The sequence below is a fragment of the Podarcis raffonei genome, chromosome 3 (assembly GCF_027172205.1).
Source record: "Podarcis raffonei isolate rPodRaf1 chromosome 3, rPodRaf1.pri, whole genome shotgun sequence".
Classification (NCBI taxonomy): Eukaryota; Metazoa; Chordata; class Lepidosauria; order Squamata; family Lacertidae; genus Podarcis; species Podarcis raffonei.
Window position 1 is genome coordinate 12,323,725 of NC_070604.1, and position 274,225 is coordinate 12,597,949.

General features: G+C 43.1%; 3 protein-coding genes and 1 pseudogene across 13 annotated transcripts; 2 read left to right on the top strand and 2 right to left on the bottom strand.

The window, feature by feature from the left end:
* The first annotated feature begins 482 nt into the window (after nt 1–482).
* Nucleotides 483–798, top strand: LOC128411612 (NADH dehydrogenase [ubiquinone] 1 beta subcomplex subunit 1-like; annotated as a pseudogene).
* A 17,993-nt stretch (nt 799–18,791) lies between these two features.
* OTOR (otoraplin) lies at nt 18,792–22,932 on the bottom strand. Its single transcript, XM_053384049.1, has 4 exons — nt 22,643–22,932; nt 21,906–22,045; nt 20,191–20,301; nt 18,792–18,979 (listed from the first exon to the last, which is right to left on the bottom strand). Exons 1-4 carry the CDS (start codon nt 22,767–22,769, stop codon nt 18,956–18,958), a joined length of 402 nt encoding a protein of 133 aa, XP_053240024.1. The 5' UTR covers nt 22,770–22,932; the 3' UTR covers nt 18,792–18,955.
* A 3,261-nt stretch (nt 22,933–26,193) lies between these two features.
* Nucleotides 26,194–34,108, bottom strand: SNRPB2 (small nuclear ribonucleoprotein polypeptide B2). 2 transcript variants are annotated; one of them, XM_053380574.1, is made up of 7 exons: nt 33,933–34,108; nt 32,371–32,457; nt 31,672–31,844; nt 29,807–29,944; nt 28,766–28,816; nt 27,956–28,044; nt 26,194–26,672 (listed from the first exon to the last, which is right to left on the bottom strand). In XM_053380574.1, the coding sequence occupies exons 2-7, from the start codon at nt 32,432–32,434 to the stop codon at nt 26,513–26,515; spliced, it is 675 nt and encodes a 224-aa protein (XP_053236549.1). In that variant the 5' UTR covers nt 32,435–32,457; nt 33,933–34,108; the 3' UTR covers nt 26,194–26,512. The 2 variants fall into 2 exon arrangements, with proteins under 2 accessions (XP_053236549.1, XP_053236550.1); XM_053380575.1 differs by lacking the exon at nt 33,933–34,108 and adding an exon at nt 32,579–32,665.
* A 17,078-nt stretch (nt 34,109–51,186) lies between these two features.
* KIF16B (kinesin family member 16B) lies at nt 51,187–165,341 on the top strand. Of its 10 annotated transcripts, XM_053380581.1 has the most exons (28): nt 51,196–51,326; nt 59,611–59,680; nt 61,053–61,166; nt 62,749–62,865; nt 64,401–64,498; nt 66,446–66,555; nt 68,156–68,298; nt 69,314–69,482; nt 69,586–69,717; nt 71,127–71,302; nt 72,683–72,748; nt 74,992–75,051; nt 93,628–93,747; nt 94,179–94,230; nt 95,149–95,286; nt 104,180–104,262; nt 104,452–104,540; nt 112,903–112,935; nt 113,196–113,249; nt 114,670–116,013; nt 118,638–118,796; nt 119,805–119,910; nt 121,524–121,574; nt 129,771–129,893; nt 130,283–130,372; nt 143,707–143,790; nt 151,191–151,251; nt 164,132–165,341. In XM_053380581.1, exons 1-28 carry the CDS (start codon nt 51,280–51,282, stop codon nt 164,230–164,232), a joined length of 3,990 nt encoding a protein of 1,329 aa, XP_053236556.1. In that variant the 5' UTR covers nt 51,196–51,279; the 3' UTR covers nt 164,233–165,341. The 10 variants fall into 10 exon arrangements, with proteins under 10 accessions (XP_053236551.1, XP_053236552.1, XP_053236556.1 ...); XM_053380582.1 differs by lacking the exon at nt 151,191–151,251; XM_053380584.1 differs by lacking the exons at nt 143,707–143,790; nt 151,191–151,251.
* The last annotated feature ends 108,884 nt before the right edge of the window (nt 165,342–274,225 follow it).

Here is a 274,225-nt window from a genome sequence, read left to right on the forward strand (position 1 = left end):
GAATCTACTGCCTTCGGCTGTGCTCGAGGGTCGCTTAAAAAAAATTCCACTGGAAAAATGGTTATGTGCCTGTGGAGATGGCAGTGTTGAGTCAGTGGCTCATGTGATTCTGGCTTGCACTCTTTATAAAGATTTGAGGAGTGAGGTTATTACCCCTATTATTGTCCATGCCAGGTCACTCAGCCATCGCTACAGTGTCCTTTCTTTTGGCAGATCAATATGAACAGGTGACAGCAAAAACGGCAAAAACGTTATTTATTATCTATTATTTATTACCTATTATTTGATTATTGATGTAAACCCCCCAAATGTATTTTCTATTGTTAAGTTTTTACCTCTATCTTCAGTACATTTTATTTTATTTTATCGCTATGGCTAGTGGCTGGTGCAAATAAAGATTCTTCTGGTTCTCAGAAGCAGGACATGAGTGCAACAGCACTCTCTCTTCTTGCAAATCAGGTCAGGATCGTGCTTTTAGGCCTTCTGGCCAGTAACTATGGTGAATAGTTTGCATCTTGTGTGAGACCACTGGGCCGTAACTTTGGTTCCCATAGGATTTCTGTTGGGATGTCACTTGGACAGGAAGAATGGTGAGAAAAGGCCACTCTTCAGGAACAAAAGCAAGTTATTTCAAAGGGAATTGAAACCTGGAGAAGAAGTCACAGGGCGATTATGTATTAAATACAAAATGCTTCCAGAAAATTAAACCTGTATCTATAAGAAGTGTGTGGTTGTGTTATCAAATGAAATGAGGAAATGAAGAAATATATGCACACTTTTCAGCCAGTTAAAGTGCAATCCTGAAGGACTATCTCTGTGTATGAACAAGCTTGTACCCTGCTCTCAGGCACACTTCCACTAGCCATACAATTTTGGTAGATACCAGATACGGGCCCTTTTTGGTGATGACACTGCAATTGTGGAATTCCTTCTTTCATTCCTTTAAAATAAAAAATGTCTTCATATCCCACTTAAAAAAACCAAAAATCTCAGCAACGGGTAATCCGGGTCACCCCACAGATGCTTTACCACTGAGCTACAGCCCCATCAAGAATTTCTTTGCTGCACTGGAACAACTCTTGAGCTGTCCAGTAGGATGACGGCAACACAAGGCCATTCTGTTCTGTTTCGTTTCAGCACTACATGTTCTTTGCTGTATGTTATTCTCAGAGCAGAGAAGTAGAAACTGGCTTTTTTACTTGTGTGTTTTGCACTTTATGGACAAGATGGGTGCACAAAGCCCACTGTTCTCGCTAACCCATAATTTATACAAGGGCCTATTCTGCATTTCACAAAGCATATAGACAGAGCCTATTCATCTGAGGCTTGAACACTTTACCATGTGATTCCTTTCATGCCTAAAGGAAAGCTTATCAGTGGTTTGCTAACTCTTCTCGCCATGCAGCAAATTAAAACAATTAGCAAACAAAAGGCCGGGTACTTTCTGCAGAAGCTTCTGAAGTACAAACAGAGAAAGCCAAGGCTAGGGTGTTTTTCTGTCTCTTATAAAAGGCATTTATCATGTGACAGAATATAATTTGGGAGGCAAGAGAGAGATCTAATAGCAGCTCACTTGCCAGGACTATGCATGAAAAGCCATTAAGGGAGAAGGTTAACCCCTCTTCCTATCAGACACTCAAGCAAGCAAATGTTGATTCACCCAGTAATGAAGAATATTTGTTTAGCAGAGAGAAATGAACTGCACACAGAATGGGAAACAGACTGAAGAGGCCATAACTCATCCTCATGGTCAAATTACCCCTGGGTCTTCTCCTCAGAGGTTGAGCACTCTGGGGCAGTCTCCACAGGATCTGAGGTAGGCTGATGTTGTTGGCCTCCCAATTTTCACCAGCCCCAGTTAGTATGGCCCATGGAAACTTTCTCAACACAAGGGCCGTGTTTTCCCCTGGGCAATCTTCTGAGGGCCACAAGGCAATGGGGAAGGGATAGGGCTAGAGGCAAGTGTGCAGTGCACCAAGGGTATTTCTCCTTCTCCTCCTCCTTCTCCTCCTCATCCTTTGGCGATCACTCATAGCCGAGTAAGATTGTCTTCCATGAACACAGTTTTAACAGTGAGTCTGTAAGTGACTGTGGAGGCCAATTCTGGATCCACACATCCGCCCATAAAAAGCAGAGACATCACCTTGCCAACAAAGGTCCGTATAGTAAAAGCTATGGTTTTCCCAGTAGTGATGTATGGAAGTGAGAGCTGGACCATAAAGAAGGCTGATTGCCGAAGAATTGATGCTTTTTAATTATGGTGCTGGAGGAGACTCTTGAGAGTCCCATGGACTGCAAGAAGATCAAACCGATCCATTCTGAAGGAAATCAGCCCTGAGTGCTCACTGGAAGGACAGATGGTGAAGCTGAGACTCCAATACTTTGGCCACCTCATGAGAAGAGAAGACTCCCTGGAAAAGACCCTGATGTTGGGAAAGATGGAGGGCACAAGGAGAAAAGGGGACGACAGAGGATGAGATGGTTGGACAGAGTTCTCGAAGCTACCAGCATGTGTATGACTAAACTGCAGGAGGCAGTGGAAGACAGGAGTGCCTGGCGTGCTCTGGTCCATGGGGTCACAAAGAAGAGGAGTTTGGATTTGATCTCCCGCTTTATGACTACCCAAAGGAGCCTCAAAGCGGCTAACATTCTCCTTTCCCCTCCTCCCACACAACAAACACTCTGTGAGGTGAGTTGGGCTGAGAGACTTCAAAGAAATGTGACTGGCCCAAGGTCACCCAGTAGCTGCATGTGGAGGAGCAGAGACGCGAACCCAGTTCCCCAGATTACAAGTCTATCGCTCTTAACCACTACACCACACTGGCTCCCAGAAGAGTCGGACACGACTAAACGACTAAACAACAACAGGTTTCCGGGCAGGAGTTAATCACGGTGAGGGTTAAGCAAGTGTGCCTTCCTCTTAGCACATTTCTCCCTTTCGTCCTGAGTACAAGCTTCTTCAAAGCCCGTGACACCTTTGGTAAAGGCCTGGCTATGTAAAATGTTGTCTAAAATGTATAAATTGCTGCACAATTTATACATATGAGCACAATTTCTGTTCTCATCCTGAAGCAAAGTTCTTAACCCGAGGTTCTATTTCTGGGTTAGCGGAGTCTGTAAGATCTTCTTGCTACCCTTCAAAATAGGTTACAAACACATACGCTCCAACATTTCTCCAATGAAAATAGGGGTGTTTTATTACATACCCACCAACATTTCTCCTAAGGAAAAGTGGGGCATTCCGGGATCAAATCTGAAACCAAGATCAAATCTGTAAATCAAGGACAATCCCTGGAAAACAGATACTTGGAGGGTCTGCCAACATATCTTTACTAATTATGAATAGATTAGAACAAAGAGTTTTTATATATATATAAATTTATTTATTTGGTTTTTCAAATGAAAGTTTTACAATCACATGTCCAGCATACCTCATAAAAACAAAATTCCAAAGAATCTTGACTTCCCTCCTCCCCTTTTTATGGGTCCTATTGTTAGTCATTTCCTTCTGCATCTTTTATAATAATCCAGATCTTCTACATCTCCATTACAGCGGTACCTCTGGTTACATACACTTCAGGTTACAGCCGCCACTAACCCAGAAATAGTGCTTCAGGTTAAGAACTTTGCTTCAGGATGAGAACAGAAATCGTGCAGCGGCAGAATGGCAGCAGCAGGAGGCCCCATTAGCTAAAGTGGTGCTTCAGGTTAAGAACAGTTTCAGGTTAAGAACAGACCTCTGGAACGAATTAAGTACTTAACCCGAGGTACTACTGGATATCCAAATTTCACCATTAAACTGTGTTATTCCAATCGTACAACGGTTTTAATGGTTTACAGTGATTTATAAGATAAATTATAAATTTTCCCCATAAAAGAGAGAGATTTGATCCATGTTTTCAAAAACATCATACATGACTATGCCATAAGCGTAATGTCTCCAAGAACCATTAACGTTCAAGGTCGCCAAATATGCATGTTGACTCTAGTGCTTCTGCGTATTAGGGTTGCCAGCTTACTAAAATCATGTTCATAGATTTGAAATTAATTTTAATCATGACAAAGCTATGTGTAGCAGCTGAAGGCCCAGTTTTAGTACAGCACTGGGCAGATTCAATGCCACATGGCTGGGTTCTTGCTTGCTGGCATCAGGTATAAATGAGGCCTGATTTGTCTCCCTTCCCAGTCGCATCACACCCTGCTGCTGCATGAGCTGCGTATAATGAAGTTATACCACTTCTCTCCGTGAACTTTGTAGCTAATGGGACTGAACAATATGTAAATTTCTCTGGATTGCACCCAACATCTGGATCCACATTGTTACAAATTCAAAAGCAAGTATTTCAGTTCACATACCCCTGCTTTGAATTTAGATAAAATGGTCAGATTTGCAAATCTCTGAAAAGAAAGAGAAGAGGGCGGCTGAACTATGCTAACTGGTGAATGTATTACCATTTCAAAGCCCCTTTTATCTTTCTAGGGCTTTGAAATTATAATCATCATAACACGCAGTACAGTTTCAATACTTTCTTAATGTTTCTTATTCCTGTTTTCATTTAAAGTCTCATAATTTGGGGCACTGAACTCATGAGGTCTGAATGCATGCAATATTGAACCTAAGAATAGGGGGGGAATGGAAAAATAACCTACCCCACCCCCCCACACAAAAATCACAATTTTGAAATTGAAGAATGACTGAAAGAGAAATGGTATTGTTTATGTAAGTTCCTGAACCCATAATGACTTTTGCTAACACCAGGCTCAGTCTAACAGGTATGTTTTATTTGGAATCGCAACAGCGAAGGGTTATGCCATTTCAAAGAAAGCTCCAATAAAAGGATTTAACTTTTAAATAAAATCATTGAAATTTTCACATGATGCTTCAATAAAAAGAAGCAAAATTTCTCCAGGACACTTTGATATCCTCAGGCAGGATGAAAATGCGATTAAAATTCTTGAATGAAATAATCATCATCATCAAACCTTTTATTGGCATCACATACAAACATCCAAAACAAATCAATACAGAATTACCACTTCCCCAGTGGCACAAAACATTTGCTAAAAGAAAGGAAGCAAAGCAATCTATCGTTACATCTCTAGGTCTCCAGGGAGATCAGACGTCTGCAGTGTATCTCAACGACAAAAAACCAAATAGAGATATTTAGCCACTAACTTGGTGAGCTCCTGATCATTCCCCAGTAATAGAAAATGTGTGATCTCCAACTCTGGTTTCCATTTGGGGATACAAAGTTGATCTAGAAATTGCTGATGGAGATCAGCATATAGTTTACAATTAAGAACCATGTGTGTAAGTGTTAAGTTGTGGGTGAACATATCAGACGACACAGTGATTCTTCAAACAGCTCTTGTTTATTCACAGGCCAGAACTGAACTGAAGGGTTCAGCCAGCCCACTATAGAGCTCCACTACAGTGCAACAGTAACCACTTTCTGTAACTATCCAATCACTGAATGTCACTTTCAATCTCCTATTTGCATATGTGGACCTGAGTGAAAACTATCTACAGTATCCCCCTGCTGGCCCAGGGTGAGAACTTCAGTAAGGGTTTCCACCAGGTGGTCTTCACACTGGCAAGTTCTTTCTCCTTCCACCCTGACTGAGAACCTTCCCCAAAGGAGGTTTGTTGGATTTGAATTAAACCTGGCCAGCGAAAATGCCCTTCTTTTTGAGGGTTAAGCAGAAATTCAAGGTAATTGTGGTTAGTTTCATGTGCCCAAGAAAGTTGGAAATAAAGATGAAATTATGGAGAGTATGCTAACTAGCTAGCTCAGGTATACTGAAAGTCAAAGATTGCTTTTAAATGTTTTAAGAATATTCTAGAATATATATCACGGCAGAGAAAAGGGTGTGTTTCTTTTTCATCTTATGATTTATTTTTCCAAATGAAGTTTCAGTTTCTCCTTGAGTAGGTTGCATGTGCCAAGGTGTTGTTTTATTGTGGAATCCTGTAGAAATTTCCAGTGAAACCCAGATGCCTTTGTTGCTGTGGTTGACCTAGCTGCTCTAGAACAGAACTTCATATCCTTCAAGTGTCCTGATTTTTCCAGAACATCCCGGAATTACAGAAGCCATCCCAGCGTCTGAATTTATCCTGAGACATCCCATTTCTCCACTACAGAGCCACCACTGCTGGCACTGCCATTTGCAGTAGCACCATGCTCTTGCACAAGTCAACATCAAAAGATGTGCACCCCAAATTTCATTAGAGGAACAGCTCAAAGATGTTTTGAACTCTGAGGAAAAGACTTTTGTATGTGCCACAGAACTTCCTCTTTTGCCCTGCCCCCCATGCCTCAAAATCAGTTCTGGAGTGTTGGGGGTATTCTGTGTAGGAGAAATTGGAGGCGCAGAAATCCTGTTGCCCAAACAGAACTCGACTGGTGCAGCACTGGATACAAAGCACTTTATTTACATTGAAATGGCCATAGATAAAGGTGTAGGTAAAGGTTAAGGGACCCCTGACCATTAGGTCCAGTCGTGACCGACTCTGGGGTTGAGGCGCTCATCTCGTTTTATTGGCCAAGGGAGCCGGCATACAGCTTCTGGGTCATGTGGCCAGCATGACTAAGCCGCTTCTGGAGAACCAGAGCAGCGCACGGAAATGCCGTTTACCTTCCCACCGGAGCGGTACCTATTTATCTACTTGCACTTTGACGTGCTTTTGAACTGCTAGGTTGGCAGGAGCAGGGACCGAGCAACGGGAGCTCACCCCATCGTGGTAATTCGAACTGCCAACCTTCTGATCAGCAAGTCCTAGGCTCTGTGGTTTAACCCACAGCACCACCTGCGTCCCTAGATAAAGGTGAAGGTTCCTTAAAAGCATCAGTATTTGATGCCGTATTCCAAGCCTTCTTAATAGAGGCTACAACAAATAGCAGGTGCCCCCAATTTAATCTATCCCTTAGTGCCATATTTGCAGAATCTTTTTGCAGAATATATGCAGAATATCTTTTTTTAATAAAAGATGAAGATTTTGCCCATTTTGCCCCTATCCGAGTAAATTTTACCATTCCCAGTTGCAACATACCTACTTTCCCACCTTAACAGTACGTTTTCAATGCGTGAAGTTTACACATGCACAGCGCAGTCCTACGCATGTCTACTGAGGTGTAAGCTCCACTGAGTTCAATGGGGCTTACTCCAAGGTAAGTGAGTAGAGGATTGCAAGGAAGAAACTAACATCATAGCAATAGCTGCAGGAAAACAGGAAACACCATCAATTCTCCAAACACTGAGATCATCTCAATACTGTAGCTGGCATTGTTGTAATTTAAAAGTGTTCTGTTATACGTATAAGCAAACTCAGAGGTCTCATAATTTCCAACTTGGCAAGCAAGCAAAGCCAAAATCGTTAGGGTGGTTTTTGCTTTTTTAAAACTAGAGATGTGAGCTTTGAGAGTGGTTTTATAAATGCTACAATGACAAACAGGAGCATTCTAACATGCCAGCAGATATTTATTTAACCAAAGAAATAGCAGTGTTATGGTCCAAAATGATTAATAAGTAATGCCAAAATTCCCAGACTGCTCTTCAAATCAAGCGCATTCAATGTAGAGGAAGCCACTGATGCCTGTTGCTTTGTGAGGTACAGCAAGGCTCAGGTTCACACAACGCCACTTCCCATCCCTCCTGATGGATAGCAACACTTCCCATATGCCCACAGGCCAGGCAGACCTGCAGCCATGCTTTCAGTGTTCCCTGATTGGCCAGAAAGGAGGTGGAGGATCCATCTCTTAGGAAATCCAAGGAACCGTTGATCACCAGGTAGAGACAAGGCTTGTGTTGAGTGTCTGGAGGCAGTCGGAGGATGGATGGCGGCTAATCAAATCAGATTGAGGTTGAATCCAGACAAGACAGAAGTACTGTTTTGGGGGACAGTGGGAGAGAGGGTGTGGAGGACTCCCTGGTCCAGAATGGGGTAATTGTGCCCTTGAAGGACCAGGTGTTCAAACTGGGGGTCATTTTGGACTCAAAATGTCCAAGGAGGCGCAGGTCAATTCTGTGTCCAGGGCAGCTGTCTACAAGCTCCACCTGGTACGCAGGCTGAGACCCTACCTGCCTGCAGACTGTCTCGCCAGAGTGGTGCATGCTCTGGCTATCTCCCGCTTGGACTACTGCAATGTGCTCTACGTGGGGCTACCTTTGAAGGTGACACGGAAACTACAATTAATCCTGAATGCAGCAGCTAGACTGGTGACTGGGAGTGGCCGCCGAGACCACATAACACTGGTCCTGAAAGACCTACATTGGCTCCCAGTACGTTTCCGAGCACAATTCAAAGTGTTGGTGCTGACCTTTAAAGCCCTAAACGGCCTCGGTCCTATATACCTGAAGGAGTGTCTCCACCTCCATCGTTCTGCCTGGACACTGAGGTCCAGCGCCGAGGGCCTTCTGGCGGTTCCCTCCCTACGAGAAGTGAGGTTACAGGGAACCAGGCAAAGGGCCTTCTCAGTAGTGGTGGGTGCCCTGTGGAACACCCTCCCACCAGGTGTCAAGGAAATGAACAACTATCTGACTTTTAGAAGACATCTGAAGGCAGCCCTGTTCAGGGAAGTTTTTAATGTTTGATGTTTTATCATGTTTTTAATATTTTGTTTGGAGCCACCCAGAGTGGCTGGGGAAACCAGATGGGGAAACCAGATGGATGGGCAGTGTATAAATAAATAAATGATTATGATGATCATGTTAGAAATAGAGGTGCATGCCTATGCTGGCTGTGTGCAAGGGAATAAGGCATTTGCATCCACCGAGGAGCTCTTACTCCTCCCCAGACAAGGAGAGTGAATTCAACTCCTCTCAGGAATGGCAACGAGGGTACACCAGGATATGTTTCTTCTGCCGTCCTTGCAAATCCCCTGTGCTTTACACAGCCACTTGTGGCGTCTGAGGTGGTTTTAGGGTAGCACAACCAGTGTGACCGCACCGGGCACCAGTCTGCAGGGAGTGCCACAACAATGCTGTGGAACAGGGTGTGAGAGGCAGGGGGCGCCAATTTTTAGCATCACATTGGAGCCCAAAACTGCCATTGGTGCAATGAAGTGCAAGGAGTTAAGGTGACTTGAGAACTTGTTGACAGAAAACAGCCTTGGGTTAAATAGACACATGTATGACAAGGAATGTGGGACACGGGTGGCGCTGTGGGTTAAACCACTGAGCCTAGGACTTGCCGATCAGAAGGTCGGTGGTTCGAATCCCCGCGATGGGGTGAGCTCCCGTTGCTCGGTCCCTGCTCCTGCCAACCTAGCAGTTCGAAAATAATAGATAAATAGGTACCGCTCTGGTGGGAAGGTAAACGGTGTTTCCGTGCGCTGCTCTGGTTTCCCAGAAGCGGCTTAGTCATGCTGGCCACATGACCCGTAAGCTGTACTCCGGCTCCCTCAGCCAATAAAGCAAGATGAGCGCCGCAATCCCAGAGTCGGCCACGACTGGACCTAATGGTCAGGGGTCCCTTTACCTTTACCTTTATGACAAGGAAAGGGTTAAATACACGTGTGCATGCGCACACACGCACACATGGCCATCTTCACCATTGCTATTCTTTGTTGTAACATCTGCAAGAAAGCCCTTCGAACCACTATGGGAAAGAAACTGCTTGCATTATGGGAAAGAAACTGCTTGCATTATGGGAAAGAAACTGCTTGCAATATGTGTACCTAAATTCCATCTTGCCCCCAAGGCTTGAAGGTGATGCAGAGCATCTTTCTCCAACCACGTCAAAGAAGCACATTTTAATTGTCAAGCCTGTTTGCTCAACAGTGTGCAGTCTGTCAGCACGTATCAGTACTCGGTTGGAAAGTATCCCTCTGCCCACACAGATTCAGATGTCAGATACATCCATTGTGAATCGTCTTAAATGAATCTTGACAATACTGGAGCCTGTAGCACCCTCCCCCACATTTTATAGGCAAGCTGCAAACAATACCAGCCAGGCATTAGTAAACCAATTCCTGGAAGCAAAGTTCAGTTTTGTGGACACATCTGCAACAGCCCTTTATTAGGGACACACCGAGTGTGTTGGCTTTGCACCAAAGTAAGTACCTAATAAGGGACGCAGGTGGCGCTGTGGGTTAAACCACAGAGCCTAGGACTTGCCGATCAGAAGGTCAACGGTTCGAATCCCCGCAACAGGGTGAGCTCCCATTGCTCGGTCCCCGCTCCTGCCAACCTAGCAGTTCGAAAGCACGTCAAAGTGCAAGTAGATAAATAGGTACCGCTCCGGCGGGAAGGTAAACAGCGTTTCCATGTGCTGCTCTGGTTCGCCAGAAGTGGCTTAGTCATGCTGGCCACATGACCCAGAAGCTGTCTGCGGACAAACACCGGCTCCCTCGGCCTATAGAGCGAGATGTGCGCCGCAACCCCAGAGTCGGTCACGACTGGACCTAATGGTCAGGGGTCCCTTTACCTTTAAGCACCTAATAAACTAATTGGTAGCCAGTGCAGTCGGACCAGGATCGGTGTAATATGCTCAAACCGTCTTGCTATGGGGAGCAACCTGGCCACTGAATTCTGCACTATCTGCGTATGTCTCAGTATCTGCTTGAGATACAGAAGGTCACAGGTTCAATCCTGGGCATCTGCAGGTAGGGCTGAGAGACACCAGCATGAAACCCTGGAGAACTGCTACTATCCAGTGTAGACAGTACTGACCTGGATGGACCAGGGGTCTGATTCAGTATAAGGTAGCTTCCTATGTTCCTGTCTATTGCTTTTCAAGTTTGAGAATACCAGTTGCCCCAACTCCCTTGTCCCAAGATGAATCTGGAAAGAGCCAGTCTTGTGTGTTTATCCTCAAATGGAACACATTCCCAATAAGGACTATACAAAGAAAGTTGTGCCAGGTTTACTCATCTCATCCTATCGCACAGGGTCCTGCAACAGTTCTTTTCTTTATGAGTAATTGGATCTGATGGGCCTGTGTCAAAGGATTGGTTATTTTGAACAGACCAGATGGAATAAGCTGCCCTGAGTTACTTCTAATGAAATATCTCAAGGGAATCCTAAAGATTAGGTTAGCCTTAATAAGATGACAGCGAGCACATGGCAAGTGAGAACTGAATGCCAAGAGAAATTTCCAAAAAGTAAAGCAACCAGTCTTGCCAGAGAAAGCAGCCGAGGCCAGCAGAGGAAGTCTAGCAGAAAGTGGAAGAAACCAGGTCAGCGGTAAAAAGAGCTGAACATAAAGAAACTCTCTCCAACATCTGAACTATTAGTATGTAGCTGAAAAGACTGTGATCCTCACTACTATCAGTGCCAAATCTTTATTTTAGAACTGCTATCTCTTTAGTAGGGACACGGGTGGCGCTGTGGGTTAAAACCACAGAGCCTAGGACTTGCTGATCAGAAGGTCGGTGGTTCGAATCCCCGCGACGGGGTGAGCTCCCGTTGCTTGGTCCCTGCTCCTGCCAACCTAGCAGTTCGAAAGCACCTCAAAGTGCAAGTAGATAAATAGGTACCACTCCAGTGGGAAGGTGAACGGCGTTTCCGTGCGCTGCTCTGGTTTGCCAGAAGCGGCTTAGTCATGCTGGCCACATGACCCGGAAGCTGTACGCCAGCTCCCTCAGCCAATAAAGCGAGATGAGCGCCGCAACCCCAGAGTCGGCCACGACTGGACCTAATGGTCAGGGGTCCCTTTACCTTTAGTATCTCTTTAGTAGGGTTGAATATACATCAGGAGTTCTGAAACTGTGGTCCATGCACACCCTTCATTCATGTGGTCTGTAGCATTCCCACGTTAAATGGAAAAGTTAATTTCTAATTGCATTTCTATAGCTTCTTTTGTTTCTTGTATTGTATATTATCATATTACGATTTGAATTGTATGGATCCAAAACAAAAACAAAAACATGGCCTGTGTTGCTTGGACCTCAGCTTTGCCATAGGGGAATAACCTTACATTTCTAACAAATTTTAGGTGGCCATTTGTCCTACTTTACAAAACACAGTCCTCTCTTTGAAGGGCTGTCTGATTAAAGATGAAGAACACTAAGAAGGAAAGTCTGGGGCTTTGAACACACCCATGAAAAGTCAGCAGTTAGAAAGTAGCCTGCTCAGCTGCATGGCTCATCTGGTCAGCGTTTTCCCCACCATGATGAGAGCTGCATGGCATGTCTGCTTAGATTATACCTATACTTTCTGATTTTTCATCTACACATGCAAATCAGCACGTGCAGATTGTACGCAAACCTCTTTCTGGCAGCGTGTTTCCACTTCTTCTTTTTAAGTTGCATATAAGCGGTCACTGACTTGAAGGCTAGCCAAACTCACCAGGAACATAGGAACGTGTCAGCTAAGTTTTAGAACAATAGGTCCTTGGGGAGTTATCTGCTTGCTTTAGTTTTGCCCATTTTGCCCTGAATTTGGGATGCGGGTGGCGCTGTGGGACGCGGGCAGTGCTGTGGGACCACTGAGCCTAGGACTTGCCAATCAGAAGGTTGGCTGTTCGAATCCCCGCGACGGGGTGAGCTCCCGTTGCTTGGTCCCTGCTCCTGCCAACCTAGCAGTTCGAAAGCACGTCAAAGTGCTAGTAGATAAATAGGTACTGCTCCGGCGGGAAGGGAAACGGCATTTTGTGCGCTGCTCTGGTTTGCCAGAAGCGGCTTAGTCATGCTGGCCACATGACCCGGAAGCTGTATGCCGACTCCCTCGGCCAGTAAAGCAAGATGAGCGCCGCAACCCCACAGTTGGCCACGACTGGAGCTAATGGTCAGGGTTGCCATATTCCAAAGAGCAAAAACCCAGACACATTCGGGGGCACCCGCTCCCGCATCTCCATTGCTCTCCACCCCTCCTGCCACTGACCCCTTCCTTGCCCACCTGCTCGCCCCCCTTCCCTCTCCTCTCTTTGCTGTCTTTGGCCCCCTGCTCAAGAGATACTGCATCTCTCCAGACAATGCGAGAATGAGCAGCCCCGGGAAGATCATGCCAGGTCACACCAGAAACTGTGCAAGGCCTAGCGTGCGCTCCAAAATAAATAAATAAAATTAAAAACCCCAACCCAAGACACTTCACATCAAATGCAAAAATCCACCTGGATGGGCATGCTGGCCCTAAGAAAGAGAGCATGCCTGGGGAAACCCAGACGTATGGCAACCCTAAACTAAATAGGACAAATATCATCAAAGGTAAAAAAAAAAGGTAAAGGACTCCTGGACGGATTACTCCAGTCAAACTTGACTATGGGGTGCAGCGTTCATCTCGCTTACAGGACAAGGGAGCCGGCATTTGTCCACAGACAGTTTTCCAGGTCATGTGGCCAGCATGATTAAACCACTTCTAGCGAACAGAACGCCGTGAGGGAAACCAGAGCGCATGGAAATGCTGTTCACCTTCCCGCCGCAGCGGTACCTGTTTATCTGCTTGCACTGCTTTTGAACTGCTAGGTTGGCAGGAGCTGGGACAGAGCAACGGGATCTCACCCCACCACACGGATTCGAATTACTGACTTTCCTATAGGCAAGCCCAAGAGGCTCAGTGGTTTAGACCACAGCGCCATCCGCTCCCTTAAATATCATTAAGCACTCTGTTCCCACTGACCACGTTCTTCTGCCCTTTGGTGTTGCTCCTCAGCTAAAGGATGGTTTTAGGTCAAAACAACAGCACCTAGTGACAGCATCCTTTGTGGCATCTTGGTCTTATTTTCCATACGAAACGTAAGCACCATGGCAGCATGGGGTGTGTGGCAGAACTGCTGGGGGAAGGAGAATGTGCCCTACTGGAAAGACGGAGAACCCACAGCATTAAGACGCCCAAAAACCCTCACCAGGCCTCATATTTGTTTCTTTTTCTTTAAAAACCCTGCTGTTCTGTTTTGTAGCTTTTTGACTGAAATGAAGCTAGGAGGACCTCTAGAGGTGAAAGGATGCATGAAGCCAACCTAAGCCCAAAACGGTGGTTGTTTTCCAAAATCATGATCACACGTGACAGAGCTGTACCCAGTCCTGCTGGTAACCAAGTAGGTGTGAATGTAACATGACAGCCTATCTGGCAGTTTTTAGTGCTGCATTAATCTCTGCCTTACTGGATCACATATCCCTTAACAATGCAGGGGAGAGCAAATGATAAGATTGCAGCCGACCAGCAAGCTTCTGGGCAGCTCTAAGGGGCTTTTGTGACAGCTGTTGGGTTACTGGGTTTCTTGCAAAGAACTCTGGAATAGTTGGAGAATAATCTGATCCAGAAAGAGGCCTATGGTATGCTTACTTGAAGAGATTGTATTACTCTTTCTTTTCTCTATCTGAATATTTTTCTCTGTTAGCATAGAAAACCAATAAAAATATTCTTTAGAAAAATTAAGGAGAACATGAGCATGCTCTCTTTCTCCTAAAAATGTGGACTAAACGGAAAGCACATGTTACATCAGCCTTGTGAAGTAGTCTGGTGTTCCTATACTAGTATTGCTCGGGTGGGTGGGGGAGAGGGAGAAGGAGAGAAAGAGATTTGGGCTCATGATGCTATCAGGATAGTCACATGCACAATCCTGCTTTCAATATTATTTGCCCCTGTAAAAGTTTGGGGGAGGTCACACAGCTTCATTACCAATCAGTGCCTGTCCCATTGAGGCATCTGATCAAGATCTGTATTATGAGGCATCTGATCAAGATCTGTATTTTAAATTAAGCTTAAAAAGATATATTTGCAAATGGTTGTATCTCTCATGCCAGGCAGAAAAGCGGCTGGCAGTTGTTTATCCTTCTGGACAAAGGCCCCCCTGATTTATTTATAGCAGGAGCCAAAATTCTCAAAGTTGTAAAAAGGGAATTACAGGCTGGGAGCAAAGGTTACTAGGTTACTGACCCTACAGAATACAATCAAGCTGCAAAAGCACTAATTAAGAGTTGGTAAATAGTAGGATTCATTGTTTAACAGAATATAATACCATGTGTCTCCCATTAGAGATTTGAGCCACATTTCCTAAGGTTAAAGGGCAAAGAGTTTTTAGAAACAGCAGCTGGCTCGAAAGGGGGGTGTAGATCTAAGGGGTTGCTTTCAAAACTGTTTTTATTAAGTTCCTTCTTACTTTGAAAAGGCCTTTTCGTCTAAAAATATATGTTATGTATGAAATATATTGGCTTAAATGTAATTATGCAAAGGATTTAGAAAGTAAGAAATGTTAGATTCTTATTTCATTGATGGTGTGTGAGAATGTGAACCCAAGATCTCTGATCTCTGTTTAAGACAAATGAGCATCTGTTTTAACCATCTGTTTTGGAGGGCAATAGGGCAAGAAGGGCAAAAGGTGAAATGTTAATTAAGGTGCCTTGTTGAGGCAAATGTAAGATATATGGCTACTTGCTTGCCATTTATAGATAGAAGGAAATATAGCTCTTTGTCTCCCATAAAAGGTAATAGGAAATGGGTGTATCTTTTATGATTGGTTCTAGCAAACAGCCAATAGGAATTTCAACCAGGCTGATTGGACAGAGGCAGCCAAAGGAGGAGCAAGGGGGCTGAGCTGAGGGAATATAAGTGCTGGCCATCAGGGCTGGAGGGGGCAGAGCTTTTGGTAACCATATACCACTGTGCCTATCATTTATTTGTCTGACAAATAAATTATTATTTTAATTTCTCTATTGCTGCGTTGAATATTTCATTCCAGCTAAGCGTTAACCACAAGCAGGGTGCTACACCATAATATCCTACTGAAATCCCAAGTTCAGACAATGTTTTCTGCCTACAATCTACAGCCGTTCAGTTTGACAGAGTGACCCTGGGATCTAATATTATAAGTGGGAGGGGGAAACCACACCATGCATATATTTTGCAAACCTCAGAAATGACCCCCATGCCTTAAAAAGGTAAAGGTAAAGGGACCCCTTGCCATTAGGTCCAGTTGTGGCCTACTCTGGGGTTGCGGCGCTCATCTTGCTTAACTGCCCGAGGTAGCCGGCATACAGCTTCCGGGTCATGTGGCCAGCATGACTAAGCCGCTTCTGGCGAACCAGAGCAGTGCACGGAAACGCCGTTTACCTTCCCACCGCAGCGGTACCTATTTATCTACTTGCACTCTGACGTGCTTTTGAACTGCTAGGTTGGCAGGAGCAGGGACCAAGCAACAAGAGCTCACCCCGTCGCAGGGATTCAAACTGCCGACCTTCTGATCAGCGAGTCCTAGGCTCTGTGGTTTAACCCACAGCGCCACCTGCGTCCCTCGACCCCCCATTTCTTAGTTACCTTTATATTCATACTGAAGTTCAAAGAAATTGGTGAGCATGAAAGACTTATTCATTATGATTCTTTGATACTCAGGGATCTAAAAAGCCTACGGCTACTAACCAAAGCAGAGTTATTTGGGAATAAGCACCGCTGAACATAGTGGGGATTTGCTTCGGGGGGGGGGGGGGACATGTGTAGGATTGTGGTTTATCTTTCCTGGAGGGTTTTAATTTGAAAAATCTACTCTCTGGCACATGAGCAACCAAACAATATAGACCCCGTGGCTTTTATTAAAGCAGATGGCATGGCAAGCTGCTTGCAGTAACCCGCAGAGAGGAATAGGAAGAGCTGCTTTCAGAACCAAAATGCACCACCGACTCATATTATCTGCCCCTTTATAATGCCTCTGGTGGCACCTAAATTGACAGGGCTTTGGCAGGACGTTGGGTGACTGTTTGAAATCGAAAGTGGAATTTTACAGCTGCATCAGAAAAGTTGAAAACAAAGAGAAAGACTTCTCCAAAGTTACTCTGAGTCAACAAAGGAGATCAGGAATAATTAATATGGACATAATATTTGATAAAGGAATAAAGCAGCAATGGATGGAAATTAAAACCTCACACAGGAAAAAGAAAGGAGAACTTCATTTGCGAATTTACAAATTACTATATGTGTTAATGCGAATTGAAGTTAATTACTGTAGCTGTGGTATAAGGGATTTTATCCAGAATGGATTGTATTTGGTTTGAGCAATAGTCAGGAGTCAGAATTAAAGGGAATCAGACCCTGAAGTACAGCACGCGGGAAGCCATACAAACTTTATAATTAATATGTAATTTGATTTGTATCTGAATTGGTATTGTTATTTGGTATTAATATAACTTGGCGCATATTGGATTTTTGTAATTGAAAATTAATAAAAATTATTTAACGCCCCAAAAATAAAAAAATGCAGCTCATTGGTTTGCCTTGCTCCACCAAAGGGCCATATCCTCAGCACACAGGAGCAGAAAAGAGGCCTAGGTTGAGAAGAGAGCAGTGAATTATATACATAGGCAATTAAAATCTAAAGTGTAATACAACCACTGGAGGTCAGCATAAACCTACTGAAGACCCGTGTATGAAATCTACAAAGGGGAACTCCTCACCTGCCTTGGTCAAAGACTCATCAGGATGCAACAGAGAAAAATGCAGGATGTAGAGCCAGTTGCACATAGCAAAAGGGAGGAATGAGTTTTCCAACAGAAGAGAAGCAGAGGCTGCTGCAGATCTTGGGGAAGGAGTACAAGAACTAGAAATGCGGGGATTCAAGCCGCTGACCTTCTGATCAGCAAGACCAAGAGGCTCAGTGGTTTAGACCACAGCGCCACCCACATCCATTGTGGTTTGAATCCTCGCGACGGGATGAGGTCCCTTTGCTCTGTCCCAGCTCCTGCTAACCTAGCTGTTCGAAAGCATGCAAGTAGATAAATAGGTACCACTGCAGCGGGAAGGTAAACAGCATTTCCGTGCGCTCTGGTTTCTGTCACAGTGTCACGTTGCACCAGAAGCAGTTTAGTCATGCTGGCCAGATGACCCGGAAAGCTGTCTGTGGACAAACGTCGGTTCCCTCGGCCTGAAAAGCAAAATGAGCGCCGCAACCCCATCGTCGCCTTTGACTGGACTTAACCGTCCAGGGGTCCTTTACCTGTTCTTGTTTTTTTACCTTTACTTCTGAATACTTACATGTTGCTGCCCTGCTATCGACACTCTAGACATCTGTGTCTGGGGAGCACAGCCTAGGCATGGATAGCTTGAATAGATCAGAACTGCACCAATTGTAAAACAAAATCCAAGATTCACATGGCGCAATCTGGGCCAACGCATGCTTATTCCTTACACACTTATGCATGAGCTCGCTTGCCCATCAAACTGACAGGTAAAGCAATCCAATGCAGCCCATAGCTGTTGTCAGCACAAGACAGAAGCATATGAGGGAATGAAAAATGAATGTATGTCCTGCTGCCTTCCACACTGCAAGGGTAAAGGGACCCCTGACCATTAGGTCCAGTCGTGGCCGACTCTGGGGTTGCGGCGCTCATCTCTCTTCATTGGCCGAGGGAGCCAGCATACAGCTTCCGAGTCATGTGGCCAGCATGACTAAGCCGCTTCTGGCGAACCAGAGCAGCGCACGGAAATGCTGTTTACCTTCCCACCGGAGCGGTACCTATTTACCTACTTGCACTTTGACGTGCTTTCGAACTGCTAGGTTGGCAGGAGCAGGGACCGACCGTCACGGGGATTTGAACCGCCGACCTTCTGATCGGCAAGTGCTAGCCTCTGTGGTTTAAACCACAGCGCCACCCACGTCCCCCCGAACGGCAAAAACCCCCCTTAAACAATGTATCCTTGATAACCTCAAACTCTCAAAAATCAAATTGCATGTGCCCCACACTGGGAACCATGGCATTAGAGGAAACAACAGGCTCAGGCAAATGGACGAAGCACAAATGGTAGGCACCTGCCTATAATATTTAGCATTTATTGCTCTGAAAAGTAACAAAGAGAATACTGTCATTTAAAAGACAATAGCAGTTTGGGGCATTGGTTAAAATCAAAATTACATATTAGTCCTATTGATGTGTTTTTCTACCCTTTCTATTGGAAAAAAGGTGTTTAGGAAAAAGAGACTTTCTGTTTTTCCCTAAAATCTACAACAGGAAAGGCGGAAGATCTTCTTTTGCTCAGCGCTTCTGTACTTCCTTTCTTTAACTGTCCTGGTTGACCACTTTACAGACTTCTATTCACAGAAGAAATCGATGGCCTGAGAAAGAGAACATGTTGTTGTTGTTGTTTGGGTTCACTGTTATAGTTTTTAAACACAGTAAGCAATTAGAGCCAATTCTGAACAAAGGGAGTTGTGGAAAATCAGTTGCTTTGAAAACATGATGCGTTGGGTCCAGACAGCCACGCTCCTTGTTGAGGCCCAACTGAACTCAAGAGTTCTTAAGTTACTTCAGCGGCTCTCCTCCAAGCATGACTGACTAGATTCAATCCAGAGTGGATCTACACAGATATAAACACTGTGAAAATGCTTTTTTAAAAAACATAATATATATATGGGATTTGCCATTAGCTCATCAGCCCCATCTAGTGTCATATTTAGTGCCACACATCTAGAGCCACACTTAAAATGCACTTAAAACATTATATTTGCAGCTGTATAGCTGAGTCCCCAGTGTCTTCTAGGGCCACCTCTGACTTGGCTTTTTGAAAAGCAAATGTCCCATGTTTCTTGCAAAGTTGCATACAAGAGCAATGTTGCATTTCAGGAAATACTAAGACCCAGTCTCACTTCTGTATTTGGTTAGCACAAGCTGCAGTAGCCTCAGGGATGGAGGCTGTTTTGGCAGCTTTTAGGATTTTGTTGCGTTTCCTGCCTCTTCGCCCCACAAAAAGCCTCTGATGCTGTATTCTCCATGACAGGAGCTGGGTTCCCCCTTAAAACCTGAAGTCAAGGTAGTTGAAGAACATCTCCATCTTCACCTTCCCCAATGAGAAGGCCTCTAGAATAGTGCCTGCGTAGAGCCCAGGTGGCTGGTTTGCCACCTCAGTGAGAACTAAGCCAAAGTTACGTTTAGGAAAGAAACTTGTAGTGCTTTCAGAACTCAAATAAGGAGAAAAACAAACAAGCAAAGTCAATGTCCCTCTGTGAAGGAAACCAATAACTCAGAAGGTGAGACTGTAAAACACAGCGCAATCAGGAAAAAGCAATTGGAAGCAGTCTCACCAAACAAGCACAGAGCATACCTTGTGCCCAGAGGAGTGTTGTTCTCAGTGTACACGAGGCCAGAACCAAATCAATAAGAAACATCTTGCAGAATCTCATTCGGTAATTTCAAGGATGCAAGATTTCCACTCAGTTACCTTAGCAGAAGGTATGAGGTCACCAATATTCAGCCACTGCAGAAGCTTGGGCCACAAACCATCAAAGCATTTGTGTAGCAACATTTGCATAGCTCGCTCATTTCTTACCTTCGTGGAAACTGTCTCGTTTGCTTCCTGATAGATGTGCTGCTCTGTGACTAAATTCCTGGGGAAATATCCAACAGTGCCCATCTGGTCCTCGTACTGCTCTGCATAAACCTTACGGGTTAGATCAAACAATCCTGGAGTTAAGCGCAGCCATTCTTCAGAGTAAATGAATTCGCTGCTCTCTTGGAAGCATGGGCTACCCCAGTCGCCCTGTACACTCTTTGAGATTATTTCGGTCAGCATAAGGTACTAACAAAACAGATTTGTTCTTGTTGTTTACCAAAAGGCACATATAAGTAATTGCATTTCCAAGAATGAGACCAAGAAAAATGTGAGATCATACAGATTTTAATTCCTCTTCTGTAGACTTGATTAATCATATTCTTAAAATCCTTATTTCCTTAAACTGGGATTTCTTGAAAAGGTTTTCCCTGGACAATACCCAACTCCATTTCAAAGGGTTTCTGGACAAGAGGTGCTCTGGTGGGTCCCATTCTGTTGACAATGGAGCCTGGTGGATTAACTGGTGCTGAGGCATTTTGAAGTAGTGCTCCGTAGCTGGGTCTAGCCATGAGTTAAATTTCCCACAATGCTCCAGAATGACAATACATCAAGACAGCGCTATTTTTTCAGGGGGGAGGGGAGAGAGATGCCAGAACTCACCAAGAACGCCTCCCTTGATCTCTTATAATGGCAATGGCACCCACCTGAGAGGTGCCAGAATTCAGTTCCAGAGAGTTCAGACTAAAAATTTTAAAAAGCCCAGCAGCAGAGGCCATTTTTTTGGACTCATCAAACTGGTCTCACTTTGAATGCCAAACAGTTTTTTGAGGGAGGCTCAGCTGTCATGGTAATGTGCACTGACACTGGCCTTGCCCTGGACATTTCAATAAATACTGGAAATATTCCAGTGTTTCACTAGAACCTAGTGGCTTTGTGCAAAAGCAGGTCTAACATACATAGCACAGACCCAAAGAATAGCTTGAAGGCGTGGCGGGCGGGGGTGTGGGGTGGGGTGGACCTTTGCTGAAGACAAAGTCCAGGCCTGGCTAATACCTGAGTGCTTGAAAACTGCCCCCCAAGCAGCACTGCCAAACACTGTTCCTGCAAAGTTTTCCCTACTCTCTCCCCTCCTCACTACAGTCTCCCTAGAAAACACACACCCCCCACTTGAGGATCAAGGAAAGCCTTTGGAATGAGGCAAGGGACGATACGGGACAATATTCCCAAAAGTGCCATCTTCTGAGAGTGAAAATGTCTTTCCTCTCAAGCCAGGCAGCTGTGAATCCAATCCCCCTTTGTATGCTTGCTTTGAATTCCAAAACAAAAGAAAGGTGAAGCATACATGTGACATATAAATGTATTTTTAAAGTTTTCATAAGGTATTTCTTCAGTCCACTTTAGAGACCTTCCCCAACCCTTCTTATTTTTACTTTGGCACAAATCTCTCTCTCTCTCTCTCTCTCTCTCTCTCTCTCTCTCTCTCTCTCTCTCTCTCTTTTAAGAAGACTGAGTGTTTTTTAACCTCCCTCCCCATGAAGTGCTGAGCGAGGGAAGGCAACAGATGCTTCTGGACATACAGGTGAGCTTGTGAGGATATCGCCTTGCCCTGTCCAAGGAGAGGTGGGGCAGGTGTTTCTCTAAAAACTGTGGATACTGGGGAGTAAATAGCCATGCAGACATAGGATAAGATTTAACATAGGGAAGGTCCTTACACTCCCAGCCCAGAATTCTCCAGCTCCTCTTTCTGGCACTAGCTTTGAGTAAACATAGATCAGTTGCCCTTTTCTGACGTTAATAAATCGGCAGTCTGGCGCGTTGTAATCGTCTTCCGCCCTTGCCAGGGAGATGGCATCTGGGGGTGGAAAAAAACACCAGTAAGATTTTATACAGAATTAAAGGGCTGGGTGGTAAGAAGAGGAAATCCTCGTTAATTTTGCAAAGGCAATCATAGAAGCATCCCTTTCCACATTCACAGTTCATCTCCTGGGAAGTCTGCAAAAGCTATCTACATTTTGTTTTGTTTTGACATTTATATACCACTCTTTTCCACCAGGGAGCTCAAGGTGGTGTACAGTGGTACCTCAGGTTAAGAGCTTAATTCGTCCTGGAGGTCCATTCTTAACCTGAAACTGTTCTTAACCTGAAGTATCACTTTAGCTAACGGGGCCTCCCGCTGCCGCTGCGCTGCCGCTGCACGATTTCTGTTCTCATCCTGAAGTAAAGTTCTTAACCCGAGGTACTATTTCTGGATTAGCAGAGTCTGTAACCTGAAGCGTCTGAACTCTGGTCTTCAAATCCCAGTCCTACCCTAACCGCTACACCAATATATATTTATGAAAAATATATCCATAAATTTAAAGTTATGCCTGGGATATGGCAAACCACAGAGGGATTCATTCATGCAAGAGTTCACATTTTCAGCACACAGTTTCACAAACGGGTGACTTACATAAGCACTCCTGATCGGCACACAGCTTCTTGCTTGCCAGCTTGTCCATAAAAATTCCCTTCGCGACCATCGGGAAAGTGAATCCAAGAAACAGCAGAAACAGCAGCATGCTAACAGTGTGAGGCATTTTCTTCTCTCCCAGGCACCTCGCTCTCACTCCCTTACATAAAAGGAACAGGTTAAGGAACAGCTCTCTATTATATATGTATAAAAAAAACCATTAAGATGCAATTTTGGAGGGTGGGGATGAGAAGCTCTCTGACCAATAGGAAGTTGTGAGGGCAACATTCCATCGCTTTTAAAGAGCAGGGAAAACTTCAGGGGGACCCTTTTGCTTTATTTGCCAGGTGTTTTTAAATGCCTGCCTCTTGCTGCAGTTAAGTCAAGCTCAACATCACATTCAGCAGATTTTGTGCAAGGATGAAAAACAACAGATCCCCATTAATTATACAGGTTTCCAATCTTATGGGCTGGTTTAAAGTGTAGCAGAAACACAAAGAATCGTATGTTGGCCATGGGCTGGGGAGGAAGTGCCAGAGGAACTTTGCCAACAAAAACCAGACCGATTCCAGTGCAAAGAGACAAGCCATCTTCCCCCACCAGGAGCTTATGAGCCACAGATGATGGATTTTTCGGACCTAGCCAACCTAACCTGAAGAGTCCGCGACCAGAAGGAGGAGGAGTATCAGGAAGAATGGACTAAATTTAATGATTAGTTAAATATGTCAAGTTAAATTAATTGGAAACAGCTTGCAGATACCTAATTGCCTTAGGATTTTATAAAAGTTAAGTGATGAATTTATATGTTTAATTTAAAAATGAAAAGATCTAAGGATGTTAACTTTATAAGAACTGTGATTTGGAAAACCATTAAAAGGATATGCATTGAAATTCAACCAAGAGGAAGCGAGGAAGTCACTTAACAATGTTAATAAGTGTAATTTCTAATAAGGTTATGATTTGTGTTTGTTTGTTTTATGTGTTGTTTGTTTATAATTTTGTGAAAACCAATAAAAAAAATTGGGGGGGAAAAGGAGCTTATGAGCCACATCGGCAGTAATGCAGCTCATAGGAGTGGGATGCAATTTCAGTCATCAAGTTGTGGGTTTATATGTAGATGCTTGCTTTTGATCCCCATTCCATGAGCCAGTTGCTATCTCAAAGGGTTATATTTGAAGTTTGCAGCAACGTATGGCCTCACAAAGCACCTGAAGAATATAGATGACTGAGCTACTATATGGTATGTGAGTGTCAAACGTAAGGCCATTACAAATTATCACATCCTATTGTGGCTGGTTTCATGACCCTCCAGAACAGCAAGGAAGGCAGGACATAAGGGCTGAAAGGAGAAGTAGGAATTTATTCCACTTTTTCTGACAAGCAGAAGGGACGCGGGTGGCGCTGTGGTCTAAACCACAGAGCCTAGGACTTGCCGATCAGAAGGTTGGCGGTTCGAATCCCAGCGATGGGGTGAACTTCCGTTGTTCGGTCCCAGCTCCTGCCCACCTAGCAGTTCGAAAGCACGTCAAAAGTGCAAGTAGATAAATAGGTACCACTTCGGCGGGAAGGTAAACAGCGTTTCCATGCACTGTTCTCCAGAAGCAGCATGGTCATGCTGGCCACATGATCCGGAAGCTGTCTGCGGACAAACGGCGGCTACCTCAGCCTATACAGAGAGAAGAGCGCCACAACCCCAGAGTCGTCCACAACTGGACCTAACCATCAGGGGTACCTTTACCTTTTCTGACAAGCAAGAGCCACCTCCATTTAGAAACTGAGACATTCAGTGGGGTATGAATTATGAAAACAAACAAAATGAATCAAAATCCTTTCCAGAAAGTCTCATATCTCTTTTCAGCCAACATTGGCCCCCAAATCAGTTTGTAATGAATCTGCAAAAAGGTGTAATGTATTGAATGGTCCCGGAAGACCCTTACTGTCGTGTTGCATCAAGCCTCCTCTCCTTTCAACAGTATCTGAAAGTATATCTTCTTTCTATAGGCTTTTAATGTTTAAATCTGCTGTTGCCTCTGGCTTGACCTTAACTGCATCGCATGTCATGAATTGCTGCCTTCTATTTGTTTGGTTCAAGTGTGTTTTGTTTCTGTTTTGTGTTGTCATCTGCTCAGATTACAAATGTAGAAGAGTGGGATACAGGTATGTGATTATTTCTTTACGAGTTTATGGCAAACTTCTGCTCCTTGGCAGTAAATGTTATCGTACAAAGGGCTTCCCGGGGACATCTGGAGTTGCAGGTGGACCTGGCTAAGAAGTAGGTGGCAGAACAGAAAAGCAGCCCTTCCCTGAATTTAGGGGAGCTCGTAATGACCAACACCCATTCTACACGTTATTTAACTATATTCAAGGATAAGAACCAGATGTGCTTAGTATAAGCCTAGAGTTTCCACTGACCCCACCCACCCAGGGTCACTCTAAATTAAAAGCTGGGTGACGAATACAAGCACAATGCTTTGGAGCATCAATGGCGCTGAATTCAGACAGAATCAGTATTTCAGTGACCATATTATTGAATAGGGAGTTTAGCATTCAAACCCGTTTGACACCCCCCTGCTATGTAGACTTCTTATATTACATTCTGCAGATAATGGGTTCATTTAAAATGAAACTATCATGCTCACATTCAGTTCACCGTGTGGCTTGTTCAGATTCTGGGGAAACATCTGGATAGCAGCTCCCTATTACTGCAGGGGCTTAGTGTTACCAACTGCATATTTCAGGTGGACACTGTATACATATGGACACCTGCAAATCACCTGGGAGATACCCCCTTCCCCAATAGTGATGCTAAGACTACTGAAGTCAGTGACTACTGATGAATGTATTTCCTTATTTACATCTTTATGGTAAAATACTGGTCCAATTTTGGATGCAGTCATACCTTGGTTGTTGAACGCCCTGGAACTCGGACGTTTTGGCTCCTGAACGCCACAAACCCAGAAGTGATTGTTCCACTTTGCAAACGTTCTTTTGGAAACCGAACATCTGACGGGGCTTCCACGGCTTCTGATTGGCTACAGGTGCTTCCTGCAGCCAATCAGAAGCTGCTATTTGGTTTTTGAACGTTTTGGAAGTTGAACAGACTTCTGGAATGGATTCCGTTCCGACTTCCAAGGTATGACTATTTATCCAATACATCTTTCCACATAATCTATACTGCATTGTCTACTCTAGACAGATACCATCCCTGACAGTATTATTTTCACAAGCAGCTCATCCAAGATTGTTGACAACTCTTTCAAAATACAGAACAGCCTCTCAGTTATCTGTATCTTCAGCAGGACATCTGGAGTTGTATCTAAGGAAGATATCCCATTGGCACAAGGGAGCACTCCCTCACTCTCCTCCCTTGTGCCCCTTACTCCAAATCTGTTTTTAGGGTTCCCCCAGCCCTCCAGAGCAGGTTTTGGGGTAGTGAAAGAACTAATGGAATGAGCATGTATTTCAAATCATTAGCATTTCCAAGTACATTTCCAGTCCCTAGCAAGTTGGCAAGAACTATTGCTTTTGATGAAACACAAGTACACCTTAGATTACTGTTTCAAGAGAGAAAATGCACCTTTATTTCTGAACAGGTAACTTTACTGTGAAGGAGCCTCTCCAGTCACAGTATACAAAATGGACTTATGTACAACAACCAAATTTTACAGCTTCCAGCTTTTCAGCTGGCATTCCTTGAATGTGTTTAGAATTCTTACATACTTGTACTGACTAACTCCCAACAATGCCATACCAGATGTTTTCCTTAAATTCAAGGAACCACACTTCAGTCAATCCAAATTACCCTACAGCATGTAGGGGGAAAGAAAAACCAAACTAAGCAAGTCCTTCAGGGATCCTAGTTTCCTTCCATCACTTCTTGGCATAAGTGATTTTCATTGCATGCGAAGGGGTAATTTTAAATCCTTGGAGGGCATCGCGAGCTGCTCCAGCCTGCCCATCATTTTCAAACTCCACAAATGCGATGTCGTGTCTCCCGGGCACCAGGCGCACTTCTTTGAAACCAGGGAACCTTGAGAGATAAATATTTAAACAAGATAACATGCTTTAATTTTGCAGGTTACAGGGCTGTTCTTATTCTCAAAAAAAAAGTTTATAAAATTGAAATTCACCGTTGAAAATAAAGCTGAAAGCTATAGGCTGAATTTGCCAAGTAAAACATACCAAAGATGCCAGGAACATATTTGTAGCACAATGAAAAACAGAGCAGCTGAAATGCAGGAATTACAGACTTCAGACAATGTTTTTCATTTTATGAAGCCCACTTCGTACCAAGCTATTTTTCAGTTAATTTCCATTCAACAGATACGATTTCCAGAATGGATTTGTTCTTCTGTTTCCAAACCTTCTCCTACAGATCTAATTCAACACAATCTCTATCCAGCCTTGACAAAGCATAAATTACTAGAATGACTAACTTAGAAGTCACATGATGTACACTTACCCAAGTATACAATGTATGGCTATTTATGTTTTGCCAAATATTTCTATACCTTAAATGCAACTTATTTCACAGTTTGCATGGCTGCTGTTTCTAAAACTTATGTTGAGTCAGACTATAAACACAGACATCCTGCACTAAATCCGAGACAGGTTAATCCATGTTTGATATTGTCTTTCCTTGTCCCTGAAACATGGCTCATTACCAGCATCCCAGTTTTATTTTTAGAAATCCATTGACTGTTCTGCCTTTCATACTTATAAGTGTAAATTTAAATCAGCAGCTAATCCAAGAGGCAGCATGAAATGTTTAAGAAGGAGAAAGTTGCATGAACAGCCACTTCTTTGTCATTTGAAATGTCTTTGCCACCAGAGGCCAAAAACCTGAATTCATTCAGCTTGAACATAAGTAAATAGGCCAATTCTTAAGTCACATCTGACAACAATGAGTTTTTGTTCTATGAGTGCATATAAATGGCAGCTTGAAAGGAGGTGGGTTTCTAAAGAGTCTTGGATCTCTATAGCCCTCCACAGCCTGCACTGAAGGCTCCATTATATCAGCCCATCCAAACCGTAAAAACATAGCTGCATAGAACCAGACATCATTCTTTGAGTTCAAATGGTGGAATCTATTGCAAATGACAGAAGATTAGGAGACCACGTATCTTACCACTGGGTTCTTGAGAGTTTCAACAGAAGGTGAAACTTTTAACAGCCCAATCCTGTGCAGTTTACTACAAAAATTCCCACAAATTTTGCTGAGTCTCAAATGCAGGTGTAAAGGATTGTAGAACTCTCTCTCTCTCTATATATATATATATGTATGTATGTATGTATGTATCTAGATGAACTTACTGATTGAACAGCATTGACAACATCATTTCATTGGTCTCTTCTGGCAAGTTGTTGAGGAAAAGTATATAGTTCGGTGGATTATCAGGCACCTGTAAAGGAAGCAGCAAATAATGTGCTATGGTACGCCAAAACCCACATTTGCTTTAATATTTATAAATGTTAACAGTAGCTATTTTGGCATAACTCATTGATGTTAACCCAAGAAGCTGCCAATTCTTCATTTGACATAAGAAGAGAATTGGGATGGACGAGAACAGCTTCAAGTTGTTTGTTTGTTTCTGCACTTCACAGGTTTTAAGGTTAGCTAAAGAGTCTAATACAATCAGGCGGCTATTCTGAGCATTTTAAGTTAAGAATACATCTAGATAGTATACTCCACAACATCTCCCCTGCAAAACGTGCAGGTAGTTGGCACTTCAGGCATTCAAAAGCTGTCAGCCCAGTAGTACCTTAAAAACAAAACCCTCACATACCAAGTATTCAGTTTGTGGTGTGCTATCATCTCTGTTATCATAATAAGGATTTGGCACAATTAGAATGATAGGATTAAATAACAGATTTTGGACACTGTTTGTTTTTTATAAAACAATAAATGGAGGTAGTGTTATATATTTACAGTCCCTCTAAGCAAATACTAACGGATAACACTTATTGACTGCTAATTAATCATTTACAGAAGTTGGTCATATATGAATAAAGCATGTTGCTTCCAAAATGCATGTATCTGTATACAAAATATGTAGCTCTAAAAAGACCAATGTGGTGATCTGAAATTGGTGTACTTCCAGTGCAAAGAATGTTAAGGATTACCTGCTGATTCTGCGAGTTTGCTTGGGAATTTGCTGAATTCTGGTTTGCTCCCTATTGAGAAATAAAAAGATTTTTTGTTTTTAAATTATGCTTTGAGACCTGAAATCAGTATTAAAAACCCACTTATATTATGATTTACCCTACAGAGTTGCTAGAGGCTCATTTTTTAAATAGAAAAAAATACTTACATGGGCTTATGTTTTTAAGAGGCAATGGTAAAGGTAAAGGGACCCCTGACTGTTAAGTCCAGTCGCAGATGACTCTGGGGTTGTGGCGCTCATCTCGCTTTACTGGCCGAGGGAGCCTTGCCACTGTGGTTTTGCCAACAGTTCCTAGTAGCAAACACACACATACACACACAGAGCTGCCTCCTAATTCACCAGCACATACAAGCGACTTTGCCCTCCTATTCCCTCGCAACAACTCCAGTCTTGTTTTTTGCAAAAAAAGAAAGAAAGAAAGAAAGAAAGAAAGAAAGAAAGAAAAAGATGGACAGGATAGCTGGAAGGAAATATAAAATGCTCAAAGACAAACAAATCCAAACAGCTCTGCAAAGTAAGCAAAAGTCCTGGATTCCTCAAATAATTTTCTTCTCACAATAACAGTGCCTGTGATACCCAAGCAGAACAAATCTGGGATGTTTTTTCTTCTACATGTGGCAGCAATATCACCTGGTAGGTAGAATATTCTTAGCTCAAAGGGGATCAGTCATTTTGCTAGGGAAAAGTACATTTTTGTTAACTGCTAACCACATAAAGATAGTAAAAAAACAACAACAACAGCTGTCAGGCTCAATTTCACAATCATATTTCTGTTTCCTCAGAAGCAAGTCCAGCTGACCTTACTCTCAGGTTAAGCAACTGTTGGTTTTAAGTGTATTGTTTTGAAACCGAGGCTTAACTCAGCTTACATAATGCATAGTTCTGTTCTACATGTCTCCCAACACAAGTGCCCTACCACTTGTTAATGTTATAGGCAAATGTTAAAGAAAGAGGCTTATTCTTTGACTGACGGCAATGAGATCTGGACAAACTCACATACCTGATTTGGCTTCTTTGCAGCATTAGCAGACTGTTCCAAGGACTTGATCTTCTTCTTCTCTTTCCTCTTCTCTTTGTCAGCAAACGTACCACGCATTTTAGAAATCACATCGGAATCTGTTTTTGCATACTGGATGCGCTGTTGAAATTAGAATGCCGCATTAAGCATCAAAGCTGTAAATCTGAGCCTGATATTTTGGAACAGACTAGGAATAAAGGGGAGTGGGTTGAAGGTCACAGAGTATCCAGCTAATGAACTGTTTGAAAAGCTAAGGCAGTGTTATGCATTGGCACCTGGAGTCCAACCCAGAGCCTGAGTTACATACAGTGCTGCAAGCCTGTTGGGCACACTGCCAGAGATGGCACCACCATGCCATTGCATGCCACCCTAGCCAGAAACAAGGTGCATCTCCAAACAAAACATTGGATATTGTCCAGGGTAGGGAAGAACAGCCACAAAATACTTGGTTTTCACAATGCATTTGTATCAACATGGAATCCATAAAGATTTTTAAAATACACACTAAAAATAGGGTTTTCTTACAGAAGATTCAGGTCTTTAGCCATGTTTTTAGAACAGTCCCCTTAAGACATTTACTTCTGTTTAATTCTTGGACATTTTCCAAAGTTGTTTACCCATAAATATATTTGGAATGAGTTGATTGAGGTGTTCCTAACACACTTCACTGGCTATATTTTAATCAAAAGAGAGCTTTTGAAAGTTACATTAAATTAGCAGGAGTCTTATAACGAGGAACTGAAACTCATTTACAGAGGAAACCTAAACATGCTTACTTAGAAGTCTTACTGATCAATGATTTTACTCCCTAGTAAGTGCTTTTAGGATTGTAGCATTGATCTGCACTGGAAAGAAAATAGGTTTCTGCCAAGAGAAAGCTTAAAATTATTTGTTTGCCTATAGTTGGTATGGTGAGATTCCAATGAAGGGCCTTGTTATGATCTGACAGGATAGAATCTCCAGATAGTAATAATTATTATTATTATTTATACCCCGCCCTCCCCGGGGCTCACAGTGGCTAACATCAGATGTTATAACACATTAACACAAAATCAGACAATCAATTAAAATACACCCTAAAATCAGATCAGGATCAGAATAAAATCCAATCAGATGGCAATCCGCAGATTAGGGTTGGGGACCTTAAATGCTCACCAGGCCCAACTGTTTGTGCTGAACTTATATGGGCCTGTGAGAAAAATTGGGAGGCCACTTTCATGCAAGTTCTTATGAAAGGGGAGGGGAAGTCAGACTGAACCCCGACCAAAGGCCTGGCGGAACAGCTCCGTCTTGCAGGCCCTGTGGAAAGATGTCAAATCCCGTAGGGCCCTAGTCTCTTGTGACAGAGCGTTCCACCAGGCAGGGGCCACAGCCCAAAAGGCCTGGGCGCTGGTCAAGGCCTGACTAATCTTCTTAAGGCTCAAGACCTCCAAAATGTTATTATTTGTGGACCGTAAGGTCCTCTATGGGGCATACCAGGAGAGGCGGTCCCATAGGTACAAGGGTCCCATAGGTATGAGAATCCTGCCAGCAGAAGCCCTGAACAAGGACGTACACTTGTGCAATACAGCTTCCCCTCTCTCCGCCCCTTTAAATAGGCTCAGGAGAACCCCTGGAACAGTGCAGAGAGGCAAAAGAGAGAGGAACATCCCATCTGATAAGCCAAATCACTTGCCCTGAGAGAATGATCAGCATAGTGGGGTGCTGAATTCCTCCCTTTAGTGTTTGAAGAGCCTAGTGAACAGACCAAAAGCTTTAAATTTACTACCTATTGCTCTAGGCAGAGAAACCACAAGATCCCCAGCCACATTGTTCTCTTATGTTTTGCAGTAAAATATAAAGCTCACCATTGGTTTACCATAAAATGGAAAGCCTTGCAACTGTCTCAGGGCATTAGTGGAGGAGCCAAGTTCTTTAAATATAACAAAGGCCTGTCCTCTCATCTTCATCGTCTTTAGAGCCACAATGTCCACTACGTGGCCAAACTGAGAAAACAGTGCATACAGAGATCTTTTCAGTTCTGTTAAGGGAAGGAAGAAAAGGAGAATTATACTTGTATCTATCTGCTTCTAAGACACCACAGCATCTTCAAGGTCAGGGCAATCACTCCAAGAGACAGCACATGACTTGGGCAGTGAAGCCAGCCACGTTTCTCACTCCAAAATCAGAAAATTCTAACAATGCAACATGCCAGATATATGATACTTTCGATCATCACCTCTTACCCATTGTTTGCTGAAATGTTAACTGCTCCCAGCCAATTCCCCTCATGGGAATTTTTTGTGCCATCACCAAGTATTTCAAGACATTGATTACAATTTACCACTCTGGAGAAAATGACTAACAAATCATTTATATTTGAATGCTCTCCTCCCCCCCCCCCCCGGTGCATTATTAACGTTCTTCAGAAAAGCTGAGTTACAAAAATTTACCAAAGACCAATCCTCTCTCGTGATGGAGAAGAGGGCATGAAGCAGCATACTTCCTACAAAAACTTTCTGTTTCCTGACTAAGCGTTCAGAATAAGGAATAATTTATTTTCATACCTTCCTTTTTAATTTTGTCATTAACATTATTGATATACAGTGTGTGGTTTGGTCGGATATCCATCTTTTAATTTCCGTCAAGCTGACCTGGAAAAAAACACACCAAGAATTTATTTAGTGTACTTTCTATAAAAACAAAAGCCCTGAAAGCAGCTTACATTGAGTTATCTGATTTTATCCTTGCAATCACAATGTGAGACAGGTGTACCTGAGATATAGTGACTGGCCCAAGCCTACCCAGCCAGCTTTGTGGCTGAGCAGGTTTTGGAAGACAGGTCTCCTCAGTCCAAGTCCCAACGCTCTAGCCACTAAATGATGAGGGCTGTGTACAACAAAATACAGCATATTTAAAATTAAAGATAATAGCTGACTTATCAGACTACAACATTTAATTTTAAAAAGAATTAGTGGGCAATTTCTGCTCAACACTATCCTAGTTTACAGGGTTGGCGAAAGCACCAGAGATTGAATCGTACTAATTTACATTACTTCTGGTAGCCAAATTGAGCACCATTTGGTGGAAAGGCAGGATGGAAAGTTAACAAAACAAACATGCATTAACTGGCTGCGGCTGCTCCTCAAAAGCTTGTACATAACTTTATTTTTATTGGCAGCATGTGCGCCCACACAAGTTTTTAGCTCAGATACCAAATCCTTCCTGGCCTAGCACCCTCTGCATAAAATAAAATACCAGCAAGGGGGTAAGAGAAAACTGGGGTGGGCAACTGCTTTCATGTGTTATTGGGTTGTTGTTTTTATTTTAATTATATATATTGTGGTTTTTATGTTGATCTTTGCTGTGAACTGCCCTGAGACGTCTGGGTATAGGGCAATATACAGTGGTACCTCGGGTTAAGTACTTAATTCGTTCCAGAGGTCCGTACTTAATCTGAAACTGTTCTTAACCTGAAGCACCACTTTAGCTAATGGGGCCTCCTGCTGCTGCCGCGCTGATGGAGCACAATTTCTGTTCTCATCCTGAAGCAAAGTACTTAACCTGAAGCACTATTTCTGGGTTAGCGGAGTCTGTAACCTGAAGCGTATGTAACCTGAGGTACCACTGTATATAAATTCAATAAATATGTACACGTGTGTGTGTGTGTGTGTGTGTATACCTTGTAAGATTTCACTAAGTCGTCCTATTTTCCTCTCTTCCTCCCCCACCCCCCGAAAACACTGAGCCCAAAGCTGAAGCGGGACTCACAAAGGCCTCCCTCTCCCTTGGAGCTGGATAATATTACGAAGAGGAGCCAAGCAGATGGGGGGGGGGAGGCGTGGGGAGAGCATGTATGTGGGTGGATGCAAGTAGGGGACACACCACTGCCACCCTCTTTTGTGCTTCTTGCACAAAACCTCCCTTGGAGGCTTCTAAACAGAGGCCGGGTCGGCCACCTGTGGCCTAGCCGAGATTCCTGCATTGCAGCGGGATGGACTAGATGGCCCTGGGGGGTCCCTTCTATGAGGAGGTTAAAGAACCCGACGGTGCCGCCGCTAACCACCCCCGGAAGGCGTAGGGAGCCCAATGACTCCCGCACCCCTCCCCTCTTTCGCTCTGCCTGTACCGTCTCAACGCCTCAAACCGCCTCCTCCAGCGCGCCACCACCCGACATGCCTCCTTCTCTCCTTCCCTTCCGTTTCCGGCCAGCGGTGAGGTGCACTTCCGCTCTTCCCTCTCGGCCCTCGGCGAGGTTTCCCCTTATAGCGGGCAACCGCCACTGAGGGGGAACGTTTTTCCAGAGAGGTGAGCGGGGATGGGGGGAAGAAAACCCGTAGCGCATGCAGCTTGAACTTCCGGTTGAAAAACCCCAACAACCGGAAACTCGTTATTGGCCGTTGGTCCGTACGGGCTCCGTTGTAGGGCCGCTCTGCGCCGCCTCGTGTTTATGGTAAAGTATTGGGAAGTTCCATCCTAGACCTCGAAGCGCTGTTAAAAAGGAAGTTGGAGACGCTCTAGCTATCCCCCTCTATAGAATTTGCCTTCTCCGCTCGAGGCCACTCAATCAATGCCAGGACGGCCGATTCGCGACGAGTTCTTCGGTTATCGATTGGTTCATTTCCGCTTTGCGAGCGCAGCTGATACGACGATATGGACACGTGTGGTTCACGGGGGTGTTTTTTACTGCTGCAATGTAGCCCTACGTCTTGGGGTGGTTTTTTTTGTAAGCAAGGTGCCTCTGAGCACGTGCAGAGAGCCCCTCTGAACTGCTACCAGCAGCCATGCAGATTTAAGGAGGCAAAGCACTTCCTTTTAGAAACAATTCCTTGCATGTGGAAGAGAAAATGATATAACAATAACAACAACAACAACAATTTATTATTTATACCCAACCCATCTGACTGGATTTCCCCAGCCACTCTGGGCGGCTTCCAATCGAATATTAAAAACAATACAGCATCATACATTAAAAACTTCCCTAAACAGGGCTGCCTTCAGTTTTCTTTTAAAAGTAAAATAGTTGCTTACTGCCTTGACATCTGCTGGGAGGGTGTTCCACAGGGCAGGCGCCACTATCAATGGTACTGAACACCGAGTAAATGGGCAAAAAATTAGTTTTTGTAAAATATGCTGGGATTTATGATATGCAAAATGAACCATGGAAAGAGAAGAACAGAATTCATTTATATTTTAATGATGTTTAAATGAGTATTTTAAATTATAAAACAGAAAATGTAATAAAAATAATATACATCAGGGCAAAAAAGGAAAAGACAAGTTGCGAAAATGTCTAAATCCAAATCAAAGAAGTGTTGGAAATTTAAAGAGAAAGAAGGTTCTTTTTATCATATGTGGTGGTTTTATAGCAAGGTTAAAGCTTACTGGGAAATTATATATAATGAATGAGAAAAGATGTTTAAAATAACGTTTGTAAAAAACAACAACCCAGAAGCTTTCCTTTTGGGAATTATAGGGACAGACCTACCCAAACTGTATAGAAATTTATTCATGTATGCGACTACAGCGGCAAGAATGTTACTCACCCCAAAATGGAAAGAAGTAGTTGTCCTAGCAAAAGAAGAATGGATACAAAAACTTATGGAATATGGAGGAAAAAGGTGTGATATAAATGCAATAAATCATCATCATCCTTGGAAAGAAGCTTGAGGAGACAATGGTAAATGATTGGGCAGCAATTCTTACTCCAAAACACGAGGAGCAAACTGTTGACAGGCCATTTAAGGAACCCATCAATTTTATCATCATCATCCTTGTTTCAGGTTTTGGTGTGGTTACATTCTGTATAATTTTCAATTACTGGACAAAGCCATTGTGACAGCATGCAAAATAAGACTACACATTCAAAGTGCATAGCTAACCCTGCTGGTTCAGGCCAATTTATTATTTTTATTATTTGTTACTTAAAAGTTTGTATGCCACCCTTCATCCGAAGATTCCAGGGAGGTTTGCAACAGAAAAATACAAAATGAGAATACAGTGGTGCCTCGCAAGACGAAATTAATTCGTTCTGCGAGTTTCTTCGTCTTGCGGATTTTTCGTCTTGCGAAGCATGGCTATTAATGGTATTAGCGGTTTTAAGAAAAAGGAAACGAACTCGCAAGAACTCGCAAGACGTTTTCGTCTTGCGCAGCAAGCCCATAGGGAAATTCGTCTTGCGAAGCAACTCACGAAACGAAAAACTCTTTCGTCTTGCCCGTTTTTCGTCTTGCGAGGCATTCGTCTTGCGAGGTACCACTGTACATAATACCCACCCAGTGAAGGCTCGTATAGAAACACTAACAAGCCATGTGCTCATGGTTCCCTGTACTCCTGCCAACAATCAAGCTGCAGCAACTGAAACTTCTGAACTCTTTTCCAAGGGCAGCCCAACGTGGGGCATTCAATCATCCCAATAGCAGATTACCAATATGCAAAGAACAGAAGCAAGACTGATTGTACCAGGAAGGTAGGTCAATGTGTTTGGTCATTCTGAGCGGCCCTGTTTTTATAAGTTGCTGAGAAAAAGTTGAACTCATATGTGCTCTTGCAATTTAGTAATTAAATTGTGCCCTGTCATCTCAATGAATGCCACGAAGTCAGGGTTGTGAGTTGCTGATTATTGTAGCAAACCTGGGAATTTTGTGTTAAATGGTGTGTTATAAATACAGTGGTGCCTCGCAAGACGAAAAGAATCCGTTCCGTGAGTCTCTTCGTCTTGCGGTTTTTTCGTCTTGGGAAGCAAGCCCATTAGCGGATTAGCGCTATTAGCGGCTTAGCGGGCTTAGCGGATCAGCTGATAAGCGGCTTAGCGGATCAGCTGTTAAGCGGCTTAGCGGATCAGCTGTTAAGCGGCTTAGCGGATCAGCTGATAAGCGGCTTAGCGATCAGCTGATAAGCGGCTTAGCGGCTTGGGAAAAAGGGGGGGAGGAAAAAAAACCCTGCAGGAACTCGTAAGACATTTTCGTCTTGCGAAGCAAGCCCATAGGAAATTCGTTTTGCGAAGCACCTCCAAAACGGAAAACCCATTCGTCTAGCGGGTTTTCCGTCTTGCGAGGCATTCGTCTTAGCTGGTGTGAAAGCTGAAATGACAACATTGAAATGATCTGTTTGTGAGGAGGTTATCCACTTGTTATCTCTCACTTTCCAGTGCATTTTCACATCACTTTCTTTATTGCATAAAGTCCAACTGGGCCGGAGGGGGGAGTGGGTTTGTTGCACAAAGCACCAAATCAACTTTTAACTGTGCAACCTGTATTTGCTATAGCGTGTGTGATTGAATCCCACCTGAAAATGGTGGCAGTCCAGAAGCATGCATTTAAGCTGAAAAGCGACTGGCCTTTTCAGCAGCACAAGTGATCAAAGAAAGCTGAGCAGCAAACGCTCCCATGAATGCGTACAGCTTCTCTCACCGATGGCTACAAGCGACAAATTAAGCAGCTGAATTTTAATTTAGAAGATTTCAAGCATATAACTGTAAGGTAAGAAAAAAGAATGTGCAAACCAGAATCGTTTTTCTCAGCAGTCAAGGGACAAAGATATGTTACAGTCGTTTGCCCTTCCAGAATGCTATTGTGCAATGCAGTCCTGCACAGTTTACTCAGAAGTAAGTCCTACAGTGTTCAACAGAGGTTACTCCCCAGATTTCAGCCTTGTATGATAAATGGAGTTGTTATGCAAGGGAGTGCATGTTAAGTTTTTATTACTGTTCTCCCGACAGGATTAGTATGTGACTCAGCAAATATGAAGAACCAGTGATGTCAGCAGTTTAGTAATGCCTATAGACAAAGAATGTTTATTCAATACAATATTGCTTTTAATTATTGAAATACAAAGACTACCAAAATATTTGTTTTAATTTCTCTTGAGTTGCCCAGAGGAATAAACAAACATTCCTTAAAGTATGATGGATGAATGCTTGGAATTAGTTTGCTAACAAAATGTCATGGTTTCTATGAATGAGAAATTATATTTTCCCCCCAAAAAGGAGTTTCAACAGGAGGGCTAAGACTACAATCCAATATTCACTCCCCAATATTCAAGGGAAGTCCAGTCTCCTTGAACTCAACAGGGCTTACTTCTGAGCAGGTGTGTATCAGGTTGTTCTTTTAACTTGGTAATATTTAAATGCTAATATATATGTAAAACAAATGAATAAGGCATCTGGTGTTTAGGTTATGTATTTAGTTCACACTGAAACATTTTTCTGCAGAGCATAATGCAAGTCATAAATCCCTCTACAGTGGTACCTCGGTTTAAGTCCTTAATTTGTTCCAGAGGTCCGTTCTTAACCTGAAACCGTTCTTAACCAGAAGCACCACTTTAGCTAATGGGGCCTCCTGCTGCCGCTGCGCCGCTGGAGCACGATTTCTGTTCTTATCCTGAAGCAAAGTTCTTAACCTGAAACACTATTTCTGGGTTAGCGGAGTGTGTAACCTGAAGCGTATGTAACCCGAGGTACCACTGTATTTCCAAAGTTCAGTAATGAGTGCAGAATTTTTTTTTAATGTAGCTTTTAGTTGGAAAAGTAAATGGGCAAGATGGGAAAGGGAACCAACTGGGTAGAGGTGACAGGTGAGGATGTTGTGGCCACAGCAACCCAGGCGGCTTCCAAATTATGCTGAACTGCTGACAGGTGGGGCTAGCTGAGGTCAAAAGCACAGTGTAATCCCTTTTATCCCTGCACTGCAGGTTGAGCTGTGAGAGTGGCATGCAGCAACCCTGTTGCTTTCCTATTGCAGACTGGGGAGTTGTGCTGAGAGAGAGAGATACTTGCTTATGACAGCCCTGCAATGTAGCTGACTGTGAATATTACAGGTCAGAGGTGGGGCTGAGTCTGGTTTGGATTCCCAGTCAGAAACCTCCCTTACCTCTCAGGTTGCAGCAAACGCCAAGTTACTTACCATACTTACCTGTGCAGCGATCCCGCTTGCTGTCCTGGCTTATGGGATAGCCGTGCGCAGCCTCACCCAGGCAAGGGGAGCCTTCATCCCCCAAGAGCCACGCTCCCTTTAAAGAGCGCGTGGAGTGTGTGCTTTTCCCCGAGGAGGGAGAAGGGCAGCGCTGAGCAGAGCCTTTAAAGGGAGTGCTGAGCAGAGCCTCCCATCTGCATTCGCTCCATAAGACGCACACACATTTCCCCTTATTTTTAGGAGGGGAAAAGTGCATCTTACAGAGCGAAAAATACGATAAGTTGTCCCTTCCTTCCGAGACAAGACCAGCACTCTGTTGAATACAAAAGCCTTATGCTGCACTGAATTGCATGCAAACAGGTTGCTCTTATTAATCTTCGAGAACTATTTTTTGCACATGAAGCTAAGACCCAAGTTAGAGCAGGAACTCGAGTCTTTGATTTCAGCGTGTGTGTGTTCTTCCAGCCATGTGCCCATATAACCTTTTGCAACACATTGCAATATTTTGTTGCAGGGCCCTGCGTGGTGCCCCTGTTTCCTTTCCTGCGCTGAAAGGGGTCATTCAGCAGTTCGGAACCGCCAACACCCACCCCAGCATTTAGCAGAGTAGAAAAGAGTTGACTTAGATAAATAAATAAATCAATTCTAGATGTAAAGGTACATTGATCTCCATCTTGTGAGGCTAGGAAGTGAATCACATTAAGGTCTGACACATTTATTTATTTATTCATAGATTGCATCCTGCCTTTCCAATTGCTGATTATAAATCAGGGTGGGGGAAATACATTGTGTAGCATCCAATGACATCGCTCAGATTAAGCAATGGATTTATGCTTGTTTGACTGGCCTTTCAGCTTCTTACCTCCTCCCTGTAGTCACAAAAATCTCTCCGGAGGCTTCCTAATAATAATAATAACAATAATTTATTATTTATTCCCCACCCATGTGGCTGAGTTTCCCCAGCCACTCTGGGTGGCTCCCAATCGAGTGTTAAAAACAATACAGCATTAAATATTAAAAACTTCCCTAAACAGGGAACAGATTTCCTAGAATAGATTTTGGGGGTTCAGGAGGAAGCTAAGGTATGGGACATCCCAGCTCACAACGGAAAGCCTTTTGCACAATGGGATCCTGATCCAGAGATTGTCATGCACAAGAAGGTGTTTCATGCGACTAGTCTCTCGAGACAGAGCATGGGTGTGCATATTTCCATTAAATTATCCCGGAGGTAAATCATTCCCTCCAGATGGCGAGATTCATTTCACTTGCCACATCACATTTTCATCTATCCACTTCTATTATGGCATTTCGTGCCACTTTTGACACAGATACTTGCAGTCCTTAAAACTTCTAATTACTTTCATTAAATGAACCGGGATGAATAAAGTTGTACTATCTTCTTGACATTTGTAGCTAATTGCATCTCACGCAAACCGTGAAATCGTGCCCCCGTCTTTGTATTTTATCAGCCATGCAGAAATAAAATATCATTTAGAGGAGGGATAGAAAAGAGGCAAGCAATGAGCGCTGCTCATTAAAGCACAACCCAAGAACAATGAGGTCCTTGTGATTATCAGGCGTGTGATATGAAAGTTGCCCGTGTGCCCTCAGAGTTTCCTCATTCCTTCATTTGCTGGGAATGTGTGGATCCAGTGCACTTGTCATTTTCTGATTTTAAATAAGGTATGTATCAGCCTCAGGAGCGTGGGCCCCCTCTCCAGGGAAGAACCATAACTCAGTGGTAGAGCATCTACCGTATTTTTCGCTCTATAGGACGCACTTTTTCCCCTCCAAAAATTAAGGGGAAATGTGTGTGCGTCCTATGGAGCGAATGCAGGCTCCTTGGCTTCAGCGATAGCAACACGAAGCCTCCAAAGCGCAGAGGGAGTGCTCCCTCTGCGCTCCGGAGGCTACGCGTTGCTTTCGCTGAAGCCTGGAGAGCGAGAGGGGTCGGTGCGCACCGACCCCTCTCGCTCTCCAGGCTTCAGGGATAGCCGCCTGAAGCCTTTGGAGCGCAGCGGGACCTCGTGCTGCGCTCCAAAGGCTTCAGGTTCTTTTTGCTGAAGCCGGGAGAGCAAGACTCTCCCGGCTTCAGCAGAGAGGGAGAGCTGCGCTTCTCTTGCCGCTTCGCTGAAGGGGCGCTGAGCAGAGAGGGGGAGAAAAAAAATTTCTTGTTCTCCCCCTCTAAAACAAGGTGCGTCCTATGGTCGGGTGCGTCCTATAGAGCGAAAAATACGGTGTGTTACATGCCAATGGGCTGACTCCGGATAAGGGAATTTCCTATGTTCCTAAAACAAAATACAGCATCAACTACATCCATGACTTGGTTTCCTTAGGGTGGGGGAAGCCTTCAGCAGCAGTACAGTAGTTATAATCGCAAGGTTCTGGGATCCATTTTTATGGCTTCCATACAATTCGCTAGCAAATTATCCTAATTGTACCTTGACATGGATCTGAGAGAAGAGGCTACAGTGTCCCCAGAAATGAATAACTTCTATATTTATTCTCTCTCTCATATAACCCCCCCCCTTTCCTCCAAGCAAAGCAAGGCAGTGCATATGGTTCTTCCTACCCTTGTTTTAGCCTCAAAACAACTGAGTAAAGATCACCCAGTCAGCTTTTCGGCTGCGAGGAGATTCCATAGGATCATAGAATTGTAGATTTGGAAAGGACCACAAGGATTGTCTAGTCCCACCCCTTGCGATTCAGGAATCTCATGCTCTACAGTAGACTTTCTTCTCTAACTACTACAACGTACTGACTATCTGTAATTTAACCGTGCACGATTGCATATCTTTTGTGCTGTTATAACAGTTACGCATTATTTTTTAAAAGAAACTTATTTTTTAAAAAAAATGCATGCGGAGCTCAGGGCATCATGTATATGGGGTTCTTGGCTGATCCAGGCAATCCAGATTGGTGCATCATGACTCTCCAAACTATAATCCTATCCCTAAGGATCTGATCCTGATAACCCAAACTCTGCCAGGAGTTGTTTGCCTATCACCACCACACTTCCATTGCTCTTATAAAGTGCATGACTCTCTCCCAGCGGTTCATAGGTGGTGAAAAATATTATGTTGATCTGGTCAACATTTGGTTATTGAGTTCTCAAAAAGTTCTGCTTGCACCTCTGACCGTTCTCTGATTTTACTAAAACCATCTCCCTTATTGCTCCAATTCCAATCATGTGGAATCTATGACTTTTACCAAAAACAAATGCTACCTTATCAGCCCATTCATGTTTGCATTTTTCCCTGTTTGCTTATTTTATCATTTCCCCATGCTAGCACACTGAAGATGAAACCTGTGGATGGTTTTAATTTCATTCAGATGGTTTAAAAATGCAGTCTAATTTGTTTAAGTTTCTTTAGAGGGTCGTTATTGATTAGGCACAGTGCCATCTGGCTCCATTATAACTTTTTTTGTTGGAAATAGGAGCAAAATGTTTCATTCCTTAATTGCATCTAATATTGTGCTTATTGGCTTTCTACAGTTTTGTTGTTGCTAGTCAATGTCTACTTATGAACGAACTGTGCCACAGTGGGTGACATTTTGTAAAGGACAGCATGGTTTGGAATTAAACCAATGCAGTGAATTTAATTGCATCAGATTTTTAAAAGTGTCAATTTTCATTCTTGATTATTCCTTGATATAGCTATTTCTACTGGATCCCGTTCCACTCAATATTTCAATGATACTTAATGAAGATAATAGTTTTCTTTAACTCAGTAATGAAGACAAATAATTCATTGTTCACAAATTAACCTATCAAGATATACAGCTAACTTGTCTATCAATTTCAGTGGGTCTTCTCCAAGTGTGATTTAGTTGTAAATCACCCTTGCACACCTACCAGGTAATAACACTAGTTAAAATCTGAGCAGACATAATCTACAAAGAATAGGGGTGACTCACTGATTCATTAATTGCATATATCTTTCAGTTCTAGTATTGATCTTTCTATCCTCATATATTAATATAATTAAATGTCTGCCTGTAGGTTAAAGAACAGATTTGCTCCACACAATATGTGTAAAAATAGGAGGAACGTTATAATTTATTTCCTTGGGAAACTGCAAGAAAAGTCTCTACTAAGTCACGCCGAGAATTATGATTTTCACCCAAGGGAAACAGGTATGAAAGCAGGAAATCTGGAGGGCTGAGAGAAGGGTTATTACAATGGATAAGCATTGTTAACATTCCTTAGGCTTAGAGGTTCTTAGTTCTGTGTTGCCAGGGAACGGTGATGAGTCTTCAACCTTTTGCCAGGGCTGACGTGAGGCTGGTGCATTAATCCTGAATGCTACAGATATGGGGATCTATTTCATTTGAAATCACAGCAGCATCTACTGTCTAATGGAAACTTGGGAAGGTCATTTCACTAATAAATCTGTAGAAGAATGGAACATCTTCTTTAGAAATTACACCAAACTAAACCACAAGGAAGCTCTACTGAAGATGCTGTCTAGTTTAAAAATAGGTGAGTTTTAAGTGCCCCAGCTGCCTTATAATTATTATAGGTGTATCTAATATTAATATCAGGCTACATAGTTTCAAAGCAAATTAGTACTAAGCAAGTTGCTGGGATGGCAATTCATCTGTTTGAATTACAAATATGAAGTATTGTTTCAGTGAGTTACATTTATTGCCACACTGCCACTTCTGTTTGTTCCTCACCTGAGCACAGAATAGCCATTTCATTTCAGACATCTTAAACAGTACCAATCTATTTCCACCAATTGCCAAATGCTGAAGGCACACCCAAAATTTGAAGGACCCTGTTTGGAGCAATTGTCTCCACACCATGCATGTGAGAAACTACCTCACAGACTGTAACCACCTGGCTTTTCTTCCTTCTTCTTGCACAGCCCTCATACAAGTCAGGTAAATAAGGCTACTGGTGACTACTACTGATGGGAGTGTTCAACTTGTGCTCTCAGAGTCAGGGTGCCTTTGAACATATTGCTAGCATGCTGCCCTCGGTTTCTGTGTGTGGGCTTCCTATAGACAACTAGTTGGCCAATGTGAGAATCAGATGCTGGACTAGATGGGACACGGGCCTGATGCAGCAAAGTTCTTCTTATGTCCATTGGGGCTTATTTCTGAGTTGGCATATATACAGATAGCATCATTAACTGCAGACTTTACCCCTTTCTTCAGCCAGGCAAGGGTCAAGTCCTGGGGGAAGTGAATTATCTCCTGACACAGCCTTAGAACCATATGGATCCTCAAGGTCTGTTTGACTCTCGCAGATGCTTGATATTTATTAGCTGTTCTGTAAATCTTCCAGCTTCTGTACACAATGCTTCTCCGTGGCCAGCTGCCAACTGCCAGCCGGAACATATCCTGCAAGCATCTGCCAAGGGTCTCTGAGTCTTTATGGGAGTAAGCACTCGTTTAAACACCATTAATAGGAACGCATCTCTTTATCTATTCCTGTCAGGTGTTTCCCTGAGCAATGAGAACGTGTCTTGACTTGACACAAGTGTCTGAGGGAAGATCTCGATCCAGGGCTGAGTTGAAGGACGAGATGAGTTTCCCTGCCTCATTCTGTGGCTGAATCTTACTTCACCAGTTATTACAATGTGGTTTAGTGGGTGCAGGCCAGGCTCAGAGCTTCCCTTTTTAATGCTGTTTCTAAAGCAGAACTGTATGCTGAAACCACATTGTACAATTTCCCAAATCAGAAATCTGTGTACAGAGTTGCTGAGCACATCCTCTCTCTCTTCTGTGCTTCATTCACCCTCCCCAAACCCAACAGCGAAACGGAGGATAATAATACCCGCCTGCCTTACAGGGTTGTTGTAAGGCTTGCAAAAACTAGATAATGCATGTGAAATCTTTCGAACACTTGAAACCGCTGTACAAAGGCTGCATATTATGATGTCTGTCTGGTCCCATGCAAATTATATCAAAAATGTAAAAGGCATTTGACATATATCCATGCTAATTGTCTGGTGCCTAGGGAACAGCTTCTTGTTGTTGTTGTCTTTACAAATCATAGCCAGGGGTGGGGAACCTTTTTTCCGTTGAGGGCTGCATTCTCCCAGGAGTAATCTGTCAGGGACCTGCCAGTAGTGGGCAGGACCAGTGGCAAAACTCAGTGAGACCACTCCCACCCATCTTTGCCACTTCATGTTCACTCCCTCCGTGGCAGGCTGCTAGCATAAGGACAAGTCACTCCTGATCAGAACTGGTTGGCTGCAGAGGGCTCCCTCTCATTCATCTTTCCATCATCACTTCATCCATTGTAGTGTTTCCCTCTCACCCTCTCTCTGGGCTCCCCTGCCTTCCAGGTGAAACTAGGCTCAGGGTACAATCCCCCACCCCAGCCATGTAAAAGACTACCTTCTTCTTTCTTTGGTGATCACTCGTAGCAGAGTAAGATTGTCTTCCATAAACACGGTTTTAAAAGCGAATCCATAAGTGAGTGTGGAGGCCAATTCTGGATCCACGCACCCTTCCACAGTGAGGGCATAAGTTTCCAGGTGGGAGTTGATCATGGTGAGGGTTTGCTAAGCGTGCCTTCCACTTAGTACGTTTCTCCCTTTCATCCTGAGTTTGAGCACCTTCAAAGCCAAGGACACCTTTGGTAAAGGCTGTTCGCCAATTAGAGCGCTCATAGGCAAGTGCTTCCCAGTTGTCGATGTTTATACTACATTTTTTTTTAGATTTGCCACAGGAGAGTCTTTGAACCTCTTTTATTGACCACCAGCATTACACTTACCATTTTTAAGTTCGGAATAGAGTACAGTTGTACCTCGGGTTACATACGCTTCAGGTTACAGACTCCGCTAACCCAGAAATAGTACCTCGGGTTAAGAACTTTGCTTCAGGATGAGAACAGAAATCATGCTCCGGTGGCACGGCAGCAGCAGGAGGCCCCATTAGCTAAAGTGGTGCTTCAGGTTAAGAACAGTTTCAGGTTAAGAATGGACCTCCGGAACGAATTAAGTACTTAACCCGAGGTACCACTGTAGTTGCTTTGGAAGACGATAATCAGGCATCCAAACAACATGACCAGTCCAACGAAGCTGATGTTGAAGAATCATTGCTTCGACACTGGTGATCTTTGCTGCTTCCAGTACACTGGCATTAGTTCGCCTGTCTTCCCAAGTGATGTGCAAAAAATTTCATAGACACTGTTAGTGGAATCTTTTGAGGAGTTGGAGATGGTGTTTATAAGTGGTCCACGTTTCACAAGCATACAGTAAGGTTGGTAGTGCAATAGCTTTGTAAACAAGCATTTTGGTTTCCCTGCAAAAGTCCTCAAACACTCTGCACTTCAGTCGGGAGAAGGCTGCACTCGCAGAGCTCAGGCGATGCTGGATTTCAGCATCAATGTCTGACTTTGTAGAATGATAACTGCCCAGGTAGGAGAGGGGACTGGCATTTTCCAATGTTGGATATGTGGCGCTGCAGAGGGGTTGTTTTGTGCTTGTTGGTGCAGCTTGTTGGGCTCCCCTGCCTTCTAGGTGAAACTAGGCTCAGGGTACAATCCCTCCCCCCCAGCCATGTAAAAGACTACCAACTCAATCTAGTAATTCTAAATACAGAGGACAGGATAAGAACACAGAGCCCACCCAGTAACCACCAGAGGCTTGCCTTATTTATTTCAATGAAGGATGTTGCTCTGCCATTAAAATGACTAGGGTACAACATCTCCTCTATGCCCCTGGAAAAGCGATGTAGGATTCCAAAGAGGGGTGTTTGATTCTATACATCTTCAGGGTTCCATGATTTGTAGACAGGAAAATTAATAAGGGAGGAACAGTAAAGATGCTACAGTTGCACTTGTTTCGAAATTAGATGTCTTCAATCTTCCACTCTAGTCTACACAATTAATTCATCCAATTAATCCACTCAGAGTCTTTCTGATAGTTAAATCAGAATAATATGCTCATTTCCTAAGAGCTGCCTGAGGTGCAGAAATTTGCACACATTATAAGCTTTAGTGGCATATTAAGAATGGAAAGCTTCATGGATGGGTCTGCTTTAAAAATGTCTGAAAAGGAGTCATTAACAGATTCAGAATTATAGCAACAGCCTGAAAATATATCTGCATATATCTGAAAAGCCCCAGGCTTCTATTGTGGAATTTAAGCAAAAATGGGATTTCTTCTAATTATAATGATCATCTACTCTGAAATAATTCTTGCCTGGATCTAAATCCACCACCCCCACCACCCCTAAAGAGAGGTGTTATAAAAATATCCATTGTCTTCAGTGGTATTTTGACTGAGGATTTTCATTATCTTCAAATATTTCTGTATCAGCTTCGTGCACTCTGCAGCCCTTTGCTGTGCAGATAATAAAAATGCATGTGCATTTCTACCCATGAAGTTGTGTATTTTATGTATTTATGTTTCTTGCAAAATAATGCTCCGTTCGTGTGCTGTTAAATTTCTTTGAAATTTAAATTACTGAAAGTCTTTAGATTTGCCAGTGCACCAGGTAGACCACTAGAGGGAGGGAAAGTTGCTTGTTTTGAAATGTATAATTATTACAGTGAGATGCTTGGCAGAGTGATAAGGCGATAAAACTTTGGGTGCTGAATAATTACATAATACCTGAAATTCTTATAGGGTTTTTTGCCTTTAAAACTTTTTTTTTTAAAAAAAAATGCAAGTCCCCTCTGCAGGAAAGAGAAAATTGCACCACGTGCCCTCTTGCCTAGGACTCCACAAGAACAAAATAGTTACTGCAGCATGTTCACATGCATAGCCGCTTGAGGGCCATGCACATGCAAGCTCTACCGGTGTTTTAGGAAGATGAATGTTTCAAGGCTAGCACACAAATGCACGGTTCCTATGAAATCAATGTCATCTTCCCTGGGAAGCTGACTGAGGGAAACATGATTGCTGACTCTTAATACACTATTGAGTATGTGGTACAAGGAGTGGATGACAGGAGGACAAAATGTAACCACTGGGCAGTAAAATCCTTAGAGTGGAGGCAATTTTTTTTTAAAAAGGCTATCAGCGATAGCTAATAACAGCATGAGGCTCAGCAAGAAATGAAGAATGCTGTGGCATCCCTGGTGCTCCACATAAAGAGAGTTTTAAAGAGTGACAGAATGGATCAGCTGTTGAGTTGATCAGCAGTTTCCTCCCCCCCCCCCAAGTACTCAGGAGCGGGATCAAAGGAAAGGATGGTTCTGGAGATGAGCGGATCTACAGCTGTGACGAGATGACATTGCCTTCAAAGCTTCCCCTGAATAAGAGCATCTTGCTGATATTTCATGAGCCGCAGATCAATCTTGGAGAGGGAGGAAATTGGGGGGGGGGAGATGGCAGTTTCGCAGCTTGGAGCAAATTGAGCAGCACACCCTCAAGCTGCTTGCTCAGAATGCTGCTTTCTGTGATCCATGACAACTTTGGGAAGGCCTCGATGATGGCTGCTAGTTTGGGAAATCAATTTTGGCACAGCTTTCTTTGTCAAGTGTACCTCAGAAAAAAACATCAAAATGGGCCAAGGGGGAGGGAACTGTCTAAATCAACCCGACATAAAAGTTCTGATTTACATTTCCTGGGTATTACATTAGAGCTAGCCTTAAGGGAAGTTCCCACCTGCCCAAGCCCCTTTCATATAGGTAATACCAAGGAAGCTGTTGACACTTTGAACTGATCTCATGCCCTCATGCATGAGGGCTAACAAACTGAAGCTTAATCCCAGCAAGGCAGAGGCACTCCTGGTTAGGCAAGAAATGGACTCTGAAATTGCCATTGGGCTCTATTTTGGATGGGTTAGTACTCCTCAGGTTAACAGCCTGGGTCCTCTTTAGCTTGGCTTTTACCTGGGATGGTGTTCTTAAATCTTGGGTCCCATATGTTACCAGACTACAACTCCCATCACCCCTGACCATTGGCTAAGATGGTGGTGGATGATGGGAGTTGTAGTCCAACAACATCTGAGGGCCCGAGGTTGAAGAACAGTGACCTGAATGACTACCTGAATGTGGCCCAACCTTTGAAAAGATTACAGAAGTTTCAGCTAGCCCAGGATGCGGCTGCAAAGATGTTGCTGTGCACATGCCCATGGGATCACGTTGCAGGAATCCTGCAACTACTTCATCTTTCCATATCCCCTGACCCTTTCAGTAAGATCCAAAGGAAAAGCCATTCTCTGGATCCAACCTTGGACAGAATAACATATGAGCAGGATTTGGAGCAGAGGTCGCTCCCAGCCCTGCCTTGAGATGCAGCTAGTGCCTCATCCCCAAAGGGAAGGAGGGAAGGAGAGACTGCCCAGTTGTTGAACACCTTGTCCCTAGCTGGCCCTCACCCTCACAGTTTTTCATCAGTGATTAAAGTCCATTTTATTCCTATGTGGCAGATACTGTTTTCATTGGTGGTTTGAACTGCTGTTCCCGCCTCCTGGGCTGGTTATTTTTAGATATTGTTGTTTTTATAACGTTTCCATTGCAAATGTTGTAAACAGCCCCCAGTGGAGCTTTTGCATCAGAAGGGAGGGAAATGAATAAATATTCTTAAGAACATAAGAAGAGGCTGGCCAAAGGCCCGTCTAGACCAGCATCTGTGCGGGAAGATATTGGGGGCTGAGCAGTAGAACTCTCTGCACTTGCAAATCCCAGCATTTGACAGCAGAGACAGAACTTAACAATGATGGCTACTAATTACTGATAGCCTTATCTTCCATGAATGTGTTTAATCCTCTTTTAGAGCTATGCACTTAGCATTGAAGAGAGTGTCTCACCTTCATCCAACTCTGAGCTCTGCCTCTCACTCAATTTAAACTGTGAACTTGCTCTGAATTTTGTTCATCTGCCCCCTCCCATTAGATGTGTAGTAAGATTTGAAAAGCCAGAGTTAGATGCCCAAGTATCCAGAGAGCTTCTTCTGCCATTAATTCCGACTATCAGAAAGTTATTCCTGAGGTTTAGTCAGAATCTCCTTTCCTGTAACTTGCATTGGTTCAAGTCCTACCCTCCAGAACAGGAGAAAACAAGCTTGCTCCATCTTCCATGTGACAGCCCTTGAGATATTTGAAGATGGCTATCATATCTCCTCTGTTTCCGCTTTTCCAGGCTAACCATACCCAGCTCCTTCATCAGGCTGTTTCCAGACCCTTGATCATCTTGGCTGTCCTTCTCTGCACACGTTCCAGCTTGTCAACATCCTTCTTAAATTATGGTGCCCAGAATTGGACACAGTATTCCAGGTGTCATCTGACTAAGAAGACTAGAGTGGTACTATTACTTCCCTTGATCTGGACACTATACTTCTGTTGATGCAGCCTAGAAGAACATTATACTTCTGTTGATGCAGCCTAGAAGAACATTATACTTCTGTTGATGCAGCCTAGAACAACATTAGCTTTTTTTGCTGCTGCATCACACTGTTGACTCATGTTAAGCTTGTGGTATACCAAGACCCCTAGATCTTTTTCACATGTACTACCGGCAAGCCAGGCATCCCCCTTCTTACATTTGTGCAGCTGGTTCTTCCTCCCTAAGTGTTGAAAACTTTAGAAGCCAGCACCTTGCCCAGGTTTTTCTAGATTTTTTTTTAAGCTAAGATGAAACCTGACCTTTGACAGCTTCTGCACCACTCACATCCTGGTGTTTCCTTCCATCCGTGGACTAGGTGCGCCACTGGCCTGATTTGGATCATGGGTCTGAGCCCCACATTGGGCAAAACAACTTCCTTGCCTCACAGGGGGTTGGGCTAGAGGACCCCCAGGGTCCCTTCCAGCTCCTGCTGTTAGCATTTTACCCTGGTCACCCAGACCTGCAGCACCTGCTGATATTGCTAAATTTGCAGGTTCAATCCCTGTGTGGTCGTGCATATTTCTACCTTGCAGGGGGGCTGGACTTGATGACGCCTGGGGGGTCCCTTCCAACTCCTGCTGCTGGCATTTTACCACAGTTGCCCAGACCTGTGGCGCTTGCTGATAATGCCCAGCTTGCAGATTCAATCCCCATGGGTGGGTGTGCATATTCCTGCCTTGCCTGGGGGGGTGTGTGTGCAGGACTCGATGACACCCAGAGGTTCCACTTCCAACTCCTGCTGCTGTTGATGTTTTACCAGAACTGTGGCACTTCCTGTTAATGCCCAGGTTGCAGGTAATAATAATAATAATAATAATAATAATAATAATAATAATAATAATATCTTTATTGTCAATGTACAACCTGTGTAAAGGTAAAGGGACCCCTGACCATTAGGTTCCAAGCCTACGATTCTATCACCCCCCCTCCCGCCGCTTTAACCTGGGCCTGACCCACCCCCTACCCCGCTTCTCTCGCGCGCCTCCGAGAGCCGCTGGGTCCTCCCCAGGGTCCGGGCTAGGCGGGTGATCGCGCAACGCGTTCGGCGGTGTTTGTCCGCCGGCGGCACCCTTACACCATCGGCGCCCGGCGCTGCAGGGCGGTGCTGCGGGAGTCGAAAGCGGCGCGCGGGGCGGCTGAAGGGCGGGGCGAGGCGGAGGGCGGCCTTTGGCAGCGCGCGGGGAGCCGCCGGGCGGAGCGGGCCCGCGTCCGGGAGAGCGACGAGGAGTAGGCAGGCCGGCGGCGGGGAGGAGGAGGGGGGTCTCGGCGCCATGGCGTCGGTGAAGGTGGCTGTCCGAGTCCGGCCCATAAACCGCAGGTGAGGCAGCCAGAGCCGAGCGAGAGAAGCTCGTGCCCTCCGCCCCCTCCCCTCACGCACGCCGCCCCCCCGCGCTCGCTTTCTTCCCACGTTCTCCCCTCGTGGGTCTTCCCTCCCCCGCCCGGCCGCGACCGCCACGCGCACGCGCAGACCTTGTTCCCTCACCTGCCAGCTCCCGGGTGTGTGTCGTGGCGCAAAGATGGGCTGGGGGGGGGGCGGGGGTCACAAAACAAAAAAACCGAAAAAAGGGTCATTGGTATAATGAGATTTGAGATTGAGAAGAGAGAACAGTTTCCCTCTTTCTTAGAATTGGAGAGTTGGGAGGGACCCCAGGGGTCATCTAGTCCGACCCCCTGCAAGGCGAGGATCATTTGCCCAACGTGCGACTCGAACCCACGACTTTGAGACTGGGAGTCTCCTTGCTGTAGCGACCGACCGAGCAATGCCTTTTTATTCGTTCCTTCTACGGAAGAGGTTCTGGCAGAGTGGCACCCACAAGGAAAACAAAACAAGACAAGGGCACCTGCTTGAAATGCCCGTTTTCTGCGTAATAAAAGGACAAACTGCCTCCCTGCTGGATGAGATGCTGGTGTAAACCATTTTGACATCCTGGGATAGCTCGGTCTCAGGACTGGGGGTTCAAGCCGCATGTTCGGCAAAAGCTTCCTGCCTTGCAGGGGGTTGGGCTAGATGACCCTTGGTGTCTCTTTGAACTCTGTTGTTCAAACCCTGTAAACTTTGCTGCCTTGCTGGCAGCCTCACTGCTAGTGTAGCAGAACAGTGGCATGTGCTGTCACGCCCGTTGGGGAGCCAGGTGCGAAGGAGGCTCCTGTGACTCCCAAGAGTAAAGGGCATTTGGGGGAGGTGCTCTGGCACCCCCCCTTCAGAGCTTCCAGAGTCTCTTCCCTGAAACTAACAAATAAAGGGCACAGGAGAATCTGTTCTCTCTCTCTCCCTTTTAAATCTGGTTGCCCTAACTTATTAGATCTGGGAAAGTATAATGTATTTTTATTTATCTACTTATTTATTCATCACCTTCAGAGCCCGCTTCTCCTCAAAGGTGTTCAAGGTGGCGTACATAACGTCTCCCCATTCTATCCCCACAATAACCCTGTGAGGTAGGTTAGGCTGAGAGGCAGTGACTGGCCCAAGGTTGCCTAGTGAGTTTCATGGTTGAGTGGGGATTTGAACCCTGATCTCCCAGGGCCTTGTCCAGGACTCTTAACCATTACACCACACTTAGAATTCTGTTCATACAAGGCACTGACAAACATATTTCTGCTGTCCAACGGGGGTAAAAACAAGAGTGTTCTATCTTTTGAGGAGGTGTACACACTACATGCTTAAATGTGCACATATGTTCACACACACACCCTTTAAATAAAGCATGCCAGCTGTAAAACTCTGCCAAAGTGATTTTATGATGTTTTGTGCTGAGCTTGTGCTTTTGTATAAACTGGTGATGATTGATCATTTTGTCCCTGGCGGCTTCTTGCAAACTCACTAAAGGTTCATGTCAGTTCTTTGGGCAGATGTCAGCCAGACATGTAGGAAGGTGGGTTTTATCACACCTCTATAGCTCTATATGTTATCTATTGGTTTCAAAGTTGTTATGTAAGTCATCTTAGCATGGGAAGGTGCCACAACTCAGCATCTCCCTACATAGTTGTAGTTGTTCTGGGGTGAGTTTGCAAGTGACCAGTGTAGGGAATATGTTGAGCACCTACTTGTGAACAAGAGAAAATGCATTGGGGTTTTTTCCTCACATGTGTGGTTACTGAAATAATACATGAAGCTGAGGTGGAGCTAAAAACAATTGACCCTGTTCATCATTCATCATACATATGCCCTACACACATTGCAGGGGGTTGGACTGGATGACCCTTGGTCTCCCTCCCAACTCTACAATTCTATGATTCTTTGTGAGTAGAACTATCTTGTTTTCCCAGTCTGACAGGGTTTAGAGAAGGTAATTTAAGGGGTATAATTTCAATGAATGAAACTAGTGTGGTGAAATTTAATTTGAAAGAAGTAAGCAGTATAATGAGATTTCAGATTGAGTGTCTAAGATTGAAAAGATATCGGACAGGTAATACTTCTTCTTGGCACTAGAAAACATTCTGTCCTTAACAGTTCTGCGTGTTTAATCTGTTGGAACTCAATAACCTTATTCAAGAAGTGTGGGATCTTGTGGTTGTGGTACACATACATGCTCAACACACATAGAAGTGGTTGCATGCAGTGTATAGGGATCATGCCAGAGTACTTTTAAAATAATCTGTAAATGTGGTACATGCATCTTTTGCTTTGAAACAAAGTCAATAAAGCTCACAGCATTTATCTTTATGTAACCTTCTTGAAAATGTGTTTTAAGTTCTTGAAAATACACAAACAAGGATTTTCCATAGCTGCTGCTTGCAGTTTTTGCAGCATAACATAACAGAACTCTGTTCTTGTAGCACTACTAAACAAAACACTGGCCATTGTTGGCTTATTTTATTTAAGATATTTATATACCACACGATTAATTTGCATTTCTAAGTGGTGTACATAAAAAACAATCCACAGAAAATGGGGCAATAAAACAAACACTACCTTAAAATGCCTGCTGGGACAACAATAACAAAATAATGGTCATGGGCCTGAAGTTCAGCAAGGAGCTGTCTAATCTCAGCTGGGAGGGAGACCCACAGACTTTGACCCATTAGACTGAATGTACAGTTTCCAGAAGTTATGAGCCCCAAAGATCTCAGTGATTGGGCCATGATATAAGATATCCTTGACCCATATTGTTAAGGGCCCTGTAAATTAACACAAGAGCCTTGAACATGGCCCATGTTGTTGAAGCAGAACAGACTAGTCAGCTCACGACTGCACAAGAAATGCTCTATCAGCTACTTTTAGATGATATTGTTTTGTTTTTGTATCCCATTCTTCCCTAGAGCAGCTAACAACATTTAAATTGTTATCCTTGGGTATAAGTGTTACCTAAGTTGCATTCCTACTCTCTGAACACAACGCTGCTTTGTGACAGAACATGATACATCTAAAAGCCTGTGCTCTGAACTCAAAACAGCCCTGGGCATTTGCTGCTCAAGAGGGGATGTCTCCCAGTTTAGGGGTTCTCTGGTGCCACAACGTTGATTTATTTTCTGGGGTCTGAAAGTGCTTGCCTTTCTTGTATGTTAACTTTACTTGAGACTCAACAACTTTGACAATTTCAGAAATATTTTCTATTACTATTGATTTCAGATTGATTAACAAAAAAACAAAACCTTGGTTGATGTGTTTTTTCCCCTGAATTTAATTGAAAAGGGGATGTTGCCAGTTTGGAGATCTTTTATTTAAAAAGTTGTTATTGGTAGCAACTGTGTTGAAGGTGAAATATTGGTAATTTGGAGTGGAGTTGTAATTTTGGTAATACTTCTCTGAAGTTACCAGACTTTCAGGACTCGTGATTTCATGCTCCTCCCTGCTATAAACTGAAAGCTGGAATGGGAGCAATTTGGTTACTATAAGTGTTAAGAGAGGCTTCAGAAAGTATTGGTGAAGAATACTGCATCTCTGCACAAACCAGAGTGGAGAGCTGGGTTTTCCTACCAAAGGATACTTAGCATTTATTTCCATGGTCGGTGGAGATAATGAAATCATATGCCCAACTTGTAAACACATTTACATTTTCTAAGGCTGGTAGGATTAAATATTTGCTCTTCCATGGAGGCGCAGGTCAATTCTGTGTCCAGGGCAGCTGTTTACCAGCCCCATCTGGTACTCTGGCTGAGACCCTACCTGCCTGCAGACTGTCTCACCAGAGTGGTGCATGCTCTAGTTATCTCCCACTTGGACTACTGCAATCCGCTCTATGTGGGGCTACCTTTGAAGGTGACCTGGAAACTACAACTAATGCAGAATGCGGCAGCTAGACTGGTGACTGGGAGCGGCCGCTGAGACCACATAACACCAGTCTTGAAAGACCTACATTGGCTCCCAGTACGTTTCCGGGCACAATTCAAAGTGGTGGTGCTGATCTTTAAAGCCCTAAACGGCCTCGGTCCAGTATACGTGAAGGAGCATCTCCACCCCCATCATTCCACCCGGACACTGAGGTCCAGCTCCGAGGGCCTTCTGGCGGTTCTCTCGCTGCAAGAAGCCAAGTTACAGGGAACCAGGCAGAGGGCCTTCTCGGTAGTGGCACCTGCCCTGTGGAACGCCCTCCCACCAGATGTCAAAGAGAAAAACAACTACCAGACTTTTAGAAGACATCTGAAGGCTGCTCTGTTTAGGGAAGCTTTTAATGTTTGATGCACTATTGTATTTTAATATTTTGTTGGAAGCTGCCCAGAGTGGCTGGGGAAGCCCAGCCAGATGGGCAGGGTATAAATAATAAATTCTTATTCTTCTTCCTCCTTTTCTTCTTCTTCTTCTGCAATAGACAGGCTACTATCTTTTACACAAGCACCATATTCCATGGTAGTGCTTCTGAGACGTGTTCTATTTTGAGTGACTGTTGAACCCATCTGATTTCTTTTCCAGCTTCAATGAAACTTTGTCCCAAGAGGATGGATTACAAAGTAGCGCCAGTAGTTAATGGACCATTGTAAGATATCACGCTGAAAATTGGAAATAAGGGCAACTGGGTGAACTAGCTAGACAGGTACAGCGTTGAGCTCTGTTTCTGCTGCTCCTCCCTTTCTCAAGAATATGAGCAAAATTACAAACAGTTGCTAGGTTAAGCTGCTTATTCAAAGCTGAAGCTTCGTTTTGGTTAACTGCTGAATAGTTAAAACTGTCTGACTTGTGTGCAAGAAATAAAGCTTTTGTTCAGAGTTCACTGTGGTGCACCTGGCTTTGTTAGGCTTCATTGGTAGATAATATGTTGCTTTTACAGTGGTGCCCCGCAAGACGAATGCCTCGCAAAACGAAAAACCCGCTAGATGAAAGGGTTTTCCGTTTTTGCGTCGCTTCGTCAGACGATTTTCCCTATGGGCTTGCTTCGCAAGACGAAGGACTTGATCCGCGCCGCGCGCAAACCGCTTTCACCGCCAATCTATCTATGCGGCAGCGGGGAATCTAATAGTAATAGCAATCGATACATTATTAGCGTCCGGAAACACAGCCGGTGGTGAAGCCCCGCGCCGCTTCGAAAAGTTCCTAGGCTTCAGCCTTAGAACTGGGAGGGGACCTGGCGGCGACACCCGGCTCGGGGTGGGATTTCCCCGTCTGCGCTCTTAGCACGCGCGGCAACCGCTAGATCCCGAGGACGGCAGACTGGGCGGGGGGGGGGACATGAAAAGTTTTGCCTGCCCATCTCCGAGGAAGCGGGGGAGATGATCCCTGTCAAGGGAAGAAGGGGGCACCCATTTGCCAGCAGCCGGTTCCCCCGAACCGAGGCTGAGGGTGGCGCCATCGCCTGTCAAAGTGACCGCAAAGGTGAGCTCCGGTCACGCGGCCGAGGGAAGCCCCGCTGTGGGTCGTCCAAAGTCAGCCCAAGCACGCCACTCACCTAAAAGGCATGGAGAGACGGAGGGAGCGCGCAAGGATCCCGGTGCAGAAGAGGCTCCTGCAGCAAAATAAAGGCAGTCGGCAGCCGGAGGGCTCCAGGACACGGAGCTGCGGCGGGGCCGTCGATGGCGTTGCCGGAGACTCCTCCCTCTGGGCCTCGCTCTCTCCGCTTTCGCCGCTGCTTGCCCTGCCTGCGATCGGCCGGGCTCATCGCTCCGCTCTGCAGAGCACTGCGCAAAGGCGCGGCGGGACAGGTGTCTGGGGACGCTTTGGCTGAGCGTGCCCCGGGATCGGAGGTGTGGGGTGCTTGCTGCAGATCTTATCTTCTGGGGTCGCTGGGATGGCGGCGGTCAGGGCTTGTGTTATGTAAGCGCGTCAGGAGGGACTGCTTAAGAGGCCGGACGAGGCTTATGCAATGGCCAGATGCTCCCTAGGGGTCGAGGCTTGCAGTTGCGGGAACGAGTTTATACCTGTAGCCGCTAAGCCGCTAATAGCCATGCTTCGCAAGACGAAAAAACCGCAAGACGAAGAGACTCGCGGAACGGATTAATTTCGTCTTGCGAGGCACCACTGTATGATCATTCTTAAACTGAGACACATGGATTGTTTGGGCCATAATCACTTATCTTCACTTTCCATTTAAATTTCTTAACCACCAGTGTACAGTCACATGACCCTCCCTTCAGCATCTCATTGAGCAGTTCAGCAGTAACAGCTTTGTGTCATAGAATCATGGAACGATAGGATTGGAAGGGACCGCAAGAAGAATCTAGTCCAACCCCCTGCAATGTAGGAATATTTCACCCGACATGGGGCTCAAACCTATGACCCTGAGATTAAGTGTCTCATGCTCTACCGACTGAGCTATCCCTTCACCATCATAGAATTGTAAAGTTGGAAGGCACCCCTAGGGTCATCTTGTCCAACCCCCTGCATTGCAAGAAACTCAACTAAAGTGTCTGTGACGGATGGCCATCCAACCTCTGCTTAAAAACCTCCAAGAAAGGAGGGTCTCTACCACCTCTCCTGGGAGTCTGCTCCACTGTCAAACAGCTCTTACTGTCAGAAAGTTCTTCCCCATATTTCGTTGGAATCTCCTTTCTTGTAACTTGAAACCATTGGTTCAAGTCCTACCCTCCAGAACAGGAGAAAACAAGCTTGCACCATCTTCCATGTGACAGCCCTTGAGATATTTGATGATGGCTATCATATCTCCTTTAAGTCGCTTCTTTCCCAAGCTAAACATACCTGGCTTCCTCAACCATGTCCTTGTGGATTGCTTGTTCAAACTTGCTCCGTAGTTGTTGTTTCGTCTTCACCTGTATATCTTCTTTATGTTTTGCATTATTATATCTGTCTGCTTTTTGTTAGTTTGTGTTTTATATATTGTGGCATGGACTCTACTGTACCTTTAATCCCCACCCCTTGATTTTTTTAATAATGGGAATTGGAAACCTTCTATCTGTTCCTGACCTATAGAACTGCTTTGAGGGTTTCTTGTGGTGTAGTGGTTAAGAGCGGTAGTCTCGTAATCTGGGGAACCGGGTTCGCGTCTCTGCTCCTCCACATGCAGCTGCTGGGTGACCTTGGGCCAGTCACACTTCTTTGACGTCTCTCAGCCCCACTCACCTCACAGAGTATTTGTTGTGGGGGAGGAAGGGAAAGGAGATGGTTAGCCGCTTTGAGACTCCTGAAGGGGAGTGAAAGGCAGGATGTCAAATCCAAACTCTTCTTCTTCTTCTTTGTTTCCCCACCTCACCACCAATCAAGCTGCGCATAAATTTTATGAAATAAAATAAATTTTATAGCAACACTGTAATGAGAAGGCAAGCCTTAATAGCTTTATTAGCTGTGCAGTCTTAGCAGAGGAAACTCTTTTCCCTTTACTAAATTAGCCAGAATTGTTTTGCCTTCATTTTGTTGCCTTTGCAGCCTTAGAATGAAAATGATCAATCTTAACTTCACTTACCCAGGAGAAAAAGGCCCATTGAATTCAACAGGACTTCCTTCTGAGGAGACATGGTTAAGACAGTGCTGCAAGATATTACCTTATTATATGAGCTGCCAGGAAATATCCCTGAGGAATTCGCATGTCATTGCTGGTTATAAGCCAAGAAGTTGTTTTCCTTTATGGAGCTCGGTGCAACCCATGAAATTTTAGTAGGAAGGCAGTTATGGCTAGACGAGCAAGGTGTTAGATTTTACTTGTGTATGCTCTGGTGAGGAGGAGGGACTGAGGCAAAGATGGGTGCCTAGGAAAGCCACTTCAAAATTGCTGATGAACTTCATCATAGGTTGGTGGCAGGTGCGCTGCTCTGGTTTCGCCAGAAGCGGCTTAGTCATGCTGGCCACGTGACCTGGAAAGCTGTCTGCGGACAAACGCCGGCTCCCTCGGCCTGTAAAGTGAGATGAGCGCCACAACCCGAGTCGTTCTTGTCTGCACTTAATTGTCAGGGGTCCCTTTCCCTTTACTTTTATGCTTTCTAGTTATTGTGCTTTCTGCCTGAAAGGCAGAGACAAGACAACCCTTCCCTTGTAAGATATGCCTTCCTTGCCTAATTCAGCAACTAGGGGAAACATTAGAGTTGGATATAAAGTGAAAAAGTGACCCCCCCCCCATGGTGCTATGGCAAGAAAATGTTCACAAAACTCCACAATGAGAAATGAAACTAGAGTATATGGTAAAATGTATGCATTAAGGAAAATAGTAGTTTGCTGACAACAGCTATCAGATTCTCCCTATAATTGTTTCTTAATCTACTGCAATATGTTAATTTCACAGGGAGAAGGATTTGGATGCTAAATTTATTATTTCGATGGAGAAAAATAAAACAACCATTACAAATATGAAGGTGAGTGTTTTAAGCAATCACAGAAATATTTTTTTTCTTGCTTTACTTGCTCTTTTTTTTATTCTCCTCCTGGCAAACTCTGGGTTTTGTCATGATGGCTTCAGAACTTGTGATTAGTGGACCTGGATGAGTAAGTCTCCTTGTCACAAAGTGCTGGTGTAAAATTATCGGTTTAGAAAACTGCACAAAAGACTTTGCAGGTGCCCTAAATTGACTGGGACCTGATTTATCATATTGGATTTACTTAGTAAACGACTAAAGAAATATGCCAGGTTAGTTGTACTTGCTGTAAAACAGAGCTATCCAGACTCCAAGTCCACTGTGATGAATGGGGCCTGGGTGGGGTGTGCTGTAACCTTCATTAAGTCCTGCCCAGGTCTGTTGCCTTCCACCTAGCTCTGCTGGCAAAGAGCCCTTGATGTTTCTGCCCAAATGGTGGGCAAAAGCTACTTCTGACCCCCCATGGGAGGGTCCTTTGTACTTTGCCCCCCCTTCTCCTCTGTCTGGTGCAAGTGGCAAGGTTACAGCTGCAACATTCTATTAAGCCCTGATGCTTCCAGCCAGGGGTTAAGAACGCAGCATTAACCTCATTTTTCTTGCCCAGTAGCCAAAAGTATTTTAACTGAAACAACCAGAGGGGAAATTCAAGAAAGTGTACAAAATGTGGTTCAAATATTCAAACAAATTAAAAGCTTTGCTTGAAAATTATTCCTACTGGAATACTTGTAAATATTTTTGAGATATAGTAACTTTTTATAAATTTAAGGAAGAAAACAAACGCATTGAAAATAAGCTATGCATTTGTGCTTATTATAAATGCATAAATACAACCTAGGGATTGCACCTATCAAACAGCTGGTTACAGTGTCAAAACTATCCAACTGGAAGGGTGTTGCGTCCTTTCGTTGTGATACAAATTTTATGAAGCAATTCATTTTCAGCCTGTTTCACTTTTGGAGAAGATACCTTTAGGTTGCAATATGCAGAACCTCTCCTAGGAAATGTTTTATATACACTTTCTGATTTGCTCTTATAACCTTAAACTGAAGTTACTATGTTGCAACAATAATGATAACCATGTTCAAAAATAAGCTTTCTGCCCTAGTAGGATAGCATTCTAAACTATGACATTATTCAGTTGCCAATTTCTAACATATGCTCAGTAAGTGCTTATTTTATGCTTAAATCATTTTTGTTGACAAAAGCAGCTGGGACAACCCAGTCAGATGGGCGGCATATAAATAATAAAATTATTATTATTATTATATATTGGCAGTAATAATATTGCACTCTCAGAAGAAATGTTGGAAACATGCGGAGTTAATATCTTAAGGAGCAATATGGTAATAGGCTGGCTTATTCTTATTCTTAGATACCAGAGGGAGGAACTGGAGACCTTGGAAGAGAACGGACTAAAACATTCACATATGACTTCTCCTACTTCTCAGCTGATGCAAAAAGTCCAAACTATGCATCTCAGGAAATGGTAGGCAGAAAGAAACCTGTAATTCTCTTTCAGAATGAAAATATAATGTCAAAGTGCATTTTCAAAATTTATATTTAAAGTGCTTTAACCTGCCAAAAAGGCTCCCAGAATGACTCACAAATAGATTAGTGACAAAGAACTGCACATTTGGATTCCCATAGATGTTAGGGAGAGGATTTTAAACAATTTAGCTGCTAAAAGCCTTTATACACTAGATTTAGCATGAAAGCTATGATATAAATTAGCATAGTAGCTTGCCATTCTCTTGCAGTTCAAGGGAGCCTGCAAAAGCAGAGTACACAAAGAACTACACAACTAGTTTTGCACTCCTAAAGAAGTTTTGGGCTTTTGTGTCTCAAACAGCAGCACTCCAAATCATAGAATTGTAGAGTTGGAAGGGACCCCTGAGGGGAATTGCAGAAACAGTTTGTGATTCCATGTGGCATGGTCAAAAAACCAGAAATGGATTAACTGAATCTCTGATGGAAGACCAACTATGGCTGCTGGGCTGCATCCAGTTTGTTGAGTGATAAATTGTGAAGGTTGGATTTGGCACAGCTCTTCTACAATATTTTTGTGTATTTATATTGGTTCAAGGAAAAAAATACTTTTGATATATCATACTAGTTGGTTTTCTAGTAAAATGACTAGTAGTAAGTGGGCTTTGGAAAGAAATCCCATGCTAATCTTCTGCAATATCATATATACCGTATTTTTCGCACCATAGGACGCACCGGACAATAGGACGCACCTTGTTTTAGAGGGGGGAGAACAAGAAAAAAAAAATCTCTCCCTCTCTGCACAGCGCCTCCTGCCGCTTCGCTGAAGGGGCGCTGGGCAGAGAGGAGGAGAATTTCCCCCCTCTTGTTTTCCCCCTCTAAAACAAGGTGCCGTTTAAGGTGCGTTCAGACGCCTTCAGGCGCGGCTACCTTGGAAGCCTGGAGAGCGAGAGGGGTCGGTGCGCACCGACCCCTCTCACTCTCCAAGCTTCAGGTTCCTTTCGACCTGCTCTTTGGGGCTGGCGGGGGGAAGCCCACCACCAGCCCCAAAGAGCAGGTCGGGGAGCAGCAGAAAGGCGCGCGGCTATAGAGGCTCCTGCCATAGCCGCATGTCACCTCTCCAGCCGGGAGAGGGTAAGCGGGGCTTCTTTAGCCCCGCACGTGCTCTCCCAGCTGGAGAGGTGGCGCGCGGCTATAGAGGCTGCTGCCATAGCTGCGTGTCACCTCTCCAGCCGGGAGAGAGTCACGGGGGGCTTCTTTAGCCGGCAGAGGGTCGCGGGGCTATGCTGTCTTCGCTCCATAGGACGCACACACATTCCCCCTTCATTTTTGAAGGGGAAAAATTGCGGCCTATGGTGCGAAAAATACGGTATCTTAAGGTACACCTGTGTAGACTGTTTGAGAACCCACAGAATTACTATTTTTTCATAAACACTTGAACTGCTCATCTTTCATAAGCACTTCAGTAAGGGAGCAGTTCCTATAGTATATTGTGATACTCTACTGAGGAGAACAAACTAAAACTTCTGCTTTTAATTATATTATGAAACATTGCTAGTCTCCCTCTGTTTTTATTTCCCCAGGTATTTAAGAACCTTGGCAGTGATGTCCTCAAATCTGCTTTTGAAGGTTATAATGCTTGCATTTTTGCATATGGACAGACTGGATCTGGGAAGTCATATACTATGATGGGAAATGCTGTACGTAAAGCTTTTCAGAATTCTACTTTGCTTTGTAGAAATGCATGCCTTTTAAAAGTGTGCTGTTTTTCTTCTGTGTATATAAGATGAGCAACATATATTCTAAATTGTTACAAGGAACCGCCATATTTTTCTAGCAATTCTGAATTGAATAGAATAAATTAAAGGAATTTTGATGTTTATCAAGGCCTAATTTGGTTGTGCACAGATATAGACAAGAGAATGTACAAGCCAGTTGCATTATATTTAGTTTTAGCTGGGCATGCTTAATGCAGATGTGAACATCGTGGCTCCCCCAAATTGTATACTTGGGAAGCAAAAAAGGCATGCTTTCTGGCACAAAGTTTAATCTCAAACAGCATGATATAAACCTGATAAACTAATTCGTATTTGCCGATTCATTTTATTTATTTATTTTTCAATCTGCCTGAGATACACTCTCTGGAGACATTTGGATTTGAAAGGAGTAAGAAACAAGATTTAGGTTCCACTTTTAAGTATAGAGGTCTGGTTGGAAGAAACATGGACTTTATTGGACTAGAGCTTCTCCGAGATTTGGTGTTTAATACTAAGGACTATCAAAAAAGCCGGCAGAGAGGAATTGAGAGAGAATTAAGAGCCTCGGACGTGAGGTCTCCAGGCTGATAGTAGATTGACTGATGGACGATTATTGGGGATTGGAACCGGGAAAGGGGGGGTGGAGCTTGGGAATCCAAAGGGTGTATAATTATAATTTGTTTTGCTTTTATTTTGTTTTGTTATTTGTATGAGAATTGAGGAAATCGTGGAAGGGAATTTAGGTTGACCTTCGAAAAAGGCTTTAAGAATAAGCACGGATGTATAATTATTGATGTTTATAAGGCAAAATTGGTTTTTCAAAATTAACTAAATATAAAATATAAAACATAAAAAGGTTAAAAATTAGGGACAAGAACTTGTTGAACTGTTGTTTAAATATTGATGTTTATAAGTTAAAATTGGTTTTTCTAAAATGAATTAAATATAAAAAGGTTAAAAATTGGGGACAAGAACTTGTTGAACCAACAATTTGAATTGGAATACAAGAGGGGGAGGTGTGGGGAAGTCAGGGAAATATGTCATTGAAAATAAGGGTTTTGAATTTTATGTGTTTTTAAGTTTTTTTGTTTCGTCTTTTGTTTGATTTTTTGATGTATTAAAATGGAAAAATCTTAATAAATATCATTTTAAAAAAAAGAGAGATACACTCTCTAAACTGGGCCAGAAAGTAGTTTCCCACAAATGGAAGGAGCCCTTCCATAAACAGAAGGGGAAAGTGTACTTTTTGCCAATGTTCCCTTGCTGCACACTGCTTTGCCTTTTGTTTCAGCAACTCTGTGAAGCCCATTTTCAGGGCTCATGGGACTACATGGGATGCGTAGAGTGGAGCAGAGAATGCCCAGTTCCATGACTGGAGCTCAATTCCTATGGCTTTGAATATTCCTTCAGTGTTTTTTTCAGATTGTGATGGCTACATTAAACAGAGTGCAGTATGACAATGGCTCTCATTGTTGCAGGGGGATCTCGGTTTAATACCTCGGATTTGTGAAGGATTATTCAACCGAATAAATGAAAAAACAAGATGGAATGAAGCCTCTTTTCGGACAGAGGTCAGGTATGCTTGTGTAGCAGTTGCATGGCTGTATACAACTAAAATTGTCTTGACTGTCTTTGCCTTCCTTTTTCCTATCCATGTCTCAGCTCATTGAGTGGTTAGTTCATTGCAGAAGTCCATAGGCCATGTTCATTTGGGAGGAAGAGAGAACTAAACAGTTACAAAGCAAAGATTTCATATAGGACTTCAGTCTGGATTATATTACCTTTTACCTATACAGTGGTACCTCAGCTTAAGTACTTAATTCATTCTGGAGGTCCGTTCTTAACCTGAAACTGTTCTTAACCTGAAGCACCACTTTAGCTAATGGGGCCTTCCGCTGCTGCCGCGCCGCCGGAGCACGATTTCTGTTCTTATCCTGAAGCAAAGTTCTTAACCTGAAGCACTGTTTCTGGGTTAGCGGAGTCTGTAACCTGAAGCGTATGTAACCTGAAGTATATGTAATCCAAGGTACCACTGTATAGCTATTTCAAAGGCCTGCTTATTATTTCTATTCCATTTAAGATCCTGCAAAGACTGTGGGTGTTACACCTAATTTCAGTGACACCAAATGTGGAAGATGGAGGGGGAGAATTTTTTAATCCTACCGAACCTTCCCGAAGTGTTGACTAATCCTTCCTCAAATGTGCTATAAACATATTCTAGTTCTTTATTCCTTGCAATCCTGCTGCCACCCCAACATCTTATCCCCATTCACACAGAGTTAAAAAAAGCAAATATTTATATTTATCAACCTTTATTTACAGAAAATAATAAATCAGTAATAGATCAGATGAATGTCATACCGCAATCATATATTTATTTATGTTAATTTAATACATTTCTAGACAGTCCTTTATCACAGGGAGGTTTACAACATAAAAATAACAACACAACATAGTAACAAACAAAAGGCCATAGATTGTTTAATTAGCCAAAGAGGAATAGATGTGGAAAAAATGCTTCAGCAGTGCTTGACATTAAATGTGTACTGTTTCTAACATCATCCCAGTTAGCTCCCCTAGAGGACAATAAGTTTTTTCTCCCTGGTCAGGAACTTAGCTGGGCCAGTGCAAGGATGGACAGAGTCTCCCAGCTGTCGCTCACAATCAGCTTTCAGCTTCTGGAAACATATGCTTCCTTTGGCTGGCTTGCTTCAGCTTCCCCTGAAATCCTCTTTCTGGTCAGGGACTTGAATATCAGGACACAGCCAAGAAGATGGCACACTGTTGCATCCTCAGAAGTCTTCTTGCTTCCTGAGGCCAACTTTGCCTTCTGCTTTCACTCTGGCCAGAAGCTATCTGGGAGTTTTCTCTGCACTGTCTGTCTTTAGTGATTCACCTCTTCTTCTGCTTACTGCTAGACCACATTGCTCCTGGACAATGCTGTGACTGACCTTTTATACAGTTTCAGTCAGGACCCCTCCAACCAATCAAAATCAAAATCAAATTTTATTAAATGGTCACAGACCAGATTAACTCGTACAGCTAGTCAGCAAAGCATAACACCGGAAAAAACAAAGGACAATTTCAATACAGATTAGGCCATAACAGCAATTTAAAATTAGACAGCATAAATAAAATTAAGTATTTGCCTTCGCCTGCATATTGGCATTGGAAAGCTCTTGTTTCCTGCGCCTAATAGCGGCTACACAGAATTTGGACCCCTCCAACCAATAACTTTGAATTATTTCAATATCTGCCATCCCACTGGTCTATACCTAAGAGCCAATGAGACCCAATGGAATGCTGTGTACTGTGATTATCCTTTAAAATGGTATTCTACTGTGAATCATGATTAGTTTTGGCCATAGGTTGGCCACTGTGAGAACAGGATGCTAGACTTGATGGGACTTGCTCTCTTTATGTTCTTAAATGCACATATGAAGGTTATGCTTATGTGAGATTCATTTTAATGGATAGGCTTTTAAACTCGGACTCTCTTCTGATTAAAGTATATTTGTTTCAGTTACCTGGAAATATATAATGAACGTGTCAGAGATTTATTGAGGCGCAAGTCTACAAAAACAAATAACTTAAGAATTCGTGAGCATCCAAAAGAAGGTCCTTATGTTGAAGGTGGGATTTAAAGAGCTGAATGCTTCTGTTTGTTGGACGTCCAGTTGTATGTTTAATTGTATAAATTTGTCTTTGTTGTAAATTGAAGGCCAGTGTAAATGAAGTTATAAAAGTCTATGAACCCTGTTTGGGTGCGCTAATTTGTGTGTAGCTTGTCACCAGTTACAATGAAAATTTTAAAGATTTCTTCTGGAGTGTGACGTCCTACTAATTGAGACTAATGATGGGTCTCACTTATAAATCAAAGGCACTTGTGATGGAAGAGTACTTATTAGAACTTAATTGTCTTAATCCATCCCCTTCCAATTTATGCTATAGCGTCCTGAGAGTACACAATGTTTAGGAAGACTGCAGATTTCTCTTTAGGCTGACATTCTGTATGTTTAACGTGTCTAGCAGTATGTCTTCGGCTAAAATAAATACGGCCAATTCAAGCTTGCCATGCAGCTTCTGCACTATTTTGCAATAGGAAAAAGGGCATGATCAGTTTCCCCTTATACACTCCTAGGTTTTCCTTAACTTCACAGTACTTAGCACTGTTTGTCAGTTGAATACATTTTAGTCATTCAAATAAGTTAAATCAATACATTTGCATATGACTAACCAATTGTCATTTTAGAAGGGGGGGGGAAATGCTTTCTTTGAGTTAGCTCATGGGTAGGCAAACTAAGGCTCGGGGGCCGGATCTGGCCCAGTCACCTTCTAAATCTGGCCTGCAGATGGTCACCAGCGTGTTTTTACATGAGTAGAATGCATCCTTTTATTTAAAATGCATCTCTGGGTTATTTGTGGGGCATAGGAATTCATTCACTTTTTTTTCCCTTCAAAATATAGTCTGGCCCCCCACGAGGTCTGAGGGACAGTGGACCCGGCCCCCTGCTGAAAAAGTTTGCTGACCCCTGAGTTAGATCCACACTTGTCATGTGTAGAGTGCCATTCACCTGATGTTCCACTGGAGGAAAGGGGGTTGGAAGATGATTTTCAGATTTTTTCTTTCCTGTACCCTGTCAAAAACAGCTCCTGTGGAAAAGGCAAAAAATTCCTTCTCCGTTACTCCAGCAGGAACCTCCTGTTCCTTCTGTGACATGAAGGGAGGCCTTCGGTTTGTCTGCATCCAAAACTTTGCTTTCAGGTGGTTCATGAATCTGTTGCAGTGAGTGCCAATTTAGAAGATGTACAGTGGTACCTCGGTTTTCGAGCATCTTGGAAGCAGAACGTTTTGGAACCCGAATGCCAAAAACCCAGAAGTAATTGCTTCCATTTTTCAATGTGCCTCAGGAGTCAAATGGCTTCTGCTGTGTGTTTGAACATTTCGGAAGTCGAACATTTCGGAACATTTCGGAAGTCTTCTGGAACGGATTACGTTTGAGAACTGAGATACCACTGTATTGCCGCCTCATGGCCACCTGTGTGAGGCTTTCTCTTCTAAGATTGTCTCTACCATCAGCTGCATTTAAAAATAGTTATTTTAAAGATGCGGATAACTTTAAAAAGATGTTGCCTGATGAACTGGGGATGCCTCTTCAGTGGATTAAATACTATTAGTTTGTTAAAGGTTGCAGTCCTCGTAACTGTTGGCTTGTGTTTGTGTTTTCCTCAGACTTGTCCAAACACTTAGTGCAAAATTATGGTGACGTAGAAGAACTTATGGAAGCAGGAAACATAAACCGGACCACTGCTGCGACTGGAATGAACGATGTCAGCAGTCGATCCCATGCCATTTTCACCGTCAACTTCACTCAGGTACAAAAAGGAGCATCTCACAATGAATTGTTGACATTTCTCAAATTTAGGCGCAACTCAAATTCAGCTTCAACTAAATTTGAAAAGGGAATTGAAATAGACCTTTCACTCCTTGTTGGATTAAATAGTGGAAATTTGCCACGCCCCACCTCTCAAAAATAAAATTATTTATAAAATGAGAAGTGCTTTGGCTGAAGACTTTTGTTGTTGTAACTCTATTAGTCTCTGGGTTTATTTTTAAATTGTATTTATTTATTGGTTTGTTTAATTGATTTATATACTGCCCTTCCTCAAAAGATCTGAGGGCATTTCACATGACAGTTTTACTTCTAGTAAAAGATGTATATGTTCTGGTTATGACCACTTTGTGTTGGAGAGGGGACATGCTCTTTCTCACTTGGTCCAGCACAAAAATTTTGACAGGAGAATGAGTTTTTGAAGCTCTTCTGTGATGGAACATCTAAGAGGATCTCCCAGGTTTTTTAATTGTTGCTTTCAATTTGGCTTGCAGAGTTATACATTTGATTTAGGGAGCGGCTCTAAGGGAGGATAAATTAATACCCCTCCCCCTTTACTTAGTATAATTCTCCACCCAACCTGCACGACTTAATTTTTTTAACTGTTGTTTAGAAAAACAGGGAGAACAAAATTGTGAATTACTTTCTCATCTTAACAGACTTGGAATGCAACTTTATTCATGGGAATTCTCTGTGTAAACAACAATATTCCCCTCACCCCCCAATGGCTGCAAATGGAAATATTTATGTTGGGGGTGTTGAATTTCAAGTCATTTCACACCAGTTTCTCTGGCACTTAAGTGTCTTGGAAAAGGAAAAGGATTTCACATGTGTAAATTACTTGTATGTATAGAAAAGAACTAGTATGCAAATGTTATAGCATAGTTGTACCCCTAGTTTTTCTGTATTTCTGTTACAACTGAAAAACAGAAATAGAAACTGTTCCTCCTTTCTTCTTAGACTTCCATGTTATAGCCCACAATCTTGTTTTTCTGTAGGCAAAGTTTGATGATGAAATGCCATGTGAAACAGTTAGCAAAATACATTTGGTAGACCTTGCGGGAAGTGAGAGAGCAGATGCTACTGGAGCTACAGGTGTCAGATTAAAAGAAGGAGGAAATATTAACAAATCCCTAGTTACTCTGGGAAATGTAATTTCTGCCTTAGGTAAGTCTCTGTTTATTTTAATTTATCGACTTAATTGAGTACCAAACTTGTTATCCAGCCCTCTCTAATGGTAGTCTTGCCTCCTTGTTTTGCTCTTTTACAGCTGATTTATCTCAGGATGCCTCAAACCCCCTTACAAAGAAGAAGCAAGTATTTGTGCCTTACAGGGATTCTGTTTTGACATGGCTTTTGAAAGATAGCCTAGGAGGAAACTCTAAAACAATAATGATTGCAAGTGAGTGTGTGCTGAGTTCCCTTAATTCCCAGTGCTTTGCCTTTTTAAAAAGGTTATCCATACATCCAATTGATTGGCATTACAAGTGACTCATTAAGCAATATTGCTGTTTGCTATTTTTAATGGGGCTGTCTTCACAACAAAGCTTGAATAATATCCTGCCAGGAGAGTGGAGAGATGAAAGCAGAGTCAGTACACAGTGCCGGGCTCCTGCAGAATAATTGAATGCACTGCTTCCCCCCGCCCCTCCCGGTTAGGCATCTGAGAGCACATACTCAAGGGATGTAACACTCAGCTCTTCCGCTGTGCAGATCTCGGGAAGATAAATGGTGAGATCCTGCTACCTCTATCCATCTCAGGGGAGGTGCAGTTGAAACCCATACCTGTTGATGGACTACTTAAGAGGGGGGTTTTCCAAGCCCCCCTCTTAAGGCTTCGAGGAGGTTCCCCAAAAAGGTTAATGTTCATGCCCTACACTCAACCTTGAAGCCTGTTGCAAAAAGGGCGCTGGAGGAAGAGTATCACGTGTGCTTTGGCACTTCCACTAGTCATGAGGCCTCGCTCTCAATTCATAAGCAAGAGGCAGGTCTGGGCCATCAACTTTGTGCAGTGTCTGCCTCTGGGAGGGACAAGTGAACTTGTTTCACTGTTGGAAACAAGGCAGAGAACAAACTGCCTTTGTCTTTATTAGAAAACCTCAGGCACTTTTTTTTTTTTAGTCTTTTAAGATGCTGCAAGACTCTTTGCTTGTTTAGATCAGGGGTCACCAACCTAAGGCCCGGGGGCCGGATGTGGCCCAATCGCCTTCTCAATCCGGCCTGCGAACGGTGCAGGAATCAGCGTGTTTTTACATGAGTAGAATGTGTCCTTTTAATTAAAATGCATCTCTGGGTTATTTGTGGGGCCTGTCTGGTGTTTTTACATGAGTAGAATGTGTGCTTTTATTTAAAATGCATCTCTGGGTTATTTGTGGGGCCTGCCTGGTGTTTTTACATGAGTAGAATGTGTGCTTTTATTTGAAATGCATCTCTGGGTTATTTGTGGGGCATAGGAATTCGTTCATTTCCCCCCAAAAAATATAGTCCGGCCCACCGCATGGTCTGAGGGACAGTGGACCGGCCCACGGCTAAAAACAGTTGCTGACCCCTGGTTTAGATAACGTCCAAATTACAGTGTATCATATTTTGCAGCACACCTCCCTTGGTCCTCAAAGAAAATTGGAATGGTGGGATATTTAGTGCTCCATAATGAAACTGTGAACCAAATTAATGCAGTATTTCCCCCCTAAAATGCCATCCTACTCACAACAGTGCAGCATACCGTTTGCTTTCTCTCCACCCACACTGGGTTTCTAAGATTTCTAAATGATATATGTACGTATAACCTAATTTTGAATTTACTTTCCTTAGCCATTTCACCTGCTGATGTCAATTACGGAGAAACCTTAAGCACCCTTCGCTATGCAAACCGAGCTAAAAACATAATCAACAAGCCTACCATTAACGAGGATCCAAACGTCAAGCTAATTCGTGAGCTTCGAGCTGAAATAGCCCGGCTGAAAACTCTGCTTGCCCAGGGGAATCAGGTTAGCTTTGCACTTGAGACATGAGTAGTTTCTTTGAGTGACACCGGGGCTGTCTTAAGCATATGCGGCGCGGGGTGCAAAAATCCACCCGGCGCGCCGCCACCCCCCGGACAGAACTGCTGCAGCAGGAGCTCAGTCGGATGCTGGGTGTTGGCGACAGGGAGGGGGTTACAAATCAAATAAAATGGCCAGGGACTTGGCCGAGCCAATTTCTTTGTCGCCTGCGTTGTCCTTCCTGCTCACATGTTGCCCTCCGTCTCCAGCAAGGTGCCTAAAATTTGGGAGGCAGAGAAAGGGAAGGAGGCACCTAAGTGTCAAGCCTTTGCGAGCGGCTCGCGAAAGCCCGTCCGGGGACTCGGAGTGCCTGCTCGCTTTGGTCCCACAGCACCTTAAGACTTTGACGACGACTCCGCCGTCAGACGCTGGGCAGGAGGGCAGGGGGTTGGGGTGGAGAGCCGGCCGCAGCAGAAGAGCCCACCATGGTGCTCCGACCAATGGCTGGGCTCTTACCTGGACTCAGTTCTCGGGCCCCGGACTCTCGGCCTGGCGCCCATAAGAGCCCAGAGCCCGGGTGCCCCGCACCCCTAGTGCCTATGCTTAAGACAGCCCTGAGTGACACTATCTGTTTCTGTATCTTAAGGATTGTTAAATACACACATGCACACACGCACACACACACACACACACACACACACAGAGAGAGACTGAGAGAGAGAGAGAGAGAGAGAGAAGATAATTGGGGAGTAGGAAGAGAAGCTGGAATGCCAGGTTAGAGAGAAGAAAACAGGAGAAAGCACTGTTTGGGTGCATGAAGCTGGACAAGGGACTGAGTGATGTAGGAGAAGCAGCACAAAGAAAATGAGTCCCCAACAGACCTGTTCTGCCTCCTTTTTACTTTGGACAGGAGCCAGAGAGTGCTTGGGAGGAGGATGTAGAATTTGTATGGACTTTAAAGGAAGTACGTCATTTGTGGATGTTTTCAAGCTTCTTATGTGCAGGTCTCCTGCAAGACCTAGAAACTCCCTTGACTTGTATAGAAACATCTGTCTTCTGTGAGGCGCAGTGCGAGAGCTAGAGAACAATCTGCAGCCAGTAACCAATGATCCTGTTTTTCAAATAAAAACAAATTGTTTTAATGATTCTTTTGAGAATCATTACTCCTCGATGACTTCCACTTAAGGCATGCGAAGACCTATTGATATATGGCTAAGGACAGTGGCCTAAAATTGCAGTATAAGACTGCAGTCCTATGCATGTCCCTGAGTGTAAGACTCGTTGAACCCAACAAGACTTAATTCTTAAATAGAAATCAATAGTATTGCATTGTAGGCTATCTTTTGTTTTTATATCTTTAATGTTTATTTTGTCTGCTTCGCCTAGATTGCGCTTTTGGATTCTCCAACAGCCCTAAGTATGGAAGAAAAGCTTCAACAGAATGAAGCCAGAGTAAGTTTTAGTTCAAACACTTCATCTGTGTCTGAATTCTTGGCAGATTTTGAGGTTTTAAGTTATGCATTCTGTTTTAAGATGCTTGATATGCTGTACTTCAGTAAACATGGTTAGGGCGGCTTGTAGAATATATAAAACAATTAAAAATCCATAAATAAATTAGAATAAAAACAGGAGAGGAAAATATTTTGAATTCAAACGACTATGTACTCATAGTTGTCCCATCCAGAAGTGCCTTTCTGGGGAAAACACAAAGAAAGAAACACAAAACGAACTGCTGAGCTAAAGTCACACGTGTTTCCATGTACAGTAATATAGTTTTGCTCTAATTCTTAATGTACACTCCCTTACGTTTTCTGCTTGTACTACATTTTGCTAAGTGTGTCAGTCTTTCAAAGGAATAGTTGTGAACTCAGAGAACTTAGGACACATTTCCCACTACTTTCATTCTACCTCTACTATGGTAGTGGGGTGCCTGGTGCCTAAAGGAGTAGTTTAAATTTTAGCACCAATAGTTGCCCTTATATTGGCGCATGGCTTGCTCCCAAATCACTGCTCACAGGATTACCATCCAGCAGTAGGCCTACCAAATCTTGCTTCAACTTGACTTCCAAAGCCCTTACACTGGGCTACTTAAAATTTGTACACAAAAATTTGGAGTCAAAGTGACCTAAATCCTGAATTGAATTCAGGGGCCTGTACAAATTATGAAAACACTTCGCATAAGTAGATATTTGCTTCTACTATTTGTGAGGAGAGGCAAGAAGCTACATAGGACACTGGAGCCAAATCCTTTGACCACTGGAAATCTTCTGGCTTCTGAGACTTTACTCTCCCCTTTTTAAAAATAAACGAAAGATTGGATTCACAGGAAACTGAGTTACAGTACAGCCAATAACTCATTTTGAGTTCCCTGTGTTCTTATGAAATCATGGGGAATACACACAGCCTTGTTCTATAGGCTCTTAAGGCTCCATGATTGCTGCTTTTTCCAGTAGGATGGGTAGAAGGGAAAGAATTCAATATATTCACAAATGGGATGTTTAGCTTTTGTAAAACACATATATACTGCTTCTGCTTTTTTGATACATCATCTGAACAGACAAACTATGGTTAACATTAACAATGGTTAGTTTAAAATATGCTAATTTCGAACTATAATGTCTAAAGTTGACTTTGGTTTAAATGAGTCCATTTCTGAGCACAATTCAAAGTATTGGTGCTGACCTTTAAAGCCCTAAACGGCCTCGGTCCTGTATACCTGAAGGAGCATCTCCACCTCCATCGTTCAGCCCGGACACTGAGATCCAGCGCCGAGGGCCTTCTGGCAGTTTCCTCATTGTGAGAAGTGAGATTACAGAGAACCAGACAGCGGGCCTTCTCAGTAGTGGCGCCCACCCTGTGGAACGCCCTCCCTTCAGATGTGAAGGAAATAAGCAGCTATCCTATCTTTAAAAGACATCTGAAGGCAGCCCTGTTTAGGGAAGTTTTTAATATTTAATGCTGTATTGTTTTTAACACTCAATTAGAAGCCGCCCAGAGTGGCTGGGGAAACTCAGCCAGATGGGCGGGGTATAAATAATTTATTATTATTAGTATTATTATTATTATTATTATTATTATTATTAATCAGTATTTCCTAAACTTGAGTTTGCCTGCCTCCCTGGGAAAAATAAGAGTATGTTTGCTACTAACTGTTGTGAACATAGTTCAAAATGAAAAACTTCACAGTGGATGCAAAATGGAATATATTATTCATTATCTTGCAGGAATCAATCCTTACCCTGTTCAGAAATATATTTCTATGCAGGAAGTATATCGAGTGCTTTTTTATTATCTTTTGTTAACCTCATTAGTATGTTGCATGATTGATTCATGATAATTAATGCAAGCATAATGACAGGAATTTCTCCCTGTACTCTATGATAGTCTATAATTTAATGCAATAATTAATTGGTTGTATGGATTAAACTCTCTATTCCCCATGTTTCAGTAGAAAAATGAAAGCCCTTTTTCTTTTAATTGAATATACTTTTTCTTGAATATTGTACCCTAAAAATAGAACAGAATCAGAACCACGTGTGTATGTGTTTTGCTTTTTAATGCAGGAGAACTAGGATGCAGGCATAAATGAATAAATGTGAGCTTCTATGCTGATTTCCCTAGAGAACAGACAGAAAAAATGTGAAAATTAAAACTTTGGGTTTTATTTGTGAATAATACTTTGGTTTATCTTGTAGGTGCAAGAGCTTACTAAAGAGTGGACCAACAAGTGGAATGAAACGCAAAATATTCTAAAAGTAAGGGTCACCTAAATGCTTCTTGATTTTCTAAATCTAAATGTTTTCAGAATGGGCTCCTGTATTTTGTGCTTATTGAATTTACTTACACCTTGTAGTGCATAGTCTTACACAGGGTATAGTGCAACATCATGAAAGTAAAAAAGTAGATTCCATAATTCTTACTAAAAATTCTCCCTTATGAAAGAGCTTATGTTAAAAGCTTAAGAGAGAACTTGTGAGGAAGAATTTAAAGCAAACATGCAAGTTTTCAGGATATCAAATTAATTAAATCTTTAAAAGTGGTCAAGACTTTCATGCAATCTGGTTTATTCATACTTTCTGCTCAACACTTAAATAACCCAGTTACTTATGGAAATTATTGTTTTTCAGGTCAATTTTCAAATGTGGTAAAAGGTTTGAATAGGTATAGACAGATTCAAGAGATTCATTAATCTTGTCTTTGCGTGGATAACCATGCATTTAAATGTGACTTACTGAACTGTAGTCCCTTTTCATATCTGGGACATACTGAACCTGCTTCCTCACACACAGCCATTGCAACATAGTGACATTTTATAGAAACTTAAGCAGTTCACTTTTCATATGTGTGGCGTTAACGGACTTATCAATGACCCAAGGATATCATACTTCAAAATAAAGTACGCAGTCTGGAATTCAGTGTTGAACTGAAAACTGCCTGGCAGATGGTGCGACAGAATGAACTGATTTGTGTAATTTCTGCCCAGATATTTAATTGGGAATTAGAATATTCACATACTTCAGAATTTTGTGAGGGTTTTTGTTTTTTTACAATATAAGGGTTTTTAAACAATGCCATCGTCTCTTACTAAAAGTAATTTCTCACTCTCGTGGTGCTGTCCCCCCCCCAAAAAAAGCCTTGCTTATCTCATTTGATTTCTTTCCCTCTCCACCCAAGTTTGATGTGCCAGTCATGTGTAACTAGCTTATGTTTCATATTTTAGCTTGGATCTGTACAACATGGTTGCTTTAGGGGAAATGGAAACATCAACTAATTTATCTGCTCTACTTCACTATTGCATGCTAAAATTCTGTGTCCTGGGAAGAAGCAAACTTTAAGTGTACACCGTAAAATCTACTGCTTCTGCAGCATAAAACAGCTGGAAAAGCTGGCTTTCCAGAGCTTATATTGGCTCCCCCTGTAATTTCAATTGCAACTCAGCATTCTCTCGCTCTCCTTTTGCCCTCCTTTATATATACCTATATGCCTATCTTTATATATACTTTATATACATATCTTTATCTATATCTAGATATACCTATCTTTATCTATATCTATTATATACCAACAAAGGTCCGTATAGTTAAAGCCATGGTTTTCCCAGTAGTGATGTATGGAAGTGAGAGCTGGACCATAAAGAAGGCTGATCGCCGAAGAATTGATGCTTTTGAATTATGGTGCTGGAGGAGACTCTTGAGAGTCCCATGGACTGCAAGAAGATCAAACGCATCCATTCTTAAGGAAATTAGCCCTGAGTGCTCACTGGAAGAACAGATCCTGAAGCTGAGGCTCCAATACTTTGGCCACCTCATGAGAAGAGAAGACTCCCTGGAAAAGACCCTGATGTTGGGAAAGATTGAGGGCACAAGAAGAAGGGGACGACAGAGGACGAGATGGTTGGATACTGTTCTCGAAGCTACAAACATGAGTCTGACCAAACTGCGGGAGGCAGTGGAAGACAGGAGTGCCTGGCGTGCTCTGGTCCATGGGGTCACGAAGAGTCGGACACGACTAAACAACATCAACAACATATACCTATCTTGAAAAACTCAACCTGAGGTCTGTTACAGATTGAGGGAAGTAGACAAATCTTGACATGACAAGGCACATCCTTAACCTGTTTATTTCTAATGTGACCTCCCAGCTAACATGAAATGGGAGATTTCCAAGAAAAGGAAAGCAATACCAAGAAGACGACGAAGAAGAAAAAGATGATATTTATACTCCGCCCATCTGGCTGGGTTTCCCCAGCCACTCTGGGCAGCTCCCAACAGAAAATTAAAAGCACAATAAAATGTCAAACATTAAAAATTTCCCTAAACAGGGCTACCTACAGATGTCTTCTAAAAGTCAGATAGTTGTTTATTTTCTTGACATCTGATGGGAGGGCGTTCCACAGGGTGGGCGCCGCTACTGAGAAGGCCCTCTGCCTGGTAAAAAATTTGACCCTCGCTGGTTCACATTTTTAGAATTAACAGTGAGGGAGTGTATTGTCTTTCATTACTTTCTAATATCTATTAACAAGCATTGAGCCAGTTGGGATATCACAGTGAACCATGATTTATTGTGATAGGGAGACACAAAGAACCGTGGGCTTACAAGCTCCTCCCTTCTCCACCATGGCTATAAGGCGATTGGAAGCTTTGGCTTCTGTTTTCAATTCTGCTGCAGTTTAGTGTGTCATCATGGTTAGAATGTCAGGCTAGGACTTTGGAGACCAGAGTTCAAATCCTGGCTCAGCCTTGAAATTCACTAGATGACATTTGGCTAGTCAACATCCCCCAGCCTAACCCACTTCATTGGATTGCTGTGAGAATAAAATGGAGAGCGGGGTGAACCATGTGTGCCACCTTGATTCCTGGAGGAAAGGTGAGATAGAAACATAGTAATATAGTGTTGTGTTCAAATCCTAAACTATGGCCAAATCTTAATTATGTGCCCTGATCTGTGGGCTGCAAAACACAATGAATAAGCAATGAACCATGCAAGGGGTAGCTCCATAGTTTCAGGGTTTCCAGCAATCAGGGAAGTGAGGGGTACTTGGGTGTGGGTTTCAGGACCACGGCTAGCAATTCCGTAGCTGAGACAGAACATCCAAGTTGTTTCAGCAGTGTCCAGGAGCAGTCTATAGCCTGGGCTAGGTATTCATCAGCTAGAGGCCCCAACCCCTGCACACTTGAAGGGCAAGTGCCTTCCTCTGCAGTCACTGGCTGCTTTTAGGCCCTGGGGTTTCAGTCTTTTGGGATATATCCTCAGGGCTCTCCTGATCTCCTGAGGAGTTGGAGGGCCAGCCATCTGAGTCTGGTGGCACAGCTGTATCCTCGGGGTTCAGGAAAGGATATGTGAGCTCCAGTGACCTTAGTTCCACATTGGATGGGCTGGGAAGTGAGTCCATATTTTACTTGGGCTGCTGCAACTGGACTCTGCCTCATAGGACTCCTGATTGTGGGGCATGACAATAGTTTTTGTTTTAAAAAGAAGCCAGATTCATAAGCCATGGTTTGAAGTTGGATTATAGCTAATGGTTTACCATGAACACTTCTGCCTAGGTTATTTTAGTCATCCTCCCGAGGGTTCATAGGAAACAAAGCATGATGTTGGGTTTAGCTACAGTTGGGTTTTGGCCACAGACCATTCTTTGTTGGGAGTGAAACAAAACTATTACCTCTGGTTCAGACATAACACTAGACCAGGCATTGTGGTTTATTCTCTGCACAAGCAAGGAGGAGCAATGCAAAAGTGACTAGCTTATTTAATTTTCATTTCATTATGCATAGTAGGCCATGGTTTATGGCTTACCTTGAAATGCAGACACGGCCAGGTCAGAATGGATATTTTTTACGTTATGGAAGGAAGCTTAATTTATATTATGGAGTTAAAATATGCTCCCATGCCCTCATTTTCTGTTGTATTATATGCATGGGAATAGGGTTCATGTATGATTTGGGATTTTGAATAATTCTGGAGGACAAAATCATTTCCCACTTTACCAACTTGAGAGAAGCCATTATAAAATTATGGAGTGATCTCTGTGGTGTTCTCACAAATATTTTATTTGGCAGAATTGCAGATCTCTATTACTCTATTATAGCGACACGGGTGGTGCTGTGGTCTAAACCACAGAGCCTAGGGCTTGCCGATCAGAAGGTCAGCAGTTTGAATCCCCGCAACAGGGTGAGCTCCTGTTGCTCAGTCCCTGCTCCTGCCAACCTAGCAGTTCGAAAACACGGCAAAGTGCAAGTAGATAAATAGGTATCGGTCCGGCGGGAAGGTAAACAGCGTTTCTGTGTGCTGCTCTGGTTCGCCAGAAGCTGCACAGTCATGCTGGCCACATGACCCGGAAGCTGTATGCCGGCTCCCTCGGCCAATAAAGCGAGATGAGTGCCGCAACCCCAGAGTCGTCCGTGACTGAACCCGTGACTGGTGAGGGGTCCCTTTACCTTTTATTACAGTCTGAACCTGACAGTTTAGTATAGGATCTGCTTTTGTGAGTTCTCTACATACATACTCAAATGCCTTTCCCCCCCCAATGTGTATTTCTGTCTATAATCAATTTCCTTATCTGTGAAATCCAAGTAAGGTGTTGACTAGTTTGACCCATCTGCTGTGTACAGTCATACCTCGGGTTAAAGTAGCTTCGGGTTAAATCTTTTCAAGTTGCGTCCTGCGGCGACCCGGAAGTAACAGAACGGTTACTTCCAGGTTTCACTGCTCCGCACATGTGCAAACACTCAAAATGATGTCACGCGCATGCGCAGAAGCGACGAATCGCGTCCCGTGCAGACGCAGGTTGCGTTCTGCTCAGGATGCGAACGGGGCTCCAGAACGGATCCCGTTCGCATCCAGAGGTACCACTGTACTGCCTTCCCAGCTTTGTCAATGCAAAATCTAATCACCATGAACTATGTTTTTTGGAGGAAAATTGTTCTCGTGTATGCAGGTGTTTTTATTAAAACTGCTCAATCTCACTTCTCTTTAATGAAAGGATTGCTGATTGGGGAATGAAGAGGACGGTTTCTTTATTTTTCATGTTTTTGAGATCTCTGTAACTTGATCTAAAGCTCTGCCTTAGCAGTTGAATGGATTCAGCAGGCCACATTTGTCCCATGATGGTTGTATCTGTCTTGTGTTATTGACAGAAGGCTATGCTATAGTAACATTGCATATTAAAAATGGGAGAGTAGGCGTCAATTCATATGCTTGTTCATCAGATGGGTCATATAGTGTGAAATCTGTGTGAAACTTCCTGTAACCAATAAGACATTTTTAAAAATTCAGGGTGAGCATTGAGTTGCTCAGAATGCTTCCTTGGCTGCCTTTAATAAGCTGATGCTCTGAATTATGGTTGTTGATCGCACAAAAACCTGAAGAGCTGACTAGACACCAGGGGGCGCTGGGAGCAGGGCTTGTGTTTGTACCCTTTCTCTGTCCCCAGTTTAACCCTTTGCATGTTGAACACACCACACCAATAAAACACAAGCAATTAATTCTACCATATACCTGATCTTACAGGAAGAAGGAAATTCATTGCAAACACTTCAAACTGAATCCGTGTTGCTCAATTAATAGGATCAGAGGAGACGAGACAGTGTTTTTGTATATTAGTTAACCAAATGTAGCTTATTTATTTCACATGTCTACTTAATTTTGTACACGTGTGTGCAAAATATGAGCAAACAATAGCAGAAAAACGCTTGGAGTCATTTAAGAAAAAAATGTTTAGGATCAAATGGTGTTTCTTTTATTAAAATAACTTGATTCATTCATAAGCTTCCCAAATGCGATATAGACGCTTTGAATAAATAAATTATTTTTCAGTTCCAAGGAGCACTCCTTGTCTTCACTTCTCTTAGCTTTAATTCTTTGTGGTCAGCATGACTTTTTCTGTACAAAATTTGAATTGTGCTATCCAAGTACAATTCTCCTTAAACAATGCCTCTGGCTATCACTACCTAGTTACACAGAGCTCCCGGAATTTGATCATAATTGTTTTCGGTATTCAATCCCCACCACCCCACATAATCTCTTTTCTCACTTTTTTGGTCATCTTCCCCAATTCTCCACCCCGCCCCAAGACACACTTTATCTAATTTCCTCTTCTTATCCTTGCTCTTCTTTGCTGATTTACTATGCTTAGTCATCTGTGTCATGGTTCCCAGCCCTCCAATCTTCACCTTAAGAAGTTCTGCATGCTTGCTTGTCCTCCCACCAGCATGCTACGGCTCTTTGTCCCTCCACAATAGTAGCAATATAACTATGACAACAATGCCAACAAGCTGGAATATAAAGCGGGGATTTAAAGCTTTAAAGCCTTCCTCCCCTTCTTCTCCAAACTTTTGTCCTGCTGCTCCCCAGTCGAAATGCATCCTTCCCACAAATATGTTCTGTGCTTACATAGGGCTTTATTGTCATTAGGTCAACGGTTTAATGCTCGGCCGAGGCTTCTGGCATTCTTCTCTGCCAAACTTTCAGATCTCTGAAAAGGCGGCTGCCTCTCAAAATGAATAAGCACAATTGTATCTTTTTTTCCTTCTGCCGAAACCCGAGGGCAAATTCAAACGACCGTTCTGGCATGTTGGTTACCATACTTGTTGAACTGGCTGAAGTTTCGTTAAAGCGGCTTATGCTTCGCCACCATCCCAAAATGCCAGTTGCCAACATCCTCTCAGTCTTTTGCAAAAGCGAGTTGGTTAAGGATATGGTGCCCCATGCTCTGAGCTTGTGGCTAAGCTTAATAGATGACTTTTTCAGTACCAATTCCATTGCCCCATAAACACAACAGCCTGGCAGAATTGCTCTGCAAATTGATCCCGGTGGTTATTTTATTTTATCATTGATTTCCCCTTTGTAGCTTACTTTAAGTGTTTAGAATGTTTCTGGAAAATCCCATAACTTCTAAAAAGTCACCAGGGTTATAGTTTTAAAATTGCATTATTCAGCTGTGAAGAAAATATCCTGTCCTGACTGTTCAAAACTTACCTACGCTTTGTTTTCCTCACCACTAGATGTCACTGCAGATGCAGGAATTTGCTTCCTCTGCATTGAGGGCTCTTTGGATATATCAAAGGGAAATGGTTTGGAATAATCTGGCTTCATGTTCTATCTAGATAGCAGTTTGAAGAATTGCAAAACATTGTTATAGGTGTAGGTTGTAACAAAATAATGTAATTCTGACTGAAGAACTTGTGAACGACTGTTCTTTGCTGCGATGTGCAATCATTTGCACAAACAGATAAAATATTCATTAGTTTTCCTTGTGACTTATTCCAAATACCATTGGTAGGTTTTGCAACAGCAGTGCTCATAACAGAAGGCCCATTTCTCCTTCTGAAACTGCTTTATGTGCATTGGTAGGAAATTTCCCATTGGCAGAAATGAGACCTTCCCTCCCAATACAAATAGCTGCTTTTGAAGAGCAATTTTTGCCTTGGGATAGAAAGGGTTAAGCTCCTCCTCTGCTTTGACCTCAGTAATTATCAGCCCCCTCCTGAACTGATTTTTCTAAAGTGCATGTTAAATGCAAAGTCACATCTATCGCCACATCAAGATTTTAAGCTGAAAATTTGTCCACTGTTTTAACTAAACTGTTGGTATATTTTTCAGTTTGTGTTACTCTGTTCTAGCCTGTTTAGAGTTATTTGTTTGTATTGAAGTGTAATTTGATAAATGCACTTTTACTGTTTTAATGTGTTTTAACTCCTGTTCTGGTTACATGGGAGTTAAGTAAAATTACTCTTCCAGTTGAGCCCATTACCTGCTTCCTCAGGGTGTCTCTACCCCCGCAGAGAAGGTAGTGCATTTCTGAGGAATGCAGCTGTTTGGTTACATAAAACATAATCCTCATTTGGAAGGGGGGAAAGAATTATGCCCAGGATCCTAAGCTCCCATGAGTTGGGCAAAAGATTCCTGCATTGCAGGGGATTGGACTAGATTCCCCTTGTGGCCTCTTCCAACTCTAGTCTTTTATGATTTTGTGAGTGGAACTTTAGTCATAGAATATTGACCTTGTTAGAAAGGAATGGGGCAGCTTTGCCGCTGTGCCACCCAATTCTGCTCCATAATGTTGGAGCATCCTACAAAAAACATTGGAGGTGGTGACGGGGGCTGCAGGTGAAAATTTCTTCCCCCCACCTGCAGCCATGGGAGCCTTTATGGATCTGAATCCGTAAACGAACCGAAGGGCAATTTAAGATTCAAGCCTATATGCTTTGGTATAGAATAGTTCTGTGAGCAATTCAGAAGCAAGTGCAGAATAAGGCTGGGCTCAGGGCGGCTAACAAGCAATAATAAAAACAAGTTGAATGAATACAAATTAAAAACAAGATTAAATACAACATTAAAATATTGAAGCGTTAAAATATTAAAGTGCAGCCTCATCACAATGAGGTACATACAGTGTTACCTTGGTTTACAACCATAATCCGTTCTGGAGGTCCGGTTGTAAACCAAAACAGGTGTAACTCAAGGCACGCTTTCACCAATGGGGCCTCCAAAAAGGGGGGGGGGGTTGTAATCTCAAAAAAAGGGACACGTACTTCCGGGTTTGACGTGGTTGTCATCCAAAACGATTGTAATCCAAAACGGTTGCAAACCAAGGTACCACTGCACGCCCAGGTGGGAATGTGAGTGGATCTAAACACAGGAAAAAACTCCCACTATAAATAATTCAGAAATTAGATCGTTTTAACAAAAGAAAAAAATCCTAATGAGAAATCCTGTTTTAAACAATTCTGGCTCTCTGGCGTCAACTAGTGTTGCATGTTTCAAATGCATTCAGTGTGCAGTTTCTTTACTAATGTAGCTGAGTCCTGTAACTGTGTGAATGCAGCTTTGTGTGACCTTTGGCTGCCATGAACTAGTCAAGGGACTGGGGATCTTACTGTCCTCCCTGCATATCCATTGGAATTATATGAGCAACATAGGTTCTGCATGCAGTTTTCAGAAGATCACTGTTCAGTCATACCAGTTTCAATGCCATGTTGGAAGAGTGGGTTTTATATTGCTCACATGTCACTCAACATTGACTTTTTGAGCAAGAAAGATAACAAAACAGCCAGAATCTCATAACTGCCCCACTCCCGAGGCTTAAGCCCACCTGCATTTTCTAGTCTTCCCGATGGTGCTGTGGTCTAAACCACTGAGCCTCTTGGGCTTGCCAATCAGAAGGAGGTCAGCAGTTCAAATCCGTGCAATGGGGTGAGCTCCCAGAAGCTCTGTCCCAGCTTCTGCCAACCTAGCAGTTCCAAAGCACACCAGTGCAAGTAGATAAATAGGTACCGTGCGCTCTGGTTTCTGTCTCGGTGTCCCATTGCGCCAGAAGCGGTTTAATCATGCTGGTCGCATGATCTGGAAAGCTGGCTGTGGACAAACACCAGCTCCCTTAGCCTGAAAAGTGAGATGAGCACCGCACCTCATAGTCACCTTTGACTGGACTTAACCGTCCAGGGGTCCTTTACCTACATCTTCTGTGACTTAGACAAGTGTGCTGTTTATCAAGTTCATGTGCTTTTTTGTTGTTGTTTGGTTGTTTAGCCTTGGACCAGAGCACGCCAGGCACTCGTGTCTTCCACTGCCTCCCACAGCTTAGTCAAACTCATGTTCGTAGCTTCAAGAACACTGTCCAACCATCTCGTCCTCTTTCATCCCCTTCTCCTTCTGCCCTCAATCTTTATCCCCCTGAAAATCAAACCCTTCTTGAAAGGCTATCAGTCAGTTTTAAAGATTCTTTAGTCCTTTTCAACAATCTGCCTTTAACCAATGTATTGATGACATATATTTCCTTAAATTCTGTCACCACCAAAATCCAAAAGGTGTATTGGGTATTGAAGTAACAATCTTTTAGAGAAAGATTTGCCTGTGCATATGTTTTATTCTCTCTCTCTCTTTTTGCAGAGACTTGATTTTTTAGCAATGCGGACATTAATTATGCTAGTTTTTGTGATTGTGGCAATAACAATTTCTTTTTATGTGTTAACAGACGTCAATATTTGTATAGCTATGTTAGCAAACAGTGCTTGGGAGAGGCGAGTAATAAATAATGGAAAAAGTAAACTGAATTCATAAGATCTATAATGGGCCTGTAATTCCCTCTCCTCCACCACCCTAAAAGAATTCTATCATTAATTGCACATCATTATAACTTAACTGTGCCAGTAGCTGCTCATTTGGACAGAGTTGCATGCTACATCTGCCTTTTTTTAATTGACATTTATTTTGGAGGCCTATTGATGTCTGTGTGGGCTGTTTTGGCACCACCTGTATTTTCACAGTAAGCTGCTCTCTACAGTGCTGTGTTTGTGTAATGTGGTCATCTTTTCTCTCTTCCCTCTGCTCGCTTTTTCAAAACTCACTGTGTGTTCTTTAATGCTCTTTCTCCCCGTACCTCCGATTGATGGGGATAGTTTGACCTAACATAAGGAGAGAGAGAGAAAGAGATCTTACTAAGAAATTTCAGTTTAGCACTGTGTGTGTGTGTTGTGTATGCTTTTTGTGTGTGCTTTTTAACACAGGTTCTTTTAAATCACTATATTTCTTATGAATAGTCTTTGATCTTTTAAAAACAGATGGCCGCCAGTAGTCAGTGGAGGAGACTTCACTTATCTGGAAGAAGCGACAATCTAGTTTCTAGAAGTTCCTTTGGAATGCCTTCCACACTAGGAATCTTTTTTATATACAGTGGAACCTTGGTTCTTGAACTTAATCCATTCCGGAAGTCTGTTTAACTCTGGAAACCGTTCGAAAACCAAGGTGTGGCTTCCGATTGGCTGCAGGAGCTTCCTGCACTCAAGCAGAAGCAGTGTCAGACGTTCAGCTTCTGAAAAACGTCCGAAAACCGGAACACTTACTTGCGGGCTTTCGGCATTCAAGAGCCAATTTGTTCGTCAACTAAGCAGTTCGAGAACCAAGGTACGACTGTACACTTTTTTACTCTTTGGATAGAGGAATAAGTGAATGTCAAAAAACTAAGATAGCTTGATTTTGTTCCTAGAGGGATTTCTGGATATTGGGAGAGATTCAGTGAGCATCTATTTGCATAAGGAGATTTTTAAAATCTCTCCTCCCATTGTAGCTCCCCTCATCCCAATAAAATAAAATAAAGCTTAAGAAGATTGGTCGTCATATTGGAGCAGATTTTAGGGGGGGTGTGGAGAGTTGGAGGGAAGGGAGTGTTGCACACACAGATTTCCATTGTATGAGTAGGCGGACATTGTTGAATGTCACCCATGGCTTGTAACTTTAACTATATGCTGCACTGAGGTTTATGAGCAGGGCGTCAGTTACAGAGTTTGTACAGCATTACAGTGCACCCAAAAAAACTTGCATAGCCATTTTTTTAAAAAAACGGCACTGCATTAGCAAGGCCCACGGAATAAGTTTCTCCTTCCTTAATGGGCATCTTATCACTTCAGTATGAATATCAAATATGTCAGAATAACTTTCTCACAACAGGTTTTGGCATTACTTTTCTTGTCACTCATACCCAGATGCTATTTAATTTTTCTCAAAAAATTCAGTATTTTGACTTAACGGAGCCTGATGGAAGGCATTGAGAATCAAGCCAATTCTCACTTATTAGACAAGCTTTCAGTAATCATCTATATAGACTTAAGATTCTTCTGAGCAGAATGCTGTCCATGGGAATGTGATGTTCATGTCTGTAGTACTCATTCTGTACCACCTGTAAAAGCAAGAAGGCTTTTATAATTGGGTTTGGGTTTTTGAGATCCTGGTTTTACATGATTGGGAATACTGCCTGAGTTGCAGAAGTCCTGGCTCCTGGAATGGCAAATTGGGGCAGTCTTAAATGGACAGTCAGGATAGGACCACTTTGACTGGGGCAATCGCTGGCGGATCATCGCAGTTCCCAAAGGTGCAACATGAAAGCAAAGGCCACAACACATATACTTTTTAGGTATGCAATTAACACAGGTATCCCCAAACTCGGCCCTCCAAATGTTTTGGGACCTCAACTCTCATCATCCCGAGATAACAGGACCAGTCGTCAGGGATGATTGGATTGTACAGTGGTACCTTACTCCCATGAAAGGATACATAGCCCTGCACTCAATGTATACTGAATGTAGGGTACAGTGATACCTCAGGTTACATACGCTTCAGGTTACAGACTCCGCTAACCCAGAAATAGTACCTCGGGTTAAGAACTTTGCTTCAGGATGAGAACAGAAATCGTGTTCCGGCGGCGTGGCAGCAGCGGGAGGCCCCATTAGCTAAAGTGGTGCTTCAGGTTAAGAACGGACCTCCGGAACGAATTAAGTACGTAACCAGAGGTACCACTGTAGTCCCAAAACATCTGGAGAGTTGAGTTTGGGGATGCCTGGCTTAACGTATCTTAAGTATATGTACTCAGAAATTTAAAGTAAGATACAAACATCAAGGAGCCATGATGAGATGTGGTTCCTTGTTGAGTATATAGTGAAGGGCGAGATGCGGGTGGTGCTGCAGTCTAAACCACCGAGCCTCTTCGGCTTGCTGATCAGAAGGTTGGTGGTTCGAATCCATGCAACGGAGTGAGCTTCCGTTGCTCTGTCCCAGCTCCTGTCGACCTAGCAGTTAAGAAGCATGCCAGCGCAAGTAGATAAATAGGTACCACTGTGGCGGGAAGGTAAACGGTGTTTCCATGCGCTCTGGTTTACGTCACAGTGTTCTGTGGTACCAGAAGCGGTTTGTCATGCTGGCCGCATGACCCGGAAAGCTGTCTGTGGACAAATACCGGCTCCCTTGGCCTGAAAGCAAGATGAGCGCCGCAACCCCATAGTCGCTTTTGACTGGATTTAACTGTCCAGGGGTCCTTTACCTTCATATAGTGAAGGAAACCTGAATTTGCGGCCCACATATCAGTAGAATCCTGAGTGGGATTGGTGAGGAGCAGAGCAGCACCCAGAACCTTGCCACCTTTTCCTTTGTGGAAAACAGAGGCTCCTCTCCTTTCACTGCTCCAGCTCCATGGTGATACAGCTAAGGGGGCTGATGGTCAAGCCCTCGGGGGATTCACATAGTTTGGGATCCAGCAGATTCAAAATAGGCCCAGTCGGGGGGCTTTCTGCCCGCTGCCACCACAGTTCCTTTCTCCCTGCCCAAGAATCACTACTTGCCATCCTAACCTCCTCCAGCCACCAACGTAGGTGCAATAGAATTGTGCTTTAAGTGTGCTTGAAATTGAAGCCTAGAGGAGAACTGATTTCAGTGTCTCTTTAGGTTGAGTTTTCTATGGAGTTGCCAATTTTTGAATTAAAAAATGAGCCCTCTGCGTAGAGTGGGAGGTGGGAGCATGGCAAAGCCTTGGTGCGTCTTCGAGTGCAATCAAGGGGGGTGGGATCTTAGACTTAAATATTTATTACCTGTCAGAATGCAAATAAACTTTCCATCATTATGGTTCTAACTAGCTCCTGGTTCTGCAAATGCTTTGAACATAAGAATGAGACTACTTAATGAATTTATACCCTTCTGGAACACAGGAAGATGGGATTTTGTTCTTGCATTATGCGCTATGTGCAGCTTCCTGTTGTAAGATAAAAGGTAATTGTGAATACAGTGGTGCCCATAATGCTCATCTTGGAGGTTATTTTGAAACTTATTTGTATTGCATCAGTAACAGAGCACATAAAATTGGGTGGCTTAAGAAACAGTTATGGAGTTCATAGCAGGATTTGTGTGCTTGTAGAAGTACGAAAGATATCAAAATCCATAGCTATCTGACCAGCCAATTACCTATGACATTTGAGAGAGCAAGAGCACCAATTAGTTTATGGTATGGGCACACAAAATCAAACTGATAGGTTTTTAAAGGCCATTTCATCTGTCTTCGTGAAAACACTTGATCTTTTTACTTGAAACCAGCACGAGTACACCTTTTGTGTTTGCTGTGTTCTGACCTTTCGATGGCTGTTTTGTATTAGGTTTCCAAAGAGGATGGACCATATAGCTCAGTGGCAGAGCATTTGTGTTGCATGCACAGGGTTCATGCTTCAAGCCCCAGCATCTCCAGATAGGGCTTTGAGAGACTACAGTGGATGCTTGGGTTGCAAACGTGATCCGTGCAGGATGCACATTCGCAACCCATAGCTGTGCGTCTGTGCACGTGCGGGTTGCAATTCAGCACTTCTGCGCATGGGCAAAGTGTGATTTATTGCTTTTGTACAATAACCCGGTACTTCCGGGTTTTGGCGGTACGTAACCCGAAAAAATGCAAACTGAAGCATCTGTAACCTGAGGTATGACTGTACTGTCTGAAACCCTGCAAAGCTATTGCTTGTCTGTGTAAACGGCACTAAGCTAGATGCGCCAATGGACCGACTCTGTATAAGGCAGTTTTTGACATACCTAACTCACCACTTAAGTGTGGGGCCATTGAGATCAGCTCTGATGAAAATGAACCTTTATTTCTTGGAGAATGTTAGGTGGTAATGGCTTCATCAATTACATCAACAGGTTGTATAATTTCTGATCCCTGTGCAGTGAATTGTATCGAGGGGTGGCTTCATCCATGGAAGATGGAGCAAGCTTGTGGGGTTTTTTCCCCCCAGTTTCACAGGGAAGGATCCAAAATAACGGATCTAAATGGCAAGAAAGCAGATTCTGACTTAACAGGAAGAACTTTCTGCCAGGAGGAACCCTTTGACAGTGGAATGGACTCATGCGAGAAGTGGTGGACTCTCCTTCCTTGGAAGTTTTAAAGCAGAGGTTGGGTGGCCATTTGTCATGAATGGCTTCAGGGGAGATTCCTGCACTGCAGGGGGTTGGACTAGATGACCCCTGGGGTCCCTTCCGATTCTATGACTGGTGGCGCTGTGGGTTAAACCACAGAGCCTAGGACTTGCTGATCAGAAGGTTGGCGGTTCGAATCCCCACGACGGGGTGAGCTCCCGTTGCTTGGTCCCTGCTCCTGCCAACCTAGCAGTTCAAAAGCACGTCAAAGTGCAAGTAGATAAACAGGTACCGCTCCGGCGGGAAGGTAAACAGCGTTTCTGTGCACTGCTCTGGTTCACCAGAAGCGACTTAGTCATGCTGACCACATGAACCGGAAGCTGTATGCTGGCTCCCTCGGCCAATAAACCGAGATGAGCGCCACAACCCCAGAGTCGGCCATGACTGGACCTAATGGTCAGGGGTCCCTTTACCTTTACCTTTAATGTCAGTGGAAGGAACTTCAGCTCATATGAGGCACCTGATCTTTACCACTGATTTTTTACCTGATGTAAACGTGTGTTGTTTGCGGAACCAACTCTCAGCACTGCTCAAATGAGAGGTCAAAGATGTTGCTTTTCCAGCTTCTTTCATTGGGCTAAAATGTAGGTGCTCTGTGCATATCAGAACTTCAAGCATTAAGGGATTCATTTTGTCATGGAGACAATTCAGTGAAATAGCTTTTGTTTTGAAGGCTTGTTGGTGACTCCCATTTCTTTTTCTTTCCCAGCTCTCAGATACTGCTTTTGTCATATAGTTAGTGCATGCAAACATGTTCAAGCATAGTGAAGGTATACAAAGAAATATAAATACTCCTAGCCATGTTTTAGTGTACAGTGGTACCTCGGGTTAAGTACTTAATTCGTTCCGGAGGTCCGTTCTTAACCTGAAACTGTTCTTAACCTGAAGCACCACTTTAGCTAATGGGGCTACCTGCTGCTGCCGCGCCGCCAGAGCACAATTCCTGTTCTTATCCTGAAGTAAAGTTCTTAACCCGAGGTACTATTTCTGGGTTATCGGAGTCTGTAACCTGAAGCGTATGTAACCTGAGGTACTACTGTACCCTACATTCAGTATACATTGAGTGCAGGGCTATGTATCCTTTCATGGGAGTAAGTTCCACTGAATTCAGTGGGACTTCCTTCTGAATTGATGTGAATAGGCTTGTTCTATCCAGCCCACTTGAAATCAGTTGAATTTAGCTATGTACTTGACAGTAGCCCCAACATTTCTCTTCCATGCCTGATTTAACATTGCAATGCCTATCATAATGAAGATATCAATATCTCACAGTATGTCAGCATGTTTTCCTGAGGCTGTTATATAGGACAGAAGACTAATTTAGTTCTGCTGTGTTCAATTATACTTCTCTCATTTTTATTTTGTGTTAATGTTATAAATTTTATCTACTTGTTTTGCTTGGAACCAATAGAATCTTCTGTTACATTACAAGAGAACTGAATAATGACTGGTAATGATAGTAAGCATACTTAAATCATTTGCAAATAACATTTATATGTGCTCAGCTGGTTTCTCTTTGTAACCTGATCACTTCTTAATCAATTGGTATTAGCTGCAAATTACCAGGTAGCCATAAACCAAATAAGCTAAATTATAGACAACAGTAATGTTTTATAGCTCAAAAGAAACTGCTTTTGCAGCATGGATTGCAATTGCTTTCGGCTAGATCAGATTAGCATGACAATCTAGCCTGTTTTAACTTCTTAACAACTAAACAAATCAGGTATGAAACCTGCTGGAGACATTGATTTCCAGTTCTCTTTTTTCCAACTCAAGCAGATTAGTACTATTAAAAAATCTGCCTCTGTGAATTTTGGCTGGTTCTTCCATTTTGGCATTTTCTCCAGTTACTGCATTCATGGGAGGTTATGTTAGTTGACTGTTGTTCATCAGCAGAAGGTTGTGTGTTGGGGTGGGTGGGTTGGTCTTAAAATGAAAAAACCCCCCCACCTATTTTCTGTCTAATTATTTCACTGGCACTATCACATGGGTTTTGCACAACTTTGTTGGCCTTTTTTTGAGTCACCATTGAATAATGCAAATTGCAGCAGTGCCTTGGTCATATCTAGACTGGGCTGTTGTAAGGTATTATTTATGGGAATGCCCTGAAAGAGCATTCAGATGCTTCTTTTTAAAAGCCTTTTCCTTTTTTTGTTGTCATCTACTGTAGCAGAATGCTGTTGCCAGAGTTGTATCTGGGGCCCATTATATGGCATAAAAACTGGGCTTTTTCATCGGTTAGCCTCTTTTAAAAGTAGCACCTACCACTTTTAAGAAGGCGATTTACTGTGTGATCTGAATCTCTCCTCTCTTGGCAGAAGGAGGACATGCAAATCCCTTCTCTTAAAGTAGGAATTGATTGATTGATTGATTGATTGATTCTGTTTCTATGCCACTTTTTATTCAAATGAATCCCAAAGCAGCTTACAAACAAAAGATAGAAATAACATAATGGAACATCATGAACACAGCATAAATTGTATAGAATACTTAACAAATCATCAGTAAAACAATCAAAAATCACAAACAAAACAATTGCAATCTATGTAAAACTATTAACAAAACAACTAAAAAATAAGCCAAACATCACAGTTACACCAAAAATCATATTGCAGTCGTACCTTGGTTTTCAAACAGCTTAGTTCTCAAATGTTTTGGTTCCCGGATGCTGCAAACCCAGAAGTGACTGTTCCAGTTTGCGAACTATTTTTGGAAGCCAAATGTCTGACGGGATTTCCGTAGCTTCTGATTGGCTACAGGAGCTTCCTGCAGCCAATCAGAAGCTGCGCCTTGGTTTCCGAACGTTTTGGAAGTCGAACGGACTTCCGGAACGGATTCCGTTTGACTTACAAGGTACGACTGTATAGGATTCACAAAGTACTACGGCATTCGTATCTAGAAATCAATATTAATAACTTTGACAAAATAGCAACAAGACAAACAAACAAAGTCCTGTTGAATGTTCTTCCCTCCGCCATCACTCAGAAACTTTCATTCTGTTCCGTGCATCAAAATACACCTGCGCAGAATGCTCCTGGCAGCAACTCCCTTATGAAGGATCCTTGCAATGGAGGTGGTCAGAACAAAGACTCAGCTCAAATTGAGACTCAAAAGGGGATAATCCACAGTGTGCAGTGCAGTCTCAGGGCTTCTCTCTGAAGAAACATTTGCAAAGAAAGTGAGATGGTTTGGTGTAAGAACTGCAGCAAGTTCTTGGGGGCTTTTTGCAACTTTTTTTGGCAAGAACCGTGTTCCCATTCTGAAATGGGAACTTGTGTACTGAAAATTGAACTTGGCGCAGGACTACTGCACATTTGCTTACATTAATATTCCAGCCAAGGAAATAATGCCCTACAGTTCTCAGCACAGGTTTCAACCTCCTAAACTTTTCACTATATGCAGGAATTGTCCAAGGAGAACTTAACACTTGCAAATCTTTCTGCCTATGCTGTTGCCTACCTAGGTTAAATACCTTCTGATACCAAAGCCTTTGAATCTCAAATTAGTGTTTGTGTAATGAGTAATCAGTCACAAGAAGTCTTAAGTTGTTGGAGGTTTAACAGTAGCAATGTCCACTCAAGTTTTTTTGTTTTGTTTTGTTTTTTTGCCATTCGGTTTATATAAAAGAGGGTTATTCTGCTAGTTTCCTGCTTTTTAATCTGCTGCAGTTTTTCTCTTACCATTTGTGTGTGCGGTATTATTCTAGGTCTTGATTTTTGTAAGCTGTGTTGTGGGTATTTTATAACAGAGAAGTGGTATAAAATAAATACTTAATAAATACTTAATACTTAATAATAAATAATACTTAATAATGCACCAGGATCATAGGATAGATAATTCTTTTTGTCCTTAAACAGGTAAGTGTCAAAGGCAGCAATACATTTTTTATTCATCTGTTTGCTTATTTAGAAATAACTGGGCTGTTTCTTTTCCAATAAAGAAACAGTCACATTGAATAGTAAGATCTTGTGTTGTGTAGCCTATCATCTTTCCTTTTTTTTCTGTCATGGTGATTTCACTCACTTTTTTCTCTTTAACTATTATGACAGTAGAATTGACATACAGAAATAAATCCAGAAAGTAGCTTTTTTTCCTGTTTATTTTTGCAGGAGCAAACTTTGGCTCTGAGGAAAGAAGGAATTGGTGTTGTGCTAGATTCTGAGCTGCCTCACCTAATAGGCATTGATGATGATCTTCTGAGTACTGGCATCATCTTGTATCACCTGAAGGTAACTCAATATTTATTTGCCTTCCCGTTCCTAAATGGGCAATTTTAATGATAGTGTTAATTTGTTGACTAAATAAGCTAAGCATCCATTACATCCCTGCAATAATGTGACATCAGCTGTTAGGTACTCTAATTTGTTTAGTATAAAAGTATCAGTCAGTACTGCCTGTATCTGTCCCAAGAGTCAATGACAGATGAATGGTACCCTAGTGGAGCATATTGGTTCATTCATTTTGCTGTGGTCGTGAATTGATGCTGCTTGGAAACTTTCAGGATGCTCTTTCTTGCCTGTTAAGGAGGAACAGTAATGAAAACAATATTTCCTTGATAAAAGCTCTTTAATTCATTAGCAGTTTTAGCTATTGTTGTTCTACTTATGTGGAATCATTTTATTTTTGCTCTATGGTAAATAAGTTTTACGCTTCTCTATAGGAGGGACAAACACACGTTGGCAGAGAAGATGCTGCATCAGAACAGGATATTGGTAAATGAAATAAGAGGAGGGGGGGAGAACCCTGTCTGAGTTATCTTCCTAAAACGGGGGTGGGGGGTGGGGATATTCCTCAAGCTGCAGATATATCTGAAGAAGTGTGCATGCACACAAAAGCTCATACCAATAACTAACTTAGTTGATCTCTAAGGTGCTACTGGAAGGAATTTTTATTATTATTATTATTATTATTATTATTATTTTATTTATTTTATTTTGTTTTTACTACGGCAGACTAGCCTACCTGCAGATACATAGTTCTCTTAACAGTAAATGAAGCGGACCTCAGTTTCCACTAATAATGAATTAGTTTTATGTGTGAAGTGTTCTGTTTAAGTTACCAGAAAATACATGTAATATTTCTACAACTTGAATCTACTTTTATACAGGGATTTCATAGTGAGACCACTTAACTTTATTTGCTCCCTTTACATTATTTTTATAGGTTGCACTAGATGCTCCTGCAGCAGAAACGAAGGATGTATTTTTTATCTAATTTCTCCCTTCTCCCAGCAGCCCCCAGAGCCCCCCATGTCTGTTCTGGAGGTTTGGGGGACCCTCCAGAGCAGCGTGGGAGATAATACAGAGGCTGCACAGGCAAGGGGATTGGCAAAATAACTTTTTGCCTACAGGAGCATCCAGTTAACAGTGTGAGAGTCTCTGCTGCACCAGGGTCCTGACTCTTAAGAAAAAGGAGCCCTTTTGGTTGCAGCAGGAAATTCCTGGATACAACATATTTCTCTCTCTCTCTTGTTTGTAAACACACACACAATGCAAAAAGATGCTTAAAAATCAGGAATCTCTTTTTCCAGTAAATAGAATGAGAGTCAATAGATTTTTAAATTGTGTATCATAAGTACCTGGCCTTATCTTCTTGTTTACTAATAGAAGAAAAATGTTTGCATTTCATAGTCCTTCATGGCCTCGATCTGGAAAGCGAGCACTGCATCTTTGAACATTTCAATGGAACAGTTAATTTAATACCACTGAGTGGAGCACAATGTTCTGTAAATGGAATTCAGATCACAGAGGCCATACAACTCAACCAAGGTATCTATACATTTCTTTTCTTCTTTGCAATGAAACTCCATTGTATTTTGAGATCTTTTTTCCCTCCTGTTCTTTTTCTATATATCAATTTCTGTTAAATATCAAATTTCTGTTTTCGTTGTGCAAATGATACAGTGATTAGAAGCACAACATGCAGTGTGTTTATTTAGTATGTGTGCTGCTGCAGATGCACCATGGCATAACTGGATCCCTTTGTCTGCCCTAGCTGCAATAAAACATGTCTCTCACGTATTGGTCTCTACAACCACAGCCAGAGCTCTAACTCTCCAATGTTTGACTTCACCCCCAAAAGTGCACTCCTCCATTGCCTCCAAGATAGAGGATGCCAACAATTGATAATCTCTATTTAGACACCCACCAAACCCCACCCCCACACACGTCCATACGTTCTAGATATTTTAGGGATCGTCAGACTGGCTTGTAATCTCCATGCAGTTCAGGTGTGGCCACTGGATCCGTTCCAGAAAAAGAGGGAAATGATTGGTGGCCTGGATTGAGTTTGGGGGTGACTGTTTAATTGGACTCAGTGTTCGCACTAAAGCTGTGACTGCAATGATGCTCAGCTGTTCAATTTCATTTTCCACTACTCCCTTGAAAGAAGGGGATTACACTTCATTTTTCGCTGCCGTTCTCTCAGTACAACAGCTTCATGTAGTTGTTGAGTATTATTAAGATGAAGGGAAGAGATGGGAGCTTGCTAGACTGCTGTATTTTTGAGTGTCGCGAACAATGCCCAGGCAGTTGCTCTGGGGATTGCAAGACCTTTCATCAGTTTCTCCACTAAACTGGTTTTAAGGTGGATATACCCAAGTGGCCTACAGTGCTTGAGTATTGACACCTAACAGAACGCCATATAATTTTAACATTTCCCCCCTTGTGTTTCTTCCCCAAGGTTATTGAAGCACACTCCTGATCCTTTCTATCCTGCTCGCTGTGTTTCTTTACGAGTGCTGCTAACCAGTCTATCAGACTTCGCTTTTGTATACAGTGCTACCTCGGGTTAAGCACTTAATTCGTTCCGGAGGTCCGTTCTTAACCTGAAACTGTTCTTAACCTGAAGCACCACTTTAACTAATGGGGCCTCCTGCTGCCACCGCGCCGCCGGAGCACGATTTCTGTTCTCATCCTGAAGCACTATTTCTGGGTTAGCGGAGTCTGTAACCCGAAGTGTATGTAACCTGAGGTATCACTGTATATGAAATTGGGAAGGCTGAAAAAATTCTCCGCAGCCTCCTTCATATCTTCATAGGCTTACCTTTGAGAACCTGTGTTTTGGAAGAAAACTTTAGAGTCTGGATTAACCAAGACAACCAACTTAAATGTAGATAGACGGCAGCAACATGTACACCAAATCCCAGTTCACAAGCTGGGAAGTCTTCATGCTAGCTTTCATTATGCATGTTTTAGCACTGTATCTTAAATAGTGTTTCATCTTACAGTCTGGAGTCACAGCACCTTTAAATACCTGCTTCAGATATTTCTGATTAGCTCCTTTTGCACTTAACAATCTACTTTCCTTTTAAAATTACCATGCATCGAAAATGTGTTAAACTCTTTGGGAGAGTTGTGGGGACTATACCGGCTTGCCTTGTAATTAGCTACCGCACCTTTGTCAAAATTAATTGAGATGGCATTAATGTGTCTTTTAAATTTAGCATAGCCAAATGCAAGAAAAGTGGAACTGGTTTTCAGTCAGTAAAATGTAGCCAAAACTAGGGGGGGCCAGGAATAAATCCAAATGCTGCCCCTTAAAAAAATAAAATTAAGCTCCTAGAGTTTAATAAACCTGGGATTACCTTGTTCTCCATCCTGAAAGCAGATATCTTGCATGGTGTTACATGTGAGATCTTGTAGAGTAAAAACCAAAGGGCGTGTCTTCTTGGGAACGGTATTCCGTATTATGTGTTTGGAGGGTCACATATTTTTGCAGAAAAAGTAGCATTTGATGATGAATGTGAAGAAGGCTCATGGGCAGAGAAAAGCAAAAATGCATAAAAATGATATCAGGTGCTTCTTTTGATTTTTATATTTCTACATGAATTTCAATAAGGACAAATGTAAGGTTCTGCCCTTAGACAGAAAGAACCAGATGCACAAATATAAGATGGGGGACACCTGGCTTACTAGCAGTCCATATGAAAAAGATCTTGGGGTCTTGGTGGACCACAAGTTTAACATGAGTCAACAGTGTGATGCAGCAGCAAAAAAAAGCCAATGCTATTTTAGGCTTCATCAACAGAAGTACAGTGTCCAGGTCAAGGGAAGTAATAGTACCACTGTATTCCGCCTGGTCCATGGGGTCACGAAGAGTCGGACACGACTAAACGACTAAACAACAACAACAACAACATTCCGCCTTGGTCAGACCACACCTGGAATACTGTGTCCAGTTCTGGGCACCACAATTTAAGTAGGATATTGACAAGCTGGAGTGTGTACAGAGGAGGGCAACCAAGATGATCAAGGGTCTGGAAACCAAGCCCTATGAGGAATGGTTGAAGGAGGTGGGTACTGGAAAAGAGGAGACTGAGAGGAGATATGATAGCCATCTTCAAATAACTCAAGGGCTGTCACATGGAGAAGGAAGCAAGCTTGTTTTCTTCTGCTCTTTAGGGTAGGACTCGAACCAGTGGATTCAAGTTAAAAGAAAAGAGATTATGACTAAACATCAAGAAGAACTTTCTGACAGTAAGACCTGTTTGACAGTGGAACAGTCTCCCTCAGGAGGTTGTGGACTCTCCTTTCTTGGAGATTTTAAAGCAGAGATTGGCTGGCCCTCTGTCATGGATGAGATTCCTGCATTGCAGGGGGTTGGACTAGATGATCCTTGGAGTCCCTTCCAGTGCTACAATTCTATGATTCATGATAGTGTTAGGACTTAAAATAATGAGGAATGGTTGTCATTCCATATTCGATAGCAATTTTACTAGAAAACACCGTGTAAGAACTTAGTGTACAGTCATACCTCTTGTTACGTTTGGTTCAGGTTACATGCTTTCAGGTTGCGTCCAGCGGCGACCCGGAAGTACCAGAAAGGGTTACTTCCGGGTTTCGCCACTCGCACATGCGCAAACGCGCAAAATGACATCACGCGCAGAAGCAGTGAATCGCGACCCATGCATGCGCAGACACGGGTTGCGTTCCGGAACGGATCCCGTTCGCAACCAGAGGTACCACTGTATTTGTCATTGAGTAAACTACCATCTGAAGAGGTTTGGATATTTAATAACATGTTAAATACAGTATTCCGCTTTAGCCACCCAAAGCCTAGCTGAATAAGAGCATCTCATCCCATTTCCATTAAAAAATACTGTCTCACGCTTTGGTGAATCTGCAGAGGAAGCAAAACCACAGCCACCAAGAATGCTTATTTGTGAGCCCATAAACATATACATGACATAGTTCCACCCTGGTGGACTTGCAATCTAGATTTTCAACTATAAACTAATTAACATTAGTTAAAGGAAATGTCATCCAATGCAGGCAGAAGACATTTAATTTACTGGCGTGATATAGGCATGTGGATTTCTCTTCACTCTTCCTTCCTGCATAACCCCTTTTTAATGTTAAAGATGGTGAGCATGATATGTGCACTGAAATTGGCATCATTCAAAATTAACCCTAAAAAGCCTTTTGAAATCAAGCGAAGAAATCCTGGTTGAGCTTCGGAAATGCTGGGTGGTTCAGATGTAACACCAGAATTTGGGTTGGTGATACGTGATCAAGCTTGAACGATCTCTCCTTCTCCGTTTGAGTCTTGGATTTCCTCTCCTAATTCTCTTTGCTTGCCACCACATCTGAACCGTCCCAATTTGCCCGAAGAGGAGGATTGCAAGCTACAGTTTGAACTCGACTTGAAACCCTGGTTAGCAAGTGAAATATGGCTTGCACAAATCATTGTTTCCCTGGTTCAGATAGAGATGCAAACTTTGCGTGGAATTCAGTGTTGTGCTGTTACAAGTGTTCCATCAGCGTGGGCATTGCAGTTTTTTTGGGGGGGGGGCATTGATATACCACTCAAATCAACCACATCCTCTGAGTGCTTTACAAGCTCTGAATAGTTAAGCAGACTCAGAAATGTTGTGCAGTCAGCACCAGTACCATCTCTTTTCTCAAGATGTTAATTCTTTTTTTAGAAATCTACTTTCTTCCATGTATAAGCAAATGTTGCGGCCACATTCTATTCCTGCAAAGTCATAAGGGCTTCAGTTGCACAGTCAGTCTGCAGCCTGAGACTCCCTATATGCTTGGGGAAGCATGTGTGTGAATCTTTATAGGGCTGGAATATAAATGTGCCATTTAGAGCTGCTTTTTTGCCATTATTTCAAAACAGCTGAGCGAGTGTGCTTAAATCACTCTTTGAGCTTCTCAAAGGAAAATAGTAAATTTAACTTTCAGGGTGGCACAAAGGATGAGAAACGCTTTGTGAAGTAACAAGCATATGAAAGAGTTAAGAGAGAAAACTATTTTACAGTGTTAGCTGGCAGAATTGTAACCAGCTGGGACCCTTGACTATAGTTTCATAAAAATATCCCAATTGAAAGGAAGGCCAGCCTGGTGCATAGCATAAATTACGGTGATAGTATTGAAATAGCTTTGCTGCATAAAGTTTTATGAACAGTAAATCTTCTTTAAGATTAGACTGTGATAAAGTGCAGTAGGCAATGTTACCATAATTTTGAATTGAAAGAAAACACTGGATTCTGCCTTTCTAAGAGGCGGTTTGGCATAGTTTGCAAAGTATACTTGTCATACAGTCTCTATTACATTTTAATTTCCATAGTGAATTGGGCATATTATTAAAAAAAAGAGTCCTTGGATGGAAATATGCGAAGAAAATTGTTCTGAGCCATGTTGCATTGAGATTATGTTTGTTTTTTTGGCGTTTGCTTTCATCCATAAGCTGTAGTGTTCTTTTTAAAATGCAATTCTGCTCTAGTTAGTGGAAATTGCTGGAAATGTTGAAGTGGCCGAAATATAAATGGATTGATAGAATTAACCAAAGATGCTGCACTCAGTGTGTTTAACTGGCAATGAGGATTCAAGATTGAGTATTTTTGACATAATGCAGGAAGTCTTCCAAACCAACTCGCAAATGGTATTTGCCTCTTCAGCTTTAAAAATACAAATCATGCCTCCTTTTTATCGCCTCCTTTTGCCCTACTGAATTAATTAAATAGTTTTTCCAGAGCACATGGTATTTCATGATATTTGCAGAATGTGATCTAGTTTGTAGCTGGAACCTCTAGAGCACTCTTTTATCTCTCCAAGTCAAGGAAACTGTTTGAGCTGTTCCAAGAATAATTAAGGCATAACATGGAAAGATGACTCGATAGCATCTGCTTTTGTTTGGAGCAAACAGATCAAACTGAAGGGTAATGATTGGGGCTGCACTTTTGACACCAGAGAGAGTGAAATCAAAGAAGCTGAAATCCCATGTTTCAGTTTTCTTGTGATCCCTGGGATTGTCCTAATTCTGATCATTTTTAGAACGTCTCCCCATCTGTGTTTTCAAACTGAGAAGCGGAGCGTGCTGATTTGATTGGCTCTGGAAGTAGTTGTTCAGAAACAAGCTGGTGCATTTTGTTTTGTGCCTTAGGAAAACCTCAGAACTTAGAACTGATGGTGTTGTGAGTCTCTAATCTGGAGCCAGGAAATTCATAAAGGACCCCAACAGTGTTGTTGACTACAGCTTTCAGCAACTGTGACCATTGGTCATGTTGGCTGCGGCTGATGATAGGTGGAGTCCAGCTACACCATAAAGGCTGCAGGTTCCCCATTCTGGCAATCATACCATGCTACCTTTTGCCGTCGGCAAGTATGTCTGGGTACGAAAAGCAGCATGGAGCCAGCTGAGATGGGTCCAAGTTGCCTTGTTACACATTGCTTTCTGAACCTTGTGTGTGGGGCTTACATAGGCCTGCATGCCATTCTTCACACTCACATTTCAGTCTTGGCTAAATACAGTGGAACCTTGGTTTTCAAATGGCTTAGTTGACAAACAAATTGGCTCCCAAATGCCGAAAACCCGGAAGTGTTCCAGTTTCCGAACGTTTTTGGAAGCTGAACGTCCAATGCAGCTGTCGGCTATTGTTTCTGGACCTCCTGTGCTGATTGGGAGCCGCTCCTTGGTTTTCGAACATTTCGGGAGTCGAATGGAGTTCTGCAACGGATTAAGTTCGAGAACCAAGGTTCCACTGTACTATGGTTATTTGTGCTTAATGTCTCCCCAGACCTACTACAGTACAGTGGTACCTCGGGTTATATACGCTTCAGGTTACATATGCTTCAGGTTACAGACTCCGCCAACCCAGAAATAGTACCTCGGGTTAAGAACTTTGCTTCAGGATGAGAACAGAAATCGTGCTCCGGCGGCGCAGCGGCAGCGGGAGGCCCCATTAGCTAAAGTGGTGCTTCAGGTTAAGAACAGTTTCAGGTTAAGAACCGACCTCCGGAATGAATTAAGTACTTAACCCGAGGTACCACTGTATTATTCTCAACTGAAGGGTTGAGCCAGGACAAGTCTGTCCTGTTACCCTGCTTCTTTTGTAGCTTGTTCTTTATCACTTGAATGTCACATGGATGAAGGAATAGGGTGGTTTTCTGCTCCTCACTGTTGCTTTAGATTACATATGTGTTTGCCCATTATGGAATATGACGTCACTCTGCATTTTAATTACCGATGTTCTCTAGAAATCCTGTCATTTAAAATTACGTTCCTAATTTAATGTGGATGTGAGAGGGGGCGTGCTCAGTGCTTTTTTCCAGGGGGTACTCAATGGTATGCAGTACCTGCACTTCTTTTTTGTTGTTAAAAGGTGTGGCACTTACTGTAACAACTTCATGGCAAGTACCGGCACGTATTTTTATAGGGGGGGAAGCACTGGCTATTCTCATATCTGAGGGAAATATTTCATGTCAGTATCCTCATCTAGACAGTTGAAATCCAAGTGGATTGCTATGGCAATATATATTTATGACTTTTAGAGGCAAGTTAACTGCATAAGGCTGCACTCTGAGCCCCACATAACTGGGAGTAAGTCCAGTGGAATCCATAGTTTCCATAGGATCCATGATTAGGATTCCAGCCTAGCAGTAAACAGCCTAGGTCCAGTATACCTAAAGGAGCGTCTCCACCCCCATCGTTCCGCCCGGACACTGAGGTCCAGCACCGAGGGCCTTCTGGCGGTTCCCTCATTGCGAGAAGCCAAGTTACAGGGAACCAGGCAGAGGGCCTTCTTGGTAGTGACACCCGCCCTATGGAACGCCCTCCCACGAGATGTCAAAGAGAAAAACAACTACCAGACTTTTAGAAGACATCTGAAGGCAGCCCTGTTTAAGGAAGCTTTTAATGTTTGATGCACTATTGTATTTTAATATTTTGTTGGAAGCCGCCCAGAGTGGCTGGGGAAACCCAGCCAGAAGGGCAGGATAAGGTAAAGGTAAAGGTACCCCTGCCCGTACGGGCCAGTCTTGACAGACTCTAGGGTTGTGCGCCCATCTCACTCAAGAGGCCGGGGGCCAGCGCTGTCCGGAGACACTTCCGGGTCACGTGGCCAGCGTGACATCGCTGCTCTGGCGAGCCAGAGCCGCACACGGAAACGCCGTTTACCTTCCCGCTAGTAAGCGGTCCCTATTTATCTACTTGCACCCGGAGGTGCTTTCGAACTGCTAGGTTGGCAGGCGCTGGGACCGAACAACGGGAGCGCACCCCGCCACGGGGATTCGAACCGCCGACCTTTCGATCGGCAAGCCCTAGGCGCTGAGGCTTTTACCCACAGCGCTACCCGTGTCCGAAGGGCAGGATATAAATAGTATATTATTATTATTATCATCATCATCATCATCATCATTATTATTATATTATATTATATTATATTATATTATATTATATTATATTATATTATATTATATTATAGCACTGCAATCCAGCCTTTCTTGTGCCCAACTGGGGTGGGGAAAAGTATTAGGTGGGGTGGAGGTTCCCCTCTGCCAAGCCTTGCCAACCTCCATTCGCTGGTTGATGCTAGCTTACTCCAGATGAAAAAAGATCTTGGGGTAATTTGAGAAGAGTTTTTTCTTCTTCTGAAACTTGTTTTGATGGACATTGCATACCTGACATTTTAAAAAGGGTGCCATGAAGATAATTCTCTTCGAAGTATTTTCTGTTTATGAATTACTATTTTTTAGAAAAAAATATTTACAGAAGCAGAACATTTAAAACTGCACGTGCATTTTCACATACTTTTCTCTTTTAAAAATATGCGTGAAAGTGTGTGTGTTTCATTTTATTGGAAAAAATGGCAAACTTAAAGGAAAAGGGTAAGAATGTATATGACTGTGGTAACTGAAGCACTTTTTTATTCCACTTTGATCCCTTCAAAAGGCCTTGAGGGCACGTATCAGAATAGTATTGAGAGATAATGTTTGCTGCCAATAAGTTGCTTTGACGTGTTCATAAATGGGTAGGCAAGACCCTTCTGTTCTTTATTAAATTCATTTTAAAGCAGTAGTGAAGGAGAACATAAGCTTAAGTATATCAAATTTGAAACACTGGCAGTTCTCTGCACCTAATTTTTTTGGCTCAGTTTTGCTTTCTACTTGATGGAGCAAATTAATTGGCCTAGTTTACATGTCCTGGTAAGCAAAACTATGGCTTACAGAGATTGCTCAAATGTGCTGCCTTCACATGTCATCTGAACACAGGCTTGTTTGAAATGTTTAGTGTTAGATGCGAATACGGTCAGTGTGTGTGTGTGTGTGTGTGTGTGTGTGTGTGAGTGAGTGTGTGTGTGTTCGGAATCTGTACTCCCTCAAAAAAGCTCCCTTAATGTGTTATGTAGTCAATTGAATTATGTTTCTTTCTTGCCAGGTGCTGTAATATTACTTGGGAGAACAAATATGTTTCGTTTCAATCATCCGAAGGAAGCAGCCAAATTGAGAGAGAAAAGAAAGGTGAGTTGGGCTATTTCTTCCTATGTACCTTATTGATGCCTTTTTTGCATTAGATAGGCACGTTGCCCTAATTTGCATTACGAGACTAATGCATATTTTGTCTGGGGAAATGGGAACAGTTTTAAGGAAAATGTACCGTACTTTGATATTAGTAGTAAGTAATTATTTGATCTTCTGCTGTCTTATTAGAGTGGACTGCTTTCTTCCTTCAGTTTGTCCATGTCAGATCTTTCAAAATCTTGTGAAAACCTCTCAGCAGTTATGCTGTATAATCCAGGGTGAGTATGTTCCAAATATCAATTCCTTGTGATATCAAGTCCATGTGTGTTTTTGTGTGCGTGTGAGTAATGTCAGCCTTTGAAAAGAGCACTTTTCCTAACTAAGCTGGTGCATGTGAAAGCTTGGTGTTTATCAAGCTACTTGTTAAGTAATGTTGCTTGGCATATTTGGTCTTCCTTATGTAGAAGTAGACACATATCTAAACATAACTATTCACATTCTTCTCTATTGAGTCAACCTGTGTCCCTCTTCTTGAATTACAGTGCTTTTTGAGCATCTCGGAAGCCAAATGTTTCAGTTTTCAAACGCTGAAAACCCAGAAGTAATTGCTTCCATTTTAGAACACACCTTGGAATTCAATCGACTTCTGCTGCATTTTTTCCAATTGAACATGCAGCCAGCCCTTTGCGCCTCGGTTTTCGAATGTTTCGGAAGTCGAACGGTCTTCCAGAACGGATTACGTTCGAGAACCGAGGTACCACTGTATTTGTGTGGGATGGTGGTCATAATGCAGCCGAGGAAAAGTCCAATTTTGCTTTCTGTCCTCTCCCAAGGTTCTTATTCCTTGTCTTCTATAAATCTCTGCGCTCATTACATTCTTGCCTTCTTTGGGACTTCTTAAAACACGACTTTTCATAATGGAAACGGTTGAAGTTCCCACAACAGTTTTGCGGTGCTGAACACATGTTTGCAGCATATGCCATCAAAGCTGCTTTTGGGTATTGGAAGGAAGCATCTACTAAAATAATAATAATGCACCAGATATGTTAAATATGATCATGCATTTGGCATTAACATGTAGCTTGGTTCACAGAAGAATGCTTCTAGGATACCCACAAAGCAAGCAGTCCGCAGCAATTGGCATTAAGACCTCTTCTGTCTTTTGCTGTAATGGCTGATAGTCGTTGATAAACCTGGCTTCCATGAATTTGTCTAATATTCCTTTAAACAATTACAATATAGCATTTGCAGGTGGGTGGGGGTTGTCCACGCACTTCTTTAAAGCACACCAATTTGGAGCCTTAAAACTTTTCCTATCTGATTTTCACTGTATAGTGGTACCTTAGTTTTCAAACTTAATCCGTTCCGGAAGCCTGTTCCAAAACCAAAGCGTTCCAAAACCATGGCGTGCTTTCCCATAGAAGGTAATGCAAAATGGATTAATCTGTTCCAGACTTTTAAAAACAACTCCTAAAACAGCAATTTAACGTGATTTTTACTATCTAGCAAGACCATTTTTTTTTTTTTATAATATTTTTTATTACGTTTCTTTCCAACTTTTATACATTGCAAGCAAATAAGGAATTTACAAGAAACCATTTTTTTTTTTTTTTAACAAAAATCCCAATTTGGACTTCCCCACCCCTTCCGATTCTGCGTTCTTTATATTAACAATGTCAGCAATTTGTTACCTTATGTCATACCTTATTGTAACTTTTACATGTTATGTATCTAAATTCAATATATTGTGTCACAGTTTTTATACCTTTAAAATAAACGTAACATGTTCAGTTCATATTATCTCCTTTTCTCTTTTATCACTTAGTTTACTATTTACTTAATCATAATTGCTAAAGCGTATCATTTCGAAATCATGCACAATCTTAAGATTCATACAGTTTATAATACTTTTGCAAGTAGTCTTTAAACTTTTTCCAGTCCGCCTCAGTTGTTTCTACATCCAAATCTCGGATTCTGCCGGTCAGTTCAGCTATCTCCATGTAGTCCATCAACTGCGTCTGCCATTCCTCCAGCGTGGGTAAATCTTGTGTCTTCCAATTCTTTGCGATAAGTATTCTTGCTGCTGTACTAGCATACATAAACAAAGTTCTGTCCTTCTTTGACACTTTCTGGTCTACCATGCCCAACAGGAAGGCCTCTGGTTTCTTGGGAAAGGTATACCTAAATATCTTTTTCAACTCATTATAAATCATTTCCCAGAAAGCCTTAACCCTTGGGCATGTCCACCAGAGGTGAAAGAAAGTCCCCTCTGCTTCCTTACACTTCCAACATTTATTGTCAGACAGGTGGTGTATCTTAGCTAACTTGACTGGGGTCATGTACCACCGGTATATCATTTTCATAATGTTTTCCTTCAAGGCCGTACTTGCCGTGAATTTCATTCCGGTGTTCCATAACCTTTCCCAGTCTTCAAACATAATGTTGTGTCCAACATCCTGTGCCCATTTAATCATAGCAGATTTAACTGTCTCATCCTGTAAGTTCCACATAAGCAGCAAGTTATACATTCTAGATAACAGCTTTGTCTTTGGTTCTAACAATTCTGTCTCTAGTTTCGACTTTTCCACCTGGAAACCAACTTTTTTATCCATTTTGAAAACCTCTTGAATTTGAGCATAATGTAACCAATCTCGCACCTTATTTTTTAGTTTGTCCTGGCTCTGCAACTTCCAATTGTCTCCAATTTTTTCAGTCAGTTCCCAATATTTCGGCCAATAGGCCTCCATATTGGGTCTTTTTCGGGCCTTGGCCTCCACTGGTGATAGCCACCTCGGAGTTTTACTCTCTAGTAAGTCTTTATATTTCATCCAGACTGCAAAAATTGCTTTTCTGACAATGTGACTTTTAAACAATTTATGTACTTTAACCTTGTCGTACCATAGGTATGCGTGCCATCCAAAAGCATTATTAAAACCTTCCAGATCTAGGACATCAGTGTTTTCCAACAAGAACCAATCTTTCAGCCAGCAGAAGGCTGCAGCTTCATAATACAACCTCAGGTCCGGCAGGGCAAACCCCCCTCTTTCTTTTGAATCTGTTAATATTTTAAACTTTATTCGGGGCTTTTTGCCCTGCCAGATAAATCTAGATATATCCTTCTGCCATTTTCCAAAGCAGTCCACTCTGTCCACGATCTGTAAGGTTTGAAACAAAAATAACATTTTCGGCAACACATTCATTTTTATCGCTGCGATTCTTCCCAACAAGGAAAGTTTCAATCTTGACCAAATTTCTAAATCCTTTTTAACTTCCAACCAACATTTCTCATAATTATCCTTAAATAAATTCAAATTCTTGGAGGACAAATAAATCCCAAGGTATTTCACTTTTTTAACCACATTCAGTTCTGTTTCTCTCTGAAACCCCTCTGTTTCTGTGTTTGTTAAATTTTTGGTCAGAACCTTAGTTTTTTGTTTATTCAACCTAAATCCCGCCACCCGACCAAATTCCGATATAAGTTCGAGAACTCTTTTTGTACTGGATTCTGGCTCCTGCAGTGTCAAAACTAGGTCATCTGCAAAAGCTTTCAGTTTATATTGTTTCACTCCGACCTCTATCCCTTGTACCAACCGGTCCTCTCTGATCATATTCAATAGCACCTCCAGGACTGAAATAAATAACAGAGGGGATAGAGGGCACCCTTGTCGTGTCCCTTTTTCAATTTTAAATTCCTCCGTCACCACATTGTTCACTATTAGTTTAGCTTTTTGTTCTGAATAGATTGCATGTAATCCATTCTCAAACCCCCGTCCCACTCCCATCCCTTCCAAGTTCTTCTTCATAAACATCCAAGATATGTTGTCAAATGCTTTCTCCGCATCAATAAAAATTAACACCGCCCTTGTGTTCCTATTAGTCTGCAAAAGTTCTAAAATGTCAATGATGTTTCTAGTGTTCTCATATAAATGTCTACCAGGGAGAAAGCCTGCTTGGTCTTTATGAATTACTTCATTTAAAACTTTTTTAAGTCTATTTGCCAAAATGTCTGCAAATATTTTGTAATCCACATTTAGGAGTGAGATGGGACGGTAGTTTTTAAGCTGAGTCTTTTCAGATTCTGACTTAGGTATCAATGTGATGAAGGCTTCTTTCCACGTTTCTGGTGCCCTCTTCCCATCCATGATCTGGTTACATACCTCCAACAAAAGTTGTATCAAATAGTCCTTCAGAACCTTATAATATTTGGAGGTAAGTCCATCCGGGCCTGGAGATTTGCCTAGTTGCATATTCTGAATGGCACCTTCAATTTCCTGTGAGGTTATTGTAGAGTTCAAGATTGATCTTTTATCTTGAGTTATTTTTGATAGTCCATTTGTCTTTAAAAATTGATCTATCTCTGATTCTTTCTGGGGCCCCTGTGCATACAGTTCTTTGAAGTATCTGTGGAAGCACTTCCTAATTTCTTCTGGTTTCTGTACCATCCTTCCATCAATCTCTAGGTTTGTTATCGTATTTAGCTTTTGTCTTTTTTTCAGCTGCCAAGCTAATAGCTTTCCACATTTATTTGCTGATTCAAAGGATCTTTGCTTCATCTGTTTTATTTTCCATTCAATCTCCTGATTGATCAATTTTGAATATTCTGCTTGGTGGAATTTAATTTCTCTCAGCACCTCCTTGGACTTTGGTTTGGTTCTCAGTTTTTTCTCTCCTTGGTATATTTTCTCCAATATTTTGTCCTTCTTTCCATTCCAGAGTTTTTTCTTGATTGTATTCTGTTGTATCAGAAACCCTCTCATAACAGCTTTGCTTGCGTCCCAGATCGTTCTTTTTTCAACTGTAGTATTCAGATTTATCTCAAAATAGTCCTTTAATGTTTTTTGGGCCTTTTTCACAATCTCTTGATCTCTTAGTAGTGTGTCATTCATTCTCCATCTGAAGGAACCAGGTTGAGTTAATCTAAGTTCTATTTTCAAGGCATTATGGTCGGAGCATGTTTTTGGGCAGATTTCCACCCTTTTAATCTTGGGTGCCAGCCCCCTGGAGGTCCAGATTTGGTCGATCCTTGACCAAGACAGGTGGGCCTCAGAGAAAAAAGTTCCTTCTTTACCTAAGGGATTCTTTGTCCTCCATATGTCGATCAAATCCAGATTGTCAGTCAATTCGAAAAAAGTTTTGGGCAGTCTGCCGTCTAATGTTAAGTTTTGGTTGTAAGACTTATCCATGTGTGTAGACACCACTCCATTCATATCTCCCATCATTATGATGTTAGCATAATCCAGATAATCCAGCAACGTCTCATGCAGCTTCTTGAAAAATTCCGATTTCCCGTCATTTGGAGCATAAATTCCTAAAATCAATATTTTTACTCCTTGGGTTTGAATTTCAATTGCCAAAATTCTTCCTTGTTCATCCTTAAATAGAAATTTAGGTGTCAGGCTCTCCTTGGCATAAATCACCACTCCTCTTTTCTTTACTTTGTCAGACGAAATAAATTCTTGGCCTAATCTTTTGTTAACCAAAACCTTCCTGTGGAGCCTAGTCACATGGGTTTCTTGTAGGCAAATAATGTCCAATTGTTCTTTCTTCAATATGTGAAATAACCTCCTTCTTTTCTCCGGGGAATTTCCGCCATTTATATTCCAACTGAGTAGCCGCAGAGACATCCTGAACTATTCTGCTACACCTAGAGCGGTGTGTCTTCTTTCTCCTCTGGTTCCGAAGGTGCAGGTATTGCTCCACCTGGGTTGGGTATAGGCCAATTAGCTGCTGCTTCTTTTTGGAGATCTTCTCCGTGATCGTGCTGGAACTTTTGTAGGTCCTCTGGTGATCTTATTTTAACCTTCTTCTGTTTGTAAGTAAATGATAGCCCTTGTGGGAACTCCCACCTGTAAGGAATTGTGTTGAGTCTCAACAACTTAGCCAATTCTGAATAGGTGGCTCTCAAGTCCAATAACTGTTTAGGAATGTCTCGGTAAATTTCCACCCTTTTCTCTTGTATCACAATTGAGTTTTTGAAGTGTAGGCCTAATATTTTATCTCTCTCCTCCCTTGATCTCAAAGCTATTAGGCAGTCTCTGGATCTATCTTTTCTTACTAATCTTCCCAACCGAAAAGCCGATACAATTTTGAAGTCACTTTCTTCTTTTAAGTCCCAGAACTTTGTAAACTCTGTTGTCAAAAGTCCTATTAGGTCTTCTTGTTCAATTTCTGGGACTCCCCTTAGTCTGAGGTTGGTCTCGCGATTTTTCAATTCCACCAACGAAAGATAGGTTTGTTGGTCCCCTATCTGTTTATGGAGAGGCTTGACTTCTGCTTTAACTTCCTCGACTTCTTTTTTAGCTGATGTTGCAATTTGAACGGCTTCCCCTGCCAGTTTACGATTCTCTTCTGTTGCTCCTTGCAATTTTTCAATTGCTTGGGTATGTTGGGAAACCTGATCTGTCAATTTCTGGATCGAGGATGTTGCTTGGTCAATTTTTGTTGATTGATTATCAATTTTTTGATTTATTGCTGACAATTGTTCCAAAACTTGTTTCAGTACTGCCTCAGCTCCTCCTGCTGCCATATCTTCCTCTTCAGATTTTTCAGGCTTTTCGGTTTCTACTTTTTGTGTCGCAAGCACAGCTGGAACTGATAGTCTACGTCCCTGAGTTAAAGTTGTTTGCAAAAGCTGTGCTTGCTTTTTTACTTTCTCTTTCTCCTTAGCTTCCTTAGCTTTGGCTGCTCTTGTCTTTCCCGTGCCACTCATCAGTCAATGTTCAAGGTCAAATGTTGTAATCCCATGGGAAAGGCAAGCCCAAAATTGAAAACAGTCTATTGAGAGAAGGTAAACAGAGAAACTTTTCCCAGGCCTCTATATTCCCAATGTCCTCTAGGGGGAGTGCCACCAAAATTTTAGTAAGAAGAAGGTAACTTTTCCACGATTAAAGTCTCTTTGTTCCAACTTTAAAAACAATTTTAAAAGCAAATTAGTTCCAGCACGCTAAGAAAAAAGTCCTGCAGAGCACTTTTAAACATGTAACAAAGTTCCAGCAAGGTGCCTACAGTTATATCCACTTCAGCTAGCAGAGCTCAAAATTACACTCTCCAGTTACAAAAGTATCAGGAAGCTTGCAACAGTTCCGCAGTTTAAACAACTTTACCCGACCACCCGGGAATTTGGGGTTAGAGTCTTCCCTTGCCCCTTGGGGGACCGCTCCAGGTCAAATTTATGCTGTATTTATTCTTTAAAAGAAAAATTCAGATGTGCACGAAAGTCCCAATTTAAAGCTTTAAAGCTTCCCTGTTCACAGCGCTTTCCGCTCTTTAGTCCGTCTGCTTTGATCTTGAAAGCAGTGCCGGAAGACGGACTTCCTCTTTCTCGTCTCCCGTTTTTAGCCGAATTTTCCGAATTAATTTGTAGGATCTTAGGTCCTTACTCACGGGTTTGATGTTTCAGCCCGATGCTTCTTGGAAGAAAGGTCAGCGCTCATCCGTGACAGCCGCGCGGCTTCGCCTCCGCAGAAAGAGCGATGAACCCACAGCACCGCTCCCCCTCCTTCACTCCGGAGCCCCTTACGGGGTTCCTTTTGTGATTTCGGGGTCGCTCCAGGTGCCCGCCGGGTCCCACGGCCACGGACTCACTCTGCCCGTGGTTTGTCTTGATGGGTTGCCGCTGCGCCGTCGCGAACAACCCTTTTCTGCGGTGCCCCTCTTCAGAGCTCGAAGAGGTCCGCCATCACGGTTTCGCGCCGCCTCCGGAAGTGACCATTGATCCATAAAATGAAAGCAATAATCAATGTACTTTACTATAAAATAAATAAGACAGTATTGTAGATGATAAAAATTAAAATTAAAATTTTTTTCTTACCTACGCTGATGATAGTCATTGCTGGGATGGGGTTTTTTTACCCATTTCTGCAGTCACACAATCCATGAATCAGTAGCTGAACTGGGTTGCACACAGTCACAAAAACAAATTAACTGGAAAAAAACCTCAAAAACAAAAGTACAAAATAAATAGCAAAAACAAAAGAGCCAAAAATTAATACGTTCCAGAAGTCCATTTGACTTCCGAAATGTTTGAAAATCAAGGCACAGCTTTCTGATTGGTGCAGGTGCCCCAGAAACAATAGCCAAGGCACCACTGTAGTCATTTTATTCTTCTGCTTTTGAGCCTGTATGCAGCATTGGTTTTGACGAGCACTGACTTCGGAGCGACACAAGCCTAAAGTGAAAACCCAGTGCAAGCCAAGTATTTAGGGCAAAACTGACCGGATATATCATCTCTCTACTTTGGTTAGCCCTGCAGAGAATATAGAGTATCTTGAAACAACAAACAGCCATGGTTGAGACAAGAGAGGGCATTGTCCCTTTTAAATTACTGATGGCTGATTTCATAGCAATGTTAGCTGTGAACTGTGGTTCCATGAATACTATACAGGGAGTGATTTTTAAATGTCTGAAAAGGCCCAAAGTATCTTGGAGTAATACTGTAGCTGTTTAAGTGTGGACAACGTGCCATATTAAAGGTTTGAGAGACACCTAGTATGTGATTCCAGAAGGGGGTAGACAGCAGAAATATTTGTGATAGCATAAGTTTATGTTACAGACTATTTTTTGCTGCTTTTCTCTTTAATCTTATACCTATACATTCTTTTCTTTACTGATGACTTTATTTCTCTCTACCTCCTCTGGCAGCCTTTTCCCTATTAAAGGACCAATCTGTCTAAGGTAGAGACACTAAATTTCATTATATTGATTGCTATACCTGCATGTCCCTAACTTGTGGAAGCCGTGCTAATCATTCAACTGTCTTACTTAATGTGGCTGTGTTTGGTTATAAATTATATGCAATATAAAACTCACAAGTTATTGAGTATGTTAAATTATACAGTATATCAAATTATATAAAGTGTCAGTTCCAACTATTCGTCATAATTTCTATTTTAAAATTTAATGTTGCTTTTCCTTTTCCTTTAAAAAAAACACAGATTAGAATTTGAGAGACAGCAACGAGAAGAACTCGAAAAATTAGAAAGTAAAAGGTAACTGATATGGACGCTTGACTGTAAAGATGCATGTTGATAATTGGTAGAAAGAAGAGGAATTATATTATTTCTTTTACTGGAATATTTTATTCACACATTAAATCTTAGGGAATTGGGGAAGAAAATTTCATTTGTTAGCTTTCAGGCTTTGCAGAGTTTTCCATTAGACAAGTCTAACATGGAAGGACAAACAAGGAAGTCCATAAAATTACCTTAGTTTTTTTGTACTGTACATATTATCAATCAAATATGAATTTTTAAAGTATGTGTTTATGCCGTAAACTTCATTGTACTTCTTCACATTCTATGCACACCTCTTTATAGTGTTAATAATGATTTTTAATGAATAACTTGTTTTAAAAACCACACAGAAGAATCTCAGAAAATTAGAATATTAAATGAAATCAGCAAAACAAGGACTGCAAATAGAGCAATATTGGACCTCTGGACTTAATGAAGCACAGTGGACCAACACCAGCTGATGACATGGCTCCCCAAATCTCTTTTCTGATGAGAGCACCTTTTGCATCTCATTTGGAAACCAAGGACCCAGAGTCTGGAGGACGAATGGGGAGGCACACAGTGCTAGATGCTTGAAGTCCAGTGTGAAGTTTCCTCAGTCTGTGCTGATTTGGGGAGCCATGTCATCAGCTGGTGTTGGTCCACTGTGCTTCATTAAGTTCAGGGTCAATGCAGCCGTCTACCAGGAGATTTTGGAGCACTTCATGCTTCCTTCAGCAGATGAGCTTTATGGGGATGCTGACTTCATTTTTCAGCAGGACTTTGGCACCTGCCCACACTGCCAAAAGTACCAAAACCTGGCTCAATGCCCATGGGATTACTGTGCTTGATTGGCCAGCAAACTCGTCTGACCTGAACCCCATAGAGAATCTATGGGGTATTGCCAAGAGAAAGATGAGAGACAAGCAATGCAGAAGAGCTGAAGGCTGCTATTGAAGCATCCTGGTCTTCCATAACACCTCAGCAGTGCTACAGGCTGATAGCATCCATGCCACTCCGCATTGAGGCAGTAATTGATGCAAAAGGGGCCCAAACCAAGTACTGGGTACATATGCATGCTTCTACTTCTCAGAGGTCCAATGTCGCTCTATTTGCAACCCTTGTTTTGCTGATTTCATTTAATATTCTAATTTTCTGAGATTGTTAATTTGGGGTTTTCATCAGCTGTATGCCATGATTATCACAATTATAACAAATAAAGGCTTGACATATCTGGCTTTGCATGTCATGAGTCTATCTCATATATTAGTTTCACCTTTGAAGTTGAATTACTGAAATAAATGAACTTTTCCACGATATTCTAATTTTCCGAGTTTCACCTGTACATGTCCTAGATACAAAATATTTGAAAAAATACAATCCTCCTCCTCTCTCTCTCTCTTTAAAAAACTTTTAGAAAGCTGATAGAAGAAATGGAGGAAAAGCAAAAGTCTAACAAAGCTGAACTAGAAAGAATGCAGCAAGAAGTGGAGTCTCAACGTAAGGAAACGGAAATAGTTCAGCTGCAAATCCGAAAGCAAGAGGAGAATCTTAAAAGGAAAAGCTTTCATATAGAAAGCAGGATGAAAGACTTGCTGGCAGAAAAGGAGAAATTTGAAGAAGAGAGATTACGTGAGCAGCAAGAAATAGAGCTTCAAAAAAAGAAACAAGAAGAAGAATTTTTTGCTCGAGTTAAAGAAGAACTTCAGCGATTACAAGAGCTCAATCAGAATGAAAAAGCGGAGAAAATGCAGATTTTCCGAGAACTGGAAAAGCTTAAAAAGGAAAAAGAGGAGCAGTATATCAAGTTAGAATTGGAAAAAAGGAGGTTGGAAGAGGAAGAAAGAGATCAAGTATTACTGGTGGCAAACTTAGAAGAGCAGCTCAGAGACAAACAAGCCATGATACATCTGGTCAAACTAGGAGATGTGCAAAGGGCTGAAGAAGAGAAGAAGAATCTTGAAGACATCAGAGAGTCCCTCTTGCGAGTCAAAGAGGCCAGATCTGAAGGAGATGAAAACAGCGAAGAGTTAGAAAAGGCACAGTGCAACTACATGGATTTCAAGAAGAGGCAGCTAGAACAGCTAACTAGTTTAGAGAGAGACTTGGTTCAGCAAAGGGATCATCTAGAAAAAGACGTAGCTGATGAACACGAAAATCTGAATCGTTTGAAGTGTGCACACGCACAACATTTAAACCTTGAGAAAAACGATGAAATGGATGCTGCCTTGACAGTTGAAGAATGTAACAAAATAAAATCATGTGAATACAGGCTGCAGCTTAAAGAACGGCAGCTTCTGTATCTGACAAATAACCATTTGCCAGCTTTGTTGGAAGAAAAGCAGAGAACCTCTGAAGTTCTCGATAGAGGCCTGCAGAACTTGGACAATACCCTTTATGAAGTTGAAAAAGAAATGGAAGAAAAAGAAGACCAGCTAGCGCAGTACAGGGCAACTGCCAGCCAGCTGCAGCAGCTTCAAGAGACATTTGAATTCACTGCCAATGTAGCTCGTCAAGAAGAGAAAGTTCGGAAGAAGGAGAAAGAAATTCTAGAATCAAAGCAAAAGCAGCAGCGAGAGGCACTGGAGCAAGCGGTAGCTAAGTTGGAAAGGCGACACTCTGCTTTGCAGCGTCATTCAACTATAGAAATTGAGGAGCAAAAACAGAAGCTTGCAACTCTGAACAGCAGTTGCAGCGAACAGGCCGGCCTGCAAGCTACCCTAGAGGCAGAACAAAAAGCCTTGGAAGAAGACAGAGAACAGTAAGAACCAATTTTATCATTAATAAACACGTACTTTTAGCTTTTCAGTGCCACCCAATTTTAATACACCCAAAAGTACTAGTCACCCAAATTTATGGAGGCTGAAGGGTCCTTGTTGCGAAGGTTTTTTTCCTTTTAGCTGTAGGCGCTTCCTTTGTGCTTTCCTAGTGGTTTTCGGAGAAGCAATTACAGTGGAACCTCGATTGTCAAACATAATCTGTTCTGGAAGACTGTTTGACTTCCGAAACGTTCCACAACCGAGGCGCAATTGCCGGTTGGCAAATTCCTTTTGAAAATGGAGAAACGTGCTTCGAAGCCGTTCGACTTCTGAGGCACATTCAAAAACGGAAGCATTCACTTCTGGGTTGTCGGCGTTTGGGTTCCAAATTGTTCAGCTTTCGAAGCATTCAACAACCGAGGTTCCACTGTATTGTCACGACAACAGCAGGAAAGGAGAAGGGTTAAACTCATTCCTCATTTTCTAGGATTCTGCGAAGTACCACCCCAGCAGATGTTATTTGCATTTTTTCCAGAAGTGCATGTTGAAGGCAAAGACCCATTAAATGTCATGTCTAGTTTGGCCATTAAACTGCCTCTTTGGGGGCAGATGGATGGCCGATCTCTGAGGGGAGAAGCTGAAAACTTCTTTACACTTCTGTTGTGCCAGTGTTCTACCTTCCAGATTTCTCTGTATAGTTCCAGTTGCACGTTAAGAATTATAACCATTACACAAACAGCAGAAAAATAACAAACCCACGGGCAAGCCTAACTTCAGTGCAGCAGGAATGACAGCCTCCAAACTAATGGCAGCTGTAGATTGCTTCTTGTAGTAAGAACTTTTTTTTAGTTTGTGGGGGAGATGTTAAATTCCTATTCCAGTGAATCATTGTGGGATGAAGATACAACTTTATATTTTGGTTTTGGCTCTTTTGGACGTGGACCAAACCATAGGTCTAAACAAATAATCTTGCTCATTTAACATTGCAGCAGTTCCGCAGAAAGGAATGAGTGATGTTTTCTCTTTCCCTCTAGTAGAAAATTTGAATCTGAATCAGCTGTGCATGTCTACATGTAGCAAGCAGCTAACTTTTGGGGTGGGTGGAGGGGAATTGTTAAAGTTCTTAAATACTTTCCAGTGCAAGTATTAGATTCAAATTTTCATAGAATCGTAGAATTCTATTCTAGGGGAGTTGGAAAGTACCCAAGAGTCATTTAGTACAACCCTTCAAAATGATCATTTTGAGTGATCTTTAAGGTGTATGGACTCTCAGGATATGCAAGGCTGCTTGCATTTGAAAGCACAGAAAGCAAATTAATTGTCTACCTAGTTGTTGTTTTTAGCATACTAGTTTTCTACTCCAGGTTTAAAAGAGGCACACACCAATCATGGACTTTCTGCTCCGTTGAACTAAGTTTGCCTTCTTCTAAAATACTTGAACATTTAAAAACATGTTTGTGTTCATTTGTTTAAATCTAATGGCATCTTTTGACTTCAGCCAGTTCCTCTGGAGACTCAGTTGCTGAAATTGTTGTTGATGCTCTGAAATGAGGCAGGGTTACTCAAGTGTTGCTAATGGCCTAAGACTCATGAATCAATCTAACTTTAATGAGCTGACTAAGATATTTGCTGTGAAAATTACTAGTGTTCATTTGTTTAACTAATATATTTAAATCCTAATGAAGTTCCTTGTTGACAAATGACTACTTAGGCACATATATTGACAAAAAGAATGTTACAGTCTAAGGAAATGCCCCTATGGAATAACATCCTGATTTAATTTCTTCTCAAACCATATTGGCTCCATTTTTGTGTCTACCATATTAGACACAAGTATGATTGGAGGCAGTAAGCACTGTTGAAATTGGGTCCACATATGAGCAGTCTATTAGTACTCCCAGTACGTTTCCGAGCACAATTCATAGTGTTGGTGCTGACCTTTAAAGCCCTAAACGGCCTCGGTCCTGTATACCTGAAGGAGCATCTCCACCCCCATCATTCAGCCCGGACACTGAGATCCAGCGCTGAGGGCCTTCTGGCGGTTCCCTCATTGCGAGAAGTAAGGTTACAGGGAACCAGACAGAGGGCCTTCTCGGTAGTGATGCCCGTCCTGTGGAACACCCTCCCTTCAGATGTGAAGTAAAGCTATCCTATCTTTAAAAGACATCTGAAGGCAGCCCTGTTCAGGGAAGTTTTTAATATTTAACACTGTATTGTTTTTAATACTTGATTGGGAGCCACCCAGAGTGGCTGGGGAAACTCAGCCAGATGGGCGGGGTATAAATAAATCATTATTATTATTATTATTATTATTATTATTATTATTAGGGAGACCCTCTTACAATCCAGCTTAGTATGAGTTTTCCATCCTTTCACCCACCACCTTATTGATTGTGCCAGGGACAAGAAATAACACCCCTGTTTTTCCACAGGCTTTTAGTTTCTTACCCCCAGGATAAGAATTACCTACCAGCTGAAAATTGCCTGAATTTATTTTGTCTCTATAGGCTGGAACTGAGGGGTGCGGGATGAAGCTTTTCTTAATGACGTTTACTGCAGCAAAGCTTTAAGAAACCCTGCTGTGTTGATGCATCTTAAATAATATGTGTTGAAATTTTGCCGACAGCTTGGACATGCAAATACAGCAGTTAAAGCAGAAGATCTATGAAGGCGATGGGATTGAAAAAGGGTCCCTAGGAGCTGGAGAAGAGAGATTGTCCCATAGCACTTCCCCTTCTAGTGTTACAAAATCTCAGCCCCACTTTATTCCATTGGTAGATGACAGGTATGTATTCGTGGTTTCACCCCAACCCAACTTCTACATCTAAAAAAACCCAACAACCTATAATGCAATTTTCTTCAGAAGTATTTTTAGATGGATGTCTTTTAATAGCACTGCTAAAAAGAATGCTTTCATTGTAATCAGAGTATAATGGCACAGTTTTTTGCTTTGAGGCGTTTGAAATGTTTTCCAAATAAGACTCTGAACTTTGTTTGATTTTACCTGAGGTAAGCTCATGAGTTTGGTCTCTTAAAAACAGAGCCCAGGGGCTTGCAGCGTTTTATGATTGTAGTTCCACAGCGGCTGGGAAATCTGTTTAATGCCATGTAATCAAGAGAATATAAAATATTACCCAATAGCATACAGAGAGCCAAATCTCCCCACCCCCGCAAGCACCCTTGAGGTGTTTTTTTTTAAAAAACAACATTATCATTGTGTGCACCGTTTTGCTCTTCCTTCTGTTGCTTTTAACCAAGACCGTGCTCTCTCTAGCAACTCTTACGATAATGTTTTCTCTTATTATAAATAAGCAAATTTCACAGTGGGAACTAGAATTATATGCTGAAAGCTGTGGAAGCAATCCTGTTGCTACTGAAGGCAACAGCAAAGCTTTCATAGATTTTTAATGGATAATTACAGCCTATGGCTGCCACTGGATGTTTTAACTTAATGGGGGAATTGGCTGTCACTAATTCTTGTCTTTACTGCAATTAGTAAGTGCAGAAAACTTAAGAGCAAGGCAAGCAATTCCTCCTGCAGTTGAAGTGACTGTACTAATGTACTACTTATTTATTGTGTAGCCTGTCCCTTCCAAAGTCTCGGGACAGGTAACAATATATTAAGACCATAAATCTGTTCATTATTAACACTTCCATCATCCTGCCCTATCTCTAACCATCAAAAGACACTTAATCTTTTTGTTCAAGGTTACCTAGGGGACAGAGCCTTAATGGTCCTTTACATAGTTGAGTAATTCTTCTCTCTTTTATTTGCAATTTTAAAAATATCTAGAATAAATGCCTTTATTGAAGAAGAAGTTCAAAGACGTCTTCAAAACATACACTATACATGTGGAGAAAATAATAATAGCCTCCTGCAGTCTGCAGAACTTTCAAAGGTGAGAAAATATAATTGGTCTGTCCCTAAGCATGAGTTTATGATCACACCGGGGAGGGGGAATGTCTCCACAAAGTTGTATTCCCCTCATATTCGCCAGTGCGTTAATAACTGCCAACTCAGAAAAGAGAGAGAAACCACACACTTTTGGCTTTTGCTTCCCTTTTTCTCGCACAATGGTTCAAGCAGCAATAAAATGGAGTTTGAATTGCTTCTCTGAAGTACATTTGTTTTGTACATGCAATCAGACCCACTTATTCCCCTCGATTTAATCCCTGACAACATGGTTATTGCAGCTGGTGCTAAATAATTTGTAAATGATAAATGATAAAACAAAATGTTGCAGCGTGCCCCTGGTGTACATGTATTTCCTGAACCTGTCGCTGGGAAGTGGAAGAGAGCAACAAGAGAATACAAAACAGCCTTCTACATGAGGCTTGGAAAGGTATAGGTGTTGTTTTCTTGAAAAAAAATAAATTGAGTTTTTCAGATTTTAAAAATTTACAAACAATTATCAGCCAACCAACACAGAAAAAGAATTCCGAAAAATCTCTGGAACTTCCTTCCTCCCCTTTGTGGGTCCTTATATTAACCTTTTCCTCCTGCATCTTGTCTATTAATCCAAATCTGTTGTTGTTGTTGTTGTTGTTGTTGTTGTTGTTGTTGTTGTTGTTGTTGTTGTTTATGTTTAGTCATTTAGTCGGGTCTGACTTTTTGTAACCCCACAGACCAGAGCATGCAAGGCACTCCTGTCTTCCACTGCCTCCCGCAGTTTGGTCAAACTCATGCTGGTAGCTTCGAGAACACTGTCCCACCATCTCGTCCTCTGTCGTCCCCTTCTCCTTGTGCCCTCCATCTTTCCCAACATCAGGGTCTTTTCCAGGGAGTCTTCTCATGAGGTGGCCAAAGTATTGGAGCCTCAGCTTCAGGATCTGTCCTTCCAGTGAGCACTCAGGGCTGATTTCCTCCAGAATGGATAGGTTTGATCTTTTTGCAGCCCATGGGACTCTCAAGAGTCTCCTCCAGCACCATAATTCAAAAGCATCAATTCTTTGGCGATCAGCCTTCTTTATAGTCCTCCAAATCTATTAAATCTCCATTATACCCAAAATTTAACATTAAACTACAAGTGTTACTCCAATCCTCCTAATAATTTTAATTGTTTACAATGGTTTTTAAGGTAAATTATATATTTCCCCCCATTCCTTATTAAAATTTTGGTCTTCCTGATTCTTCTGGTCATTTTTACCAATTCGGCATAGTCCATCAACTTTATCTGCCATTCTTCTCTGGTAGGAACTCTGTCTTCTTTCCATCTCTGGGCTAGTAAGTTATGTTTTTTCAGCCTGCACTGATTGTACCCCATCATGGACCATTACTGGGGTGCTGATGCCAGGGATTGTGTTCTCTTACTACAGTTACAGAGTGGGAGTGAGCTTTATGGGGATAGGCAGACTACCATGGGCTCACTTTGGTACATTTTCCATTTGCCAAATCTGAGTATTTGGACTAAATAGGCTGGCATTGCTAATATCCCAGCTGAGTTGGGCCATTTGTTGTCTTGATTACTTTTGTGCCGCTCTTCTGAACATTTGAACTTTGCCTGATTTCCAGGATAACGAGAAGTTTTATAACGACACTGCTCAACGCAAGTTGAAGTATGAGGTAAGTTATAGCTTGTCATCTTGAAGAAGTGCTCATGTTAAATTACGGCATGCTCTGTAATTAAATTTCTTTAACATTTTGCAGCATAATTATAATTCTGTATTCCTGCAAGATTAATAGCCAATGGAATAAGGCTTAAAATTAAAGCTTCTGCTCTGGTAAAACTTTGGTTGGTCATAGTTTGTTATTATTATATATATATTTTTGACACTGCAACAGTTTAAGCGATCTATAATTTAGAAACAATATTTAGAAACAATATTTATATATTTAGGTGTAAGTAATTGGTTGAATACCCTGATATCCTGCAACTTAGATTCAATCAATCAGTCAATCACCTGCTCTGAATTCCAACCTATGTCAATGGTATGAGAGGGCACGGTCTTCTAGTCAGTTGTGCATGGCCCATATAGTCTGGAAAAATTAAAGTTCACTTTTCCAAATGATCAGTCATAATGCAGAAATACTGCATGCAAACTGTTGCAGGTGCCCAACTTTAGTTTTCACAGTAAGTTTCTTTGCTTCTGGTAATATGCTTTCCTTCCTGTTTTCTGAGCAAAAAGACATGCTTAAATAACAGCTTTTTATCAAAGCTGGTTAGGCGATTTTTATCAAAACAATTGCTTCTTTTGGGGGACTGATAATATAAAGTTCAGTTTTATTTTTCAAATCGGTAGCTTTGCCATTAGGGATGTGGATCGATTCTTCAATATTTACCTCAGTGAAATGGATACTGTTCGAAATGCAAGATTATGCTAAAGGCAAATTATGGGTTGGAATCACAACTGATCCCACTGATTTAACATAGTGTCAATGCTGTTTAATCCAGAGTTGAACAAAACAATAAAATCCTCATCTGAAAATTTACATGAGAATACATTTTCGGTTAAACACAAGAAGTGCCTTTTTGTGTTTGTTTTTTTGACATTTTAAACAGAAAATGCCCCTTTATGGCTTTCTCGCTCTACCTACTAATGACAGCCAATGTTATACAAGTGAAGATACAAGAATAGCAGACATCAGTAAGCAGGACGAAAGCATAGATGCATTCAATCCTCATTGGAGAAGAGTCCCGGAGTTCTGCATGACTCAAAAAACTACAAATAAAAAAAGACAGTTAGGACAAGAATACATCAGCTGGCTGTGCAGTAATGAATGTGACTCGAATCAACCCAAAGTCATAAATAGCAAGAGAACTTGCTCCAAATATTCTGCAGATTTTCATCTTCAGGCTCATGACAGATATGGAATGATTCATTCATCAGAAAGCAAATCTGCATGCTCTCATTTCGACAGCACAGGCTTAGCTGCTACTATTTGGGGACCCAGTAGTTTGGGAGCAGAATCTGATCTTGTTGTTGACTGCCGTATTCCTCCCTCAGAACTTTTAGCCTCTGCCAAACATCAGTCTGGAGCTTGCATTTCTCTCTCTCTCAGAGAACACAGTAACCAGATCCCCCAAATTTGTGCCCAGATTCCAAACCAGCAGTTAGATGAGAGAGCTACGAATGCCAGCCAGAGACCTCTCCCAGAGTCCCATGTGGGAACAAAGCAGCGTTATGGGCTGGGACATCTCTTCAGCAAATTCTCCAGTATTTACAGTGATAACAACTATCAAGTGTTTAAGAGTAGCTGGTTTTCTAAGCAGATCAAAGGTCTGGCCAGTCTGTGTGACAAAAATGAGACGTGTACACAAATGGTGTCATGTGTAAAAGACTTTCCATTTATTAAAAAAATACAGTTAAATCTTCTTTTAGGTGTGAACAAGAATAGCTTCCATGATGCAAGTATCAGTCCAGGAAGTCCTGTGCAAAAAGATGAAGATATGAAGTTCTTACACTCCGGCATTTCAATTGATATGTGTACAGCAGATCATTCTGAGAGATATACTTACTTTCCCAGAAGGGAAAAACTGGAAACTAGCCTTGTGCTTAAGCAAAATTTTGTGTGCTTTTCAGATGGGCTTCTGAAATTGCAGCTGTGCTCTCAGGATGAACTGTTGCAATATGTGAGCTATATCTTGCCAGAAATTTGTGCCAAACCTGATGAGTTAAAAGGAATCTACTGGATTGCTGTAGGAAATTGTAACAGAACTGGACCAGAGCCTGCATGCTTGCTTTTACTTAGTTCAGTCCTGTATGCCATTACTACATCAGCCAATCCACTGGAGAGCAGTCAGGACTCTCTGGAAATTTTTCATGTTTTCCCAATTACTACATTAAGAGAAATCCAAATTGGCTATGCTGGACAGAGCATCAGACTTTTGTGTTCTAATGAAGAAAATATAATGAAAATATTTACCTTTAACAAATATTTCACACAAAGAATATGCCATGACATACTTAGCCTTGTAATATCATCATCTGAGTCTGCTTACTTAAATCACCCACTCCTGAAAGGAGATCTGTTGCACCTTTCGCTTGACTGGGCTTCAGCAATCTCCGATTTGGTTTTTGAAAATGGTTTGCGTCTCTCATGCAGCTTTGAGGCCAATTTAGCTGATCTGGTGTACCTGCTCCATGGAAACATGGGAATCAACAAGCCCCCTTTAGGAGAAATTCAGATACTGCTCTATACAACAGTAAAACTAGAGGGCAAAATCCGATCACTAGTCCTTACAAATACTCATGTAGGTCTTGTAGAGGAAGATAGTATCTTCTGCCCAGTTCCTAGCCCTTTACATTCCCTGGTTGACCAATTGCAATTTGACAAAATTCAGCTGCATTGTTTGAGTGAGCTCAAGTGTATAGTTGTCCTGGAGAAAGAAAATCTAATCGAAATTGAGCTTGTATTTTCTCGTGCAGGTAAGGTTGGCTGTGATTCATCCCACAGTTTGGCTTGCATTTCTCCGAGAGAGGCATTTACCCAACTGAGAACTGTTTCACCCTTTTGTCATGCCCAACCTAGCACTCCACCATATATCTGGAAATTGACTTTCAGTTCAAATGATGATGCCATTAAGCTAATGCTGCATTTGACAGGACAGTAAATCTGGGTGCTTTTTAGATGTTATGTCCAAAAGAATGCAAATCAAATGTGTATTTTCATGTAAATAATCTCTCAGATGAGACACATAAGTCTTAGCAAGCAGGGCTGTGTTAGGGAAATAGTCATGCAAAAATTTCAGCTCAGAGTTGCTTTACACTACATCCAAGATGTATCTGAAATTTAAACCACAGAGCCTAGGACTTGCCAATCAGAAGGTCGGCGGTTCGAATCCCCACGACGGGGTGAGCTCCCGTTGCTCTGTCCCTGCTCCTGCCAACCTAGCAGTTCGGAAGCATGTCAAAGTGCAAGTAGATAAATAGGTACCACTCCGGCGGGAAGATAAACGCCATTTCCGTGTACTGCTCTGGTTCGCCAGAAGCGGCTTAGTCATGCTGGCCACATGACCTGGAAGCTGTCTGCAGACAAACGCCGGCTCCCTCGGCCTGTAGAGCGAGATGAGCGTGCAACCCCAGAGTCAGTCACGACTGAACCTAATGATCAGGGGTCCCTTTACCTTATTGGTGTTAAGCATCAGTTTTAAATATTATTTATGGTAGGAAAGGAAGGCACTAATATCCTCATGCCCTCTTTCGAACAAAAAAATATAGGAACTGAGTTTTGGGTACTTCATGTTCATGCACTTGTATCGGAACACTCATATTTGGGAAGGCATGACTTTACATTGGAGATACAATGACAATCATCCGTAGATGTGGCAACTGATCTCTGTGTGAACAGGGAAGATTTAATACAACACTAGCAGTCAGAAGTCATGTAAAGATTTGCTTCTCTGCCTTAATCCAAAAATGATTTAATGGAAAGCAACAGCTTGTCTGCAGTTTAATGCTGATGCAATGATTTCTCCCTTTTGCTCCTCTTGAATAAAACTTTTGCTGCCTTCACCTTCATTGGTACATGATCTGATTGCTAGGGTGTTTTTATTTCTTGTTTCTGTGGACTTCCTTGAAACTGTCAATACATAGCTCACTTATTAGTGTGTAAATGCTGGGATAGCGTGTATATACTGAGACACAAAAATAAAATGAAAAACCACCCAATTCACTTTTCAAACATTACAACCCCATGTGGAGATGAGTTGCCTTGACAGGGAAAGTAATACGTGAAACTACCATAAGAAACAATTATGATATCTGACCTGAAACCAGCATTTATTTAAGTATCAAAGAGAAAAGGGTTATGAAATTAATCTTCATGCTATGTCCTCAAATGACACCTTTATGCTCATTACTGCTAAATCTTTCAATAGACAGAGTCATAATATCAATAATAGCCTTAAGGAAAAGTAGGCACTGAGCTGGGTTTTCTTCTTTTAAATGGCAAGTTACCATTCTAACACAGCACAAAATTCTTAGGGAAAACTTCATTTTGTAACTTTTTGCTGTTGCATAAATATGTGGAACTATGACAAATGTGGATACCCACACACTTTCTTTCTTGTTTTTTAAAAACAACTACTAGGGACGCGGGTGGTGCTGTGGGTTAAACCACAGAGCCTAGAACTTGCCAATCAGAAGGTCGGCGGTTCGAATCCCCGCGACAGGGTGAGCTCCCGTTGCTCGGTCCCTGCTCCTGCCAACCTAGCAGTTCAAAAGCACATCAGAGTGCAAGTAGATAAATAGGTACTGCTCTGGTGGGAAGGTAAACGGTGTTTCCGTGCGCTGCTCTGGTTTGCCAGAAGCGGCTTAGTCATGCTGGCCACATGACCTGGAAGCTGTACGCCGGCTCCCTCGGCCAATAAAGCGAGATGAGCGCTGCAATCCCAGAGTCGGCCACGACTGGACCTAATGGTCAGGGGTCCCTTTACCTTTACCTTTACTACTACTGCTACTACTACTTCAGTTTGTAATGGAAGTGAGACTGTTCAGTGTCTTACTGGTTTATTTTCCCTTTTATATGCTATTTTCATCCAAATTAGCATACTGCTTTATAAAAGATTGCAGGTGACATCTTCAGGGCATCATGCCATAAAGAATTTGGATTAAACTTGGATTAAAGGGCATGCTTAAAGACATTGTTGGAGAGGGGCCCCTCCCCCAATTTCCCCATGCCATAATTCGCTCCCATTCAGCATGATCCCTGGACCTTCAGTAGAGCATTTTGGAGTTCTTAGAGCCAGTTCCACAGGGAGGAGGGGACAGAAGAGTCAACTTGCATCAGCCCTGTTATGTGCATTTTACTCTGAAACCAGCATCACATCTGCAGGTATATGGCCCAGGAGAGAAATAAAACAAATAGAGGCCAAGGATAGCTAATTTTGGATAGAGTTCTCCTAGACATCTTTGTTTAAGGAAGTCCCCCCCCCAATTCCTTGCAGTTTTGACCCAGATAAGTGTACATATTATTGCAGCCTTACTGTGTAGAATGATAATGTACTTCCTGCCCTTCATCTGAGGCTTGGCTTAACCCCCAACTTCCAAGTTTAGAACAGCCTTTTTGTGTTGGCACCCTGTTGGTGAACACATTCACTTGGTGCTATTTTCTTTCTCTTAGGTACCAATTTAGTCATATTTTTTTTATTTCATCAAGTATTTGATGTTTTACATTATCTTTTTTTTGCGTTGCTTCTGTTTTTAATTTTAATGCAGGTTTTTATTTTATATTGGCTACTTTTTAATTTATGTTTCTGATCTCTCTAATCTTCCTTGTAAACTTTCTGAAGTTCCGAGGCTGTATTTTTAAAACGTGTGCATATGCAGCCTAATTAAATGGTATTCAAAAGATGTCCAAGAGGTGGTTTGGCTTCCTCCTCCAGCACCAGCCTGTCATATCAGCTCCAAAACTGAGGGAGGAGGGAGGCAATATCCCTCCCTCTTACATACATGTTCTGTGAGCTGCCCCAAGATGGTGGTATATAAATTCAAATAATAATACAGTCGTACCTAGGGTTAAGTACTTAATTCGTTCCGGAGGTCCGTACTTAACCTGAAACTGTTCTTAACCTGAAGTACCACTTTAGCTAATGGCAGAGATTGATGTGCATTAGAATGAGTGAAATAAGTATTTGATCCCCTATCAACTAGCCAGATGTCAGACTACCTGGTATCTTCACTGTATGTAACGAGCTGAGATTAGAAGCACCTGCTGTAAGGGAGAGGTTTTACCTGTAATCCCAGTTCGTTACAGTACCTGTACAAAAGACATCTGTCGACAGAAGCAATCAATCCAGCAGATTCCAAAGTAGCCACCGTGACCAAGACCAGGGGATCAAATACTTTCCCCCCCCCTCACTGTATGTATTTATGTGTATGGAACCCGCCCATAAAAGGGTGTTTATTTCCCGAGCTTTTTCCTCCCAAAATGAGGGTGTTTCTGTTCCTGAATGATAAAAACCTCAATTGCTACAATGATCCATCAAGACACTTGACAATTTTCAAGTAGTCTGTGGTCAGGCAACGACTGGCAACCACTTCCTTAGTCTTTGTGCTACCTTCTTCCCTTGCATGCAGAGAACGGGCAAAGATGGTTTGTCCTTGCCTGCAAGCCAGGGCCACAAGCCAGGTATGCAAGCAAGCACAAACCATCGTTGGTTGTTTGGATGGATTTGCAAACTATTAGCCGACACAGACTGGGAATAGAGACTTCTAATCTCTGCATATGAGGGGAAGTAGGAGCTCATAAGTTGGGGGCTATGCGTGGCTCAAGCAGGGCTCATCATGTTTGATTTAGCAGAAGAGTTGCCTGAATAAGTGATAAAATCCATGTTTTCCACTCGTCCCAGAGTCTAGCTGGCTGATAGTTCTGCCCTCCCTGGTACACTCCTGCCTTATATGAGGCCGTTCATAGACTGGCTCACACACATAGTTTGTTTTAAGGTGTGATTTAATGTGACTTTCCACCTTGGCCATAGTCTGCACTATTTCTCTGACCCTCTCACGGCACAGGTCTCTGCTGTTTTTTATCCCTCCCAGAACACCATTAAAGAGAGTGTGGTGCATCTCCCTCCAGTGTTACTCTATATAGGTTTCCTCCCGCTGCTAGTTATTTATCACTGTTTCCTTAAAAACAAACAACCTTACCGATATAATCTTGCACGGCTGCCATACATTCTGAGTCCATGCAGCTTTGATTTATTTTTAGAAACCCATCCTCAAGACACTACTTCTACAGAACTATCTAACCAATTCTTTTGTTGTTTGCTATGTTAACATTTCTGTGTGCTGTTATTTTGTCAAGCTTTGCTAAGCCTATGCTTGTAAGATTTTAAGGACTCCTCAAGAGTGAGATCCGTTCTATACAGAGATGTTCTATAGGTGGTGTTAAGTAAAACCACTGAATTTATTGTGCTTACCTTGTCTAGGGCAGCTACCCAAGTGCTATCTGGAGATAGTGAGAACTTTCAAAACCCACATGGTTTTATGATGAGAAGCACTAAAATTTGCAGTGTCAGTAAGCATAGGCCTTGATTTCATTGCTTAAACTACATCAGTTGACAAAGCTATTGATGCCTGTATGATTTTTTTAAAAATAGTTTTTTATAATAATAGGAAGTCTCTTTTCGTAATCTTGTACAGGTTGCTACTTGCACCATATGCTGAAATATTTTAATAAATATGTTAGTAAAATCATAGAAAAGCCAGCTGAATTTTAAGGAATAGCAAGTTGCCAGCTTTCTTTAAGCTTTCCTTGTTGCAACAAAGGTTACTTTATTTCTGATCCGAAAGGCTTGTGACTACAGATTGCATTCTGAGTTTTCCTTCTGTAAATGGAAAGGATCCACTTTGTGGAAGAGGCTGCAATCCAGTGGATTCCTCCTTCCCTTTCAGGACCCTGCAACATCTCCCACATTGTTCCAGAGGTTCTCAGAACCTCTGAAGGAGATTTTCAGGAGAAAGAGGAATTGTCAGAATTTGTTTCCCTCCTCCTTCCAACAGACAGGCTTTTAGATGCGTTTCTTACGTGATCATAAATGTGGTTATAAAGTTTTATTATCTGTTTTTCATTGTGCTTAAGGTTGCAAAAAGAGTAAGTAACACTTGCAGAGATTGTTTCCATTTTCCTCTCTGCCCCTGAAAGAACAATCGCAAGAGGATTACCACTTGCTTCTCATAAACCCTCCATTTAATAATAATAACAATCTTACTTTATTTTACTTTTCTGTCAGAAAATGTATTTCTGGCCTTACAGACTGTTGTTCATGAAGTGATGCAGGTTTTAATTTGTTCTTCCTGTTTGATATTCATTTGATAGCGAATGATCTGTCGCTCTGTTAAAACAAACCCAGATGACCTAAAGAATCCAGTTAAAATTAGTATTCCACGCTATGTCCTTTGTGGACAAGGGATGGATGAGCACTGTGAATATGAAATAAAGGTAAGAAGTTTAACTTCTTTTTAAAATGAAAGGTGTGTGTGTTAGAGTGGGAGGAGTGAGAACTACAGGGATTCACGAAGAATCTAAGCTGGATGAATTTATTATAGGAAACTTAAAACCACGGGCACTCTCTATGGATTTTACTATTATAAAATCAGCTCTGCGTTCTGTTGTCAGTTTGCCCACTGAGTCAATTGTGCGGATGTGGTTCTCTTGCAAATCCTGTATCAATGAATGCATTTATTCCCCATGTACAAGATGAGCCAGTCCCGATAATAATAGTTTGATGGGAGAAAATTGTCCATTGCAGGGAGCCATAGTATCTGTGTTCCTATATATGCTTCATTCATCTTAATTTTGCTATTTTCTTTTTCACCGCTGCATAACAGATATCAGTCCTAGATGAGACGTGGACAGTATTCAGGCGATACAGTCGGTTTAGGGAAATGCATCAAACATTAAAATTAAAATACCCAGAGGTAAGTTTCTAATTAAATTATATCTACATTTGCATTCATCTTGCCTTTTCTGCTGCAGGAACGCACAATTTATTGTATTTCCACTACAAATGATCCTTTCAGGATCTCTCTACTACCGTGATTCAGTCTTTTACTTATGTGTTGTTACTTTTCCTTCTTTTGTCAGAGAAAGCACTGGAAGGATTTTTGTGCTATCATTTACAAGGCTGTGTGTGTGTGTGTGTGTGTGTGTGTGTGTGTGTTTCACTATGAAGCCCACCAAAATTACAGAAGGATTTTGTTGTTTCTTATAATATCACTGAAACAAAAGTTCAAAATAGATATTTGGGGTGTTGGTTCCTTCCAAAATTTTTGAGTGTAGAGGAATTCATGAACATACTGAATCTTTCTCTGCATTACCTTTTTACCGTTTTTCTTGTATTTTCCCAGCATTCTGTTGTAGTTTTTAATTGTGAAAAATTCTATGTAATTTTCTGGAAACATGCATTTAATATATAAATACGAAGATTTGCAACATAAAATAAGGATTTAGAAACATCCTCGGTTAAAAAGGAAAAAAAGTGCAGAAGAAAAACCAAGCAGTGGATCATAAAGTGCCTGTAATCCTCTTTATTCCACAGCTTCTGTTGGTTTCCTAGTAGCTGAGGGAAAACTTGGGGAGATCAGTGCAGGTCATACAATATGATAGTAGCTTTCCCCAGTCAGTGTGAGAATCTTAAAGGGGAAAGGATGGCTGCCTCCAGATGATCATTGTAGAGCTCAAGAGTGAAAAAGGCCACAATGATGCAGTTACGTCCTCTTTTTCAGGACAGGTGTATTATCCATTAAGAACAATAGTTGCTTGGAGGTAATCTTTCTTTGGACATTTTATTCATAACTCTAGTGAAGTGAACTTCAGAGTATTAGAGGATTACTGCATGATGCTGTATTCAACTGTCTGCCTCTTCTAGTATTGGTTTATAAATCAGTTGTGCACATTCACCACGGAAGTTCACAAATGTCTTCTGCTCTGGATGATCTAAAGTTATAACAGAAAGCACATTCTCTCTTCACTACAAAATGACACACACACCCCGCCAACAGTGTTTTAATACTGTAATTGACTGAGGTGTCTTTTTGAGTATTTGTAGTTAAATTAGTTAACAGAAGCAGATCTTAAAGGGAAATGTGCTAATTTAACAGTACAGTGGTACCTCAGTTGTCAAACGTAATCCATTCCGGAAGACTGTTCGACTTCGAAAATGTTCAAAAACTGAGGCATAAAGGGTGGTCGGCAAAGTCAATGGAAATAAAAGAAAAACACGCAGCAGATGCTGTTCGACTTCTGAAGCGTGTTCGAAAATGGAAGCAAGTACTTCCAGGTTTTCGGCATTCGAAAACCGAAACGTTCGGCTTCTGAGATGCTTAAAAACTGAAGTGCCACTGTACTTAAATTCAGTTTCTATATATGCTTCATTGTAGAAGCTCCCGTGTTTCTGTTGTTGTGTTCCTGGGCACTGACAATTTTCGGAATCCCTGGTTTATGGTATAGAAGTACCTAGTAGTTTAAAAATGCATACAATAAGCCTGCAACGTATGAGCATTTACCGTATTTTTCGCACCATAGGACGCACTTTTTCCCTCCTAAAAAGCAAGGGAAAATGTGTGTGCGTCCTATGGAGCGAATGCAGGCTTTCGCTGAAGCCTGGAGAGCGAGAGGGGTCGGTGCGCACCGACCCCTCTCGCTCTCCAGGCTTCAGGAAGCTATCCGCTAGCCGTGGGAGACCCAGCTCTCCCACGGCTAGCGGAGTGCTGCATTAATCCTGAAGCTTGGGGCGTGCGGAGCTCAGCGCGCCCCAAGCTTCTGGGTGCCGGCAAGGTCTCCGCTAGCTGTCTAGCGGAGACCTTGCCGGCACCCAGAAGCTTGGGGCGTGCTGAGCTCCGCACGCCCCAAGCTTCGGGATTAGCGCAGCGCTCTGCTAGCCATGGGAGAGCCGCGCGGCTCTCCCACAGCTAGCGGAGACCTTGCCGGCACCCAGAAGCTTGGGGCGCGCTTAGCTCCGCACGCCCCAAGCTTCGGGATTAGCGCAGCGCTCCGCTAGCGTGTCTAGGCTGCGGATAGTAGCCTGCTTCCCGGAGCGTTGGGCGCCCTGAAAGCAGAGCGCCCGGCGCTTCGGGAACTCATCCGCAGCCTAGGCAGCCCTGCGGGAGGTCCCGCAGGGCTGTCTAGGCTGCGGATAGCAGCCTGCTTCCCGGAGCGTCGGGCGCCCTGAAAGCAGAGCGCCCGGCGCTTCGGGAACACGTCCGCAGCATGGGGAGCCTTGCAGGAGTTCCCCGCAGGGCTCCCCACGCTGCGGATAGCAGCCTGCCGCCCGGCGCGAGTAGCGCCCTAAAGCAGAGCGCCCCTCGCGCCGGGCAGACATCCGCAGCGTGCGGAGCCCTGCAGGAGTTCCCCACAGGGCTCCCCACGCTGCGGATAGCAGCCTGCTGCCTGGCGGGTGGGGCGCCCTGAATCAGAGCGCCCCTCGCGCCGGGCAGACATCTGCAGCGTGGGGAGCCCTGCAGGAGTTCCCCGCAGGGCTCCCCACGCTGCGGATAGCAGCCTGCTGCCTGGCGGGTGGGGCCCGCTGAAGCAGAGCACCCCGCGCGCCAGGCAGACATCAGCCAGCCCCACAAGCTCGGGGGACAGCAGGGAGGCGCAGCGCCACCATCCCGCTGTTCCTCGACCTGGTTCGGTTTCCCTGACCTGCTTTTGGGGGGGAAATAAAGGGAATTTTTTTCCCTTTATTTCCCCCCCAAAAAACTAGGTGCATCCTATGGGACGGAGCGTCCTATGGTGCGAAAAATACGGTAACTTGTGTGCATTCAGCTTTACACGCTTGGCAAAAAAAGAAAAAAGAAATGGAAAAGTGGGGAAGGTGTCCAGGAAAAAAGACTTTGGCATTCCCACCTGTCACTGAACCCAGTGTGCTTTGACTATATGAATTTTGGCTTTAGGCACGTTCCCCAGATCGTAGCCCCAACATAAGTTGCAGGCTTATTGTATTTGCATATAAAGGTAAAGGTAAAGGTACCCCTGCCCTTACGGACCAGTCTTGCCAGACTCTAGGGTTGTGCGCCCATCTCACTCTATAGGCCGGGGGGCCAGCGCTGTCCGCAGACACTTCCGGGTCAAGTGGCCAGCGTGACAAGCTGCATCTGGCGAGCCAGCGCAGCACACGGAACGCCGTTTACCTTCCCGCTAGTAAGCGGTCCCTATTTATCTACTTGTACCCGGGGGTGCTTTTGAACTGCTAGGTTGGCAGGCGCTGGGACCGAGCAATATATGTGTAAATAAATATAATGCAGTTTAGATGTCTCTGTGAAATGGTATGCTTCTGTATGTGCCCTTACTTTTTGATCCAACCCCATGATTACAGAGGTTTTGGGTGAGCTTTAAAATAGCACTCTTGCTATTTAAGTAGAAGAATGGTTAAGGTAAAGGTAAAGGTACCCTTGCCCGTACGGGCCAGTCTTGCCAGACTCTGGGGTTGTGCGCCCATCTCACTCAAGAGGCCGGGGGCCAGCGCTGTCCGGAGACACTTCCGGGTCACGTGGCCAGCGTGACATTGCTGCTCTGGCGAGCCAGAGCCGCACACGGAAACGCCGTTTACCTTCCCGCTAGAAAGCGGTCCCTATTTATCTACTTGCACCTGGGGGTGCTTTCGAACTGCTAGGTTGGCAGGCGCTGGGACCGAGCAACGGGAGCGCACCCCGCCGCGGGGATTTGAACCGCCGACCTTTCGATCTGCAAGCCCTAGGCGCTGAGGTTTTTACCATAAATTCAAATATCTAATGTCAAAAGGGGCGGGGGCAGAATCCCAAATCCTGTGTGCTCATTATTTTAGCAGGGCTCTCTTTCACAATCTTCTAACTCCAGATTTATATTTATTGTACATAGAGAAATGCATGCTTGCTTAATTTATGCAATGTCCTGTAGAGGTGAACTTTATAGCTCATTAGCTGTTCAGTTCTGGGCTACTGCCTCTGTATTCTTAATCTGAAGATGCATTTCATGTTTCCGCCACCACTTTTCCAAAAGAAGTGTATTGAAATATTGATTTATCATGGGAGGTAAAATTCCAACAGTTTATTAAAAGAGAAATGCTGTCATCTTACAGTTTTGAAATTTTGCAGCATATTATTTTGTCGAGTCAGATAAACAAGTTGTTGTTGATGACCACATGAATGCATCCAGTCAAAATGTTGGACGTGCTCACTTCGAGACTAATATGTTGGTGGTGTCAAACACTAAACATTGGGTATTAATTATGCATTTGGTATTAAATCATGCCTAAATGTCTGCTGGCATTTAGAGACTCATTATTTCCTGACCTTGTAGCATGTTAGATTAAAATGGCGCTTCACAACACGGTCCTAATTCTATAAAGAAGCAATGTGCATGTTGACTGCATAGAATCAACACTTGAGGAAAAGTGGGCTGCAAATAGAAATGGATAAAATGGAGGATGTGGGGGGGGGAGGAAATTAAGCTTTTTGTTGACCCTAAGGATACACACTGAGTCATTCTGTTGTGGTTTGTTATTTATATTTCCATACAGTAGCAAAGAGCTTATAAATATAATTCGGTTAATGAATTCCACCAATTAATAGCTGAGTACGCTCGGTTATTTTATTCTATTTATTTACAGGGCTGTACATAGTGTATATTTACCAAGCCTCCTCCTCTTCCTTAAGAAACCCTCACTGGATCTAGAAAATCGAAGCCATTACTGATTGGTCACCAACTCCCTCCTTCTGGAGCAAGGTCCTTGAATGAGTGGTCCAGAAATCCAGGCTGAAACAAATTTTCTAGATCCATTTCAAGCTGGGTTCAGGTCCGGCTTGGGTATGGAAACTGCCTTAGTTGCTCTGTAAGAAGTTCTCTGTCAGGAGAGAATCTGGAGAAGCATGTCCCTTTTAGCCCTGATCTCTCAGTGGCTTTCAATACCACGACTGTGGCATTTTTCTGGAGAGTCAGGTGGGTGGCAGAGTCAGCCCAGCCATTGCGTAGGGTGAAGCCACCATCTTGGGGCAGAGAAGTGGTACCAATTTCCAACAAGATCTTGGCAAGATCATGCGAGATCTTGCAGAGCATGAGAGATCTTGCCTGAAATCAGCACCAATACCCATGCGGCGAGGCAGGAAGTCACTTTCCATTTCTCCACAAGTGGCAAAACAGGATGGGGGCACCTGGGGAGTGGCATCACTCGGTCGTGTTTCCAGGTCTCCTTGGATATTGTTTTCATGAGGTGGTGCTTGGGGACTGATGTTTGGCCCCATGGAGCCTTCAGTTCAATTTTATCTCTCATGCTGCTTAACATCTATGTCAGGGAAGTGACTAATAAATTAAATAGTAATAATAATAACAATAAAATTCCAGCTGGTACAGATTTATTTCTTGCCTTTGCTGCTTGTCTCTCAGTTCCTGATGTTGAAGATCTCCTTCTTGACAATATTTCCCTGGTTTTGGGGTGTATTGCCAATATTGGTGATTTGAGCTCTAAAAAGAGCAAAGAGATACTCATGGCGGAAGACCTTAGGCTTATCTGAAATTGGCTTGTTATATTTTTGGTTAATCAGCTCTTTGTGCAATTTGTATAAACACAGTATAGATTTTTAAACTTAGATACCATTAAAAATGCTTTGGAGTAAAGCAGAAATTGCACTCCCCTCCCTTTTCCCTTTCTGAAGATCTGCTGCTACTACTCATACCAGATTTAACTTAAAGGGAGGTTGTTTGTTTGTCTGCAGGTATATTTCTATGTGACAGCTGTTCTTTTAGACCCTGGGGCCTGCTATTAATTCTGAGAAGTCAGAAACACATCCATCTCATCAACCCTAAGAATTATTGCTATCCTTTGATGAGTTTTCATTATTAGCATTTCTCAGAGGCAATGGTGGCTGAAATTTACAGCACTGTTTGGTCTCATAAGACAAGAAGGTTTCATAAATGCTGCCAGATGTTACCCAGCTGAGCTTCTGTGCAGTGAGAAAATCGTCTTTAGAGGGGACTGTAAAATCATCTTTGGAGGGGCCTGCTAATGTGGTTATGGAGATTTTTGTTTCACATAGAAGCCAGAATGCAAGACCCTGTCAATTTCAGGACTGTGACTGGAATACATAATGATCACACCAGTCAGAACCTAGTCAATACATTCTTATCAGTTTAGTGGGGGAAGCCGACTAAAAAGCAAAGGATTGTGCGAGCATAGCCTTACAATAATTTATAATTCTTGCCTGTTCTCCTTTGATAATCACATTTATAAAATCATAGAATACCGTAGAGTTGGAAGGGAACACGAGGATCATTTAGTCCAACCCCCCTGAATATTTTGCCCAATGTGGGGCTCAAACCCACAACTCCGAGATTAGGAGTCTCATGCTTTACAAACTGAGCCGCAAGCAAATGTTTTAAGGTATGAGGAGTGCCAGTATTGTTGTTGTTTAGTCATTTAGTCGGGTCCGACTCTTCGTGACCCCATGGACCAGAGCACGCCAGGCACTTCTGTCTTCCACTGCCTCCCGCAGCTTGGTCAAACTCACGCTGGTAGCTTCGAGAACACTATCCAACCATCTCGTCCTCTATCGTCCCCTATTGGTCCCTGCTTAAAATTGTTTTGCTTTTAAAACACTCCTTGGAGCATTAAAGGGGGGGCGGGAATGCTACTACAACTGTGTTCAAGGTGTTAGGTCACAAAAGAACTATTCCAGGCTTTATGAAGATTATTTATTTATTTTCTTACTTCTGCATTTGTTTGCATCTTTATTGGTACTTAAAAACCAATAGCGTAAAATAATTGCAGCATTTCCATTGTAAATGGAAAATATAACCTGCGCTGTTGCATGTAAATGCTCAACTGTCCTCTTCAGTTGGCATCCCTGAAAACTGTTTGTGTAGTGCAGTTGATTAGTGCAATTTGAACTAAATAGAGTTCAGCATAAATTAGGTTAAGTGTAAAAATTTGGGAAGGTTTCAGCCCCCCCCCCAAAATTCTCTATTATTTTGCTCAGATAAATAGTACAATCCAGATAAAATTAAGCATTCCCTTGCTGCAGGGATGGGAGGAATTTGACCCACATTAGAGCGTGGCAGGAGGGAGGTATAACTCCTAAACTCCAGAGAAGCTATTTGCTGATCTGCTGTTCCAGTTCTGATTGGAGTGCCGGCAACAGCTTTTGCAAAAAAGAAAAAACGACAGTATTATTTGTTTTGTTTGTTTGTTTATTGAATTTATATACCGCCCTATACCTGAAGGTCTCAGGGCGGTTCACAGAACAAAATCAGAATATAAAACCATAATATATATAATCAAAATAAAAACAACTTCAAAAAACTGCCACATTTTAAAAGGGCATCGGATGTCAGTCAAATTGAGAGAAGAGGCACATAAACAAATAATAATATTGCACTTGAAGTAAAACAAAAAACAAAAAAACCCAGCAGGAAGTTGAGCAGTAGCCTGTTGTACACATGCTTTTAAAAAAGTGTATGTGTAATGTACTGTGTTCTCTGGCCCTCAGTGAACAGCTGGAAGTTACGTTGAAAAAACAAAGCAAAACAGATGATCGTCATTATAGATATATTAGATATATATTCAGATTGTAGTAGTTACCATATTTTTCGCTCTGTAAGACGCACTTTCCCCTGCTAAAAAGTAAGGGGAAATGTGTGTGCGTCTTATGGAGCGAATGCAGACGGGAGGCTCTGTCAGCGCTCCCTTTAAAGTGCCGTGTGGAGCACGTGTGCGGCTCTTGGAGGCTTTTCCCGAGGAGGGAGAAGGGCTGCGCACCGATCCCGCTTGCTCTCCTGGCTTCAGGGATAGCCCCGCAAAGCCTCCTGAGCGAAGATGGAGGAGCGCTCCCTCTTAGCTCAGGATGCTTTGCGTTCCTTTCTTATTTCTTGTTTTCCTCCCCTAAAAACTAGGTGCATCCAATTGTCTGGTGCGTCTAATAGAGCGAAAAATACGGTAGTTCATTACTATGCTGGATGAGTATTTGGAAAGAGAAATTTATCATTATCTAGGAAAGATTCTAAAAAAATTGGCCACATATAGAAAAGCTATGTTCAGTTCTAGAGAACAGAGGAACCAGATGTTGGGAAGAGTCAAAGTAGTACACAGTATATAGCTGAGCTATGGAATCTTGTTGCCACAAGATGTGTTGATGGCCACCAACTTGGACAGCTTTTAAAAGATTAAAAGGAAAGGCCGCCAATGTCTACAAGTCATGGTGGCCAGATTACCTCCAACATTGAAAGCAGTGTACCTAAATACCTTCTGCTGGAGTTCATGAGTAGGAGAGGGCATTTGTGCCCATGTTCTGCTTCTGGACTTCCCTACAGGTATCATCTGGTTGGCATCTGTGAGAAGAAGATGCTGACTATAAAGACTATGGGTTAGATCCAGGAAAGCTTTTACGGATCCCTGGCTTGCACTCTTTGGATCCGTGGGACTCTTACATAAATTTGAATATACCTAATATATATGTATTAGCATAGCATATTTTGAAATCCAGTGGATATAGCTGAGCATATCCTGAAGCAAAGTAAAAAGAGTGGGTGGCGCTGTGGTCTAAACCACTGAGCCTCTTGGACTTGCTGATTGGAAGGTCAGCGGTTCGAATCCGCACAGTAGGGTGAGCTCCCGTTGCTCTGTCCCAGCTCCTGCCAACCTTGCAGTTTGAAAGCACGCCAGTGCAAGTAGATACTGTATTTTTCTGTGTATAAGGCGATCCTTTTTGCTATTAAAAAATAGGCAAAAATTGGGTGTCGTCTTATACACGGACAGTAAATGCAGAGGGGGGGACATCTGATTAATGGCAGCAGCAAGCAGGAGATTGGCAGCGGCGATTGGGCAGGTGATTGGTGGCTGCGGCAAGGCCTGTTGGCGATGGGCTGTGGCTGTGGCAATTGGGCAGGCGATTGGCAGCTGTTGCAAGTGGGTGGGTGGACTGTTGGTGGCGGCGAGCTGGAAGACAATTGGCGGGTGCAGCAAGGTGTGCAGTTGAAAGTTGCGGGCAGGCGGGTGAGCAATTGGTAGAAGTGACCTCCCCCACCCCCCCAAAAAAGCTAAACAATTTAATTTCTTAATTTGGGGTTTAAAAAAATAGGGGTCGTCTTATACATGGCGGCGACTTACACATGGAAAAATATAGTAAATAGGTACCGCTGCGGCGGGAAGGTAAACGGTGTTTCCGTGCGCTCTGTTTTCCATCACGGTGTTCAAGTTGCACCAGAAGCGGTTTAGTCATGCTGGCCACATGACCCGGAAAGCTGTTTGTGGTCAAACGCCGGCTCCCTTGGCCTGAAAGCGAGATGAGCGCTGCAACCCTATAGTCGCCTTTGACTGGACTTAACTGTCCAGGGGTCCTTTACCTTTACCTTTACCTTTACCTTTACCTTTACCTTTACTTTATCATGAAGCAAAAAGTAAAAAGGGCTGGGGCAGTGAACACACAAGGATAAAACTAGTATGACTGTATGACTTGAGGGAATAAACTTGGTTCTATGGTAAATTTATTTCTGTAAATAGCCTGTGGCTTTACTAGTTCTGATTTTTTTTGTAAGCAATTTAAAATCCAGTTAAGGCTCCATAGTGTTTATAGCACTATAAAAGGTTTGCATGAACTTCTAAATTGCACTCCACTCACTTTTTATTAGAATTCTGCGTATGAACACTACCCTAGACTACTTATAATGAACACAACGGTGAAGTCGTTTATCAAATGATGTTACCTATCATCCATGATACTACCAGTGTTTACTGCTATATCCAGCTAGGCCCCCCAAAAATTGCTTTTGGGAATGAAAGATGTCCCTAATCTGGATAAAAATTTTCTGCAGAATTTAATTTGTTTCCTTAATAACATCGGGCAGACCGATGTTAAAATAATAATGCAATAAACCATGGTGTCTAGATCTCCTCTACAAGTCTATGTGGAAGTGGGTGGGATTCTGCTCATTTTTTTCTGGCTACGGAAATCAAGCCATGCTGTCATTTTTAGTTTAATTAATGTCTACTTAGCCTATGATGAAAATATTGTACCATAATTTATAGACCAGGTATTAAGCATGATGCCATCAGGAAATGGAATTTAACAGAACAATTCCCAATATAAAAAAGAGCACCCCTACTTTTGGGGGTTTGCAAGAAGAAAGAGATCAGTTTCCATTCGGTAGGTCATAGCCAGTCATGCACTTACTTCCGTAAATTGCAGATGTGACAATAGGAAGCCCTGCATCCCATCACTGTGACCTGCCAAGACAGTACAAGCGGTTCAGGGACCTAGGCCATAAGATTTGGTGTTCTTCAAACAGAACCAAGGACGGCAAACGAACGAAAGAAACCCTTTATTTGATTGAACTGTTGTGTTTCAGAAATATGACCTGACCTGAAATAGGTGATACTCTTCTCCCTTGAAAAAAGTTTGAAAAAGGTTTTACTTCGCCTTAATTGGCTTTTTTAATCAAATGTTTGTTCAAATTATATTTCCCCTTCTGACCTGTTTTAGAGCTGCTTGCTGTAAGAAGCTGTAAGCTATAAGGCAGTTTTGCCTTTCTTACCATGCCTCTTGAAAGCGCTGTAGAAATGTAGGCAAAAGCTGTTTTATCCTCAAATAAGTTACTGGAGAAATCTTCCAAGGCAAGAAAGATAAGAGTTGTCAAATTTCCAAATATATAGTGCTACTTCCAACTTAAGAACTTTTTTTTTTTTTGTCCAGTTCCTTTACTCGAGGAGTTTCAGGACTTCTCTAGAAGCTGAGGCTTGAGTTACTTGTTTAAACTTCAAAAACTTTAAACTAGGACACTTTCCCCCCCTTTTCATTATAAGCTCAAAAGTAAGTGAAGCAGCCCCTGACTATCTACAGAAAGAGACCACTTCTGATTTTTCTCGAATCAGACATAGAAAACCAGGACAAAGGATCAGAAGTCAGACATAGCCCTTGAAAAACTGAGAAAATCTAGGCCTGAAAATGTTAAATACTTTAATGCTTAAAGTGACATTATTTTAATATTTCTCCCTATAGATTTGAAAGGCTAATGCACAAAAATAAAGTAATAATGAAACATTAAAAATTATTTCTGCTCATACTCTGCTTCTCTTTTCTTTAAAAGTTCCCCCTCTCACCCCCCCCAATCTGTATTGGGGGCACTAAAACAGACTTTCTTTTACTTTGAAAATGAAAAAAACTGGCACTGCTTTTTTATTATTTCATTTATTTATAGTTGCATTTATATCCCACCTTTCTTCCATCATCATACCTGAGGGGGATAGATAGATAGATAGATAGATAGATAGATAGATAGATAGATAGATAGATAGATGATAAATAGATAGATGATAGATAGATAGATAGATAGATAGATAGATAGACAGATGATAGATAGATGTGTGTGTGTGTCTTATAATACATGTGTTCTGTGTGATGAACTGGAGACATCAGCTGCTCCACATTGTGCCCCTGCCTCCTGAATACAATCTGTGGTACGTCTATCTATGCTGACTGCCAAGGCACTTCCGGTTCAAGATGCTGACTTTTAAAGCCCTTCAAAGCATAGAATCAACACATCGTAGAAACCACCTCTGCCTATTTTGGCTGCTATCATAATTACATTCCTCAAATGGAGCCCTGCTTCACCTTTCATCAGTGCAAGGAGAAGCAAAGCCTTTATCATAATTGCCAGAGGCTGTGAACAATCTTCCTGCGGAGTTCTAAAACCGAACTTGGTAGCTGCCTCTGGAGAAAGGCTGCAAGGAACACCTATTTCAGCTAACTGCTGTGGCTCTGGGTGGCACGAACAAAGCCTGAGTTAGTAAAAACTGCTTTGGGGTGGGGGTTTTTTGTTGCATTCCCCCTGCTATCTTAAATACCGTTTTGCTTGCTTGCTTGCTTGCTTGGAAGCTGTTTTGAGGCTATGACAAAGTGGCTTAGAATTCTAGGCAGTTCTAAAAAATTGTCTCCAAAGAATGGAAGAAGGATTGTTAGGCATATCGGGTCGGATTCAACTAACTGGTCCCGCTATACTAGATATATACTTATATGCTAGATTATAACCTATGGTTATATAACCTATGGTTATAATCTAGGTTTAGGTTATAACCATAGGTTGTAATCTAGTATACACATGACCTCTTAGTTCTTTTGTAAAACATTTGTAGTGCAATAATATGCCAGACATACCTGGTTCAGTGGGACTTACACTTAAGTAAATGAATTCAGCAGTAAGGCCTTAAAATGCAAAAAGCAATGAGGAGAAGGAATTCAACGTTACAAATGTTTCATCATCCTAAACCCAATGGAGCGACCTCGCTTCCCCTCCCCCTGTGTGCTGTTTTGGGGGGTCTACCACACATACCCGAGCCAATGAGGGTCATGGGGGGAGAAGTAATGTTGCGCTTGTGTAAACCCTTGCATGGGCTTCTGCTAGCGGGACCAGTTAGTTGAATCCGACCCGATATGCCTAACAATCCTTCTTCCATTCTTTGGAGACAATTTTTTAGAACTGCCTAGAATTCTAAGCCACTTTGTCATAGCCTCAAAACAGCTTCCAAGCAAGCAGTCGAAAGTGGCGGGCAGGCGGATGAGCGATTGGCGGAAGTGACCTCCCCCACCCCCTCCAAAAAAGCTAAACAATTTAATTTCTTAATTTTGGGTTTAAAAAAATAGGGGTCGTCTTATACATGGCGGCGTCTTACACACAGAAAAATACAGTAAGTAGGTACCGCTGCGGCGGGAAGGTAAACAGCGTTTCCATGCGCTCTGTTTTCCATCACGGTGTTCCGTTGCGCCAGAAGCGATTTAGTCATGCTGGTCACATGACCTGGAAAGCTGTCTGTGGACAAACACCAGCTCCCTTGGCCTGAAAGCGAGATGAGTGCTGCAACCCCTTTGGCACAAGACTCTGTGATAGTTTGACTGACATAGGCTTGTCCTGCCCACAATTACAGTGGTACCTCGGGTTAAGTACTTAATTTGTTCCAGAGGTTCATACTTAACCTGAAACTGTTCTTAACCTGAAGCACCACTTTAGCTAATGGGGCCTCCTGCTGCTGCCGTGCTGCCAGAGCATGATTTCTGTTCTCACCCTGAAGCAAAGTTCTTAACCTGAAGCACTATTTCTGGGTTAGCGGAGTCTGTAACCTGAAGCATATGTAACCCGAGGTACCACTGTATATTAAAAATGAGTTTGAGAATGCTGTTGCCATTAATGCTATACAAGCAAGCTACCCATGTACATCCTTTCCCCTCTATATCTTATTTCATAGTTGCTAAGAACATTTCTCAGTTGATTCATTCTCTGTTGCGTCCTGCAGCTGGCTATGTTAGAATTTCCTCCCAAGAAGCTCTTTGGAAACAAAGATGAACGAGTCATCGCAGAGCGTCGGAATCACTTAGAGGTAATAGAATTTTATTTTTTTAAAACTACTTCCTTTAGATATATTTACACGGTTCTGTCTGCTTGACCAATAGGAACCATTTCCATGTGGTAGAAATTAAATAGCCCATTGGTAAATGGGCAATTGCGGCTGCTTCATTTGGCATGGAAGATGGCAACAGTATATCATAAAGTAATGTGGCACATAGATCAGAAATATTCTTATGATCTTGTAAAGAAGCATCGTAGGAGTTGTAGGAAATATGTTCATTAGAGGGCTAAGAGGTTGGGAACGAGATGAGTATTTAGAACAGAGGGAAGATTTTATAGATCTTTTTGATTCTGAATTATTAACTTGCTGTTTTGGCTCACATCAAAAGTAAAGAGAGCTATATAGACCCATAAGAACGCCCCACCAAAATATGTATAAGGGCAGTAGTTTTATTAGACCACCAAAATATCACAAAACAGTATGCAAAATTTCAAGTTCTCCAGAATTCTCATTATAAAAGTGTGACCAGATGCAGATTCTGTGGCCTCAATACCAGCATTACACACACAAACACACACACAGAGAATATTACTATATGTACTTCCCTTTAATGCATTGACTATTCATGCATGGGACAGGCATTAACTATTAACTACTGTATCTCAGAGTAAAGAAAACAAAATTCTCATAGAATCTTAGAGTTGGAAGAGTCCTGAGGGTCATCTAGTCCAACCCACAGCAATGGAGGAATCTCAGCTAAAGCATCCATGACAGATGACCATCCAACCTCTGTTTAAAAACCTCCAAGAAAGGAGAGTCCACCACGTCTCATGGGAGTCTGTTCCGCTGTCAAACAGGTCTTAGTGTCAGAAAGTTTTTTCCGAATGTTTAGTCGGAATCTCCTTTCTTGTAACTTGAAGCCATTGGTTCAAGTTCTACCTTCCAGAGCAGGAGAAAACAAGCTTTCTCCCTCTTCCATGTGACAGCCTTTGAGATATTTGAAGATGGCTATCATATCTCCTCTCAGTCTCCTCTTTTCCAGGCTAAAAATGCCCAGCTCCTCAATCAGGCTTAGTTTCCAGACCCTTGATCATCTTGGTTGCCCTCCTCTGCACACATTCTAGCTTGTCAACATCCTTCATAAATTGTGGTGCCCAGCATTGGACACAGTATTCCAGGAGTGGTCTGACCAAGGCAGAATACAGTGGTACTATTACTTCCCTTGATCTGAACCCTATACTTCTGTTGATGCAACCTAGAATAGCGTACTGTACAGTCCTCTCTCAGCAGTATAAATGTCTATCCATGGTAGAGGTGCATAGCTGTCAAGCGTCCCTTATATGGCGGGACAGTCCCTTATCCCAGTGCCATGCCCCGCTGCTGTCCCTTAAATTTCCCGGGTTTCAAAGGAAGCAGCTCCTCTCCCTCCCTGCCGGCCGGGGAGGAGGGAGGCTCCAACTGTGTTGCTTGGCTGCATTGCTCACCCAATAAGGAGTCTAAGAACAACTGGGGGGGTGGAGCTTGCATGCCTTGTGCCGATCAAATCGGCCGCGTTGCCTGGGGACTCGCCTTTGCTCAGCGCTTCCCAGTGGAGAGGTGATGGTGGTTTTCCTTGCTGCATCCCCTTTGCCAGGTTGCTGCACTATGGGAACCACAGCTTGAGGCTTCGTTTGGCTGCTGGCTGGGCTTTCTGCCTTTGGCTTGGAGGGGCTCAGAAGTCAAACATACCTGTGCTGGGAAAATCCCTTATTTTGACTGTTGATCCCTTATTTTCGAGGCTGCTGGTCCCTTATTTTCAAATCTGTAAGTTGACAGCTATGTAGAGGTGCAGGACCACATGGGCTTGCCTCACCCGCCAACGTTCTCGCATTCAGCAAGAAGATCTAAAGGAGGGTTGCATATGACCCACCAAAAGCTCAGGGGGAGGGGACGACGACAACATGGGGACCCCCAGCAAATAGGCAATATATTTAGTTCCCCATCTCCCGCACATTCCCCCTGCCCTTTTACATTTCCCCCCAGCAGTTGCATATCAGCATTGGGCTTCCCCAAGTTTTCAGCAATCTGAACTGGAGCTCCTAAGAACACCCCAAAACACATCCTTTTAAAGTGTGTTTTGCTGCTTCCAAGTGCACTATTAATAGTACCAGTCTGAAGGTGCCTGCTATGCCACAGCCAGAAGATCAACGCTCACATCGATTGCTGCCAAAGGCATCCCAGCAGGAAAATAGCACAGCAATCAGCATAATTAGGTCAGCATTCAGACAAAAAGTAGCTCTCATTGTGGACTACTTCTGAAGGCATCTCAGTGCTAGAGAGCCAGTTTAACAGCAGTCAGCAAAACACCATCCGGTTAGGAGGCACTGGTGGAAATAAAATAGAAGTGAAGCAAATTAAACTTCGGGGGGATGGGGAGGGAGCATAACTGGAAGCCAACCAAGTGAACTGTGTTTACATCAAACAGCCTGGCTGGTCCCTTCATTTCACATAGAAAGTCAGTTTATTCCATAAGCAGACGATCACATTCGTCTGAGGTCAGTAGGCCAAGACAAGATTTTCTTTATGGAACTGGCTGGCAGCAGCTGAGATACTGTCTCTGCTTGTCACCTCGAGGGATAGTGCAAAAGGCCATTAGCACCAGGTGGCTGGCTGTAAAATTTGAGCGCTGCGCCTTGATCAGGAAGCAAGGTTTGCTGGGCTTTGAAAATTGTCAACTGTAGATATCCACATGCAGCTGGGAAGCAGAGAATGACATCCCTGTCAGTAAATGTTTATTGCTTGATGAAGGATGCTTCTCACCTAGTCAGTAGCCTAGTAGTATTGTTTGCATTCTCCTGGTAGTTTGCAAGCATCTGACTTCAGCAAATTTAATGCATATGTAGGAACCAGTTTCTGTGCAGGAGAATCCATGGTGGGATGTGAACCTCGGGGAATGGTGGTTTGGTAGTTGTTATTGGAGGAAATGTGTGGATTCAGAAATAGCCCATGGTAAAACAGAGTCCCGTTAACTGGTACAGTGGTGCCCCGCAAGACGAATGCCTCACAAGACGGAAAACCCGCTAGACTAAAGGGTTTTCCATTTTTGAGTTGCTTCGCAAGACGATTTTCCCTATGGGCTTGCGTCGCAAGACGAAAACGTCCTGCAAGTCTTGCGAATTTTTTTTCGCTTCCCCCCCCTTTTTCTAAGCCGCTAAGCCGCTAATAGCCTTTTAGCAGCTAAGCCGCTAAGCCTTTAATAGCCGCTAAACCGCAAAAGCGCTAAGCCGCTAATAGGGTTGCTTCGCAAGACGAAAAAACGCTAGACGAAGAGAATCGCGGAACGGATTCTTTTCGTCTTGCGAGGCACCACTGTACAGTTCTTTCATTTTTAGCTTTCTGTGAAAAGCTTTCTCTCACATCAGACTAGACTGCACAGAGCATTGAAAGGTATTTTTTCCCATATGGGAGTTAAAAGTATTTCAACGGGAAATTAAAATGAAATATAAACAATAAGATTTCTCAAAGATTAAGAATTTTTTTTGGTCAGAAAATAGTTAAGCAGTAATGTGTTCTGTCGCTGCTACTGTTCACAGTAGTTAGATAAGACTTTGGAGGAAAAGTTTCTAAAAGAACTCACTGAGCTAGCAAAATGATATCTGTGGTTTATCAGTCCAAATTGCAGATAGGGACTCAGAGCACTCCTCTTCACAAAAAACTTCCCTGAATATAGACGTTAGGGAGAACAGTTCTTGCCTATCCTTTCCCCTGACACCCTAGTTTTCTGTATGCATGGATTTATTTATTTGGTGAGGTGGAGCATTCAGTCATATTTGTCCCCACCTGCAGAATGAAGTGAAGGCACCTAGGCATGAGTTTGCCAGCTCAGTGAGAACTAAGCCTAAATCTCTGGCTTATTTTGTCAACTTTTAATTTAGTGGTCTATGAGGGCCTGTTGCATGGTAAAACTCTAAATTAATTGTTCAGCAGTTTAAGTACTGCAATTTAACCTTAAAGCCACCCTTGCTTAATTAAATCTGTCTTGACTGACACAGCCAAGAATTTTGTTGATTAAAGTTAATGAATAGAAGTTAATGTTGTTTATCCATTCATGCCATTTGATAACTATAAATAGGGGAAAGCTGTCATTATTTGACTGTTTTTAAAACCATGGCTGTGCGGGTGTGTGTATTTAAAGAAGGGAAAGTAAAGCATGACAAAATTTAGTATTAAAATGACTCCCCTTGAAAAGTAGCAACTTAGCCGCCGTTGGACACCTGCACCAGGTTTGTTAAGATGCAGTCTTTTGGACATCACAAAATGAGCACTGAACAACTCTGGGCTTGGGATATGGCTGTGAATGTGTGTTGTTGTTGTTTAGTCATTTAGTCATGTCTGACTCTTCGTGACCCCATGGACCAGAGCATGCCAGGCACGTCTGTCTTCCACTGCCTCCCACAGTTTGGTCAAACTCATGCTGGTAGCTTCGAGAACACTGTCCAACCATCTCGTCCTCTGTCGTCCCCTTCTTGTGCCCTCCATCTTTCCCAACATCAGGGTCTTTTCCAGGGAGTCTTCTCTTCTCATGAGGTGGCCAAAGTATTGGAGCCTCAGCTTCACGATCTGTCCTTCCAGTGAGCACTCAGGGCTGATTTCCTTAAGAATGGAGAGGTTTGAACTTCTTGCAGTCCATGGGACTCTCAAGAGTCTCCTCCAGCACCATAATTCAGAAGCATCAATTCTTTGGCGATCAGCCTTCTTTATGGTCTAGCTTTCACTTCCATACATCACTACTGGGAAAACCAAAGTTTTTACTATATGGACGTTTGTTGGCAAGGTGATGTCTCTACTTTTTAAGATGCTATCTAGGTTTGTCACTGCTTTTCTCCCAAGAAGCTGGCGTCTTTTAATTTCATGGCTGCTGTCACCATCTGCAGTGATCATGGAGCCCAAGAAAGTAAAATCTCTCACTGCCTCCATTTCATCCCCTTCTATTTGCCAAGAGGTGATGGGACCAGTGGCCATTATCTTCAGTTTTATTGATGTTGAGCTTCAGACCATATTTTGCGCTCTCCTCTTTCACCCTCAATAAAAGGTTCTTTAATTCCTCCTCACTTTAGCTACTGTTTATAAAAGTCACACCAAATGGCTACAGCATTATGAGACAAATGGAACATGTAAATCCACGTTATAACATATGTTGGGTTCTGCAGGATATTTCACAGCTTGTTGATAAAGATACCTTTGTTCAGCATGTGATTGTTATACCGACCTACACTGTAACCCATCTCCAACATTTTTGTGACCCATGCAATGCTGACTTATTGCTTCATTGCACATCTAGCAGTAGTTGACTTCTGCCTGTACTGCTGATAGCCACTGCTTATCCTGCATCTGTTTGTATGGCCACCGTCACACCACAAAGTGTGGTACTGTACTGATGCAGTACACTTTGTGCCCAGTAGTTCATAAGCATAGCTTTCCGTTACTGCTGTCTCCTGTTCTCAGAAAATACATCAGTTTAAATTAACATGCTTGTGAGTCAATTTATTGGTTGACATCCCAAATTTGCTACCTTCAAAGGAAATTGCCTAGGAAATATTCTTCTTCTCCCCAAGTCTGGCTCCAGAGTGTGGAGTTCAATGTGTTCCAGAACCACAACAAAGGGCACGCTGTCAGTATTGGCTATTCCAAGCAACTCATATATTAGGTAACTTTTTTGAAACTGGCATGGTATGCTAGAAATCTCAATTTGGCCGTCTGGCCCAGAGCCTTTGCTTTCTTAATTGCTCATTACTTTTCCTTTGTTTTCTTAATGGCTTATCTCCTAGGCGATTGATTACCTCTTGAGGAAACTAGCCTGTCTTTAGCTTTTAGCTTTTAACATTTGCTGGGTCCGGGGATTAAGTGCCTAGCACCCACAAACTCATAACATAAACTCATTACAATAAACTTCTTTTGTCTTAATGACTTTCCACTTTCCTGTTTCCTTTTGCCCAGTTGTATTTAGTGCTAATTAACACAGCCATTTCTTGTCATTAGGTGTTTTTCAGATAAGTTATGTCTTTTTGGAATTGCATGTGCAGCTTAATGCCTGCAAAAGGGATTCAGCATATGGCCATTTATTCTTACAACACTTGCCTAAAAAACACAAGATTTGTCGGGTTTCTATACAGATACTTATGAGGTTAAAAGAAAAAGGGTGTTCCAGGTATTGTGCCTCAGTTCCGTGTTAGGTGTAAAAATAAAGCCTACAAAAATCCTGACCTTTGAAACACTAGACTTCCTGAATCTCTATCCTGGCTTTCATTTGCTGCTTACACGTCAAGATAAAGGAATAAACAAATGCCACGAATGTTGCAGTACATCAAACCGAGTTGCTTAAGGCTCTGAAGGGCATATGCTACTAGTTTTATCAGATTGAAGAGTCGAGTTATTATATAAACAGCATCACATTGATGCCTAGCAGTAGACAGTTGTAAAAGAAGATCGTGCAATGGAGCTTGCTTGCAGAAACGAATGGAATTTCATCCTCAGGATTCAGTTCGATGACATGCCATCATAACAAAGCACACCACAGAATTATTTTTATATGGGGAGGAGGGGAAGTAAGGCAATATTGTTTTCCACCCAGTCTCCTTCATACTTTTTGGATTATGGCCACTTCTGTAACCCAAAGATTATCAACTTGTCATTATCAGTTTGTCATTTAATAATCTGAATCATTGGGGTTTCTCCAAGCCATTAATCCCCATGACGGGGTGAGCTCCCGTTGCTTGGTCCCTCCTCCTGCCAACCTAGCAGTTTGAAAGCACCTCAAAGTGCAAGTAGATAAATAGGTACCGCTCTGGCGGGAAGGTAAACGGCGTTTCTGTGCGCTGCTCTGGTTCGCCAGAAGCGGCTTAGTCATGCTGGCCACAAGCTGTACACCAGCTCCTTCGGCCAATAAAGCAAGATGAGCGCTGCAACCCCAGAGTCGGTCTCGACTGGACCTATTGGTCTGGGGTCCGTTTACCTTAGCACTTGGATGGTTGGTTGTAGGGGTTGGCCATTCACATTGGGCTGATCCCAGAGCTTCAGAGCTTTGTAGGTATCATAGCAGCTGCCCGAACCCCAATATGTGCCTTCAAAGATGTCGCTGCTGCCTTCAGAAAACCACTGGGGGTCAGCACTGTTTTGTGGGGCTGTGGCGCAGCATTTATTCCTCCTGCCTTGGACACCTGCCCCCTATGTCCTTTAAGACACCAAGTAAGGAGACACCCAAAGCTTCAGAAAACCAGGTGCAAAGAGAAGACTTGCCTGAAGTGGAACAATGCAAAGCAGCACCCCACCCTGAAGAACTGAACAGCACGTGGCATTTGCAGGAACAAACTTGCCATGGCTCTTCCTTAAATACAATCATTTAGGCAAGATGTTAATCACTGTAGTTGCTCATATGCCTTACCCTATTTCAGATAAAATGTGGGGGGAAATCCAGTCAAATCAAGGAGAAGGGGAACTCTTCTGAAAACAGTAGTAAGGGAAAGATTTATGTTTTTCTGGTGGGATTTTATGCAACTGTGCTCAGTTAGGAAGAGCTGTCAAAACTGCTAGTTAGATGTCAGTTGACAAAAAATTATTACGAAAATTGTTTGTGTTTTCAGTTCCAGAGCTTTGCAAGAATTGCTTTAAGGCAGCACCTTATTATCTTGGCTTCTCCAGTTTTAGGCCTGCGTTGTTACTGCTCCTCTTTTTTTTCTTTCGTTTTTGCTTCTTTGACTCAGCCAGTTCGACGTTTTAAAAGATTACTAAATTGCTCCTTTTTTCATTTTGGTCATATATTAACTTTTTTGAAACTGGCACGGTATGATTTATATGCTAGAAATCTCAACTTGGCTGCAGATGGTTTTCATTTTAGAGGAAAAGGAGGACAAAGTGACTAATATTGGTGTGTTTCTGGGGGGGAAATACATTGTTTTCCAGTTTAACCTTATTTAATTTCCTTTGCTGTCAGATCAGAGCAAATTTTTCAAATGTCCTCGCCAGTATGCGCCGAGGCTGTGGTACCTGTATAGCTTTCAAACTGTGATTTTCACGTTCAGAGCTCGAGTGTATCAATAAGGCGACCACTCAGGCAAGGACGCAAGATGCACTTTGGTCCTGTCCCTTTTCAGAGCAACCTTATCAATCATCCCTCAGTTTTTGATTTCACCAAAGGAAGTTGAGGGTGATGCATGTCAAGCAGTTGGGTTAGCCGTTTGCCAGGACCACTCCAGCAAATGACATCCTGTCACTGCTGACCCAGAGATGCGTAGGAAATTCAATTCCTTTGTTGTTGTCTGCAAATGGATTTTGACAAGACTTCTTTTAACTAGTGCTCAAGAGGAAAGATGGATTTCCTTCACTAGCCAGGCATATTCTGAACTTTTCAAACAGGGCCTTAACACATCCCTAAAAAAAAAACAGATTCACAAAACTACAAAACCCCTGTAAATTCTAGGTTCCCCCAACAGTTTAAATAGTGTTGCTGCTGTTTTCATCTGTGGCAAAGAACATAAGCTTTATTGCTTGTGTGTGCTGTAACGAATATTAAATTCTAGGGATTCTGAATGAATTTAATGTTATATATTATATATGGGTGTAGTAGGAAGCGTTATTGTAGATAATTATTGCAGCTTGAACTTTACTTGCTTGGACATTTAGTCGGTTTCGTAAGGCTCAACATAATGTGAGGTGCACTGGGAAACTCACTAAAGCAAAGATCGGTGCAAGAAACACCTGCAGATTATAATGCTACGTTTTACCTGGGTGTGAAAAAGCAAACTCTCAGCTATGCTGTTACAGACAATGGCTTCTCTCCAGTTCAGAACAACCGTTGGTAGAAATGCAGACTTAAAAGTACTGTAGAAATAATACAGTCGTACCTTGGATCCTGAATGCCTTGCAAGTCGAACATTTTGGCTCCCGAATGCTGCAAACCCGGATGTGAGTATTCTGGTTTGCAAATGTTCTTTGGAACCCGAACATCCGACGGTGCTTCCGCGGCTTCCAGTTGGCTGCAGGAGCTTCCTGCAGCCAATCAGATGCTGCGCTTTGGTTTCCAAACATTTTGGAAGTTGAATGGACTTCCGGAACGGATTCTGTTCAACTTCCAAGGTACGACTGTAATTAGTATTCTGATTCTTCTTATTGGCAGGCATGCATACTATACCTCGATTTAAATCTAGAGCTTTTCAATGTATTGCTCATGTTGTAAATACTTCAAAACATTGGTTCTTAACCAGCTAGAGATATAGGACAAAGAGTTCTCCGTTTTTTTCACACGTTCATTTTCATATGCTTCATATGTTCACATGCATGTTGTGTTTGTAAAATCTATCCAAACCCTCAATTTCCCCACCTCCTTTCATTATTCTTTGATGCTTTTTGTGAACTGGAGGCAGAAAATTAATCCAACCTCAGAGAGCTGGTTTTGTCAGTTGCAAACCCAACTTTCCTTTTCTTCAGAGTACTTTGTACCACGTAAGGTTTAAAACAGTGCAGATATTGGAAATCATGATTTAAAAAAAGAAAACTTTTAGTTAAACTGTGCTGTTGACTTCAAAGATTTGCAATAGATTATGAGAACAGTGCAAGTGAGCTACGTTCCCTGTTAATATGTCACAACCAGAAGAGCAATTACGGCTCCTCTTTGAATTGCCCAAAGCCATTAAATTTTTTTATAATTTTGATAACTTTAAATTAAACCAGAATTTATGCGACCCAAGCCCCTACGATGTGAGATGGTGCAGAAAACGTTAGAATGACATCTCTCTGCTGAAATATTGCCTATCACATGAACACCAGGCTAGAGTTAAAGAGTACAGGTCTATTAAAATAGCTTCCAATAAGGTTTTTAAATGGCTACAATATCACTCTTGCCTTAATTAACGCTTGAGCAAAGTTGCTCAGCCCAGTCAATAAAGAAGCAGGTCTGAGTTTTCGCAGGCTTACTCGTGCTTCTTTTCTCTTCCTCTCAGGGGTGTTTGAATTGGAAGGTTAAAGCTTTGAACTAAGCATAGCTCACACCGTATGGATCTGGTTTGGCTGTCTAAAGGGCATAATTATGTGGGACAAACCAAAAGGGCAGTGCTGCTGTCACCTTTTCAAATGTTGGGTCAGACGCTCTGTGCAGCAGCAGCAGCAGCTTTGAGCCTCAAATAAAAGTTTGAAACAAGTCCACGTTTGGCGCTACAACCTCTTTGTAGATTGTCAACCGTCTTTGTAAGTGGATAGAACGCTATAAAAAGAAAAGTTGCCATAAAACAAAAGAGGCAGCGAGGAAAAACTAGCAAAGCTGACGTTGCATGTCAGAGGAATTGAAGAACATCCAGCTATAGGCATCCCTAATTCATTTATTGATTAACCTGATAAATCCATCCTCATTCCAAGGCAATATGGATCTTTTCAAAGAATTGTAGAGTTGGAAGAGACCACGGGGGTCCCCTGTATTGGGAAAATTTTAATATCTAATGTTTTACCATTTTTGATGTATTGTAAGCCGCCCAGAGTGGCTGGGGAAACCCAGCCAGATTGGCAGGGTATAATAATACAGTGGTACCTCGAGGAGGGGGACGCAGGTGGTGCTGTGGGTAAAACCTCAGCGCCTAGGGCTTGCTGATCGCATGGTTGGCGGTTCGAATCCCCGTGGCGGGGTGAGCTCCCGTCTTTCGGTACCAGCTCCTGCCCACCTAGCAGTTCGAAAGCACCCCTAAGTGCAAGTAGATAAATAGGTACCGCTTTATAGCGGGAAGGTAAACGGCGTTTCCGTGTGCTGCGCTGGTGCCGGCTCGCCAGAGCAGCTTCGTCACGCTGGCCACGTGACCCGGAAGTGTCTCCGGACAGCGCTGGCCCCTGGCCTCTTAAGTGAGATGGGCGCACAACCCTAGAGTCGGACACGGCTGGCCCGTACGGGCAGGGGTACCTTTACCTTTACCTCGAGGAGACTCTTGAGAGTCCCATGGACTGCAAGAAGATCAAACCTCTCCATTCTTAAGGAAATCAGCCCTGAGTGCTCACTGGAAGGACAGATTGTGAAGCTGAGGCTCCAATACTTTGGCCACCTAATGAGAAGAGAAGACTCCCTGGAAAAGACCCTGATGTTGGGAAAGATGGAGGGCACAAGGAGAAGGGGACGACAGAGGACGAAATGGGTGGATAGTGTTCTCGAAGCTACCAGCATGAGTTTGACCAAACTGCGGGAGGCAGTGGAAGACAGGAGTGCCTGACGTGCTCTGGTCCATGGGGTCACAAAGAGTCGGACACGACTAAACGACTAAAGAACAACAATCTCGGGTTACAAACACCTTGGGTTACAAACACTTTGGGTTACAGACTCCGCTAACCCAGAAATAGTACCTCGGGTAAAAAACTACCTCAGGATGAGAACAGAAATCGTGCAGCGGCTGCGTGGCGGCAGCGGGAGGTCCCATTAGCTAAAGTGGTACCTCAGGTTAAGAACAGGTTCAGGTTAAGAACAGACCTCCAGAACAAATTAAGTTCATAACCCGAGGTATAATCATAATAATCATCATCATAGTTGTTGTCCAACCCCTTTCCCCAAAAATGGTGTTTGAACCCATGACTCTCACATTAACCGTCTCATGCTCAACCAGCTATGCCATCCCTTCAGAACATAGGGCCCCCCCCCTAAAAATAGGTAGTAGTATATATCCAAAGAAAATTGAGACAAAACACCGGTCTATAATATTTAAAACGTTGGTGTTGTAAATACATCTTCTGAGTAAGACATTGGTGCATTTTCCTAAGTTGTTTATAATGCTTCTTGCGAGGAGGGCGGGATAAAAATCCTTTAAATAAATAATAAATAAATCAAACTGTTATTGCAGTTTAGCCACTTTCACTCTCTACCCAGCTGTACCCATTTTTGAAATGCCCGCTGCTCAGCTGCTGCATCCAACATTTGTGTTTTTGTTGTCTTATAGAGGGAATGAGCATGAAACAGAGGAGACCTTGCTCTGCGAACTAGTCATAACTCAGGCTGACACATCTGTTCACTGATTTAAATGACTGTTTTGTCTGTTGACATTCATTTTACAGGGATTTTGTTGTGCATCTCAAAGCAAAACGTTGGTATGGAGGTTAGTACAGTCAGTAAAAAAAAAAGACCAATAAAATAGCTTTTCGCTTTGCTTAACATTTTGAAGTATTTGCGTAATAAACCTCTGAGAACTCTAGCAGTATTTAGACACGTCAGTCATGTTTACATGGAAAAACTTCACCTGAAGATGAAATTTCTACTTTATTGGGGAAAGCTGCTCAAAATAAATTTGATGCTCCATGTAACTCTCTGAACTGTGCATTTTTCAAAGGATACTTTAGTAAATAGATTATTTTCTCCCCTGAGTCCACAATTACAGTGTGCAGTGTCACTGGGATACAGCAAGGCTGTTATTATCCAGTCTGTTAACCGAGCAAGCCTGATCCTTTTTACTGTACATAATATTTCCATCACCACTGCTTACATTTCACCTCTTCATTTACTCTCCATCATACGTTTTATGTGCATTTGGGCATTTCACATGCTTTCGTTTTCCACTCAGATATTACATTGTTTTCACCAGGAGTTTGAGATACGTTTTGCATAAATTCTCCTCATGCCATGACAGTTGGTCACTTGCAATTCTTAAGGTATTATTTATAGTGAAATTTACACACTATTCGGGACTCCACAAAAAGTATCAGGGAGCAAATGCACAAATAATAGGCACATCTGTACTTTCTGGTATATCCTCTATAATCTACCCATAGTAAAATGCCCACGTATCTGGAGTCTCTGTATCTTTCTGTAGGGCAGATTTTCAAATTCCCTCTTCAAATGTTAGAGTTACTGGATTCCTACTGTCAGGGAACTGCCATCGGAGAAACAGGAGGTGAAAGGGCTCACAGAGGCTGAGAGAGACTTATCAGCTGAGGAGGGAACCAGCAGGGGGAGAGGAGGAGTTCCAAGGGAAAGTGAGTCGGAGGGAGGGCTCAGAGACACTTCCAGCGAAAATAGTGGGGAGGTTTCAGGACCTCCCATAGGGACACCCACTCCTCGCCGGAAACTGTCACGCCGAGAGTCCAGAAGACGCGTTTCCGTTAAGGAACTTTTATGCTGGAAGAAGTTCCGTAAACGCCCACTGTCCGATTCTACAAGCGACTGACTGAGCCATGCTTAAGGAGCTCCGTCACAGACAGAGGTTTGTGGACTTAGCCAAACTCTGAGGGACTAGGACTTTATGCACAAGCAGCTCATCATCCCATCACAGCAATCGGACAGTCCCTGAAAGCAGCTTGTGCAGAGAGGCATCATGAGCAACCCAGCCGGAACTGGAGGAGCAGGAGGAGCTGGAGAGGGTCCAAGCCTGGAAGAAAGGTACCGGGTGTTGGAGGTCCAGCTAGCGCTGCAAACGGCGAGGCTAGAGGAAAGGAGGGCGCAGGATGCAGAAAAGGCAAAAGGCGCCCCACTAGCAAGAAAGATGCCAGGATTGGTGCAGAAGTTTGGGGGGGACCCCAGGAACTATCAAGCCTTTAGGACAGAGATGCAGTATGCTCTCGAGCTGCAGTTTGACGACTTTCCCGACAAGGAATCGCGAGTGGCGTTTGTGGTTGGCCATCTCGAAGGGGGGGTGAGAGACTGGGTTAGACCCCTGATGGCAGGGAATAATGAAATGCTGAAGGACACGAGGAAGTTTTTTCGCGCCATGGATTTGATGTTTTCCAGCGAGATTGAGCAGGGAGTGGTGCGCAGACAGTTGATGGCTTGTAAACAGGGGAGCCGATCGGTTCGTGAGTACTGGACTGAGTTTACCATGCTGATACATAAATTGGGGTGGGACCTATCGGCGGAACCCATTCAAATGCTTTTCGAAGAGGGGCTTTCTTCGGCGGTGAAAGACGAACTTTCCCGGGCGCCCAGGGCGGAGTCTATGGACCAGCTGACCAAATCAGCGCTGACCATTGGAGCGCGCCAGGAGGCGAGAGCCTTGGAGAAGCGGGAAGGGAAAGGAGAGCGTTGGAGGGATTTCCGCATTCCAGAGATTCCGGAGCCAAATTTCCCGCCAGGAGAGCCGATGGAAATTGAAACAGCGCGCGCGCGCACAGTTTCAAATCCCAGTGAAGGGCGGAAGAAGGAGGGGAAGAGCACCAAGAAATGTTATCTCTGCCAGCAGCCAGGTCACTTTGCCAGAGTCTGCCCGCAAAGAAAGGAATGGCAAGGGATGGCGGGAGCTGTTGGGGGAAAGGAGGAGGGAGTCCAGGAGCAAGTAAAAGCCAACGCCTGGCTGCCACCGTCAGGGCACAGCAGCCAGGCCAAGGAGCAGTAAAAGTGCCCACGCCGGAACCTCCAAGACCAGCCCTAGTGATAGAGGTGTTGCTAGAGCTGGCAAACGGACACCCACTAAAGACAAAGGCGCTATTGGACTCAGGCAGCTCCTGTAATTTTATGAGTAAGGAGTTTGCAGCTGAACACCAGATACAGATATTCCCTTTAAGTAACCCCCTGCAGGTGACCACGATCGATGGGAGGGAGCTGTTGGGAGGAGAAGTTAGCCTACAGACCGTCCCAATGGTTATGAGGGTTGCCAGGCACACCGAAAGGATAGCGTTCAATGTGGCCACCTTGGGAGGGGCTCCCATTATTTTGGGAATGAGCTGGCTAGCGTTGCATGATCCGCTAGTGGGCTGGCATCAGAGAGTGGTCTCCTTTGGGTCAGCACATTGCCTGGAACACTGCAAGGAGGGAAAGGCGCCGGAAGGGGCAAAAGCCTTTCTAGCAGGGACAGAAGTAACGGACAAAGGGAAAGTGCCCAAACAATACGCTGACCTGAGCAAGGTCTTCAGCGAAAGGGAAGCAGATAAACTACCACCGCATAGAGCCTTTGACTGCCAAATCAATCTAGTCCCTGGGGCCCAGCTCCCAGTGGGCAAGCTGTACGCCATGTCAGACAGGGAAATGCAGGAGTTAAGGGAGTTTATTGATAAAAACCTGAAGAGAGGCTTCATCAGAGAGTCCAGAGCGGTGGGGGGCAGCCCAGTGTTTTTTGTGGACAAAAAAAACACGGATAAACCGAGACTTGTAGTGGACTTTAGGGCCCTAAATGCAGTGTCAGAACCAGTGGCTTTCCCCATGCCCAGAATTGATGACATTTTGACCAGGGTGAGGAAGGGAAAGATATTGACTAAACTGGACCTGAGAGGGGCATACAACCTGATACGGATAAGGAAAGGGGATGAATGGAAAACCACCATGTTCACCCCTTTGGGGGCTTTTGAATATTTAGTTATGCCCTTCGGATTACAATCAGGCTCAGCATGTTTTCAATCGTTCATGAACCACATCCTGGGACCTCTGCTCTACAAGAATTGCGTGGCCTTCCTAGATGACGTGGTAATATATTCAGAGAATGAGGAGCAGCATGTAAAGGATGTCAGGGAAGTGCTGAGCCAACTGCAAGCAAACCAGCTGTGGGTGAAATTGGAGAAGTGTCAGTTTCACACCAAGGAGGTGGAATTCCTGGGGTACCGCTTGTCAGACAAGGGATTAGCCATGGATCCAGGCAAGGTCCAGGCGGTGCTGGAATGGAAGACACCGAAAACGAAAAAAGATGTGCAAAGATTCTTAGGGTTTGGGAACTTTTACCGTAAGTTCATCAAGAACTTTGCCCACTTAACGGCTCCCATCACGGACTGTCTCAGCAGCAAGAAGAAATTTGTTTGGACGGCGGAGGCGGAGCAAGCATTTGAGGAATTGAAAAGGGCATTCGCTTCGGAAGAACAGCTCCTGCATGTGGATTTACAAAATCCAATGAGAGTGGAAACTGATGCATCAGACCGGGCGGTGGGGGCGGTGCTTCTTCAGCCGGGGAAGAATAAGTCGGAGTGGAGACCGTGTGCCTTCTTCTCGCGTAAGCTAAACAAATCCGAGAGGAACTACACCGTATATGACCGAGAACTACTCGCCATTCACGAAGCGTTCCGGAGATGGAGACACTTACTAATTGGTGCACAACATAAGGTGCAAGTGTGTACGGACCACAAGAATTTGGAGTATTGGAGAACGGCACGAGTGCTCAACCAACAACAAGTGAGGTGGGCCCAGGAGTTCTCCAAATTCCATTTTGAAATTTGCTATGTGCCAGGTCCAGAAAACGTCAGAGCGGACGCTCTCTCACGCAAACCTGAATATTTGGAGGGGGAGGGAGCACCTGAAGAAAGACATATCATCCCAGAGGACCGCTGGGTGTGTGGGGCGGCCTGGGTGGGGCAAAGGGAACTGGTAGAGGGAACGGTGAATGATGAATACGCCCAGAATAAGCTCAGAGGTTTAAGGAGAGAGGGAGAAGACCCCGGAGGTTTTGAAGAAAGAAACGGGGTATTGTATTACAAAGGGGCACTATATATACCCGAAGGGGAATTGAGGGGGAGAGTACTCAAACAGCTGCACGACAACCCCACAGCGGGGCATTTTGGGCAACACAAGACCATGTGGTTGGTGACCAGGGAATTTTGGTGGCCCAAGGTGAGGGAGGATGTACGGGAGTATGTAAGAGGGTGTGACCAATGCCAGAGAGCCAAAGGAGAAAGGCGGGCGCCGGCGGGGTTATTAGAACCGTTACCCACACCAGAACGACCGTGGGAGGCGGTGTCGATAGATTTTATGACTGATCTGCCGAAATCCCAGGGGAAAACCGCCATACTGGTCGTAGTAGACCTGTTAACTAAGATGGGCCACTTTGTAGCTTGCTCACATGCAGTCACGGCGGAAGAGACAGCGAAATTGTTTGTAGAACATATTTTTAGGCTGCATGGCGCCCCTTTGAGGGTGGTCTCCGACAGAGGGAAACAGTTCACGTCCAGGTTCGGGAGGAAACTTATGAGCTTACTGCACGTAGAGGTCAATTTTTCGACTGCCAGGCACCCTGAGACCAATGGGCAGGCGGAGAGAGCAAACGGTATCCTCCAACAATACCTGAGGTGTTATGTCAATGACAGAGAGAACGATTGGGTCGAAAAGTTGGCGCTAGCGGAATTTGCCTACAATAATGCGGAGAATGTGTCCACCGGGATGAGCCCCTTTTTGGCTAATTATGGGTGCCACCCCAGGGCGTTTCCAGGGGGAGGAGGGGAGAGATGGAGTGTCCCGGCCGCCGAACATTTTGTAGAAGAAATGGAAGCGATCCATAGTCAACTCCAACTCAACTTAGAAAGGGCCAAAGAAGAATATAAGAGGCAGGCAGACAAGAGCAGAAGGGAAGGTGAAACGATTAGGGTGGGGAGTCAGGTGTGGCTGTCAACCCAAGGGTTGCCGTTCAAGGGGGGTTGCAAGAAATTGAGACCCAAAAGATTGGGACCATTTGAGGTCATTCAACAGGTCAACCCAGTGGCTTTCAGACTCCGGTTACCGAACCACATGAAACTGCACCCAGTATTCCACAGGTCATTACTGTCACCGTATAGGGGGGAAGGTGAAGGGGTCTCCACACGGGGGCCAGTCTTAGAAGAAAGGGAAAGCAGCAACCATGTGGCGGAGATCATCGACTCCAGGTGGAAGGGTAATCAGGTGGAGTATTTGGTCGCGTGGGAAGGGGAACCGGAGTCGGAAAACGCCTGGGTGACGGCAGAGGAGGTCAATGACGAGATCTTGATCGAAACGTTCCACCAAAGGTTCCCCAGGAAACCTCAGTCAGTAGCGAGGTTCCGGAGGGAGTACTTTGGCACCACCGACGAGGAGGAGGAACTGGAAGGATTCAGGGAATCGGAGTTGGAAGAAGGAATAGACTCCGATGAGGAGGAGTACTTAGAAACCGGAAACAGCAACCGGTGGAGGGAAGTGTTCGAAACTTCGGAAGATGAGGGAGGTTCTTTCAGGGGTTTTGCTCCCTCGCCTCCCGCAGAGGAGGGGAGGGGAGGTGGTGAAGGGGGCCCTGGAGGGGAGGTGGATGTCAGGGAACTGCCATCGGAGAAACAGGAGGTGAAAGGGCTCACAGAGCCTGAGAGAGACTTATCAGCTGAGGAGGGAACCAGCAGGGGGAGAGGAGGAGTTCCAAGGGAAAGTGAGTCGGAGGGAGGGCTCAGAGACACTTCCAGCGAAAATAGTGGGGAGGTTTCAGGACCTCCCATAGGGACACCCACTCCTCGCCGGAAACTGTCACGCCGAGAGTCCAGAAGACGCGTTTCCGTTAAGGAACTTTTATGCTGGAAGAAGTTCCGTAAATGCCCACTGTCCGATTCTACAAGCGACTGACTGAGCCATGCTTAAGGAGCTCCGTCACAGACAGAGGTTTGTGGACTTAGCCAAACTCTGAGGGACTAGGACTTTATGCACAAGCAGCTCATCATCCCATCACACCTACAGTGCTCAAAGCTACCCATATCAAGAGGGCAATGATGAGAGATGAAAAAATGTCCGAACTTCTTCTAAATTTAGCTATAATAAAGAGAGAACAGGTCTTGATATTGCAAAAGCTGAACTCATGGAATTGCTGGTCATTTACTGATATTTCCCAAGCACTTGTAACCCAAGCTTGAAGCACTGGAAGAGAAATGCAGGACATTATCATAGGGCCAGACTAGATGTGGTGTTTTGGGGGGTTTTTTAGTGGGATCACCATAAAGATACTAGAAAATTTTGAAGTGTACAAAATCCACAGGATATTGTAAAGTTGGAAAATAGGTAACTGATAGATAATAGACATAAAAAATGCATTCTACCAATAAAAAAAAAACCCTGAATGCAACTTTTACATCAATTTCTTTTAAGAAACAGTGTTCAAAATTTGCACATTTTGCACCTGGCAATCAGCCACAAGACAAAATGAAGATGCCTGGGCGCCAGGATAGTGCCTGATATCTCCACCATCCTCGTATCTTGACTGTTTTCACACACTAACAACACATCCATCAGAATTCTATCCATGTTGTTTTATCTTCACAATCAGAACAAAATTCAAGAACTGAAAAGTCATATTGAAAAATAGTGACTTTCAAGCCATCCAGCCCTAAAATGGCAACTAGGTGTTCTGTTTCGTTGACTGTAATTGTTTAATGAGCCATTTATATCTGAGTTTCTAACACTGTTAAGAAGTACTGCAAACCTTCGTGTACTTCACATTGTTAGATATTTTGCATCTTTATATACCTCACAAAACTCAAACATTGTGACTTTTCAATACTGTATTCATTTTTACTGTATTCTTTATCTTCTGAGGTAAATGTAGTTTTAAAGTTGACAAAGCTATATTTACCTCAGAAGATAAAGAATACAGTACAGATGAATACAGATGGCGCTATTAAAATAAAACATGAAAAATCTCATTTTATGGCTCAGAATGTTGTTTTGACAAAGTGGCAAACACTTCTTTCATGTACATTTTTTGGTGAAAATAGCAAAAAAAAAAGAAGAGTTAATCAAAGGATTTCTAAGGGGAAAGGCAGGTTGGGCATTCCAAATATTAAACCATATTACACCCAATGTACTTGATAAAATTCATCTATATAGTGGACAATAAGTATTTACTAAGATTCTATTTAGTGATTTATATGGTTAACCAAGCAGAAGAGGAGGCCTAAGCAAGAATCGAACAATGCATTTTCAAAGGGCAGTAGTGATTGCCAAGACAATGATCTTTCACAAATGGAGGGCCCAAAGGAGACCAGCTAGAGATAACAGGTCTCGCAACTTCTTGAGTCATGCAGACAATGAGAAAGCAGCTTATTTTGAAAGAGAGAATCTTAATAAGTTTGAACATATCTGGCACAACTTCCTCCACCTCTTGTCAAAGGTGTGTGATTACCCAAGACAACTGTCAGAGACACTCTGAAAATATATATTCCCCTATTCCCCCTCTGTTTTTGTTAATTTAGTTAGTCTTATGTGATTTGAGTATCTAGAGGTTGGGATTCTGGGACACTGGAAATATATTTGAAGGGGTTCCAGTTTTATGGGGAAGAGAAAAATGTTGGGAAAGGAAAATATTTCACTAATTCTGGGCCACATGTTTTGGAGTATGAGTTATTGTATTGTTATATTTAAAATAATAAACAATGAGCAGAACACATTGATAAAGGATTGAAGAGAAGACCCATTTATATCGGTGGATAGGAGTCCATTGATTTCAGTGGTCTGTTAGTTGGACATATAACATGCAATAATACATTTGTTAGTAGAAAATTGGGAAATGTTTAGAAGGAAGATAGATTTTTAATCAATGTTTAAGATTTTAGTCAAGATGAATAGTTTTAAAGGTTTTGTATTTCAGTTGGTATGATTCTTAATTTTCTAGTGATTTATAAAGGCTTCTTCTCTTATAATGCTTCTCTAAGTGCAGTATTCACTGCATAACAGTTGTGATTCTGTTTTTCTCTCCCTCCACAGGAATACCTCAGAAATTTCTTTGCTGTGATGCTCAACTCTCCATCATCACCACTGCATGTAAACAAAGAGGGTCTGGCCCTTTCAAAACATGCTATCTGTGAGTTTTCTTCGTTCTTCAAAAAAGGTGTTTTTGACTACAGCAGCCATGGCACAAGTTAACCATTGGGAGCCTCACTTCCCAGCCGAAGAATACACTTTATCTTGTCTTCCTTGCTGCTTCATGAACTCAGCAACAAAATTGGGTTGCCATTCCTGGAAAATTTCCACCCAAACGATTAACTGTTGAAAACAGCATTTTTAATGGTTCTTCTGCCTAGTTCTGGGTTCTACTTTAGAAGTTTTCTACTTTACATTGGTCTGAGAAACAATGCAAGTTTCACACACGGTTGAGACCACTTGACGGCCAAAGGTCTTTGCACATGTTCTCTGCAATACAGAGAGATACAGCCTTCCATTACTGTTTCCAAGTTATTTTGATTATGTTTTCAGCAGGCAGACAAGCTTATTTATATCTTAAGCAGGTTTCCTGTTCCGCTTTAAAAAAATACTGGCATGATGCCTTGTTTATCTCAAGAACTGCACTTTATCTATTTGATCATAGCATTTTCTTCCGCATATTACCTTAAATTTGAATGTTTACAAAATATAATCTACCGAGAACTGGACATCATTGTAATCCGAAGACTTGAGATTTTGAGTGAATCATTTGCCATTAATTCAAAAGGAAAGGAAGCAACAGCTTTTTTGGGAGGGGGGAATGAGGTCAGCTTCTTTTCACATTTTCTAATTATATGGATTGTTACTGTATATTATGTATCATATTGTGCTCACGGCTAGGCATAAAAGAAATGCAGCATGGAATCTTACTTTTTAAACTTATTTTCCCCCATAAAGGTATAACGCTATCATTGACTGATCCTTAGTTGCAAGAATAAGAATTTAGACTATTTCAATGAGCTTTAAGATTTACTCAGGGCTTATTTAGAATTGCACATGTATAGAGGCAGCAATATCCATTTTGTAGAAGTACAAATTGAAAAAAAATATTATGACCTACAATGGAGGCATGTACATACTCTGTATATAATAAAGATTTTAAAAAGCAAAACCACCGACTGTAACTATCTTCAAGGTACTGCTAAACTCATTTGTGAGCGCTCTCTTTCTCTCTTGTATTCAAGTACAATAAAGATTCTCCATTTCATCAAAACTGAGCCTTAAAGATTTCTTAGTATTAGGCAGAAGAAGTTAATCTTGATTTTATTGTTGCAAAAGGCAGGGATTCTGTGTGTAGGATTTTCATAGACTTTTATTCCATAGCTGTATTAGTGCTAATAATAGGAGTTCTGTTCAGAAGGAAATTGGGCTGTCTAAGTCAGTTTCCAGGGTAACTTCTCCCATTAGGATGGAGCTACAAAAAAAGTCAGAGTATTCTAGATTCTATTTGTGAATCTAAAAGTGTGTGTAAGAGTACTGGATTGCTAGATTTCTCTTTCAAACAACCCTCTATTCAATATCCAGAATACCTCTTCTAGGCTGAACTCTACAGTCACAATGATGACGGCTGAGAATACCATATCCATCACCTCCCTAGCGTAGACTTTTGATTAGACTTTGATGCAAGCCTGTTTTCATTCCCTCCTCTCTTTTACAAGGTTGTTATTGTACTTCACCAGATCTTAACCTATTACAGTATTTGTAAGAATGGATTCCAAATTTGTCCACGGCAAGTCTGGCGTTTATATGCAAGTTGTTCATATATTGTGAGTTTGTACGAGTCTTCCATCCAATTATAGAAGGGAGACACATTTTTATTTTTCCGATTCATCAGTATCAGTCTTTTTCCTGTGGTTAGGGCATGGAGAGTCCACTTGTCTTGTCCTTTTGTAAGGTTTCATGTGCTGGGCATGTAATTCAAGAGGATATTTTGCTCTGTAAATGTAAGGTTGTTCCATACAGATCTGTTGATGGTTTCAGTTACCTTCTGCCAAAAATCTTTCAATATAGGACAATGAAAAAACATGTTTTAGAGAAGCATTATCCCTGTTGCATATCCAACAGTTAGACACCTAGTTAGTTAGTTAGTTAGTTAGTTAGTTAGTTAGTTAGTTAGTTAAAAAAGGTAAAGGGACCCCTGACCATTAGGTCCAGTTGTGGCCGACTCTGGGGTTGGGGCGCTCATCTCACTTTATTGGCCGAGGGAGCTTCCGGGTCATGTGGCCAGCATGACTAAGCCGAGAACCAGAGCAGCGCACGAAAACGCCATTTACCTTCCTGCCAGAGCGGTACCTATTTATCTACTTGCACTTTGACGTGCTTTCGAACTGCTAGGTTGGCAGGAGCAGGGACTGAGCAACAGGCGCTCACCCCGCCGTGGGGATTCGAACCACCGACCTTCTGATCGGCAAGTCCTAGGCTCTGTGGTTTAACCCACAGCGCCCACCCTTTTTAAAACAAACATAATGGGTTCTGTTTTCATTTATCTATGCTCGCTCTGTGTGTGTCTTTGTCTGTCTGCCCTCCTCTTCTCTACTATTTCAACAACATCAAATTTCCCACATATTAGATGATCAGCCAACCACACCAGGCAAAGATCGGTTCCTGGGAAGCCCCATTCTCACCCCCTCATTCCAAGGCCAATTGGATCATATGCCAGGTGTCTATTGAAGACAACGCCTGCTGTATCTTTGAATCTCTTAATTCATTTGCCACTCCAAAAGGGGCTCTTGTGTGGAAAAACATGATGTCCATTAACAGATTCCTTTTCTAATACTCCTTATGCACCTGAAACTGCCCTTGCAATGTCTCTCCTGTACATATATCTATGTACATATATCGGGTTACATACGCTTCAGGTTACAGACTCCACTAACCCAGAAATAGTGCTTCAGGATAAGAACAGAAATCTTGCTCCGGCGGCACGGCGGCAGCAGGAGGCCCCATTAGCTAAAGTGGTGCTTCAGGTTAAGAACAGTTTCAGGTTAAGAACAGACCTCCAGAACAAATTAAATACTACCCGAGGTACCACTGTACAGTTTAATGGGCAGTACCCTTAGATCCATTACAGTTAACTGTAGATTAAACCAGAAAATGGGGGGGGGTTTACAACAGGGGGGGTTAATCCCCACCCCCAACAGCCAAATTTACTCAGGGAAGGGAGAACAGTTGCAAGTTGCATATTATTTGCAAGTGGGACCGAAGCACACACATTATTATTGCACATCATGCAGGAAGTGCCCGGGGTCTCCAGTTTTCAGGCAGCAGTGAGGAAATGCAGTGAATTAGCAATGCAGGAATAGATTTCCTTCTGTCATCACTTTATGCTGGACCAGATTTTTCAGAATCCAGCCCTGCTTCACTAAGCTTTGAAAAGTATCTGCTCTCTCCGAAGGATGGATCTGCATAATTTGCATTATTAGGACTGAATTCCTTAACATCATCTTCCGTGTTGTGCATGCATGCACACACTGCTCCAAACCTTCCAGTGAGATTTTGGCTTTTTTTAAAAAAAGAAAAAGGGCTACACCTATGCAGCTCCTGGAGAAATGTATTTGGCACCTATTTGCCTGTGGCTACGTTTGATCACACGAATGCCTGCTTCCCACGTACATACAGCCTCCAGCTGAATTAGGCTGACAAAAATAAACTGAGTTAGGCTTTATATGAGTGGAGTTATTGTTCAGTGGTTGAATATATATTTTAATCTTTGTTGGAAGCCGCCCAGAGTGGCCATCCAGCCAGATGGGCGGGGTACATATAATAAATTATTATTATTATTATTATTATTATTATTATTATTATTATTACTACTACTACTACTCTCTATCTCTCTTCTTTGGCCATCACTGGTAGCCAAGTAAGATTGTCTTCCATAAACACAGTTTTAACAGTGTGTCCGTAAGTGACTGTGGAGGCCAATTCTGGATCCACACGCCCTTCCACAGTGGGGACATAGGTTTCTGGGTTGGAGTTGGTCATGGTAAGGGTTTGCCAAGTGTGCCTGCCTCTTAGCACATTTCTCCCTTTCATCCTGAGTTTGAGCATCTTCAGAGTCCATGACACCTTTGGTAAAGGCTGTTCTCCAACTGGAGCGCTTACAAGCCAGTGTTTCCCAGTCGTCTGTGTTTACCGGTATACTACATTTTTAAAGATTTGCCACAAGAACAATTTCAGGTTAAGTATGGACCTCCAGAACGAATTAAGTAGTTAACCTGAGGTACCACTGTAGTTGCTTTGGAATACGATAATCAGACATCCACACAACATGACAAGTCCAACGACGTTGATGTTGAAGAATCATTGCTTTGACACTGGTGATCATTGCTTCTTCCAGTACACAGGCATTAGTTTGCCTGTTTTCCCAAGTGATGTGTAAAATTTTTCAGAGACACCATTGATGGAATTTTTTGAGGAGTTGGAGATGTCGTTTATAAGTGGTCCATGTTTCACAAGCATACAGTAAGATTGGTAGTACAATAGCTTTATGAACAAACTTTGAAACTGTGTGTGTGTGTGTTTGTCTGTGTGTGATTTGGTGGTTGAACACATGCTTTGTGTATATAGTAAAATAGTGTGGCCTCCCACACTCCTTCCTCCCCATTCATGTAGTCATTTAGAGTAAGGATCTCACTTATAAAAGGAATGTGTTCTGTACTTCAATTTATGTCTCTCTCTGAACTTTGAATGTGCCTGAAAGGCTTCTCCAAAACTTGTCGTTCCTTTGCTGATTATCAGTATATGTGCACCTGATGATTTCAAGATCCAAACAACCTGAAGCTCAAGGCACAGACAACTAGATAAGAACACCGCAGGCCTAGAAATCAGCTGTGGTTGTCATTACGTATCCTCAGTGCCTGCAAATAATGAGATATCTAGGTTAGCGCTAGCAATGCAGGAGATGAGTCAGAGGAAACCACAGCGGGATTTGGCGGAAGTGCCTCGGTGCCGTCAACCACACAATGACATCCTGCTCCAAACTTCATAATTTCACTTAGCACTTTCGTATGCACAATAGAAAGTAAGGCTCTTTGACAGTATAATGCAATGTATCTCTTGCCTCCAGCCTTAGCACTGTGGCACCACAGCACTAAGACTGGAGACAAGCCTGTATCAAAGAGCAGGGAGATTGTTGTTTAGTCATTTAGTCGTGTCCGACTCTTCGTGACCCCACGGACCAGAGCACACCAGGCATTCCTGTCTTCCACTGCCTCCCACAGTTTTGTCAAATTCATGTTGGTAGCTTCGAGAACACTGTCCAACCATCTCGTCCTCTGTCGTCCCCTTCTCCTTGTGCCCTCCATCTTTCCCAACATCAGGGTCTTTTCCAGGGAGTCTTCTCTTCTCATGAGGTGGCCAAAGTCTTGGAGTCTCAGCTTCAGGATCTGTTCTTCCAGTGAGCACTCAGGGCTAATTTCCTCAAGAATGGAGAGGTTTGATCTTCTTGCAGTCCATGGGACTCTCAAGAGTCTCCTTCAGCACCATAATTCAAAAGCATCAATTATTCGGCGATCATCCTTCTTTATGGTCCAGCTTTCACTTCCATACATCACTACTGGGAAAACCATAGCTTATAACTATACGGACCTTTGTTGGCAAGGTGATGTCTCTACTTTTTAAGATGCTATCTAGGTTTGAGCGGGGAGATACCAGCCTCCAGTGTTAGTGTTGTGGTGCTTAAGCACTAAGGTAGAAAAGAGACCCCAAATCTCCAATCATCAAACTAAGTGCTTAGATGAGAGAAAACAGATTTTTTTGTGCCTCATGTCAGGTGGGTGTGCTTTGCTCAAATTGGGCTGGTGGGCCAGATTCATAGACCTGATGGGCTGAAGTTGTTTGGAGATTTCCCACTGCTGCTTTAAGGGCAAAGAACCACAGCAAGAGGGCAACTGAATCAAAAGGGGGTTTTTTAAAGCATTTTTTAAAAAATAACTTTCCCCTCTTGTCATGATCCTGATCCAGAGAATGTCTCTGTGACTTGAGCCAATAAGCAATTAAAAGCATGTCTTAGTTGTCCCTCAATTTTTGAATCCACATTAATCTTGGAATGCAACTAGTTTAAGACTAGAATACCGAAGATTTGTTTTTTTAGGGGGGGATGTGAAGATGGGGGGGGGGAGCAAATGATAGTGTGGGAAACGTTTTAAATTGCTAACGAAATACAAAGTAAGGATTTGTGGAGGAAGTCAGGCCTAAAATAATTGGGGATTATTGGACAGAGACCAATATATGCATATAATTTTATGCATAAAATAAAGTGATCGATAACGTAATTGGCTTAAATGTTACAGAGGAAATAAATGTTTGATTTTAAGGGTCCTGGTGAAAGTCACAGTTTGGGAAAGCAGATCAGGCACTACTTGGAAAGAGATTAACATAGCTTTAAGTATTTGTGAGGGATTATGTCTAAGTCCTATGTGGTTTCATTTAACCTTGCAAAATCTGTTAAAAATAATTCACCTAACCGTGAATGTCTTACCCCTTCTGTGTCCTAAAATTTCCCTTGCAGTCTGCATGATGCCCTTTCAATGTTCAGATGTAACCATCACATCCAATAACACAAAAAACTTTTAATTTCCACATTAAAAAAAAAAATCCAAGTAAGTCATGCTCAAAACCACAGACATCAGTCACCTAAGTTAGTCATAACTATGTTGTTAGATTGCTTTCAGTATGAGTTAGTTAGATAGAACTCTCAGAAACATCACGCTGGACTTTTTAAAAAAGAGTTTATCTCCCAAATAATATTCTTTCAACAGTTTTCAGTGTGGTACTCTATAGACAAACACAGCAAGGCATGGCTTGCAAAACTGCTAAGAAATCAGACACCAAGATCATTTGTTTCTGGTACTTATTGAAAACCTATTTCTTCGCTCAGGATTTTGGGTTAGTATGACTTGTTTCATTTTAGATACAGTGGTACCTCGGGTTAAGTACTTAATTCGTTCCGGAGGTCCGTTCTTAACCTGAAACTGTTCTTAACCTGAAGCACCACTTTAGCTAATGGGGCCTCCTGCTCCTGCCGCGCCGCCGGAGCACAATTTCTGTTCTTAACCTGAAGCAAAGTTCTTAACCTGAAGCACTATTTCTGGGTTAGCAGAGTCTGTAACCTGAAGCGTATGTAACCTGAAGCGTAGGTAACCCGAGGTACCGCTGTAGTTGTTGCTGCTGCTTCTGTTGCATTTATTATTGCTGTAAACTGCCTTAATTATTAATAATAGGCAGTATATTGTTTTACTTTAAAATTATTTTAATTTAAAATAAAACATTTGATAGTTGCACCAGATTTGACCGTCACGTTTCTAGCTTAAGCAAGTTGTCCTAGGGATTCTTCTCACATACTTAAAAGTAATGTTGGGGTTGGACACTCAGCTTATAGCTGCTTCCATGATTTTAGAGGCTTGAAAGCATCCATGAAGATCACAGAAACTGATGTTGCTTCTATATAGCCACAACTGCTTGAATCATACATTGAATGTTAATAATCACCCAATAAGATGCCCACGGTCTCCTTTTAGGCCCAGCATTTGCTGACTGCTTGTATGAAAAGCAACATAAAAGGGGTTTAAAATTATGGTTGCTGATTCCTGGTCTTAGCAATTGTTTTTGCACCTTGGTATAGTAGAATTAGGGAAGTGGATGGCACTGTGGGTTAAACCACAGAGCCCAGGACTTGCCTATCAGAAGGTTGGTGGTTCGAATCCCCGTGACGGGGTGAGCTCCTGTTGCTCGGTCCCTGCTCCTGCCAACCTAGCAGTTCGAAAGCACCTCAAAGTGCAAGTACCACTCTGGCGGGAAGGTAAATGGCATTTCCGTATGTTGCTCTGGTTTGCTAGAAGCGGCTTAGTCATGCTGGCCACATGACCCGGAAGCTGTATGCCAGCTCCCTAGGCCAATAAAGTGAGATGAGCGCCACAACCCCAGAGTCGGTCACGACTGGACCTAATGGTCAGGGGTCCCTTTACCTTTTATAGTAGAATTCTCTGTCTATTTTCCAGATGACCTAGATACTTCCTCCCCTTATCTATGTGTGTAACTGCACCATTTCAAAGTAACCCTTGGATCAAAATGTCAAGGATTTTTACCTCTATCAAACTAATGTTGCTGTCGCGCCTAACCTCCTGATACAAAGGGGTTAACCCTATTCAACAATATATAATGCACTTAACTTTCCTCAGTACAGTTGCTGTTGGGCAACTGACAATAGCACATCCATGGACTGTCCAAGGCCTTTTAAATGCCTCTTTGTGGACTTTTATTTTTTTATTCCTCCTCCGTCTTCTTCTTTGGCGATCACTTGTATCCGAGTAAGATTGTCTTCCATGAACACGGTTTTAAAAGTGAGTCTGTAAGTGACTGTGGAGGTCAATTCTGGATCCACACATCCTTCTACAGTGGAGCCATAGGCTTCCGGGCAGGAGTTGATCATGGTGAGGGTTTGCCAAGCATGTCTGCCTCTTAGCACGTTTCTCCCTTTCGTCCTGAGTTTGAGGGTCTTCAAGAAGAAGAAGAAGAAGAAGAGTTTGGATTTGATATCCCGCCTTTCACTCCCCTTCAGGAGTCTCAAAGCGGCTAACAATCTCCTTTCCCTTCCTCCCCCACAACAAACACTCTGTGAGGTGAGTGGGGCTGAGAGACTTCAAAGAAGTGTGACTGGCCCAAGGTCACCCAGCAGCTGCATGTGGAGGAGCGGAGACGCGAACCCGGTTCCCCAGATTACGTGACTACCGCTCTTAACCACTACACCACACTGGCTCTCAAAGCCCATGATACCTTTGGTACAAGCTGTTCTCCAATTGGAGCGCTCGCAAACTAGTGTTTCCCAGTTTTCGGTGTTTATACTACATTTTTTTAGATTTGCCTTGAGTCTTTAAACCTCTTTTGTTGACCACCAGCATTACACTTTCCATCTTTAAGTTCATAATAGAGTACAGTGGTACCTCGGGTTACATACGCTTCAGGTTACATACGCTTCAGGTTACAGAGTCTGCTAACCCAGAAATGTTACCTTAGGTTAAGAACTTTGCTTCAGGATGAGAACAGAAATCATGCTCCGGTGGCGCGGCGGCAGCAGGAAGCCCCATTAGCTAAAGTGGTGCTTCAGGTTAAGAACAGTTTCAGGTTAAGAACAGACCTCCAGAACGAATTAAGTACTTAACCTGAGGTACCACTGTAGTTGCTTTGGAAGACAATAATCAGGCATCTGCACAACATGACCAGTCCAACAAAGTTGATGTTGAAGAATCATTGCTTCGGCATTATTTTTTATTCCTTATTTTGGTTAAGCTTGAACAAAGGAATTTGATGCTTGTTCTTTTATCAGTTAAATCCCTAAATTTGACAATCTTGGACCAGAGCTGAAATTAATGGATTTTAGTAACATGTGTTTGAGGGCATAAGTCAGTCTTTCTAAATAAGATATAATTAAGGTTAAGATATAACTTCACTTTTAAGTGAAGGATTCCTGATCTGCCTGTCAACAACCAGTCCTCCCACAGACTCAAGATTCTGTGTGTGTCACCTCAAGCTCTTTGGAAGAAAAATGGACTATAAATAAAATCTCTTGGCTCGGGAGGAGTGCTAAGACATTTCCCCTCTCTGGATTTTGTCATAAAATGTTTTTTTGTATTATTGCCCCAATTCCCACCCCATAGCTACTGAGAAGAGATAGGGCTGGAAAATTCTCAGGACTGACTAGCAACCACAGTGGAGGGTTTACCATGCCAGAAATGGGTTAAATCCCCGAACAACTGATGTCCCAGAGTAATAAAGCAGACGCACTCTCTGTTCACGAACTGAGTTTGTTTTTCATATTAAGGAATAGATACATTCATCTTAATAATTTGAAAACAACCAAATGCTGGGTTCACATAGGAGGGGGTGGCATAGTCACTGTGGGAAACGTGAACTGTGGCAGAAAAAGAGAATAAATATCCATCACAATCTTTTCAACAGAGGTAATAATAATAATAATAATAATAATAATAATAATAATAATAATAAATTTTATTTATATCCTGCCCTCCCCAGCCGAAGCCGGGCTCAGGGCGGCTAACAACAATAAAACAGTACAAAGGTACAACACAAACAACACTCTAAAATCATTCATTATAAAATTAATTAAATTCAAGCCACTGGCCACCATTGGGCCAGAGCTCCGCGAAGATTGCCGAGGGAGGGAGTCAGGCTGTGCCCTGGCCAAAGGCCTGGTGGAACAGCTCTGTCTTGCAGGCCCTGCGGAAAGATGTCAAGTCCCGCAGGGCCCTAGTCTCTTGTGACAGAGTGTTCCACCAGGTCGGAGCCACAGCCGAAAAAGCCCTGGCTCTAGTTGAGGCCAGCCTAACTTCTCTGTGGCCTGGGACCTTCAAGATGTTTTTATTTGAAGACCGTAAGTTTCTCTGTGGGGCATACCAGGAGACTTTGAACTTTGAAAGTTTGTTGTAGTGGGAAAACAGCAAAGAGTCTTGTGGTACTGTTGGGGGAATTGAAAAGGGGTTCCTAAGACTCAGAAACCTCAACAGACAAGGATGCATGTTCCAAGTGAAATAGCAATTTCTCATAAATAAGGAGGCAGCTGCAAAGAACCACATCCAAAGCAATGTTTCTTATACATTCCCAGATCACACACATGATTTCTATTTAGCAGTCAAAAGATTACAGCAATCTTAGCAGTTGCAACCCAGTGTCATCATCCTGAACCAATCAAAACTATTTAGCTCTCCAGATCATTATGTCGTGTGATTACATATAATCATTTCTCAATTTTTAAAAATAAAACTTTTGACTAATTTTCCTATTCATTAAATGTCTCCCAATATCCTATTTCATCTATCTACAAAACAATTCAAGATGAATCACAACTGCTATGCCAGCTGATTTTCTTTTCATGAATGCAATGGTCACCATGGATTCTAACAAGTTGATTCTTTTCAGTGTTATGGAATGAAGATTTGCTACATGCGGTACCTGAAAGCAACTAGTTCTATAGTGTAAAATGCAGGCACAGGACTTTTCAGTTTAGCTAAGCCATAGACTCCAAAGAAAATGGAATCGTCAAAATGATAGTTATATGAAATCATTATTTTCTCCATCAGTACTTTAAAGACTAATCGATCTAATGTGGCTTAAGCTCTCAATGACTGCAGTCCATTTTGTTGCTACAGGAACAGTGGAAGTGCATCCATGCAAATAGCATCTGTAAGAAACTAAGTGAGCTGGAAAAATGAAATTCTGCACATGAACAGAGGGTTTATCCCTGTTTATGCTGGGTCTCATTTGGATCAACACTTGTTGTTGTTGTTTAGTCGTTTAGTCGTGTCCGACTCTTTGTGACTCCATGGACCAGAGCATGCCAGGCACTTCTGTCTTCCACTGCCTCCCGCAGTTTGGTCAAACTCATGCTGGTAGCTTCGAGAACACTATCCAACCATCTCGTCCTCTGTCATCCCCTTCTCCTTCTACCCTCTATCTTTCCCAATATCAGGGTCTTTTCCAGGGAGTCTTCTCTTCTCATGAGGTGGCCAAAGTATTGGAGCCTCAGCTTCAGGATCTGTCCTTCCAGTGAGCACTCAGGGCTGATTTCTTTCAGAATGGATAGGTTTGATCTTCTTGCAATCCATGGGACTCTCAAGAGTCTCCTCCAGCGCCATAATTCAAAAGCATAAATTGTTTGGCGATTGGCCTTCTTTATGGTCCAGCTCTCACTTCCGTACATCACTACTGGGAAAACCATAGCTTTTACTATACGGACCTTTGTTGGCAAGGTGATGTCTCTACTCAACATACTCAACACTATCTCCATTCAAATTTACCTCATTAGTCCAGACAAATATACACACACGTACAGTTGTACCTTGGATCCTGAACGCCCTGGAACTCAGACGTTTTGGCTCCCAAATGCTGCAAACCCAGAAGTGATTGTTCCGGTTTGTGAACTATTTTTGGAAGCCAAACGTCCGATGGGGCTTCCGCGGCTTCTGGTTGGCTGCAGGAGCTTCCTGCAGCCAATCAGAAGCCACAATTTGGTTTTTGACCATTTTGGAAGTCGAGCAGACTTCCGGAACGGATTCCATTCAGCTTCTAAGGTATGAGTATATTTGCATTCTCAGTTAAAGCTCAAATTCACTTGTTTCTGCCTATACCAATAGGAAATCCCTGCCTGCCAATTTGTTTGTTCAAAAATGATGATTTTGTACAAATGGGGCATGCACCCAGAGAACAGCCAAGCAACACAGGCATCTTTTTAAAAATAAAAATAAAAATGTGGCCACTCAGAAATTACATGATATGACACACCTGGCAACTCCCAATTCAATACAAGTCAGACTTTTTAGTCTGTAAATGAATTTGAAAACAGAAACATGTTTTCCCTTAGTGTTAAAGCTTTCCCTTAAAGCCAGTGAGACAATATAATTTTAAGGTGTGAGAGTGCGCTTTTTATTTTTATTTTTAACTCCTACATTAGCTTTTACTAGGTTTGGGTAGTAGATCGTTGCAAATTTACAGAGACATTTGGCATCCAGGCCTGAAATATTTCACATATGTCAGGGGCTTCCTGGATTTATAGTCTATTGTGTGAGGAAAGTCAGAGCCAAACTTCTGACAAACCTCTTTGCATTTTACAGTTCTTTTCCTGCTGCGCTGTCATGCACATGCACATCAATTATATGTTGAAAGTAAACAAAAATGCAGCTTGTGTGAAGGAATGGAGGCAACAGTTCAAGGGATCAATGGGGCACTGATCATCTAGGACAAGATTCCAGTTTGTCTCTTTTGTTTTGGTTGAGTATTTATGTTCCTGTAACCAGTGATGTGTGCAGATGTCACTTTTCTTTGGGGTGGGCGAGACAAAGGCACTCCTGTAATCCCTTCCTGATTGGGAATATAGACATTTTCTATCAAGTTGTGCCTCTGTTGTTGCGGAAAAAGAACTATTTTATAAGCATACAAGCCTCACATCCTGACCCCTGGCAAAACTGAATTTCCCCTGTCACAACACTATGTGTATAATTGTACTATTGAGTAATGCCTTTAACAGCAAAAAGTGGGGGCTTGATCCACACCTATTTTTTTTTAAAAAAAAAAACTTAGGCCATTTGTACACTTTCTTGGAGTGTTTTGGAGTTGAATTTTTCAAAACTTTTCAAATTATCCCTGAATTGGGGAACTCTCAATTTACAGAATTTACCTGTGCATCAGTCTGAACATACTAAGTTTGGGTTCAAATTGCTAAAGGATACAATTCAAATTACCATTTATATAACTGAATTTGCCTTCATGTGGCAGCCATTTTCATGGTGATCATTCCTGCCTCCTACATAAAAATTGCAATACACAAGGTAAATTGTGATTCCAGCTGGCAACTTTTACCACAGATGTACATGGGAAGAATAAATGGCTCACACAATTCTCATCATAACTCATGTGTAGAAACATTAATAACAGTCTTAACATGAAAGCTACATCTTCCAACTGCCCTTTGTAACCTGGAGTAATTACAGTGCCCCATCAATTTTGCCACAAGTAGAGGGGCTACTTCGTTGGAGATATTTTTTAGCCCTCCCTCATACAATTTTCATGAATTTCTCTGCTCAGAATATAGCACTTTAAATTAAAGAATTAAAAATTTAACAGAGGATTGTTTCCCTGACAACAGAGAGCGCCATGTTTAATAGACACATACACATAATACCAGAAATATTGTAGTTCAGGAACAACCAACATTGTGCTTTCTAGGTGTTATTAGACTCAAAATTCCCATCATTCCTGATCCTTGGCCATACTGGCTGGGCAGATGAAAGTTGTAATCTGACAACATCCAAAGGCACCACATTGTCTACTCCTGAAATAGTTGGTACTAGTTAGAGATGATATACCTCAAACTTAGATTAGATATGTGGAAATAGTTGGCATATACATCCATAAGCCTGATCTACAATTTGGCATCTTTCCCGCCCAAAAGGAAAATGAATAGAATAATGCAAACCGAGAAGTAGACCTATGAAAGAAACTGAGATGGTATATAAAACTTCCGGGTTTTTGTTTTTTAAATCACCTGAGTTCCTTTTCTAGGTTTCATATAAGGATTTGGGTGTAGTGATGCTCTGAAAGTTATTACTAGTTTTAGATTAGCTCAAATAATGTACATGCACTGGTGAGTTTAAGCAGAAAATGGAATGAGCTGCTTAAGATTAGGCTTCCTCAGATTTTTGATCTGTTTTAATTCTCTTTTCATTTCTCATGAAGCGTGACACAGACCTTATGGAATAGGGCTGTTAAGAAATCAGACAAATAATAAAAGAGCGGCAGAAAGTCGCTGAAATTCCACTCCCCACCCCCCCCCCTTACGGCATCAGTAGAGAGAAGCACCTCCCTTTATGTACAAAGTTTCATATACCCCTCTGGGTTGAATTGGAAACCTGAATCTGAGATTATTTGCATCTTAGTGAGCAATGGACCCTAGAAACCAAAGTGTGAACTAGTGATAGGAAGTAGTTCAGTCCACTTCATATCTTAATGCAACTCTACCCAACGTGCACTTCCTGAAAACATTTGTGTGCACAGAGCACAACCGGTCTTCAAAATTCACTCTCCCCTGAATTTTGCAGTGCATTCTCCTACCAAAAAAAGTACTAAAATGTGTGTCAGGGTAAAGCTTGCATAAAAATCACCTGTTTGTGAGAATAATATACCAAAAAAAAATGCATTGTAGAACCATGGATTAATAGAATTTGTAGAGTTGGGAGAGTCTGCGAGAATCATCTAGTCCAACCCTCTCCAATGCAGGAATCTCAGCTAGATCATACTTGACACATGGCCATCTCACCTCTGCTTATATTAAAGGCAGGGCTGGCCTCAGGTGGCAGAATTCAAAGGACCGATAAGATCCTGTTGTAGATCTTTAAAAAGTAAAGATAAAGGACCCCTGACAGTTAAGTCCAGTCACAGAGACTCTGGGGTTGTGGTGCTCATTTTGCTTTACAGGCCGAGGGAGCCTATGTTTCATCTGCTCCGCAGACAGTTTTTCCGTGTCATGTGGCAAGCATGACTAAGCCACTTCTGGCGCAACGGAACACCAAAACCGGAGCAGCACACAAAAACGCTGTTTACCTTCCCGCTGGAGCAGTACCTATTTATCTACTTGCACTGTTGTGCTTTCAAACTGCTAGGCTGGCAGGAGCTGGGGCAGAGCAACGGGAGCTCACCCTGACGCGGGGATTCAAACCACCAACCTTCTGATCGGCAAGCCCAATAGGCTCAGTGGTTTAGACGACAGCGCCACCCACGTCCCTTTGTAGATCTTTATTCTCTTCTTATTCTTGATGCAGCTCTTCACTCAACCTTTCTTATCTGGTGAGGGGAGGCATTTTGTAGCTCACCTCAGATGCCTCAGATGTCTTGGACTGTTCCTGATTAGGGGAAATTGTTTGCTGAATGTGTACATTAAGGAAAATTGCATGCAAAAACGTGAACGTTAGGAAAAATACACCCTACAAGGCTGATTAATTTTCACTAAGACTTTGAATTATTATTTTTATAATAAAAAAAGGATTGATGAGGGAATGTGAAAGAGACACACAGAGAAACCAAAATTGGCAAAGTTGTCCATCTCTCCAGTGAGCTCCCTCCCTATTCATGGTAGGCTGCTTATGTGCAGGCATCATGCTGCGGATCATTAAACTGTATTGATTTTTTTCCCTTCCTTCCTTCCTTCCTTTCTCAAAAACTCAGAGCAGATTACCAGTTTTTTAAAAAACAAATCTACACACAAAATTCACTTCCCAAACAAGTACCAATGATGCTATTACCAGTGTTTAACTACATATCGAAAACCCCAAAATATCTTAGCAACTGAAACCCTGAAAACCTTTCTTCCCAATCCACATCCAGAACAGTGTTTTGCTTTAAAAACCTGAGTACTGAGAGTGCTTTTTTAAAAATATATGCTTCTGAACTTTGCATCTACAAAACTGACATGCTCCTTCTGTGACAATAATACGGAAGATACCATTTTCCAAATGTGGATAGGCAATAACTCATGAGTTATTTGGGTGGTAAAATATATGTCCCTGGGCCAAGAATGCCAAAAGAACTGTCTGTACTCTGCTGATGATAATTCCTGTAATGTTGCAAATTGTTGTTGTTTAGTCGTTTAGTCGTGTCCGACTCTTCGTGACCCCATGGACCAGAGCACGCCAGGCACTTCTGTCTTCCACTGCCTCCCACAGTTTAGTCAAACTCATGCTGGTAGATTCGAGAACACTATCCAACCATCTCGTCCTCTGTCGTCCCCTTCTCCTTGTGCCCTCCATCTTTCCCAACATCAGGGTCTTTTCCAGGGAGTCTTCTCTTCTCATGAGGTGGCCAAAGTATTGGAGCCTCAGCTTCAGGACCTGTCCTTCCAATGAACACTCAGGGCTGATTTCCTTCAGAATGGATAGGTTGGATCTTCTTGCAGTCCATGGGACTCTCAAGAGTCTCCTCCAGCACCATAATTCAAAAGCATCAATTCTTCGGCGATCAGCCTTCTTTATGGTCCAGCTCTCACTTCCATACATCACTACTGGGAAAACCATGTGAATTAAATTGTTTGTCTGTCTGGGAGTCAATTTGAGCCTTCCCAGAAATTGGGGATGGGAGGTGCATGTTCAGAGCAGAAGGACAGGACAAACACCTGCAAATTCAGACAAGTGCCGAATATGGAGTTATAGGGCCGTGTCTTATTGACACAGCTTTGCCTTGCAGAAGGTGGAAGCAGCAGCACCGGGGAGAAGTTACATTCAAAGTTGTAGTTTTTCCAGTTGCACAAGATTCAGAGATAGGTGAGATGTCATGCAAATAAAGAAAAAGAAAGAAGTAAGAAAGCTGTCGTGCTAATATTTAACTATCCAACAGTAAAGAGAAATTGGATCAAAATAAAGCTCGGTTTCTTCACTGTTACCTAGAAGTGCACTACCATGAATGGACTAGGAGTTTACTATGGAGCTGACTGTGGCTTCTTATTGGTTCTTTTTGGTACAGTCAAAGAGGGTCTTCCTTTGCCTACAATAATCTGTCAGAACCACAGAGAGGCTGACAAAAACTCCATCGTTTTATGCTATCCTGAAATGTTCTTAGAGCACTTCCAATTCAGTTAGAAACATACCAATTTTTCCCCTCAGAAAGACATGGTAGGGTGCCTTTCCACTGAGGAATCCTAACTACTCCCGAAGCAAAATTACAAATATAGTTCAGAAGCAAGGACGGAATCTAGCTGAAGTTTAAAGAAACGGGAAGAGAAGTTGGCTTTCGTTGCCATCCACAAGATTTAAAAATGTTCTAGATTCATCCCCCAAAGCTGAACAAACTGGGATTGCAACATGAATCCTGAATTTCAAAGACATTTTTCAAAAAGGAAAAAAGAAAGAAAGAAAGACCCAAGCTTGGACTTAAGCTTCATTAGATGGCAAAAGGACACAGGTGGAAAATTTCTTTGGACATCCCATGTCATCCCAATTAAGGGTCATGCCACAGGGCAAAACAAAGCCATTGAGGCATGTCTGCGCCTTCAGAATTGATTCTAACAAGGCAATCTTGCCCTTGCTGAATGAGGCACAATCTTGGGCTTCTCAGGAAATATAAAATATATACCTACACACTTGGTTTAAGTGCTTGTTTGCTGGGAAAGTGTTTGCCCACAAGGAAAAATCAATGGACACAGCATAGGGCATTACTTGTATTAGATATGGCAATTTCAGCTTTCAACCTGTGACTGACACATGCTGAGATCAGTGGTGACTTGGACAAACAGGAGCCTTCCCTGATTTACCCCAATGACACCCTCATTATTCAGAGCAAAGTGAGTGGTCACATATAGTTTAGGAGCCTGTATGGAATTGCAGCTGAACCAAATTAATCAGTAACAATTGTGTGTGATAAAATACACCTTCAGCGCCCGGAACAATGTCTGGGGGAACAAAGCAGTCCTCAATGACCCAGACTTCATCCATCCCTCGTCTAGATAACCGCTCCACTTCAGGATTTATTTATTTATATATTTTGATCTGACAGAGAATGTTACGAGAATGAATGTTCAGAAATACCTTCCCGAAAAACTCCCATCCTCTCAGAAATCTCACTGGCTACCAGGCGAAGAAGAGAACATGTTTTGTGCACCCATTTGCAGGAGAAATGTAAAATTCTGCTTGTATCCACTTGGTTGTTTTTTAGTTACATGCAGCTATATTACACATGTAATAAAACAAGATTTGGGGTAATAAACATGACACATTATTTCCAGAATGTTTATAACAGACAGTAGTCGTGCTGGGTGTTATATTGGAGTGGATGAGTTGAATGATGTTTATATATAGCCGACAGATGAAGAATTGGATGTTCCTTAGTTGCTTAACTTTATTTCTTTTTATTTATTCTCTCTCTCTCTCTCTCTCTCTCTCTCTCTCTCTCTCTCCCTCTCCCAACCCTTCTTTCTTCTCCTCTGGATCTATGTTTTTATTTTACTTATATTAATGTTTTAGTCTGGACGAAAAATGTATTTGATAATAATCTTTGTATCTCTATAAAATCTAATAAAATTTATTTTAAAAATAGAGTGCTTATAGCACTGTTACTGCCACAATGTTTCTATTGCCAAGCTGTTTACTTTTCCATCAGTAACTGTGCACACAGTTGCACAATCATGAGAGGTTCTGTAACTGAGCCCAGGCCAAAAGAAGGAAAAGGTGCACATTCACAGCAAATTAATTAACCTAATTCCAGGCTGGGCTTCATACGATCTTCTCTGCTGCTATATCCTTGGAGCAGATCTTGCTTTCTACTATGTTTACTTCAACGAGTAACTGCTGAACATGTTGCATTATATTGCAAATACGGATGTAACTGAGAACTCTGCTCAGATTTTTCCCATTTCCTCTTGGCCTTTGTACAAACCAGTTTACAAAAACCTGACCTTGTGTTCCAGAAGAAAATGGCATCCAGTTTTCTAGAGGTCTTGCTGCACATGGGATTCCATCCCTACAAAAACTGCCCTTCCCCTTGTAGATCCTTCATTCTTCTCTGTCTTCTTTTTCAATACCTTTTCCTCTCCTCTCCCTTTTCTCTTGAAGCTGACTTTGCAGATTGCCTGTTATCTTCTTTACAGGTTCTCTCTCTCTCTCTCTCTCTCTCTCTCTCTCTCTCTCTCTGTGTGTGTGTGTGTGTGTGTGTGTGTGTGAAATATGAGAAACGAACGCAGAAAATTCCTTTGGTTGATTTTACTGTTTGTTTGGACAGCACTACAGGGAGGAGAATTTCAAGCGTAAATATTAAAAAGTCAGCAGGCGGCAGAATTTGATCACAGCAGAGCAATCGAAGTGATTCGAGTACTCCATAACGTGGGAGGGGGAGAGATTTGTGATAGGGTTATGCTGAAGTTTTACCATCCATTATTCATCCAAGCCAACACCCCCATGGGATAATCAGCCGATGAGATCAAGAAGCCAGAGTTTTACTTCTTATGGGCCGGGGAGCCGAGGGGGTCAGGAGCCAACTAGCACCTCGTATGTTACAGCCTGTTGCTGCTGCCAGCCTCCCGGCAAGTCAAATTGCTGTCTCCCTCTGGGGATGTCTTGGTTTACTGAAAGATATATTATGTGGGTAGACATTTTTGTTCATCCTTACAGGCAGCAGGGATCACTTAGCAGATTTGGGATTGACCCACTTCTTCACCACTGCTAGCACAGTCATTTGGTCATCAAAACTACGACCCTCTGCTAAAATCCACGGCCATATTGGTTTGAGACCATGAAGAGAAAAGATCTTAAGAATGAAAAGCCCTGCTGGATCATGCTAAAGGTCAATCTTCTCCAATATCCTGATTTCACAGTAGCCAAACAGATGCCTACTCAAAGCCAGCAACTGGTATTCAGTGGCTACTACCTCAGAGAGAGGACGTCCATGTGGCTATCGTGACTAGTAGCCATTGATGGAAACTAAGAAGACAGGATTGATGTTCTGCTGTATTTTGCCATCTCCAATAATTCTCCATTAAAGAACATCTATGTCCCTTTTGGGAATTATAGGGACAAAACTACCCAAACCGTATAGAAATTTATTCATGTATGCGACTACAGTGGCAAGAATGTTACCTGGCCAAAAACGGAAAGAAGAAGAAGAAGACGTCCCAGCAAAAGAAGAATGGATATATAAACTTATGAAATATGCAGAAATGGCAAAACTTACCAGAAAAATAAGAAATCAAGATAACAAACTTTTTATAAAAGAATGGAAATGGTTTATGGAATATTTACAAACAAACTGTAAACAGATAAGAACATTGGCAGGATAATTGTAATAACCTGTTGTTTTATAAGAGTATATATTTAAAGTAGATGAATAAATGAGCAAATTAAGTTAATTTGGATAGGCATAAAATATTAAAAATAAATTTAAGGAATTGCAGAAAGAGGGGGAAGGAAGTCAAGTTTTGAATTGTTCAAATGATTGTAAAATTATTGAAATGTATAAAACTGAAAATCATAAAAAAGAACATCCATGTCCCAACCTCATCCTTTCCACTTTGCTTTCTCGGGTAAGGAATCCAGCTAGGGCACTGCACATAGTGAGTTGTGTACTTTTCTTACTGTTGACTGTTCTTGCTTGGCAAAATGCATTGAGATTCTGTAGCAGCATTCATATTTACAGAGGGTCCCTGTATGTATGTCCTAGTATAAATAGCTGCAGAAGTAAGCCTCTGGCTTATGTTTCCCAAGCATCCACATTGCACCTTATTGCTCTCTCAAATCCAGGCTGAGAGAACAAGTGGCTGCTTAAAGCCTCTTATTGGGTAAGCTTACACTTGAACCGGAGATATCCCGGTTCAGAGTTCATACTCCACCACGATGCTACGCTATTTTTGCTTGCCTCCTTGCTGAGGCATGCATTAAATCCCCAAATAATATTTAGGATAAGCCTGCCATTATGTGTGCAACTGAAACAGTAGATTCTCATAAACCTGCTCTGCAGGTATTTTAGGAATTTTACTATTGTGTATAGTTTGTTTTAAACAGAGAAAAACAGTTCCTGACATGGGCCTTTGGAGGTCAAGGCACAAAGCTGTTTATCCTGTGGTCGTCAGACAATGAATGATATCCTGTTTTCTCCCTTTCCCATCCCTAAAATGTGGACCCTAATCCATTTAAAAGTTTGCCGAGTGACTGGTTTGTTGTGAGCAAGGCATTCTATTAATAGCTCTCTTTATGCTTGTTTTAAAAATAGGTCTTCTTCCACAATTGTTCTCTTATCAGTTAAAGTGCTGGAAGCTGATTTTCCCAGAGTGAAGGAATACAAGAAGACAATGTATATAATTTGTATTGCTAGATTTGCACCAAGTCATCCATGCTAAGTGTTTTTCCATACTGACCTATCATACCCTGTCCAGTGATCCACCACAAAGAGAGAAAGGGAGAAGCTTCTGTTTATATGTGATGTTCCAGATAAAGGCATATACACATCAAATACTTTTTTAAATTTATCACTTAATTCTTGTATCCTACAGCAATTTTTTACGATTGATCTCACAGCAAGCGGGTGGCAGACTGGGGTGGAGGGCAAGAGTGGTGTGGGGATGGGGGAATAACCTATTAATTATTATTATTATTATTATTATTATTATTATTATTATTATTATTATTATTATTATTATTATTTATATACCACCCTATACCTGGAGGTCTCAGGGCAGTTCACAGAATAAATTCACAACATAAAAGCACAAAATACATAATCAAAATAAAAACAACCATCCAATAACACCTACCAAAAAAACCCACATTTTAGGGCACTAGCTAAGTGCAGGTGGGTAGCAGGTAGGATCAAGATGCAGTTGCAGAACCTTGGACAGCTCAGAGGTGGCAACTTGTTGCTCCGAGGTTTTGAACACAGCTGAATGTCAGTTGCTGGGAATCAGAAGTGGGGAAAGTGTTGTTGCTCCCAGGCTCTGCTTTTCAGCTTCCCGCAGGAATCTGGTTGCCCTATGTGAGGACAGGATGCTAGACTAGATGGGCCATTGGTCTGGTCCAGAAAGACCCTTCTTGTGTTAACCTTTATATCCTCTCTAGGCCTGGCTTCTTCCCCAGGTGTAAACTGCTTTCCTGAGCAGTGGAGATTCCTAAAGGAAGAGGCCACTAGTCTGGAGCAGCACCATTTGGAGGGCACTAGGTCCCTCAAACCTGCTAGGAAATGAACCTTGTACCCTGGGAGTGATGCTTAGAATCTGTGCAGCAATATTGTAGTGGTTAAGAGCGGTGGACTCGTAATCTGGGGAACCGGGTTCGCGTCTCTCCTCCTCCACATGCAGCTGCTGGGTGTCCTTGGGCTAATCACACTTCTCTGAAGTCTCTCAGCCTCACTCACCTCACAGAGTGTTTGTTGTGGGGGAGGAAGGGAAAGGAGAATGTTAGCCTCTTTGAGACTCCTTCGGGTAGTGATAAAGCAGGATATCAAATCCAAACTTCTTCTTCTTCTTCTTCTTCTTCTTCTTCTTCTTCTTCTTCTTCTTCTTCCTCTTCCTCTTCCTCTTCCTCTTCTTCCTTGCTTTGATTTTTTAAAAAATACACACACACACACCACAGCCATGCCCATTTACCACCTTCTGTATTTGAAAGTGCTTTAAGAACATTAGCAGAGGATAAATCTTTGCAAGCTGTCACTTACTACGTTACTTGCACTCATGCACGATACATTTATAGCCAATCATTGGCTCTCTGCCATTGTGCTAGATGATTTATTGTGGGTCAATAAAAAAAAGTTGACTTCCCTTTGCTAGTTCTAATAACCAGCTTGAATGTTATGTTTCTTGCCTGCCTCTCAAACTCTTAAAATGTCCCTTAGTGGTCTTGCCATGGGCTTGACTAGTCATTGAAAGGGAGCAGAAAAGGCATTCCTCTGCGCCTTCCATACATTTGAATTAATTATTGAATTGTTTGGCTTTGAATTTAACATATTCGACTCATCAGTTACAATTATCATAAGTGGAGATATGACAATATTGGCAATTGCTTACTGCAAATAAAATTTACAGGAAAAGAAAAACTTTGCAAAATATTTACTTTACAAAAAATAGTGGGGAGCTTTCTATTTTCTACTCAAACAACTTTTTTGTAGCTTTTCAGGACAATGCTATGCATGTCTACCAGGAATCCCATTCCATTCATTAGCACTTACGCCCAGGTAAGTGTATAGCTTTTCAAGCCCCAAACTGGAATCCTTAATACACCTGTTATACGCATTTTTATATGTAATAAATTTACATGACATTTTATATGTAATAATTTTAGCAACATCCAAACCAGCTCCAAACAAAGCAATTTAAATATAATGAAATGAATTAAATGCAATACAACCAGCAAGAGGATTTTTAAAAAGCATAATCAACAGGCGAGATAAAACTTTCAAAAGATGAAATTTACGAGGAAGTAAGCCCCATTATGTTCAGTGCATTGACTTCTGAGTGTAAATGCACAGAACTGCAGTAGTCATCTGTTTATTTCTCTCCTTTTGAACCATGTAATAGTATTTCAGATTCAATTTCTGAACTCTTGCTAGTGTGAAAGGGGGAACAAGCAAAAATGCATTGTGGATGCAAATGCCACTCATTTCATTTATTGATGGATGGGACGAAGCTTCCCTAGTTTCATTAACAAAGATTTTTTTCAAGGATATTTCTGCTAATACGTTCAGCATTGTGCCTTCCGTGATCTAATCTGCTAATGTGCGGTTTTATTGGAAACATACATGTCATCAGTGCAAGGAGTGGAATTGTATACCATTCATAATTTAATGCTGCTCTAGAAAGCAGCTGATGCCTACTCTTCCCAGACCTCATAGAACAGGTCAGAGGGCAGGTTGTGTCTGAAAAGGAATCCAAGTCTCTTCTGGGCTGAAATAAAGTGAGGCTGCTCTTTTACCTTGCTTCATGCCTCACTTCAGAAGCTGCAAAGTCAGTTCATAACCACGGAACAGCTTGAAACTCTGAGCTGTTGTGCAACCAATTTCCCATTTAACCATGAAGAATAAGAAAGCAAACAGCCTTTTCCCTTTAATATATCCTCATGCTGGAAAAGGAGACAGCAGCTGAATGCAGTGCAAATATCAGTTGAACCAGCAAGCTCTCTGATCCCTCCACCCAAAATATCTGCTTGTTATGCATGCAGGCTTGAATTACCTGAATCTTAAAAAAAAGTTAGTAAAATATTTAAAGTATGCATGTTTAATCAGGTTAAGTGCTCTCTGTATCATCTTCTCTCATTGTTATAGCCCACTTGATATAGAGGTGCACGAAACTTATTAAAACACAACCGCAGCATCACAATATTTACAATGCATATTTAACAATGAAACAGTGCTCTCCTCCTGTTGTAGTTTACCTTCATTCAATAGGTCCTAGCAGATAAACCGGGAATGAAACCACAGAAAATTAAAGAATAATCATGTTCCTTTATGCCTGGTAGGAACATGGTCACCATGTTTCAGCACAGAGAAAAAAGGAACAATAAGAGAATGAAGATATTTCTTTTTCTACAACAGAGAGGGTTCTGAATGAACATTCTGGGCTTTGGGGGGCTTTTGTATGCAGCTCCTGCTCATTGCCCCTTCTTGGCCAGGAGTGGCCCAAGACATTTTGCTACCTAAGGCAGAGCAGCAAATTGTGCTCCCCACTCCCTTCCCAACAAGACCAGCGGAGAGGAATCAGGAATGACATGAATGGTTATTTTGCAACAATACAGCTCTGGGAATAGGCCAGTGATCATTTATTTCACAGGAGGCACTAAAGAGAGGACACTGGAGTGTTCAACCCAACCCATATGTTTGGGTGGAATGGGATTTTCAATATAAAATGTTTCAACACCTTCCCTTCCAGCTGCTGAAATGCACTTTGTCCCTTCTCCCCCCCCCCCATTTTTTTCCTGCTGTTGCTGCCTTGTGCATTGTTCTATTTTTCCTACATGGGAAATTTTGAGACATTCTAACTAGCTGTTTGTAACTAGAAATGGCACGCCTTTTGATGACTGTTTAATGCACAGTAAGATGCTCTGCAAAGGACACGGGTGGCACTGTGGGTTAAACCACAGAGCCTAGGACTTGCCAATCAGAAGGTTGGTGGTTCGAATCCCCGCAACGGGGTGAGCTCCGATTGCTCGGTCCCTGTTCCTGCCAACCTAGCAGTTCGAAAGCACCTCAAAGTGCAAGTAGATAAATAGGTACCGCTCTGGCGGGAAGGTAAGCGGCATTTCTGTGCGCTGCTCTCGTTCGCCAGAAGCAGCTTAGTCATGCTGGCCACATGACCAGCTGTACGCCGGCTCCCTCGGCCAATAAAGTGAGATGAGCGCCGCAACCCCAGAGTCAGCCACGACTGGACCTAATGGTCAGGGGTCCCTTTAGCTTTACTTTAAGATGCTCTGCTCCAACTATTCTCTCTTATGACGAATCAGTGGTAGGCTCCTGATGGCTTCGCAATGTCGCACTTGATGCAGTACATGCCCATGCAGGTTTCTGCAGTCCATCATCCCCATAACTGGACTCATGTGGGGACAGGACACCACACAACACAGGACATCAGAGCTTTTATAAACTGGGTTTTAGCCAGGAAAACAGATACTGTATAGGTTCTTCATTTGACTAAAGAAGGTGGATGGTTTATTGCTCCTCCTGAGTCTTTTGCCCTTTCCTTCCCAGACACCCTGGCCTTTTATAATAATATGTTAAGGAATGTGGGCTAGACAGGCCCTTTAGACATCTGTACAATGCTGCGGTCAATTCGATCTTTGTTAACTGAGTGACATCTCCTTTCATTGCTCTCCACATCCCTCATCACACGTCCTTAAGCTGCAATCCAGAGTGCCCTTGCTTTGGAAGTAAGGTTCAAGGAAATGGATCAATGGGACTTATTTCCAAGTAAACATTGTTGAGGACTGGTATGTTAAATGGCAAGCAGTTGTCTTCATGGGCAAAACGATTAATGGAATTATTTTTCAGCTGCAAGCGTCAACCCAAAGACACACAGGCAGGTGAGAATCCAGCATGCGGCCAGCACTCACCTGTGACTTGTATGCCAGCAATTCCCACTACCAAAGAACCAAGTCACTATTTCAGTTGAGGCTTTGAGGGAGGGTCACCATGCTTTTTCGCACAGGGATGCTTTACAATTGTTCATTTCTGGGTTGTTGTTCAAAAATGTGTCCAGAGCAGCTCACCAACAAACAAGTAAGGTGGTACCTCTGGTTACATACGCTCCAGGTTACATACGCTTCAGGTTACAGACTCCGCTAACCCAGAAAAAGTGCTTCAGGTTAAGAACTTTGCTTCAGGATGAGAACAGCAATCGTGCTCCGGCGGCGTGGCAGCAGCAGGAGGCCCCATTACCTAAATTGGTGCTTCAGGTTAAGAACAGTTCAGGTTAAGAACGGACCTCCAGAATGAATTAAGTACTTAACCTGAGGTACCACTGTATTCTGGCACAACGATAAAAGCAGAGGAAAAGCAACAGGGGTGCAAGTCACCCAGTGAAAAGACTTTGAGAATAATAAAGCATCTACTGGCCTCTGGAATGGCACTAATGTTTGTATGCCATTGATGTGTTGAAGGAAAGTATTCTGCAAACAGGGTGCCACCACTGAGAAGTCCTTGGCTGCCTGAACTTTGATGGCAGAAGCCCCCAGAGGAGTGTCTCTGAAGCAGATTTTAAAGGTGGAGCAGGATCCTATGGAAGACGAGAGTCCATCATCTACAGCGTGACAAAAGAATCCAGCAGGTGCAGCGTCTGGTAGAATTTGTAGAGATGGATGAAACATCACCTGTGAATTTCCACCTTCCATGCTCCTATTAAAGACATGCATTCTGCCAGAAGACCAGGTGGTGACACCCCTATTAATTAGGGCACTCTCATTTCTCACCAAGTTCCGTGATTATTATTATTAAAATGAAAAAAAAGTCTTCAGCTACTGAGCATCTTCATTCAGTGTGGGTTTCTCTTTGATCAAAGGCAACAGATGGAAGACTTTGCAAACAGCTGACACCTCTGTTCTTGGCAGTAAATCAGAATCAAGAAGCAGCTCAGGTGCTGGCTTCTCTTCCTATCCTCAGTGTTGCAGTTAACTAGATTTGTCTGGAGGATTAAGGAGGCAATGATTGTCAGAATTAAGCATCTGCACACAGGTAATTTGTCTGGATGTGGCTTTTGGTGTTGCCGATGGGAGGAGGATAAATACCATACGAAGGAATTAGCTCTGTTTTTAGCCCAAGCCTATGCAGAGCTAGGCTTTGAACATTGCATTGGATTGCCTGCTTAAGAGACTAGCAATGCATTTCTAACCATGTCTACGTGCTTTTCTCCTTGCAATCTCTGCCCCCCCCCCTTGCAGGTCTTACCTGTATACTGTATATTATCTTTTTCATATGACTACCTTTATTGCTATGGAATATTGGTTGTCTTGCTACTCTGTGTGTTTCTAATATGCCTTCTTCGGTGTAACTTGCTACTGGTACTTCATTCCTCCCAAGTTTGCCAAGTGACCTCCTTTTTACAGGGGAAAAAACTCCAATAGCTATACAGTGGTACCTCGGGTTAAGTACTTAATCCATTCCGGAGGTCCGTTCTTAACCTGAAACTGTTCTTAACCTGAAGCACCACTTTAGCTAATGGGGCCTCCTGCTGCGCCTTGCTGCCGGAGCACAATTTCTGTTCTCTTCCTGAGGTAAAGTTCTTAACCTGAGGTACTATTTCTGGGTTAGCGGAGTCTGTAACCTGAAGTGTATGTAACCCGAGATACCACTGTACTTGATTGTAGCTTGCTTATTTTTATGCCATTTCCGTTGTTCTAAAAAGCAGGGAGCAAGGAAAGAAACAAACTATTGCCCATACTCTGATTGGTTTCATGATGATGCTGTGTCCTCATGCCCTCAATCGAGTCTGAAAATGGCAGCCATGTCTGCTGATGTCACCAGGACAGTAAAAGGCTCAGCATAAGTGGGGGGGGGGGCGAATGAGCCAGGGAGGTTGGTTTTATTTCCCTTTTACCGATATACTGAATCCCACCAAGAAAGTAAGGGTACAAACTTTCAGCTCAGACATAATTTTCATATGAACAGAGCTCCAAGACCAGCATGTTCTGAGTGAGTCCACTCTTCAGAAAACTCCATAAGCTGTTGCTCTTCTTCTAAAACTTTTCTCCATATGCTTTAAGATGGCTTTCCCAATGGCACAGGGATGCCAGCTCGTGGTGAGGTCAGCAGCTGGCCTGAGGCAAATCTGTCCTCTGAGGACAGCTGTACAGTGGTACCTCAGGTTAAGTACTTCATTCATTCTGGAGGTCCGTTCTTAACCTGAAACTGTTCTTAACCTGAAGTACCACTTTAGCTAATGGGGCCTCCTGCTGCTGCCGCGCCGCCGGAGCACGATTTCTGTTCATATCCTGAAGCAAAGTTCTTAACCTGAAGCACTATTTCTGGGTTAACAGAGTCTGTAACTTGAAGCGTATGTAACCTGAAGTGTATGTAACCCGAGGTACCACTGTACTCCCTTCCCCAAACATAGGGGCAAAGAGGAAAGGGAGGAACAGCTGTGTCAAAGAGACTTCCTACCATCTATGAGGGGGTGCGGGTGGCAGCACTGGTTTGTCGGTCTTCCACCATGCTCTCAAAGTAACCTTCCTTGTACACTAGATCAGAAATGGGGAACCTGTGGCCCTCCAGATGTTGGACTGGAATTCTCATCAACCCTGACCATGCTTGATGAGACAGATGGAACTCAACATTCTTGCCCTAGATGCTTACCAGAGTCTTCAGATGTCTGCAGATATAATACAGAATACCGCAGATACACATCTATTTCCAGCGAAATTGCATGTTCTTGGGTTCTTTCAGTTCATCTCCCCTTCGTTCTCCCTATGGGCATTGCTCAGGATTCTATTCTTGGTCCTGTTTGCACTCTTTTATTTCCTGATAAACTCATCTTTTCTGCTGGTCTCTGTTGTCATTTCTGTGCTGTCAACAACAAGCCCTCTTTCTGCCCCTTTCTCTCCTTGGTACTGCTGATTTGTAAGCTGGGCCATTTCTACTTTCATGGTCCAGAGGCATCTTAAGCTGAATACATACAAACCAAAATTCTGTCTCTCTGTACTTATATTTATCTTGATGTTGATCAATTCCCCAACTCCTTTGGCAAAGGTTCAGTGCCTTGGTGTCTTTTTATTTATTTATTTATTTATATTTTTTGCTGATCAAATCTAAGCTATCCTTGCCCTTTCTAATCACACACAAAACATCTCTCTCTCTCTTCACTGCTAAAGATACTGGTTTGAGATTTGTTTCACTTTTGAATTATTGCTTTTTTTTGTTTTCTGGTCTTCCTCTCTCACACATTAAACCTTTTCATTGCTGTTCAGAATTTGGCTGCCCACATTATCCATCCAACATGGTGCTTTGATCATATCTCGCCTCTTTACTGTTCACTCCACTGTATTATCTTTCATACGAAATTCAGACTGTTGCTTCTTACTTGTAAAGCCTTGAATGCCTTGGCCCCTCTGTACTTGTCATCTTTGATCTCTTGTTACATTCCTTCTTGTGCTCTTCGCTCTTTCCACTTTTGTCATCATGTTCGACCTCAGCTTTCTTGCTCTGTCTCTCATCTCCATCCTTTTGCTTTAGCTTCACCGCATGCTCTTCCCACTAATATCAACCACAATTCCTCACTGTTTCATTTCAAAGCTTCTTAAAATATAACTCCCCGCCCACCCGCCCGCCTGCATTTGGCTTCCCCTCCTGAAGAGTATGAGAGGTATTTAAGGAAGAAAATATTCTTCACACAGTTAAGGAGAATGTGTGTTTGCGGATAGAGTGCCTTTAGTCTAGGACATAAATAAATAATATATTTAAAACATTTATATGTTGCTTTTTATCAGAGATCTTAATGAACCTTACAAAATTAAAGCAACAAGGACACTAATAAGAAATATGCTCCAAATACCTTGCAGATAAAGAATAGCATTCATGTCTGGAATGGCTACCCACTTATTCTTGCATCTTGCCAGCCAAAGGGGATACTGGCAACTGGATGCTAATTGGCCCTGTTTCTTGGGTCCATGTGGTCCCCCCCCCCAAGTAGAAATTCCTAGTGTCCAGAATTTCTGGTTTTCTATTGGGTAGGTGCAAAATCATATTGTCTTGCTATTTACTGAAAATATTAGGGATGGAAAATATTAGGGATGGCCACTGGGCCCATCACCTCCTGGCAAATAGAAGGGGAAGAAATGGAGGCAGTGAGAGATTTTACTTTCTTGGGCTCCATGATCACTGCAGATGGTGACAGCAGTCACAAAATTAAAAGACGCCTGCTCCTTGGAAGAAAGGCGATGGCAAACCTAGACAGCATCTTAAAAAGCAGAGACATCACCTTGCCAACAAAGGTCCGTATGGTTAAAGCTATGGTTTTCCCAGTAGTGATGTATGGAAGTGAGAGCTGGACCATAAAGAAGGCTGATCGCCAAAGAATTGATGCTTCTGAATTATGGTGCTGGAGGACTGCAAGAAGATCAAACCTCTCCATTCTGAAGGAAATCAGCCCTGAGTGCTCACTGGAAGGACAGATCTTGAAGCTGAGGCTCCAATACTTTGGCCACCTCATGAGAAGAGAAGACTCCCTGGAAAAGACTCTGATGTTGGGAAAGATGGAGGGCACAAGGAGAAGGGGACGACAGAGGATGAGATGGTTGGATAGTGTTCTCGAAGCTACAAACATGAGTCTGACCAAACTGCGGGAGGCAGTGGAAGATAGGAGTGCCTGGTGTGCTCTGGTCCATGGGGTCATGAAGAGTCGGACAAGACTAAACAACTAAACAACAACAACATTAGGGATAGACAATTCCAACCATTCTTGATCATTGACAATGGTGGCTGGCGCTGATGAAAGCCAGGAGTTGAACCACATCTGGGGGTTCTGTGCGCTTTACATACATGTTCCTTGACTGCAATCACTGTTATAATGACGGAGTGATTACGTCTACCATTGTTTTAGCGTGTCTTTGCTTTATGGCCGTCCTCTTCACCTCCCAATGAACTGTTCTGAGCACATGCTTGTTAATGAACTCAATTTGGAAACCCAGCAATGTCTCTTTAATATTTGCCAATGTTTGTCTCCAAAGAGAGTGTTCTTCTTGACACTAAAATGTCACTCTTTGCCGTCTGTTCCATTTCCACCCTGAGGATTTTATTTAAAGGCTAAGTGTAGGCAAAGGATAACACACAGCTGCCCATCTGTTTAAGATTCACCAGACCTAAGGCAATTTCTGCAATCTGATCTGTGTGCCTCCGAGTTGCAATTTCATTTAGCTCTCACCAGAATGGCTGGTAATTGGCATGTTGCACATATGCACTCCGAGAAGCATCAGAAACCACCCACCACAAGGAGAAGAGGCTGCCTTACAGAAATAGCTCTGCCAGAGATCTAAACAAGCTCAGCAAACTAAATTTTGATAGGGTCAGTCGTGAATTCTAATTTGAAGAATGAGAAGAGATTGGTTGATTTTGAAGAGTGACTTTGGCTTCATAATATAAATGAATTGGAGGTCACTTGTAAAAAAAATAACGTGCTCTTGATTAAATTAAATCACACCGATTTCATTTCCATTATCAAGAGGACTTTCCACTCTGAGGCAGTAGGCTTGTCCCTATTGTTGGGCCCAAAACATAGACTAGGTTTGTTGCTAGTCCCTGGTCCTGAATGGGGTAATTGTGCCCCTGAAGGACCAGGTGCGCAGCCTGGGAGTCATTTTGGACTCACAGCTGTCCATGGAGGCACAAGTCAAATCCGCGTCCAGGGCAGCTGTTTACCAGCTCCATCTGGTACGCAGGCTGAGACCCTATCTGCCTGCGGACTGCCTCACCAGAGTGGTACATGCTCTGGTTATCTCCCACTTGGACTACTGCAATGCGCTCTACGTGGAGCTACCTTTGAAGGTGACCCGGAAACTACAATTAATCCAGAATGTGGCAGCCAGACTGGTGACTGGGAGAGGCTGCCGAGACCATATAACACCGGTCTTGAAAGACCTACATTGGCTCCCAGTACGTTTCCGAGCACAATTCAAAGTGTTGGTGCTGACCTTTAAAGCCCTAAATGGCCTCGGTCCAGTATATCTGAAGGAGTGTCTCCACCCCCATCGTTCTACCCAGACACTGAGGTCCAGCACCGAGGGCTTTCTGGCGGTTCCCTCACTGCAAGAAGCCAAGTTACAGGGAACCAGGCAGAGGGCCTTCTCAGTAGTGGCGCCCTCCCTGTGGAACGCCCTCCCACCAGATGTCAAAGAGAACAACAACTACCAGACTTTTAGAAGACATCTGAAGGCAGCCCTGTTTAGGGAAGCTTTTAATGTTTGATGTATTACAGTATTTTTTAAAAAAAAATTTTGGAAGCTGCCCAGAGTGGCTGGGGAAGCCCAGCCAGATGGGCAGGGTATAAATAATAAATAATAAATTATTATAGTGTGTCATCCACCCTGTGGCAAGCAACCTCCTACCTGAGCTGATGGAAGCAGCCTGGGCATGGGTGGTGTTGGAGAGCCCCAAAATTTCAACATTCATGCTGAGTCCTCTGAAACTGGTCCAGCTTGGGACTGCATGAAGTTGTCTCAATATGTTGCCAACCCAACACACAAAACAGCTCATGTCCTTGATTTAGTTTTTGTCCCAAAAAGTGGGGTAGGGGGTGGTGGACTGATGCAACTGAGGGAAGGAGAATAACTCCACTGACATGGTCAGACCTCTTCCTTCCCAAGGGGAGGGAATATTGTGATGGTCCTCCCCAGAGACTTATGGAGTCTCAGCAGAGGCAGATTTAGGAAAGTGCAACAGGAAAGTGCAACTGGGCACTGAGCTGAGAGGCTGCTGCAACAATGACAAAAGATGGAAGGCAAGAGGCAGGGTGCACCAAATTTTGGCACCACACAGGGTGCTGCTGAAATCTTAAAACCCAAAGTCTCCCACTGAATCCAAGGGATACTCGAATGCTGGGGTGGGGAGTTGGATTTCCTGTTGACAAAGCTGGTGATCCAGTTGAAGCCCTGCACTCAGGGTGGAATGGTGGAATAGAATAGATCATCAACAGAATCACTCTCAGGTGCTCTTGCAGACGTGTGGAAACCCCAGCTGCCCCATCAGTTTCCAGCACAGGTGGCATAAATGTTGTCATGAAGGTGGCCAAACCCAGTTACTGGTTATAGCACATGATTGTTCTTACTGTGCAGCAGTGATGCCATCAAATAAGGGATGCCTTTACTTATTTACTTACATAGCTAGCTGTATGTTCCACCCCACATCACTTGTGATCTTGGAGTGGGTTGCAACAATTGAAAAACTGACAATGAGAACAAATAACAAAACTCAATTAAGAAGTACCATCCTCCTCCATTGATTAAACCTTTTTAATTAACATGGCCTTGTAAACTGGTACACAGCTTCTTCTTCTTCTTCTGTTCTTAAAGATAAGGCAGGAGAAAAAAGCTGGTGCCAAAAAATAACTAAAGTGGGCCAAAGCTTGCATACCCAAGTGCATTACCCATCTGGGTAATAACTGGCCTAGCCAGCTCACCTCTGCTTCCCCAGCCTAGGTTTGCTACCTCATCAATGATCAAATCATGGATGAGTGATATCTAAACCAATCTGGTATTCATAAATTGCACCAGCAATCTGTATGGCAACAGTCATCAATCTGGTGCATGTGGGTTCCTACAGAGGCTACCCTCCCTGCCCCCAAATTAGTTTTGAAAGAGGCATTCTGTTGTAGTCAATAGAGCAGGTAGCAGGATATGCTTGGTTATGGTATGTATGTCTCTGTGTGGCCACAACTGTTTCTCCTGTTCGCAAATGTGTCCCAAAAGGTCGACAACCCCTGCATGTAGGTCAGCCTGGATGCTGAAGGCAAGCAGACTACCCAGAAGTGACAATCAGCTGCACCTGATGATGGTCTCTCTTTCAGCTGGCCTTTTTGTCTGCCTGTGCCTTGTCCTTGACTGCTACAATGGAGTCACCTTGGTCCCCACAGCTCCTCTCCACCTCCACACATGGCCTTGCCCCACAACAGTGGAGAATAAAAAGCTAAACAACTATTGCACCCTTGCAATTCAACAACAGGACTTATCCTATACAGTGGTACCTCAGGTTACATACGCTTCAGGTTACAGACTCCGCTAACCCAGAAATAGTGCTTCAGGTTAAGAACTTTGCTTCAGGATGAGAACAGAAATCATGCTCTGGCGGCACAGCGGCAGCAGGAGGCCCCATTAGCTAAAGTGGTGCTTCAGGTTAAGAACAGTTTCAGGTTAATATGGCCCTCTGGAACGAATTAAGTACTTAACCTGAGGTACCACTGTACAGTGGACGCTCGGGTTGCAAACGTGATTCGTGCGGGATGCACGTTCGCAACCCGCAGCATTCGCAACCCGCAGTGGCACATCTGCAAATGCGCGGGATGCGATTCTGTGCATGCGCTAAGTGTGATTTAGCGCTTCTGCGCATGCTCGACTGCCCAAACCCTGAAGTAACCCATTCCGGTATTTCCGGGTTTCGGCGGTCTGTAACCCGGAAAAACACAACCTGAAGCGTCTGTAACCCGAGGTATGACTGTATTTTACGTGCAAGAGTAAAAACAAAACTAGATGAAGATAATAAAATCAGCATCCCAAGGCAAAGAAGTAAATTAATTTAAACAAGCTCTGGATCATACATCAAATTTAAGGAACACATGTAGGAAGCTAAGACTGCACTCCTACCCATGTTTATTCAGAAGTTAGGTGAGACTAACTTCCAAGTAAGTGGGGTTAGGCTTGCAGCCTTAGACAGCTAAAACAACAAAGGAAGAGCTTATGTATCAAAGTGTCATACAAATGCATCTGGGAAAATGCAAATTTTCCCAGTGACAAGATGATATGATGATGATGATGATGATGATGATGATGATGATGATAATTTATTATTTGTACCCCGCCCATCTGGCTGGGTTTCCCCAGCCACTCTGGGCGGCTTCCAACAAAGATGAAAAATACACTAAAATGTCACGTATTAAAAACTTCCCTGAACAGGGCTGCCTTCAGATGTCTTCTGAATGTCAGGTAGTTGTTTATCGCTTTGACATCTGATGGGAGGGCGTTCCACAGGGCAGGCGCCACTACCGAGAAGGCCCTCTGCCTGGTTCCCTGTAACTTGGCCTCTCGCAGTGAGGGAACCGCCAGAAGGCCTCGGAGCTGGACCTCAGTGTCCGGGCAGAACGATGGGGGAGGAGACGCTCCTTCAGGTATACTGGACCGAGGCTGTTTAGGGCTTTAAAGGTCAGCACCAACACTTTGAATTGTGCTTGGAAACGTACTGGGAGCCAATGTAGGTCTTTCAAGACCAGTGTTATATGGTCTCGGCGGCCGCTCCCAGTCACCAGTCTAGCTGCCGCATTCTGGATTAGTTGTAGTTTCCGGGTCACCTTCAAAGGTAGCCCCACGTAGAGCGCATTGCAGTAATCCAAGCGAGAGATAACTAGAGCATGCACCACTCTGGCGAGACAGTCCGCGGGCAGGTAGGGTCTCAGCCTACGTACCAGATGGAGCTGGTAAACAGCTGCCCTGGATACAGATTTGACCTGTGCCTCCATGGACAGCTGTGAGTCCAAAATGACTCCCAGGCTGCGCACCTGGTCCTTCAGGGGCACAGTTACCCCATTCAGGACCAGGGAATCCTCCACACCTGCCCGCCTCCTGTCCCCCAAAAACAGTACTTCTGTCTTGTCAGGATTCAACCTCAATCTGTTATGCTAGAGTACTGGGGAAATGCAATATTCCTTATAAGAGGAAGATTAACTAGTGCAGTCCAGATCCAGCAGATTTGATTTTTTTAAAAAAATCTATGAATCCTGAAATGTGAACTCTTTCCAGAAATCTCAAATGGTTTCACAGCGCAGCCTTATTTGGTGCTCATATCTTTCCATGTTCAATTTCCATCTCCGCCAAGACTGGAGCATAGTACAGCATTTTCTTAAATCTTAGGCTTGCTAAATTCCAGCTGTCAAAGTTGGAAATGCTGTCCTTAACCAAGGCATGGTCCCAGCCCAGCTCTCAACCTAGCCATCTGTTGGTGTGGCATGATGCCAGCTGAAAGAGTAGCTTGCCAGTTTAATTAGGGGGCATAAATGCCAAGCCCAAATTGGTTTAGAATAGATAGGCAGCCTGAATATGCTGCAAGTCGCTTCTTTTCTGTAGTCAGATGCTTTCTACATTACTCACCGGTGTCATGGCAGTCGTTCCACCAGGCTGCGCTTGCTCCCAAAGCAGGGCTAGAAATGCTGAGCAGTTCAGAGATGTGCAAAGGTTGGAGAGTTCTGCAGTCATCTGAGAAACCTTTCAACACGACAAGGAATGTGAATACATGAAGTTGTCCCCATAGGAGCAGATCATATCAGTATGAGGCCTTCTATTCCTATTCTGGCAAGACACTCATTACATGAACCTAATTGAGAAATGTCAATACATGCTGCACTTTGGTGCACGATGCAGCTTAATTCTCAGTTCTTTCTGGAAACGTTTAATTCTTGCAAGTGCTAAAGCCATAGCTATCAAGCGTCCCTTATTTGGCGGGACAGTCCCTTATCCCAGCGCCATGTCCCGCTGCTGTCCCTTATTGATGATGTTCCTTAAATAAGCTACTGATGGTAATGGGGCCCTTTCTATGTCTAGCTGTCCTTTGTCAGTTACAGATAGGTAGCCATGTTGGTCTGCCATAGTCAAAACAAAAAAATTTTTTTACTTTCCAGTAGCACCTTAAAGACCAACTAAGTTAGTTCTTGGTATGAGCTTTCGTGTGCATGTGTATCTGAAGAAGTGTGCATGCACACGAAAGCTCATACCAAGAACTAACTTAGTTGGTCTTTAAGGTGCTACTGGAAAGTAAAAATTTTTTTTGTTTTGTCCTTTGTCAGTAACAAATTGTTGCTGTTTTTTTGTGTTGAATATGTGCTATATGGTAATTTATGGACCTAATAGGTATCTAAAGCTATTTGCATGCAACAAAATATGTATATTATCAAAGTAATTGTTGATCCCTTATTTTGGCTGCTGATCCCTTATTTTTGAGGCTGCTGGTCCCTTATTTTCAAATCTGTAAGTTGACAGCTATGGCTAAAGCTTTCATATGCATATATAGGCAGGGTAAACACATGCAGCAGAGTGTCTTGCAGTGGTGAATCAGGTCGATTCATTGAGGGGGGGGGGAAGGAATGCAGGAATTCAGCCTAGTGGAATTAAGCTCAAGTAAAATCATGGTGAGGCAGCAAATATTGAAAGTGACTAATGATCCAAAGTAACTGACTAAACAGTGATCAGTTATAAGGCTGCAAGAAGGGCAGCTTCTAGCATTTAAGGCAAGAGAACTCTTTCCAAAATGCTATAACTATGCAGTCTGAAAATTCTGTTCATTATGAAATGCAAACTTGTAGCAAACTTGGAGTTTGTCAGAGAGGGGTATAAGCAGAACAAGTTTCAGAAAGGGCCAAAATGGATAAGGCATACATTTTTATTTATTTATGCTTATTTAATTATTTGTCTATACAATCCATGTTGTGATTTCAGTTGCAGCATGTGGCTTTGATTTGCTTTGTTTGGTGATCTCAACTGCATGTGTTTTGAGTTTCTAAGATAGCTCTTAGCTCCACATTCCAGGATTTCTGTCAGCCGCCCCCTCTCTCAGCTTTATCCCATTGCCTCAGTGCACTTTGAGGATAACAGCAATGGACTGCACTGTATGCTTAATACACATCTTAAACCACCAGTGTGAAGATAATAAAAGCAGGGCGGGGGAAAAATGGCTTCCCCTGCAGGCATGATATAAAGACAATGGGATTATGTAAGCAAACTTTGTTCAGCACCTTAAAACTTGGGACATCTAATTACTATTATAAACCCTGATTATTCATACAGGTATAGTTCGGTGAATTTCCTTTTCAAAAAAGCAAGTCTATATTAGGATCTAAAAATAATAGACATTGCAACAAGGTATTTATCTTAACTTCTGCACCATATATGCAAAAGGTCTTTTGGTGGGGGAGCCTTGCATATTGTGCTCAATTACAACTTAAGCTCCAGGCACCCACAACTTCAACCCTAATCCTCTTCCCCTGAAGCTCAAGTTAGCAGTGTGCCAATCTTTAATACGGAATATGCTTTTCAAATTCCAAAGCTTTGCAATCTTTAATAAAAGCTAAAACCCAGCAACATGACTCTTCAAGCATGATCACCCATTAGACGTTCCGACTCCCCTCGGCCTCTGCTTATAATTTCACATGATTTAACTAATTCATTTTAAACAGAGCCAACCTGTTGCAAAGTCAAACCTTATGCCTCTTTGGTGGTAAGGAGGAGCAGGAGACGCCACTGCCTGCTTGTTGGTTGGTGCTCTGCTTCTCAAACAGGCAGGTGGGAGCAGAGGAAGGGGGAAACAGTCCAAGGCAACCATCAATATAGTTAACATCACAGCAAGTGTGACCTATACACAGAAACAGGTTTTCAAACACAGCTCTCCAGCTGCACCTTAGAGACCCACTAAGTTTGTTCTGGGTACAGTGGAACCTCGGGTTGCAAATGTGATCCGTGCGGGAGGCATGTTCGCAACCCGCAGTGTTCGCAACCTGCAGCGGCGTGTCTGCGCACATGTGGATCATGATTTGGCGCTTCTCTGCATGTGCAAAGTGTGATTTAGTCTCTGCGTATGTGCGAATGCTGAAACCCGGAACTTCCGGGTTCAGCGTGGTGCACAACCTGAAATCACATAACCTGAAGCATCTGTAACCCGAGGTACCACTGTATAAGCTTTCATGTGCATGCACACTTCTTCAGATACACTGAAACAGAAGTCACCAGACCCTTATATATAGTGGGAGGGTGTGATGGAGTTTTTCTCAGGAGGGTAGTAGGAGATGCGTGATTGACTCAATGAGTATAGTAAACCTGTTGACAACTGTTAACGACTGCAATTAGTCCTACAGGAAAAAGCATGGGATAGTATGCAGATGACCAAAAATAGCTTTAGCATGTGTAATGAGTACACTACCCTTCTGATAAAAACCCCACCTGACCCCCAGACTATATATAAGGGTCTGGTGACTTCTGTTTCGGTGTATCTGAAGAAGTGTGCATGCACACCAAAACTTATGCCCAGAACAAACTTAATTGGTCTCTAAGGTGCTACTGGACATTTTAATTTATTTCGACTGTGTTAGACCAACAAGGCTACCTACCTGAATCTAGTTCTCCAGCTGTTGGTTTAAGTGGGAACGAAAGAAGACGAGACGTATTCATGGAGGTCAACAGCCATTAGCTTGGAGGCAGTGTCTCTCTAATTGCTGGGAGACAAACAATGGGGAAGGGCCATAGGCTTCACTAAGACATCTGGCTGGCCACTGCTAAAGCAGATAGACCTTTGGTCTGACTTAGCAGAGGTATTTGTTGTTTGTTGTTTTGTCGTTTAGTCGTGTCCGACTCTTCGTGACCCCATGGACCAGAGCACGCCAGGCACTCCTGTCTTCCACTGCCTCCCACAGTTTGATCAAACTCATGCTGGTAGCTTCAAGAACACCATCCAACCATCTCACCCTCTGTCGTCCCCTTCTCCTTGTGCCCTCCATCTTTCCCAACATCAGGGTCTTTTCCAGGGAGTCTTCTCTTCTCATGAGGTGGCCAAAGTATTGGAGCCTCAGCTTCACGATCTGTCCTTCCAGTGAGCAGCAGAGGTATTACATGCTCTCTTGTCAGGTCCTATATCTACACATACTTACTGTGGATAGGGGAGAGATGGTGCTGCATCAAGGAATGCGCAGTCAGTGTTACTCCCCAACACATGAAGCATTGCATTGGATATTGGCCCTGTCAGGCCCTGTCACTGAAAAGTGCAAGATCGGAAAATTCAGCCGATTATATTTAGGTCTGGTGCTTAACAGCATTGGAAATCATTACTGTGGGTTTGGGGTTATTATAGTGGTTTTGATTGGTTTAAACCTGGGGACTGTTTTAGATTTGAAATATTGTTCTGTTCTTTCGACTTGTCAGCTTGGCTTGAGTTCCTCAGCAAGTAGGTTTTTAAAGCAAAAGGAAACCCAAACAAATAAATACTGTGATAAATTCATAGCAAAAATGCCAGTGTGGCCATTTTGACTTCTCCATATTTTTAGAAAAGGATAGCATGAATTTTAAATAGGTATTGTAATATAATTTCAAGGGTTTAAAGCATCCTTTGGGAAGCTGTCTCTCTGAAAACACATCTTCTCTTTCTTGCAACCATGAAAAACAAGGGAGAAAAAGAATGCTAAGTAGTTATTTTCCTGCCCCTCTGCTGTAAAATTAAGCAACCAAAACGTCAACGTCTCAGACCAAGGAGCATGGCTTTTCTTCAGCTCACAAGTAAAATTTACTGTGTGAGAACTCAGGTGGTTTCTACTGCCAAGATATAAACCTCTGACAGTAAAGGTTTATAATAGAATTTTTGACACAGCCATCATTTTACAGGCATGGCCCAGCATTGTTGTGACATAAACCCAGAAATAAGGGCAGGAAAATCGAGGTTTCAATTTTCATTTGTGCTCGAGGACTGACTGTGACCCTCTTCACACAGAGCTCTGCAAACATGTGCCATAAAGAAATAATTGAAAGAGATGCAGATGCCGTGCAGAAGGGTATCCAAAATATGTCAGGGGTTCAGCTTTTATTATCGCAGCTCCCAGCTCTTTCATCACGAGCTACATCACCTCTCAAATTTCACAGGCAAAAGGGGACTTTCTGGGCTGACCTGACAGATCACGGGTGCACAACAAATGTTTCTGAGGGCAAACATTATTATTTTTATAAATCCAGGAGGGAGGCATCACTACATTAACTACAGAATAGTGTTTTTGTTAGATTCTGTTAGATTAAGTTTTTCTTAACCCATTGCCCATGCTCTCTGCACACCCCTGAGGCATGTTCTCCTCTTTCTGTTCCCTCGGTTTCCCCTCCTCCTCTGTCTTCTCTCCACTCCATAAAACCTAGTCTTCTTCCTCTGCACCATACATTGTTTGAACTCTTCAAACCCATCTCTGCCCCTCTTCTCCTCCCTTCCTTACTAAACAGGTCCTCTTTTCCCCCTGCTACCTTCTTTTTCTACTGTTTCTCTGCTCTTATTACCTCTAACCTCTATGACTCTGTCCATACAGCAATATAAAAACATCTTGGAGATCCCAGGCCACAGGGAGGTTAGGCTGGCTTCGACCAGAGCCAGGGCTTTTTCAGCCGTGGCCCCGATCTGGTGGAACACTCTGTCACAAGAGACTAGCGGCCTGTGGGACTTGACATCTTTCCGCAGGGCCTGCAAGATAGAGCTGTTCCACCAGGCCTTTGGCCAAGGCACAGTCTGACCCCCTCTCTCCTTCTGTAATCCTCATAGAACTCTAGCCCAATGCTTGCCATTAATTCGATTCTGAATTGATTTTAGAATGTATTTTAATTAATTGACTGTGTGATTTTATGTACACCGTGCTATTTTTACTTGTTGTTAGCCGCTCTGAGCCCGCCTTTGGCCGGGGAGGGTGGGATATAAATATATTATTATTATTATTATTATTATTATTATTATTATTATTATTATTAATCTTACACCACCAACCCCATGTGTGCATTGGTGCAAGGGTGGTTTGGATGTTCAGCCTCTGAGTCCTAAACCAGCGCTTCCTAGCCACATTAGTGGGGGGATCCTTGATGTGTCCTTGTGGTGTGTGCAGGTTCTCTCCCCATAGTTATTGCATTCCCCTTTCATTATCTCTGTTACCATTTTTGTTTTCAAACTAGTCGTGTGCATAGTCTTTCACCAATGCACCCACATCTTAAAAAAGAAATCCCTAGGAAGGGTGCAAGAGCAAATATGACCATTTGCAAATATTTACAATGGGCAAAATGAAGGGTTGTGAATTTTGGGAGTGGGGGATGTACACACAGGTGTGTGTGCCTGTCTATTTGCAACGAAGGCAGATTTCTGCAGAAAACACCGTCTTGGAAAGCCAGTTGAGGAAATCTCCTACCTGCTTTCCTCCTCCCTTCCCTGGCGTTCTTTCAGCAGAGAATTCTAAACAACCCAAACATTTTGCAAATATTTAAAACATTGGGGACAAGAAAGCTGTTCACCTCTCTCCCCTCCCCCCCCCATTATTTAAATATGAAGTGGACAAAATTCTAGTCTATGCCAGGTTAACTCTGCCTGTGTTGTATTCTCCATTCCCAGTTCTCTCCCAAGTCATATCTACACTGAGCATGTAAGTTGAGAGTGGTTAGTGTGCATATCAACCAGCCATTGTGCACGTTCTCCAGGCTTCATGGAGAATGTTCATGTAATCCTTCCAAAAAGAGGGGAATTGTGCACATTTCCCAGCCAATAGAAATGATCTCCAACAGACCTTTGGAAATGTACATATATTGAGTAAATTTGGTACATTCTCCAGCTGTTATGCATTATCCCCGACAGGCGGGTGTGTGTGCATATCCCACCTACATGTTATACAATATCTAGGCAATACAGTGGTACCTCGGGTTAAATACGCTTCAGGTTACATACGCTTCAGGTTACAGACTCCACTAACCCAGAAATAGTGCTTCAGGTTAAGAACTTTGCTTCAGGATGAGAACAGAAATCAGGTTTCAGGTTAAGAACAGACCTCCGGAACGAATTAAGTACTTAACCCGAGGTACACATTCTCCAGTCAGTATGCATAGTCCCCAAGAAACATGCCTTTTGCTATTTCCTGTTCAGAAGTGTGCAATCTTCGCTCCCTAAGTTGCTTCTGGCCTGATGCCTGATCTTACATGTGTCACAACATACCTTCCCAATGACTGGTCAAGTACTGGGAAGAAGGGCTTCAGATAAAGACCAGTTTGTTTATGCGGTCCGTACTCCATTTCAGCCACTTTCCGCCATGACCTAGCCAGTTGAGAAGCACAAGGGGAATTGCAGGGAGAGGAAATGTGCAAACCTTCCCTCCCAACCCCATGCTTCTGATGGCAATCCCGCCCCTATCCCTGCCTATTGTTATTCAGCTTAGGGAAAAGGCTAATAGCATCATGGGGTCAATTGCCACAGGAATGGCAGAGGAAGGAAGGTTTAAGCAGCTGGGGAAGGGTTACCCAGAAGAGAAAAGAGGGCTGGGAGAGTGTGTGTGTGGAGAGCCTCTGGTCCCCACTGCCTGCTGTTACAAAAAATATGAACACACAGAGATCACAGAGAATTATGTTTCCTCTACTACATCACAATATATTTAAGAAAACTTGAAGCAAAGTTAGCAAACAATGCCTTAAACTTCCAAATTATATATGTACCATCGCTAGGAATGCACGCAGAAGACATAACCAACAATCTATTTCAGTATAATTTTAAATAACAGCCATTAATCCAGCTATTCTGAAATAATTAATTGCAACCCTTTAGATCATTTTGAAACAAATATGTGGGCTAGGAATTAATAAATTGAGTCAGCAAAATTTGATAAATAGTGGCCACTTATCATGAAAATGAGTCCAGTTTTGACAATTTCCCTTTTATATTATGTGGTTTATCAGTGCAGGCATGACTACAACGTTCTGCATTTTTACAATCCATTCTTCTAAGTGTGAGATGATTTCCAGTGCTCGGGTTATACTAATCTAACAATTGTTTCATATAAATGAGTCCGTTCTATGCACTCCTTTTGTATTATGGCTGAGATCCTCAGAAGCGTTCTGTGATTTGCGCGCATGGGATACTCCCACCAGTGGAAGGTTGTGGGGCTTCTTTGCATTTTTCACAAATGCGATTCCTTCAAAAATCTTCTCTGGAGGGATGGAGAAACCACTAAGGTAGCATGACAGGTGCTTCAATGACAGGTGCTTCAATGGGAAGGGCATGTACCGTAAGTGAAAAATGCCACCTTGTCCTTACACTCTTTCAGGAGCCTCCACTGGACCCCAATTCACTCCATCATAGAAGCAGCCCTCCCATCCTTGGAGGCCTAGTTTGGATCAAAGCTTATATCTGTTGCGTGTTTGTTAAGAGATGGTGTAATGCAGGGGTCAGCAACCTTTTTCAGCTGTGGGCTGGTCCACCGTCCCTCAGACCATGTGGTGGGCTAGACTATTTGTTTTTTTTGAGGGGGGGAATGAACGAATTCCTATGCCCCACAAATAACCCAGAGATGCATTTTAAATAAAAGGACACATTCTACTCATGTAAAAACATGCTGATTCCTGGGCCATCCGCGGGCCAGATTGAGAAGGTGATTGGGCTGCATCCAGCCCCCAGGCCTTAGGTTGGTGACTCCTGGTGTAATGGATCTAATTGTTTGCCATACAGAACAAGTGGAGGCTTCTGTTTGAGGATCAGGAAGTCCAAACCCCATCATAACTCATGGGATGGATGTGCTTTGGAAACTGGACCACATTTTGATTGAATCATTTGTGGAGAACTTTATATGTGGTGTTTCTCCACCAACTCACTACCTGAAAACCTGATTTGTCACAAAGCTAATGGTGCTCTGGACTTCTAAGTATGGATCCTACTGCTTGGAGACTCCCACCCCACTCCAAGATGGTTCAAAACCATCTACATCATTCTTTAGGACAAGGCCTTTCTCCAGTAGAAAATGAATGTGGCCTTGAATCACTGATTTCTATACAGGTGAAAAGTATGTCATTAAGGCCGTTGGCATTTTTGTGTATGCCAAAGTCACCTCCAAAAGATCAAAGTTCCACTCAGCCTCATGCAGCCTTCTTTCCACATTTTTTTTCACCTCTTTGTATTTGTCCTCCAGCTTATTCCATTGAAGGACCTTAAGGTAGAAGCTCTGGCTTTCAGCTGCCTTTCCTCAGTTACTGTGGGTCGCAGCCAATTGTTGGTTGTACTCAGAGTAGACACGCTGAAGTCGCATCAGTAACTTGGGTTTATTCATTTCAATGGGTCTACTCTAGGAAGAACTAGCATTGACTCTTTATCTATGACGTGACTACCAGAGTTTCACACTGCAGACAGATTGAGGACCACACACACTAACTATAACAGGATGGCAACTTTTGCAAAGTCAAAATGAAGATTATTTTACGAAGACTTTAAATGTAGGCACCCCCCCTCATATCGTATTAAAAGCACGTAGCATGCTTTCTCCACATATAGTGCTGGATGAGAGCCAATGAAAGATTCCAAGTCATTATTAATTAACTGCCAAAACAAGGGCTACAGTGATAAACACCTACAGCATGCGTCCCTCTGTGATTACAGCTTTCCTTTGCACTAATTTTGCATTCATAGCAGCTAGTTTGTTCCCGCTTTTTGAATTGCCCCTCATAAACCTGCTCAGCTGCCGTTTAAAGGGGTACTAGGGATTTGATCAGGGACCAAAACAAGGCCTTCCTTATCTGATATCTGCAAAATCCCATCATTTTTCTTTCAACTAGAGGAAACCATCTAACGCAAGAACACACATTCAGGTTCCTCCACAGTGTGTTTGCACATGGTTTCTGCACAGGTGTGTGGATGGTCCTAAGCAGTTGACACTATGGCATGGAATCTTTTGGGATCTATTTGGTCCTGGGGAATAACCTCTGCATACATACAATTGGCACGGCTGCAAGGGTAATGTCAGAACTGGGTCATCTCATATCACCCTGCTCCTTTGTTTTCAAGAGACGAGCACCATGTGGTCATATCTCAAGTGATGCTCTTTGTAATAGCAACGCTGCTGCTAACATTTGTAAAAGTGTGCACTGTGCTGAATTCAATAAAGAAAGAAAAACAAAACAGAGGTATTTAACACTGACTCCCATTCACTGGTAGTTTAACCACTGCAGTTGTTGCAACAGCCCCTCTAGATCTGATGAAACATGACAAGTGAGAGATCCAAATGGAATCTATACTAATTTCCCCTGTGGCCACTTTGGGTCCTGTTTATACTGAAAACAATTTGGATCAAACACCATAAATGCTTTGGTACTGCATGACAACAGGCGTTTGTACTACAGGGGCATTGTGGTACAAACGAGATTTGGCAGCAGGGAGAATAATTAATAATAAATTGTAATAATGCAGAAAGCCTTAGCCTGCGAACTAATCTCTGGCATCTCCAGCTAAAGGGAGGGGAAACATTTGGCTCTGGAGATGCTGTTGGACTGCCACTTTCATTATCCATCAGCCATGCTGGCTTTGATGGATAGGAGTTGGAGTTAAGCAACGTCTGGGGGACCACAGGTTGCCCATCCATAAGTTGAGAGGATCTCAGGTTGCAAGGCTGGAAAAGGCTTCTGGCTGAGACACTGGGGGACAGCTGCCAGTCAAGAGTAGGAAAGACTGGGCTGGATAATAAATTAGTGAGCTGACCTAGTACACAGTGCCTTCACAATGGAAATGTATGTATATGCTGATTTGTATATGTGATTTTTGGATGCGGGTGGCGCTGTGGGCTAAACCACAGAGCTGAGGACTTGCTGATCAGAAGGTCGGCGGTTCGAATCCCCACAATGGGGTGAGCTCCCATTGCTTGGTCCCTGCTCCTGCCAACCTAGCAGTTTGAAAGCACGTCAAAGTGCAAGTAGATAAATAGGTACCGCTCTGGTGGGAAGGTAAACGGCATTTCCATGTGCTGCTCTGAATCATAGAATCATAGAATCATAGAGTTGGAAGAGACCACAAGGGCCATCGAGTCCAACCCCCTGCCAAGCAGGAAACACCATCAGAGCACTCCTGACATATGGTTGTCAAGCCCCTGCTTAAAGACCTCCAAAGGAGACTCCACCACACTCCTTGGCAGCAAATTCCACTGTCGAACAGCTCTTACTGTCAGGAAGTTCTTTCTAATGTTTAGGTGGAATCTTCTTTCTTGTAGTTTGGAACCATTGCTCCGTGTCCGCTTCTCTGGAGCAGCAGAAAACAACCTTTCTCCCTCCTCTATGTGACATCCTTTTATATATTTGAACATGGCTATCATATCACCCCTTAACCTCCTCTTCTCCAGGCTAAACATGCCCAGCTCCCTTAGCCGTTCCTCATAAGGCATCGTTTCCAGGCCTTTGACCATTTTGGTTGCCCTCCTCTGGACACGTTCCAGTTTGTCAGTGTCCTTCTTGAACTGTGGTGCCCAGAACTGGACACAGTACTCCAGGTGAGGTCTGACCAGAGCAGAATACAGTGGCACTATTACTTCCCTTGATCTAGATGCTATACTCATAGAATCATAGAATCATAGAGTTGGAAGAGACCACAAGGGCCATCGAGTCCAACCCCCTGCCAAGCAGGAAACACCATCAGAGCACTCCTGACATATGGTTGTCAAGCCTTTGCTTAAAGACCTCCAAAGAAGGAGACTCCACCACACTCCTTGGCAGCAAATTCCACTGTCGAACAGCTCTTACTGTCAGGAAGTTCTTCCTAATACTCCTATTGATGCAGCCCAGAATTGCATTGGCTTTTTTAGCTGCCGCGTCACACTGTTGGCTCATGTCAAGTTTGTGGTTAACCAAGACTCCTAGATCCTTTTCACATGTACTGCTCTCAAGCCAGGTGTCACCCATCTTGTATTTGTGCCTCTCATTTTTTTTGCCCAAGTGCAATACTTTACATTTCTCCCTGTTAAAATTCATCTTGTTTGTTTTGGCCCAGTTCTCTAATCTGTCAAGGTCGTTTTGAAGTGTGATCCTGTCCTCTGGGGTGTTAGCCACCCCTCCCAGTTTGGTGTCATCTGCAAATTTGATCAGGATGCCCTTGAGTCCATCATCCAAGTCGTTGATAAAGATGTTGAATAAGACCGGGCCCAAGACAGAACCCTGTGGCACCCCACTAGTCACTCTTCTCCAGGATGAAGAGGAACCATTGATGAGCACCCTTTGGGTTCGGTCAGTCAGCCAGTTACAAATCCACTGAGTGGTAGCATAGTCAACACCGCATTTTACCAGCTTCTTTACAAGAATCTCATGGGGCACCTTGTCAAATGCCTTGCTGAGATCAAGGTAGGCTACATCCACTGCGTTCCCTTCATCTACCAGGCTTGTAATTCTGTCAAAAAACAAGATCAGGTTAGTCTGACGTGACTTATTTTTCAGAAATCCATGCTGACTGGTTCGGCTTAGTCATGCTGGCCACATGACCCGGAAGCTGTACGCTGGCTCCCTCGGCCAATAAAGCGAGATGAGCGCTGCAACCCCAGAGTCGGCCACGACTAGACCTAATGGTCAGGGGTCCCTTTACCTTTACTATTTGTGATTTTTAGGTACATTCACCCCAAAGCTCATTGCTCAGCTTGCAACAGTCCTGGGCTTTGGGTAGTGCCTTGGTGCTAGGTGAGAACACAAGTCTTACAGCAAAGGCATTGCAAGATGCCTGAGGAGGCTCAACCTCAGTTGGGCATCAAATTGACTCAATTAGAACTGAAATCAGTATTGCTTATTTCAAGTGTCTACAGCCCTTCATATGCATTAGTTCTGTAATCCTTACCAAAGACCATTATTCTGTTGCATGCCATCTCAATCTTCAAGCCGTGCGAGATTCCAGGGGTCCCTGGCACTTACCCAGGGTTTGTGTTTCCTTTTGGGAATGAGACACAGCAGAGACCATGGTGTCTTTGTGATATATGGTTTATTTACACATATTTACAACCTGAGCCTATGATGGAGGGGTTCACAGCATCAGCACCCCAAAAGGGCCTTGTTTCTCCCATAGTTGCAGCCTTGGATTCAAGCGGACATCACTACTGGCAATCCAGGTGTCCCCTGTCCTATATTTGTGCAGCTGTTTCTTTCTCCTTTACATTTATCCCTATTAAATTTCTTAGGTTTAGGCCAGTTCTCCAATCTGTTAATGTTAGTGGCTGACATGCAGTTCTACAGTAGCAGTCGCCACAGATCTGGAAGGGAGATATGGTCGCTGTGGGCTAGGGAGGGAGGGAGTTCACCCCACATTAGGCCCAATTCTCTGCTTCATTTGTACACTAAGAACACCAGGGTAGGCACTGACACCCCCCCCAAAAACAACAACAACAACAATGCAGTTGTACAACAGATACACTGACATCTTGTGTGCAATCTACTACACATATTCATTTTCCCATTGGGCCATCCAGCAAACGAGAAACAATTCTTCAAGGTCATTCCACAGTTTTGTAGCACTCATTCATTAGCTATCTGACATATGCTATCTTCAGGAACAATAGAATAAACTTTTTAAAAAACAAGAATTAATTTGACTGTTAGTTTGATGCACTGGAAATGCAGGCATCAAAATTAGAGGCCAAGTGGTTTTTTAATTTTATTCTTTGGTATTTTTTATGTTGATTCTCTCTCTCCATTTCTCAAAAGTCATGTACCAGAAATATTAAGATTGGACACCTCTAAAAGGGCTGCTAAGGGTAGACCCCTTTGCTAGAAATTTGTTCACAACTGCCAATGTATCATTTGGCTTCTGTTCTCCTTCTCTGAATGTTTGATCTGAACGATGCTGCAGCCTCATATCAAGTTTAATTTGTAGAATGTCAAGAACAGTGACAGAGCTAAAGGAAAATGTTTGCTCTGTGTTGCCAATTGCACTGGGGGCTTTCCTTTTGTGTTTTTCCTGGTGTTTTTCCAGATTTAATCATATCAAGACATTGATGGAGAAGAACTGGTTTGAAGACCTTGGTAATTCATGGCAGGTCATTAGCCATCACTATTGTTGTAATGCATTTTGCTAATTCGTTCATGATGTATTTTATTTAGTGGTTCATTCCCGCTCCCTCGGTTGCCAACAGCTTTAGCGAGAGGCCACATTTTCAGTCTGCTGATTTCTAGTTTGATTTGGCTTATGCTTTTCTGTTTAACAAGTTTATTCTGAGATCACTAATGTCCCTAAGAGCATCACTTGTCTTACCCAATCACAGAGGTGCTGCAAAAACTCTGTTATGGCTTCCAACAGAAATATATGAACTGGTGTTTGTAGACCAAGGGTCGTTCCAGACTGGGAGGCTGTTGCTTATCACCAATGGGTCATTGGCAACAGTTTGGTGTGTTTTTTTAACTTATTAGATTTTCTGTGGGAAAGGATGTGGCACAGCTCTGCTTTTCCCAACCTGTCCCTTGAAGATTGCTCAGCCTTCCTGTCCCCTCTCAAGTAGGGATGGGGCGGGGGGATTTAGTTCACATCCAAAGCAGCAGAATCTTCTTAATCTGCAGTTTTCAAAACCCTATGAGAACTGAAACATAGCCAACATTTGAAAACCACACTTTCTCCCATTTTTGCTGTGCAATTCACCAGCCAAATAACACGTATAAAAATGATACTGGGCTCAAATATCCATAAAATGCATGTACTAGTGAGCATAGCCTACAAAATACATTATTTTAGGCAGAATTAGGTGCAAATTAGGCAAAATTGCATACAAACCTGTATATTAAGAGAAGTTGGCATTAAAACGCGGATGAATTTTCATGAGGACTTTAAAAAAACAAGAACCCACCAACTGTTATGGAAACTCTGAATTGAAGCCTGGAGAAATGAAAAACCGAAAGAAACTGCAATTGATAGATTCACCCATCCCTACGCTCAAGGCAGATTTTGGCAGCTCTCAGCAACATTTGATGCCACCACACCCCAGCCCTCACACTACCTTCCCAAAGCAGGGTAAGCTAGGTGCTGGATTTTGGAAAGGAGACATGAGGGCTCTGATGGGGTCCTAGTTAATGTTTTCCCAGCTTTGGGAAGGAGGTGGGAGGGCTCTAGGAGCTGTCAGAACCTCACAACTATTTCTTAAAACCCAGTGCCTTGTTTACCTGGCTTTGGGAGGGCAGTGCAACGGCTGCGGGGAGCATTCAGTTTTGACTGCGCTCCTTCCACCCTGCACGACAAGGTCGTGCACAGCCCGCGGGTTACATGTCAAAGTACTCTTGCGGCCCACTTGGTATGAAAGTTGGACCACCCTGAGTTTTAGTGAATTAAACAGAATCTGATCTAGGCTGAATGAGTAGAACTCACTGGCATTGTTCATATTTGGCACACATCATTTGTATTTGCATTTTCCCACCCTGGTCGCATGAGAGGCTTAAAAGGCACCCTGAAGGCACCCTAGAAATGTCGGTAGATGACACATCTAAAGTTTGGAGCACATACATTTCCATTCTCTCCAATGCTGGAAGGTTTTAAAGCTAAAGTTGACAGTGTCCACTATTTCTCTGCAATAATGTTTTCCAGACTGCTTATTGCCTCGAGGCAGTGACAAGTCGCAACAACTTGAGAAGAAAGTCCAGTCCTCTTGTTCTTATTGATGAAAGCAGATATGCTAGTCGCTACTAAACAACTGAAAAAACTACTTGGTCACACACCAGATGTGTCCAAAGTGCATCACTGATGCTCTTGACAGCCTTGTTATGGACACTGAGATGCTGGCTGCCAATGATGAAAGCATCTCACGCATGTGGAAACCCGCCTGGAAAATGTCCCAGATTTTACATCTGTTTCCTAACCTCATTCCGGAGAGAATAGTGATGAAAAAGGAGAAGGCATGGATTAAAAAACAAACTGTTCAGTGAAAGTTGGCAATTTTGCTGGTTGGCAATTTTGCTAGAAAATACATCTTTCGCCATTCATACACAAATCATGCCATATCTACAACCCAGCTCAGAAAGCAAATAAAGGAATTGCATTCTGATGTGGTCAGCTCCAGTTCTTTCCCTTTACCTTAATGCTTGACTATTTCTTGTCACATTTAACCCATCTGCAAAACCAATTTAAATGAACTTCTGACTTGGGGTTGGGAAGCCAGCCACTCTCCAGATGTTATTGGACTCCTGCTCTCTCAGCCTGAGCCATCTTGGCCAACCATGAGGGATGATAAGAGTTAACACTCCTCTGGCAACAAGGTGTTTCCCGCATCCCACCTGCATTTTAACCATGTAATGAAAAAAGTTCCTAACTGCAGATTTGGCTATTTATTTCTACGTGTTTTTTTTTGTGTGAGTCTAGCTGTGCTTATAGTCTGGGTGTGAAGACCATGATTCCCAGAACAGAGAGCAGAAGGGGCAAACAGAAAGAAAATGGAAAAGGTGAAAGGATGGGAAATAGATGACTATAAGTAGAGTGAGCTTTTCTTTTTTGCTTGTTCTTTCCTACATTTTGACCTCTCAAATCCTATTTGGAATATAGACTTAGTAATATGCCTGCTGGAATTTATTTGCTACTTTGCATCATACTCTGAACAGTTTCATGTGCTTATTTTTTTAGTATTATTAGTCATTGGAGAAGCTGGGCAGGTTTAGTTTAACTCTTAAGTTTGAAGGAAGTTCAAAATGGTACCCAGATTGGTTTTCCAGGATGTCTCTGCTGGAAGCGTTGGAAGGGATGTAGAAAAGAGACATTGTGCAATGTGGTTGGACTTCTATCTTTGGGACTTCATGTGTGTGAGACAGAGAGTGGAGTGGAGTCCTCAGCATATGTTGTTCATTAAGCAATTAAATGTCTAGCAAAAATCACTGAGAGGCACACAATGTCAAGAGACTGAGGAGCACTGATAGCAGTGTACCCAGAGGAGGTCAGCCACACAGAGGGCTTAGATAAGACGGCAGTGTCATGCTTCCTTCCATGATGGTGATGATGATTTACAGATTATGAAGGAGGCAAGGGTGAACTTGACCTAATATCTTCCCATTCTCTCCCCCCCCCCTGTTTATGGTGTAGCTGCTGCAGCTGCTGCTTGTAAATTCTAATAGCATCATGCTGGAGTTGCTATGGCAATTCTTGCTCGGCTTATTAATAAACGAATGGCAGCAATTAACAATGAGAAATGAAAACATGAAATATTGATGTCTGACTTCTATTACAGTGTGGTTTTTATTATTATTATTATCAGTGAAAGAAATTAAAAGGATGAGGCCAATGTGAAGCTCAGTTGGATGGGCACAGATGGGGCTTTTGTCACTAAGAGCTGATTTAGGCCATGATTTCATAATGGACTCAAATATAGGCTTATTAAAAAAAAGGTCAATACATGCATGAGGTTATTGCAAAGGAGAGGTATAAAATGCACTTCTTCTTTTTTAAGGTTTATTGAATAGCTGACAATAAAGGAAGAAGAATAAGAGTTCAAAAAGCTAGCGCCCAAACAATATGGGCGTAATGATTTTTATTCTATGGGAAGGTGCTAACACGGGAAAACATTAGGTTATTGAGTGGAACAGCCTGAATGTTTAGATTGCTATTCAATAACTGTTTTGTACGGTACGAGCACTAAGAGTTTCCTGTTTCATTTTTTTTTAAAAAATCTTATCTGTCAACAGCTGTGTATAATCCTCCATGAACAGATCGATATGTGCCAGAGGTATTGTGTTATTGGGTAGTAATTCCCGGGGGGAAAGCAGCCTACATTTAAGTTTGCTTTGTAAGTGGGCAAGCTAAAAGCCACTGGTGAAATCTCACTCTAAAAGCAGATCATCTAGAAAGTCTGCATGTATCACATGTGGAAAGCAACCTAAAAGAGAGCGGGACTGAATGAAAAATATAGTAAAATGAATGGAGCAGAGGGGTTGCAATGCCTTTTATGCACACAGTGATACAGTCCAATTAAGAAGATGGTTAGGGGAATTGTTAGCCAATTCACCTAATATTTATTCTCTTAATAAAAATGCAGAATACTTACTGTGATTGATTTTTACATATTTAAATTTTAACTGGTTTTTGTGGCCCTCTGGCTTGGAATGGGCTTCTTGTCACCCTCTCATACCTTGTGACTTTCCGTCTTGTATGGTTTGTTTGCTTGCTGATTGATTCATGCTGCTTTATTGTACTGTGTTATTGTATAATTTTGTTTTAATATGCTGTTCACTGCTGGTGGACCTTTGGGTCAAAAAGTATAATAATAATAATTAGTGACCTAATAAATAATATTGTACACAGTGCTATTTTTTTAGAAAAAGAGGGGCCAGAGCTCACCACAAACGTCTTCCTTGTTCTCTTAAAATGGCAATGGTGCCCACCTGAGAGGTGCTAGACCTGAGCTCTGGTGAGCTCCAAAAAGCCCTGAGTGTATATGATTATCCTGGTTTCCAAATGTTTTTACTCCAGCTGTAGCAGATCCAACCACTTATTTCCAATTAATAATGTGGGGGATTCACCCAGCTCTTTGCGTCCTATCAAATATAGTGTACACACCTCACTGTATACCAATTATGCAAACTTTTACCAGTTAACCACAGGTTGCCTTGTGAGGGACTTGTGTGAGGGGGAAAGTTAGATTTAAAGTCTCAGGCGGAAGTGGAACGAACAAGAAAAGTTTATTTTCAAGAAAAGAAGTTGGGCAGGAATTGCATACTTTCAGTTTGAAGTTAACTTATTTACTTTAACTAACTATAAGATATCCCCAGCTTAAACCCAGTGTTACGGTCACAGCTCCTCTTAGCCTCTCTTCAGTCAAAACCAGTTGTTATACTTCAGTTTCTGTTACTTAGTTATGACAGGCGGTTCAGTTTAATCCTTTTAATGCAACACAGTTTCTTTCACAGGTTAATACTCTGGTTCATGAGTGAGGGGCACTTTTCCTCAGTTACCCACTCTCTTAACAATCCCACTCCTGAGGTATTCCAAATAGTATAACAGACCCAGGGGATCACCTCACCCCTTGTTACTGCTTTGGGAGTCTTCTGTACCTAGAAGAACTCTTCCCTCATGGCCAGAAAGAGACCCAGGTAGCCTGAATTCCCACAGGTTCTCCCTCTCCTGGCTCAGCCATAGCCCTCCCAGAACACTCCTGTCTGTCCTCTGGCTATAGATAGTCTCCTCAGTGTGGATGTTTAACTCAAATCTGGACCAGTTTACCCTCAGTATGGATGTTTAACTCAAATCTGAACCAGTTTTCCCTCAGTGTGGATGTTTAACTCAAATCTGAACCAGTTTTCCCTCAGTGTGAATGTTTAACTCAAATCTGAATCAGTTTTCCCTCAGTGTGGATGTTTAACTCAAATCCGAACCAGCTTTCCCTCAGTGTGGATGTTTAACTCAAATCCGAACCAGTTCTCCCTCAGTGTGGATGTTTAACTCAAATCTGAACCAGTTTTCCCTCAGTGTGGATGTTTAACTAAAAGCCAAACCAGTTCTCCCTCCATATGGATGTCTAACTCAAATCCAAACCAATTCTCCCTCAGTGTGGATTTTTAACTCAAATCAGAACCAGGTCTCTCTCCATGTGGATGTTTTACTCAAAGCCCAACCTGTTCTCCACCGGTCAAATCCTTTCCTTCTCCCTATCTCACTCCCTAACTCCCATCTCAAATCAAACCCTATCTCTTGACTTTAGCCCTATCTCAGAACCAAACCCTATCTTCTCAAATCAAGCCCTATCTAACTCTCTCCTTCAGAAATGGCTCCTTTTATTCTCCCTCCCCTGTGCTACTCCACCCCCTGTCCCTCCTCTATGGCTACCTCGGAAATCAACAAATAATATTAAAATAATAATATTAAATTGTATTATTTAATAATATTAAAAAAGACAACTGAACTGCCATGGATTCTCGCAAAACCAGAAATCATGTATTGATTATTGGCAAAGAAAGAAAGAAAGAATCAGGCAATGGAACCTGATTATTTAATGTGTGGTAAACCTGAAACTCTCTCTTAACTGGATTTTGACAAGACGAAACGGCTCTTAATTTTATGCTCAATGGGAAACAAAATGCAAATGAAAGAAAAATGGAAACCTTGGGAAATCCAATCACAGATCTCCTGTGCCAAAAAGAATGCGTAGCCTGGCTTTGTGCCAGCCGTAAACAATGTGAATAAGATGAATAACTATAAATGAGTATGGCTGTATTGCTGTAGCCCCTGGGAGATAGATGCCCCTTTGCCCGTAGGATATATCGGATCTCTCTCAGCATTGAAGACAGAGATCCAACGATAGAGAAGGTCATTATTAGATCTTCCCCACGGAAACCTCCAATGCCCTGCCCCACCCCAAACACATTGAAACTGCACCGGTAAGCCCAAAAAGTAAAGGTGTCATATGGGGAGGGTGCTGGAAAGGATGCGGGATGCAAAGGGTCCAAAGCTGTCCCAGTCTCCTACTTTGTCCCCAAACTAGAGATTTAGACCAGATCCTGAAGTGATGTGCTAACTTTCTTTCTTCTTTCCTCCCTCCCCTTGTTTCAAATGTGGGTGGGAGGGGAAGATTTTCTTTCTCTTTTTTTGTTTAAAACAAAAACAAAAACCTTGCAAAATGGAGGAAGGGGTGTAAAAGCACTTCTCTAAGGTTGTGAGGTTAAACCACTTCCAGATTACATTTGTACGCACTCCAGCCTTGGGACTGCAACGTAAGTAAAGTGTTGCGCGACCTTTGGAAATAATGGAAGCGGTGTTTACGCCACAGTTAGGGGTAGATGTGAGGATGGTACCCATTTGTGATGAAGATGAAAGGAGCTCCACCCAGGCAATTTGTGCCCCTTCATTTATAAGAGGAAACGGAGCAGTTCGTAATAATAATGCCGCTACTGTTCTGCCGTTGATTCTCATGCATCCTAATGAAGATGAACGGGCTCACTGTGTGTGTCCATTTGGGTGTAACAAATTAACCATGTTGCCAAAAGGGTGCTGATGAACAGAGTATTTGTCCTCATCACATTCATTAGGGTGGATAAAGCTAACCATCTCTTTTCCACTGCATTTCTTATTAAGATGATCCTCATTGCCTAGGGATAGTCTCACAGTTGAAATGTCATTTTCATGTATTACACTCTAATTAGAGCCTGCTTGCATGTTTGTGTGTCTAGGCTATTCATAGGCTGCTTTCCAAGCAGCTTACCACGCAACAATAAAATCACAATTTAACATGAGCACCCATAAATATTATCCACTTTCGTCAACTCAAAAGGCAGCCATATATCATACAGGCTCTGCCTATTGTGGACTCTGAATCTTCCCAGGGAGGGAAGTGGGAGGGGTGAGAAAGAGATGCCCCCCCAAAGTGAAAAAATGTGTGAACACACAAACTAGATCCTACCCTCACTGTCAAAAAGTACTATTCCCCGCCCCCCCCAAAATAACTTTTCGCACATATAGATTGTGTTTATGTAGAGACTATTTTTATACCAGTCCAATGTATGGATGGTGGGGGACATGGAGATGGGGGGAGGTTTTCTGCAGTAAGAAACCCATATTAAACGTGAACAAATTTCAGGCAGAGGTTTTGATGGCATTGTGTGGGCAGTATAAAATGCTTGAGTCCAGAAGCAGCACCAATTACAAAATAGGCCTCCATCTGGGAGCATCCTAAAGGAAAACAACCCTATTCATTGGTGAACATGTTACTAAAAATATTAAAATAGAACTTAGCCTCACCAGCTTTTACATCTTCTAGCCATATTTTACACCTTCAATATGAAATGGTGTGATCATTAAGTGATTTGCATTTCGAAGGCAGGGAGGGGGGACCGCATCTTCCCATCACAGACTTCTGTGCAATCCATCCAGTGCCACAAGGGTTAAATACCTGCATCAATATTTTAATTTAAGAGGCTGGGTTTAATTTAATAGCAGTCCCTTCCCTTACCCCCACAGGAAGAGGAACAGAGGGAGACAGAAATCACATACCCAGCAGTGGAGAAGATTCTGCCTGACTTTCTCCATCTGTTCTTCTCCTCTTTAAATCTCCTCCTACCAGCTCACTTTCCCTCAGAAGCAGGCTATGGAACAGGGGTCAAGTTAGGAATATCAGGAAATGCTCTAGTTCAGGGGTCAGCAAACTTTTTCAGCAGGGGGCCGGTCCACTGTCCCTCAGACCTTGTGGGGGGCCAGACTATATTTTGGGAGGAGAAATGAATGAAATCCTATGCCCCATAAATAACCCAGATATGCATTTTCAATAAAAGTACACATTCTACTCATGTAAAAACACCAGGCAGGCCCCACAGATAACCCAGAGATGCATTCTGCATAAAAGGACACATTCTATTTACATAAAAACACTCGAATTCCGGACCGTCCGCGTTCCGGATTTAGAAGGCGATTGGGCCGGATCCGCCCCCCGGGCCTTAGTTTGCCTACCCATGCTCTAGTTTCACAGACTTCAAACTACTAAGTCATTTGTGACCCCTAAATGGAGCAAAACCTATTCTTCCTTACACATCTTCTAGCCGGCCCAAGATCCACATACTCCCCGTTCTGCTGCAGGCATGGATAGAACCACATCTCCCTCAAAGGGAATGACCCATTTAGGTTGGCCCTGTTAAGAAGGACTTAAGAGCCCTGATGGATCAGAGCAAAGGCCCATCTAGTCCAACATCCTGTACTCTCTGTGGCCATCCACATGTCCATGGGAGGTCCACAAACTGAGCGTGAGGACAGCGGCCCTTTCCCAATTTAGCAATACATGTGTTGCTGGTTATGTGGGCCTAGAGCTATCGTACTTCCGCATCACGTGTGAAAATTGCAACAGAGCACACTACCCCTCGTGCTCCTTTGATTCAAAGGGTGCTTGAAACATTTTCTCCCTACATTGTGTGTGTGCGCACACACACACACACACACACACACATGCTGACCCTTTTATATACCACCTGCCCTGCTGAGACTAAAGATACACTTCTTATCTGGGAAGATCAGGAGAGAAGGATTAATGACTGGAGGCACGCAGCAACAGAACTTCTTTTTTTTTTTTTAATTAATTTTTATTAAAGGGTTTTTTTATAACAACAAAAACAAAACAATACAATACAATACAATAAACACAACAAACAAACAAAAAAAACAAGTACAATTTCAAATCTTATTTTCTTGTACCTTACTTCTCCGACTTCCTCATGCCTCCCTTTTCTGTATTCCAATTTCTAACCATTTATTCAGCAAATCTTCCCTTATTTTAACTTAATTTGATCTTACTTATTCTCCTTATCTTATCCATTACCAATAGTAACCATTTATTTTCTAATCCAACATCATTTTAACTTTCATTAATTTTATAATATTTCTTTAAATAGTCCTTAAATTTTTTCCATTCTTCTTCCGCTGCTTCTCTTCCCTGGTTTCGAATTCTGCTCGTCATCTCTGCTAGACCCATGTAGTCAATCACCTTCATCTGCCATTCTTCCAAGGTGGGTAGGTCTTGTGTCTTCCAGTACTTTGCAATGAGTATTCTTGCTGCTGTTGTAGCATACATAAAAAATGTTATATCCGTCTTTAACACCCCTTGGCCGACAATACCCAAGAGAAAGGCCTCTGGTTTCTTAGGAAAGGTATATTTAAATACCTTTTTCAGTTCATTATAGATCATTTCCCAGAATGCCTTAATCTTCGGGCACATCCACCAGAGGTGAAAGAATGTGCCTTCCTTTTCTTTGCATTTCCAACATTTATTGTCAGGCAAATGGTAAATCTTTGCAAGCTTGACTGGGGTTATGTACCACCTATAGATAATCTTCATAATATTTTCTCTTAAGGCATTACATGCCGTAAATTTCATCCCGGTGGTCCATAACTTCTCCCAGTCAGCAAACATAATGTTATGACCAATGTCCTGAGCCCATTTAATCATACTTGATTTAACCGTTTCATCCTGAGTATTCCATTTCAGCAGCAAATTATACATTTTTGACAAATTTCTAGTGCTGGATTCTAACAGTTCAGTCTCCAATTTTGATTTTTCCACCTGGAAGCCAATTTTACTGTCCATTTTAAACACTTCATTTATTTGATGATAATGAAGCCAATCTCTCACTTTCCCTTTTAATTTCTCAAAACTCTGCAATCTCCATCTGTCCCCTTCGCAGCAACAGAACTTCTGCTACGCACCTCACTCAACCGCACACCTTACAGTGCTTCTCTGTTGTCACGGGTATAATGGGGAAATTGTCTCACATAGGATAATTCATTCTCCTCTCCTCGCCTGAAGTGTTGTACCTTGGAGCTTCCCCTTCCTTTCTTTAAAGGTAAAGGTACCCCTGACCATTAGGACCAGTTGCGGGTGACTCTGGGGTTGCAGTGCTCAACTCACTGTATAGACCAAGGGAACAGGCATTTGTCATGTGGCCAGCATGACTAAGCCGCTTCTGGCGAACCAGAGCAGTGCATGGAAACGGCGTTTACCTTCCTGCCAGAGTGGTACCTATTTATCTACTTGCACTTGGACGTGCTTTCAAACTGCTAGGTTGGCAGGAGCAGGGACTGAACAATGGGAGCTCACCCCGTTGCGGGGATTCGAACCACTGACCTTCTGATTGGCAAGCCCTAGGCTCTGTTGTTTAGACCGCAGCGCCACCCACATCCCATTTCCTTTCTTTACCAATGGAAAAGATTATAAGGGTTCATGGCGGGGGGAGTGGGAGGTCCCACTGCATGAGCAACAATTTGTTCCGCTCATGCCATGGGAGTGCTGCATGCAATTCTCTGCTGTGTCATTCACCAGCTTCCACATCCATCTTGAAGGCCCCATGATTCAGGTCAGTATTCGTGAGTAGCCTACAGAGCTGCTGATTACAGCTATAAAAGCGGGACTGCCTTGTTTAGTTCTGCAAAATAGGAAGCCTTCCCCCTGCAGAACAACAGCTGTTTAAACAATCACAACTGTAAATGCAAAGTATTATTATTTTGCAATCAAAACACATCAATAGCTCATAAAAAGGAGCAGGCACACACCAGAAAAGGCCAAAAAGTTATACTGCTAATTGGATCTGTGGCTGCTTCGAGGAAAGGACTTGACATTCGGAATCAATTACTGAAGGAACTCAGTCCTCCGTTTTAAAAGGCTGTCTTTGAAAGTGGAAAAAGAAGAAGAAGAATAGAAGATGGTGATTATTTTTGAAGTATTTGCTATAATGATTTCCTACCAGCCACAGGTCCATAAGAATGGGGAGGGGGTGCGCCTTTTTGTGTCTGCTTTGCTGTTTGTCAGACTTGTCTTTTAAATGACAAAATACTTATTTTCCTACTGACTCATTTCTAGTAAAACAGCTGCCTTCAGCAGGAATTTCCTCATTAACCTCGTAGTAAAGTCAGAGCTTTTAAAAATGTCCCTCCAGGTTCGGAGAGGCGTCTTTTTAATCTATGGGTCACAACAGGCCAGAAGAGAGTTGGGGGGGGAGGACCCAAAGAAACCCTGGCAGAATAGAGGAAGGATGGGAACTTTTATGCCTTCTGGGGTTAATCATGCTGCACATCAATTTGAGCGATAACATGGGCTTCCTCACTTTGTAAGTAACATTTCTGAAAATGTACTGGGAAAGACAAGGCACTCATAAGGTGTGCATGCTCTGTTGCTCTTTGATTTGCTTAAGCATTTTTGACTTCTTGATCTATACTAGATGTACCCAAACAGACTCTCTCTCAGAAACACACCAAACAAAAAACATTGATTGGCACAGCCCTCTCCAAAACCTCAGGTGCTGGGGGGAGGCAGCTATTACTACCCTCTCTGGTGTGATATTATATTTTTTAAAGAAGCCCGTCTTTCATAATCTCATTTATTATCTGAAATTACATTGCCCTGAAACATTAGACGATCCACCATCCACTGAGATGGGCTAATTTTAATGATTAACTGAGGAACTGTTAAATGTTACTTCACTGTTCCACTGTCATTATGGAATTAGTATTAGCAGCCATGTGCTATAAGAATCCTAATGAGGACGACTGTGATGGACAGCTCAAAGGAGTAGTAGATCTACAAAATATAAAACCAGGATTAAGCCTCCATCATTGGAAGGAGGAGGAGATGGGGGAAGCCATTAGAGTCCTGCCATTTGATGCCCTGATGATTTTAATTCTGTTAAAGAATCATCACTCTCCCCTCACATCACAAGTGGCTTTTAATTGAACTTGGATGAAATTAGCAAGCAGAAAATCAACACTTGTAAAGGGAGATTCGCATTACAAAATTATAGTGAGCTATGTCCTTGGGGGGGAAATCCAGTAGGGTTTTTATTTTATGTATGTCATCTATAAAACCTTTAATTACTGCTGGCAGATCTCCTTTCAAAGACAAATGAAAAAAGAGGACCCACAGAAACACGGAATCCTCTTTTTGATGCGGTCCCCTGGACACACACACAGACACACAACTGAAGGCATTTAAAAAAAATAGTAATAAAGGTTTGTTCCTGTATTCTACAATTTGCTACAATTTGTTCTTCATTTATTATATTCCTGGTGGCTTTTCCTTTTGCCTTTCTGCAAAACTTCGGCAGCTTCAGAGAAATTCCTGATGTTCTCCTGTGATCTGAATTCCATCCCAGATGACCCATCTCCATCACTTGTTATGACAAGTGAAGGTTCACCCACAAATGCTTCCTCTTCTCTGACAGCTATTTATGCTTCATTGTCTCCTAGACAGTTTTCATTTTTCACTCTGCCTTCTCCACTCAGTCCACATGATAATGCCGAAACATTTGTTTTCCAAGTTGTTGGAATGTCTCGCCTCTTTGTTTACTTGTGTGCTGCAACTCCCAGCTGCATCCTTCAAAGAATATTGACATAGGCTCAGAACTTAAGGTGGCTGAGACTAATTGTTACACCACATTTGCTGGTCTGATGACTAACAGGGGAAAGCTGTAAATCATGATCAAGCACATGTGTTGGGTGCAGAAGACCCCAGTCTTTGGCATCTCCAACTAAAAGAACACAGAGGGGCTCTTTTGTGCTTCTTGGTGCAGCACTTTGGTTTTTGGGATGTTGAGCGATAAGCCAAGCTTTTCTTAATCTTCTGTGAAGGTATTTAGGATGGTTTGGAGGTCATCCTCTGAGTGTGCACACACTACGTTGTTCATCAGCATACTCAAATAGCTCAGTGGGAGACCACATCCTGTGCGTTTATACAGTCCCACCTATAGATAAAAAAATATATGGGGAAAGATTGGGAAAGAATTTGCTGCCTGCAGAGGTGCAACCATTTAGAAAATACTGCACCAGGCTGGATGGACCAATAAGGTGACAGTTCCTTATATTTCCATGCTAATTCAGAGGAGAGGAAGGAATTCAGTGCGTAGTTTCAATGTCTATTATCAGCTTTCTTTGACAAAAAGAAAACCCAAGTAGGTTTTTTTTTGTTATCTCCGTTTGCCAGATGAGAGTTTCAAAGCAAAGTAATTGGGCAATCTACTGGCTGTTTCACATCACCTCCACTTTCCTGCATTTCTGAATCTTTTACAGAATTGTATCGGGAGAAGAATGAAGATGAATCCAGATTGTTCAGTGATGTACAATGGTACGTGCTCAAGCTTGCAACATTGATTGATGAATGCTGCATCTGATGAAGTGGGCTTTGGTCCATGAAGGCTGCTGCCATAATAAATTTGTTAGCTTTTAAGGTGCTGCAAGACTCTGTTGTTTTCTCCGCAACAGACTAACATGCTTTTGCTTGTAGAAAGCACTGATTATTTATCATTTAACACACTGAAGCCACAAGTTTGCACTCAGAGTTGTTAAAGAGTAGGAAAGTTTGTCTCGTATTTGTGGATGTTTCAGGGATGGAATGGAAACTCTATATTAGTAAGCATTTGTACTTAGGTTATGGAGAAGAGCACAAACTTGATTGTGGTGCAAGCGACACAGTTATCCAAAGTTAACGTCAAATTTCTAATCCATAAGATTTTTTCCATTATCTTATCTACAGTGGCTCAATGAAGAGAGGGAAGAAGTAAAAAATCATTCCTGATTCCAACAGGCTACTGTTGAGATACCTTATTCTAAATACTCATGCAGTACCTTTAAAAATGCATGATGCCCTGCTTTAAAACCACCACATATTTGTTTTCATAGCTGGCTGTTCTACCCATTAGGAATCTGAAAAGCTAAAAGAGTGGAACCTCCAGTCCTATTGAGCAAAAGGCCACTGGAATTTAGTCCAGATTAGGAAAAGCTAACATTTTGCTCTCCAGACATTGTTGGATTCCAGCTCCCACCCTCCTCGACCATTGGCTATGTTGGCTGGGACTAATGGAAAGCCACAAGTTCCCCATCCCTGGTTTAGATGGTGCCAAACAACACACCTCTGACTCTAAATAGAGCAGAGCTGACATCTTATACGTGGAAGCTATTTAGGGGGAGCTCTGGAACTTTCCCCTATCCATTCTTAAGGAAATCAGCCCTGAGTGCTCACTGGAAGGACAGATCCTGAAGCTGAGGCTCCAATACTTTGGCCACCTCATGAGAAGAGAAGACTCTCTGGAAAAGACCCTGATATTGGGAAAGATGGAGGGCAGAAGGAGAAGGGGACGACAGAGGACGAGATGGTTGGATAGTGTTCTTGAAGCTACCAGCATGAGTTTAACCAAACTGTGGGAGGCAGTGGAAGACAGGAGTGCCTGGCATGCTCTGGTCCATGGGGTCATGAAGAGTCGGACACGACTAAGCGACTAAACAACAACAACAGCAACAACTGGAATTTTCCAGTGCATGCCAACTTGCAGGATGGTTCAAGGGCTGTTCCTCTCAATGGTTCTACAATCAAGGAATGTTTCCTAAGAGGATTCTTTTGACTTCCCTGCCTTTCAGTCAGGTATTTCCCCCCGTGGAACCATTTCCATGGAACCCAGTGACTGAACATTTCCCCGTACCAGACATGCCAGGAAATGAAGAAGAAGGGTAGACAGCAAAATCATATGCCACTTCAGGTGTCGTGCTGAACTTTTCACAGCTCAACAGGGGATTGAGCAGCATTTCCAAATCTTTAATGAAATTTCCCTTTAAAAGAGAAGCCCGACAGGTTGTTGGTTTGAGTGACCATGGGAGAAAGTCAACTAGATAGAGGCTCTGTTTGCTCAGTAAGGTAGCCATGCTATAACTCTAGCTGTACATGGCACCATAGGATGTATATTTCAATGTGTCTTGAGTTGGGACTCCATCTCTGGCTGCTTAAGAGACTAACATCATGTCATACAAAGTTCATCTGAGGCCTGCACAGGCAGAAAAGTTGCCAATGTCAACACACTGCCTATTACATCTCACAGTGCCTCTAGCTTCCGGCTTCTTTTATGAGTTTCACTTACAAACCAGTTCAGACATATCTACAATTAATCAGCAGCTACATTTCCCATTCTCTTCCTTTTCTTTCTTTTGTTTTGAGCAGAAAATAACTATCCATGTATATATAATGCCCCCGGGCCATAATACCAACATGCTAAAGTAGTAAATAATTTTTGAATGCAGCGTTTGCTGTAGCAGATGGAACAGTAAATTATTCACCTCTTCTGGCAACAGACCATACTTCTTTGACTCACCATAGGAGATATAACCTTAATATCCCTTCCTAGTGCATCTTATAAATGCTCCCCACCCTCCACCCCCCGTTTTTATGCTTTACAGAGCAGGCTGGCTTTCCCCTTTCCCAACCCCTATAACATTGGCAACTTGGATTTTCTTGCTGTTGAAAACTGCAGACCTGGAACTCACTTCCTGTCACTTACATTATAGCAACAACTGCAAAATGCTTTTAGCCAATGCTCAACACTAACTAAGGTCATCAAGCCATTGAAGCAGTCCCTCCCTCCTCTGCAACTGAGGTGCTGCCACTGCTAAATAAACTTCCAAATACTGTATGGTGGTTTATTGTGTTTTGCAGTATTTTATTGTTCAAACTAAGTGAGAAAAAATTCCAGTTCAAAATAAGGAGGAGAAAGTGAGAGACAACATTTCTACTCGGCTTATCCTGAACATCCTTCTAGACTGCTATGATGAACTTCACTGTCTCCATTGTTTTTTATCACCATTACGAGATCTAAAAGGTACTCCTTGTTTATAGCGAGTGCTGCTGTATATGGTACACTTGAGGCCCTCAAGCTGGTGTCTTCCAGAATCATAACATTGCTTCTCTTTTGCTTTGCCCCTTACAATTTACTGTTCCTTACTATTGTTGCTACGTATGCTTTTTTGGAGAGAAAGGCAGACAAACAAGCATGCTTTGCTTCGTGTGTGTGTGTGTGTGTGTTGCAATCCTTATTTTTTTAAAAAATCATTGTATCAACATTATGCATGACCGTCCACCAGGAAATGGCTGGGTTAAGATCTGTTCTACTAAAAGGCCTTTCTGATACCAGTTCTCTATGTAACAACAACAACAACAACAACAACAATTTATGCCTCGCCCATCTGGCTGGGTTTCCCCAGCCACTCTGGGTGGCTTACAGCACATAAAAAATTGTGAAACATTAGATATTACAAATTTCCTGATATAGGGTTGCTTTCAGATGTCTTCTAAAAGTCAGATAGTTGCTTATTTCCTTGACACCTGATGGGAGGGTGTTCCACAGGGCAGGTGCCACTACCGAGAAGGCCCTCTGGGGGAGACAAGACGGGACCTACCAACCTCAGTCCAAGGGGGCCAAAGGCACCCCCCATCCTCCTTAGTTGGCCCTTGAGGTTTTCCATAGGTCACACCATCTCCCTAAGCCACATACCTTACCAGCCCTGCTGTGCAAACTCCTTGAGCATGTTTGTCTGGCTTGAACATGCCCTTGAAATGCTTCCTCTTTGTCTAGGTGGAGTGGTAGAGGGGGCATAGAATCCTCTGACTTTGGCATGGGCTGGTGTCATGGACTAGTTGGACACAGAGGAATGGTGAGAGGAACCAGCTGGGGAACCCCCAAGTGAAGAAGGCTCAGAGCCGGGGGACGACGATGGGTGGTCATAGGGAGAAGAGTGTGAGGAGGAGATGTCAGAGGCTGAAGGGGTAACAGGGCTTAGTGAGTGGGGAGTTGGTGGAAGAGCAAAGTCCATGGTCAGAAGGAGAAGCAGAAGAGGAAGGCCAAGAAGCAGAGATGGGTCAGGCTTGTGAAGAGGCACAACAAGCTCCTCTTGCCCCTCATCTCCCAGCAGGGCCATCTTTAGCATATGCACCGCTGGGGTGCAAAGATCCACCCAGCGCCCCCCCAATTTAGTTTAGCCCCTAAATTAACTTTTATTACGCTTATGTCCGATACCATGCTTACGCCTTATCTCTTGTTTATGAAAGAAGGGAGGGAAAAGAAACAAACTTTTTAATTTGTTCATTTATACGCTTAGCATTTGTCGAAAAATACAGCTCGTGGAATTCATAGTGTGCTCTAGGCGTGTTTTTGCGGAAACGGAAAACTAAAATTGCGTGCTGAAACGCATGTGTAGTAGAGCCCTAAGTACTAAGTAGTTAGTCAAAGAAAATGCCGCCAATTAGTCTGACTCAATATAAGGCAGTTTCCGTTCTCTGATTTCCTTTCCATATCTGCATATATGAAGAGATTGCCCTCCTTTGAACTCTGATGAGAAAGAGAGAATATTAACTCCAGTTAATTCAGTCTCTTCACTCATCATTATTACCAACTTCCTTTTCTTATTCTATAATAGCTTCAAACCCTGACTTATTTTGTTTTGTTTTGTTCCTAATATGCTTTAAAGAGCCTCAGATCTTTTTTATTTATTTCACTATCTGTGCTACATCTCCAGCGTCAGTAATCTTTGTTAAATATTTATACGTTGTAGTGGCAGTCCAATTAATCACAACTGCTTCTTTTATGATGTTTTGTATTTTTGTGATGGTTTCTTTTGTTCTTTTTTTGCGGGGGTGGGAGGGGAGGCTATATGCCTAAGCAGGGCTTTTTTTCAGTCAGAACTCACCAGAACTCAGTTCCTGTCTCATTGCCATTATAAGAGAACAAGGGTTGTTAGGAGGCCCTTATTCCCCCCATAGAACTATAATTCCCAGAGTTCCCTGGGCAGAGGGACTGATTCTTAAACCACTCTGGGTGGGGACTGGGGCTTTCCTAACAACACCTAGCGCCCTTAACAAACTGCAGCTCCCATAATTCTTTGGGGGAACCCATGACTGTTTAAAGCAGTATCATAGCGCTTTATATGTATGCCATGAATGTGGCCTCGGTGGGGCTCAAAATGGGACTCTGAGTCAGCATTTTCAGCAGAGATGTTCACACACCCTGTGCGTTCCCCAAATGTGTGAAAGGAAGCAGGATCGTGCCTGCTGGTCATTATTATTTAGTTAGGATGTTTATATGTCTCATTTCCATCAAATTTGCCTCCTGTTTCCTGCATGCCAAAGAGCATGGCAGTGGCGTATATGGCGTCAGTGTGAAAGGCCTTTAAAGGTATACAGATGCACGTGAAAATGGGCCCTTGCAGGAGATGTGAGCAGGAAGAGCCCTGGTCAGACAGGATTTCCATTTGGGTGGAGGACTCTAGAACACATGCATCTGTATGTGCATATGACCCCCTTCACCCCAACAATGAATGTGAATGTGCCACAGGCATGCTCCTGTGTCAGGGCACAGCTCCACCGCTATCTCCACACAGCAGGGCAACATGTGGTGAGGTAGGCTTGCCATACGTCAGGAAAATTCCTGATGTGTCCTGGTTTTCGGGTGTAGAAATGGCGACGGGAGGAATTTTGCTGAATTGGCAAAATGTCAGAGAAAACCTGGGTGTATGGCAAGAAAAGAGTTCCCAAAATCTTAAAATCACATTTTTGGGGGGGGAGGCTTGGGGTCCTCATGAAAAAAAGCTTTGCAGGTGTCAGGAATTTTACTTTTTGAAATATGGCAACCCTAGGAGAAGGCTTCTGTGAGCATTGCCCTACTGTAAAGTCAAGGGTGCTATATCTGGAGCACTCTTTTTATGCGCTGTGGGTTAAACCACAGAGCCTAGGACTTGCCGATCAGAAGGTTGGTGGTTCGAATCCCCGCGATGGGGTGAGCTCCCGTTGCTTGGTCCCAGCTCCTGCCCACCTAGCAGTTCAAAATCATGTCAAAGAGCAAGTAGATAAATAGGTACCGCTCCGGTGGGAAGGTAAAGCGGCTTAGTCATGCTGGCCACATGACCCGGAAGCTGTACGCCGGCTCCCTCGGCCAATAAAGTGTGATGAGCTCCGTAACCCCAGAGTCGGTTATGACTGGACCTAATGGTCAGGGGTCCCTTTACCTTTTCCTTTTAGAGGAGGATGGGAAACTTTTCTCAACCTGTAGGCCATATTATCTGAGTTGGAAAGCTCTTGGGGGCTGCATTCCAGTAGCAGGTATGGGCACTGCCAAAGCTAGGCGGGAGCAAGCATGCATAAACACAGGGACTCACATGCAGAATCTAGATCAGGAGGAGCCAACATGGTGCCCCTTCAGCTGCTGTTGGACTCTAACCATCTTAAGTTAAGATGTTAAGTTAAGATGTTAAGTTAAGTTAAGCCAGTCTTAAGAGATGACAGGAGTTGTACTCTAAGCAGCATCTGGAGGGCACTGTGTTGGCTTCCAGAAAGGTTATGCCACCCATATTTTTCTGGCTCTATCAGTATAATGTCATTTTCAGCCAGGAAGAGGTCTTCCCCGCCAGTGCTTCATCAGTATAATTGATCATGTAGATTTGGCTGCTGCAGAGAGATCAGTTCTCCGACTGAACAAAACCTGGTGTCCTAGCAACCAGGCTGACATGAATGAAATGATGTATTTTGCCATGATCTTCGCGCAACTTCTTATTTGGCAGGAGGGAAGGCACTCGCTGGGCATCAATCCATTGCAGATTAATACCAAACGATAGTGGAAACCATATCTAGGCAGGGCAGAGCATCCGCAGCATAAATTAAAACTTCTAAATGCAGGTGTTTGGTGTTTATATACAGCCCTAATATAAGATTATCAACCAGGAGGGATCTCCCCTCTCTTTTCTAATGTCCCAAAAGACAGGGATATTTCCTGTTACTAATTATGTTCAGTTGTTTGCTGCACGAGATATATGGAGCTGATTTTTGTCATTAGTGATCCCTATACCTGAAGGAGCGTCTCCACCCCCATCATTCAACCTGGACACTGAGGTCAAGCTCCAAGGGCCTTCTGGTGGTTCCCTCACTGTGAGAAGTGAGGTTACAGGGAACCAGGCAGAGGGCCTTCTTGGTAGTGGCTCCCACCCTGTGGAACGCCCTCCCATCAGATGTCAAGGAAATAAACAACAACATGGCTTTTAGAAAACATTTGAAGGCAGCCCTGTTTAGGGAAGTTTTTAATGTTTGATATTTTATTGTGTTTTTAATATTTTGTTGGGAGCCCCCCAGAGTGGCTGGGGAAACCCAGCCTGATGGGCGGGGGTATAAACAAACAAACAAACAAACAAATAAATAAATCTGAAAAGCCATAACGTAGGAAGTAATGAAATGCTCAGCTGCTTTGCTTGTACATTGTGATCATAGTCTTGCCAGATGTTCGTGGAGTAACAGTAAAAGCAAGTCCCCTACATCTCAGGGAGCCGTTTTGACATAAGCAGAAGCAATCCTATGGAAATACCTCTTTTACCTCCTTGCCTCGGGAAAAGGCATCTTCCCACATTTTCAAAGGTTAGACTGCACCTTCCGCTTCCCCTTTAAATGATCCTGAAATGAGCTGAAGTTTTCAAAGCTGTGTTCCATAAAACGAGTAAATGGGAATTGTTTGGTTTTTTGTGGGTTACTGATCAGGCCCCTTAAGCCTTTTAAAATAGCTTTGGTCCCCCCCATTTAAATGAATGGCAAGCTGAAGGATAATTTCAGTTCTGCGGGTTTATTAAAAAGTCCATTGCAACAAATGCCTCTGAGAGTCTTCCCTGGGCAGAGTAAGCCTGGGCATGTTTCCATTTTATTTCCTCCAGGACTAGTAATTCATGCCATTTAGATCCAGCACTCATTAAATTTTGAGAGCTGCTAGCCTCTCCCCCTCTTTTCTCCGCCCCTCCACATTGGGTCCCTCAAGATGCTCACTAATTCAAGCAGAAGGGTTCATTAAAGAGAGAGCTCTCTTTAGGGACATGCCATTTCACCATTTGTCCTTGTTCCTCCGTCACCAAGCCCATACATTAGCAACAGCACACAGTCCTGGCTTTAGGAGAGAGGGAGGGCAGAGAGAAACAACAACAACAAACTGTGGAAGCTTGGAAGTTAAAGAAAATTGAAAATGTGCCCATTCGGACTAGAGGGAGCATCTGTAATTCGTTTTGTGGGGGAAACAGCATCCAATCACCAGTACACATATGGCATAAGTGCTTGAAAAGTTCACAGCCTGGCAAACAAGGCCACTCTGCTCCCATCCAAGTTTGCAACGAACAGAATGGCCCATCTGTGCAGTAGGTCCTTGGCTGCCTTTCATACTTTGTGCAATATATAAGTTACAGGAAGATGGTGTAGGCAGCTGAATCAGATTTATGGCACTGATACTGTCTGCTTCTCATTAATATTGATCTTTGCATATTTCATCTCTAACTGCAGCTGGAGGGGCCAAAGCAATCCCTTTCCTTCCCCTTTCCTCATTTGCAAATGAAAAAAGAAATTGTGTGTCTCTTCCTTGACTACACACACACAGAGTCGTACCTTGAAAGTCGAACGGAATCTGTTCTAGAAGTCCGTTCAACTTCCAAAACATTCAAAAACCAAAGTGTGGAAGCGGCGCAAGCCCTGTCAGATGTTCAGGTTCCAAATATAGTTTGCAAACCGGAACAGTCACTTCCAGGTTTGCGGCATTTGGGAGCCAAAACGTCCGAGAACTAAGCTGTTCGAAAACCAAGGTACCACTGTGTACACACACACACACACACACACACACACAGCTCTTCGGCAAAGTTAATTCTGGCTTGCTTATCACTATTTTTCCACTGATGCCACTGAACAATTTGCCTGATGCTTGTCAGCAATTTTTATTATGAAGTAATAATAGTTCATCCCCATTATACGTACTGAGTCAAGTGATTACAGATTAATATTGCTATGCTTCTGACCATGTGTAATTCTGGGACACTTTATAAAGCCATGTTGTAGCTAATTGAAGCTGCTGATCCTTCAGAATTCATATATTTAGCAGCCACAAAAGCCAGTTATAGCACTATGCTGTGTTTTCACATTGGGAATGCATACTTCGCATATTATCCTTTCTTTGTGAAAGAGCTGGCCCAAGACATTTTGCCACCTGAGGCGAACCACAAAGTGGCGCCCCCTCCCCACCAGGGAAGAACGCGAAGACCTACTTTTGGAACAAGGGGGGTGGGGAATAAAGAGGCAACAACAGGTTCATTGTAGCCACATCATGCAGCAAGGCCTTTTCCATACCCCTTTGTTGTTGCTGCCACCAAAACCATTCAGGTACCTCTTCCTAAATGTTGGCTCTCTTGTACACATGTGTGCATCACTGCACACACACACACACAAATCTTGGCTGGCCTGCACTTCTGGGTAGATTTCATGCTGTAGGAACAACCGGTATTGCACCCCTCACATTGTGCTCTCCTCCTCAGGTTATGACACAGCTAAATAAAACTGGTCTGGCTCAGTGGTCAAGAGAATAAGCTGTGACCTGGGAGATGGCTGGTTCATATCTCATCTCAGCCACACACTTGCTTAGATGGCCTCAAGGAAGCCAACAACTCCCACCCTCACCCCTACTCTGCAACAGGAGATTCGAAATCCTGGCCTATTACACAAGATAAGCTATAAAGAACATGTTGAAAACATTATATGGATGCTAAGTATCGGTGCATGCTTTGAGCAGCATGAAACTGCAGGGGTTCCAGTCAATTACCCAGGGTTTATGTTTCCTTTTGGAATGAGGCGAGGCAGAGACTGTGTTGTTTTTATTATATATGTTTTATTAACACATATACACAACCTGAGCCTGCGATGGAGGGATTCACAACATTCACACATTTCTGTTCTCATCCTGAAGCAAAATTCTTAACCTGAGGTACTATTTCTGGGTGAGCGGAGTCTGTAACCTGAAGCGTATGTAACCCAGCGTACCACTGTACAGCTGGTTTAAACTGGTTCTGTTATCTCTTTCTGTCAAGGTCATTTGTTTGTTGTTTAGTCATTTAGTCATGTCCGACTCTTCGTGACCCCATGGACCAGAGCACACCAGGCACTCCTGTCTTCCACTGCCTCCCGCAGTTTGGTCAGACTCATGTTTGTAACTTCGAGAACACTGTCCAACCATCTCGTCCTCTGTCGTCCCCTTCTCCTTGTACGCTCCATCTTTCCCAACATCAGGGTCTTTTCCAGGGAGTCTTCTCCTCTCATGAGGTGGCCAAAGTATTGGAGCCTCAGCTTCAGGATCTGTCCTTCCAGATAGCACTCAGGGCTGATTTCCTTCAGAATGGATCGGTTTGATCTTCTTGCAGTCCATGGGACTCTCAAGAGTCTCCTCCAGCACCATAATTCAAAAGCATCAATTCTTCAGCGATCAGCCTTCTTTATGGTCCAGCTCTCACTTCCATACATCACTACTGGGAAAACCATGGCTTTCACTATACGGACCTTTGTTGGCAAAGTCATGCTGACTGTAAAAGTAAGGCCAGAAGGAGCCTGGGTTTCACTTTTTCTTTCCATCTCTTTTCCTTCTGGTGTGGTGTTCTGTACATAAGTATGCTATAATCTTAAGGTTTAGACTTATTTTAAGTTTAAGTTAAGTCTGCTGCAACTGGATTTCTTAGGGACAGTGCCAATCCTGAATGTATTATGCTCATTTGCTTCAGTCGCAGTAAAGCTCTGCTGGATGAAATACAATTGCCTCTGGTCTATTTTGGGGGGTGGAATCCTGCAACTTGTTTAAGTTTTTACTCTGCTAACTAGACATTGGAATCTACTCTGGATCAATATTGAGTAGAATTCCATGACAGTCAACTGTGTCTCCTTTGCATAGGCACTGAATATGTGGAGCCCTGGGTGCCTAGGCACTCACAGATGTTAAATGAAGGAGCTGCCCGTCCCAGATTCCACTCGGTGGTGTGCACATGCCATGTGTCACATCAGCACGCCCCTGCCACATGCGGGAGTGACGTCAGCACACCACGAGCATGACAATGTGATGTGCACACAGCGGGTGTGATGATGTCATGTGCATGCACACACGCCCCAGGTACCCACTGTCGTGGGGGCAAGGTGGTGCACCTGCTCCTTTGTATATGACTTAAGTTATGATGGCAGACTAAGAGCCAGCTCTTCTGAGCGCCACTGCATTGACTTCTGCCTACTGGCAGTGTGGATGGAGGCAATTGCATGCATGAAAATGGAGAAGAGATCTCTGCATACATTGACTTTTAGGAGGAGGAGGAAAACAATGATCCTGCTCAAAATGCTCTGCTTGGTAGAAGTACTGGCAGCCATGCTAGGCACGCAGTCATGCAAATCAGATTTAAGCAGGATATGCCTAGACTGGAATTTATAAACTTACGTTTGCCTTTCCACCTTAAAAGTATGGCAAAATGAATCAAATACAATCTGGATGAAAGCAAATATTGAAATATTTATTCCAGGGTGCAGATTTATTTGCTAGATATTTTTTTAAAAATGTATCTGATAACCAGGAGAACTCCAAGGCAACTCAAAGCTAGCTATTAGTAAAATCTGCTGAGAATGTCCAGTGATTGAAGGCAGGCGTAGGGCTATCGACAGGCCTTCAAATACTGGATTACTTGCAAGATTCTTAGAAACATGTTGCAAGATTATCAATAGTTCTCATGAACCATTGGGTGCATTTATTGCTTCCGTAGCAGTCAAGAACTTTAAATTGGCATGATGGATTGGGTGCGGAGCGAGCTGCAATCAATATGGCATATTTGAATGAATATCATGGCTTTACAGTTCATTAAGGGTGACTTGGTTATTTAGCATTTCAAGGCTGTAAAATGGCTGAGATCAGCTGTGTAATTTGCTAACAATGGCTCCACTGCCTCATTTTGTAGCTTTGTTCGTTTCGTGCATATGCAATGCTGTTTTATGTTTTTATGATGAGCACCATTTCTACATTTTTGCATTTCAAACTAGGAAGGATATGTCCTTCAAGAAAAGTTCCAGAGAAAGGCACTGGCATGCTAAACATTTTTGCTCTGTGTTGATTTGATTTTTTTATGAAGATTTCTTTAAAATACACATGATGTCTCTAGGCATAATATTAAATTAAGAGTACCATCCACTGGAATTCTCCTTTGCAAAACCCATTGAAATGGATGGAAACTGAGCAAGAGAACAAACTAACAATGCAATTGATTTCAATGGGGCTCATATGGGAATTATGTTTGCAGGCCACCAGGAGTCTTAACCTCTTTATTAGTGTGTTGAACTAAATTCTGCCAGAGTTTAATTGTAAATTAGCTGTTAAAAAGCAAGATCTCATTCTTATGGAGACAAAGTCCAACATGTGCTACAGGGGGGGAAACCATGTTAAACAGGATTGTGCAGAATACAATGGCAATTCCATTTTCTTGGCCTATACTATGGGTAGTAAGCTACCCAAGAAGATCTATTGCCCTAATTAAAATTACCTGCTTCAATGTGCACTTCTATCATTTCCTGCTTTGTCAGTGTAGACCCTGGATCTTGCTGCATATGCTTTTTTAATTGGAATGTGTCAAGGGTTTTGTAGTCCTTCCGCTACATTTGCAGCTGTTCTATTTTGCTGCAGGAATTCTTTACTCATAAAGCTCCATCAACTGTTACTCTCAAACACGAACGATGAAAGGGGTTAAGTTATTGCAATAATAAATATATGACAAAAATATGCATAACTATTCCTGCTGTAGCACTGAAAACACGCAAGCAACTTGTGGATAAACATGAACAGTATTTATTAAAAATAAGGCAATTTTTCAGTTATTCTGTCTGAATTTTAAAGAACAGCACCCCACTTTGTCAGACGCACGCAATTAGACCCAAGTTTAAATTATTCATGGATTTTGGCAATAGCCCTCCAGCTGGGGTGACAACATATAACTGAGACTGAACAGATTAAAAAACAACAACTCCCACATTACCCAAAAATATTGGCCAAGGTACCACTGAATTTTAGAGGTTTTCTGTAGAGTACTTGAATGGTGACATCAATTCTTAAGTAAAGTGTTTTACAAGAAACAAGTTAAACAAATAACAACTTAGATCTGTTGCGACTATCTAAACTTCAGAATACACTACTGTCATGTATGATCTAGTTGAGATTCCTGAACTGCAGGGAGTTGGGCTACAAGTCCCAACATTCTTGTCCATTGACCATGCTGTCTGAGGCTGATGGCAGCAGGAGTTGAGCACTCTTTGAGTTCAGCCAGTCAACCAGCTACAAATGCACATACCAGTAACATTGTCTTGTCTACCTTTTACCATCTCCTCTGCAAAAATATCATGGGAGTGTGTGTCAAAAAGCTTGCCAAAATCAAGATTCTACAGTTCTACAATTCTGTGATTCTATGATTCTAGATATGCTATGTCCAAAGCATTCCCCTGATCCACCAAGCCTGTAACTCTGTCAAAAAAAAGAAATAAGATTCGTCTGGCATGAGTTGTTTTTGAAGACTCTGGCTGGCTGTTAGCAATCATAGCATCCTCTTCGACGTGTTCACAGACCAACTCTTTAATTATCTGTTCTAGGACCTTTCCTGGTATCGACATCAGGCTGCCTGATTGGTCTTTCCCTGGGTCCTCTCCCCTCCACGCCCCTTGAAGAGGGAACATTTGCCTGCCTCCAGTCTGCAGGGACCTCACCTGTTCTCCAAGAATTTTCAAAGGTATAGACAGAGGCTCTGAGATTACATGTACATGTCCTTTAGTACCCTTGGGTGCAGCTCATCAGGCTTGGAGATTTCAATTTGTTTAAAGTAGCTAGGTGTTCCCTTGCCACTTCATTTCCTTTCTTGGGCTGCATCTCCCTCTTTGCACCATTTATTCCTTTATCACCCAATTGGACACTGTTTTCCTTTTGGCTACAGAGCACTTCTGCCTTCTCTCTCCATCTTCTCCACACAGAAGAAAAAATACTTCCTTGTTTTTCCTCTTGCCCAGGATGGCTGGGGCTGCTGTCTAAATCAGGGGTCAGCAAACTTTTTCAGCAGGGTGCCGGTCAACTGTCCCTCAGACCTTGTGGGGGGCCGGACTATATTTGGAAAAAATATATGAACGTATTCCTGTGCCCCACAAATAACCCAGAGATGCATTTGAAATAAAAACACACATTCTACTCATGTAACAACACCAGGCAGGCCCCACAAATAACCCAGAGATGCATTTTAAATAAAAGGACACATTCTACTCATGTAAAAACACACTGATCTGGACTGGATCTGGCCCCCGGGCCTTAGTTTGCCTACCCATGGTCTAAATCAACTGCCTCTGCAATAGCAGGTTTGCCTTGTGGAGAAACCCCAAACAGCCAGGAGTAAATAGACTCCTTCAATTGCAAACTTGATATTCCAACAGAAATCTATACATCTGCAACAAGCAACCTTCCGTATGTGCTTACTAGACTGTGAGTCCAACAAGGGACTGGGGATTGTGCTGCTTCAGCTATCAGGCCAATGTTATCAGGATCGGTCAAGTTCAAAGTGCATTGGGAGGGACAGCAGCTGCAATGCAGCAAATGATAAATGGACCCCTGACAGCCCATAAAGATAAATGAGTTCAATAAAGCATTGCTCTGTCCACCCCGTCTTGCCTTTAGCAAACACTTTAACCTGCATCAAATACAATCCGTGCGAGGGCTTGGGAACATCACCTACACTAATAGGAGGCAGGAGGAGATGTGTATGCAGGATGCTGGCCTGAGCTGCCCCATTTCAATTTTTCTGCTCTCATGAGGCTCTTTAGTGCTTCTAGCTTGTCAATTAGTTGTCAATCTGCCGCCTGGAGAGCTGGTCCCCAGCTAGGGAATTTGATCATTGTCAGAGCGTTGGGAAGATTAAAAGAGAGAGGGAGAGATGAAGAAATGTGTCCTTCAGTACATGGGTATGTAATAGCTTTTGAAATTGCTGTAGCATCTCCCTGCCCGCTGCGTTTCATTGTTGCAGCAAGCAAGCCGGTCCTTTCGGTAATTTGACACAGCTCATCAGCATTTGAAACCAAAAACTTCCCTCACATGCCAAAATCGGTGTCACTCACCCCTTATCGGAGGACAAAAAATCCTAGCAAGCTTTCTGTGCTTATAAAAGTTTTCTTCTTTCTGCGAGAATATGATGACCGAGAGACTTTTATTTGGCCCAGCCGGTCACGTTTACTAGCATTTCTCTCTTGTTCAGCCTCTCAGTAACTTTCTTGCATTTTTTTATGACTCTTCTGCCACACAGAGAAGGTGAGGTGGGGAACCTTTTTTGCAGCCCAAGGTCCGCATTCCCTTCTGAGCAACCTTTCACGGGCCGCAAGCCAGGGGTGGGCAGTGTCAGAGGCAAAAGTGTTAGTTTACCTTCGTAAAATTGGATAGTTTCCATGCACACACACACACACATCCATCCAGACAAGTAAAGACAGCATACCAGCAAGGCAAAAAACACTCAGGAAGGGGGTTAACAGAGATGTCCTGTATTGTTTTGCTACCTGGGGTAAGATGGGAATGTGCCATTTCCACTGGAATGCCCCCAACCTCGCCAAACCCGGCGAGAGCTGGGACACTCCCGGGGCGGGGAAGAGGAGTGGCAATGCCATGTGCCAAAATGCCTCCCTTTCGCTGGCAAGAGGGGGGCATTCTGGAGGAAGTAGTGGAGCAGGTGGGGTGTTGCCTCTTGTGCTTCCGCTGCCTGAGGTAGGTGCTTCACCCTGCCCCACTGGTGGGTCAGCTCTGGGTGTGAAGCAAGGCTGATGAGAGGCATGGCTTAGGGGAGGGGGAAGTGTCTAGGAAGGGTAGGGGGTATGGGAAGAGTACCAAGGCCCAGAGAGAAAAGGCCAGAGGGTCACGTTCAGTGTCTGGGCCTGATGTTCCCAACCTCTGAAGGTGGTGAAACAAGCTGACAGCAGAGGTCCAGGTTTTCACTCAAGTATTACTCATCCTCGTAATGGACCCCGGTGCCTTTTTATGATGTGCTTCTTCCTGCTCCATTATTGAATGTTTTGCCCAGCAGGGATGATGGTCATGATAACTAACAATACAGTGGAACCTCGGTTTTTGAATGTAATCCATTCCAGAAGACCGTTCGACTTCCGAAACGTTCGAAAACCAAGGCACAAAGGGCGGTTGGCAAAATCCATTGAGAAAATTGGAAAACATGCAGTGGAACCTGTTTGACTTCTGAGGCACGCTTGAAAACAGAAGCAATTATTTCCGGGTTTTCGGCGTTCGAAAACCAAAACGTTTGGCTTCCGAGACGCTCAAAAACCGAGGTTCCACTGCATAAGGATCTTAAAATCAATTGCAGACTAAAATGAAAGAAAACAACACTGGGAAAGCACACCTGAATATTTATTATCATTTTATTCTGTTTCTGCTGATGGGGCTCATTAGGCGAAACACCCCGGCAAATCCAAAGGAAGAAGCAGCAGGATCACACCCCGTATCTCAAAAAGCTTGGCTCCAGGCAGTTGTCAATTTCCAATCCGTGTGGCTTTCATTTCAGGACATATATTGAGACTCCGTATCAAGCAAATCTACTGTCATGTGTTCAATGAGGATGCACCATGCTGTCTCACGAGGCGATTGACACACCAACGCTACTAAAGCAGGTAGGCCTTTGTCTGAGAGCTGGTGTGGAACAGCACAGTAGCTAAGAGGCAAGTTGTTAGCCGGGAAAGCCCTGCATGAAACAACACTGCGGCCATTCACTCACCAGATGGCCTGGTGGCAAAAACCACACGGCCAACATGGGTTGCCATACGTCCGGCTTTTCAAGGACATTTTGCCGATTTCTGCCCAGACACTGCTGCCAACTGCAGTATTCCATATATGTCCAAGGAATTCCAGATGTATGGCAACCCTAAGAAGCAATAAGGAGGCTGTGGCTGATAGGAACTGGAGTCCAGCAATGTCTGGTGGGGTCAGGGTCATAGGTTTCCTACCCCTGCCCTTAGTCAGCCCACTGTTCTCTCCTTATGCCACAGTGATTCTACAGGCGTTTTTAGAAGAGTTACTGGGCTCATATATGTGCAGTGCTTTGAATACTCTGAAGTGCTACTTGAATGCTAAGTATGGTATTTCTGCCTTTCCCTCAGGCTTTCCTCACAGAACATTAAAAGAAGAAAAAGATGGTGATATATTTTTAAGGCCTGTCATAAACTGAATCTGTTCCAGCAAATGAATAGCAATCTCTTCTTCTTCTTCTTCTTCTTCTTCTTCTTCTTCTTCTTCTTCTTCTTCTTCAACATAACAAGAAAAAAGTCGTCACCTTTTTGGAAGCATCTTTCTGATGTGAAATTTGGTCCTGTGTGTTTTAGGATAGGGCCAATACTCCACAGAGCTGTATCCCAAAACACTTTCCGAACTCAGGCCCTGGGCCATGAGAAATAATAATCATAATATATTTTTTAAAAAGATATTTATTAAAGTTTCAAAATGTTACAAAAATAAGAAAAAGAAAAAAAAGAAAAAAAGAAAATACAAAATACAGAAAAATAAAAACAGTTAAAAACAAATAAATCTTTCCATATCTTGTCTTTCGTTTGCTTATTTCCCTGACCTCCTCACACCTCCCTTTTTTGTATTCCAGTTCAATTAGTTAATTCAGCAAATCCTTTCCCTCTTTGTTTATCTTAATCCTTTATCTTTATATATTATAACTTTAGATTATCACCTGTTAACAATCCAATTTTACATATTCCTTTATAACATTGTTGCTAAAAACCACTTAACTTCATTCTGACATCATTCTAACATTCATTAATTTTGCAGTATTTCTGTAAATAATCTTTAAATTTCTTCCAATCTTCTTCCACCGACTCTTATCCCTGGTCTCGGATTCTGCCAGTCATTTCCGCCAGTTCCATATAGTCCAGGGGTGTCAAACTCAAATTCATTGGGGGGCCGCATCAGCACTTTGGTCACCCTCAAAGGGCCGGTTGTTCAGGCAGCCGTTGGATCTGTCACATCACAGGATGGCATGCGCTCAATATAAAAACAAGTGGAGGTTTCCTGAATGTATGTAAAGTGGAGGTTTCCTGTGTAGAACGGCCGGCGCCGCTAGAGGGCAGACGTTCTCTGGCTTGTAGGCTGCCGCGCATGCGCTGAAGAGGCGGCTTTCTTGTGTCAAAAAAAAAGAAGTGAGAATAAAAGGTGAAGGCTGGCGGCTGGCGGCGGCTACACGGGCCACATGACGAGGTCTGGCGGGCCGCATTCGGCCCGCGGGCCTTGTGTTTGACACCCATGATATAGTCCATCACTTTCATCTGAGAAATAATAATAATAATAAAGTAAACAGTGCCAATCAGCCAGCTGCAACAAATTTGCCACTGGAGGTAAAAGGCAGAATTGATCCTGGCACTGTGACTGCCCCTTGTCATAGGTCAATTTCCATTGCAGGAAAATGGGCCTAAAATTATTGACTAGATGGCGTTTCAGGCCATGGAGAAGAAAGACAGTGACTTGAGAACTATTCAAGCAACCAATTAGAACACAGGCTGCAAATCACCTAAGTGATAGCTGTCTCTCATATTGGCATTTGTTTCCTGTAAGAATTAATTCATCTACATTTCAAAATAGTTTGATTTGTATCTCCACTGATTAAATGAAAAGTCAGGGGGTTTAAATTGCAATGATTGATTGATACAAACGTTGGCTCCAATCAATATGGCACCTTGGAATGAATATAGCCTTTGTACACTTAATTAAAGGCAACTTGGCAAATTTCCCAAAGCACTGCGAGAAAGATATCTGGTCAGATGCAAGTGCTTTCAGTTTTAAAGACAAACCTTGCCAGATTTTGACTGTAGCTCGACTTACAAACAAATGTTTTTCTCGTTATTTTTATAGGGAAAAGCCATGGTGGTGCTTTATGAGTTAAACAAACCTTAAGAGCTACCTCTCTACCCCGCTTCAGCTGTCTTCATAGAACAGGATTGGGGGACCTCATTGCCTCCTGACATAGCTGTCAACTTTCCCCTTTTCTTGTGAGGAATCCTATTCGGAATAAGGGAATTTCCCTTAAAAAAAGGGAAATGTTGACAGCTATGCCTCCTGGGCAGCTTCCCAGTTGAGAAGGGGCAGGGGCAAAAGTGGATGAGGCAATAGATGCAACTATTAACTGAGTACAATAGGCTCTAGTCGAGCAATCCAGAGGTTTCTATGCACACACCTCTCCATCCAGGTAATCAGGAAGCATCTTCATAGTTTAAGGACACATTCCAGTCAAGCAAAAGCACCCAAGAAGAGGATGCAGTTGCGCTTGTGATGGGTGTGGCCTCATAAGAAGGGGCGTGGCCTGGGGAAGGGGATTTCCCAGGGAAGAGCCCTCATGGCTGGATAGACCTACCTTTTCCCGCCCTTGTCATAGTAAGAGATGTCCTGGCGCACACACACTTAAAAAAAGTAAACGTTGCCTGGCCCCAGACTGTACGAAAGCAAGGGGGAAACAGGGTAGCTGCTCAGAGACAATGACAAAGCATACAGCACAATCCTATTCGGAAATAAGTCACACTGAATTCCATGGGGCTTACTCTCGAGTAAGTGTTCAGGGAAGTTTTTAATGTGTGACGTTTTGATGTATTTTTAATCTTTGTTGGAAGCTGCCTAGAGTGGCTGGGGAAACCCAGCCAGATGGGAGGGGTAAAAATAATAAAGTATTATTATAACAACATTGTAGCCTTAAAGATAATGGCGCTGGAAGGTACCTCTAAAGCTCATCCAGCCGAACCCGCTGCTCTACAGCCTCTGTGTCAGATGGCTGCCTGGCTTCTGCTTAAACAGCTCCGGCAAGCGATTGTGGCTCTGATCATCAGAATGTCTCTTCTGATTTTTCGCCGAAAACTTAACATTCTCTTCTCCAGGATTTAAAACAATTTTTGGAAGGTGCAGACTCTTTTTTCCTTCCAGGCATGCATATGTGAATTCCGACACGATTTTATATGCAGACAGATTCCCCCATCAGGTGGAAACATAGTCCCACTGCTTTATAGCTTCTCCACTGTAATGTGATGTTAATGTAACTTCCCAGAAGGGTTTTACAGATGTGAAGGTTTTGTGAGTTGCAAATACTTTAGCTTATTAACCCCCAAGCACTTCTTTACAGGCCTCGAGCTCAATGTGGAAAGCAATTAATTGTTCCAATGGCATAAATCATCAAGTGATGGAATTCATGGAGATTCCATCTGTTTTAAGTGCATTAATTTTTTTAAAGCCAAAAACAACCCATCACTTGTCACACATATCAAGCTATCAACACTTCTCCCATTTATGATTTCTACCCAAAGGAGCACTTTATAATATAGTAGCAACGGTAACGTCTGAAGGACAATAAAAGCAAAATCTCTGGAAGAAATGGCCCCTCATTGAAGCAGTCAGTCTTGCAGCCTTAATGGTAGTCTCCACAAAAAGGTTAACCAGCTAGCTTAGCCCGTTTAAGAGGAAGCTACACCAGTCATTTTATTTTCATTTTGCTTTTTACACCGCCTTTCTATATTGCTATACACAAAGCAGTCTACAGGCTAAAGAAACAACAAAATATGCCACAAAGATTGTAAGGGTATCAGGGGGTTGCTCGAGAGCAATCAGGCAAATGCCTCCCTGGTCGGCTGTAAAGCCTTGTTATTGGTGTCCAAAAAAAACCCCCAAACCTTCACCGTGCAGAGCGCCACTATTCCATGGCTCGCTCATTCACTGGCAGAATCTGAGAGTGGGCGGTCCTTTAACCTTCCCCAGCAGAGTAGTTTCTTGACGCCCAGTCTGCGCTTCCCCTCTCGGCGCGGAAGCCTATTGCGCAAGGAGGGCGTGGGTAACGGAGGACCTCTCTCCTCCCCGCTTTGCTCAGGCAAGGTGTCCTGGCACCGCCTCGCCTCCCCAGAGCCCTGCAGCTCCTCTCCGCTGGAGGCGTGGTTACTCTCCTCCACTGAGGAGGTGCTGCTTCCCACAATCTTTGGGGGCTCTCTGTAATCCATCAGGGCCTTTCCCCTCTCGCCCCTGAGCCGATGGCAGTTCCCTGACAAAGATCATACACCTTGTAACACAACCTGACCAAATACAAAAGTCATAATAAAAACACGACTTTAAACTACTTATGTCAAATAAAATAATATTCAGCAATCCAGTTGAATAGAGTAGTACACAATGCAATTATCAGCATGTAATATATTAGCAAATTAAAATGAAACAAATTCACGCTTAACAAGTACAATTACTAAATCATAATTACTAAACTACAATCAATAAAAATAACAGCAAGCTGCAATGCATAAAACACAACAGTGCAAGCAAAACCATGTAAAAACAAAGACACACAACTCATAAAATTATATATATAACCTATAACTCCTCTTCTCCTTTCCCAGCTGCTTCTGCTGGGCTGGAGGGTGGGGCAAGGCAGTGGGGAAAAGCCAATGCTTGATGGCCAGCACAAAGTCTCTCTCCCCTCACTCCATCTTCACCCCATATGTGCTAGAGGTGAGCATTATAAAGCCCCAGTATTATTTTCCATCTCAGAGAAAAAAACAAACCAAATTGAACCCAACCTTTCTACCCAAGTCCCCAAATTGCAGGGCCCCACCTCATATATAATCCTAGCGTGCTTAGATCTAATTAGTGCATGAAGAGGTTAAAACCATAGAGTTAGCTGTCCTGCCTATGTCACTTCCTCTCACCTTGGGAGGAAATGGGTCACCAAATCTTTGTTCTCCCTTCTTCCCTCCCTCCTTGTGGATTTCAATAGGTAAGGAGCTCTGAGCTTGGCTTTAAGCAGCATTCTTTCATTTTAGACCAGAATGGAGTCTGAAAATAGCATTTTTCTGCCCTAAGAGTTTAGAAACTTTTGTGACTAAGCAACATTTGCAACTTCCTGCGCACCTTTGCTGACTCCTGCATGGAAAAGCCTATTAATCAGAGAGTTTTGTAAGTAAGCCATTTTGTGACTTATCAAAAATGTGGACTCTATGCTAGGGAAGTGGGAAAGCTTAGAAATAGCTTCTAAAAGGGAACATATTGGGACTCACTGGAAAGGCACATTTTAAATATCGTATGGCCCATATTTACATGCTTTGCAGCGACGAATGTGTGCTTAATCGCACGTCAATTGAACACCGGTAAAATGTTCGCTGCCTGTAATAATTGTAAGGTGTGTTTTTTAAAAAGCCATGACAAATGCTCTAAAAATATACTCTTGTTTTGTTTTATTTGCAATTTAATATTTGATATATACAAAAGCAGTGCTTCAAGCTTGGCAGGTAATCTTGCTGCTTACTGCTGGACTCTAAAATGGCAGCGAGGCACTGATCTCACCACACAGGGACTGTGGAATGAGTCACACGATCACCTTGGTTTTCTTTTCTTTGATAATAATTGTTATTAGTTTTAAATTGTTGTTGTTTAGTCTTTTAGTCGTGTCCGACTCTTCGTGACCCCATGGACCAGAGCACGCCAGGCACTCCTGTCTTCCACTGCCTCCCGCAGTTTGGTCAGACTCATGCTGGTAGCTTCCCCTTCATGGGTCACTGCCTTGCCGTGGTGAAGGGGCTTGAATAACTCAGAGAAGCTATGAGCTATGCCGTGCAGGGCCACCCAAGATGGACAGGTCATAGTGGAGAGTTTTGACCAAACGTGATCCACCTGGAGCAGGAACCGGCAAGCCACTCCAGTATCCCTGCCAAGAAAACTCCATGGACAAAGACAACAGGCATATAAAAGTTTTAAATTACATTCCAATAATAGCCTCATTATAACAATACCAATTTATAATACAATTACTAATAGCAATTGTTCAAATAACGAATTATATAATTTAGGTGCCCCCCCGTGTGCTAGAATTGATGGTTTGATGATTTTCTTTATTTCTGTGTTCCAAAATCTTACTAATTTCAATTACATCTCAGTCATAGTAATAATCCCACTATACAACAACTGCAATATTAATAACTTCAATTCGTGTTGACACATTAAATGATTTGTAAGACTACAAGTGAGACACTCAAACTATATCCTTGTTTTTCCTGTGTGTGGTCCAATCACCTTAGTTTTCAAAATGTTATCGGCGTTTACCTGCCTGTACAGATAAAATGGGTATTTTCTGCCTGAGTACTCTATCACAAGGCTGGAAGTCAAGTTACTACAATGGCACCTTGAGAAACGGCCATCTTGAAGCGTTTTGTGGTGGCAAGCTTAATCTGTATTCAGGTGACCACTTCTCTGTGTGCCATGATACACCTTGGCTGACAAGAAAAGTCAGCGTGGGATAGAAAAGTATAATCCCCAAAGCTACTCTCCCTAAACCTACCAGTTTGCTTGTCTTGCCCAAACTCGAGTTGTCAAAACAGAACATAGCAAAACATTATTTGGAATTTGAAGCTGAGGCAGAGCTGTAAACAGAAGTATACTCTCAGGAAGGGTATGGTGGTAGTGAGGGAAATGATTAAAATAATTGCAGCTTTGCTTGATTAGGTCTTCTCAAGAGCATAGTTTTGTGGTGGTGGTGCTTGAAAATATATTTTTACGTATGCCCCTGTTGCAAAATTGACTCAACTCCAACTGTGGGTTAGATTCCATCTGCCGTTTCAGATGTGCCTCCTTCCCTCTCCTGCGTTGTCTTCAGCTGCTGTCTGCTGTTCAGAGTAAGGCTCTGTGAATCTTTATATGGATTTCAGTCTTCTACAGAGTGGCTCTAAAGACGCTGCCTACCAAAATATTTTGAGGCAGCGTGGTACTGAGCTTTGTGTTGCCGTTCGGGGTGTGCATCAACCACAAGATTTGGTTCAGCTCCTGATTCAACACTTTGGAAAACAACTTTAAATCGCTGGAAAATTCAAAAACAGCTATTACACTTTTCCTTTGGATGGGATGAAATTTGCAGATACACTACCCACAACCCACTCCCGTCGAATCAGTTAAGTCTGCCTAATTACAGACCAATAGGTTCAGGGGCTTTTAAGTTATTATTGTTATTATTATTCATACCCTGCCCATCTGGCTGGGTTTCCCCAGCCACTCTGGGTGGCTTACAGCACATAAAAAAATAGTAAAACATTAGACATTAAAAATTTCCCACTAAAGAGTTGCCTTTAGATGTCTTCTAAACGTCAGATAGTTGTTTATTTCCTTGACATCTGATGGGAGGGCGTTCCAGAGGGCAGGTGCCACTACTAAATTTTGTTGTTGTTTTTTTGTAAAGGAAACATCTATAATAGTTTTTAATTTTTTTACATAATCAAATGAAGTTTGCGGGCATAGCCCTACATGAGAGGATGAATTCTGCCAAAATTCAGAAGGTAGCCATGTGGATATTCTGCAAGGTCAGACTTTGCAGTTTGGGGATGGATCAAAAATGGGAATCGCTTCATCTCTCCTGATGTATTGTGGACAATTTGTCTAAAAACAGCACACATTAGAGAGGTGCCCCTAGGTAAGAAGCTTGCCAAACTGCAGATAAATCAGTCCACTACGTTTTTGCAATCTTCTTTAAAGTTTACTTTTGGGGAGGTGGGTGGAGAACTAAAAGGGATTGAATTAGATCGTCTCCCCCTTCAAAATGCTGAGACTGGAAAGTCAGGGCAAAATCATCCCCTTTGGCTTGATCTGTTAGTCACAGCAAATCTCCCCCACCCTACCTCACCCTTCCCCTTGCACCCTAGCATTTTCCTTATATGAGAAGCTTGGAGACATTGGTTTTACTTTTAGCAGAGACTTGTCTGTAGTATTTTGTGTGTGTGCCTGAGGCATCCTGACACACTTCAATATGTGCCCCCAACTTTGACCCTTCACACATGCTTCTTAAAGGTCCTCCTTTACCCCCAGACAAGCCTAGAATCCCTCCAGTGCACTCTGCCTGGCTGAGGATTTATCCAGAGCTGATGACTGATCCTGGTTTCCATCTGGAATGAATGAGTTTGCCAACACTGAATTTGTTATTCCATAAACAATACTGTAGCTGGTTTCGGGAAGCTAGACGGCCTAGTGAGCTTCTGCCCTACAAGTTTGGCACTATGCAGACATATTTCCCCTCTGAGCCAGCCTTGTTGGAATGAAACTCCCATAATTCCTGACGGTTGCCTATGCTAGCTGGGGCAGATGGGAGTTGGTCTAGTATCTGAAGAGAACCAGATCATGGCCTATCAAAATGGCAGAGCCAGAGCTAGTTATGAGGTGGCTGCCTCAGGCAGTTGATTTTGGATGTCACGGAAGGCCTGCAAATAGCTACGTCGCCACTGTTATTCTATTTTTACTGCCGGAAATATTTTCTTATCCCTAACAGAAATATACTAATGTTTATTGCCCTTTTCCATGTTATATTCTCCTTGTGGTGCAGAGCTGAATCCTTCTAATTTCCCATCTCCATTTCCCTTTCCTGTTTCCTTTGACCTGTTGGTGTCTTCTAAGAACGAGGCTTGCAGTGCAAGTACTTCTGCCATGAACCCACAAAAACTCAGTGTGGGCCCTACTAGGCTCTGCAGTGTTCATGCTCAGATTTTGTTCAAGAACATGCTAGAGTGAGTTTCCATTTCCACAAAGAAACCACAGCCCAGCCCACTGATCTGGATTATTAAGTGGTTCAAGATCTGGTTCCAAAAGCCAAAAATCAATCATATCTATTAAACCTTCTGCACCTGGGAGAAAGTAGAACAATGCCCCCTTTCCCATATCGAACTGTTTTTAGCACATTCCTCATCAAAAGCTGCTGCCAAATATTTACTGCCATTTTCTGAAGGGAGAAGTCCCCGATTTTTTTTTTAGTGGTGTGACCTTCAGCTTTATTGACCATGATAAAATGCACATGCCAGTGCTACCAAAATGCTTTATTGCCCTGCATGAGATAAGCTAAATTACATTCGCTCTCCCAAACTACCAAGCATTCTTGATGGGAGCCTGAAGCATTTCTATTAGGAAACGGCAGGTGCGGGCCAGGAATTAGTAGATGGTTGCCATTTCGAGAAATATTTCACAAAGACCGCCGTCTGCGTTTGACCTTCCCATTGAGCTGCTTATCACAGCCAATAAACCCTGACTCATTAATTAGAGCTGCCCTCCAAACTGAAGGTGCTTCAGACAACAGAGTTTGAAATGGTAGGACTTGCTGGAGTGCATAGAACCGGCTGGCTGGGAGCGAAACAACATCTCCTACAAAGCGACTGTATTTCCGGGTAGGGGATGTTATCAGCGTTACATTCATAATTGCTTGGTGCAGCATACAAATTTACCCAGAATACTGCTCAGTTTGTTAGGAACCAAGTGCCATTCCCCAGAGTAGCTCTTCTCCAGCTAGGAATGTCAAATGAGATTCTGAGCATATGTGGCTAGCATTCGGCAGTTTGTAAGTGAACTCGTGGAAGTTCCTTAAGGCTACTTTTCACTCCTGATGCAACTCTCATTGACTGCTGTGAAAATACAGTGGTACCTCGGGTTAAGAACTTAATTCGTTCCAGAGGTCCGTTCTTAACCTGAAACTGTTCTTAACCTGAAGCACCACTTTAGCTAATGGGGCCTCCCGCTGCTGCCGCGCCGCCAGAGCACAATTTCTGTTCTTATCCTGAAGCAAAGTTCTTAATCTGAGGTACTATTTCTGGGTTAGTGGAGTCTGTAGCCTGAAGCGAATGTAACCCGAGGTACCACTGTATAGGGCTATTCAGAAGAGGCCTCCCTCCGTCTGTGTAGATACCCAACTTGTGGAGGGGACAGCTGGAGATTGTCCACTGGCTCCCATAATGTCCATAATGTCCGTACATTTGAGTGCAATGCCAGGAATGAGAGCTTATGAACCTCCCACTATATCCAAATGGGCTCACTTACCCAGAGTTCTCAATGAGTGGACAGCGAGGGAGACTGTAGGGTATAGTGTTGTGATGGGTAGGGGCAGCAATTGTGGCCCATTAGTTCTTCACTTGTATAGTGTATACCTGGAGGGCTAGAGTGCACCAAGCCTTTATGTTAGCTGCAACAGGGCCAGCTGTTTTGCAGGTCCAGATGATATTTTGTATTAATTGTATGTTCTCTATGAAATGCCTGTGGGTTGCAGTGAATGACATACCCAGCAAGAGCAGGCTTTGGTTTCTCAAATTTCAGTGGCACCCTGTCAGGTGTAGGTCAGCAATAAAAAAACACTGGTGTCAGTGAAGTTAACTTTATTCAAAGAAACCCAAACAGCACAGGCCTAGTGGTCACAGCAACTCTTCCCAGTAGGTCTTGCCCCAGTGAAACAGTTGGAAAGACAATGTCCCTGCCTTCCCACCATTCTAAGGCTCCTTCCCCAGTAGCCTAAGGCTCCATTGTCTTGTCTCTTGTTGCTTCACCCTCTACATTTCTCTGCATGTTCTGGGAGACCAGAGAGGAGGGGAGCTGGTCGCAGCAAGTAGGGGAGACTCCCTGGATTCTTCAGCAGCCTGCCTCATTTCTGTCTCTTGGCCCCCACTCCTCTCCTGCCTCCGATTCTGGACTGCTCTCTGCCCCAGCCTCTTAAAGGTAAAGGGACCCCTGACCGTTAGGTCCAGTCGTGACCGACTCTGGGGTTGCGGCGCTCATCTCGCTTTATTGGCCGAGGGAGCCGGCGTACAGCTTCCGGGTCATGTGGCCAGCATGACTAAGGCGCTTCTGGCGAACCAGAGCAGCGCACGGAAACACCATTTACCTTCCCGCCGGAGCGGTACCTATTTATCTACTTGCATTTTGATGTGTTTTTGAACTGCTAGGTTGGCAGGAGCAGGGACCGAGCAACGGGAGCTCACCCCGTCGCGGGGATTTGAACCGCCGACCTTCTGATCGGCAAGTCCTAGGCTCTGTGGTTTAACTCACAGCGCCACCCGTGTCCCTTGCATTTGTATTTAAGGAACAACAACTACTTCTAAAATATGCATTCATACTGTCCCCTCTTTTTTCAGCAATGCATTTCCCCCCCTTTACATGATGCTCAAGTGGCCATCTGAATTCATCTGCCCACTCTGTCATCTGCCCACTCTAACCCACAGTGCCACCTGCTCACTAAACCCTGTTACCTCTTCAGCTTCCGGCACCCCCTCCCAGTCTGCCCTCTGCAGCCAGCCATACCACAACACCCCTTGCCTCTCACCTTCCTTTCTGCTCAGTTCACTAGGTCATAGTTGCATCTCTCCTGCCCTCAATCTACCTCTGTAGATTACCTGACCAAACAAATCAGCCTTTCGTTGGGTGAGATTCTATACTCTGTGGGTCAGTCAGTTCTCTTGATTCTTTCTTATAAGCCTTACCTATGACTGTTGTTCCTGGTTGTGTGTGCCTGGGGCAGGCAACTGAATTTTCAGGTGTCTATGGGATAGGTTGAAAGAGGAAAAAACAAACCTACAGGTCATAGTCTGCATGCGTACAAGCACACCAGACGCAGGCAGGCTTCTTTCACTTGCTGAGACAACTCGTAATATTGAGTCAATTCTGAATTGAGCTGAAAAGAGTTTGCCTCGTCACTAATTCCACACCTGTGCTAGCATCGGTGCCAACCTAAGCCTCTAATCACCTTTTTCTGTGGACTATAAATGCTATTTAAGCTGTAACACTTTCTCAAAGGACTGCATCAATGCCTTTCTGACATTGGCGTGAGAAATTTCTAATAGAGAGCAGCAGCCTTATGCTGGGATTAGGGATGGGTAAATCTGTCTGTTTCAGTTTCTAAATTTTCCATTCTTGGAAAATTTCAGTTGTTCACATTTCCACATCAGTTTGCTTTTTTTAAAAAAGAGGTCTCATGAAAATACACAAGCATTTTGGTGTGTATTTCTTCACAAATAGAGTTTTGCATGCATTTTTCTCCCTAATATGTACATTTTTTGCAAGGCAGTTTCCAGTAATGTAATGCAGTTTTGAAAACTTTGAATATTAAAAGTGAACTGAGTCTAATCCAGCAAGTTCACTCTAAAGTGCTGCTTTAGGGGCTAAACTGGATGTGCGTAACCACACAGATTAGAACAGAATGGAAGTATGCTCCAAAACCCAGGAGAAGTACTCTGATGCAATTTCATGTCCTGAAAAGGTAAGTTACACACACAGATTCAGATGGCTGTTGCTATGACTTATGCAAATATACAATTTACACAAATTTTGCAGGCATGAAACGAGTTGTAAGCATGCTTATTTGGAATTAAGTCTGCAGTGCAAAGCACACTTAGGGTAATATCCAACTAAGTCATATTGTTATCCGCATGTGACTCGGATATTCTGGAGCACGGACTGGACACAGGGAGGCAAACGCCAATTCAGGTTTTAAGCAGAGTTTATTTGGTTTGCATATGCAAAGCAAATGGTGCAGTGCAATATGTTCGCAATCTGCACACCCCAATCAGGGTGCACCCACTTTTTATAGACTATACAAATAAGCAGAGAGTGAAGCTTTACATTCTTATCCAATCAGGCTCTAACATTCCATGCTTCTCCTTTTGAAGGTTAGAGTCTTAATTTACTCATTCTTGTTTGTCTGCCTGCTATGGCCTTGCTCGTCTTGTAACAGTTGCATGATAACTGCATGCTGGAAGTTTCTATTTCTGAGGCCCTTCACTATTTTGAGTTGTTGTTGTTGTTTAGTCGTTTAGTTGTGTCCGACTCTTCGTGACCCCATGGACCAGAGCACGCCAGGCACCTCTGTCCTCCACTACCTCCCGCAGTTTGGTCAAACTCATGCTGGTAACCTCGAAAACACTATCCAACCATCTCGTCCTCTGTCGCCCCCTTCTCCTTGTGCCCTCCATCTTTCCCAGCATCAGTGTCTTCTCCAGGGAGTCTTCTCTTCTCATGAGGTGGCCAAAGTACTGGAGCCTCAGCTTCACGATCTGTCCTTCCAGTGAGCACTCAGGGCTGATTTCCTTAAGAATGGATGCGTTTGATCTTCTTGCAGTCCATGGGACTCTCAAGAGTCTTCTGCAGCACCATAATTCAAAAGCATCAATTCTTCGGCGATCAGCCTTCTTTATGGTCCAGCTCTCACTTCCATACATCACTACTGGGAAAAGCATGGCTTTAACTATACAGACCTTTGTTGGCAAGGTGATGTCTCTACTTCTCAAGATGCTGTCTAGGCCTGTCATTGCCCTTCTCCCAAGAAGCAGTCGCCTTTTAATTTCATGGCTGCTGTCACCATCTGCAGTGATCATGGAGCCCAAGAAAGTAAAATCTCTCACTGCCTCCATTTCTTCCCCTTCTATTTGCCAGGAGGTGATGGGACCAGTGGCCATTATCTTCAGTTTTATTGATGTTGAGCTTCAGACCATATTTTGCGCTCTCCTCTTTCACCCTCATTAAAAGGTTATTTAATTCCTCCTCACTTTCTGCCATCAAGGTTGTGTCATCTGCATATCTGAGGTTGTTGATATTTCTTCCGGCAATCTTAATTCCAGTTTGGGATTCATCCAGCCCAGCCTTTCGCATGATGTATTCTGCATATAAATTAAATAAGCAGGGAGACAAAATACAGCCTTGTCGTACTCCTTTCCCAATTTTGAACCAATCAGTTGTTCCATATCCAGTTCTAACTGTAGCTTCTTGTCCCACATAGAGATTTCTCAGGAGACAGATGAGGTGATCAGGCACTCCCATTTCTTTAAGAACTTGCCATAGTTTGCTGTGGTCAACACAGTCAAAGGCTTTTGCATAGTCAATGAAGCAGAAGTAGATGTCTTTCTGGAACTCTCTAGCTTTCTCCGTAATCCAGCGCATGTTTGCAATTTGGTCTCTGGTTCCTCTGCCTCTTCTAAATCCAGCTTGCACTTCTGGGAGTTCTCGATCCACATACTGCTTGAGCCTTCCTTGTAGAATTTTAAGCATAACCTTGCTAGCGTGTGAAATGAGTGCAATTGTGCGGTAGTTGGAGCATTCTTTGGCACTGCCCTTCTTTGGGACTGGGATGTAGACTGATCTTCTCCAATCTTCTGGCCACTGCTGAGTTTTCCAAATTTGCTGGCATATTGAGTGTAGCACCTTAACAGCATCATCTTTTAAAATTTTAAATAGTTCAGCTGGAATACCATCACTTCCACTGGCCTTGTTATTTGCAGTGCTTTCTAAGGCCCATTTGACTTCACTCTCCAGGATGTCTGGCTCAAGGTCAGCAACCACACTACCTGGGGTGTACGAGACATCCATATCTTTCTGGTATAATTCCTCTGTGTATTCTTGCCACCTCTTCTTGATGTCTTCTGCTTCTGTTAGGTCCTTACCACTTTTGTCCTTTATTATGGTAATCTTTGTACGAAATGTTCCTTTCATATCTCCAATTTTCTTGAACAGATCTCTGGTTCTTCCCATTCTGTTGTTTTCCTCTATTTGTTTGCATTGCTCGTTTAAGAAGGCCTTCTTGTCTCTCCTTGCTATTCTTTGGAAATCTGCATTCAATTTCCTGTATCTTTCACTATCTCCCTCGCATTTTGCTTGCCTTCTCTCCTCCGCTATTTGTAAGGCCTTGTTTGACAGCCACTTTGCTTTCTTGCATTTCCTTTTCATTGGGATGGTTTTCATTGCTGCCTCCTGTACAATGTTACGAGCCTCCATCCATAGTTCTTCAGGCACTCTGTCCACCAAATCTAAATCCTTAAACCTGTTCCTCACTTCCACTGTGTATTCATAAGGGATTTGACTTAGATTGTATCTTACCGGCCCAGTGGTTTTTCCTACTTTCTTCAGTTTAAGCTTGAATTTTGCTATAAGTTGGCTGCCCACTCTCCACCTTAGAGCAGATTTATGCCACAAGGTGCCATAGGAAGGCACTGGACATAGTAAAAGATCCATCGCATCCTGGTCACTGTCTCTTCGAGCTCCTGCCGTCGGGACGGAGATACAGGACGATGAAGACAAGAACGAGCCGTCTTAAGAACAGCTTCTTCTCCAGAGCGATCTCGGCCCTGAATGGGAAGCCTGGACTTTGAAAGTCATCTAATCTTCCTTGCTGTACTATACTGTATTGTTTAATTAGTGTTTTTATGGAGCAGTCAAGTAATTTCATTGTCCCCGAAGGGGGCAATGACAATAAAGATATTATTATTATTATTATTATTATTATTATTATTATTATTATATTATTATTATTATTATTATTATTATTATTATTATTATTATTATTATTATAATATTATAAGAAGCTGATGATCTGAGCCACAGTCAGCTCCAGGTCTTGTTTTTGCTGACTGTATAGAGCTTCTCCATCTTTGGCTGCAGAGAATATAATCAAACTGATTTCGATGCTGCCCATCTGGTGATGTCCATGTGTAGAGTCGTCCCTTGTGTTGTTGGAAAAGCGTGTTTGTGATGACCAGCTTGTTCTCTTGACAGAACTCTATTAGCCTTTGCCCTGCTTCGTTTTGATCTCCAAGGCCAAACTTGCCAGTTGTTCCTTTTATCTCTTGCCTCCCTACTTTAGCATTCCAATCCCCTATAATGAGAAGAACATCCTTCTTTGGTGTCACTTCTATAAGGTGTTGTAAGTCTTCATAGAATTGGTCAATTTCAGTTTCTTCAGCACCAGTAGTTGGTGCATAAACTTGGATTACTGTGATGTTAAAAGGTCTGCCTTGGATTCGTATCGAGATCATTCCATCATTTTTGAGATTGCATCCCAGTACAGCTTTCGCCACTCTTTTGTTGACTATGAGGGCCACTCCATTTCTTTTATGGGTTTCTTGCCCACAGTAGTAGATGTGATGGTCATCCGAACTGAATTCGCCCATTCATGTCCATTTTAGTTCACTGATGCCCAGGATGTCAATATTTATTCTTGCCATCTCATTTTTGACCACCTCCAACTTACCCAGGTTACATTCCAGGTTCCTATGCAATATTTTTCTTTACAGCATTGGACTTTCCTTTCGCTTCCAGGCATATCCGCAACTGAGCGTCCTTTTGGCTTTGGCCCAGCCGCTTCATCAGCTCTGGATCTACTTGTACTTGCCCTCCGCTCTTCCCCAGTAGCATGTTGGACGCCTTCCGACCTGAGGGGCTCATCTTCCAGCGTCATAACTTTTATATGCCTGTTGTCTTTGTCCATGGAGTTTTCTTGGCAAGGATACTGGAGTGGCTTGCCGGTTCCTCCTCCAGGTGGATCACGTTTGGTCGAAACTCTCCACTATGACCTGTTCATCTTGTGTGCCCTGCTCGGCGTAGTTCATAGCTTCTCTGAGTTCTTCAAGCCCCTTCGCCACGGCAAGGCAGTGATCCATGAAGGGGACTATTTTGAGTAGACCCATTTAAACAAATGGATCTCTTCTGAGTAGGATGATAGCTCCAAGAAATTGTTATGGTATTTACTCCTCACAGTAAATAAGAGAATCCAAGAAACTCATAACAAACTATAGTTCCCAAGGATTCTTTGTGTGTGTGTGTGTGTGTGTGTGCTTCAAATGCGTGGTGTGTATGCAGCCTAACACTGAATATCACCCTTGAGAGGGAGTAAATTCAGTAGAACCTACTTGCGTGTCGAGGTCCCCAAGCCACCCCCCAATAACTCACACATCACACATCAATTTTGGTTTGGGTTTTTGGCACTATTTTGCCACAACTTTATTTAAATACATCCAAGTGAGTGGTTGCTTAGGCATTGGTTCCGACTATCTGTCCTTGCCCAGGGGACAGGACTGACTTCCGGATTCCAGCGGAAGCCAGTCAGGGAAACAAATTTTGGGGAGAAAATGAAGCTGGGCCTCAGTCCCTCACTTCTCACCCTCATGCTCCTGAGGGCTTGCACGCCCCAAGTCCTATGCCAGGGACAAGGACGAAAAGAATGGCAAGCCCCTGGATTCCTTTAATGGAATTCCCTTTCCGCACCACCATTGGAGGGGTAGGCACTTACCCCTCCACCAACCAATTTGAACCAATGCCTAACCGCCAACCTTGCAAGTTGTGACGATTTGCTACGCAGTAGGCAAAACCAAATGGCACCAGCCAGTCAGCCAAATGGACAAATTCCTACCAGGCCCCTGCCTCAAAGCAGACAACCCCATGACAGGCATAGCAAGGTCAAGTGAACAACCCCCCCAATACAGGGAGGGTGGGCGGGTGATCCAGTGCAAGCAGCCAAGAGAACGCTCAAAGTTGGGCGACCAGTACAGTGGTGCCTCGCAAGATGAAAATAACCCGTTCTGTGAGTCTCTTCGTCTAGCGGTTTTTTCGTCTTGCGAAGCAACCCTATTAGCGGCTTAGCGGATTAGCGCTATTAGCGGCTTAGCGGCTATTAAAGGCTTAGCGGCTTAGCGGCTAAAAGGCTATTAGCGGCTTAGCAGCTTAGAAAAAGGGGGGGGAGCGGAAAAAAATCGCACGACTCGCAAGACATTTTCGTCTTGCGAAGCAAGCCCATAGGGAAAATCGTCTTGCGAAGCAACTCAAAAACGGAAAACCCTTTCGTCTAGCGGGTTTTTCGTCTTGCGAGGCATCAGTGGCGTAGCGTGGGTTGTCAGCACCCGGGGCAAGGCAAGTAATTTGCGCCCCCTAACCCGTGGATTTTAGCACTCGAGTGCGAGTGCGCCCCCCCCCCAGATGTTGCGGCCGGTGCGGCCGGCCCCCCCTGCACCCCCCACGCTACGCCACTGGGGCTGGGGGCGAGCGAAGGAGCCAAAGACCCCCCCAAAGGCTCAGCAGGAATTTATTAAATTTATTGTTTGCAGAGCCCCCGCGGGCCGAGGCAGCCGAAGCCCCCTCCCTTCGGGCGCCTCCCCGCCCCCTCCTCTCCTTGGGCTGTAGGTGGAGCCCGCGCTCCGAGGCGCTCCAGATCCGGGCTTGGCGAGCGCCTCTCCTCCTCCCGGCCGGGTCCGGGGGCTTCCAGCCGAGCTCCGTCCTCGCCCCCCCCCCCCCCCCGCGGCTGAGACTTGCGCTGAGAGCCGGAGCCAGCGGCGCCCCCTTCCGCCGGGAGACCCTCGCCCGCCCGCCGGCTTCCTCTCGGAGGGTTTTGGGGAGGGCAGGGCGCGTCGAGGCCCCTCAGAGCTCTCCTCCCTCCCAGTCGGCAGAAGCAGTCGCCGCCTGTGGCTGGGCCGAGGGGATGGCGCCGGCGTCGGCATCGGGGTGCGGAGGCTGCCGGTGCCCGGCCAGGCGTCGGTGGCGGCGTCGGCGCTGCTGCAGCGGCTGCTTCTCCTGCGAGCAGTGAGTGGAGCGCAGCCGCAGCGGCGGCGGCGGGGGGTGGGGTGGGCGCGCGCTAGGGCGCAAGGCTGGCGGTGGCGGCGGGGAGCCCGGCGGAGGAAGGAACTTGTCCCTTCCCTCTGGACTCGCGCCCCCCCCAGACGTTGCGCCCGGTGCGGCCGGCACCCCTGGCACCCCCCACGCTACGCCACTGCGAGGCATTCGTCTTGCGGGGCACCACTGTATTTAAAACCTCTGACCCCTCCTTCAAAATTGGCAACAAGCAGTTCTCCCCAGTGACCCGATTAACCAATTCACTGCCTGGGTCCCTCTACAAATCCGCCCAGCAAGAATGGGGTAGCTTGTATCCCCCACCGCAACATGCGCTCTCTGCTAGGGAGAACACGTTTTCTGAGCACACCTGCTTAGACTTGGGTTGAAAGCTCAGCCCACTGATAACATGCCAGGACACTGGAAATGATGAGAGATGCATTTCACCTGGTCCCTCCCACACCATCAGACAAAGGAGGCCGAGGAAAGAAAGGGGAAATCTTCCTCCTCTCTTTTCCCCATGTGGTCCACAATTTTTCTCACAGCCGCTGCCACCTGAAGGTTAAAAAAAGGGATGTGTTTGGGGTTAGGAAAAGGAAAGGACTGATGCAGAAGAGAGGGGAGAAACAACCAATCCTTCTGTGGCTTGTATTTTGATATGAGCTGGGGGGTCGGGGAGGAATCCAGTATTTTTGAAAGCTTGCCTCTCCTTTAAGGCAGGCTTTTATGCACTACCACTACCATTTCTGAACCTGGCCTGAAAAAAGACACCTCAGGCATCCCTATCTATTTTTTAAAACTATTTATGATTTTCAGGTTTATGCATTTCAATAATTTTATAGTCATTTTAACATTTAAAAACTTGTCTTTCTTCCCCCTCTTTCTGCGGCTCCTTAAATTTATTTTTAATATTTTCTGCATATCCAGATTAACTTAATTTGTTCATTTATTCATCTACTTTAAATATTATACTCTTAGGAAACTGCAGGTTCTTACAATAATCCTGCCAATGTTCTTGCCTGTTTACAATTTGTTTGTAAATATTCAGCAAACCATTTCCATTCTTTTATTAAAAGTTTGTTATCTTGATTTCTTATTTTTCCAGTTTTTGTTTTCCCGCCTCCCCTATTTTTCAAATCTCCTTTACTTCCCCAAGGCATCCCTATCCCTGTTCATGTCTGTCCCAGATCCAAACATGGACACAGTAGAGGAAGCCATTATGCCCAAGGCCGGCCTGAGATGTTTTGCCGCTGCAGGGAAAATACCCCTCCCACACAGCCCCACCTGCCCTGCAGATCTATCCCATCCTCCCGTGCCCACCATTGTTCCCACATTCCCACTGACCCTGCCACTTCCCCCTCACCCGCGGCTGCACCCATGGCAGCAGTGAGGGCAATGGTGCTGTGGTGGAACGGGTAAAGCATTGGTGGGGCTGGCAGTGGCGCAACAGTGGGGGTAGAAAGGAGTGTGGTTCTACCGCGCAAGGCAAATGGCTTCATCTCGCCTCATTGAAAATGGCACACAACAGGTCTTCTTTACTTTCCAATCCCTCCTTCAGGTGGCAGCTTGGACCATCTTCATAATGCTGCCTTCTTTCCCATGGAAAGCCATTGGAGTTCCTAATGGCTGTTCTGCTCCCAACCAATTTGGTGGGCAGGAGCTCGCCCAGAAAGTGTGACCAAGAGATGGAAATTCCACATTATCTTTACTACACATGACTCATTGTTATGCTTGGTAGAGTGTGCTCTGAGGTTGCTGGGATAAGCTTGTGTTTGCACAGTTTGGAACACATTGCACACCCACCCACACACCATAGCTGTCAACCGTCCCTTATTTGGCAGGAAACACCCTTATCCCAGCGCCGTGTCCCGCTGCTGTCCCTTATTGATCATGTCCCTTAAATTTCCCAGGTTTCAAAGGAAGCAGCTCCTCTCCCACCCTCCCTGCCAGCCAGGGAGGAGGTAGGCTCCAACTGTATTGCTTGGCTGCCCGGCCTGCCCCACTCCGGTCTCCTCTCACCAGCCTCGGCCACCAGGAGCCCCTCCCTGCCGGGACTGGAGGGAGCCTCGGGTCCTTCCGCCGCCATCCTCCTCACGGCCACCGAACTGAGCGTCTCTGCCTGGGGCCTCCCCTCTGCCCGCCGCCAGATGAGATGGGCAGCCTGGTGCGGCCTATGAATTGCTGAGGAGCCTTGAGAGGAGAGCAAGGGCAACCATAGAAAAAGCAGTTCAGAGACAGGAGGAGGAGGCGCAGGCGCGGGCAGGTGTTCCAAGGGCTAACCATAGAGGGGGAAAGCGGAGGAAGGACCGCAAGCACTTCTCCCATAGATTTGTAGTGGTAGACTAGCATAGATGGTCTGATCTGCAGGTTTACTTCGGGCGCTATTTCCCCCCCTCTCTTCCTCCTGCCCCGCCTGATGGAACTGAGAGCTGCAGATGGAGCACGAGAGAAAAAATACAGAACTGCAGCAGCATCTTCGTAACTTGGACTTCATTTTGTGCGAAAAGTGGTTGCTGCTTGTAGTTATTTAATTGGAGTGTTTCATCAGCTGGTGTCTTGAGCAGCAACCTCTGAAAACAAAGGGCTAAAAACCAGCACTGCTCTCCAAAATTATCTGGTCCCTTTTAACTTCGTATTTCAGCTGATTGGCTAAAATCCCTTATTTTGGCTGCTGGTCCCTTATTTTCAAATCTGTAAGTTGACAGCTATGACACCCACACACCAACCACATATCTGTCACTAGACACTGGTCCTACCACTGTCAGAAATGCAGAGCAGTTCTCATCCCGACTGCAAAGTTGTCCCCACATGCAGAATTTTGTTTTCCCTCGTGTGAACGAAGTCAGCAGTGGCTGACTGATGAGTCCCCAGGTGAAAACAAAAATGTTGATTATTTATCCCTGTGTGCATGACCTTATACTATGTACTATTGAATTTCATTATATTTCTATCATTCTGTTTTATAAGGTCATGGAATTTATTCTGCGTAACGGAGCAATTCTTCTCCCCATTTACAGTGGCTCCTAACTCGGTGTCATTCACAAATTTCTTCAGATCTCCTTTACTTCCCCAAGGTCACAACTGTATAAAATAATCGCTGAACAGTGACCCCGAGAACTCGGCTGGTTATTTATCTCAAATAAGATAACTTACCTTTTATCATAACTTTTGTCTCTTTTTTCAAACTATACCAGTATAGAGCTTCTTGTACATATGTTAATAACCACATTCGCCAGTTTAAGGAATATTATTTCATGTGAACATGTTCTTCTTCTTTGGCGATCACTTGTAGCCGAGTAAGATTGTCTTCCATAAACACAGTTTTAAAAGTGAGGCCGTAAGTGACTGTGGAGGCCAATTCTGGATCCACACGTCCTTCCACAGTGGGGACATAGGTTTCTGGGTGGGAGTTGATCATGGTGAGGGTTCGCCAAATGTTCCTCTAAGCTCGTTTTACCTTTTCGCCCTGAGTTTGTGCTTCATCAAAGCCCATGACACCTTTGGTAAAGGCTGTTCTCCAATTGGAGCGCTCACAGGCCAGTGTTTCCCAATTGTCAGTGTTTATACTACATTTTTAAAGATTTGCCTTGAGAGAGTCTTTGAACCTCTTTTGTTGACCACCAGCATTATGCTTACCATTTTTAAGTTCGGAATAGAGTAGTTGCTTTGGAAGACGATAATCAGGCATCCAAACAACATGACCAGTCCAACGAAGTTGTTGTTTAAGAATCATTACTTCGACATTGGTGATCTTTGCTTCTTCTAGTACACTGGCATTAGTTCACTTGTCCTCCCAAGTGACGTGTAAGAATTTTCAGAGACACCACTGATGGAATCTTTAAAGGAGTTGGAGATGGTGTTTATAAGTGGTCCACATTTCACATTTAAGGAATATTATTTCATCCGATCATGGATCGGGTACTTTACTAAAGTGCAAATAGAGTAGTTGTGTTTGTATTTACCCCAGCAGAAAGTTATTTGTCGTTTTGAAATGGATATTGGTCAGAACATGAGATTAACCAGAACATTTGTGGTATAGAACATTAATGAGACATCAGCAGCAAGTTATGGGATGTGCATTGACTGGAAATTAAGCAGTGTGATTGCCCCAAAACTTTTCCAAGTGCAAACAGATGTGAAGCGATATTGTCTATGGCTGCCTCAATAGCAGCCACAATATGAGCACAACTCATCATGAATGCACAATAAAAAGAAGACCGGGTTGTGTCTGTGGTTCTCCAGAGGGTTTCCTTGAAGGAAGCTTGGGAGGTGAACTTTATTGGCATCGATAATTAACACTATTCTGAATCAGTCCCTGGCTTTCCCCTATCTTTCTCCTTTTCTTATCCATTACTTGAAAGCCCTTTGGGTTCAGCACCTAGCACACCACTTATGCTAAACAAATGAAGTAGTCAGAGCCTTTGGGCATTCACAAACATTTAATAAAGTTGCTACTATTTCTGACGGCATTCATATTACAATATCCAATGTTCTGAGCTGTCTTGAATATGGATTCGCAATGTTTCCCCTGATACACTGGAATCGTTACAGGAATCATTACAGTCATTGATCATGCACCCATTTTTGTAGCTTGTGGTATTGCTAGTACATGTTTTCCACAGAGAAAACCCTACATTGTAGTGTCAGTGTTTGCTCACCTGAAATGCTAGGAGGCAGGTGTAAGAATGTATTATGTGGGAGTTAAAATCCCACTCTTTGATCACGGGAGAAGGCTCACTTTGGCATGCTTCTTTATACGGTGTTTCCAGTCACTGCTTAATAGCATGTTTGTGATCTCAGATATTATCACTGAACTCATTAGCACCACTTCAATGCAGCAGCAGGAGACGGTTGAATGAGGATCTATTTTGCCTGGCTGGCTTTGTTCAGTTACATGCTTAGCAGAGGAAACCAGGATTTGCCTGCTAAATCCAGGCTAGCCTGCAGGAGGTAGAGCTGGATATATGCTCCTTTGCCATGTATTTATAGCAGGCATAGGCAAACTCGGCCCTCCAGATGTTTTGGGACTCCCATCATCCCTAGCTAACAGGACCAGTGGTCCAGGATGATGGGAGTTGTAGTCCCAAAACATCTGGAGGGCTGAGTTTGCCTATGCCTGATTTATAGTATTAAATGCCTACGCGGCCTTCCAAGAAGGATAGGGTCAGGGTGACTCAGACTTTAGGACAAGGCTAAGAGATGCAGATGAAGTTGGAGATCCATCCCAAATCCTATTTTTTGTGTAATCAAAAGTTTTCTTCAGTGACGAGTAGTTTGCTGTTTTTGCAGAATCAATGGTTGTGAATATATCAGAAATCTTTCCTCAGGTCATGCATTGATCAAGGCTTGAGGCCAACCAAGCTTTATCTCAGCCACCAAGAGTCTCTGCCATTATTCTTGCCTATATTGTCTCTCTCCATAGGGGAAGAACCCTGGGATTGAGGATTAGGCAGCTGGAGGAATAGGCAAATATGCCAGTTTCACTTCACTCAGTTTCTCATTTTCCTCATCACAATTTCCATGCTCCACATTTCTGCAGCAATATTTGGGTGTTGTCTTTTAGAAAAAAATGTCAGTGCAAATTTCTTTAGGCAAAGCAATTTCCCCTAATATGATAGATGCACTGTTATGTGCACTTTGCCCTCTTACATGCATTTTTTGGTAAGCATTACTTGGCTGAGGGGACGCGGGTGGCGCTGTGGGTAAAACCTCAGTGCCTAGGACTTGCCGATCGTCAGGTCGGCGGTTCGAATCCCCGCGGCGGGGTGTGCTCCCGTTGCTCAGTCCCAGCGCCTGCCAACCTAGCAGTTCAAAAGCACCCCCGGGTGCAAGTAGATAAATAGGGACCGCTTACTAGCGGGAAGGTAAACGGCGTTTCCGTGTGCGGCTCTGGCTCGCTAGAGCAGCGATGTCACGCTGGCCACGTGAGCCGGAAGTGTCTGCAGACAGCGCTGGCCCCCGGCCTCTTAAGTGAGATGGGCGCACAACCCTAGAGTCGGACACGACTGGCTCGTATGGGCAGGGGTACCTTCACCTTCATTACTTGGCTGGAGAACTGCATTGCAAAATTCAGAGATGTGCAAATTTTGAAGGTTGGCTGTGCTTTGGTTTGTGAATTGTTTTGGAAAGTGCAATTTTTGATAAGTCTGCCTTTAAATGTGAACTTCGTCAAATCCCTACTGAGGACTTTTGAGCCTGTCTTCCATGGTTTGGCATTATGTACAAATCACTGGGTATTCTGACTACCTGCCTCCCCAAGTCATTTTATCTGTTCGGGGTGGACAGTACTAATAGTTGAGAGCAAATCCCATTGAAATGAGTGGAAGTTGCTTTTGGCTAAATATGTAGAGGATCTGGTTGCAGTGAGTGAACACTGATAGCAGGGGACCAGGGAAAACAATAAGAACAACCTCTTGGAATCCTGGGGATTGTTTTCGGGCAAGGGTGCTGAGAATTCTCTGCTAATGATCTATGGCTTTCCCCTTCCTTTTCCTAGAACTACAACTCCCAGGACAGCTTGGGGTGAGGAAGTGGCGATTAAGCCAGTTGAACTAGTGATGTCTATGTAAGCTACATGTTGCTATTGCTACGCTTCACCCAAATTCTGGGAGCTTGTGTTCTGAAAAACAAGCAAAAGACTAAGTTCACCTGCAGATGGTCACTGTTTTGCAGGAGGGATTCAAGTGCACACTGGAGCCCAATATTTGTGCAATTAAAAGTGCATAAAATTGTTCCGTCACCTCAATGCAACAAAGCTACTTAAAAAATAACAACAGCTTTCTGCAGTTAGGTGGGGAAATGCCCTGAAAAGTGTGGGATAGAGAAATGATTAAGGGAAAGACATGTAAACACCCCACAAGCAACCCACGATGAATGCTCATTGTCATATATAGTGGTGCCCCGCAAGACGAATGCCTCGTAAGACGAAAAACTCGCTAGACGAAAGGGTTTTCCGTTTTTCGAGCTGCTTCGCAAGACGAATTTCCCTATGGGCTTGCTTCGCAAGACGAAAAGAATTCTGGGTTTGAATTTCTGTGTGGTGGGTGGCTGGGGGAACAGTTGGGGAGGGGTTTGCAAGAATCTGGAAGCTTGTGTGTGTTTTTTCTGCATTTTTATGATTTTCTGTGACCATTGGGCCACTCTGCTGTTTTTTTTAAAAAATTCTGGATTTGAATTTCTGTGTGGTGGGTGGCTGGGGGAACAGTTGGGGAGGGGTTTGCAAGAATCTGGAAGCTTGTGTGTTTTTTTCTGCATTTTTATGATTTTCTGTGACCATTGGGCCACTCTGCTGTTTTTTTTTAAAAAAATCTGGATTTGAATTTCTGTGTGGTGGGTGGCTGGGGGAACAGTTGGGGAGGGGTTTGCAAGAATCTGGAAGCTTGTGTGTTTTTTTCTGCATTTTTATGATTTTCTGTGACCATTGGGCCACTCTGCTGTTTTTTTAAAAAAATTCTGGATTTGAATTTCTGTGTGCTGGGTGACTGGGGGAACAGTTGGGGAGGGGTTTGCAAGAATCTGGAAGCTTGTGTGTGTGTTTTCTGCATTTTTATGATTTTCTGTGACCATTGGGCCACTCTGCTTTTTTTAAAAAAAATTCTGGATTTGAATTTCTGTGTGGTGGGTGGCTGGGGGAACAGTTGGGGAGGGGTTTGCAAGAATCTGGAAGCTTGTGTGCTTTTTTCTGCATTTTTATGATTTTCTGTGACCATTGGGCCACTCTGCTGTTTTTTTTAAAAAAAATCTGGATTTGAATTTCTGTGTGGTGGGTGGCTGGGGGAACAGTTGGGGAGGGGTTTGCAAGAATCTGGAAGCTTGTGTGTTTTTTTCTGCATTTTTATGATTTTCTGTGACCATTGGGCCACTCTGCTGTTTTTTTAAAAAAATTCTGGATTTGAATTTCTGTGTGGTGGGTGGCTGGGGGAACAGCTGGGGAGGGGTTTGCAAGAATCTGGAAGCTTGTGTGTGTTTTTTCTGCATTTTTATGATTTTCTGTGACCATTGGGCCACTCTGCTGTTTTTTTTAAAAAAATTCTGGATTTGAATTTCTGTGTGGTGGGTGGCTGGGGGAACAGTTGGGGAGGGGTTTGCAAGAATCTGGAAGCTTGTGTGTTTTTCCCCCTGCATTTTTATGATTTTCTGTGACCATTGGGCCACTCTGCTGTTTTTTAAAAAAAATTCTGGATTTGAATTTCTGTGTGGTGGGTGGCTGGGGGAACAGTTGTGGAGGGGTTTGCAAGAATCTGGAAGCTTGTGTGTGTTTTTTTCTGCATTTTTATGATTTTCTGTGACCATTGGGCCACTCTGCTATTTTTTTAAAAAAAATCTGGATTTGAATTTCTGTGTGCTGGGTGACTGGGGGAACAGTTGGGGAGGGGTATGCAACAGTTGGGGAGGGGCTGGGGGAACAGTTGGGGAGGGGTTGGCAACAGTTGGGGAGGGGCTGGGGGAGCTTTTCAGGCGATGCTTCGAGGTGACTGATTGCACCACCATCACCCTGCGGGAATTCTGGAAGAACCACTTCGACATCGTCACCTGCTTGAAGATGATCACCAGGGCCTGGAACAGGATCAGCCAGAGAAATTTGAATTGTGCTTGGTGCAGCCTGTGGCCGGACTGTGTGGCACCAAGTGACTCTGATGCACCAGAGTCAACAGTGGTGCAGGACATTGTTGCCTTGGGGAGGACCATGGGCCTGGAGGTCACAGAGGAGGACATCAGGGAGCTGGTGGAGGAGCACGACCACGAGCAGACCACCCAGGAGCTGGTCGAACTGCAGGCAGAGGCTGCGCAGGAGCAGGCCTCGCTGGAAGAGGAGGAAGCAACTGAGGAACGGCTGTCCTCCAAAGAACTGAGGGACATTTGCCTGAAGTGGAAGGATGTGCAGGCTTTTGCACAGCGGCACCACCCTGACAAGCATGTGGCACATGACCTTGTGAACACTTTTGATACGAGGGTCATGTCGCCTTTCAGGGAGGTGCTGCAAAGGCGGATGAAGCAGCAGACCATGGACAGGTTCTTCAGCAAGAAGCAAAGAGTGGAAGAGGAACCTTCTTCGAGTTGTCCCCCAGAGTCTTAGAAAATGTACTGTACACTTTGTTGATTTTTAAATGTTTTTCTGTCATGTTTAGAAACTTAATTTATTGTTCCTTAAATTTTTGAAATGCTCTTTACAGTATGTGTGACTTTAAAGAGCACTTAATAAACTCTTGTTGTACCAAATTTGGCTTTGTTTGGACTTTTTTTGACCATAGGAACGCATTAATTGATTTTCAATGCATTCCTATGGGAAACCGTGCTTCGCAAGACGAAAAATTCGCTAGACGAAAAAACTCACAGAACAAATTAATTTCGTCTTGCGAGGCACCACTGTAACCACCCCACAAACAAATCAGAACAAAGACTCCACAAAGATTTGGCATAATTGCAGAAAACAGCTGAAATTATTGAAATGAATAGGTTACTTGATAATCTTAGAAAGGGATTGAAAAGGGCCAGTGAAACCTGACATTGCTAGTTGAGAGGCTATTTGTCCCAAGTGTTTATGTTGAAGCAGAATTCGGATTTGGTCTCGCTACCAAAAGCAACAGATTTTAATTTGGAAAGTAATAGGCAGGAGCTACCACTGTACAAAAGCAATCAGGCATCGCATGTCATGTAGCCATCCCAGCTGGATGGCTATGCAGCAATATCAAAAGTGCTAAATGTAGCCTATGACCTTTTGCTCCTGCTCTCGGGCTCCCCATTTGGATGTATTTATTTTTCTGCAAAACAAACCACTCCATGCCTCTCATTGTGTTTTATCTTGTGTTTAATTTAAATGGAAGATAGTCAAAGGCAAAGGACTAATTTGTCACACTGGGAAGAGAATTCTCAGTGAGCAACTAAAAAACTTTGCTGCTCTATTATCATTTTTTTAAAGGGATGCAATTATTATTTTGTTTTCCTGGAAGTGTTAATATGCTACATTATTCTTACTGGTAAACAACCTCTGCAGATCTTGAAGAAACCACCTAGCAGGGAAAGGGAGGGGGGCGTCCTCGCCTACTGCCAACACAATTGGCCTTACTCTAATTTAAGCAACATAGTCAGAGTTCACAAAAACTTGTCATAAAGCATGTTACAGAGAAGCAAAGAGTTGGAAGGAGCAAAAGTCTATCTAGGTCACTGTAGTTCAGGAATCAGGACATCCACCTACAGCCACATTTGCAGCATTTAGAAGTCCACGTCATATTTTTTTCCAGCAGTTCAAATGCACCAGAATCTGGCCTAGCCTTCCCTAACCTGGTGCCCTCCGGCTGTTTTAGAGTTGTTGTTTAGTCATTTAGTCGTGTCCGACTCTTCGTGACCCCATGGACCAGAGCACACCAGGCACTCCTGTCTTCCACTGCCTCCCACAGTTTGGTCAAACTCATGTTGGTAGCTTCGGGAACACTATCCAACCATCTCATCCTCTGTCGTCCCCTTCTCCTTGTGCCCTCCCTCCATCTTTCCCAACATCAGAGTCTTTTCCAGGGAGTCTTCTCTTCTCGTGAGGTGGCCAAAGTCTTGGAGCCTCAGCTTCAGGATCAGTCCTTCCAGTGAGCACTCAGGGCTGATTTCCTTAAGAATGGATAGGTTTGATCTTTTTGCAGTCCATGGGACTCTCAAGAGTCTCCTCCAGCACCATAATTCAAAAACATCAATTCTTCGGCGATCAGCCTTCTTTATGGTCCAGCTCTCACTTCCATACATCACTACTGGGAAAACCATAGCTTTACCTATACGGACGTTTGTCGGCAAGGTGATGTCTCTGTTTATAAGATGCTGTCTAGGTTTGTATTTGCTCTTCTCCCAAGAAGCAGGCGTCTTTTAATTTCGTGGCTGCTGTCACCATCTGCAGTGATCATGGAGCCCAAGAAAGTAAAATCTCTCACTGCCTCCATTTCTTCCCCTTCTATTTGCCAGGAGGTGATGGGCCCAGTGGCCATGATCTTTCTTTTTTTTTATGTTGAGCTTCAGACCATATTTTGCGCTCTCCTCTTTCACCCTCATTAAGAGGTTCTTTAATTCCTCCTCACTTTCTGTTTTCAAAGTTGTGTCATCTGCGTATCTGAGGTTGTTGATATTTCTTCCGGCAATCTTAATTCCGGTTTGGGATTCATCCAGTCCAGCCTTTTAGCTTCCCTTATTTCCAACCAAGTGATACCGTTTTTGTCATTCTGATTAAGCATTTTGCCAGGAAAGATGAAACAACATAAGAAGTGCAAGGACACATGTAGTGCGACCGTGAAAATCTAACTTTTGCCTGTATCGCCCGCACCCTGCTCCTTCCACTAAAGATGGGTTTAAAAATAGCTGGGAATTTATGTGCGCCTCAAACCAAACCTGAAAAGTACAAACTCAACACCTTATTTGTGGTATAGGTAAAAGGTAAAGGTACCTCTGCCCGTACGGGCCAGTCTTGACAGACTCTGGGGTTGTGCGCCCATCTCACTTAAGAGGCCGGGGGCCAGCGCTGTCCGGAGACACTTTCCGGGTCACGTGGCCAGCGTGACAAAGCTGCATCTGTCGAGCCAGCGCAGCACACGGAAACGCTGTTTACCTTCCCGCCAGTAAGCGGTCCCTATTTATCTACTTGCACCTGGAGTTGGTTTCGAACTGCTAGGTTGGCAGGCGCTGGGACTGAGCAATGGGAGCGCACCCCGCCGCGGGAATTCGAACCGCCGACCTTTCGATCGGCAAGCCCTAGGCGCTGAGGCTTTTACCCACAGTGCCACCCGCGTCCCTTATTTGTGGTATAGGGTGGTATATATATTCAATCAACAAGGAAGGAAGGAAGGAAGGAAGGAAGGCAGGAAGGAAGGAAGGATTGGGTGGAGCTGTCAAGGAATTTTTGACTGTTGAATTGTTCTTACTCTGGGCTTTTAAACAGAGACACAAAACCACAATGGCAGAAGGGTAGAAAAGGTAGAGTCTGTTTTACCAGCATTATCTCATTGAGGAAAAATGGCAAAGGAGCACTTTTGATGTTCAACAAACTTCATCTCAATTCTGGAGTGGCTGTAGAAGAAGAGTTTGGATTTGGTATCCCGCCTTTCACTCCCTTTAAGGAGTCTCAAAGTGGCTAACATTCTCCTTTCCCTTCCTCCCCCACAACAAACACTCTCTGAGGTGAGTGGGGCTGAGAGACTTCAAAGAA

Excerpts from the sequence above, each read along its gene's own strand:
- SNRPB2 (XM_053380574.1), bottom strand. The coding sequence starts at position 32,434 with ATGGATATCCGACCAAACCACACACTGTATATCAATAATGTTAATGAC. Across the intron at positions 28,045-28,765 it reads CAAACTCGCAGAATCAGCAG|GTGCCTGATAATCCACCGAA; the intron begins GTAATCCTTAAC and ends CTTCCTTTACAG. Across the intron at positions 26,673-27,955 it reads TTGTCAATGCTGTTCAATCA|GTTCCCTGGTTTCAAAGAAG; the intron begins GTAAGTTCATCT and ends TTATCTCTCAAG.
- KIF16B (XM_053380576.1), top strand. The coding sequence starts at position 51,280 with ATGGCGTCGGTGAAGGTGGCTGTCCGAGTCCGGCCCATAAACCGCAG. Across the intron at positions 69,483-69,585 it reads AAATGTAATTTCTGCCTTAG|CTGATTTATCTCAGGATGCC; the intron begins GTAAGTCTCTGT and ends GCTCTTTTACAG. Across the intron at positions 71,303-72,682 it reads TGCTTGCCCAGGGGAATCAG|ATTGCGCTTTTGGATTCTCC; the intron begins GTTAGCTTTGCA and ends TGCTTCGCCTAG.
- OTOR (XM_053384049.1), bottom strand. The coding sequence starts at position 22,769 with ATGCCTCACACTGTTAGCATGCTGCTGTTTCTGCTGTTTCTTGGATTC. Across the intron at positions 22,046-22,642 it reads TGCCGATCAGGAGTGCTTAT|ATGCCATCTCCCTGGCAAGG; the intron begins GTAAGTCACCCG and ends TTCCACCCCCAG. Across the intron at positions 18,980-20,190 it reads ACGAGACAGTTTCCACGAAG|GCCATCGATTTCTTCTGTGA; the intron begins GTAAGAAATGAG and ends TCTCTTTCTCAG.